General features: G+C 32.1%; 33 protein-coding genes, 1 non-coding gene and 1 pseudogene across 60 annotated transcripts; 21 read left to right on the top strand and 14 right to left on the bottom strand.

The window, feature by feature from the left end:
• Positions 1-14738: 14738 nt before the first annotated feature.
• On the bottom strand, positions 14739-18037 carry LOC8270993 (amino acid permease 3). The gene is made up of 6 exons (NM_001323728.1): positions 18015-18037; positions 16483-16609; positions 16145-16378; positions 15941-16034; positions 15482-15839; positions 14739-15402 (listed from the first exon to the last, which is right to left on the bottom strand). Exons 2-6 carry the CDS (start codon positions 16601-16603, stop codon positions 14749-14751), a joined length of 1461 nt encoding a protein of 486 aa, NP_001310657.1. The 5' UTR covers positions 16604-16609; positions 18015-18037; the 3' UTR covers positions 14739-14748.
• Positions 18038-30411: 12374 nt separating this feature from the next.
• LOC8270995 (chloroplast processing peptidase) lies at positions 30412-33861 on the bottom strand. The gene is made up of 6 exons (XM_002520279.4): positions 33346-33861; positions 32178-32240; positions 32020-32085; positions 31572-31658; positions 31214-31281; positions 30412-30813 (listed from the first exon to the last, which is right to left on the bottom strand). The coding sequence occupies exons 1-6, from the start codon at positions 33586-33588 to the stop codon at positions 30744-30746; spliced, it is 597 nt and encodes a 198-aa protein (XP_002520325.2). The 5' UTR covers positions 33589-33861; the 3' UTR covers positions 30412-30743.
• Positions 33862-35713: 1852 nt separating this feature from the next.
• On the top strand, positions 35714-38077 carry LOC8270996. The gene has a single exon (XM_002520280.4). It carries the CDS (start codon positions 35821-35823, stop codon positions 37945-37947), a length of 2127 nt encoding a protein of 708 aa, XP_002520326.2. The 5' UTR covers positions 35714-35820; the 3' UTR covers positions 37948-38077.
• Positions 38078-43914: 5837 nt separating this feature from the next.
• Positions 43915-46408, top strand: LOC8270997 (annotated as a pseudogene).
• A 288-nt stretch (positions 46409-46696) lies between these two features.
• On the bottom strand, positions 46697-47800 carry LOC112535028 (probable E3 ubiquitin-protein ligase RHC2A). Its single transcript, XM_025157543.2, has one exon. It carries the CDS (start codon positions 47452-47454, stop codon positions 46747-46749), a length of 708 nt encoding a protein of 235 aa, XP_025013311.2. The 5' UTR covers positions 47455-47800; the 3' UTR covers positions 46697-46746.
• A 336-nt stretch (positions 47801-48136) lies between these two features.
• LOC8270999 (cyclin-A1-1) lies at positions 48137-52065 on the bottom strand. Of its 2 annotated transcripts, XM_048371446.1 has the most exons (12): positions 51795-52065; positions 51645-51728; positions 50535-50916; positions 50254-50390; positions 49849-49941; positions 49584-49717; positions 49405-49480; positions 49229-49305; positions 49112-49145; positions 48852-49001; positions 48622-48756; positions 48137-48482 (listed from the first exon to the last, which is right to left on the bottom strand). In XM_048371446.1, the coding sequence occupies exons 1-12, from the start codon at positions 51849-51851 to the stop codon at positions 48411-48413; spliced, it is 1431 nt and encodes a 476-aa protein (XP_048227403.1). In that variant the 5' UTR covers positions 51852-52065; the 3' UTR covers positions 48137-48410. The 2 variants fall into 2 exon arrangements, with proteins under 2 accessions (XP_048227403.1, XP_048227402.1); XM_048371445.1 differs by having other exon boundaries at positions 51645-52065.
• Positions 52066-54618: 2553 nt separating this feature from the next.
• On the top strand, positions 54619-58604 carry LOC8271000 (replication factor C subunit 2). Of its 2 annotated transcripts, none has more exons than XM_015719877.2 (11): positions 54619-54943; positions 55045-55123; positions 55279-55358; positions 55579-55701; positions 55802-55945; positions 56701-56821; positions 56922-56984; positions 57136-57195; positions 57579-57704; positions 57777-57893; positions 58323-58604. In XM_015719877.2, the coding sequence occupies exons 1-11, from the start codon at positions 54900-54902 to the stop codon at positions 58425-58427; spliced, it is 1062 nt and encodes a 353-aa protein (XP_015575363.1). In that variant the 5' UTR covers positions 54619-54899; the 3' UTR covers positions 58428-58604. The 2 variants fall into 2 exon arrangements, with proteins under 2 accessions (XP_015575363.1, XP_002520330.1); XM_002520284.3 differs by having other exon boundaries at positions 54634-54943; positions 57810-57893.
• A 909-nt stretch (positions 58605-59513) lies between these two features.
• Positions 59514-60791, top strand: LOC8271001 (probable ion channel CASTOR). Its single transcript, XM_015719880.3, has one exon. It carries the CDS (start codon positions 59818-59820, stop codon positions 60406-60408), a length of 591 nt encoding a protein of 196 aa, XP_015575366.1. The 5' UTR covers positions 59514-59817; the 3' UTR covers positions 60409-60791.
• Positions 60792-61392: 601 nt separating this feature from the next.
• Positions 61393-63901, top strand: LOC8271002 (pentatricopeptide repeat-containing protein At1g77405). The gene is made up of 2 exons (XM_002520286.4): positions 61393-63334; positions 63430-63901. The coding sequence occupies exon 1, from the start codon at positions 61724-61726 to the stop codon at positions 63050-63052; it is 1329 nt and encodes a 442-aa protein (XP_002520332.2). The 5' UTR covers positions 61393-61723; the 3' UTR covers positions 63053-63334; positions 63430-63901.
• Positions 63902-70968: 7067 nt separating this feature from the next.
• On the top strand, positions 70969-71076 carry LOC112535033. Its single transcript, XR_003079238.1, has one exon. It is a non-coding gene; the product is annotated as a small nucleolar RNA R71 (small nucleolar RNA).
• A 4473-nt stretch (positions 71077-75549) lies between these two features.
• Positions 75550-79765, top strand: LOC8271003 (metal transporter Nramp5). Of its 2 annotated transcripts, XM_025157548.2 has the most exons (13): positions 75550-75799; positions 75939-76017; positions 76114-76154; positions 76315-76393; positions 76634-76738; positions 76958-77067; positions 77451-77632; positions 77783-77852; positions 78047-78220; positions 78473-78577; positions 78741-78872; positions 79023-79118; positions 79224-79765. In XM_025157548.2, exons 1-13 carry the CDS (start codon positions 75659-75661, stop codon positions 79563-79565), a joined length of 1656 nt encoding a protein of 551 aa, XP_025013316.2. In that variant the 5' UTR covers positions 75550-75658; the 3' UTR covers positions 79566-79765. The 2 variants fall into 2 exon arrangements, with proteins under 2 accessions (XP_025013316.2, XP_048227051.1); XM_048371094.1 differs by lacking the exon at positions 76634-76738 and having other exon boundaries at positions 75557-75799.
• Positions 79766-81404: 1639 nt separating this feature from the next.
• LOC8271004 (metal transporter Nramp5) lies at positions 81405-86449 on the top strand. Its single transcript, XM_002520288.4, has 13 exons — positions 81405-81726; positions 81877-81955; positions 82038-82078; positions 82160-82238; positions 83108-83212; positions 83411-83520; positions 84480-84661; positions 84799-84868; positions 85004-85177; positions 85270-85374; positions 85482-85613; positions 85703-85798; positions 85913-86449. Exons 1-13 carry the CDS (start codon positions 81625-81627, stop codon positions 86222-86224), a joined length of 1587 nt encoding a protein of 528 aa, XP_002520334.1. The 5' UTR covers positions 81405-81624; the 3' UTR covers positions 86225-86449.
• A 2342-nt stretch (positions 86450-88791) lies between these two features.
• Positions 88792-95776, bottom strand: LOC8279389 (SWI/SNF complex subunit SWI3C). Its single transcript, XM_048370875.1, has 9 exons — positions 95518-95776; positions 94791-95354; positions 93340-93872; positions 91555-91906; positions 91378-91451; positions 90526-90611; positions 90116-90189; positions 89831-90009; positions 88792-89526 (listed from the first exon to the last, which is right to left on the bottom strand). Exons 1-9 carry the CDS (start codon positions 95546-95548, stop codon positions 89053-89055), a joined length of 2367 nt encoding a protein of 788 aa, XP_048226832.1. The 5' UTR covers positions 95549-95776; the 3' UTR covers positions 88792-89052.
• Positions 95777-98856: 3080 nt separating this feature from the next.
• Positions 98857-101329, top strand: LOC8279390 (N-glycosylase/DNA lyase OGG1). 3 transcript variants are annotated; one of them, XM_015719855.3, is made up of 4 exons: positions 98859-99640; positions 99733-99943; positions 100716-100944; positions 101060-101329. In XM_015719855.3, the coding sequence occupies exons 1-4, from the start codon at positions 98970-98972 to the stop codon at positions 101065-101067; spliced, it is 1119 nt and encodes a 372-aa protein (XP_015575341.1). In that variant the 5' UTR covers positions 98859-98969; the 3' UTR covers positions 101068-101329. The 3 variants fall into 3 exon arrangements, with proteins under 3 accessions (XP_015575342.1, XP_015575340.1, XP_015575341.1); XM_015719856.3 differs by lacking the exons at positions 100716-100944; positions 101060-101329 and adding an exon at positions 100298-100708 and having other exon boundaries at positions 98857-99640; XM_015719854.3 differs by having other exon boundaries at positions 98858-99640; positions 100716-101329.
• Positions 101330-101964: 635 nt separating this feature from the next.
• On the bottom strand, positions 101965-109715 carry LOC8279391 (beta-galactosidase 16-like). 2 transcript variants are annotated; one of them, XM_048371029.1, is made up of 20 exons: positions 109413-109715; positions 108779-109120; positions 108047-108142; positions 107847-107959; positions 107603-107669; positions 107344-107436; positions 107124-107267; positions 106756-106850; positions 106547-106652; positions 106249-106333; positions 106049-106167; positions 105763-105927; positions 105317-105498; positions 105120-105211; positions 104519-104628; positions 104310-104402; positions 104025-104129; positions 103628-103773; positions 102996-103278; positions 101965-102305 (listed from the first exon to the last, which is right to left on the bottom strand). In XM_048371029.1, the coding sequence occupies exons 2-20, from the start codon at positions 108983-108985 to the stop codon at positions 102195-102197; spliced, it is 2412 nt and encodes an 803-aa protein (XP_048226986.1). In that variant the 5' UTR covers positions 108986-109120; positions 109413-109715; the 3' UTR covers positions 101965-102194. The 2 variants fall into 2 exon arrangements, with proteins under 2 accessions (XP_048226986.1, XP_048226987.1); XM_048371030.1 differs by lacking the exon at positions 109413-109715 and having other exon boundaries at positions 108779-109121.
• Positions 109716-110988: 1273 nt separating this feature from the next.
• LOC8279392 (proteasome subunit beta type-3-A) lies at positions 110989-114930 on the top strand. Its single transcript, XM_002520292.4, has 7 exons — positions 110989-111148; positions 111229-111410; positions 111501-111608; positions 112069-112158; positions 112747-112831; positions 113550-113644; positions 114596-114930. The coding sequence occupies exons 1-7, from the start codon at positions 111143-111145 to the stop codon at positions 114642-114644; spliced, it is 615 nt and encodes a 204-aa protein (XP_002520338.1). The 5' UTR covers positions 110989-111142; the 3' UTR covers positions 114645-114930.
• A 133-nt stretch (positions 114931-115063) lies between these two features.
• LOC8277762 lies at positions 115064-117210 on the top strand. 3 transcript variants are annotated; one of them, XM_015719926.3, is made up of 4 exons: positions 115064-115273; positions 115757-115854; positions 115941-116041; positions 116426-117210. In XM_015719926.3, exons 2-4 carry the CDS (start codon positions 115757-115759, stop codon positions 116917-116919), a joined length of 693 nt encoding a protein of 230 aa, XP_015575412.1. In that variant the 5' UTR covers positions 115064-115273; the 3' UTR covers positions 116920-117210. The 3 variants fall into 3 exon arrangements, with proteins under 3 accessions (XP_015575412.1, XP_002520339.2, XP_048227459.1); XM_002520293.4 differs by having other exon boundaries at positions 115064-115277; XM_048371502.1 differs by having other exon boundaries at positions 115064-115515.
• A 513-nt stretch (positions 117211-117723) lies between these two features.
• LOC8277763 (E3 ubiquitin ligase BIG BROTHER-related) lies at positions 117724-119386 on the top strand. The gene has a single exon (XM_002520294.3). The coding sequence runs from the start codon at positions 118648-118650 to the stop codon at positions 119287-119289; it is 642 nt and encodes a 213-aa protein (XP_002520340.1). The 5' UTR covers positions 117724-118647; the 3' UTR covers positions 119290-119386.
• Positions 119387-128021: 8635 nt separating this feature from the next.
• LOC8277764 (NAC domain-containing protein 2) lies at positions 128022-129841 on the top strand. The gene is made up of 3 exons (XM_015719887.2): positions 128022-128329; positions 128415-128689; positions 129089-129841. Exons 1-3 carry the CDS (start codon positions 128170-128172, stop codon positions 129527-129529), a joined length of 876 nt encoding a protein of 291 aa, XP_015575373.1. The 5' UTR covers positions 128022-128169; the 3' UTR covers positions 129530-129841.
• A 5232-nt stretch (positions 129842-135073) lies between these two features.
• On the top strand, positions 135074-145462 carry LOC8277765 (protein CELLULOSE SYNTHASE INTERACTIVE 3-like). The gene is given in 9 exon segments (XM_048371501.1): positions 135074-135212; positions 135468-135659; positions 136253-136311; positions 136590-139662; positions 140072-142619; positions 143684-144138; positions 144521-144637; positions 144942-145081; positions 145083-145462. Coding segments are annotated over 7 exon segments (6576 nt in total). The 5' UTR covers positions 135074-135212; positions 135468-135659; the 3' UTR covers positions 145267-145462.
• Positions 145463-146294: 832 nt separating this feature from the next.
• LOC8277766 (replication factor C subunit 3) lies at positions 146295-150026 on the bottom strand. Its single transcript, XM_002520297.4, has 9 exons — positions 149642-150026; positions 149104-149320; positions 148849-148928; positions 148596-148755; positions 148089-148170; positions 147369-147498; positions 147212-147275; positions 147061-147129; positions 146295-146640 (listed from the first exon to the last, which is right to left on the bottom strand). The coding sequence occupies exons 1-9, from the start codon at positions 149820-149822 to the stop codon at positions 146541-146543; spliced, it is 1083 nt and encodes a 360-aa protein (XP_002520343.1). The 5' UTR covers positions 149823-150026; the 3' UTR covers positions 146295-146540.
• A 6040-nt stretch (positions 150027-156066) lies between these two features.
• LOC8277767 (kinesin-like protein KIN-7C, mitochondrial) lies at positions 156067-169899 on the top strand. Of its 5 annotated transcripts, none has more exons than XM_048371404.1 (26): positions 156067-156669; positions 156766-156863; positions 157613-157702; positions 158768-158820; positions 159280-159345; positions 159431-159484; positions 159892-159951; positions 160517-160595; positions 160912-160979; positions 161212-161274; positions 161382-161486; positions 161908-162012; positions 162248-162355; positions 162451-162597; positions 163398-163580; positions 163686-163856; positions 164304-164543; positions 165013-165153; positions 165305-165430; positions 166455-166505; positions 166611-166658; positions 166745-167035; positions 167204-167944; positions 168315-168397; positions 168697-168771; positions 168898-169106. In XM_048371404.1, the coding sequence occupies exons 1-24, from the start codon at positions 156404-156406 to the stop codon at positions 168372-168374; spliced, it is 3414 nt and encodes a 1137-aa protein (XP_048227361.1). In that variant the 5' UTR covers positions 156067-156403; the 3' UTR covers positions 168375-168397; positions 168697-168771; positions 168898-169106. The 5 variants fall into 5 exon arrangements, with proteins under 5 accessions (XP_048227361.1, XP_048227360.1, XP_048227359.1 ...); XM_048371403.1 differs by lacking the exon at positions 168898-169106 and adding an exon at positions 169632-169899 and having other exon boundaries at positions 156068-156669; XM_048371402.1 differs by having other exon boundaries at positions 156075-156669; positions 168308-168397.
• LOC8277768 (aspartic proteinase Asp1) lies at positions 169766-173500 on the bottom strand. Of its 3 annotated transcripts, XM_048371407.1 has the most exons (11): positions 173377-173500; positions 172831-173050; positions 171965-172082; positions 171655-171881; positions 171540-171566; positions 171183-171416; positions 170734-170872; positions 170450-170644; positions 170294-170366; positions 170109-170196; positions 169766-170017 (listed from the first exon to the last, which is right to left on the bottom strand). In XM_048371407.1, the coding sequence occupies exons 2-11, from the start codon at positions 173043-173045 to the stop codon at positions 169897-169899; spliced, it is 1437 nt and encodes a 478-aa protein (XP_048227364.1). In that variant the 5' UTR covers positions 173046-173050; positions 173377-173500; the 3' UTR covers positions 169766-169896. The 3 variants fall into 3 exon arrangements, with proteins under 3 accessions (XP_048227364.1, XP_048227363.1, XP_015575383.1); XM_048371406.1 differs by lacking the exon at positions 173377-173500 and having other exon boundaries at positions 172831-173314; XM_015719897.3 differs by lacking the exons at positions 171540-171566; positions 173377-173500 and having other exon boundaries at positions 172831-173311.
• Positions 173501-175077: 1577 nt separating this feature from the next.
• On the bottom strand, positions 175078-178577 carry LOC8277769. Of its 3 annotated transcripts, none has more exons than XM_002520300.4 (7): positions 178144-178573; positions 177725-178058; positions 177288-177333; positions 176739-176824; positions 176187-176245; positions 175457-175543; positions 175078-175359 (listed from the first exon to the last, which is right to left on the bottom strand). In XM_002520300.4, exons 1-7 carry the CDS (start codon positions 178209-178211, stop codon positions 175233-175235), a joined length of 807 nt encoding a protein of 268 aa, XP_002520346.2. In that variant the 5' UTR covers positions 178212-178573; the 3' UTR covers positions 175078-175232. The 3 variants fall into 3 exon arrangements, with proteins under 3 accessions (XP_002520346.2, XP_015575396.1, XP_048227365.1); XM_015719910.3 differs by having other exon boundaries at positions 175078-175327; positions 175412-175543; positions 178144-178568; XM_048371408.1 differs by lacking the exon at positions 175457-175543 and having other exon boundaries at positions 178144-178577.
• An 818-nt stretch (positions 178578-179395) lies between these two features.
• LOC8277770 (ribosomal RNA small subunit methyltransferase H) lies at positions 179396-182305 on the bottom strand. Its single transcript, XM_002520301.3, has 5 exons — positions 181851-182305; positions 181494-181733; positions 181339-181407; positions 180234-180426; positions 179396-180011 (listed from the first exon to the last, which is right to left on the bottom strand). The coding sequence occupies exons 1-5, from the start codon at positions 182172-182174 to the stop codon at positions 179608-179610; spliced, it is 1230 nt and encodes a 409-aa protein (XP_002520347.2). The 5' UTR covers positions 182175-182305; the 3' UTR covers positions 179396-179607.
• Positions 182306-183356: 1051 nt separating this feature from the next.
• On the top strand, positions 183357-184598 carry LOC8277771 (guanine nucleotide-binding protein subunit gamma 2). Of its 2 annotated transcripts, XM_002520302.4 has the most exons (5): positions 183357-183482; positions 183789-183986; positions 184091-184143; positions 184229-184273; positions 184350-184598. In XM_002520302.4, exons 2-5 carry the CDS (start codon positions 183819-183821, stop codon positions 184423-184425), a joined length of 342 nt encoding a protein of 113 aa, XP_002520348.1. In that variant the 5' UTR covers positions 183357-183482; positions 183789-183818; the 3' UTR covers positions 184426-184598. The 2 variants fall into 2 exon arrangements, with proteins under 2 accessions (XP_002520348.1, XP_015575392.1); XM_015719906.3 differs by lacking the exon at positions 183357-183482 and having other exon boundaries at positions 183549-183986; positions 184358-184598.
• Positions 184599-185046: 448 nt separating this feature from the next.
• Positions 185047-195735, bottom strand: LOC8277772 (ubiquitin carboxyl-terminal hydrolase 26). 5 transcript variants are annotated; one of them, XM_015719902.3, is made up of 15 exons: positions 195353-195735; positions 194762-194858; positions 194075-194671; positions 193343-193598; positions 192462-193207; positions 192058-192169; positions 190556-190734; positions 189999-190283; positions 189695-189902; positions 189073-189144; positions 188544-188774; positions 188170-188433; positions 187105-187246; positions 186113-186306; positions 185047-185286 (listed from the first exon to the last, which is right to left on the bottom strand). In XM_015719902.3, exons 2-14 carry the CDS (start codon positions 194839-194841, stop codon positions 186194-186196), a joined length of 3285 nt encoding a protein of 1094 aa, XP_015575388.2. In that variant the 5' UTR covers positions 194842-194858; positions 195353-195735; the 3' UTR covers positions 185047-185286; positions 186113-186193. The 5 variants fall into 5 exon arrangements, with proteins under 5 accessions (XP_015575388.2, XP_015575389.2, XP_002520349.3 ...); XM_015719903.3 differs by having other exon boundaries at positions 194762-194853; XM_002520303.4 differs by lacking the exon at positions 195353-195735 and having other exon boundaries at positions 192058-192166; positions 194762-194853.
• Positions 195736-200309: 4574 nt separating this feature from the next.
• LOC8277774 (dnaJ homolog subfamily B member 4) lies at positions 200310-203131 on the top strand. Its single transcript, XM_048371044.1, has 3 exons — positions 200310-201535; positions 201872-202287; positions 202443-203131. The coding sequence occupies exons 1-3, from the start codon at positions 201296-201298 to the stop codon at positions 202885-202887; spliced, it is 1101 nt and encodes a 366-aa protein (XP_048227001.1). The 5' UTR covers positions 200310-201295; the 3' UTR covers positions 202888-203131.
• A 515-nt stretch (positions 203132-203646) lies between these two features.
• On the bottom strand, positions 203647-209863 carry LOC8277775 (aldehyde dehydrogenase family 3 member H1). The gene is made up of 10 exons (XM_015719927.3): positions 209311-209863; positions 207555-207623; positions 207111-207207; positions 206816-207022; positions 206160-206275; positions 205915-206019; positions 205663-205835; positions 205463-205553; positions 204895-205044; positions 203647-204090 (listed from the first exon to the last, which is right to left on the bottom strand). The coding sequence occupies exons 1-10, from the start codon at positions 209545-209547 to the stop codon at positions 203851-203853; spliced, it is 1485 nt and encodes a 494-aa protein (XP_015575413.1). The 5' UTR covers positions 209548-209863; the 3' UTR covers positions 203647-203850.
• Positions 209864-217749: 7886 nt separating this feature from the next.
• LOC8277776 (L-ascorbate peroxidase T, chloroplastic) lies at positions 217750-223729 on the top strand. Of its 3 annotated transcripts, none has more exons than XM_048371040.1 (12): positions 217750-217860; positions 218618-218728; positions 219341-219461; positions 219538-219638; positions 219733-219820; positions 220628-220695; positions 220782-220868; positions 221801-221875; positions 221971-222048; positions 222579-222683; positions 223084-223146; positions 223444-223729. In XM_048371040.1, exons 1-12 carry the CDS (start codon positions 217849-217851, stop codon positions 223594-223596), a joined length of 1062 nt encoding a protein of 353 aa, XP_048226997.1. In that variant the 5' UTR covers positions 217750-217848; the 3' UTR covers positions 223597-223729. The 3 variants fall into 3 exon arrangements, with proteins under 3 accessions (XP_048226997.1, XP_015575410.1, XP_002520353.1); XM_015719924.3 differs by lacking the exon at positions 217750-217860 and adding an exon at positions 218156-218523; XM_002520307.4 differs by lacking the exon at positions 217750-217860 and adding an exon at positions 218157-218523 and having other exon boundaries at positions 223288-223729.
• Positions 223730-234231: 10502 nt separating this feature from the next.
• On the top strand, positions 234232-239935 carry LOC8268446 (protein ALTERED PHOSPHATE STARVATION RESPONSE 1). Of its 3 annotated transcripts, XM_048370527.1 has the most exons (6): positions 234232-234570; positions 234860-234959; positions 235100-236415; positions 236894-237093; positions 237521-237744; positions 238639-239935. In XM_048370527.1, exons 2-6 carry the CDS (start codon positions 234886-234888, stop codon positions 239429-239431), a joined length of 2607 nt encoding a protein of 868 aa, XP_048226484.1. In that variant the 5' UTR covers positions 234232-234570; positions 234860-234885; the 3' UTR covers positions 239432-239935. The 3 variants fall into 3 exon arrangements, with proteins under 3 accessions (XP_048226484.1, XP_048226483.1, XP_048226485.1); XM_048370526.1 differs by having other exon boundaries at positions 234860-236415; XM_048370528.1 differs by lacking the exon at positions 234232-234570 and having other exon boundaries at positions 234594-234959.
• A 1274-nt stretch (positions 239936-241209) lies between these two features.
• Positions 241210-245177, top strand: LOC8281065 (protein disulfide-isomerase). The gene is given in 10 exon segments (NM_001323757.1): positions 241210-241439; positions 242310-242340; positions 242435-242722; positions 242812-243000; positions 243107-243232; positions 243463-243600; positions 243693-243812; positions 243954-244071; positions 244374-244486; positions 244782-245177. Coding segments are annotated over 10 exon segments (1497 nt in total). The 5' UTR covers positions 241210-241260; the 3' UTR covers positions 244977-245177.
• A 2676-nt stretch (positions 245178-247853) lies between these two features.
• Positions 247854-251850, bottom strand: LOC8281066 (two-component response regulator ORR9-like). Its single transcript, XM_048371490.1, has 5 exons — positions 251316-251850; positions 251089-251234; positions 249020-249097; positions 248344-248411; positions 247854-248173 (listed from the first exon to the last, which is right to left on the bottom strand). Exons 1-5 carry the CDS (start codon positions 251584-251586, stop codon positions 247942-247944), a joined length of 795 nt encoding a protein of 264 aa, XP_048227447.1. The 5' UTR covers positions 251587-251850; the 3' UTR covers positions 247854-247941.
• A 13359-nt stretch (positions 251851-265209) lies between these two features.
• LOC8281067 (delta-aminolevulinic acid dehydratase 1, chloroplastic) lies at positions 265210-270004 on the top strand. 2 transcript variants are annotated; one of them, XM_048370724.1, is made up of 13 exons: positions 265210-265384; positions 265546-265885; positions 266193-266304; positions 266412-266485; positions 267269-267337; positions 267439-267522; positions 267636-267705; positions 267870-267925; positions 268320-268441; positions 268733-268804; positions 268901-268982; positions 269081-269231; positions 269489-269505. In XM_048370724.1, coding segments are annotated over exons 2-13 (1206 nt in total). In that variant the 5' UTR covers positions 265210-265384; positions 265546-265573; the 3' UTR covers positions 269491-269505. The 2 variants fall into 2 exon arrangements, with proteins under 2 accessions (XP_048226681.1, XP_002513746.1); XM_002513700.4 differs by lacking the exon at positions 269489-269505 and adding an exon at positions 269702-270004 and having other exon boundaries at positions 265214-265384; positions 269081-269158.
• Positions 270005-270395: 391 nt separating this feature from the next.
• On the bottom strand, positions 270396-274529 carry LOC8281068 (IAA-amino acid hydrolase ILR1-like 6). Its single transcript, XM_002513701.4, has 5 exons — positions 273945-274529; positions 273133-273258; positions 271367-271681; positions 271123-271251; positions 270396-271014 (listed from the first exon to the last, which is right to left on the bottom strand). Exons 1-5 carry the CDS (start codon positions 274431-274433, stop codon positions 270649-270651), a joined length of 1425 nt encoding a protein of 474 aa, XP_002513747.1. The 5' UTR covers positions 274434-274529; the 3' UTR covers positions 270396-270648.
• Between the last annotated feature and the right edge of the window lie 9120 nt (positions 274530-283649).

Raw genomic sequence — 283649 nt, 5'->3', positions numbered from 1 at the left:
AGTCCAATCCGGTTTAATTATTCATATTCTTTTAATAAAAATCAATATACAACAAGAAGTCATATATATATATATATATATATATATATATATATATATATATATATATATATATAGAGTAACTTTTAGATAAGAATTTAAATTTATTCTTGACATTCATGGAATAGTTTGATGAATAATTTTATTCGTAAAAAATTGAAAAAACCTTGAGTTGGAATCCATCCTTAATTAATATAATAGAGCTAGTTAGAAACAATTCAACTATGGCACTAACTTTCCTAATTGTTTTAACCTAATCCTAGATCTTAGTATTTTTGCTTCTAACAATTAGTGAGTTATTAGTATATTATATTATTGACTAAATAATGTGTGAGCCAAGCTTTGTTCTTCATCGAAAGAACTCTGCCTGTTATGGTGCTCAATCTTTGAAAATAAAATTAACATGAAAATATGTGCCAGCACTATTCGTGGGTGCGTTGACACATATATAAAACAAAACCCATGAATATTAAAATAAGCTAAGCAAACCTAATTATTACTGAACAACAAGATGCAAATAATACACTAGTTCAAGTAGGGTAGGGATAGATTTATTTTGGTCCCTACACGTGGCAAGTGAACTAACACACACGTTGGGCCATTTCCTATTACCTCCATGCTTCGAGGATCTCATTATTGGTCTAATATAAGTCGAACTTTATAAAGAAATTAAATGAACAATTGTTTTTATTTAAAAAGAAAAAAAGGGTTTGAACCCATTAAGCCATTTTAGCATTCGGTAGGTCACTTTCTTCTTCCTCTTCTTCTTCTAATCCAATTTCAAATGCATATTCTTCTTTTTATCTTGACTTGTTAATTTATAGTTTCAAAAAGCTTTGATGTGTTATGTTTCAAGTATTCGATTTTTATGTAGCATTAGGCTATTAATCTGTGGCAATCAGAAGATGCAAGACATACAGTAAGTAATCAAGTAGCTACCTGTCCTAATTTGTAGCAATCAGAAGATGCAAAGCTTCCATAACTCAAGTGAACTTGATGCTTTTATTTTTATCTTTTTTTCAATTTTTGACCACCTCAGTAGCTTAAGTGATAATAATTGGAAAGATGAAGATGACAGAATTCCATGCCAATCTAGATAATGGAGTTGGCTTGCTGGGTTCATCGACAAATATGGTATCATCTTGTAGTTTTGGCATTACGAATCTTTTTCTTTATGATAAGCTTGCATTACTTTTAGATAGATGTGCCATTATAGACCATTACGAATCTTTATACCATAGTTATACATTTTCATGAAGACAACGTAACTTTTGCTTAAGCTCCAAGCTTGTAATTTACATGTATCGTTTTAGTTTTTATTTTATTTTATTTTATTATTAAATAAAGCATTAAATGCTTAAAGTAATGAGTTTTTTTCCATCACATGATGTCATTTTGTTACGTAATGTAACTCTTGAATTATAGACCGGAATCTACAGTGTTAAAAAATGTATAAAATAAGACAACACATTTAAAATATGCATTGTAAAAATATAATAGTTATTCAAAAATATATAAATAATATAATAAGAGTCTTTTCTAATTTAATTAAAATCTCGTATAAGAATTTTACACTGTATATCAATTAAACCAACTCTGAATATATATATACTGAAAAAATAGGATAGTTGGAAAAAAAAATACTACTTTAAATAAATAAAAAATTATCATTTATACTAATTATCATACAGCATAATATTAGATTATGCCTGCAGAAAAGGAATGATGTTATAGAATTTTGTTAAATATTAAGAGTTATTAATTACTAAGATTATTAATTTAGGGAGGTCGTATTATATCTATGCAAGCTTTGAAGGTATAATTATCAAATTAATCATATATACATAAATAGTATTTGACGTCAACAGATAAAAAGTTTCTTCTCATTTCCTTCTTCTAAATCTTCGTCAGGAAAAATAACAGAAAAATCAAATACATTTTATACATAAATATGTGGTTTCTTTGTAATTGATTTTTAGTGTGTTGCATAAACTTATAATGTTTTTTGGGACAAATTCGTGATTGAGGCAGATTCTTTGCAGCTGATTTAATGTTTTCAGTAATTCTTGCTGATAGTTTAATCTAATGAAGATGCTTTGGTTTTAAAATAAAAATAAAAATTATGAAAGCTTTCTTGCTTGTTTCCCTTGCAGCCATTACCAAAAAAATTGAAAAAAGAATATCTAGACAAAAATTTAACAAGGATTTTTAAAATTGCTACTAGAATTAAAAGTGAACACAAAAATACCCAAAAAGAAAAAAAGAAAATGTCTTTATGTTTACTCTCGATGGAATCAAGTAAATTCTAGAGTGCCGTTACAACAGTGACTTTAAATACATTTATATGTTTAGTTAAAAAAAATTATAAAATCTTTGATCAAATTTACATAAAATATTTTAATATGTAAATTTTATATAAAATTAGATGCTAAAACGCTATTATAACTATGATACTCTATAATTTATTTCAAACCACTCGATACACAATAATGGTTTTTTTTTCTAATCCTCTGTATTACATTAAATAACATTTGTTCAGTCTCTCTCATTTTCTTATTTTTCTTAAAATCTTATATTCGACTTATCGCTGATAATTTTTAAGTTTTTATATTATATTAATTGGTTATAATAAATAAATATCAATATATTTTTTAAAATTGTATGATTATCACCGATGGTTTTTTAAATTTTCTTCTTAATTTATATCAACTAGTTATAATAAATAAATATTTAATCTTTCTTAAGAGTTCTATGATCATCGTTTATAGAGATAATTAGTTTTTTTTATATAGAAGGAGTGATGTGCGTGTTTAGATCTCTCCCCGTACAAAGAATAAAGAGAATGAAGAGATTAAATTTGAGATTTAAAATGATTAGATTAGTACAAAATATCTATAATCTTGATATTTGATTTAATGCCTTTAAATATAGTTTATTTTCATAAAATCACAATTTATTACTTTATCAACAAGATTAATATTAATTAAAATTAAATTTTTTGTATTTATTTCTTAATACGTACATAATATATTTTTATTTTTTATATTAAAATATATTCAGGAATCTTCATTTATAGAATTTTTATATAAATCTTAAATTGTGAAGAAGAGAGATTTAATCTTCTTAATTTATAAATAAAGACATAGAGATTTTTTATATATCTATCCTCATATAGATAGATAATTTGCTCATTAATGAAGTTATTATGGTTGATATTTGAGATAATATAAGTACATATGCCAAGCAATTAATAATATATAGTATGCATCTCATCATTAAAGGCCATAAAAATAAATGAAATGATATAATATCTTGACAACAAAAGAAGTTAGATAAGGACACAAGTCGCATAATTAAAATTAGGAGCTAAATAAATAGTATTAAGTAACTGAAAAAGAAGAATTTTGACGTTCTTGATAAAGTTTTTTCTGGTTTTCTTATTACCTTAATGAAAAGTGGTCATTTAATTTAATTAATTAATTAATTTAAAGTCATAGTTTTATGCCATGGCTATCTTTTAGGTGTTCACCACATAAATTGAACATTGGATGAATAATTGCACAACCACCCTTATTGTATTTATGTAGTTTTCAGTTTGCCCTACTTTTGCCTTTTATATTTTAACTATTTCAAAAACTTTCCTTGTAATTACCGGTTTATATTTTTAAACAAGTCCTTACATTTTTTTAGCATTTGGCTTTTTAGCAATTAAATTTTTTTAATTTTCTATACGAATCCATTATTTATATCGTGTTTAGTTGAAATCCACAAGCTCTATAACATCTATTTACAAATCTAAAATTTATATATTTTAATTGAAATGAAAGTTAATTAGAATTCTATATAATTAAATTTATAGAATTGATTATAACTAAATTAATTGCTAAGGTAAAATTTTTAAATAAATTTCACGTTTCATTAAAATATATCTTTCAATTTTACTATTTGTATTTTACTTTTTTTTCATATATTCTCTTTAAAATAAAATGAATTTTTTAACAGAGTTTTACGAAATGCAGAGTATTGCGATTTAATATATATATATATATATAACTCTAGCCCCCTCGGAAGAATGTATAATTCTAGCATTCAGTAAATGTACCTACCCAGACCAACCTTGGTGATATTTTAGTATCTTGAATTAGCTTCATTATTAACTAGTTTATATTATTGCTCATTGTTTTCCACTTAATTAGTCGCAATAAATAGAAATAATATTTGTTTCCTGTCTGAAGACTGAAGTACAGAAAGGTCAAGATTTGGCTATAGCAAATAAATCAGTACGAATTTTCAAACACCGAAATTCCTCCATTGCTGCCATATTGTATAATTTAATTAATTAAATCCAACAAAACTGTAGTTGTTTATTCGAGATTATTAGTCATCTCCATGTCTACCTAATTCTTTATTTTCATATTGTTAATCCAATATTCAGTAATTAATTAAATAATATCATAGTTTTTTTAAATAAAGTAAAATAAAAATTTAATTATCCATAATCTAATAAAGATATATAGAAAGTATTGTCAGATATATTACTTTAACACTATGGATGGCAACGAAGAGGAAAGAGGAGGAGAAGGTAATTTAAAGAGAAGGAAAGAGAGTTTGGTTACATACAAATAATCATTAAAGAAAAGAGAGGAAAAATATATAAAATTTATTTAGATGAGTGAAAAAGAAAGAAAATAATAATTATTAAAAGACACAAAAATCCTTAAGTTGATATATAAATCTCAAAAAAAATATGTTATTATATAATAAAATACATACAAATTTTACTAATTTTAATTTTTCTTAAATAATTTTATATTAAAATGCATATAATTTTTTTTATCTTAATAAGATTATGAGATAATTAACTATGAAATATGAAAAGTGATTACATTATGCAAATAATAACTATGAAATATAAAAATTTGCATATAAAAAAAAAAGAGATGCTTACCGTGGTAAAATAAAAAGAATGAATAAATATGAAAATCTAACGAAAGACAACCTAAAATATATATAAAAAGATTATTTTTAGATTGTTATTTAAAATAAAAGGATAACAAAGACTTTATGCATATGTTTTAATTCTTTTATGAGTTGAATTTTTTTACATCCCAAATTGGAGTGTTAATCAATTTCATTTTTTTCAAGGGAAACGAAGAAAGATTATTCCCCTCTTATTTTTCTCTTTATTGTAAAAAAAAAACTAAATAATCAAATATAATAATAACTCATTTTTTATTTTATTTTTTTTTTAAATTACGTTCCATCCATGCGTAGTTGATAGCATAGGAGGACAAGCTCAGAAAAAAAAAAAAAAAAGGAGCGACCGAGACGAGCCGGGGGGGTTAAAATATAAAAGGGAAAGAGAGAAAAATCAAAAGTAGCAAAGCAAAAATGACATAATTTTGAGAATGGTGCGTGGGCATATAATATGTAGCCGAATTTTGTTGACCCAGCCCACCTCGCTATCTCCAGAAAGCACTTTTTAGAATAATTAAGACCTGCCTGTTTGTTTATATTGTTCTTTAGTGGAGCATGGAATACTCATATTTCACTGTCTTTGCCCTAACCCAAATCGAACCAATCCTTATCAATGGGAAAAGTTTTATGGAATTTCTGTAAAGCCATTTTCTCCAAATATATAATAGATGGCCCCTTCTCTTCTTCCTGTAAAACAACTCTTTTCTAAACTTAATTTACTTTTTCTGGAAAAAGCAAACCAAAAATTAATGTTGATCTTTGTGGGTTTAACACTTCTTGCCACCATAAATTAGTTTCGCAAACTTAAATTATTGCTCACAATAATATTTAGAACTGCTTATTTGAGTTTTTATTTTTCTATAAAATAGTCACTTATACGTCGATTAATGACTTAATGAAATATGAAATATATCAAAAAGGACGTTACAGTTTGATAAATTGGTCTCTTATATTTAAAAGAAGTTTAGTTTTCGACATAAATAAAATGTGGGCTCTTTGAATTCTACACAATTAAATTTATGTAAAATTGGTTATAGCTAAATTAAATTTTAATAAAATAAATAGAATTTCTAAATAAATTTTATATTAGTAAATCAATATATTTCATAATACCAAAATATATCTCTTTCAATTTTATCATTTTCTATATTACTTTTTTTCTAATATCTTCTTCTCAAATAAAAATAAATTTTTTCAGTCAAATATAGCATTACTAAATAATATTATATGTCAATATAGTCTGATAGAAATATCTAAAAAGTTGCGGTTGGCCCTAAATACCATAAAGGATACGTGTGTATGAAGACTTTTTAAGACAGCAACTGCCACTAACCTAATGTAGCCACAGCTCCTTCCTCACGTACGTATAAATTAAACATTCTGGATTGCAAATATTAGCTCCAAGTTGCATCAATGGAGAATTTTTCTGTTTGGATGGATAACAATAAGCCTACAATTGCTTACCAAGATCTATTGGAATTAGGACTAAGAAGAAGAAGAAAGAAGATCTTAAGTTTGATAATCAACATTTTGAGGACCCTTTATTCGTATTTTGGACCAAAATTTGCTTTAAGAAATACCAAGTAATTAAAGAAGCACTTTCCAACCCAACATGCATGTACTATGAACATAAACAATTAGGTGAAGATGTCTTTACAAGACAAAGATTGATCATGCAAATCTTGTCTTTTAGATTAGGTAAATGAAAATCAATGAGCCCCCATGCACTATCAAGTGTCTTTATTGGATTTGTACCAATCAAAAAACACAATTGATAATGATAAATTATAAGAAAAATGAAAAATTCTTGCATTGGATAACTCCAGAACCCAATACCAAAATATTCTTCCCTATCTCAACATACATATGAAATGATAATGCATTCGTATACATATATTTATCCACTTGCTGTCCTTCCTTCTATTTCCAGAATATATATATATATAATAGCTAAAGCAATATATACATGTACAAAGCACATGCTGTGTTATGCTACGCAATGCAGTGCTAGCAATCCCCAAATATATCGATCCAAGAATCAGACAAGCTACAAACATCAAACATGGTTTAGACAAATCATAGTGCTAGCCTCTTCGATTGTCATTGGAATACTAATTACTAAGTTTACCACACTTCGACTCAACTGTTTATTGCATATGATAACTGATTGATATTATTATTAGTTGTTTTTTTTATTACATGAACATCAATTATATGTTTATTATTATTATTATTATTATTATAATTGATGTTAAAAGTACATATAATATATACTAACATTAGAAAGAAGAAAAAAAAAGATAACAAAAACAATCACCACAGCAGCAATTAATAACAATAATAATAATAATATTTATTTATATATTTGAATAGTTTAGTTATAATATATGAAAACAAAATGTCTTTTGTCATAATGGTGCGTCAAAGTGGTAAGCAACTCAAATTAGAATTGATAAAATAAAACACTTTATATTTTAATACACTTAGCATCTAATTCAAATGGAAAGAACGTTTATTTTTTAGAGTAAGAGATTTCGTGTTCGAATCATTTCCTCTACATTAAATGAAGAACATAAAAAAATGACTATCTCATATTGTGTAGTCCATAGCCATTTAGCCCTCTCATCAATCATCAATCAAAAGGATATGAACGATTAAAAAATTAACAACCCTTCTCTAAAAAGCTATTCCAAGAAAACCCATGTGATCTAAAAGATCAGAGACTCAACATATCTTGTTGAACATAACTTTATTTTGTACCTTTGTATTTCAAAAACTTGGAAAATTCCAACTCGTGGTGTTGAAAAGTAAGGTGTGAAAGGAACAAGCTAGAAGATATCTTTCAACTACAAAAGCTTTCATTTATTAGCAAATAAATAAAAAAAATAGAAAAAGGAAACAATTATTTGAGCTGTGAGAGGATTGATTCTTAGATGATTAGTCGATGAGGGGCAAGTAATTGATTAAAGTTTCAAAATATGCAAAAATCGACACCGCATACTATCATATCCAAGTTTCATGATAATGATATTTATGTATTCACATATTATTAAATAAGAGAAAAATAAATGGACGCCATTGTTTGCCATTTGGAACAGTTGCTTTAATATTAAAAATTAAAAATATTGTTTTAAATTATAAAAACTACCTTTTAAAAATAAGTAAATAAATCTATAACTTCTTAGAAATAACTTTGACAAATCAATTCTAGAAGATAAAATTTAGTATTAATTTATGAGATCAAAAAAATTGAAATCATTCTATTAAATCAAATTAATTCTAAACTTACTTACTCCTTTTAACATCCACAATAAATTATTTAATTATTATGTTTATTTACTATACTTAAAGTCTCATGACCACTCAATTTATCTATAGAATGGTAACAATCTGAAATTTCCATTAAAGGGTCGAGTTTTTCTGGATGAAAGAGATGGAGTTTATGAAAATTAGGAAAATAAATTTACTATTATTATTGTGTAGTTTATTAATATTTTGATGTTTAAAATAAATAAATAAAAATGAAAACAAAAGTATAATTGAACGGATTTGCTGAATTTTGAATATGACTGAAATGTCAAATAATTAAGGGCCCATTGGACTCTATTATTCATTATGGAGAAAAGTCGACCCGACCTTTAATTAATTAAGAACTCCTGTCCGTTGACCAAGCCGAAAAGTGCCATTGCTGATTGCATCAAGTTGACATTCTTACACTGTAACAGAAAATTTGCAATTACATTTAAAATTCGTGCTTACTTGCTAGGGCACAGGTCATCATTTTAAATAATCATAAAGTTTTGAAAATCAAATTCTAAGTTTGTTGTATACGGAAACTTAATTTCTAGTACTATAGATTTAAGAAAAAAAAAAATAGATGTCATGATTTTAAATTCAATTTTTTTTCTTTTTTATTATCAGGATCTCAATTTCTTTTATTACAAGCAAATATCAATTAGTAGCTATATGGACAGCTGATGGCATAGTGTATTTGTCACTATGCATGCATAATCCAGTGTAATTTAAATTTAAAATTAATGTAGAGTATATTGAATAAGATTTTTACGGATAGCAAAATACTAACTCAAGAAAATTTAAGATTTTAATTAAGTTACAGGAAATTTTTATCTTTTCATGTAAACTATTAATTACTTCAAAGGGTTAGTGCAATGAGGAAAGAAGATGATTTCTTTTCATATCAACCGGGTTTTGATGTGAAAAAATAATTCTTAAAATTAATCAGAAAATAAATTAAATTATGATATTCTCACCATACAATTGAAAATAGGAGAGATAAACTATAATTTGGATGTTTCTATATATTGCGCAGAGAAGGAGAAGGTTTAGCCATCGTGAGTTTGTCAAGTTATCAGCAAATTGTCTTCTATTTGGATTACGATACATAATATTATTATTTTTTTCTAGTTTTGGTTCATTGAAGAAGACAAAACAATAATGAATTATTGAATGATAACACGTTGTCCCTAATAATGCGATACCCCGTATTAAATATTAACCCTAAGATGATTAAGTATAAACCTAAACAAATGTGGTGCATATAAAACACCTTATAGTCAGCTGAATCTCATCTTTGAAATACTAAACAAGTGTCCTGTAGTCATCCAAATTGAAATTTGGGGCTCTTAGCTAGAGAAGCTAACTAATTGGGAACATATCTGCTGAATCCAAAGTATAATATTAATACATATACACACAGCATATGCATATTTTATACACATTTGGTGGGAATTAACTAATTCAAGCATGGAAGAAGAAGAACAAAAAAAAAAAAGAAAAAAGAAAAAGAAATTCCCTTATGCTGACGAGAAATTGTTATGGAGTACCCTTTGATGGCCCTAAATGGTCGGGAGGAGAGATATTTGATGTGGAAATTGCAACCTATCTATTATGTATTATTACGATTGATTTTCCACAAGAGAAGATTTTGAACTATCCCAAATACCCACCAAAACATTTCATCATACGCAAGTCATTGAATTATTAGAAGCTAAAGGATATTCTGTTTCACACTATATAATGTCATAAGCTTATGCTTTGATAATCTCTTTTTTGTCAAGAAGTTTTTAATATTGTTAACGTAAGAGCAATAAAAAGATGCCGTAAAAGAAAAAATTCTATGCGAGTATATGTTGTTATTACATATGACTAGTGATAATTTTAATGCAAGTTATATTCCGTGATGCTAATCCATCACGTCATTAAAATATCAATTTAATAAAATAATAATATTTAATTCTATTTTTATATGTTAATTTTATTTCAAAAACACATTATCAGATATAATTAATGATAATTTCGGTAAAAATCGAATCATTTTAGAAGACATATTTTAACTAAAACCTGTTTAATAATTTAAATAATAGTATGACATAGATTCGATAGGGTGATGATATGAGAAAAATAACTTTATTATGTATTTAAAACGATAAAAGGATTAAATATTTTTTGAAACTCATTCCAATTATAAACGTAAATCTCTTATGGAAGTAATTAAACATGAATATTTCTTTTTTGGGTTTTATCATATATTCCATTCCATATAAATCAATATTTACTAAGTGAGAAATATAGGATAGGAGAATGTGAACCGCCCAAAGTAATGGAACCTCATTGAACGGTAAAGAGATGAGTCAACCAAAGAGTAGTAGCTATAGGGTTGGCTAAAGCTTCGTGGGTCCTAAAAGACAGGACTAAGCTTAATGATTTTGTGCACCACCGGTCAACCAGAGGCGTCTGTAAGTGTGTGTGTAGAATCATTACTTCTTTCTTTCTTTGTCTTACTTTCCTCTTGATGGATTTGACATTGCAACTTGTTTTTCTTTTCTTCAGTCCTTTTCATTTTTATACACTACCCACTTCATTTGAATTTGGAAATGCAACAATTTCAATGTCAAGATTCAAGAATTTTTTTTATTCTATGTCGTTGAATATCTTAAGTTTATTATTGAAGGAATATTTTTGTGGAGGTGGTGACTCAGGGTTTGACTCGCGGCGAATCGGCCCAGGTTTTGGAGGCTGGTAATAGAGGTACGTAGGAGGAGAAGGAGGTGAAAATGGAAGTACGAGTGGAAGTTAGAGAAGACCCATGACTTGTGTCTAATTCTGTCATAAAGACTCGTGAATAATAGAGTATCATAAAATGGTGTCTCGTGTTATTTTCCATATTTGGTCAGCAATGGCTAGCTACCTGAAGTACGTATGATATGAGCTGTGCAAGTGAATAGCAGCAACTGTAGGCTTTCGCCGGCCCACGTTTGTGCCAAAATGGGGCACCCATTCTCTTATTTATTGGTTTTGTTGGCTGCAATAACATTGAAGAAAAATGGACCTATCATCAATCTTGGCTAGTTTTATTAGGTCAACATATGTTGCAATATGATTGTTGCTACAACATTGACTGTTTTGGCTACTGCCTTTTGATGATTTTGAAAGGGCTTTTTTTTTTTTTTCATTTATGAGAGATATATAAACCCTAAACTACTCAACAAAGATTAACTTTTTTGTATTAGTTTCAGTTTCATAATCTATTTTTGATAAGTGAACCTAATATCATCTGCAACACCTAGTATTTAGTATCATTATATTGCAAAAAAAAGAACCAAAACAAGTATAAATTTTTTGACCGAGTTATTTTTTCCGTTTAACATTGTAAAACAATCTAAATAGTTCGAGCTTAACTCGGATTAGTCTTATTGTTTAACTCGTTCAAGCTCGTTCAAAAAGTATAACGATCTTAACTTAATCTTATTTTAAGCTCGTTAAGAATTTGAGCTGAACTTGAAAAGCTAAAAGCTCGGTTCAGTATGTTCATGAGCTTTTAAGCTCATCATAGATAATATAAATTATCTGTAATGATAAGATAAGATATACATATATTTTAAAATCAATTTTATTTAGATGAAGGATATAGTTAAACATTCACATATAAAATTGTAATTTTTTTTATGAGTTAAAATTTAAAAAGAATAGATAATATGCAATAATTATTTTACGAGCTATTTTTTTTTTCAGTAAAGTAAAATAATTTTATTTAGTTTTTAAATGGGGTTCTTTTTATTATTTGAAACTTATTTTTTTTGTAGTTTTTTTTTTTTAGTTTTATTATTAACAAATATTTATTTTATTTTTATTATTCTTATTTATATAATCAAAACAAGTACAATGTTAAAAATATTAATATTTTAAACGACTCAAGCTTGATTTAGGTTTGGCTTATTATTTAAATTTTTCAAACTGATTCAAAATATCTAAAACTCGAACCGATCTTAATCATTAGTATAATTTCATCGAGCCGAGCTTAAATAATGACGTGTTCAACTCAGTTTGGCTCGTTTTCACTCCTATAAGGAGCTTAGATTCCAATATTTTTTATTTTGTCTGACTCCACTTTTTTAGATTATTGTGAAAATATGTTTTAACGTTTAATGTATAAATTAACTTAATTTAAAATATGGAATTGTATGTCTGGATGAAATCATGGTTTTCTGCTATTTAAATCTGTCATGGGCTTCATTTTTATTTTTTCTTATTTTCTATGGTTTTGTCATGGGCTATGCCAACCCAACTTGTTAAACACATCTTGTTGAAAGGCATATCAAAAGAATATTGAAAAAGTTAAAAAAGAAAAATGCTATTTAGCCAACAATTTCATGCTACTAAATTCATTCATATTTAATGTGATTGTTTTGGAAAACATTATCAATTAGTAATATGGCATTATATTCTTCAAATAAAAATAATTAACTAGTCATTAAATTCGAGATATTACAGAATTAGAGATTCTCTCTCAATTAATGATTTAGATTTATTTATATTGTCCGAAAAATGTAAAACAAAATGGGCAAAAAAAATAGAGAAACTTCAAAATACCCTTTGCTAATTTTCTCATCTAGAAACAAATGAGAGATTATCTAAATCTTAGCCATAGGTATTGATGTGGTGATTAGTGGGTCAATAAAAATCATAATGGGAGCACTCCACCACCTTAGGTATGCCAACTTTTGGGCTAAGAGGGTAAGGATTTGTAAATTGGAAGATGTATATATATATATATATATCATTGACTTGCTTCCAAGTCGTTATTTCTTTCAAAATCTGTATCCATAAACAAGTTGCACCATAAAGAAGCTTTTAATTTGGACCTAATTAATTGATAGGAAGATGACACCACTCCTAAAGATCTATGGCGTTAGAACATTTTAGAACCGTCTGGATTGGTATGCCATTCAAGTTTGGCCATGGCTCTTTACCAATCACACCCTGCCAAACCAGTTCCTTTTATAACTTGCCATCGGATGAAATGATGCACAATTTCGAAAACGTTATCTGATACTTTTTCTTTTTTTAAAGAAACTTTTATAAACCACATATATTATAAGTGTTTAGTGATAAGAGGAGACATGATTCATAATGTTTGAAGTTGAACTTCATTTCCAATTACAATAGGAACTATTTAATCCAATTTTAAATAATAATTTTTTTATTTACAATTATTAAGTTCACAGCAGACCACTCCATCTGATGAAAATTTAAAATTAAATTAAATTAAATTAACGTGTATTTTACTAAATTAGAATTTGGCACAAATCAGCCAATAAATATAGACTATTTTTAGTTAATATCATTAATTTTTAGCAGTTTTCAATTAAAGATTTATAGAAATTACAATTTTAAAATAAAAATAGAAATATTAATTAAACGTAATAATACTTATATTAATTAATGAAGGATATTTTTAAATAATTATGATTTAAACAAAGAAAAGACAATCTTTTTAAGACCACCGAGAGAGTATAAGACAATGATAGAAACTGGACTGCTAGTCGCTGTGACGGAGATAACTGTCTGAACTCGGCTTCATAGAGAACTAACTGTTACTTACTCGCCGACGATGCATGACTCTTACAGATACAAAACCCACGACTCTCCTTCACTTTAGCATCACTCTGTTTGAGGCCAAACTCTCACCTATAAATATTATATCATTTCAATGAGAAATTAATGCAATTACAGCCCTGGAAGCACCTTAACCTAACCTGACAAATCAATAGCATGCCTTATATTACCTTTGCTGTTACAGGAGCTGCTCATTGGTTAATTGTTAATATATGTATAATATCTCTTAAAAAATCAATGCTCAAACACTTAGTTCAAATGGCAAAGTATTTACCCTTAAATTCAAATTCTTATTTTGCCCAGAATCCATTGGGTTGGCCCCGTAAAGGAACTAATAGCTGTATTTTTTTCTACATATAAATACAAATATCATAAAAGCCACGGTGATCCCTGGAATCTAAACAAGACCAGTAGAATTCCTTGGATATTTTTTTCTTCTCTTTTTATGTTCTAGAAACTTCTACTGTCGAAGATATTGTCAAGGTGGACGCAACGCAAGGTATTAATTTTAAAGACCATAGATGGAAGGATTGTTATGTCAACAGCTGATAATTGAGGTGAGGGTTCTTCATATTAAAATAAACTCAGTTCATACTGAAAGTTAAACTAGGAATCTGAAACGTTCAACATTTGCATGTGAATATACACATGTCTAACACTTGCAACTTTAAATAATTAAATTTTCCTAAGCCGAAGTTAACTTCAACTTGAGGTTTTCTTTTCCTCCTTAATTTGGTTACATCACGATTTCTATCCTTAGCTTTTGTTTTCTCTTTTTTTTCCCCTTTTTTTTTTAAATTTTATTTCTGGGGTTCATCAGTAAGAGGTCTGGAATGGCTTGACAGACTTGAGATCACCAACAACCCCAGCAATGGATCCAGCAGCAGCAGCTATTGTAATAACAAGGCAAGCAGCGCTTAGTATTTGCAGGCAGAGCCATCTTGTGCTCCATTTTGGGATCTTCTTTTGTGCTATATACATTTCTACTGGGAAGTAAACCGTGAGTGGCCAAAATCCCAAAGCTCCAAGCAAACCAACTATGTCGTTAAAGAACGGAAGGAGCATGGAAATCACAGTTGTGAAGACCACAAAAAGTGTCCTCCATACCGATCTAAAGAGGTTAAGATTAAAGGGGCGGAAACCAGGAACTGGGATTTTGATATCTTTAGTAATGAATCCACTGTCTGGATATCTTTGTGCAGCTGCTTTTTCAACGAAGGCAAACAAGGGTTGGCAATAGACTTGGTACGCGCCAACAAGATGGACTACGATTGCAACATTAGCAATGTCAAGTAGCCAATATGGGTTGTAGAAGCCAAACCCTGTTAGTAGATTTCCAGGAGACATGTCTCCAAAAGCAGCATAGCCAAAGCAACCACATAGCATGTAGAAAAGGGTTGTTACTGCCACACTTATCAGAGTTGCTTTCTTCATTGTCTTGGACTCTGAAGGTGGGGATCTGACTGTGTCCTGTCATAAAACATTCAAGTCAGTTTAGTTTGCAAATCATCAATTAATGTGACATAGAAAATGTATAAACTATTTATACCTGAATTTCAATAAGGATTATGGAATAAGAATAGGCGAAAGCAATGTCACCAAGAGCTTGGAAGCTCCTCCATATCTTCTGGGTTGGAGTCACATTCGCTCCAATGCTAATTCCGGTCACACTTCCCATGGCTTTTCCATTTTCTACAACTTGAGCAATTCCAAGTCCAAGACCAATGGTTGAGTAAGTAAAGGACATGACTGCAGCAAGAATGGAGAGCCACCATAGCTGATCAAAATCAGGAATTTGAGAGAAAATGATTTCAGCAATTCCGAATGCAATCATGTAAGGATTGGCATTTATATGGCATGGGTTTTTGCCTCCGCTCTTGTGAAAACAATTAGACCTCTTTATAGCCCTGTTTGGTCACAACCCAAGAAAACTTATCATCAGGCCCGCAACACTAGATATAAGAACTAAAAAGAAAAAATAAACAAAGAATTGTGAATCAGAACTCACATCATACTAATAGACGACGCGATAGTGTATCCAATGGCAACTCCGAAAAGATTCAGATACTGAACAAATCCACATAACTTGACCTTAGCTCCACCTGAAAAGATTAAAAAATAAAATTTCAAGACCAAGACATTTCTGATATAATTCATACTAATGTGAATTGGGGACGGTGAAAAACATATGTATCAGGCTAGCAGAAAATACCAAGATTGGTGCGAACAGCGTCCATATAAGTATAGTTCCTCTTGCCATTGACAGGATCACCAGAACGGTAGCAGGCAGATAGAAGAGTAGAAGTATAGTAAGTGACTAAAGAGAACAAGAACATAACAGCAGGGCCAGCAATCCACCCAAGCTGAGCGATTGCCCAAGCTAAAGACAGAACTCCAGACCCTATCACTGCTGTTATGATGTGGGCACTTGCAGTCCACACGGTCCCTGTAAATGCAAACACCAGATATAAACAAGTATCAGGATATATATCCAACACCTTATTTGAAGTTCTTGTTTGAAAGGATTAAAAAAGTTTTAATGTTAATTACCAGTTCTCTTGGTACGGCCATCATCATCAAGCCATTTAGAGCCAACAACTTGAGTTTGCATGTTAATGGATACATCAAAAACCTGGTGCGGATGGTTCTTGGCTGCTGTGTTCTCAACCATCTTTTTCTTCAAGTAGCAAAAGAAGAAATACAGAAGAAGTGAGCTCTTTGTAAAAGCAAATAATCTTAAGAGGATTTGATGTTTTACAAAGGAAATGTGAGTGTGCTGTATTAGAGATTGTGAATTGAATTGAAAAAAAAAAAAAGATGCATACAATCAGAGGGAAGAAGAGTGGGTATATATAGAGGTTTAATTGCTACAAAGAAGCCAAAAACAGTAGTGAAGCAGGTGTTGCCAAGACCAAAATGACTCTACGCGGACTATCCCTTTCTGTATTTTGTTTTTTTTAGTGACCCCGTCCTAGCAGCACAGCACCTTAAATTATTTATTAATCAGACGCGGAACGGAATTTGCTTTTATTGTTATCTGTACGCTGCTAAAATATTATTTTAAAAATTTTAATATAATTAAAATTAAAATTTTTATTTTATGTAAAATTTATATATATATATATAAAAGGATGATTTTTTTGTATATATGTTTCTTTGCAAATTTTTGTATGCATGAGATTTTAGTTTTTGACGTGGCTAATAAAAAAGAAAATCAACCAAAGCTATTACTTTATAGATTCTTTTTGGGTCTTTAAAGTTATGGAGAGATCTCAGAGATCACTCCCAACCATTAGCTAACAAACAATACCCCGCTTGGGCACAGAGCAATGCACTTTCTCACTTACTGCTGCTTTGCGTTTTCAGAGGTCAGCAGCAGTGCGTCATTCAGTTGTTTGAAGAAATAAGAAGGTAACAGGAAATTCGTAAATAACTTAACCAATTCTTTGGCAGTGCAAAGATGGCTACATGTTTTCAAAACTAGAAGTAATACAAATTACCCTTTAATATTTTGTTACTAATATGTGCTATTTTAAGTACAGTATCGAAGAGACCTTATTTAGCATGTAATAAATTCAGAATCCAAAAGAATCCTGTTAATTTGTATGGATACTCGAAAAGTATGCTAATACTTAAATCAACGGCCCACCCCACAACGTTATTTTGCAGTACATGACACAACCCTTTTTCGTCCAATAACTGCTTTATCAAGTTTTCACTTTAAAAAGGAAATTTATTGAGTTTTGAAATCAGAATTTGGACAGTCTAATTATTCCTTTCCAAAAATGAAAAGTATGAGAATATGTTTCTATTTATATACTGCAATAATAAATAAATAAAACATATTTATTAGTATTGAATAATTAGAGACGGATTGATTATTCAATGTTCAAATTATAAAATACTTAGACTAATAAAATAAGTAAATCTTATCTTTTAAAATGTGATAATAAAAACCTTTTTTTTTCATGCAAAAAGAAAACATTTGGAAGTGATACCCTCATTTCTCTTAAATTAAGACAAGTTATTGAAACATGGTTAAGATGTGAATTATATTTATGCAAATAAGGTAAATCTCTTACCTTAACTTCACACACCCTTTGTTAACTGTCCTAAGCTTCTCTTGAAGATAAATGGAAAGGAAGGAAGGAAGATGGGAATGAGCAGTTAAGTGTTTGTGATATGGCTCACTTGGGCTAATAACTAATATATATATATACATAGATAGATGCATAGCAAAATGCTAACCTAAAAAAAGCATTATTCTAATCAATCTCTTTAAAGGACCACCCATGAATCAAAATTCCAATTGCTAATGCTTCTCTCAATTCTCATCCATCCTTATTGTTAGGGAATATGGTTCCCTTTCATAATTCATTCCATTAAGTGATAAAAAAGGCTACCATAGTTGTATAAGCAAAGCGAGAGAGAGAGAGAGAAAGAAGGATATACTCAGTCAAATTTCTCCTTTTAGCTAGGTATGGACTTAAAATAATCAAGGTATTTGTATGACCAACTTGGCCTTTTTCTTCCATGATTATTGTATACAAGTGAAAATCATGAGCATCTATTCTCTTTGCTTTTAGCCCCCAATGACTAAGGAATTAATGGAAGGTTATAATTTAATCCAACCAGAAACTTAGATTCAAAAACTTCCTACTGCCAGTTCAATTTTTCTTTTTTCTTCTTTTTTACAGTCCATTCAATTATTTTTGGGGGATGGTACCTGTGAAGTTCGATTTTGATTAGTTCTGTTTCTCCATAGAATTGTGTTCTTGTCCCCTGGTTTCTTCCCTTTGAGGGATGGGATGTTTAGTAGGCTTCTCCCATTGAGGTAAAGACAGTATAATTCCTATATACTTCTAAAAGTGAAGGCCACACTGCTTTCAGGTTTTGATGGTCCTAATTTATTTAGAGTACCTGTTTGTTGCTACCTAAAATGCCTTTGCACACAACGAAACAACTTGTTATCCTGCAATATACCACATTCGAATTTGTTTCCATGAGCCACTGCCCTACCAAAATATGGCACTCTAGGCATGTAGTATTATTGATCTGTTTTAACTTTTCTCTGAAAAGTTTCTTCCTTTTTATTTATCTAAAATTCATATAAATTTATGTTCGTAATTAAAATATCAAAGTACACATCTTATTGTATAAGTTTTTATTCTTCAATCAATAACAAAAAGAATTTAATAGAGTTAATTATCAATCTGAGTATGACATATAGTTAAATTGAGACGCAATTCTAGTTTCTTTTATTATTATGTTTTAATTAAGGTTCAATAACTTAAGAAACTGAGTATTATTATATATAGTGTATATATGCATAATAGATATTATTTAAAATGTGGCCCTGAGGCCATCCACAGATTATTTTCTCACACCACCATTCATCACCATTAACAAAGCAAAGCCAATCTCAGCCACGAATCATCCCTCAGGAGTTAAGCCTGTATGCCTATAAATTGAAATAACATTTTTTTTTATAGGACCCATAGTGAAATAATTAAGAAATTAGTAAATCACATAAACCTTGTTGATTATTCCTCCCACTTGGGCATAAACTTAATTAATTAATCAACTAATAATGAGAACTTATATAAATGATGGGTGGGTTTTGTTTTCTATTTTATCAAACTCGTTAGAAGAAATTAATTAATTAATATAAAGTCTGCGAAAAATTGAGTTAGAGATCACTAACTTTTAGACCCCATCAAAACCTTTTGATTTTCTTTTTGTTAAGAAAAAGAAAAATATAATTAAGCAATATATAGTGGGATTTAATTGATACACATGGCAAAACGAGCGATGGACTCAGAAGTGGAGGTTTCTTATTATTAACTATTCCATGCTTTAGGGAGAACCAGTTGTCCAAAAAATAAAATCTAAAACCTTTTCTTAAAGTGAGAAGAGTATTAATAACAAAATTAGTAGTCAAGTTAAGTGGCTTTTTGTTAATTTCATATACTACCAAAATAGTAGTTTTCATAGGTATAGCAACTTTGATTTTGATTTAAGAATATGGCACTCATATATGCTTTTCCTTTCCATAATGATCAATAGAAGAGACTGCATATATGCTATAACAGAAATAAGCTTTTTGACCACCTCACTAATTAAATTATTAAGAAATGGGAATCCTTAGAATGAGCTTCTTATTAGGGTCCTGAACAAATCAAGATTACAAAATTTGAAGTCTGAAAGTATATATGGGGTTCTTGGAAATGGCATCATCATGGTTATGTCATTTGGAATCTTCATTTGATGATTATAAATGGCAATACTAATATAAAGAAAAATGGAAAATAGGAATCAGCTGAGATATGCTAATTTATCAGTAATTTGAGAGTGACTTAATTAGTATTTTCATTTATAAAAACTGAAAAGAAAAAAATTCATATTCAAGTCTCTTTATTACTATCCATCAGAATTGGTGGAAGACATGAAAACACTTTATTATATTTATAATGAATACGAGAAGATCTTAATGAATTAAAAACAAAAGTAATAATTCATGACTATCACTATAATAGTATCTCAAGGCAATTTACGAGGCAAGTGATTGGCCTGTCGATTTGGTTTACAATAGATTAGTGTAGATCAATTAAAAGAAAGCTTATGTGGTTAGGGTGGCTTGGCCTCAACTAATGCATCTGCAATTCTTTTTGCTGTCTTCTTTTTTAGTTCCTCCACCCCAAAAAATGCTTCATAAACAGAAAGTGTACACACATATTGGCAAAAACCACCAGAGGACGCTACAAATCTATAACTTCCCAACATGTACAGAAAATATCAGAAACTACCAACATGAACAACCTGGCAAGAGTCAAAATAGTGTTCAAGTTTGCCAAGGTAGCAATAGGTTACAGCTGAAATATTTGACCGAATTGATCATTCTTACTTAGAGGGTAGAAAAGCGACCGCCAAAAAAGAAAGAAGCAAGCATAAATTTGAGCTAATCTCATATGTCCCGTTCTTCTTTATAAAGCAAATTACAGATGGAGTGATTTGATGATGTGAATAATTGCGAGGCCACCACGTATCAAACAACTGATAGGGTTTGATATCCGAGTTTTCGCCTTGTTCGGGTCCATTGACATAAAAAAGAAGGAATCATCTCCAGTGGGATTTTTAGGTCTGTAACTGCCATATACATATGCATCCGTAGCAACCCTTTTCCTACCTGACAAATTGTTGTGCTACTTGGGCTTGCAACTTGTGCTGCCTCATTAATTGCATCACTACAAAGTTAGGTATTATTGGGTCATCCAAGGAAGTCTTTAAGTTTTTTACCAGACAATATTACCTACTATCAGTATAAATCTCTGCAAATGTATATAAACTTAGCAATAGCCCTTTCCTCGTTTATAACTGTAAGAAGCAAAATCTAAGTATTATTTCGAATGATGTTTGGTGATGCATTTACATGTAAACATTTGGCCTTTCGTTAACAAAAAGGCAAATCACATTTCTTATCAACTTGAAAGGCCAATTCTGTAGCAATACCGAAGGCACGATAATGTATCGTAGGGTCGATGAGTGCGAAATCTTCTTCCTTTTAAGGGCCCATTGTCACGTAATTGTCGACTCTGAAGCACAAAACGTGCATGCAGTATTGCTTCCATTATGCTGACCCTCACTAATATACACATTTTTCTGGCGAAATGTTATTAGTGTGACCCTTTGCATGTTGAATTTTAAGACTGATGATGAGCCTACTTATCTCATCTCCAATCAAATATATGCCATTAAAATCTCTCCAATAATAATAATTTATGGATAGAAAACTTTGCAAGTAACATGTGACACAATTATAAACCTAAATACATATTTGATTTTGTGCAGTGTATATCAATTCAAATTTATAACAGAAAAAAGCTCTTATCAAGACTTTGAATTAGATCTAGTTATCCTCGTAAAGCTCTTATCTCTTGTTAAAGAATGGGCTGAGTTTTCCGGTTGTGACTAGGTTCTCTTTATTTATAAATGCCACAACACTTGCAAAAATTGCTAACAACAAAAATATTGAAAAATAAAATTTTATTTACAAAAATATTTGATTTAGTTTCTTTCAGATGAAAAAATATGTTGGATATATTTTGAAAAGAAGTGTATATATTTAGTATATTTTTTACAGACAATGAATTTAAAACACATTAATTTTGTGATATATTATTGTATTTTGTTTGATTTTGTGATGTTAATGATGAATAAATAAATTTAAAAGATATTTTTATAATTTAAAGATTTGGAAACATGTTGAGAATATCATATTTAAAAAATTAGATAAATTACTATAGGGTAAAAAAGTTATATGTTCAGTATATATTGAAGAAAAATATATACATGTCTAGTATACTTTTAACATAAATAACAGCAATATATATATATTTAACTAAAAATAATATATACTATATATTATGTATCTCAATGTTTTTCAACTGAAATAAAATACAAATTGTAAAAAAATTGAAAGGCAAAAGATATATGTTTGGCAAATAATAATATATATTAGGTATTTGAAACTTTTTAAAATAAAACAAAATTCAACTCAAATGCTCAATATCAAATAATATATGTTTACTAAAATATGGCGTATATTAGATATTTGTAAAGTATCTGAAATTAATTTTAAAAAAATGAAAAAAATAAAAAGGTGAAAAAGATATTTTTAAGAAAAATTAATAAAATAGAAGTATTTTTATAATTATTTTAAAAAAATAGATAAATGATGAAAGTTACCTTTTGACTGGCAGTAACATACCCTGTCTCTCCTTTTTAATGCTGTTTTGTTGTATACAATGGTTCTACATGGACCTTGACATTTTATTAATAAAAATTCAAATAAAATAATATATTATTTAAAGTGAAGGATACAAAAAAAGGAAAAAGATTATATATCGGAATCAGGAGAGATATGAACCGCATGCAGAATCTGATTGGTACACATTGGATGGTCAAGAGGAAGTCAACCTTGGGTGAGGAGGGTCCACGGTAGGACGACGGGAAGTGATGTAATACGGCAGTCAGGCATGCTTTGTCTCCGTTTGCGGCGTCCCTTCTGAACCGATTGATTGATAGACGCAAGGCACCACTTGATGCCACTTGCTCAATTATTGCAAGAGTTAGGTACTGATGCAACCGTGTGTCCGCCACACGATTGCCAAATCCCTCTCTTCCTTTTTCTTTTTTTGTTGGGAGATTTAGGGAAAAATAGAAAACGCAAATTGTGAAATTCTCGTCTCATTCTCGTTAAGAATTTAAGATGGCCCTGATCATGGGCCTGGAAAATTGTCAGTTCGGTCCAAACATTTATTCTCTTTTTGCCCCATTTGAATATGATAAAGTGGAGTTAATATTCAGGAAAATTAAAATTCATCCAATTATTTTGTTTTATTTTATTTTATTATATATTGGGTTTTATATATTTATTTTAAGTTTTATCAAAAAAATTGATACATATTTTATGAATAGAGAGTGATTTGTTTGTCTTTTTTTACTGAATAGACTGTTATAATTATATACACTCGAAATATAGCTCAAATGATAAAAGTGTTTAATTTTAAAAGTGAGAAGTGTTTTTATCTCCTATGAACAATATAAATGTAAGGTTACCTCCAATTGGACGGTAGTTGGGGCTTCCATTGTTATATGGTAGGAGGGAGACCCATTAGTTATGCAAAGGAGGGTAGAGCAACAGTTTACATAAACCAGCTTCCTATGCTAAACTCGGGTTAGGTGAGTGATTTTGGGCCAGAAGTTTGAACAGGTTAAGGCTAAAATAAGACTGTAGTTGAGTTCGAAGTAATGTTAATAGTTTGGTAATATGATGATAAAATAGTTCTGTTAATCAAGTGGCACCAAATTAATATGCATCACAAATGCTCCATCGTTGCCTCCTATTTACTTTTTTGTCAAAAAGATAGTGCTTTTTCTTTTGGTTTATCTTAAAATTATAATTTATTTTCTTAATTATTAATTTAATAAAAATATATTAAGAATATTCTTTGTCAACTAACACAAATATTATTACATGAAAATAGTTTTATTTATGTTTTATATTTAAAATAATAGTTTTTATAGAAAAATTAATAAAATATTTTTAAGAAAATAATAATATTATTATTATTAACTAAAAATATAAAAATTATATTTTTAAGCTTCATATAAATAAAAATAATATTATTTTCTTAGAACAGAAAAAATAGTATTTAATAATTAATGAGCACAAAATAACCGAATGTTTGACTTGTTTCTGATGATGGTCCTGCAATATCTACCAGTGGAACGTGAGCGAAAGCAAAAAAAAAAAAAAAAGAAGCACATCTTGAAGCCTCTGTAATTAATGTAACTGAAACTCACTATTGATTTTTGAGAATAATATCACGTTTCTTTTTGAAGATATTACGGATGAAAAATCAACACCGCAATAATTATAAGAGCTAATAAGATCAAAAAATATTTAAATCTTTACGTTTTATTTTTTTTATTTTTATTTAAATGATCCGATTTGGCTAATTGAATACAATTATAGCTAAATTAAAATTTCGGTCAAAATAGGATGACGTGTCATTATTAATAATTTATACATCAGACACAAGTTATCAAGGTCATGTTATAGATGAACAAAAAAGTAAATGATAAGTGAAAATCACGAATCAAGAAAAAGAATGAAGGGTGAAGTCAGTTCTTTCCTCACTTTCATCGTGAGTTTATCAAAATTATTTAAAAAACAAATGATATTAGTAGAGTAAAAAGATATTAGTATCTAGAGTTAAGATGATAGTATTCAATTTTAACTATAATTATAATCAATTAACTAAATCGGGTTATTTAAATAAAAATTTAAAAAATAAGTCAAATTTAAAAATAAAGATAAATTTTAAATCTTTAATGTCATTAGGCCTATATATATATATATATATATATATATATATATATATATATATATATATATATATATATATCATCACTTTTAGCATATTTTAAAACGTTTCACGATTAATTATCAGTTAATTATTATATTTTTAAGAGAATTTCATAATTGAGTTTGTCAATTTATCTTTTAAACATTTGCAATACAATAATCTTTAAAACCCTAACGGGCCATTTTTTTAGACTAGGCATTTACTCAGCTGCAGATCATTATGGTTGGAGTGATCTCTCATCTCAGGTGGAAATGGAAGTGAATTTTCTTGTCAATTGGCTCATGAGTAGAAGACGGCCACCGTGTTTCTCATGTTCTTCCCCTAATCATGGAAACTCTATTATTGTTTTACCACGTACCACTCATTGATACCTTATCTACTAAAATGGCTTTTATACTTGTTCCTACCTCTCTTGTTTCTCTTCTTTTCTTTCTTTCTTTCTTTCGAGTAATATAAACTTTGTGCCTTCACTTTTTTCATCTTCTTCCTCATAATAATTTCATCAGTTTTTTAATATATAGTTTTCAATACATTAATTTATTGCCCTATGACATTAGAAGTTCAAAAGTTTATAAGTTAGTGTCAATTTAGCCTATTCTTTTTCTTGATAAAATTGGCGACCCTTTATTAATTGAGTACAATTTTTTTAGTTAATTTATTAATTTAGTTAAAATGAATTTGATACAGCAGATGTTATTTAATCAATTTATCAATTTAAAATTTATATAATAAATAAAATAATAATAATAATAATAATAAATGCCATATCTATTTAAATAGTTACTTTTAAAGTTATTATATATCTTACATCACCAAATTTTGATTAAGAATACAGATTAATTGCCCAAATTAGGCTACTTTTGTAAAGACAAAAAGATGGAAAGGAAATTGCAAAAACTCAAAGAAGAAGTGTCTAGATTTTTTGCCTAAATCAACTTTTAAATTATTTTGTAAATTTGTACTTGAAATAGTTTAGATTCATAAATGATAGTTCTAATGCAATTCGAGTAATTCAAGAGGTGATTTAAAATCTTTAATATAAAAATCCAAGTCAGAAGGTCAAATTCACTTTTTATCTAAAGCTTTTCTAACAATCAAATTAATGGTTTAGAATAATAATAATAGAAATAACAATTTTTACAATAGATTGCGTTAAAGAGCTATTTATACATAATTTAGGAGAGATAAAAGGGGATGCAAGAAAATGAATTAAAAATTTTAAAAAGTTTATAGATTAAGATTTAAAATATTAAAATATTTATAAATATTTTGTTAGTCTCATGATTTTACTCCAAAGTCTCCTTTTAAGATTTTTTTTTGTGATTTACTTTTATTTCTTTTTATATTTCTAACTTATCAATAATTTTCTATTTGTATTTTGAAAATTTAAGGTTTTCTTATATTTTTAAAATTATTTTGTCTAAACTTTTCTTGTGTTGGGTATGGCATATACAAAAAAGAATTCATAAAGTATCGGATGCGATTGATTTTGCAGATATATATGAAGATACGATGATGATGAACAATTTGAGATTTGAATGGGTGGTACCTTTGAGCACCAAGCATGCCGTCCTTTGGACAAGGAAGGTAAGTTGTTGATTATTTCTTCACATTTGGATAACTATCGCTCCCACTTTTTTGACAATTGCAACCTTATCTCTCAAAATGCTTTTCAACACTCTTGTTTCTAGGGGAAAAAAAGAAAAATCAGTCTCGTGTATATATATATAATTATTAATTAAATACTGAATTTTACAGTTTTAAATAATTTTATTTAATTATTTTAAAATTTTAAACACAATCGACTTTCTACATAATTTCTTTCACTATAAAAATTCAAAAATTATCATCAGAAAGTATTTTTAAGAATAAATAAAAAATAGATATTTATTTAAAATTTTAAAATAATTAAATAAAATTATTAAAAAATATAAAATTTGAGATTTAATTATATATAAAAGAACACAGTTTCAATACTTTTTAATTTAATGTCATTATTAGTTTTAGCAATATTATACATTATATTATATAAATTTATATTTTGAAAATATCAAAATAAAATTTAAATACACATTGAATTACGTCTTAACATGCTATTTGAAGTAAAAGTCTAAACACATTATTTTTCTATGACTGCCACTCTTTCTCTTTTAGTATTGCCGGCTGCCCCCTTTTTTTTTTCTTTTTTTAATTTTTTCTTTGAGTAATAGTTTAGTTTTTTTGGTTCTCCCTTTTCTTTGACTAGATTTGAAGTTTTGAGTGTTTTTTTATTGGTTTAAAAATATCTCAGTCTTCCCTGAATGGCATGAAGTTGTTAATGCAAAGGAGAAAGATTTGTACAACATACAATAATGTTATATTTTTAAAATTTATGGTTAACTCTGAACCGCCAAGAGTTTAAATCTTTTAATATATATATTTAATTTTTTTATATATAAATTTTTAATTTTAATTACTTTGATACATATAATTCAAGTTTATATGTTATTTTATGATTTTTATTAATTTATTGATTTATAAATTATATTTTTAATTAAATCTGACTCTAATTCTAAGAAATAATATATTTAATTATATTTTAATATTATATTAACTGATAAATAGTTCTTTAATCAGATAATGATACTAATTATATTCTAACAAATAATTTACTAAATATATTTTAATATTATATTAACTAATAAAGTTATAATTAGATAATAATTCTAATTCTGAAAAATAAAATTTTAAATAATATTTTTAATAATAGATTAATTTTTAATTTTAAAAATAATAATTTTAATTATATTGATATATTAATTTATATAATATTAAAATTAATTAATAAATAATTTTTATATTATTACATTAATAAAATTTTAAAAATTAAAAATAATTAATTTATTATTATTTTTAAAATTTTATAAATTAATATTAAATACTAAAAATTTATTAAATTATATTATATCTAACAATTTGTATTTATTTTACTAAAATATTAATAACGAATACAATTTCTGCTATATACTGTGAAATTTAAAGCTTTTTGCAATTCCTGCTATATATTGTGCGATTTGCACTTCACCTCCACTAAGCTTTTGACACGTGAACATGGACAAGTTTACGATGAAACTCTTGATAACTGTAGTGATAAATTTTCTTCTTCTTGCCTTCCTAATTACATATTCTACTCATCCGAAAAGCTCACATGGAAACTTTTTAGATCCGTCTCTGGACATGAACACCTTTTATATACGGAATTCTGCAGCATAAGCTATTTTACACTTTGAAGTCAAAAAGAATTCTCAATGAACTCAACTATAAATTTTTAAAACCCGATCCCTTTGTTGTTCCTTTTTGCCTTATGAAAACAATTGATTAAAAACAATTATATAAAAGTCAATAGAATTTGAGTTTTATAAAATTCAATACTCTTTCTTTTCTTTCTGGAGATGAAGAGATGTCAAAGGGGTTTCTTATTTTCCAAACGAATCCTCCTACATCTATATATAAACGATGGTTTCTTTCGTGGGCATCATTTGAAAAAGATATGGCTACAAAGGGATCAATCAAATAAATATTGAATTTTTTATATGGTGATATAATTTTTTTTTTAATATAAAGAGAAATCACAATAACATTAATTGAATAGACAGATAATTTTTCAAAAGTGAATCATGATATAATTTATGTGCTGATCCATTATTATTGGCACCATTTGTGGAAAACTTAATTCAAACTTAAATACTCTTGACCCATCCGACATATAGTGATACTATATCTCATATTAATTAAGAGTTAAAAAGATTTGAGTCTTACAAGATTTCGACCTTTTCTTCTTGAGAATACTATTCTTATAAAGGAAATAACTGTAAGATTATGAATTGAAAAAATACACAGTATTTCAAAAGTCAGTCAAGATCTAGAATATGAGTTAGTCCATCATCCAAAATATAAGAGTACTTTATTAGTTATTCTTATGTCTATAGTGTTATATTACATATTATGTTAAGAGTCAGGAGAACACGAGTCTTATAAGATTTAATTTAACTTTTTCTTTTAAAAATCTATTTTTTTTATAAATAACTAAATCATACAATAAAAAATCATAACAATGCCTCAGAAACGAATCACGGAATAATTTATGGATTAATCTTTCATTAGAAATATTAGAGTTTCTAATTGAATTAATTTTTGAATGTATATGTATTAGAATGAAGACAATTAAGTTGCAAACTTACCTTCCAAAGAGATGCAGAGAAAGAAATAGCTTTTGCACCTAATTGATTGAGAATTCTGAAATGACACCACTTGAAAATGGCACATATATATGTATGTATATATATATATATATATATATATATATATATATAGAAAGGAATTTAAAATAAGATATAGTTGGTAAATGTAGGCTGTTTGTCATTTGCTGGACCTTCTCAACCCACTACTTCTGATTGTCAGTCCACTCCATCATTTTTCTTGTATAATGAATATGCAATTCAAAACACATGTTAAACGTGTCTAATTTTGAAGTTGGTTTTCTTTATTTTATAATATTAAGCAATTTAAAAAATCTGCCCTTTTCTTCTTTTCTTTTTTTTTTTTTCTTTTCTTCTGGAACATAATTAAGATGTGATTCGAATCTCAATGTGTTGATTTGGTACCCAGTACTTTTAAGGACTAACCTGCTATCTCTCATTCTGAATTAGAACATTTGCTTTTTATTATAAAATAAATTATTAATTATTTAAAAATAATTTTACAATAAAATAAAATTAAATCTATTTAAAATTATTATTTTTCTTAATAAAATTTATAGTCTAATTAAAAATTAATTATAAATTATAATAGGTTAATAATTAAAAAATATCATAATTTAGGATAATTTTTAAAAATTGATTAAAAATATGTACAAAATTGAGTTAAAAATATTTATAATATAATGTAAATAAATAATAATATTATTTTATGTGTCCTAAATTTCGGAATGATGCAGTAACTCTTATACACTATGTATGGGCCGCAGCCACGGGGAAGGTTCACTTTCTATCGAGCTGAGTTTAAACCCTTATTGGGCTTGATATTAACTTTTTCATACTAACTGTTTTATCAATGACTATTCCTGATAACAGATTTGGGTGCTCAAGACTTATATCTCTTGGCGTCGGACTTGGTTAATTTGTGTTGGGCTCTTCCAATTCTCTGACACATGGGTATTAGACGTTTAGACTACCATATAAAAGTTAGGCAGGCAAAATCTCACATCTTAGGCTCCAAATTAGCAGAGAGTCTCACACCCATTAAGCTATCTAATAGTAATTTGCTAGCAGCTTCCGTCAGGAATGGCCACCCGGCGGTGGTAGGTAGACACATCTTTTCTGCTGTTCTCTCTGCCTGTCCGAGATGAATAGAAGTCCCATTTTTAAATTAATTTATTCCGCAGAAGCAGCAGCAAATGCTTGCCGCAATATCATTAGTAAAGCCGAATCCAATGAAGGTGCTTCAATATTTAAGTTAACTTTACCAACTATACTAACTAGCACCAAATATTTGCTTGATAAGGAAAAACTGTTGCTAACTTCGGTTGCAATATATTCATATTTGGAACTAGATTCATGTCTTGTCCAAAATAATATCTATCAATATGTTAGCACTAACAACAACGTGCAATCTGCAAAGTTCATTGACAGGTAAGGTGACAACCATCCCCAAGAATCCTAATCATTTCTGTTACTAGCGCTAGTAACAACAATGATGAATGAGGCAAGAAAAAAAAAAATCAACCAATGAAGTAATGAACAGGAAGTTAGCAGCAAGATCCATGAATTTGAAGCTGCTAGCAAGAAATATGCTAAGGTGTCTCCTGCAGTTCTGGCGTCTATAGCATGTGTGATCATGGGCTCATCTGTCCGAAGGCCTGTGGCAGCACATGATAAATTTTCCGATGATATTCTTTGTAGGAACAGGGCCCCTGGTCAATAAACACCAAAAGAACATTTAAGAAAGTGAAAGGATAAAAGTTAAGTGCAAAATATGCATCTCAACTGGTTAACAGGACCTGTACATTATCATATTATTGGATGGCATCTTTCACTTGGAAGATGCTCATCCAAACATTGTAAGAATTTACGAGCAAAAACATGCAGAATCTTTATTAGAATAATTTTCAAACAGAAAGTGGAGAGAGACAAGGCATTATTGATCAGTAGTGGACAAGAAACTCCTAGTAGAGACACTGCACTGTAAATTTGAGCATCATAGAGATTTTAGTTTACCCCATAAACGGAATCTTAAGAAAATAGAAGGCTAAAGAAATAATTTTAAGGAAAATGGTAAATCTACAGAAAGCAAGTAGAAGTTGAGAATCCTACCAAACATGGGAATCATAGCTGTTATTGCGGTTGTCACCCAACACATAAACATGACCCTTAGGCACATACTGCAAAAGATTAAGGTAATATTAATATGAGGAAATGATCAAATATAATTCCAAGACAAGCTAACTCATATAATTAACAGGACAACCAAGTTTATGGTTTTGACATCCATGGATTATGATTAATCCAATCCAAATGGTAAGGAATCATGGAGCTTTCAAAGGTCAACAGCATATTCTTTGCCAAGTTCTAAGCTCACAATCACAGTGTTGTTTGAGAACATCTTTTGGCCGTATGCGTAAATACTAAAAAGGAATGCAGCAATATTGAAATATAAAGAGGGAGCACGCACAGTTATTTCTGATGTGTATGTTGGCCGCTGTGCAATGAAGTCTTCATTCTGAGCTTTTCCATTTACGTACAAAGATCCATGCTGAACCTGCAGATTGTTGAAAGAGAACATCAAAAGACCTGACATTGATACAGTTCTTTGTTCTTGGTCTTAAAAGGTTAACTAATATGCACAAGATCTTCTTCACCTTTTCAAACTGAGTCTGCAACGAAGTGATCATAAACAAGGCAGCTATGGAGCTAACTGAAGAATGTAATAGCCCTTTAAATAAGGCATTACTTATAGAAGAGATTGGAGAGCAACCAAAAAAAGTCTAAATGGCAATAATTACGAGAGTTCAATGTAACCAAATTAAAATTAGTGGCTCAGATCGCATTCTCGAGAAGATATTTATTATATAATGGGACATATTTATTTTGGGGGAGTAAATTAAAGAAATAGTTTCTACCTGGACCAAATCTCCAGCTTTTGCTACAATTCTCTTAATGAAAACATCTTCCTCTTTGATTCCAGGCTGCCACAGATAGAAGGAGTTAGAATACATATTGGTGGAAAGAAAAGCCTTAGATGCTCAAATTAGGCCGATTCTACACTAAATAAACAGACCTGTTTTGGAGCTCGGAATATGACAATATCATTTGTTGCAGGAGCTCTAAAATAGTATGAAGCCTAAGAAATTAAGAAATAATCTTCAGTTAGTTAAATCAAAGTTAAGGGCAGTTGGAAACAGTGAATATGAAATGTTTTTCACTATGTAAGTGCAGATAAGATTTAACAGTCAGAATAATCAGAAGAAATACTCTGAGAATACTAGATTGACAGGATCTAGTCATTAACAAATACCTCAAACTATCACCAGGAAATTTAACAGAGATTAATCATAAATAGGGATCTCAAAATAAGTCACTGCTCACCATTAAATAAAATGATCTTAACCAAAAGAAACATTTGTAAACAAGGTAAGGGATAACAAGAATGAAACCAAATGGTAGCCGTAGCTTTAAACAGCGGCGCACAGGGAAAAACCACCACACTGGGCCTGTTGACACAAGAGAATCCCTACTAAAACTTGTGCATATTTGAAGAAGACTTCTCTGGCTCATAATTTTGCTAATATTTCACACAAGAACTCAATATATCCAAGCACATATCCAAATTTCCAGCAAGTAAATGGACATATGCTCATTTAATTTTAATGTATCACGCACAAATTCAAAACTGCAAGATTGTATCTATTCTTGTCACTCGCTTTCAAATCTCCAGATATTAAGAAAACTTGATTCTTATCAATCGAAATTAACAAATGATCAGAATCTGGAAAAATCATGAGATATAAATGACAAAATAAGGGAGCAAACACAAACATACACAAAAAAAAACAGAAAAATTGTTTCAGTACATCTTCAATCCACTGGATCCTATTTCCAAATTCCCAACACCAGAAAACAATCAAAGATTAACAAGAAATAAACGAAGAATTTACAAGCGTTTTTTTCTTCAATATCTTTATTCTGATAGGCAATAGGGTGATAGACCAACTGACCCAATTAATTTTCTGGGTTTAATCGTTCAAGTAAATAAACTGCAGAAACTGAAAGCACCAACACTAAAACATATTCACGACGATTCTAATTTTTGAAGCTATAATCTCAATAACCATCAGAACCCACGAAAAGAATTGCAAATCAAAGCAACCATAAAACAAACAAAAAAAATACATATGCAAACCGCATCAAAGCAGGCTAAAATGTGCAATGAAATAACTAATTTTTACCTTTTCAACAATAACTCGGTCACCAATGCGCAGAGTTGGGTACATAGAAGCAGAAGGAATGAAACGAATCTCTAAACACATAGACCACAAAAGAAACATAACAAAAAGCCTCAAGAACCCATCAAGACCAGGCCATTTAAGAAACCCTAAGCTTTGGCATGGCATCCATCTTAAAGAAATGAATGTTAAAAGGAACTGATACAATGCTGATGGTTTCAAGAAACTCATTTCAATTGCGTCCATCCAAGTCCAACAACTGAAACATAAACTACAAGGCAATAAGGTTCAAGTTCTGATTTAGAAAGAGAGAGAGGATTAGAGAAGTAAATGATAACGTTGACTTGGTCACGTTCTTACTGAATAAGTTTCCACAGAGAGAGAAAGATAAAGAGAGAAGGAGAAAGTATATTTGGGTTTCAGTTTAAGGAAGCCGCCACGGTGTTTTTAACAACCACTGCTCCCTCACCTGACACTGACAGTTAAAAAGAGTATTTGTGGAATTGTGCTAGCAAACCTATACAGCTCTTTCTTTCTTTCTTTCTTTCTTTTTTTAATTTTGAAACAGAGAAATGTTGGAATTTAAAGAAATGTCTGATTTTCGTTACTGATATTAATGAAAATTAAATGTTTTTGAAGCCTTTAATTCTAGACTTTTTAAAGCAAATGCCAAGAGTATTCCTCTTGGGAAAGAGAGCTTTCAAGACCTCTTGTATGCAAGAGTATTCCTCTTGGGAAAGAGAGCTTTCAAGACCTCTTGTATGCATGAAATAATTTTCGATCTTACGAGGAGCGTAAGAGTGATGACTTTTCCTATCATATAATTTATAATCGGTTATCCCTCTTTACTTAGTGTATTATCTTTCTTGATATAAGAAAAAATATATTTTCTTTGTATCGAGAGGGAGAGATTTGAATTTGAAACCTAAATAACTTCCCATACTTGCGAAATGACCAAGCCTGAAGCCTTTGAAAACCCTAAAATATACAGGATTCTTGGTTTTATGAAACACCGATATTCAAATAAAATGAAAATATTTTAATCCAAGTCAATTTATTAAACAATTTAGCTAAAGAAATGCATGCATTTGTTTTATATTTGATGTCTAATAGTCTTTGAATAAATAGTTTAGCTGTAAATGATTGAATTCGAAATGTTTTCCAATCCGAATTTTCATTGAAATTCAAAACTATTCCCCAAAACTCACTCTTAAAAAAGTCTTATTTTTCTATCATGCCATGAAGCTTCATAGTTCACACTATGTATGTATACTCAATTTCCTTTTATCTACCTTGGCTTATTTTTTAAAAGAAAACAATAAATTATAGTAGTCTATTATTCTTTTAATTTTCTTTTATCAATTTGTCTTAGCAACAACTACAAATTTATTAATCACTATTGCTAAAGCACGATATAATATGTTGAATTTGCTTATTAGGGTATCATCGAGTCAAATTGACATACAAGCTACTCTCAAAATCAATCCAAAAAAGAATACTTTAAATAGATTTTATATTAATTGAGTTGAATTATTAAATTTTTAATAATTAAATCGAGAATGATTAAACTTTTAAAAAATTTAAAGTTGAGATTCGATTAAATTTTTAAATTAAAATTTTTAAATTAAAATTTTAAACTTTAAATTTTCATATTAAATTAAGCTCGATCTCCACTAGACTTAATTAGCTGAATTACACTTGTTGCTAGTGTAATTAATTAGCCACTCCTTTAACAATTGGGAAAGAGAGATAACTTTCCTCCACATTTGAAGTCATTCCACATGATCAAAACACAATGTCCTCTGTCCCCGCATCTAATGAAATTAATATATGCGGTTCTTACCTGAAACTCATGCTAATCTATGGGATAAACAAATGGAACTCCCTTTCTCATAGTCGGCCATGGCCATGCTCATTTGGGGACTATTGATGTCCGAGAACCGCATATCAATATTTAGATTATTCAATTTCCCTTTTCAAAATTAGTTCTGACAAACATAAAAAGAAAAACAAGAAATTCTTCAATTTAGTGAAATTATATCCTCAGTTTTTGGAGCAACTTGGAGACCCAAAAAAACAGCTCTCACTCACTCTGCAGGAATCAAAGCCCAAGTCCCAGACTATTTATTAGTAACAAACAAAGCCACAAAGCATAGACTGATCATTAAGGAAAAATATCAGACCCCCAATAATAATATTAATATATGTCAAAACGCATTCATCACTCTCTATTGAAGGCCCCATTCCATGAAAAAGGCCTTGTTACAAGTCCTGTGGCGATGACACGTCTGCATCATATCCATATCATGGGACCCACCTAATCTTCACACCACGTCATCTCTTACAACACCCAACCCCACCTTTCCTTTTGTTTTGTTTTCTTTTCCTCCACTGAAAAAGACCCCACCTTCCTCGCCGTTTAAAATTTGCCCCTAAACACTTGCTCGCTGCTCACTTAACAGGGCAGACAGAGCAGCCATGGAACCTATAATTACTTTCTTTTTTCTTTTCTTACTGGTAGATATATCGAGTGCATCGGCAGACCATGGCTCATCATCATCAGGTCGCACCAGCATCATCTTCGCTACACTGGGAAGCAGATCGAGTAACGCTTTTGATATCTTCGCTCTCCCTACTACTACCCCACCTGACTCATCAAACGAAATCCAAATAACCGACGGTAAATCCTTAAATTTCAATGGTCACTTTCCTTCACCCACCTCTCTCGTCTCTCTTTTTCCCAACCAAACTCTAATTCATTCCTCTGCCCACCAAAACTCCGCCTCTATCACCGTCATCTACGTCACTGAACGGGGCGGATCATCAACTATCTACCTGGACGTACTTTCCTATGATACTGCGCGTAGCGCCAGATCAAGGTCAGCTCTTGAAACTCCTCCCCGCGTTCAAATCCCATTGCTGAAGGGCAATAATGTTGGAGTTTCGTTTAAGGATAAGCCAACTATTAATGGAAATTATTTAGTTTATCTGTCAACTCATGAAGACGCAGGTAAGCCACGAGCCAGTTGGGCTGCTGTGTACTCAACCGAGTTGAACACCGGGTTGACTCGTCGTCTCACTCCGTATGGAGTCGCCGATTTTAGTCCTGCGGTGTCTCCTTCAGGGGTTTATACTGCTGTGGCATCTTATGGAGAAGCGGGATGGAAAGGTGAAGTTGAATTATTGAGTACTGATATCTATATCTTCTTGACCCGTAACGGAACTCGCCGAGTTAAAATTATTGAAAACGGAGGTTGGCCGAGTTGGGTTGACGATTCAACACTCTATTTTCACAGAAGTAGCGAAAAAGACGGTTGGATAAGTGTTTACAGAGCGACGCTACCGAGTCATACTTCCCTATCAACTGACTCAGTGATTATTGAACGAGTCACACCGCCCGGTGTCCACGCATTCACTCCAGCTACTTCTCCAGGTAATAAAAAATTCATAGCAGTAGCTACAAGAAGACCCAATTCAGATTATAGGCATATAGAGCTATTTGACCTTGCTAAGAACGAGTTTGTTGAGTTAACTCGTTTGGTATCGCCCCAAACTCATCATTATAACCCGTTTATCTCACCTGACGCTGCCCGAGTTGGCTACCATAGATGTAGAGGTGCTTCCAATGATAAAAAGAGCAGTACCCAATTCATGTTAGAGAATATAAAGAGTCCAGTAGCTGAGATTTCGCTATTTAGAATTGATGGGTCGTTTCCTTCTTGGTCACCTGGTGGTGATCGTATTGCTTTCGTTGAATTTCCGGGTGTTTATGTTGTAAACCGGGACGGTACGGACCGGCGCCAGGTTTATCCCGGGAATGCATTTGGGACAACTTGGGACCCGGTTCGTCCTGGGGTTGTGTACTCCAGTGCTGGTCCTGAATTTGCTAGTGAGAGTACTGAGGTTGATATAATCTCAATTAATGTTGATCAAGTGGGCAGCTTTAAAAAGTTGACTACTAATGGTAAAAATAATGCATTTCCTGCTGTTTCACCCGATGGGAAATGGATTGTTTTCCGATCGGGTCGCTCCGGTTATAAGAACTTGTATATAATGGATGCGGTTGAAGGGGAGAAAGGCGGACTCTATAGGTTGACGGAGGGTCCATGGGGCGATACAATGTGCAGTTGGTCAATAGATGGTGAATGGATAGCGTTTGCTTCAGATCGGGAGAATCCGGGTTCTGCCAGCTTTGAATTGTTTCTGATCCACCCGAATGGAACAGGGCTGAAAAGATTGGTTAAAAGCGGGTTGGGTGGAAGAACAAACCACCCGTATTTTAGCCCTGATGGGAAGAGTATAGTATTTACTACAGATTATGGTGGAATATCAGCAGAGCCAATCTCAAACCCACATCACTTTCAACCTTATGGAGAGATCTACACTGTTAAATTGGACGGTTCTGATTTAAAAAGGTTGACACACAATTCATTTGAGGATGGGACCCCTGCATGGGGTCCTGCATATATTGAGCCAGTAGATTTGGAGTGGCCAAAATATGGACCGCAGTGTTCATTTGATGACTGCCATTGGCTCAGTGAAATACCTAAGCATAGTGTTGGGTTTAAACTGTTGGAGTCGAGAAATCCTCAATGTCGTGCATAAGTTAGTTTTATTTTGTGTGGCGTAACACCTGTTGTAATTATATGCTCTCTCTCTCTCTCTCTCTTTATGTAAAGATTAATAAACTGAAAAGTAATATGATCAATGAAATGTTAATTCTGAGATTGTGTTCGATGCTTTTGTTACAAGTATTGGTTGATTTAATTTTGCAGCCATGATATTCATCTTGAATATCTACTCAATGATTTTGGAAATATTTGCACCAATTTCTTGATGGACAGAGTCAATATATATTATGAATTGAATGTAGCAAAATAAGTAAATTGTATTTACTGAGGCACCTTGTTTGATTGATGGGTTTTTCTTAAAGTACTTGAAATATTTGTCACTAGTAGATATATACATCTGGGGTAATTGCAGGTAAAGAAGTTTAACAATTTCGAATTATATATTTATCTTTTTAAGGATTCTACTACTCTTCACATCACCTTTATAAAATAAAATGAAATACTGTTTTATGAAATTAACCTTCACATTTTAACAACTCATAGTAAGTGAAAAAGTATGAAATTAAATTTTTTATATTTAATTTCAAGATTGATATTGTAAGATAATGGGCTTGATTCCACCTCCAGTTATAATTCTATAAATATTACGTACCATGAAAAAGTATGTATAGTCACGAGCAGCAGAGATTGCTGGTGCCTCTCTCCCCATAGGATACTTGGAATGTAAACTTTTACCTTCGGTAATGGTGCTTGCGGTGTGAAAAGGATCAAAGCTTTGTTTATTCTTTTCACATTAGTGCACATCAGACGGAAGGTAGTTACTATATGATCAATCAATCCCCTTACTCTATGTTTGCACAAATAAATAATAAGGACCAAAAACCATCAGAGTTTTTTTTTATTAAAAAAAAAGTTAAGAAAATGGTGGAAAAATAAATAAGAAAATATTAATTAATATTATTTTCTATATCTTTTTAAATGAGGAAAAATATAAAATTAGAGCTGAAATTTAACTCGGTTTCAAAGTAAATATATAAGATTATAAAATTATTTTTCCTTTCATCCTTTTCAAATAAAAAAAATATTTTTAATTTTTATTTTATATAAATATGACGGAGGACAAATAAAAAAATGCATATTTATTTTCTTTTCTACTTTGGAAGTTTTTCAAACTAATACCGGAAGAAACATGTTGTTTTTTGCATTAGGACTTCAACGAAAGCAACGAATCACTTCAGCAACTCTTTTTTCTTTCTTTTATTTCCTTTGGGACTCTTAATAATTTGTCGAAGGCTGTCTTTCTAATGGCAATCAGTCTTCTTGTAAAGGATATGAATAAGAACTGTGAATTATGTACGAGTTATATTTATATTATTTGAATTAGTTTAGTCTAGCCATTAAAAAAAAAAGGTAAAATATTGATCCTCGTTAATTTTTTTTCTTTTCCATTTTAACTAATATGAAGCATGTTAAGTTGTAATTTCTATATAATGGAGTAAAATCTAATTGAAGTGTTAAAACTGGGATTAAGAAAATGATAATATATGTATAATCGTTGAATGCGAACATAGTTCTCTGCTGCAATCAAATCAAATCAATGGCAACCAGCTTGAATCATAAAAGAAACTCAAGTCAAAACTACCTAAAAGAATGTTGATCGTTAATGATATCCATCCATCTATACACTGAAACACGATAAAGCATGAAAAACCATATGAAACTTTGAAAAAAGAAATGGTTCTCGTTGGTTTTAGTTTTTACCATTAGATATTGTATCTCATAGTTTTTCTGATAGTTTTCTACTTAGGAAGAAAATCATATTTGGATATGTATTGGTGCTACTAAGATGGATCATCATAATATCATATCCAATATTTTCGAAAGAAACCTCTTTGATTCTTATGGAGAAAAATTGACACCAATGTGTACTACTGATTCACCAGCCAATCACGAAGGGACCAAGACAAGTAGAAGAAGAAGAAGAAGGAGGAGAAGAAGAAGAGTTTGGCCCGTCATCTCTTACCGAAAATGCACCATCTCTGGCCCGACCTTTTCTCTCTTATAAATACTCGATTTATTATCCCAGCCACTAACACTCATTGCAACAGTACAAGCCATGATGAGACCTGTGGTCACTTTTCTTTTCTTTTTTTATCTTAATAGCTAGTATATCCGCTGCTTCGGCAGACCTTGAATTGACACCAGGGAGCAACAACATCATCTTTGGTGCACTTGGCAGCATAAATATCTACGCTTTTGATATCTATAATCTCCCTGCTACTAGTGCTCGCCCATTCACCTCGTCAGACGAGCTCCAAATCACTGATGGTAAATCATTCAATTTCAATGGTCACTTTATTATGGAAATCGGGTTAGTTTCCACCGACAAATAAGCTATTAAATAAACAATAAGAAAAGAAACACCAGAACTTTAACGAGGTTCAGTAAAAATTTTGCTTATTTCCTCGGGCACTACCAAAATAATATTTCTTAATTCAATAGAATTACAAAGAAATATTAATAAGAAGATAAATAAAAGAAATACAATTTAGCCCACAGAAATATAAGGCGCATTATTTTTCCTTGACACTTAGAAAAGGAGAGAAGGCCCACTAATTATAGCCTTGGGACTACTTCTTCCTTTTCTTAGCTTTTCAATATGGGATAAAGGAGCAAAAAATAACACCTTGACGACTTCCTAAGCCCAATCAAACATTCTCTGTTTTCTCTCATCACAAATTTAGCAATGCCTCCAAATGCGCTTGAAGCGTCCATCTTCAAATTTTTAAAACATTTATCAAGTTCAAACAATGTTGGAACTTGACACCAGTTACTACTTTCGTAGTCATATCTGCATGATTTTCAGCAGTTGGGATCTTCTGAAAAAGTATCTCACCTTCTTCAAGAATTTCTCTCACGTAATGATAACGAACATCGATATGCTTTGTCCTTGAATGATAGACTTGGTTTTAGCTAAACAGATAGCACCCTGACTATCACAATGCACTTTGACATGCTTCTGATTAATTTCCAAGTCTTTCACCAACCCTGAAGCCAAATTGCCTCCTTTACAGCTTCTGTAACTGCCACATACTCTGCCTCTGTTGTAGACAAAGCAACCGTTGACTGCAAAGTAGACTTCCAATTAACTGGTGCTTTTGCAAGTGTAAACACATAACCAGTAGTTGACCGACGTTTATCCAAATCACCTTCGTAGTCAGAATCACAATATCCAACCATACTCAGATCAAACTTCTCATCATACTCAAACATTAATCCAACATCCACAGCTTGCCAATGTCCTTTTCCAGGATCATGCATATATCTACTCACAACTCCGACTACTTGTGAAATGTTAAGCCTTGTGCACACCATAACATACATCAAGCTACCAATTGCATTTGCAGCGAACATCATTCTTGTTAGAAAATCCATCCTTATTTGTAAATACCCATTTGCAACCAATTGCCTTTTTTTCTTAGACAGACTAGCTAGCTTCCAAGTCTATTTTTTCTCAAGGGATTGAATTTCTTTCTTCATAGCCATTTGCCACTTATATGCCTCAAAGCTCTGTACAGCTTCAATATAAGTGGCTGGAACATTAACATTTGAAGATACAAAGGTTACAAAATCTTCAAAATGAGCAAGTTTTCTAGTGTTTCTCTTTGGCTTACTCAATGCAATTAACTCATGTTGCCGTGGAGGTTCTTATGTTGGAACCTTTACTTCATCACATGATTCATCTTCTAACTCCCCTTCTTCCATAGGAGTAGATTTATCAGACTGATCTACTGTTGGTTCAATACATCTACTACCATCAAACTGCACCTGTTTGGGAGAATGCTCCACCTGCTGTGAAGCTCCATTTGTCTCCTGCTCTTCTACCTTTTTCACCATAGTAGATTCTTCAAAGGTAAAATCTCTGCTGAAGATTATCTTTTTTGAATCTGGACACCATAGGTGATATCTTTTTACACTTGATGATATCCCCATGAAAATTGCTTTTCTTGCTCTCGCATCTAACTTTGATTCTTTAACATCATAATATGCAGTGGAACCAAAAACATGTAAGGAATTATAATATGTAGCAGGTTTTTCATATCATACCTCTAAAAGTGTTTTATCGTTGATAGCAGTTGATGGCAAATGATTAATGAGATGACACACGTATGTTACACCCTCAGCCCAGAACTGTCTGCCCAACCCAGCATTGGACAACATACACCGAACTTTCTATAGTAGAGTCTGATTCATCCTTTCTGCCACTCCATTCTGTTGTGATGTATTTCTGATAGTGAAGTGTCTCACAATACCTTCATCTTGATAGACTTTCATAAAAGGATCACTTGTATACTCTCCTCCATTATCTGTTCAGAGACGTTTGATCTTTCTGCCCGTCTGAGTTTCTACCATCTTTTTCCAAACTCCTAACACTTCATCCTTTGTCTTCATAGTGTACACCCACACTCTCCGGGAAAAATCATCAACAAAGAAAACATAATAATGTTTGCCTCCCATTAAAGCTGTCTTGGAGGGTCCCCATACATATGAGTGAACATAATCCAGAATATCCTTAGTATCATGGATTGCAGTACCAAACTTCACTCTTGTTTGTTTCCCCTTGACACAATGTTCACAAAAATTCAATTTGTAAACTTTCACTCCCTGCAATAATCCTTAAATTGCCAGAAGTTTCAAGGATTTTTTGCCTGCATGTCCCAAGCACATATGCCACAAACTGGTTGCTTCTAGTTCCTGATTATAAATAGAAACTGCTGCTGCTGTACCAATAATTGGATTACCAAGATAGTAATACAAGTTATTGCTTTGCTGAATACCTTTCATCACAACAAGTGCCCCAGAAATAACCTTCAAAGTTTCATTTTTAATGACAATAGTGAAGCCCTTTCTTGCCAGAACTCTCAAGAAATAAGGTTTCTTGTCAAACTCGGCACATATCTGACATCAGTCAGAATTCTAATTGATCCATCATGATTCTTCAACCGAACTAATCAAATTCCAGCAGTTTTGCAAGTGTTGTCATTTGCTGTGTAGACAACTCCACCCTCTATTTCTTTGAAATCAGAAAACCACTCTCGATTGGAACACATATGGTGGCTACAGCCTGAATCAAGAATCCAAGCTCCTAAATTGCTAGTTGATGGCATCATTACTAATGAAAGATCAGAATCATATTCAGCTACATTTGTATCTGCAACAGCTTTCCCTTTGGCTTTTTCTTTCAGCTTCGGACAGTCTTTCTTCCAATGTCCCTTTTCTCGGCAAAAGGCACATTGGTCTTTGCCAACTCTGGACTTTGATATTCCCTTCTTCCCTTTACTTCTTTTATCCGAATGGCCTCTCACTACCAAAGCTTTCGCTGCACCACTAGAGCTACCCTTTTTATCTTTTCTTCGTAATTCATAACTGTATAAAATAGCACAAACCTCACTGAGAGACATCTCAGCCTTCCCATGGAGTAAAGTAGTCTCAAGGAATTCAAATTTTTCTGGAAGAGATCCCAACAACATCAAGGCCAAATCTTCATCTTCAAATATCACATCTAAATTCATCAAGTCAGCAACAAGCTGATTGAAGTTTGCTATGTGATCATTCATTGTGGTACCCGGAACATATGCGAATCTAAATAATCTTTTCTTTATATGAAGTTTATTTTGACTGCTCTTTTTCAGAAAATTTTCCTCTAGTGCTTTCCATAATTTACTAGCAGAAGTTTCTTTACAGAATGCATATTTCTGCTCTCTGGACAAGCACGATCGAATTGTACCACATGTCAATTGATTAATTATTTCCAATCCTTCTCCTCCACACAGTCTGGTTTCTCATCTTCAATGGCAACATCTAGACCTTATTAGAATAAGGCATCTAGAACTTCATCTTGCCACATACCGAAATGACTGGTACCATCAAATATCTCCACCACAATTCTGGAATTCGCCACTGCATTTCTCACTGAAATTGACAAATTGGTGCTACTATTATGATTGTTGTAGAGGTACTTTCCCCGTCAGCCATTTCTGCTTCGATCTATATTTAATAGCTTTCAAATACAATGCAAAATGACCCAGATTCTTTTCCGATATAGAAGAATAATTTAAACTGTAATCACTCAGCAATCTGGCTCTGATACTAATTGTTGTGAAAATCGGGTTAGTTTCTACCAATAAATAAACTATTAAATAAACAATAAGAAAAGAAACACCAAAACTTTAATAAAGTTCGGCAAAAATTATACTTACTTCCTCGAGCATTACCAAAATAATATTTATTAATTCAATAGAATTACAAAAAGATACTAATGAGAACAATTTAATCCATAGAAATATAAAGTTGATTATTTTTGTTTGACACTTGAAAAATGAGAGAATGTACAATATTTATAGTGTGAGACTACTTTCTTTTTTGAGTTTTTTAATAGGGGATAAAGTAGCAAAAAATATCACACTTTCCTTCTCTATCATCATCCCCTTCTCCTCTCTCTTTTACAAAGTCAAACTCTAATTCGCTCCTTCTCCCGCCAAAATTCCTCCTCTATCACCGTCGTCTACGCCACCGAACGCGATGGATCACCCAATATTTACTTCGACCAACTTAATTATGATGCCCCGCGAAGCACCAGATCGAGGTATGCCCTTCAAACCCCTCCACGTGTTCAATTCCCATTGTTGAGGGGCGACATTGTTGGAGCTTCTTTTAAGGATAAGCCGAGTGTAGTTGGAGATTATTTAATTTATGTTTCAACTCACGAAGACCCACAGAAGCCAAGAGCCAGTTGGGCTGCTGTGTACTCAACCGGGTTGAAGTCTGGGTTTACTCGTCGTCTCACTCCGTATGGAGTCGCCGATTTTAGCCCTGCGGTTTCTCCGTCAGGGGTTTATACAGCTGTTGCATCTTATGGAGCAAGAGGATGGAATGGCGAAGTTGAAGTATTGAGTACCGATATTTATGCGTTCTTAACTCTCGATGGGACTCAACGAGTTAAAGTGGTTGAAAACGGAGGTTGGCCGACTTGGGTGAACGATTCCACACTCTACTTCCATAGAAGAAGCGAAGAAGACGGTTGGATAAGTGTCTATAGAGCGATTTTACCGAGTCGTGGTCCTACTTCAATTGACTCAGTAATTGTTGATCGAGTCACACCGCCGGGTATTCACGCGTTCACTCCAGCAAGTTCTCCAGGTAATAACAAATTCATAGCAGTGGCTACGAGAAGACCCTATTCAGATTATAGACATGTAGAGCTATTTGACCTTGTCAAGAACGGGTTTACCGAATTTACTCGGTTGATAGCTCCAAATACCAATCATTTTAACCCGTTTATATCACCTGACTCAGCCCGTGTTGGGTATCATAGATGCAGTGGGTCTTCCAATGGTAAAAGGAGCAGTTCCCGGTTCATGTTAGAAAACTTAAAGAGCCCAGTACCTGGAATCTCGCTCTTTAGAATCGATGGGCGGTTTCCTTCTTGGTCACGTGGTGGTGATAGTATAGCTTTAACTAAATTTTCGGGTATTTATGTTGTGAACCCGGACGGTTTGCACCGGCGTATGGTTTATCCCGGTTTGGCATTTCCAACAATTTGGGATCCGGATCGACCTGGTGTGGTATATTCTAGCACTGGTCCTGCTTTTGCTAGTGCGACGACCCAGGTTGACATAATCTGAATTGATGTCGATCAAGGTAGTTTCAAAAAGTTGACTACTAATGGTGATAATAATGCATTTCCTGACCGGATGGGAGATGGACTGTGTTTAGGTCGGGTATTTCGGGTTGTAAGAACTTTGTATATAATGGATGCGGTTGAAGGGGAGAAAGGCGGACTCTACAGGGTAATAGAAGGTCTATGGGACGATACCATGTGTGATTGGTCACCGGACGGCGAATGGATTGTATTTTGTTCGGACCGAGAAGAGCCGGGGACGGGGAGCTTTGACTTGTATTTTATCCACCCGAATGGGACTGGGTTGAGAAAGTTGCTTCAAAGTGGATCGGGTGGAAGAGTAAACCACCTGTATATTAGTCCGAATGGGAAGAGTATAGTGTTTACTACAGATTATACTGCAATATCAGCGGAACCAATCTCAAACCAACAAATGTTTCAACCTTATGGAGAGATCTACATTATTAACTTGGATGGGTCTGGTTTGAAAAGGTTGACACATAACTCATTTGAAGATGGGACTCCTGCATGGGGTCCTAGGTATATGAAACCTGCAGATTTACTGTGGCCAAATTATGGACTCGGATCACAGTGTTCGTTCAGGGACCGGGGCTGGACCTGGCTTAATATGACTTCGAACCTTGGTGCTGGGGTTGAACCATTGGTGTCAAGCAAGCCTCAGTGCGGTGCGTAAGTTAGGTTCATTATGTGTAATATGAATATACGGTGCGTATTGTAATTATTTGCTTTCTCCAGAGATTATGAGAAATAACGTTACTATTGAAATGTTTAGTCTATAAATAAGTATTCTGTACTTCTGTCTGTCTAATTACTGGAGGTGATGATAAGCTATGGAATTGGTCCTTAAACTCATAGTTCTCTGTCAAAATAACAGTTTAATTCTAAATGGTACTTAATTATATTATCATTAATATTTTTATGGAATGTGGGTGCCCACATGCACACTCCTATATTTTCATACTCTAAATGAAACTAGCAAGTCAGAGGTAATGCAAATATATACATCAACAATTAAATAATGCAATTTCAGATCAAAGATATCTACAATTTATCAGTTGATAATTATGACAGATTAGCTGAATAATGCAAGAAATAGAAACCCATTAACCATATTTCACCTACCTCTCAAACTTAAAAACAAGAAAATGCCAAGTAAAAGAACATTAAACACAAATCTATTACTATTGATCTTGAGCTCTCCAACCGAGTAGGATGCCCATCAACTGGCATGGGAAATCTGCAGAGAGGACACGAGTGACTCTTCTCTAGCCATTGAGCAATACAATCTCCATGAAAGACATGCTTATAGGGCATGCAATTAACCTCCTTTCCACCCATTTCAAGCTCTTCAAGACATATAGCACAGCGTAACTGATCAACAGAATCCCCGTTATCTTCAACCTTCACCCTCTCTAATGCATCAACCGAAGCTTTACTTGCTGGCACAATGTAATTACAAGTATACTCATCATCGCTCATTACCCCAAATCCAGCCCCAATCATAAGCAAATTCTGGTTACTATTACTCGAGATATTAGAGCCCTCCTGACTGAGAAAGGGTTTCACAAAACGCACAATTCGGCGGATGGTTTTGCGCTGGCAGCTTTCAGAGACTCGGTCACCTGAGGGAAGATAAGAGGAGTTGTGAAACAGTTTTTGGTGGAAAGTTTTGACAAGAAAGGTTAAGGGTTTAGGTTGGTTAAGGTCAAGAAGAACAAAACAGATTCTCATGTTGATATAAAGGTTTTGGTCGTTTTGGATCATACCATGGTCTTCTGGTAATGAATCACCTGCGTCCTCCTGCCATATATGGAGTTTGTACTTGCAACGAGATTCCATTGTATGTAAGTAATAGCTTATTTATGCAGAATGCAAGAGCTTTATTCATCGGAAATCTATGTGTTCGTATATGTATATATAGAGGGAGAAGAGACAGAGTCGTATACATTTTTTTTTCCTATTCCAATACGATTTTCCTATTTCAATTTGGATATTTTGTTTTATTTTAATTTTTCACATTTGACGTTGGAATTTTTGAAAGAGATTCTAACCATTAGATTTTGATTTCGACTTCTTGCTCTAAAAGGCATATGTGCATGGTCCATTTATTTCAACTATGTTCTATCTATATCTAATTGAAATATATATATATAGACAAACACGGTTATTTTCAGCCTTAAAAGATTCAGACAAGTTGCGAACTAATCACTCAGCTTACCTCCTCTTGGGCCTCATAGTGAGGTTAAGATTAAAATAGCATCTCCTCAAACTTTGAAGGGCCTATATTGAAGCCGAACATTTATTTTCACAAAAGAAATCACATAATGAAAAGACAAATGTTCTTTTTCTTTTCTTTTCTTTTCTTGTTTTTCTGCAATTATCACCCAACCATGTCCAAAACTTAACAGGACTACACTTTATGTTGCTCAATGCAATCTGTCCGTTGATATTTGGTCTGAGATGGCGAGGGAGAAGGAAGGCAAAAAAAAAAAAAAAAGAAAGGTACTGCAAAGGAAGAAAGTTCAGAAACTAGAAAAGAATGCACTAAACAAGAAAGAAGAAAATATCATACAAGCCTATCAAGCATTATCATCTTTGCTGAAAGACTACACCCAGCATATATCCTAAAACCTTCTGCATAAAAACTACTGGCATTCTACCCCCAACATTTTCAGGGCCCAAGATTTGATACAGTGATTTGAATTCCATTTCTTGGAACCAGAGAAGGCCATTAAAAATGAGGTGGTTCAGTTCAAGTTTATCCAACAGAGCATTGGAAGAGTCATTGAACTGTCTCAGTAGCCTTGGTCGTGGAAAAATTCTTGAGGTATTGAAGGAGGGCAGTATTTCTTTGCTACAAATTTGTACTGAGAAGAAAAATTATAAAAAAGAATCTAGTTAGAATAGGAAACTTGCATATTATCACTGCTCACCAGTGTTTACACTGCTTTGCATGAAAAGAGAAAAAGATAAAGGAAGCAGGAGCATCATGAAAGTTTTCTTTACCTTGTGCTGACTGTATTTCTCTCTAATTGCAGGTAACGTAGAATTATGACCATTACAGCACAAGCGGTGAAGATCCTTAACACAATCGCTCAAGTCAGAAGGCTGGTACAGTGTGTAATGCTTCAAGGTAGAATTCTGTTCCAAAACAAAAGGATGAATGAGGCATTAGGGTTTAGATTAAACAACAGAAGAAATCACGGAGACAAATTTAGTCTTTTAGTGACACATACCCATGGTCTTCTAGAAGGAAGAAGTATGTATTTAGCCAAGAAAATTGCAGAAGCAGCAATGAGCGATGGAACATAGCCAAGCATGGTGTACTCTAGGAGAGATAATTCTGTGATGTAATTGGCCAAGCACTCCAACTGCATTGATGGAACCTAGAAAATCAAACACAAAATTCCATGATTTAGGGACACTAATTAATAGAAATAAACAACCAGCTTACTGTATGCACAGACAACACTTTTAAGAACTCAAAGATAGATACCTCATTGACTCCTTGAGCAGCACGAACAAATCGCCTACATGTCATGGGAATGGTCATAAGTCGACACAAGCGAGAAAGAAGAAAACAAAAGATGGACAACCATAAATTAGCCATTACCTGAGAAAACATTTTGCTGTAGGAGCTGTCATTTCAAACTTCAAGTAATTCAGAACAGCAGATTCCATTTCCAGAACCTGCATAAGTAAAATGCTCAGTGTTTATGCAATTAGAGAATAAAGAAAAAGAATGGCATCTAATACTGTAAGTCAGCAAATGAGTGGCAAGAATGATACCTCGTCCTTAAAATAGGTGTTGTCTGTGATATAGCAAAACTCTTCCACCTGGGGTGCACAAATTTCCTCGTATTTTCTGCCAAAACCATCATAGTCCTTGTTAAAGAGAGAACTTTAAAGTAAAAAATGTACTGCATATAAACATAAAAAAAGATATAACACAGATTTTTTTTCCGTACGAAGCAATCATCATGCAGGCAACGCCAAGCAACTGGAGTTTTTGCCTGTTCATCACATTCCCTGAAAGATACCGATCTATGTAGTTCACAGTCAAATATAATGTATCAGGTACCAGCCTGTATTCTTCAGCCACCTGCAGTTTGAAGTAGCATTTCAACTGAAGTTAGTAAACATGGTAACTTTATAAATCTAAGATTCTTCAAATGATGTATAGAAAATTCAGAAAAAAAAAAAAAAGCAATACAGCAAACAGAAACAATATACCTCCACAAGCCAATCAATGAGTATTGCACGCATGCTGGAATTTATGTCTTTCTGAATTCTTTCCATGAAGTCCGTGGAAGGCCTTTTCTTTGTCTAAAATTCCCAGAAATTGAAGAGTTAGAGCAAAGAAATTAAAAATAAAGTACCAAGGAACTGCATTTTGTACATCAGAATCATGCAAGAAAAACATGAGATGACTAATTATGTATGGAAGAAACGATTCAAACTAGCCTCTCTAAAAGAATATAGAAAGACCATGTCTACTACTAGAGCCTCATTAAAACATATACAACACCATGGTCCTCTAAATTTTGATGACAGTAAATAATTGACGGAACACCTGCTACCCTTATTAATTAAAAAAATTTACAACATTGTAGAAGTTGGCAGAGAAGAATGGCAAACCTCTGATGCACGCAAGTGTTTGTAGATATCACAAGCCATTGTGGCACAAAGCTGTGGGTCCTCATAATTGTCATCTAGATTAACAATTTTATCATCTGTATCCATATCGGTAAGTATATCTCTGCAGCACAAATTTTCTGTAACCAAATATTTAAACTAAGTTAGGAAGCTAGGGAGTGCAACTATATATTTTATAGCTAATACCAATACTGAATTAATTGACTGAGACAGCGAAAGATGCAAGAACAAGGGGGGAAAATGCTTTCACAAGGCAACTAAACCTGCTGTTTGCACATGGTCTGAGATGTAGAGATTGCTGAGTGTCTTCTTATTGATGGAATCGATTGCTGGAATATCATTGTTATCCATGTACTCAACTTCAGGGCTCTTGAAAGAATCACAAGACATTGTTTCATCCAAGGAAACTGAAATTGCATCTGATTTACTTGGAGAGACATCCATGCTACATGGAACAGGATCCACACTAATACTACGTACTGCCTCATCATTTCTTGGCACAGATGGAACCTTGCATGTAGAAATTGCACTTGATTTCACATTTAAAGATGCAGGTAAATTGCTCCCAGAGAAGGCTGTGGCTGTGTTGCTGGTGCAAGCAGGAGTGCCCTTTTTCACCTTAGCAATTTTATTGGAACATGGTGCCTTTTCACAAATAAAAAATTTAATTAGAAAACACTATTTTCTCAGAAAACGAAAAGTAACAACCCAGTTTCAAATTTAAACACAGCACCACAGTAAATTGAAATATTAAGATGGTCATTAAAATTACTGACATACGAGGCATTTCATAGCACATATTCGTGAACTATAAATAACGCGAGTTACTTATTTTAATAATAATGATTCAAGTAGATTCATGTAACATGTTGGAATGCTTCCTCAATTACAGAAACCTCACTGTGAAATTCAGTTAATAACACATTCTTGGTACCTGACAACTTTCCACATAAATACAACTAACTAATACCATATCAGGCACCAATATATGCTCGATGTTATAACAGTAAAACAGACAAGCCTGCAAGTAAGCATACGATGAACATTCAAGAAACATTTTAAGATTAACTAAATTTAGGATTTTCTTTATGCATTTTATAGTATTATAGTTCTGTCGAATATCATTTTTCAAATTCTTGGTTTATCATACCCAAGAATCAGACAACTTTTCTCTACTTCTCCGAAGGATTATCAATTTATCAAAAACCTAAAGACATGCATTACAATCCCTATGTAACAAAACGACGTGCATTGCAAAAATTTGATCAAAAACAAAAATTCTGTGTCGGACCCACTAAATTACTTTAAGTTTCCTTAATTACCCAGAAACCAAAGGAAGAAAAATTTTAGAAGAAAATGAGTTAAAAACCCACCAAGGTAGAAGATGGAATCGAAGTTCTTGACCCTTTCTGAGTCACATTTTTATGATTGGTGATATCACCAAGAGGCGCACGCTTCCTCGCCGTCAAGGCCGTAGACTTCCCCACAGCATTCTCCGAGGACGACGAAGAAGCGTTACGCTTTGCCAAAGACGACGTCGTCGAAGACGAAAACGACGGGCGGCGTGTCTGTGTCGACATTTCTTAAAACAGACAAAACCTCTCTCTCTCTCACAGAACAGTCAACACTATTCACTTACAAAAGAGAAAGAAAGAAAGGTTTTGTTTTTGAAAAAAGCCAAGAATTTGGATTTTGAACAAAACTGCAAAAACTAAAGATAGGGTTTTCTTTTATGATTTTATTGTGCAGAGATAAAGCACAGAGAGGTTGGTTTTTCACTTGAAAGAGAGGGGGACGTGATCGTGTGTTTTGCTATTTAATATCTGTTTAATCCATTTGAGGCGGGGGATGTGGTTGATTTGAATTCAAGATTGATCCCCACCGTTGATTCTGGCTCGGTATTCGTTAGGAGCGTCTCGGAGTGGGGACCACTGTTTATACATCCCCGCTTTTGCGTTTGGATTTTTGTATATGAACGACGAATCAAGTGGCGCCACCTGGGATAGGACGCTTCTGATTTTGTGTTTTGAAGGGAGTTGAGTTGAGTGGGCTGTTCATTTGGTTTTGAGAGTCACAGAGCTGTCAGGTTAGATATCAGTTTTTTGAATTCAAAAATTTAAACGGTCACTGAAACTTGTCCTTTTCTTTAAGCAATTGTAACTCAGCAACAGAGGCATGTTTCTGAATAATTGAGCTGGGTCAGTCGCGCAAAGTAGAAATTGGACTTTTTGTACCCTATAAATTAGTAATATAGTATATAGATTAATTATTAATTAGTGCCTTAATTAATACTATTGAGTATGGGATTGACAATTGATGTAATTCCTCTGTTTACTAAAATAATGAACTTCAAAAGTATATTATTATTTATTTCTTAATATGTCATATTCCAATATCAATTCAGAAATTTGAATTTTAAGTTGAAGATCTTACTTAGCATGACCATATACATATTTTATTCAACTTGGATAATTCTAGTGGAAGGTTTCACCTTTGCCTTTGTCTTTGTCTTTGTCTTTGTTTTTTTTTTTTTTTTTCATGTCATAAAATTCCAATTGTACATTTACAAATTATGGAAGTATCTTAATGTGATTAGCGGGAAGAGTGCATTAAGCAATTCTTTAGTTATATTAAATTCCTTTTAGGAACGCACCTTAAGGGTGGATGTATTAGAAATGAATCAGTTTTTAACTTTTAGATTTGAATTTGAAAGACTTATAAAGAGGTTTATTCATTAAATAAAAACTAAATTATATATTAATTTGTTGAATTATATTGCATTATACTATTACTAATTTGTGGAGACTATATAATGTGAGAGAAAATTTTAAAACTATTTATTTTCATAAATTGAATATATTAATAAGGTTAATTTCTAATTGGTGCCTCCTAATTGAGCAATTATATGTAATTGCAGTTCGTAGACGAGTTTTGAATGGAAAAAATCAAACGTTGCTCAATTTTATTTTACTATTAAAGGATTCAAGATTTCATTTCCCAATCTACCTTTGAAGTCTCAATTTTTTAAAATTAAATATTCAAAGATGTCTAGTCCTATTTATTGCAGGTTTTTTTTTTCTTTGTATTTAAATTTGTTATCATTTTCATAAATAGATTTGTATCTGAAAAGAGATTAAATATATTTACTATGATAAACTATTGTAGAATTATCTTTTATCATACGACAATTGATAAGTGAAAAAATATAGAATCAGATCAAACATTAGATTGTTAGATTAATTTGTTCAACAGCTTAAGTATCTTTGCGCAAGGGAATCTTCATGGGAAGCAAGCTTATAGCTAACATGGTGTGGGAGTACTCAAATGTGCTTGGTGTTATATGATTTTCTACTCTTTCCAATGATAAACCATTTACTTTATGAAAGTCTTGCTAGCATGCAGTCAAGCAACAGAAATGCCCTTTATGGACTTGAAAAAGAAGAAGAAAGAAAAGAAGAGCTTTGTAGCTTTTTGAAATTTGAATTATTGAAAGAATGGAAGGAAAGTGCTTGACACATCCAATTCGCCTTCTCTGCTAATAACAGATTGGATATGGATGCTACTAAAACAAAGTCATGTGGAAGAGGCTTCTTTATGAGAACATATTCAGGCTAGAGACTGTCACGGGAGAGGTTGTTTTATCAGGTATTTCTCTGTGAAAAGTCCTACAGTACAACCAACTCACATTTTGTACAGCTACTGAAGGCGTCATGAATATATTGTGTAAGATTTGCTATTTGAGCCTGAAAACAGCAGTTTTGTTATTGTCGGATTTCACTCATTCACAAAAGTAGTACAGTTTCTATTGTTATTGTTAGCTCACAAACAGAGACGACATACACATTTTAGTTCAAAAATGATTGATGGGAGGGAGGAGCCATATAATAGGCCCAACGAGTCCCAGTTTTATCATGGGTAGGCCTAGAAAGCCCTCCTTGATTAGCCTTTTTCCTAAAAATGTTTGAAGTTTAAGTGAGGTGGCTTAGTGACGTAATTGATGTGTAATTGGCTTCTCACTTCAATTCACATTTTTTTATCTTTTGCGAAAAAAGAAAATTGGAATGTCAATGGGACTACCTCATAAGACCCTATTACATTTAATTATTAGATAAATAATTAATCATACAATTTAACGAATATTATTAACATTTCAACCGTAGAATAATTAAATATTTATCACTTAATCTAATGGTGGAAACTGGAGCAGTATTAAGCTCCTTTTAAAAGTGTAGTTGGTAAAGATATTTTGAGTCTTTTTTAATTTTGAAAAGTGATTTTCAAGAAAAGAAAATAAATTGATTTATTTTTGTTTAAAAGTACATTTAACAAAAATAATTTATAAGAATTTTAAAAACTGACCAATTAAATCATAAAATCATAAATTTATTTTCTACAATACTAATAACAATCTCAAATAGAAATCAAAAGTGATTTTTATTTTCTTGTAAAAAAAACAAAAAAAAAAAAAGAAAAAGAAAAAAGAAGAAAGGGAGATTGGGCCAGCAAAACATGCACAGGCCACAGGCCCAATCATCGTCGAAAGCGGGAAAAAGAAAATTGCACTTCGTTACGTCAAAGAGAAATAAAATAGACGACGAGAGTTTCTACTTGCAGAAAAGAGAAGAGAAATGGCGCCAATATTGCAGAGCTCACAACCATGGGTTGAGAAATAGTAATACTGGGCTACTTATTTTACACAGTTTAAATTATTTATTTAATCGTCTCTGTTACATCATCAAAACGCTGCTAATTTTTGCGTTTTCTATGTATTAGTCGACCAAAGCAAGTGAAAGATGTAGCTCACCAGGAAGAAGTGGTTCGTGTTCTTACCAACACTCTCGAAACCAGTAATGTGAGTGATATTCAACTCTTGATTCTTTTTACACACTATTGATTTATTTTAATTATTATGTTTTTGCTGTTTGCTATTAACCTCTTATGTTTTAGTTTTTAATTGTATCATTTCCCAAACCCTAATTTAATTCTGTGGTTTATGGTGCTATGTAGTGCCCGCATATGCTCTTTTATGGCCCACCTGGGACCGGAAAAACGACGACAGCACTGGCTATCGCTCACCAGCTTTTTGGGTACTTGTTATCAACCTTATATCAGTTCAGTTTTCTATATGCTTTAAACAATTAAAAAGGGTTTGATACTCTTTTTTTCCAGGTTTTTTGTGGTTTCAATTTATTTTATCGCTGTATAATGAAATTGTTTGAAAATGAAATGTCAAATTGAAGCCATTATGTAACATGCTTATAATGTTTGCTTTTCTAGGGTCTAAACTGACAGCAATCTTTTTTACAGACCTGAACTTTACAAGTCGAGGGTTTTAGAGCTAAATGCAAGCGATGACCGTGGTATTAATGTTGTTCGGACTAAGATTAAGAATTTTGCTGCTGTGGCTGTAGGTTCTGGTCAGCGTGCAGGGTATTTCTGCTTCTAACTTGCAATTAGTTTTTGTGTCTCTAGTTTAGATTTTATGCTCTTTGAATCTTATTGTTGTGTATTCTGTTACGTGGTCTTTCAGGGGCTACCCTTGTCCACCATATAAAATAATTATCTTAGATGAGGCTGATTCAATGACTGAAGATGCGCAGAATGCCCTTAGGCGTACAATGGAAACTTACTCCAAAGTTACACGATTCTTTTTTCTTTGCAATTATATCAGCAGGTGCTCCTTCCTGCTAATCCTACTTGTCTTGAAACTAACTTGTAAACTATATGATGTTACATGTGCTTGAAAGAATGGAAGATTTTGCGTAGTCAGTTTTTTTCCTTTCTGTTTTTATGGATGTTACTTTTGGTGCTGCTTTGCCTATTTGATTCATTATTTAAAACTTATTTGCTGATGTGGTTCTATTAATGTGCCATGACACAATCATTGATGGTTTGACACTCTCCTATGACTATGATTAAAACTTCAGGTCTTGGAAATGAGGGATATTTAGCATCACAGATAATTTCTTTTATTCCATTATTCAATTATTATTACTCCTGGATGCGATGTGATCCTCTTTTGCTGCACATTTAACAGTTTGAAATATTTGAAAAAATAAATTGGTGGAATAAGATGCTGTCTAATATTCCTAATGTATTTGATATATATCCCTCCTGTAATCAAGTTTGTCTACTTGCTATCTAGCAGTGTGTAGCATATTTGGAGTTTAGACAGTGGTATACAGACTTTATTGTTAGCTTCTTTCATTTGACTGCTTTATTGTTACTCTCTTTATTTGATTTAAGTCAGGAACAAAAAGGAACCTTGATCATCTCTTTATTAAGAAACCAATGTGGGAATTACTTGTGATTTTTACAAGTTAGGGAACCACTACGTGGAAAACAGGCTTAAATTTCGTTCTCGTGTAGAACTTTTATAGGATTGAGAAGATTCTTGAAACTCCATAATCTGAATGTCATTTTCTATAGGATCATAGAGCCACTTGCTTCAAGATGTGCCAAATTTAGGTTCAAGCCACTTTCAGAAGAAATAATGAGCAGCCGTGTATTGCATATATGCAGAGAGGAAGGCCTAAACCTGGACGCAGAGGTATACACATCTAGTGGTTTAAGGCTTGTCTTTTTCCCCAGAATTAAGTTTTAACGGTGGCTTGATTTTATTGTGCAAAACATGTGATTTTCCACTGTAGGCTCTTTCAACACTAAGCTATGTATCACAAGGTGATCTTCGTCGGGCTATCACATACTTGCAAGTAAGATATGATTTGATCTTGCTTCAGAATGGTACTTTTAATTATTTCATTTAATTTGCAGCCACTGGTTTCATTATATGTTCAATACTTCCTAGGCATTTTTTCTTGTTCCTGTCTTGAAGTTAAACTCCTGTGTTATTAAATATTGTAGGGAGCTGCTCGCTTATATGGATCAACAATTTCATCTAAGGACCTAATAAGTGTATCTGGGGTAATATTATGAAGTCCTCTTTTTGGGCTATATTTGTCTTGGCATATCTTTCCTGCAAATTTAATCTTGGTATCTCAATGTTGTTGTATGTTGTGCTTGCATGTATATATCTATACGCTTGTACATAAAGAATTCAGCAATTTTAAAATATTAATATATTCCTGACTGAAAATATTTTGCTTAAATTTTATCGACGGTTGAATTTCTCTATACTCTGAACTTCACAGTAAAGCATGTGATAATTAATTATACAAAAAATATTTCTAATGTTATATTAGATCTATAAACTATTTAAATTGCTAGAACAAACAATGATAAATTGGTAGACTATAGGATGTCTAAGAATTCAAAATCGTTTCCTATTTTTGCTTTTCGTTAATCAGGTCATTCCACAAGAGGCTGTAGGGGCACTTTATGCTGCATGCAGAAGTGGTGACTTTGATATGGCAAACAAGGAGGTCAACAACATTATTGCAGAAGGATATCCAGTTTCTCAAATGCTTGTTCAGGTACCTTTTGCTTGATCTTGAACCTTTACCTTGCTTGATCTTGAAACTTTGCCTTACATCGCTGGTTGCTAGATAGAAGTGCAACTGATCAGATACTTTGTCCAGCTACTGGAGGTGGTGGTTGAAGCAGATGATATATCAGATGAACAGAAAGCTCAAATATGCAAGAGTTTGGGTGCAGCTGATAAGGTCGCTTTCCCTAGCTTATTCCTGTTACATAGTATCTTTTCCAAGTTATCAAGTATCTAACAGTAAAAGTTGAATTGGCATAATATATATGGCTTTCCAGTTAAGAAAACATACAATCCTTAGGGCTTAAGCCAGTTATTATTGTTTCTCATAGACTTAGTTATTGATAAAAAGATAATGGTTGATTAAATAATTTGTTTGACTGTTTGACCTGGCTGTTCTGATATGGCATGTTAGCTTAGTGGATGTCACAAATTTAACTGTCCCTGAAAGAAACTTTTTAGTTCCTATAGGGATCAGCCTATTGAATAACAGCCAATCATTGTTGCTTCTGCTTTTTTTAAACCCTTGGCATTAAAATATTTTTAAGGCAAAAGTAAGGCATGTAGAGGACAAAATTCTTACAGTCTTACGCTTGTGAATGTGCAGTGTCTTGTTGATGGTGCTGATGAATACTTGCAGCTGCTGGATGTGGCCAGCAACACAATGCGAGCTCTTTGTAATATGCCACAAGAATTTCCTTATGAGAGTTAGAGAGCTCGGATTGAGATGCAGCACAGAGTCAGATCTTGTATAATAATTTTGATTTGCTTTTGAAGAAGGTTAATATTTCTTGCAAGCATAAAAAATTGGAACAGACATTTGCATGTGCGCCAAGCCTTTTTTGCTTTCAATTCTTGCTTAATGTGATTGGTGTGCTTGAATTAGCAATCCTCGCGTCTTATTGATCCATGCTTGAATCTACAAAACTTATGCAACTTTGAATGTTAATTGTACTTGCACCTATTTTAGATCCGAGTGCTGCAGATTTGTGAGTATAAGAAAAAAGAAAAAAGGGGCATGGTAACAATATCCTGCCATTGGTGCCCGGGTGCTTAGTAGAGATAAAAACTAATGATAGTGAGAATATTGATAAAAGCTTCAGGCAAAATTCAAATGTCTGTCCTTCTCTCTGCTGCTTCAGTTTTGATTACAGTTGTCCAAATATTTAAATTTACTGTAACGTTCAAATTATGTCGTAGAACTACATAAGTGGCCATTTTACCGTTTGCAATGGGTTGTCAAGCGTAGCAAACATCAAATGATAGATGATCAATCATGTTTATATATCTGATAGTCTGAGTGGAGCGCAACATCATTTCTGCTACTGATGGAGCCCAATTTGCGTATTCTGCCATGGTAAAGACCACCACCATCCTGTCTTGTATAAGATTACTTGATGCGGGCTTAGCTTGGCTTGGCTTGGCTGGCTACTTACTTACTTTCAAATTTAGATTTTTTTTTAAAATTGAGTTATGATCCCACTGTTCTTACGATTCTGTCACTGAATTGTGATGTCCTGTATGAATGATTTTTGAATGGATATTTTCCTTTTCTTTTGGGTTTTAACAAGAAATTCTACAAGTATAATAAAAAAATAAGTCATTTAAATGAGCTGAAATGCCTACGGGTGCCACAATTATGCTTAAAAGAAAGTTGATGATCTGCCAAAAAGCCGAAGGTATTAGAAATTTTCATGTTGAAAAACTGGTCTAGACGCCATTATGCCGGCAGATACATATATCCTAATGTCATGTGCTTCTTTTTCTAGTTTCAAAATTGTTTCCATCACTTCATTAACTCCATAAGAAAGTTTGAATTTTCTACATTATAGTATTTAAGTGTTCTTAGCCTTTGTTTTTTGCATGCTTATTCAATTTCATAGATTGACTCATGCTCGTAAATTGGCCCACCAGCCCCCACTCCATGCCTTTAATCTCGCCCAGACCAAACCATGTTCTCTTCGCCTCACACCGCACCTATATATTCAATGCATACAATCATAAACAAACAGATGTATGCATACTTGCTTACTTCCTTTCTTTTCCATTCTCTGTTTGCTCCAAGTCAATAATATAGTGTTGTTAGTTACTTTCAGTTAAACATGACCATAGATGATTCTTTCAAGAAACCTGGAGCTGTTCCTTTTAAGTGGGAGATTCGGCCCGGCGTACCCAAGATCCAGCACCACCAACAGCCTAAGCAACTATCCCCACCCAAACTTCCATCACCATCGCCTCCTTTCAATCTCCGCCGTCCATCAGTATCACCACTGCCTACTCCACAACCCCAACTGAAGCTTAAACCTCCACCAGCTGGATTCATTTTTCTCCCTCCACCGGAGCCCCGTACCCATTCGTTTCGATCCGCCCCACGCACCCGATCCGAACGCTGGCGGTTCGATCAACCTACCCGTGTTGGCCCCGAATGTGTATCGCCCGGGTGTTTCCCGTCATCACCTCTATTAAAGAGGAAAGGCAGCAAGAGAAGGACCAGCCATGTCCATATTGATATACCCGGATCCGAATCTGAAGGTGATTATGTATCTGATCTCGAGACACTTGCCAGGTGGTCCTTGTCAAGCCGGAAGTCGTTTTCTCCTTTCAATGATTCATCAGTGTCGTCTTATTCATCGTCCCAGTCATCTCCCCGACCCGTGAGCGATGCTGAATGGGCAGGCTTTGGTCTTTTCTGAACGACAACTCTGTATAGATATATAACGCGAGTGTTGCAATATATAATTGCTTTTGAGTATTGTAGACAAGTCTATGCCACAAGTGTTGTCACCATTTCTATTTGAAAGAAGAAGAAAAAGACCAGGATGACCCGTGGATAGTTGTTGTCGCTGTAGAACAGTTACTACTGTATTACGAGATGTTGTTCTTGTTCTTGTTTTCAGTATTGTGTTTTCCAGAGGAGGCGGAGGAAATATACAAATACAAGCGGTTCTTAGGTTGAAAAGTACGGTTAGGCGTAAATTAAGAGATATAACGTGATATGCTTAATGTGGCTATGCGAATAACATTGTATATTATTTCCAAGAAATGGCGAACGAACGAACAAATAGGTTAGTTTCGATTTTTGCTACTTATAGTTATTACCGTAATTAGCGCCTGATAATTCGGAATCACTAAACATCGACAGAATTGCTCCTACATAACTGTGTCAACTTCAGATTGAGACCTACTGTGTCCATCAAACGAGGCGACTTAGAAAAATAAAAAAAAATTATAAAATATGTTTTTATTTAAAATATTATTTAAATAAATAAAGTGACTTTTTGTATAAAAAAATATAAAACAAATGTTAAACCTGTTTTTAAATTTTTTTAAAATTTAGTTATAATTTTTAGAAAAATAAAATTAAACATAAAATCTTATTTTTTATTTTCATTTAAAAATTTCTACAAAACTGAAATAGTTGCCAATGTTTACCTATCCTTGTTTTGAAAATCCCCACATAATCACAAGTGTATCAATATTAATGTTATTTATAATTACTTTTCCCGTTAACATCTTGAGCAATATTTTTCTTAAAAGATTTACTCAAGTCCAGCCATAAATAGCTTTAACATGTTTTGCAATACTGGAAACGACAGTAAATCATGATCATGTATACAATACAAGGAACATAATTTTCTCTTTTCTTTTTTCTTTTTTGTTCTTTATTTCCTTTCCTATATATGAGTAAGGAACAAAGTTCAGAATTTCAAATAACACTAGTAAAGTAATTCTAAATTAATTCATCCATGGTCGAAAACTGGTTGGGGCACCAATAGAACCCCCCACATGAGGAGCCCATTACGCCATGGTCTTCTCATTTGTGCACTTAACTTGAGCTTCACATTAGCACAGTAGCATTCTAATTCTGATTGCTGAGCGCCAATAACATTTCATTTTATATCTGATTCTGAGCTTTAATCTTTACCTCAGAAGCAACTATTCTTTTTGATTCATACACATTCTTTTAATCCTGTCAAATTAAAATCACCAGAAACACAAAATAGAACGATGATGCCATTAAAACCCATAAACACCAATCTGATAAACCAAGTAATATCACTTATGATCCAGCACCGCCCGTTTGATATCCAACTCGCATCTTCAACAACTACCTCTTTGTTATCATCCAATTTAATCTCCGACGTCCTCAGATCCATCCCAAGATTCTTTTTCCAATCAACACGCTCAGTCGGCCGCCAAAGCACAACCCGTCACCGCTCTCCTTTGAAACAACGCAGCCTAAAACAAGAGACCCACAAACATAATAACAAACTTCTCATTCTTGGTCCAGCTGCTTATAAGGACCCAAAAAGAGTTAAATTAGGAGTGTTCAAAGCAATGGAGTTCTTTTATTGGGTAGAGACTAATTGTGACTTTATACACACCGAAAGCACTTGTAGAGAAATGGGTTTTGTTTTGGCTAGAGCGAATAGACTAGATAAGCTCTGGAATTTTCTTCAAGAAATGGCAAAAAGAGAGGTTTTTGATGGTAGAAAACTTGTTACTACTAATGCTGTTACCTGTTTGATAAAAGTCCTAGGAGAAGAAGGATTGGTCAAAGAAGCTTTATCTTTGTTTTATAGAATGAAGAAGTATCATTGTAAACCTGATGTGTATGCTTATAATACTATTATTTATGCTCTTTGTAGAATTGGGAATTTTAAAAAAGCTAGATACTTGTTAGAACAAATGGAGTTACCTGGCTTTTATTGCCCGCCGGATACTTTCACTTATACTATAATGATTAGTTCTTATTGTAAGTATAGTCTGCAAACTGGGTGTAGGAAGGCTATAAGGAGGAGGTTATGGGAGGCTAATCATTTGTTTAGGATTATGTTATTTAAAGGTTTTGCTCCTGATGTTGTTACATATAATTGTTTGATTGATGGATGTTGCAAGACTTACAGAATTGAGAGGGCTTTGGAGCTCTTTGAGGATATGAATAGAAGGGGGTGTGTTCCTAATCGGGTTACTTATAATTCTTTTATAAGGTATTATAGTGCAGTTAATGAGATTGATAAGGCTGTTGAGATGTTAAGGAGAATGCAGAATATGAATCATGGATTGGCAACATCAAGTTCTTATACTCCAATTATACATGCCTTGTGTGAAGCAGACAGGGTGCTGGAGGCTCGGGATTTTCTACTTGAGTTGGTTGATGGGGGCTCCATACCTAGAGAGTATACATATAAGTTGGTTTGTGAAACAATGAAGTCAGCAAGAGAGGTCAATTTGATAGATGATGAATTCCATAATAGAATTAAAGATGGAATAGATGAGAGATTTAGGCAAGTGAAGAAGGTAAAACCAATCATGGTTCGTAAGATGTTACAGTAGCATATATGAAGTGTTACATTTTGGATACTCTGGTTTTTGTTACATGGAGTCATTTCCTAGTTTCTGGAGCAAGTAAAAGTTCAAATACCGGGCCTGTATTATGTTGAGGCGGGGGATTGCTTCTGGAGTATCTATTTTCCATTCGATATTTTACACATAAAAGTGTATAGAGGGCACTTCAAGATATAGGTAAAGGGGTCCATGTAACATAGGTTACACTCAACAGTGTAAAGAACTTCAAGGATCATGAAGAAATAGAATGGATGCTGCATTGATATGATGGTAACAGTCAAATACTGCTTCTAACTTCAGTTCCTTTAGGTGCAAATAAATGCCTTGTTATTGAAAGTAAACATAATTTTACTGTATTCCTGCAGGTTTCCCCTCATCACAAAATGTGAGCTCTCACAACTGATCGGAACAAAAAGCTCCTTTACTAGACTAAAAGAGCAATTATTTTTATAGGATAGGAGTTGACTGGGAGTTGTAATGGAGAGAAGGAAATTGCTACCTGATACTGCCAGATGAATATGCGATTATGAAATGTGGCACATGAAAAGGAAGAGAATGCAGCAATCAGCGATGTGAATAAAGTTGAAAACTCCTTGTCAATGGCACTTCACTAGGGGAGGTTCAATCTGTTACTTTTTTTGATAACATATCTGCTTCCTGCATATTGATGTCAACTACTTTGAGTTGCTGTTTAATTCAAACCCAAATAGGCTTGAAGACCCATTGGTATAACTTGTGGCATGGAGCTTATTGAATTATGTCATTAATCCCCTTTTGGCTGATTTTGGGGTGTGTGGAAAAGTTTATCTGGAATTTGGCATGTTCTTTGCTGTTTCAGTTGGACGTTGTGGACATCAGTAATATTGACAGGCAGCAGTCCTCTTCTGCAAATAAAATTCACTTCTGCAAAACAAACTTTAAACTGGGTGATTCTTTGGTATTTATATAGTAGTCTCTCTTAAAGTTCAAGATCAGGAATTCAAAATCATACTCGAGCTTCAGTCGAAGCTCAAGCATTCATGATTATCACAACTTGCCTTCCAATGAGAGCTAGTTTAGGATTGGAATAGCTTTTTACTGTTAATGTGCTCTTCGGCTAGGCTGACCCAAAATATCATTTGCATTGTGTGAATGCTCGTCGTTGAAACTATCCATCCTATAACTAAGTACCTCACAAGAAATATGCAAATATAGTTTATATGATAAAAATATTGAAGAATAATTTTGAATATAACTTAAAATCAATCATGTAAATGAAAAAACTCGAACTTAAAATAGTAAACAAAAAACCTCCAACTTAAAATCAATAGACCTGCTTACTACCATTACATTATTTTTTCGGTTTTTGTCTGATTAAGTTATTTGATAGAACATAAGGTATCAAAATAATAATAATTATTATTACTATTATAATAAATGTGAGTGTAAACAGAATAAAAAAACTAGAACATCTTCAAGGCGTGACAGTGACTTAATTTGGGATAGTGCCAAGTGTTATCCTCTTGTAATATTTCTCTTTTTTTTTTTTTTTTTTTTTATTTAAGAAAAATGGTGAGATGAAGTAGTTAAGACAGAGCATTCTTTTTAAGGTTGTATATTTACATTAATATACAGAAATGTAAACAATCAAAACGTCACCTGTGGATTCTAAAACTCCATTACCCAACAAAAGAGGAGTCCAAATGTGTGCAAATGTGAGATTTTTCTTTCATTTTTATCTGTTGATCAGATAAAGGAGTGCTCAACTGTGACTAGACTCGAACTATTTTCTATATTTCCTCATCATCTTTTTGTAAATTCTGATGTCAACCATTCATTAAATCATGTGATAATATTATGAATCTCTTAACATAAAGTTCCCTTATCAAATAGGGAAAGAAATTCTCAAAAATATACTAAAATTAATAAAAAATATTATTTTTACTTTATAATCTTTTTCTTTCAGAAATATTTTTTTAAACTTTTTAAAAAAAAAAATTTATAGTCAGTTGTTTTTTGGTTATTTTTTTAAATACTTTTAGTTATTTTTAAATTTTGTTTGGTTAATTTTTGATTGTTTTAATCGAAACAACTGAAAAAAGAAATTAAAAATCAATCAAAACCATAAAATTAACTATGATATTCTGATAATTCATAAAAAAGAAGTAGGACGATAGAGGCTCATTCACGAGTGCACGAGCAAGTGACATTTGGAAGCCACCCCCGACTCCTCAAAATCTATTTATATTATGTTGGTAACATGGTTCACACTGGTTCATGACATGAGAGCTTGGGTCACTAATATAAATATATAGTTTTATTATTCTGTATATATTTTATTATGAATGAATGACTAAATATCTTCTTCATCCCTTAACTTGAAAATTGTGTTAACATATGTGTTAAGGATCCGGTTCTGCAGATACTATATAGAGTTCTAGTTATTTTGATAAGCATATTGTGCTAAATTATGCACAGTTATTCAATTACCATCTAGCAAAACCATAACAGGAGGATAATTATTTGTCCAATCGGTTTATTGTATGATTAAATTATTTATTTATATACTAACCATATGGTTATCTTTATTACCAAAACTATATTTCAATAATGGAACGTTCATATATTAATGTTTCTCTCATTTCTTAAATTAAATTGTGAACATGGGTTTTGTCTAATTAGCTTGTAATTTTTTGGGGTTTTGTTTTGAGAATTTTTTAAATGTTTGGTTAAGTTTTTTCTTTTGCTTTAGGTAGAGATTAGTTTCTAGCTAATAAGTGGTTAAGTTATTGAATAAAAGAACTCACTTATTAGCTTTATTAATCTTTAGATTATTGATTATAAGGGAAAAAGGACTTTGGAATTGATATGTTTTTTTTAGTACTCGCAAGTGCACGAACCATTCCTATAGTAAGAGTAAGTTCACCACGAGGTCGATCTCTCAAGGAACTATGAGGCCACTTATTATAAAGACTACTTATCAACACAAAACATAAAAGTAAATTTAAACACTCTAAATCGTATATTTGAGATGATAATGGTCATAAAGTAAAGTAACTAAATAATAAATAAATATGCAATGCAAATGCAAATGCAAATGCTTATGATATAAAACTATATGCTAAAAATAGTATTTAATCTAGCCATTTACTTAGTAATCTCCTTATTTTACTTTAAGCCTGATCTAATGAATAAGATGGTGACGTGCCTTTTCCCTAAATCACTCAAGCTAATGATGCAATTTAGGTTTCTTATACCAATATAGATTAAAGTAAAGATGATGTTTCTAATACTTTTAAACCTAAAGATTTTCATAACAATTATTATTGCTAAATTAATATGATGGTTAACTAACAATAATAACTGAAATTAATAAAGATATGAAGGTAAATAAATCATTCATTAAATAAATAAATAACAAGGTTCATACAAAGTAAAAAAACTAAACTAAATACTTATGAAAACTAGCCTAACATATTTAACCCAATGATCATGGTATTAAATAGAAAGACATAAAATAATAAAATAAAAAGCTCCCTCAAGATCCAGAATTTCTTCAAGTAGGAAGAAGATTGGTCCCCAGTCTCCACTTTTTGAAAAGCTCCTTAGATCCTCAAAGAACAATGAAAGTTAAAACTAAAATGTTTATGAAAAATTGTAGAAAATTATGGAGAGAATAATGGTTGCAGGTGTAGAGAGAAGGTAGGAGAAAACTCCCCTCCTTCTTCTTTCTTCCTTGTTCCTTGCAGAGATTTATATTGAGGAGAGTCCTCCTCTAAATAAATTTCTATAGAGATGAGTATACTAATATAAGTCTATCTAAGAGATAAGACTTAAAGTATTTTAATCTCCACCAAATACTATTCTATAAATAACTCTTAATATAAATCCTAATAATTACACAAAATGACTAAAATATCCCTTGGGCCTCATAATTAGCAGTCCATGCGTCTTAATCTTGGGCCTTGACACAAATATGTCCTATTAAGCTTCTTTTAGCTCCATATTTTCCTTTTTTTGCTAATATTCTTGAAAATAGACAATTAAGCTTAAGTGAGGCAAAATCACATATTTTCACAATTTTATATATAGAAATATATCATTAAAGCTTTAAAATACCCTTAAATATCTATACATAATTTGGACCGATCAAATACCCCCATACTTAAACTTTTTTAAATAGCAACTGAGAATTAACTTTTGTAAAAATCATGAAAAACATCCCTACTCAGCTTAAAGATATTATTCAAAAGAATCTCACTAATGCAAAGATCATGTCAACCCAAGAACATTTGAGTCATAATAATTTTCTTTAAAAATATAAACTCAATCATTGTTAATCAAAAGATTCAAGCATCCAATTCTTCACACCTGTTTCACAACAAATAGTCTAACTCATCTTCAAAGGATACAACTATGATGCATAGTCCAAATTATCATAACCCTATTCAAAAAGAAAAAAAACCTTCATTCAAAAACAAGAGATCAATAGGCATTTATTACTTACTTTTGAAGCTCTTATACTTTTTCTTTTCTTTTCTTTATACCCCTTAGATTTTAATTTTTGATACTTGGGGTACTTCTTTCTTTCTTGAGATGTTATGCCTTTTTACGCAAATACAAACATGGGTAATGAATGCACATGGTTACTCAACAAAACATACAACAAGATGCTTTGTATATTCATAATCTTAATTGTTTTTTTACGCGAAAATCGACATTGGTCATGAAGATCCCCGGTTACTAAGCAACTAAAATTAGCAGAGTAGAGTTATTAAACTTAGAGCTTTAAACTTGCCCATATCATATCTTACAAACTTAGGCAAGCCAATTTAATAACAAGAAAATCATAATCTAAATCATACACTTCTAATCATACCCATGTCAAATGTTGCTAAATTATTCATCATATCCATATACAAAAGATGAATACTTGATCATTTAAGTGCAAATAACTCATGAGTTCATATTTATACATGTTAAAACTAACTCAAGAGTTCAAGAATCTTAACATAATACCATTCTTTCATCGACTCTCATATAGAACAATAAGAAAAAGCTGAGTGGAAAAATTTAAAATTTTGCAAAGATTAACCAAAGTTGCTAATTCTCATGGCATATGACGTATAAAGTTTAATCGAAGAAATATTCTATTCCCTCCCCCACACTTAAATTTGACATTACCCTCAATGTCATTGCATATAGAAAAATAAAGAACAAAAAGAGAGGAAAAAGATAGAATACTCCCCTCGAATTTTGCAATGCATAGTAAACCATGAACTTGAATTCCAATCTCCATCATCCAAACCTCTACACTTGAACACACATCATTGATAATTATAAAAGAAATAAAGAAATAAAAATTTAAAAATAATGAAGAATTAAAAATAATAAACTATACTAGAAAGATTAAATCCTAAGATAATTAAAAGTTAGATCCTAATAAATAAATATAAATTCTAGAATAAAATTTAAAATAAAGTCCTAGATCAATGATATGACTATTTATATGGAGGATATAGATATATATTTAATTTTAAAAGAGAGTATTTTAACTAAAAATAATTCATAACTAATCTCAATTTCTTGGATTTAATTATTTTAATTTTTGCTCAATTTTTTTTACGGCCGCTGGCTGGCCGCGCCCGCTCGCTGTGCTACTGCCGATGCTGCGGGCCTGCATGCGCCGCTCACTGCCGGGCATGTGGCCCGCGGCTACCCCGCGAGGTTGCGACTTGCTGCCGCTCTCAGCGACGCGCTGGCTTTCTCGTGGGCGCCGCGACCGAGGCCCGTGTTGTCTCTGCCGGGCCGCTACGGGCCCGTGTGAAAATTCGTTGCATGACATGGCTCGCTCAATTTTTTTTTTTTGGGTTGGAGCTTTAATTGCTTCTCATGGAGACGTATTGCCTTTTTGGTAATTTTCACAAGCCTACAAGATAAACATAAAATAAATAAAAAATAAAAAATAAAAAATAAAAATAAATTAAAATAATAATAATAATAATAACTTAAATGCATAAAAATAAAAATACAATTACTAAGTTTATTGTCTATAGCTAGACATTCCTGATTATGCTCATGGTGGGCGTTCATCCGCGCACTCCACCTCTTCGTCATAAGCCATAACTTTTAAGTATGGCTTTATACTTTTAATGCGAACATTCAAAGTGTCACGAAAACTCTTGTCAATTAAGAATGGAATATCATTATAGTATTGTTCATAAACAAGAGAATCTAAATAATTATATGAACATTTATCAATAGTAGATTTAGGAGATAAAGTTAGAAAATCAAATACTTTAAATTCCACAGTTTCTCCTAAAACTGTCATGGTAAGTTTTTCATCATGCATATCAATCACAGTTCTAGTAGTTGCCATGAAAGGTCTACCAAGGAGTATGGTTTGCTCTTTATCCCTTGTTGGTGTATTTTTCATGTCAAGTACTACAAAATCAACTGGAATTATTAACTTACCTACTTGCACTAGCAAGTCTTCCACTATACCTCTAGGGTATTTTATCGATTTGTCTGCAAATTGTAGAGACATAGTGGTAGGCTTCAACTCTCTCAAGCCAAGTCGTTCATACATCGAATAAGGCATCAAGTTGATGCTTGCTCCCAAATCTAACATGGCTTTTGTATGTTTTTTATCACCTATTGTAATATCAATGGTGAAGCTACCAGGATCCTTCATCTTAAGGGGCAATTGATGTTGAAGCATTACACTTGCTACTTGTACTTTTTTGTTGTTCGCATATCGCCTTTTGTTGGTGTTCAACTCTTCAAAGAATTTTGCATAAGCTGGTTTATTCCTGATAACATCCAACAAAGGTAAGTTAGTATTAACTTTAGAGAGCATCTCAATACTTTCAAAAAAAAATTCATCATTTTTGCTCTCTTTGGATTGGTGTAGAAAAGGAATAGGGGGTCTATAAGGCTGAGCTGCCTTATGAAATTCAGGTCCAGAAAATGCTTCCTTTTCTTTCTTCTCCAGCCTAAGATTAGGCTCTACTCTTTCTTCCTTTTGTATGCTTTCCTCATTGCTTTGCAATAATCCATCATTTTTAGGTGTACTTGTATAAGAAGAAAAATTCCTTTCAGTTTCCATAGTAATATTATCGACAACCTCACCTCTTCTAATAGTAGTAATGGAATTGGCTTGTTCAGGTTGATTTGATAATTCCTCTTTATTGAGCTCTTTAACAATTTGTTCCATTTGAGCTTCTAAATATTTTAATGAAGCCTCAATGGAATCTGTCTTTTTCTCATTCCTCTCCATCCTATCATGAGAAGCCATCATAAATGATTGAAGTGTTTCTTCCAAACTTGGCTTTCTTTGTTCATTAGATCGAAGAGTTTGTTCTTGATCTTGAAAGAAAGGATTGGAGTCCCTTTGGAATTGAGAATATTGGTCTTGGTAATGAGGTTGATTTTGATTTCTCAATAATTGTGGTGGGTTTTGGTCATTGTATTTCCAAGAAAAATTTGGATGATTTCTCCAACTTGTATTATATGTGTTGGAATAAGGGTCATTCATAGGATGCATAGGTTGGTAAGAATCCATGTCATACATATTTTCTCTGTAATTATCAAAAGATGAATAAACATTAGCACTATGGCCATAAATACCACAAATACCACATACTTCATTATTTGGTGAGTTTTTTGTTGAAGTAAGTATATTAATTTGCTTAGTCAATTCAGCCAATTGCATGACCATCTCACTATTAGCTACCACTTCATTTACTTCTATTCTCTTTATCCTTACACTCTTTTGTTGAGAATTGGCTCCTAACATCTCAAAGATATTATAAACCTCATCAGGTGTCCTTTCTAATATAGCACCCCCAGCTGCATTATCAACCATACATTGATATTGGTGTGTCAATCTATCATAAAATGATTGGTTAGTTATTGGGAGTGGGAATCCATGGTGTGGGCATTGCAATAAAAGTGATTTGAAGCGATCCCATGCTTCATGAAAAGATTCAGCATTCTCTTGATAAAAATTAGAAATTTCACCTCTTAATTCTTTTATCTTTTGTTGTGAGTAAAATCTACTCATAAACTTTTGATAAATTTCATTCCAATTTCTCAAAGAATTAGGAGGCAAGGTCATTAACCAAGCCTTTGCTCTTTCTTTCAATGAATAAGGGAAACACCTCATTCTTAGTTGATCCTCATTAAGTTCAGATAATGGAAAAGTATGAACTATGGCATAAAATTCTCTAATGAATGTTAATGCATCCTTACTAGGCATACCATAAAATGAAGGAAGCATATTAAAATGAATGCTCTTAAGTTCATAATTCCTAGATGTATCACTTAGAACTATGCATGAAGTAGTGTTACCAATTGTAGGCATTGCATAATCTTTCATAGCCATTCGCCTTTCAGCTTCTACTTCTCTTGGTGGGTTTGCCATGATATCAACTTCTTCTGTTGATTCTTCTTCTAGTTGTTTCCTGCTAAGCATACAAAATAAAAGAAAAATTTCAGATTAAAATTGAAATTTTAAAAATAAAATTTACAAACAAAATAAAAACACATAAACAAAATAAATCACAAAACACAAAAACACAAAACAAACAAATAAAACAAAAACACATAAACAAAATAAATCATAAAACACAAAACAAACTAACAAAAACAAGATACTTTTGATAATCAATCAATATAATAAATTTGGACACAGTTCCCCGGCAACGGCGCCAAAACTTGATATGTCTTTTTTAGTACTCGCAAGTGCACGAACCATTCCTATAGTAAGGGTAAGTTCACCACGAGGTCGATCTCTCAAGGAACCATGAGGCCACTTATTATAAAGACTACTTATCAACACAAAACAATAAAAGTAAATCTAAACACTCTAAATCGTATATTTGAGATGATAATGGCCATAGAGTAAAATAACTAAATAATAAATAAATATGCAATGCAAATGCAAATGCTTATGATCTAAAACTATATGCTAAAAATAGTATTTAATCTAGCCATTACTTAGTAATCTCCTTATTTTACTTTAAGCCTGATCTAATGAATGAGATGGTGATGTGCATTTTCCCTAAATCACTCAAGCTAATGATGCAATTTAGGTTTCTTATACCAACATAGATTAAAGTAAAGATGATGTTTCTAATACTTTTAAACCTAAAGATTTTCATAACAATTATTATTGCTAAATTAATATGATGGTTAACTAACAATAATAACTGAAATTAATAAAGATATGAAGGTAAATAAATCATTCATTAAATAAATAAATAACAAGGTTCATACAAAGTAAAAAGACTAATTAATATATTTAACCCAATGATCATGGTATTAAATAGAAAGACATAAAATAATAAAATAAAAAGCTCCCTCAAGATCCAAAATTTCTTCAAGTAGGAAGAAGATTGGTCATCAGTCTCCACTTCTTGAAAAGCTCCTTAGATCCTCAAAGAACAATGAAAACTAAAACTAAAGTGTTTATGAAAAACTGTAGAGAATTATGGAGAGAATAATGGTTGCAGGTGTAGAAAGCAGGTAGGAGAAAACTCCCATCCTTCTTCTTTCTTCTTTGTTCCTTGCAGATATTTATATAGAGGAGAGTTATCCTCTAAATAAATCTCTCTAGAGATAAGTATACTAATATAAGTCTATCTGAGAGATAAGACTTAAAGTATCTTAATCTCCACCAAATACTATTCTATAAATAACTCTTAATATAAATCCTAATAATTACACAAAATGACTAAAATATCCCTTGGGCCTCATAATTAGCAGTCCATGCATCTTAATCTTGGACCTTGACACGAATATGTCCTATTAAGCTTCTTTTAGCTCCATATTTTCCTCTTTTTGCTAATATTCTTGAAAATAAACAATTAAGTTTAAATGAGGCAAAATCACATATTTTCCCCATTTTATGTATAAAAATATATCATTAAAGCTTTAAAATACCCTTAAATATCTATACATAATTTGGACCGATCAGAAATAAAAGGAGCAGAAGAAAGATAATAATTATGCTTTCCTTAACTTCTAAATTTTTGGTTTCCTCAGAAAAAACTTTTAATTTATTTGTCAGTTAGCTTGTTTATGAAAAGGGTTAGGAGATCAATTCAGTTTAATTTAAGTTTCAAAATCAGGTCACAAACAACTAAAGAGTTTAATTAAGGAAACTTTGTCTGAGTAGTTAGTTTCTCTAAGTTTATTTCTTTTATCATTATCAAGAAATTAAGAAACAAAAAGACAAAAATATATAATCTCCTTATTTTTTTTTGACAAAATTTAAGTTTGTTGTATTCAGTTTAAATAATAATTTATTTAGAATGCTACTTTCTAATTATAACTAAACAAATTGTATTAGATTGAATAGAATTTTGTACAAAAGAATTCTAAACTTGTCGCAATTGAATTTTAATAAAAATTTATGTAAGGTTAAATGAGTTTTATTGATGTTAACCATTAAATAATTTAAATGAACACTAAACTAGTCGCAATTGAGTTAAGAATGATAAGTTGCATGGATAATGCAATGTAAAAATGTAGGCAGCCGGCTCACACTATTAGTCTACTGTCCAAATCTTTTTCTTTCTTTGCTTAAGACTCACTAATGTAATTAATCCCCTGAATTCTTGGAAATGATTTTTTTTTTAATGCTAAATTGACAATTTTAGGGGTGAATTTGTTTATAAAGAGATGTGAAAGGCCATTTTGAGAGAAATATTATCATAAAATAGAAATATAAATGTCTAGAGACATAAAAAGTTGAATTACATAACATTGTCCCTCCAAGAAATTTTAATTTTCCTTAATCTGGATATCATATTAAAAAGTTACAGTATAATAGATTATTTTTATTATTACTCAAACGTCTCCATAAAATTAATAGTCTCTAATTCCAAATCATTTATTAAGAGAAATTTGTTTCATGATAATTGCATTCTAAAACTTTACTTTTTAATGCATATTTATGATAATTGTTACTTATTTATCATCACAATTGTATAATTAACTGTTCTTGGAATTCTTAAATTCTCATAAAATTTAATATAATATTCTATTATGTATGAAGTTCTATAACAAAATCTTATTTAGCATTTTAAAACTTTTAATACCAAAAATAAGAAATGTTATAATGTTAAGTTATTTTTAAAAAAATAACTGGACTTGATTTATACCTAGGTAGACAATTTTCAAAACATTTTATTAAAGTAATAAAGCTAACATTACAAGTTAGGTCAATTGATAGTTGGCTTTGTAATAAATCTTAAATGATATATTTTAATTTTAATTTTAATTGGATTAAAGATAAATTTACTATAATAATCTAAATGCTTAATCATATATATATATATAGAGAAAGAGAGAGGAAGAGAGAAAATTCTCTTACATCATAGGAAGGAATGAGATAATAATACAAATAATTGTATTTAATTTTATTTTGATTATAAAAAATTAATTTTTTTATTTCAGTCATTTAGTTTTAATTTTATTTATTAATATATTGCATTTTTTTAATTATTTTTTCGTCAGCTATTTTTATTACGTGTTAATTTTTTATTTATAAAGCAACTAAATTAAAATATAAATAAATATAAATAATTAAAATAAAATAGATTATAATTTTATAATCAAAATAAAATTAAATACAAGATTCAATGATAATTTGTATCATTACCCAAACTTATACCAATTGACAATTATCTATATATAAAACTATGATACCAATTGACAAGGTGCTAACTGCTACATTAAAAGGATCATGCAAATAATATATATAAAATCCCATGTGTCTCCATTTATGATAGAATTAAATCCAATCATCCATCTATATGAGGCATGAACCATTTCATGCTTAGGGCAGGCATGGACCTTGTTGCCACCATTTGTATTCATTAAGTAGTAATGTTAATTAAATTCTAGCAAGTAATAACACTTTTAGCTAGCAAACAAGACCTGCCCCATAATGCATTAATAATTAAAATACTAGTTGTTATAGCTAGCAGAAGATGATGAATTAATCCTTTTAATATATATATAATTTAATTAAACTAATAGTTATTTTTTCAAATTGTGATATACTTTAGATACTGCATCTTAATCTTTGTTTTGTTTATTACAATTTTATTTCAATGGTCAGTTAAATGGAATTACATATAAAGATTAAAAATTTCGAAAAAAGATGATTTTATTTCATGAAATCAACAAGAAGAGGCAATCAAGATTCACTTCTCAATCGGATTAACTTTAAATTGTGCAATTTAATCAATAACTAATTTTTGAATACACATGCGTACATGGGTATTTAATCTTCCTATACATCACTGGAGCAAATGTGTCAAGAATATGAATCTGAATCATGTACAAATGAAATAGAAATCAACAAGAATTACTTTTATAGGAAAATGATCAAATCATACTTACATATTATAGACTATTACATTATATTTATTGGAATGTCAAAAGAGAAGACAGTGACATGTCTTCTCAGCAGCGGAGTAAAAGGCCAAATATTGGAATGCTAAGGCTGTCTGAACCAAGCCAGTGCTATAAATATACACATGTCAATGCTTCAATACAAGTGCATGTGAAGCTCAAAGAATTAAGAGAGAAAGAGAAAGAGAAATGGAGAGGGTAGAGCAGCAACAGCAATTGAATGATAAACTGCCAACTAATTCATGGGGAGGATCCAGCAACCGTATAGCTGCTCTCAGTTTAGATGAAAAGCCACAGTCTTGCATTGATCAAGGCAACACTTCTCCCGAGGTACATATGTGTTTTCACTTGTACATACACACAGCAGACATCCTCGTTTCGAGTTTAATTTTCGATTTTCTTTGTTTCTAATGAATGTTTTTTGAGAACCCAGAACTTAGAATTAATTAGTACTTTTTCTGATGATCAGAAACCTGGGTGGAGGAAGTTCTTATCATATGTAGGACCTGGTTTCTTGGTTTCCTTGGCTTATCTTGATCCTGGCAACTGTAAGTTTTCTTCTCATGATGTTATCTGCATATGCATGTTTATCCTTGTGGCTATATCTTACAAGTAATTAATTCTTATGATTTGATTTACAACAGTGGAAACCGATCTCCAAGCAGGAGCTAACCATGGATATGAGGTAAAGAGAAAGAGAAGAGGAATTCTAGAATCCAGAAGAAAAGGACAAAATATAAAAGCAGGAGAAAAAAATAAACTTATCGATTTATAATTTTATCAATGACATAATTATTTACATGCATCACTAAATTAATGCATTGCTCATTGTTTTCTATTTCCAGCTGCTGTGGGTTATACTCATTGGACTTATTTTTGCTCTCATAATCCAATCACTCGCAGCAAATCTTGGTGTCAGCACTGGTAATTAATACATCTGCCTCATATTAATTTTGATCTTTTATAAGTTTCTCTTTTTGATCATTTTATAGAGTTTACTCTTAAATGAATAACACTTAATTTATTTATATGAATTTAAATATTTAAAATTAATAAATACGTATAAATTCTTTTTTAATTATTTTATAATGACGCAATTCACGGTTCTTTATTATCGGTATCCAAATTAATATTTCAAAGTTTGGTAACGCGTGGAATTTTCAGGAAAGCATCTGTCAGAATTATGCAAAGCTGAGTATCCAAAATACGTTAAATATTGCCTGTGGTTGCTGGCTGAGATAGCAGTCATAGCTGCCGATATACCCGAAGGCACAAACTCTTATCCCTTAGCTAGTTTTCTGTTTCTGAACTTTTGTTCTTACTCATGACCTTACTTCCAAATGTAATAAAGAGTCTGACAAATTAGCTGCATAGGTTAAAAATTTATCATATTTATATTTACATATATATTATGAGAGTATCAATTACTTTTCTGATTGGCAAAAAAGAAAAGTTACTTTTCTGAAACTCTTATGTTAATTTTGGCAGTGATCGGGACAGCTTTTGCACTGAACATATTATTCGACATCCCAGTGTGGGTTGGAGTTCTCTGTACTGGTGTTAGTACTCTCCTCTTCCTTGGCCTGCAGAGATATGGGGTAATTTCCATAATTCATGACCTTTTTTTTATATATGCATGTCTGTGTAAGGTTGCGCTTTTCTTTTTCTTTCTTGTCACTTGTGCTTCTGAATGCTAATCTTTATTTGCCCCATTTCTTTTCTCCTTGGGGAAATCACTTGCCCCATATTTGTAGTAATTTAATTTTCTGTCGCTCAGCCATTCAAGCTAATACAGTAATAACATTGCAAATGCGAAATGTTTTCACTTGCATTACATGATTGAAACTACACCATCGGATTAATTATATATATGTCCAATGTAGCTGTAAAAGAGAAGCTTAAATACACTATTCGTTTATAACGAAAGATTCGCCTATAAACAGTGAATTGAACTACTGAAAAATATTGTTTATGTGGGCAGGTAAGGAAGCTTGAAATGTTGATAGCAACGCTAGTGTTTGTGATGGCCGCTTGCTTCTTTGGTGAAATGAGCCACGTAAAACCTCCTGCATCTGGTGTCATCAAAGGCATGTTTGTCCCCAAGCTCTCTGGCCAGGGGGCCACCGGTGACGCCATTGCCCTACTCGGTGCCCTTGTCATGCCGTAAGCTCTCTCTCTCTCTCTCTCTCTCTCTATATATATATATATATATATATATATATATTAGCCCTTGTTGGTCTTTTCCACTTTTTTAGTTAACAAAGAATATATATTTTAATTATTGTAATGTGAATTATTGTTGTTCTTGGACAGACACAACCTATTTCTTCACTCAGCTCTCGTGCTTTCTAGAAAAGTCCCCAACTCTGTCCGGGGCATCAACGTAAGAAGAACACCAAATCTTTATACGAATTATAAACTTTATCGATCAGGGTTCAAACTTCTAACCTGGCTGCTAAACGCAGCATTACGAATTTCTTTTTTCTTTCTATTACAGAAACGTGTCAATTTCGATTGCTGTGTGTGTGTGCCCACTCGGTGTTTTTTCTGCTTACTTTTTCGTAAATTTCGTTGCAGGATGCCTGTCGTTATTTCCTGATAGAGAGTGGATTTGCATTGTTTATAGCATTTTTAATAAACGTTGCGGTTGTATCTGTCTCTGGAACGGTTTGCACAGTCCAAAACCTGACACAAAAGGATGCAGATCGGTGTAGCGATCTCACCCTCAATTCTGCTTCTTTCCTTCTTCAGGTGGAAATCTTACGAATTTTTTTTTTAAAAAAAATCTTATTGTAAGCTGCGTTTGAATGCTATTGTATTAGATCTTAATACTCAACTAATCTGCCTGAAATACGATGATTAAATGATTTATGCCTGAAATTTTTACGTTACCAAACAACAAATGAAAATTGAAGAATCATATGAAATTTGTGAAATGAATAAAGTAAATACATTTTTACAATGCATATCAAGAAACGTAATCTTTTCTACTTTTTCGGACAGAATGTATTGGGAAAATCAAGCTCCACACTCTATGCTATTGCCTTATTAGCCTCAGGGCAAAGCTCTACTATAACAGGCACATATGCAGGACAATATATCATGCAGGTCTGTAAAACCAATTAGAAGTGTGTTTTCCTTTTCTTTTTTTAATATTTATACTTAATTTTAATCATTGAGAACATGGTATTAATTATTCAAAGAAAACATAGTATGAATGAGAAATTAATTAGGTGTCTTAATTTTGCTGTTATTCAAATTAATTTTTCAGGGTTTCTTGGATCTCAAGATGAGAAAATGGATTAGAAACCTAATGACTAGATGTGTTGCCATTGCACCTAGTCTTATTGTCTCAATTATTGGTGGATCACAAGGAGCAGGTCGATTAATCATCATTGCATCGGTGAGAACAAAATTATTTTTATATTATTACCAGATTTATTTTTATTTTAAATTTAAATTCGAGATCTCCCGGCTGCTCTAGAAATAGCTCCATATTAACCGAATAAACCAATTGTTTTATTTCTTTTTGTTTAATGGATTTTAATTGCAGATGATACTCTCATTTGAACTTCCATTTGCTCTTATCCCCCTTCTCAAATTCAGCAGCAGCTCTACCAAGATGGGACCGCACAAGAACTCAATTATTGTAAGCTAACGAACTACATTTAATTATTTAGTTTGGAGATTAAAGAATTTCTTGGGACAGAAAAAGTAAGATTATTATTTGATGTTTTCTTTTTGGCTCTTGCAGATTATTGTGATTTCATGGATTTTGGGTCTAGGAATCATTGGCATAAACATATATTACCTAAGCACAGGCTTTGTGGGTTGGCTGATTGACAACAATTTACCAAAAGTTGGGAATGTGTTCATTGGGATCATAGTGTTCCCTCTAATGGCAATCTATGTTCTTGCAGTCGTCTATCTAACCTTTAGAAAGGACACTGTAGTTACATTCATTGAGCCAATGAAGGATGACCCAACAGCAGTCCAAGCTAACATGGAACAAGGGCTACCCAAATCTAACGAGCCATCAGTGATGGACCGCTTGCCTTACAGAGAGGATTTAGCTGATATCCCTCTGCCACCGTAGAGTTAAAAAAAGATTAAATTATTAGATAAGGCCGTTCCATAGTTCCCATTTCTCACAATGATATTAGAATCTCTATATAATGAGACGTTTATTTGGTAGAGAAAAGAGTCCACCTTTGGTCTTATCCGATAATTTTCTTCAAGTTAAGATGACATCAAACCTTTTAGTTTTAATTTGACAAAATTAAACCCTTTTGAGCATATGCTTGTTTTATTGTTTTTTCTTTCATTTTTTTCGAGTTATTTATTTTAACCATCAAACTTTACTCTGGTAGCCAAATATTTAATACCAGAAATTAAGGTCTCGATCAGATACCATTTTTTTTCAGATGTGGTGGTGATATATTCTCTGCAAGTTCCACTCAATATAAAATTAGTATAGCCCCAGAAGAAAGTAAGCGATCATTTTAAGATTTATTATACTTAAATTTTGCATATGTAGTCAGTTCAAATTCAATTTTGATGTGGAAGTGACTTGGAAACTTCTCTTTCTTATCCAACGAAATGTTGGTCCATATATATATATGAGATGGACTTCAATCGAATCATCGACCTATCACCATTTATTTGGTTGGCATTTAAGACATTATTAATTGACACGCCTCTATATATATATATATATATATATACCCTGTACATAGCAAGAATTTGAAAAATTACCAATAAAATAATCAAGATGTGACAAAAATATTCAAATTCAACTTTTAAAAATGAAAAAAAAAATTATAATTATAAAAATAAAATAGTCGATCAATACCGTTAGTTCAACGACTCAGGATTTGCATGCTAGCCAAACATGAATGATCTGAAGCTTATGTAAGTAGAAAATGAAGAGGATAAACGCATCAAATTTCTTGGTAAATTTTAAAATATTGTAATTATTGTAATTTTTTAATATATTTATATGTTTATTTAAAAATTTACAAAATGTAAGTCAAATTTATATAAAATATTTTAATATATAACTTTAATATAAAATTATATACTAAAATATTTTTACATAAACTTTTTAGAAAAATATTTTATATATAAATTAATTTAAAATTTTATAATTTTTATTTGATATAAATATAAAAATATTAAAAAGTTAATATAATTAAGGCAACATAGTATTTACCCAAATTTTTGTATCTTTTTGAAGTAAGGAATAAATGGTCCAAAAAGAGACATCAAACAAGATTATAGCCCGAAGCTAGAAAGGATAAAGTCCCAACTGCTCGTAGTACAAAAGGAAACTCTAGCAGTAACTTTAGGTTTTTAATAGCATTGCCAAAACATACATTATCAAAGGACAGGCCTCATTTATTCTGCTACTTTATGCTTCCGCGGACACCTATTATAATTATTATTCTTTTAATATGATTAATTTTTTATAGTAAAAATTTTAAAATTATTATCAGATAATATTTTTCCAGCAAATAGCTCCTTAAACTTAAGTCTAAGAGTTAAATATATTCAATTTGAGTTTTTTTCGATAATTAGCCACATGTGTCCAAGAGTCAAATACATCTAATTTTAATTTCTTTTTAAGTATTTTAATTAAATTATAAAAATTAAAAATAATATTTATTTCATTAGTATACTGATACAACTTCAGAGAGTTATTTGATGAAAAAGTTTGAATTAAATGTATTTAACCTTTAGATATAAATTCAAGGAGTTATTTGTTAAAAAAATTTACATTGAATCTATTTAACCCTTGGACATAAGTTCAGGGGTAAATTGACTCTTTGTCCATTTGAGGTAGGAGGACTAAAGTGTAAATTCCTATCCTATTCTGAACATGTTGGGATTAATGAGCGGGTATAAACCATTGTCATCGTGTAATTGCATTGGTACAAATTGAAGAACAAAAGTACAGTGTGACCCTTGTCTCACTCGCGCCCCATCAAGTAGCTACAAGCCAAATGGTTTAAGAAACAGATACACTGGAGAGGGTTAGCTACTTGATAGTCCACCACTGCCCTATAAATTAATGTACAGAGGATTTGCAAGCACTTCCATAACTAGAGCTATTGACACAGGGAGACGGAGTGTCTTGAGCAGCAACAAACAGCAAAATGATGATCAATGATACAGTGCCAACATCAGGGGAAGGCCCCAGCAACCGCATACCCTCTGTTGGCAAACCACAGCCATGCAATGAGCAACCAACTCACCAGGTCCGCACATATATATATATAGTGTTCATGCAGGAAGGCATCCTATATAAATATTAAATTTTACTAAATTTGTTTGCTTTTATTTGTGCGCAATTCATTTTACTGAATCCGGAACTGATCTCTGTCCACTTAACTTTGATCGATGATTAGAAATCTGGATGGAGAAAATTTATATCTTATGTAGGACCTGGTTTCCTTGTTTCTCTGGCTTATCTTGACCCTGGCAACTGTAAGTCTTTCTGTCTCTCCCTATATCTCAGGCATGTCTGTGACTTGTAATATTTTTATCATGTGTACTTGAAATTACACAGTGGAAACTGATCTACAAGCAGGAGCGAACCATAAATATGAGGTAAATATTTCATATGGTTCTTCCAATTATGTATATTATGCATGGCCAATTTGTCATTTCATTTTTGTTTTTGTTTCCCAGCTTCTGTGGGTCATACTTATTGCACTCATTTTTGCTCTCATTATCCAGTCGCTCGCTGCAAATCTTGGTGTAAGCACCGGTAAGATGCACGCATATATATATATATATATATATACACGTTAAAAGAAATATATTTTTCTACTACGAAACACAGACATGTAATACGACTACAATATGATAAAAGTATATATTCTTTATATATTTTAAAATATAAAAAAAATTCTCACATTTTAAAAAATATATAATAATGAAAGATTAATATCTTTCATATAAAGAGAAATTAATGTTTTTTAATAATACTTTTAGCATTATATTTGAAATAGTATCTTTATATGTATGCATCTTTTTTTTCTTATAATAATTTCATCAAAAATTAATTTATATAAGAAAATCAGCTTTAAGGCTAATTAAGTAATTGTCAAAATGTCCAAATTTAAAGAGTTAAACTGCTTTAGGTCTGATTTATGAGATTTAAATAAAATTTGCCTATAGAGTACCATATACTAAAAGTGTTAAATTGTATTGTAACTGAGTACTAATCATATTTATTATGTTTTTTATAAATTAATCTTTAGCTTTTTTTTTTTTTTTAATTTCTTAAAAGTATAAATAACACCTTAATGTATTTTACTTGTTGTGACCTAATTATCTTTCATAATCGATTTCGGAAACAATGATTCGTTAGAACCCTCGTATGATTTGTTCAGTGTTACAATAATATATCTGGACCACTTCTGAAGCTGATTTATCAAGAAAAATGTGGTTCTATATTAACAACTCACATGCTATATATTAATTTCCATAAACTTTTTAAGGCCTGAAATCTGACATTTCATGTCACCAAGAATTCAAGTATTTATCTTTAATAAGTTATGTTTAATTATCCCAGAACTAATTTCGGCCGATTAAATTGATTTCTTGCTTCTGGTAAATGAATCGGATTGTCAGGAAAGCATCTTTCAGAGCTATGCAAGGCTGAATACCCAAAACATGTCAAGTATTGCCTGTGGTTGCTGGCTGAGATAGCAGTCATTGCTGCTGATATACCAGAAGGCAAAGCTTCTTATGTACCCACTGCCTTTAATTTGACTGTTAGTCTGATACTATATATATTTACATATATTTGTTCTTATCCAGGGCCTGAAAAACCAGTGAAGTGTTAAGAACTTTTGTACACTAATGGTGGAAATAATACAGCAATTAACTTGACAATCTGTTCTTTTTATTCTTATGTTTTTTTATTTTGGCCAGTGATTGGGACAGCTTTTGCACTAAATATATTGTTCCACATCCCACTGTGGGTTGGAGTTCTCTGCACTGGTCTTAGCACTCTCATCCTTCTTGGCCTACAGAAATATGGGGTAAATTCTTAGTTTTTTTGTTTTAATTCTATTTGTTACAAGAAAAATGAGGTTTCACCATTTTTATTTATGTATATATTTCTTTTTTTGAGTATTTATACCAAATTTTATTTATGTATATAATTCTTAAAGGGCATAATTTATCTTTAAAATAAAATTTGAGACTCATCTAATAATGATAGTCTCACCTGCATTAGATGTTCTTAATGGTAGCGCATATATATATATATATATATATATATATATATATATATATATATATATATATTATCAATGCTATGCTTTTAATTAAATAATTATTGTTTTTATGGCTAATATCATTATTTAATTATTTCTATTTTTGCTTTATGAATATTTAATTAATTTTTATGACATTATTTATATAACAATTTATAACATTAATCATTTTTCAACAGTACAGGTCAACAAGCACTATATATCTGTCAGTCAACGAAACAGATATATTGTTCTCCTTTTCTCCCCCAACTATATTAAGAAAGATAATTAATAAGCCTGAGTTATACTTTTCAAATTAATTATTATAAAAAGAATATTCGGATTCAGTCTAAATTTGGATGTATACACTACAATCACAATATTTAGGATTCTTCATATTATATACAAAAAATTACAATAAATATCTGAGTAACACATATTATAAATATATTTCTCAATCTTAAAATATTAAAAACTCCTAGGAATCTTTTATTAATAACATATTTCAAATTGTTATTATTTTATATGTAGATCTTAATAAAAAATTTATAAATACAAAAAAAAAATGGAAAAGTGTAATTCCAATTTTTTACATTGAGAAAAATATTTATAACTAAATAATAACTAACAACAGTCAAAGCAATGTCCGGATAGAAGATCAGTAGAAATTAGCTCTGATAATCTTATTAAAAAATGCATGCCAAACACTCTCTTGGTTCTCACACATGATTATTTTGGCGCAGGTAAGGAAACTTGAAATGTTAATAGCAGTGTTGGTCTTTGTGATGGCCGCATGTTTCTTTGCTGAAATGAGTCACGTACAGCCTCCTGCATCGGGTGTCATCAAGGGCATGTTCGTCCCCAAGCTGTCTGGCCAGGGAGCCACCGGTGATGCCATTGCCCTACTTGGCGCCCTTGTCATGCCGTAACATGTCCCTTCATTATTATCATTCTATGACCTTTTTTCTTTATGACTTTATAGTTTTAAAGACGACCCTTCTCTTGTATAATATATACAACCCTGTTCCCTTGCTGCTTATCGAGTAAACTTTGTTTCAACAGGCACAACCTCTTTCTCCACTCTGCCCTTGTGCTGTCTAGAAAAGTACCCAATTCTATCCATGGAGCTAATGTAAGTGTATACCACTAATTGATCTTTGCCCTTTTCAGAATCTTGAAAATTAATTGATGCCGTCAAAAAATCTTAATTTCGTGCGTGCACGCAGCTTGATTAATGATATCTACAATCTGTTGATCTTATTAACAGGATGCCTGTCGCTATTTCCTTGTAGAAAGTGGATTTGCATTGTTCATAGCATTTTTAATCAATGTTGCTGTTGTTTCTGTATCGGGGACGGTTTGCTCAGCTCATACGCTATCCCACAAGAATGAAGATCAATGCCGTGATCTAACCCTTAACTCTGCCTCTTTCCTTCTCCAGGTCCAAATAATTCTGCAAGTAAATAATATTGGAAACAACATGATGCAAAACTGATGGTCTAATTAGTTTATAACTTACTTGGCTTTTGACAGAATGTGCTGGGAAAATCAAGCTCTATCTTATATGCTATTGCCCTATTAGCTTCAGGGCAAAGCTCCACTATATCAGGAACTTATGCTGGACAATATATCATGCAGGTTCAATCCGGCCATTAAGAAACTCTTTTCTATATCTTGATCATTCGAACCCTACTTTCAATTACTAATCATGTTTATCTTCTGGGACGTTGTAAACAATCTTACAGGGTTTCTTAGATATTAAGATGAGAAAATGGATAAGAAACTTAATGACTAGGTGCATTGCCATTACACCTAGTCTTATTGCCTCAATTATTGGTGGATCACAGGGAGCAGGTCATCTAATCATCATTGCATCGGTGAGAACAAAATTACTGATTATATTCTAAAACCAATATTATATTATCAGATAATTTTCGTGTTAATTTCTATGTGCCTTTTTAATCAGATGATACTCTCATTTGAACTTCCATTTGCTCTTATCCCACTTCTCAAATTTAGTAGCAGCTCCATAAAGATGGGTCCACACAAGAACTCAATTTTTGTAAGTTTATATACTTCTTTCAATTAAAAGTTGAGAATTAAAGAAATTTCTAATAAAACAAATTAAGATTGTTAATCATTTTATATATGTATATATGGTTAATTTTGGCTGTAGGTGATTGTATTCTCGTGGATTTTGGGTCTGGGAATCATTGGCATAAACATTTATTACCTAAGCACAGGCTTTGTGGGTTGGCTAATTGACAATGATCTACCAAAAGTTGGGAAGCTGTTGATTGGGATCGCAGTTTTTCCTCTAATGATAATATATCTCCTTGCAGTCATCTTTCTAGCTATTAGAAAAGACACTGTTGTGACATTTATCGAGCCAGTGAAGGATGACCCGACAACAGTCCAACCTAACATGGAACAAGGGGTACGCAAATCTAATGAGGCATCAGAGATGGACCGTTTTGCCTTATTATAGAGTCTGATATCCCACTGCCAGAATAAGTGGCCTTAGAACCATAACTAGCCATGGTTCAAAGTACGAAGAAGGAAAAAAAATAATACTAATATAGTAGATAAGATTGTCCTACTATTGCCCCTTCTCACAAGAATTTCCTTCTATATATATATATATATATATTGTATGAATGATAAGCTAACAAGTTAATATAAGTGGCCAAATCATACTACATGTCTTATTCAACTTGTTCAATTAAAAAATTTTAGAATATAGATAGAGTTTTATTCTGTTTTCACTGTTCATATGAGAAAATTTTCTAGATAGGATATATAATTTAATTTACTGTGACAAGTTGAGCATGAATTGAAAAAGAACACAAAAGGAAAGGAAAAATTAATAAAAATCAATCCTAAAGATAGCTTTGATATACTGTATCTATAACCACCAATTCTTACACTGCTGCTTTACAAGAGAAGTGACTATCCCTTTTGTACGAATAAAGAACTGTATTAACCCATGGAGATTTTCTGATTTGCCCAATCAGTCTCATAAAGTATCAACTTATAGAGATCACACCCAGATTGGAGTTCTCAGAATGACCGACTAGAATTGGCCTAGTTACAGAAAGTTGGAAATTCCCCTGCTATGACTTCTGTACTGTTAGAGAAACAACCAAAAAGAAAATTAGATTTATTTCTCTATGAAACATAAATAGTCTCACCCATTCATTACGCCTGAATTTCCATTCACTCTAGGGCTAGGCCCGAAGATCAATGGAAAATGCGCTGCAGGTAGATATTATATATTCGTTTCAGAATCTATTCTATTTCCTTCCTAGGTGACCAACCACTCCTGCGCTTGTTGCTTCTTCTCTTCTCTGGCGCATCTACGTGGATAATATCCTGCCAAAAGTTGGGAATGCGCTTATAGGAATCATAGTACGTGCCTTAATGGAAATCTGCGCAGTAATCTAACTGACCTTGACAAAAGACACAGTTAGGCCATATACTGAACCAATTGAAAATGACCCAATTGTCCAGCTAATGTGGGGGATGGATCAGGTTCCTTACTCAGAGGATTTTGAGCTGATGTCCTATTTTGATGTAAACCTTCTTTGGAAGAAAAAAATTACTCGCCAAGATCGATACTTATAAGGTTTGCCAAAAGATATTTGTGGAACTATCACCGTTATTTATAAAAAAATAAGATCAATAGCTATAATGGGATGAACTTAATTAATTCTAGAAATTAACAAGTTAATAGAATTAAATTAAGGTAGAAGTGAAATTAAAACCTAAACAATAAGCTTTAATCTCAAGAACACTTAAAGAAACTCTTTAAGCAAAAATAAGATTTTCTATTCAATCAAAGATATGTATATATTTCGAATTACATAGCTCTATTTATAGAGTTTAAAACATAATAATCCTAATCCTAGAATGACTAGGATATGTGTCCAAGATTCCTAAATAAATAAAACTTTGAATTAAAATAAAAGAAAACTCATATTTTAACTTGGACTTATTAAAAGAAGACTCCTAGTTTAACTTGAATTTTGGTTTTGAATATTCAACCTTGGACTTGGACTTTACGTTTGGGCTTGAAATTCAACATAAATCAGAGCTAATTTTCATGTTTTCACGTTGGGCTTTAATCCATGAATGAAATACAATTAATCAAAATTGAATCTTGATCTTCTAAGTCCAACTCGCTATCCTTACTTTTTGAATGCATCTTATTTATCACGTGAACCATGAAAGAACACAAGGTAGCCTTGAATCTCTTGCTTCTAGCTCGTGTGATTGGACCATCATACTTCAATGGATCCGTTCGTGGCTTGCTTGGTGGTAAAGGATCAGTCTTGAATTCATCATCTATCTTCTCTTCCAAAGAAGGTTTACATCACATTCCTAGAATAAGTGGCATCTTCCACTTTTATTTGGACAAGCTATAATTTGCTAGTATCATTTCCTTTTATATACGTGTTCTGTTAAATAGAGACAGCAGCTTTTTTTCCTTCTCTTTTGCGGATTACCAAACATGTATACTCCAAGCTTAGTTGCAAGCTCCTAAGCAGGAGAAATCCTGGCACTTGGCACGCAGAAACAATGACTGTTTCAACCTTAATCAAGAAAATAGGGCAATCTCAAATGACCTTCCAAATGGAATGAATGAATAGAGATAGCAATTTTCTCCACACTAGGAATTGGCGGATTTTTTCAACATTGATCAAGGAGCCGGATGAATCCACCTAATTATTATAGATTTTAAATGTATTTTAGAATATTATTTTCTTCTAATCAATATATCACACTTTATCAAATCATTACAATATTTAGTTTAAACATGCACATATTTGCATTATTATAATAAAATGTGGTTTTGTATTACAAGTTAGTAAGTATGGGAAATGAGCTTTTACCCGTGAAGAAACAGAGCGGTCGGGCGGGGCAGGCATGGGGATGGCAAAACCCGTCCTGCTGCCGTTCCCACTAACGAGGCCAATAACATGGTAGCTGCATTCCGATTACATAATACTAGAAACATACCGTAATCATCAGATGCCTTTTAACTTGACAGACATATTGTATAAATGAGATTATTCATTCATAAAATAAATTTTCCTCATTCATTGCACCTGTTCACAATTTAATCCAAACTCTATGACGTACTCCGTTACACACCCTACTCACCGTGCCAAGGAATTTAAAACCCCCAAAGCCAGGTCAGATGAAACTTTCTTGGCCTCACCTTCATCATCCTCAACCCCAGTTGCAGCACAGGAAGAGAGCACGTTGCCAACAGAATTAATCATAAAATTACCAATTTACATTTGTTTTCCAGTCTCAACCCAAACCAGAGCTAGGCCCTGATACAGATCTCAGCATTTGATTGAGACTGGGCTGTGAATTTCCAGAGGCGTTGTACATGATATTTGATGGAGCAGATGATGATGGTTGTATAGCTGCTAGGGGCAGTCTCGGGCCCACCGGAAACATTGGTTGCGGTTGTCCCCGTTGCATAAATGACATGTGGGGATGGACTTGTTGATTGTTGCCATATCCTGAAATGCTTGGTTGTGAAGATGAGGTAGGCATGACTTGTTGCCTACTGCTGCCAATGTTATTATTACCCATGGAAGGAGTAACACCTGCCAAACTCATTTGTGAAGTAGCCCCAGCAGGTCCAATCCGGGTAGACAGAATGCGGGCACGCTCAGCAGCAAACCTCTGCCTCGTCTTCTCCACTTGTTCACACTCTCTCATTAGAAAGGTCTCCACCTCTGCAAACTGCTTCAGCTTCAACTCCAATCTCTTCAACTGATTCAATATCAACAATTTTTATTGATGGGATTTCATAATAAATAGCAAAACCTGACCATCTAGACTAAATTGCTTAAAAAGAATACTTAAAAAAAACCACACATGCAGTAAAAAATACATCAAACTTCAGGAAGATACGATTCTTTCCTCAAAGTCTATGGACAGGGTGTACTTTTCAGTTAGGGCAAAATCTCAAAAGCCTAATGGTCCAAACTCGCACACATTAATAGGAAGGTATAGAGAGAAAAAAACGATAGAAATATGAGTATTTGAAATGAAAACAAACTTAACAATATTATACCTGGTGATTAATGATATTAGCAGATAGTCTTTGAATTTCTCTCTCTTCATGATCTGCAAACAGTTTAGCCTTAGTTGCTGCTGCAGAAAGACCAGCTTTCGCAGCAGCTTTGACTTTCTCTGTAGATAAAGGGGCACCCTCTGCCTCGTTCTGAGCCCAGGAACTATTGGGTTTGTCTTCTGAAGTATAATCCATAGAAATCGATTAAGAATAATGTAGGAGATTTGGAAAAACAAAAGAATTACAACACAATTTGAACAGGAAAAAGTAACAACCATGGCCTACCTTTTTGTTGAACTGAATTTGCAACTTCTCCCTGAAAACTTCCTTCTCTACCATGTAGTCTTTCTGAATTCATCCTTCATAAGGAAAAGGAAATAAGCTGAATTCATATAGGAAGGATAAATACATGCACGCACTAAATAAACAAAGTTTTCATCACATTCAGCATGTATTTGCTTGTATCATAGATTAAGTGTTCATGAAATACCAAAGAACTGTGCAAAGATAAATAGTGATTCAGCAAAGAGACTACTTACCCTCTACTAAAATACTGGGAGAAAAAAAAAAAAAAAAAAATATATATATATATATAGAGATGTGTGTGCAAATCAACATCATAAATTCCTCAAGAAATCATTGACTGAACCAAACAGGCAGCAAGTGTAACAAGCTGCATGAAGAAATACACTCACCTATGATCCTCTGACAATGCTGCCAAGGATGCATGGGCACAAGCTGCAGCAACTCTTGGCCCAACAGCAGAGGCCAGAAAGGCAACCTAGAATTTTTTTCCACTAGTTAGACTGATAAAAAGCAAAGCAAGCAAAACTAAGAATAAAAACTCATTCTGTTGTAGGTTCTGTCATTATCATTACCGTGACAAACTCTGTCTGTAAACAATGGAAGAAAAAAAAAAGATCTTTACACATTGAGAAACATAGGTTTACCACTGTGTTTCTATCTAATGTTGCATCATATGCTTAACCTTATTAGTTGAGGGGGAATGAGCACATGAATCTTCCAGAAGACCCAAGATAGAGAAGAATAAAACAGAAGTTGTTGACAGCTCCAAAATAATGTCTTTACAAGGTTTGCTTGTATGTTTCTGGAAGCATTGATGACTCAGTTTTATGTCTATTTCTATGATGGATCTAAGAATAAAATACTCCACATAGTGGCCTCACAATATTCTATTACTTCAAGAGCATGTCTATGAGCTGACAAGAGGTTGTGCAGGGGAGGGGGGAGTATGGAATTGGAAGAAGGAAAAAAATAAAAGGTCTACAATGATGCAGAATACTGGAACCTTACATAAGATGTTAGGATGGTAAAAGTGCAATATACAACACTCCACGACACAAGAACATTCAATTATCTAATGCATCCAAATGTTATGGGCTACTAAAGATCTTAGAAGTAAGAAATATAACTCTTCTCTCTGCTTTTCATGTACGACCCATTACTCCCCAAATCAAAAATGTTCATATGTTTTCAGGTGTATATTTGTGAAGCATAAAATAATTAAATAAAAAAAATTGACCTACCAATGCCATCACTGGATTCCCTGAATTCGCAAAAGGGATCCGGCTTTCAGAATCAGCATCTTGGACGCAGGATCCTGCAGAAAGCACAGAGATGCAGACAATATCACAATCACATTATCATCATTTTTTTATTGGCTAAAACACAATTTAAGTGTATAAGCACAATTGGTACAACACCATTTGAACGTGAATGTAGTCTTCCATTATCATCTCTGCTTGATGGATTAGGTGACTTGGAAATGCTTGGAACTTCAATATTTTCCAAGAGGCCATCTTCCATGGGTAGACGAAGAAAATGAAGGATGCATTGTGATTTTGACTTTGATCCAACATGTTCTGCAATTTCATTCCAATTATCATTGTAAATTTCCATTGCCTCAAGCAGCAGTAGTGTTTCCTGATCACTCCAACTTTCTCCGTCTAAATCACCGTAATCCTTGGTGGGATCCATCTTTATAAAATCTAAGCTTGAATGACTGGTCACAAACCTCCCCTCGTGAAAGCAGTCAGAGCATAGTAGTATATCAATCTGTTAAATGAGATGCAAATCAGTCAAAATAATAACACCAGAAAGAGTAAGCATCATCAAGGTTCAGGTCATCCAAAGATTTTCTGAGGCATTTCTACAGTCTGTGTATCCCACATGGTTATTGGCATCTCAAAATTAATTCTTCTTACACAAAATCTAACACTGAATCCAGGGAAGATAACTAGAAGAAAGTTTCTTGGTAGTTTTTTTAGGAGATAATGGTAATTAACTCTCAGCCTTACGTTAACTCCACTGTTCTTTCTTCTTTTAGACTCTTAATTAATATCCAACCCCTTAAATTATTGGTTAACATTCATCCATATATCACATAAAGACTAAAGACCATATAGAGAGTTATTTACATTTTCTCACTCCAAAATCAAAAAGGAATCTATATTTTAGTGACAGCACCCTAGTACTAAGCCCTCTTACTCTGTCTACATCAAGGATATGCATTTTTATTTATTTTAATTTTGATTTGGATTTTCTTTATTTTTGTTTATGGAATTGTAGCCTAGACCTTCTCAGTAAAATAAATCAAATTGATTATTATCAAAATGATTCAAACTTTTTCAAAGACCCAAAATGCATTTTTTTGCATTAGGCTCATATATTAATTGTTATAATTACCAAGTTCATCTACCATAATTCTCTTGGCAAAAAGATAAGAGGATGGCTCCATGTGCTCTGATTTTATGGATTCTGATGCGAGAGCACTGCCAAAGTGTTTGAAATAAGGGTTATCCTGACATAAGTCTGCTTTTGGCTTTCCAAGTTATTTTATCCACCCCATCTCTAAACTCTTGCACTCTTTACTAATGTAACCAGTAAAAGCCTGCATATTTTTGTAACTTTTGTTGCCTTAACTCGGCTTCTAATTGGCGTGCACTTTAGCAACTAAGATACCTAGTAATCCTTTTCATTCATCTTCAAGGCCCATGTTTAATGCTTTTCAGTTCCTATTCCCATCAAGCCCATTAAGAAGCTAGAATGTGCAGTGAGGAAGCTATGCTACTCTCACCATGGCTACTACCCCTCTCACTTCTTCTTTCATGTCTTCAACGAAGATCAACAAAGATATCACATTGATGTGGATGGGATCATGTAATAAATAATACTAATATGTTTAGCAATCAATAATACACCATTTATTAATCATGGAATTGCTAAAATACAAAAACATATTTATAGATTCCACAATCACCGAACAACCCTCTTGTAGTACATTCTTTATTCAATTCACTTAAAAGAGGGTTGTCTGCAGAACAGAAAATTTCATTTTGTAAATTTCATTTTGATGTGTAAATAAAAAAAATTGGGCCTTACAGTTGTTCAATCACATTGTCTTCAGCAGCCCTAATGATTTCCATAAAGAAAAAAACATAAATGAAGTATGGATAATTTAAAAAAGTATGGGAAAGGACATGATTTACCTCCTTTTGTGACTGATAATATACACTGGGAAGAGACTGAGAACAGTAAGTGCAATGATTTTCAGATAAACGCTCTCGGATTCTGCTGTCCAAGTCAGAGAAATCATCATGATATGACAATGATGAATAAATTTCAGCTGCCTTGAGGCTACATCTGGGCTTGTCAAATTTGATCAAACTGTCAATTGACTTTAAAGCAGCTGATGGAACATGAACCTCACCATTTGGGTCCTCCCTTAAGTACGACCCACCACTCCAAGATTCACGACTTGATGGGGCTGCACAGTAGTTGATGATTCCCCATTGATCAAGAAACCTAACAATTCGAGTTAAATCTTCATTTTCAATACCAACTACAAATCCCTGACAATCAGAAACTGCGATCCTCCTCTCTGGATTCCCCATGTATTTAGCAACAATATAGTTTCTACATTCCATGTATTTCTCAGGCGTATGATCAGGTGATTTTCCAGAGAAAAAATGCGGCACCACTTGTCTCTCCAATCTATTTACAGTGGCTGGTGAAAACCAATCTGAACAAAAAGAATCCCAACAATAACACACCAAAATAAATATGAAATAAATATGCAAACCTAACAAGGGCCAAGCAAGCCCACATGAATCTGCCCAGGAGGGCACACATGATCAATACAAAAGCACATATCTTAATAAAAGAAATATCACAAGAGCCCATGTGCATATGTATGCCTATGAATATCTGAGTGCAATGTGGTGTTTGTGCATATGCGCATCAACACATACAAAAACTACACTGAGTTTGAGGTCCTTTGACTGGGATTACGGCATGTTTACTGACCTTAATCAAGTAATATAGAACCCATCCATTGTGTAAAATTTCATTACTCTAAAGATCAGAATATTAATCTACAAAAGTTGTAAGCCTTTACAGGCATTTGGATCAGATAATGGCTTCTAGATATGCTCCCACTACTTAATAAAATAGATGTAGGTCATATAAGACTTGCAGCAGGGTCACCTAATGCCTAAACGCAGAGTCAAGGAAGAAAACGTCATGATTCATGTAATGACTGTTTTCAGGCCTTGAAATTGATATTAAAGTTAACCTCTAAAGGCTTTTTAAGCAAGTTTTAGTAAGTGACCTCCACAAAGCTCATCATATGACAGAGCTGCAATTAGTTCAAAATATAACTTTTCGAGCATTATAAACATGTTCAACTGACATCCTTTGCTTTGCCACTGAGATATTAAACAGGACATCTAATAAATTTCAAAAAGATTAATATACCAAACTTAATTTTCTGTAATTTAAAACAATAAAACCACATTCCATAGCAAAGCAAAAATAAATTCTTCTTTCACATAATAAATAATTACATAAAACCTTACCATATCCATCATTCACAAAAGGCCACACTTTTTAGCTGACTTGCACATTAAAAGAGAGATAGCATTAATAAATAAGTAGTTACCTGAATGCATAGGAACAACGTGAATTCTACTGCCAAAGCGTTTAACAACACCTTTTCCCTCCAAAATCACTGGAGGTGTAACCACGTAGCCAGCAGAATTCCCATCATCTTGATCGCAGCCAAAAGCCTCAGGTGGAACAGCAGAAACCGCCTGTAGCTGTCCATAAGACATATTCTCCAAATGAGGCACCACCTGCCCTTTACTGCTGCTGCTCTCTCCACCTGAATTCGCTCTTTCTAAAGCCACAATTGCTGAAACAGAAGCATGGGGCCGATTCACAAGAAGCTTTGTTACACAAGGGAAATCGCATATGCGGACCCCACCATCTATAACAACCTCAGTCTCGTGATCGGGTTGAGTGGGATTATGGTTAGAATTAGGGTTAGGGTTAGGGTTAGGATCTTCAGAATCATCTTCATTGTTGTTGTTATTGTGATTATTGTCGTCCTCGACGGCGGCGTCTTCGTCTTCGTCGTCGGGTTCTTCGCGTTTAGCTGGTTGTTGTTGGTGTTTGCGAGTATTTTGAGGTTCCCGTTTTCGCCTTTTCCATTTGCCCCTGCCATCTGAGAAAACCCAAAAAAAAAAAAAAAAGAATTGAATTGAATTAGAAACGTCAAAACAAGAATTAAAATAGAATATCAATTGAGGAAGAGAAAGATGGGGTTTTGGGTAGTGGGGTTTATTGTTGATATTGAAAAGAGAGGATTAGGGGAGTGAGTGAGTGACCTGAAGAAGGGAAAGAAGGGGAAGCTGGCATTGCTGTTGTTGCTGTTGAGGGAAATGTGGAGATTTGTGTGTTTGTGGGGTCTGTTGATTGGTTCAATTGGAATCAAAGGGAGAGAGAGAGAGAGGGAATGGATGGATGGATGGATGTGGGTGTGCCAGAGAGCTTCGAAAGAAAGCAAATCCCTCCTTCCCTTTGTGCTAATTGTTGCTTTTGTTCCGTTGGTGTCTTGATGAGCCAACAAAATATTTTAATTTCTGCTTTTATTTTCCCTTAAATAATTTTATCTTTAAAAGGAAAAAAGAAAAATTCTTACACAGGGTGCAGATGTGGGTCCAAGGAAACTGCGATGTAATAGCAGATGCAATTACTCGCGCGTCCATGAAAAAAATCGCATTTGTTTTCTCAACTTTCAAATTAATTTAAGAGTCTGATAAAAAAATAATGATATATTAATTCAAGATCAAATGACAAGCTTGCCCCTAATTACTTCTTAAAAATCCAACTAAATAGTCTTCCATTTACCCTTCCATTTTTAATCCAATAGAGGAGTTATTTCCTATATCTAATTTCCTACATTAAAACTCCTTGGCATTCTAATCAAACAAAAAAAGAAAAAACTCCTTTATACACAATTAATTACTATTTTATTAAATGTTAATGAATTCGTTCAAAGCTTGAAATAATAAGCATTATGTTTTAATTGGATTTCGAACTATTAAATTAGTGATCTAAAATAAATAAATAAAATAACACCAATATAAATAGATGTCTATATATGACAATTAGAAAGTAATAACCAACAAATAATAAAATATCGTAAAATTTTATAAAGATGGGTGACTACTCTCACTTAAAGAATTTTATAATATTTTTAATTTATTATAAATTTAAATAATCTAAAAAAAAAAATTTAGGCGGTATCGAATTTAAATCTTGATGTTAAATAAAATGAGTTATTATAGTTCATCGTTTATCCTTCAAGACAGATGTCTCTTTCATAATTTTGACATTTTATTTTGATTAAAGATCAGCAGTTTAATCATTTTTATCATAAAAAAGTAATTTCAAATTATAACAAAATTATATAATTATTTGATAATTTTTATATTTCGTCCCTTCAACACTCCTATCCTGACAGTGAAATACTTTTCCATCTAAGTCAAACTCAGAAACTAAATCTTTACACAAAAGTTCCGTTGTTCTTAAAAGACTGTAGAAAACGCATGACCAAAAGAAAATCTCACAACAGAGATCTTTTGTCTTTCTTCCCTTTTCACGGTACCGCAACTCTTTCTTCTTTTCTTTCTTTCTCACCCTTTTCATCAACTGCAACATTATTACAATATTTACAAATTATTTTTTATATAATATAAACTCTTTATTATGCTGAACTATTTAGTAAAATAAAAATAATTATGCTTTTTATTTTACAGAATATAATTTTTATTATAAAAATATTTATATATAAAAATAAATTATTTTATTTAAGTCTAGTACTCTTTATATTTTATTATGTATCTTACTTATTTTCATAAATATTGATAATTTTAATTTCTTTTTCATTTCTCTTTTAATTTTTACTAATAGTAAAATAAAAATTACAAATATCAATTAAGTCAAATATATAAAAATCTGTAATGCATTTATTAAATATATAATAGAAAGTAAAGTTTGACTCACGATATATAGAAAGTTAAATTAACTCTCTATTTTATATTTAAATAATAAAAAATACTTTAGAATACTATTTTATAATATAACTCTTTAAAATAAAATTTTTAACATATATAAAGAGTGCATTAGAAATACTCTAAGACTCCGGCATACTCTATTTTTAAAATAATATTTAGTGTATTTAACTCTCTATATTTGAAGAGTCAATTTCACTATTTATCTTTATTGAAATAATACATTATAAGTATTTATATATTTTATTAATTGATATATATATATATATATATATATATATATATATATATTATTTTTAATTTTTTTTAAAATAATTTAAAATATTAATACTGGTTGAATAAAGTAAAATAAAAATAAAAATAAAAGGTTTATTTGTATTTAATTTTTTTACCTTAATTGAAATAGAAAATTATGCATTTTTTACATAAATATTTTTAGTCTCATTACAAATACGGAATGTGTTTAATGAGTTATAAAATTCGACATATAATAAATATATTTTGATTTACCTATTAATTTCTTACATATTAATACTATATTAATATATAATTATATTTCCCTACTTGAATTAGTATATTAAGATATTAGATAATATATTACTTTTTCTTAATTAAATAGTAATTATAATTTTTAAAAATAGCACATTAATTAATAAGTTAAATAATAATCCTAATCTTATAAATTATCTTATTATATTTTTAATATCAATTTATACAAAAATAATTAATATATTAATTAAAAATTAGTAATTTTTTATACTGTATAACATATATCAATAATTATATCTTTCAATTGTTATTATATTATATATATTTAATTTAGTATTAAGTAATGATATATAGTTAATATCTTATTAATATAAGTTTTATTTAAAAATATTTTATTAGATGAAAGAATATTTATATATTATTGATTATTATTAATATTACTATCTTTATTGTTATTATAAGTTGTGTTAAAATTAAGTGAAATCAAAAAATAATACGAGAAAAATATAAATTAATATAGATTTTATTAGTAAGAAAAGATAATTTAATTTTTAAAATTTAAATATAAATTTTAATAATATGATATTATTATCCTTATTGTTATTATAAGTTGTGTTAAAATTAAATAAAATTAAAAAATAATACGAGAAAAATATAAATTAATATAGATTTTATTAGTAAGAAAAAATAATTTAATTTTTAAATTTGAATATAAATTTTAATAATATGACTAAATAAAGAAAAAAATTTGAATCAGTTTTTGAGATTTTTAATAAAATATGATCAAATTAAATTTTAAAATAGTTCAATTATAATTTAAAGATTTTAAAAATAAAATAATTATATTATAATTATAGCTAATTTTATATTTTTTTAATTTTTTGATTAATAATAATAATGTGAATTTTTTTTTATTAAAGTACAGAGTTACTATTTTAAAAAATTTATTTATTAAAAACAGATTTAATATTTATTTACGTGCAAAAATTTAAATCTTTTAATTTAAAATAGTGTCTTTTAGTATTTAAAATTAATTAAATTTTATGCTATTATAAAAATTAGACCTAGAAGTATGATTATTCTATTTTTTAAAATTTAAGAGTGAAATTTGGCTTAAAAAAGAAAAGTGAAGTTGAGCTGTTTTAAAATTTTAAAAGCTTAATTGGATTTTTGTTAAAAGTTTAGCAGATTATCAGTAACTTTTTCCTTAAGTAAACGGAAAGAGCGCCACTCGCAACGATCAATTCCTGTACCAACTGAAACCATCACCGGAAATGAGACGACCAATACCTCAAATCCCACACTCCACCGCCGCCGCTAAATCACCAACGCCATCACCTACCACCCCGCCACAAACCATCAAAATCACCTCAAGAAAACACAAAAAATCCCTCATCAAACCAATTACCACAACAAACTGGAACGCACTTAACCTAACCCAATCAGAACTCTCGCTCCCTCTCACATTCCCAACAGGCCAAACCTTCCGCTGGAAACAAACAGGTCATCACCAATACACCGGAACTCTGGGCCCACATTTAATCTCACTCAAACACCATCACCAAAACGGCAACGTTTACTATCACATTCACACAACCCCCTCGGAAACCGCTGCTAAATCGGCTCTCCTCGACTTCCTCAACATCAACGTTTCCCTAGCCAATATATGGGCCGATTTCTCGGCCTCCGATTCGCGTTTTGCTGAGCTGGCCATGCATTTAAAAGGAGCTAGGGTTTTGAGGCAGGATCCATTAGAGTGTTTGATTCAATTTCTTTGCTCTTCGAATAATAACATTGCGAGAATTACTAAAATGGTGGATTATGTATCTTCTTTAGGTCAATATTTAGGGAATGTTGAAGGTTTTGAGTTTTATGAGTTTCCAGATTTGGAAAGATTAGGTTTGGTCACTGAGGAACAGCTTAGAGCAGCTGGTTTTGGTTATAGGTATGTATTATTTGTGATATTACTTTATTTATTGACAGATGAAACTGCCAATTCTAATTTGACTGAGTTTTTCTTATGTGAAATTATGTTAGAGCAAAATATATAACTGGAACCATAGATGCTTTGCAATTAAAACCTGGTGGTGGTGTTGAGTGGCTTACGGCTCTTCGGAAATTGGATCTTCAAGTGGTGATTGATGCTCTTTGTACATTACCTGGAGTTGGTCCAAAAGTGGCAGCTTGCATTGCTCTATTTTCACTGGATCAACACCATGCTATTCCTGTTGATACGCATGTGTGGCAGGTAAAAGTTTGAATTTCTTTTTCATTCTTATAATGTAAATTCATCCAAATGAAAACTTGTTCAACTAAAAGTTTTGAGCTTTAATTGAGCAAAATTAGGTGTGTGCTAAAGGTGAAAACAATGTAGCAAAATTATGTATTAACTTCTCTGGTCTTTGTTTTTCTCCATTTCCACATTTGAATAAGCAATGATGGCCTAAAGAATGTGATATTTGTTCTGGTTAATAATGGCAAGCTCGTTTTTATAGATTGATTATGATTCATTATTATGTTTTCTGGGCTAAATTCCAACCTGAGGTGAATAATGGTTTAATTTTGTACTGACTTTGGAATTTGTAAAACATAATACATACAGAAGTTAGGAAGAAGATGGGAGTAGATGGAACACATCAAGAGTCCTTGCAAAAGAGCTACATTCTGATGTTATTATCATGATGATGCTTAGCAGAGCTGCACTATTTGCTTGTTGGAAGTGACCTTCCTTGATATGTTACTGCTTGACATAACTGCAGTGAATATTTGCTGATAAGATGGCATAAAAAGAATTGCATTTAATACCTTAGTGCCCAAATGATATCATTTTATAGTCATCAGATAGTCCTGTGTGTATTAAATACAACTTGGGGTTATTTGATATAATATTCTAATATTGGAACTTGGAATGGTAATTGGTAGAAACAAACAAGGAATTGTCTACACTATTTCAATTAACTTTAATACCATTGCATTATAATTTCTTATAAAAAGAGGTTGTTTTTTTGGGATTTGCTTAGATTGCTACAAGACACCTCCTACCTGAGCTTGCAGGTGCCCGCTTGACGCCTAAGCTATGCAGCCGAGTGGCAGATGCATTTGTAAGCAAATATGGGAAATATGCTGGCTGGGCACAAACTTTACTTTTCATTGCTGAGTTGCCCCCACAAAAATCTCTTTTACCATCAAGTTTTTGGACTGTCAAAGAGATTAAATCTGCTAACAAGAAAGACAGTGAAGCAGACAGTGGTAATTTATGCTGTAATTAGAGGCACTACATGATTAAGTTTTAGAAAAAGTAAGTCTGAGGTTTAGGCTTCAGTTCCCATTCGTACTAAGCAGTCTGCCTCTTTTTGTTGAGCAGAACCATAGACGGTACAGCTTCCAAGATTTCCTGGCAAGCAGACAGTCTGGGGAATAATCTACTATGCTATTTGCACTATTTCTGGAGGGTGATGCCTTAACTATGTGCAATCACAGCTTTGTTCTATAAAACATGATATATGTAAATTTTGATTTCTTTTGTAGTATGCATGCGTGCACACATGCAGACCATTCTTAAATAGAGATTTTGTATTCATTTGATTTATTATATGAGGTAAGCAATGTGTGAGTAGCTCTCCCCCTTCCCGTATGTGTGGCTTTATATCTTTCTTCATAACACTAATTTGAAATTCTACTTCTATGAGAGTATATTGATATGCTTGTAGCTTGAGCACTTCATGCTTTTCATGTTTTTCCTTGCTCCTCTAGTTCACATGCAAATATACTTGCTTACTAGAGAGGAGTACTAATACCATAACCAAAGAAAACTAACTGCCTAGAGAGAAGTACATTACAAATGCATTAAGAGGTAGGTTTTGTTGGTCCACACTCCAAAATGCCATTTATATGTCAGAGTCAATTTCAATGGTGATAAGGGAAGCAAAAACTTTGCATGGAGCATTGTATAAAGTACTTTCGTGCTGTTATTTTCTTCACATTTTGGCACTGAATACTTTATATACTGCGTGTTAGAATATTAGCGGTTGATGGCAGTCTGTTTGTTAATGATAGCTCTGTATCCCATCATCTAAATTATTAACTGGCCTTGGACTTTTAGGCCTTGTCAATGTAGAGAGTTTGCCAGCACCTGTTTTATGTTTATCTATTTTTTAAAGCCTATTCATGTAATTATCCTGCTGGTCCAGAACCATTAGTGCATGCTATCAACCAAGAAAGTTTGCTAATCTCTATACTTGAGTGATTATAGAGTTTTATAGAATCAAGTTAACACTCTGAAATTTTTTTTCTTTTTCTCTTCCTTTCCTGTAGGTAAAAATTCATAAGCAGTGAAAAAAGATGTATACAAGAAATAGATGAAGAGTCTGATATCAGGACTAAAGCTATCTAGACTAATGATGACACCTACATAAATGAATCATTGTCCGTCCACATCTAACATTAAAAAATTGAATTCAAATACTTGTTGAATGACTTAATCAGGAGCTCCTTGTCTGTCACGTGCATTTGGCATCAACTAGCAGACCTTTACGGATGCCTGGACATGGGTCACCACCAAAAAATCTATTGGATCGCAGGATTATACACTTTGTCTTCCCTATACAGGCCTGAGAAATCATATTTCCAATTAGCACTACATAAATTTATAACACGGAAAGATGCATGATAGACTTATTTACGACAACATTAAATGAATGGAGGATTGATATGTATTCTGATTTGGGGGAAGAAATCAGACATTTGAATCTTTTAGGTTGTGTTTACTAGTGGATTCTTTTCCCAGTTTTTGTTAATATTTTCCAAGAAGACAGGAAACTTCTATAATCTCTGTACCTGTTATGAATTTTCTGAATAATTTTTAAATAGGCTTTCATTTTTTTCCAATTAGGTAGACTTTAGAAGCTGTTATAGTTGTCCTAGTTCCTTTTTTTCAACTCTAGGAAAATCTTCTCGGTTTTGATTGAATAAACACATTTTTTAAATTCAGCGTTGGAACTAAAGGTGATCTGGTAGGATAAGATTTCCTATACTTTGGGCTATGAAGAGGGTTGGATGAATGCTACCTTGCCATTGCAAGAGGCTGTTTTCGTGGTTTGAACTTTGGCCTCAAATTTACAATGACAAATGCTAACATGGAATAGGAAATATTATCCATTGTTTCTCGAATCCTCTACTGGTCAGTTAGAATTCCATTTTTCTTTTTCCTGGTCTTGTGACAAGAATCTTGTCTAATTCCCTTGTCAAAAGATCGAAGCAATAAGTATTAATCTGAAAACTTGAATTTGAAAGAAGCTTACTTTTTCCACAATGGCTCTGGAATTGGATGAATGGCACTTTCCAATGGCATACTGATTACAGTTACCCTCGGGAGTTCCAAAGCTTGAAAACAGGATCCTGGAAATGTTCCTGTTTGGAGGGCAACTAAGTTGAACTACAGACTTGTGTGATTCAGACACATGCCCACATACTTTTGAGATTGAAATAGAGTCTACAGTTATTCCAGGGGGGTATCCTTTCTCTTCTTCTAGTAGAACCAATAGGTTGCCAGTTGGTTTGACGAAAGATTGAGGTATATGATACCTATAACAATAGTTCAGTCATTAGTAAAAGATGAAATGAAGTCGAAGAATTATCTTTTGGGGAATATTATTGGAACAAACAGTCTTGGGATATTTAATTAAAAATGTGCAATTTTGGGAAAAATTAAAGTTGAAACAAAATGCTTGCTATTATTTTCTTTTAAAGAAAATGAATTTTTCTATGTAATTTATGTTTTTAAACACATGCCATGAAGTGATGGTTTTAAATTTATTGGAAAATATTAGCACCAGTTAAAATTTTGCCTGAGGATTTTAATATGTTTTAACATATGTGAGACATTATTAAATATTTGCAAGATAACGCCCAAATAGGAGTTCGAGTTAAATACCTTGTTTGGGAAGGATTTCCTTTGGAAGTACTAAAAGAAACCCAATACCGGCCTATGCTTTGTCCGTTTACCCAAGCTTCCCCCTTTCCCATGGAGTGAAGATTCAGTGCAATTGGGTCACTCCCTGCTGGTGCATCAAATTGAGTCTGCCAATTACAAATAAGAGAAAAGTAAGGTTGATATTTTTGGTGACAGTATATATATATATATATACATATTGTCTTTGTGGGTTACAGAACGTTAATATGTGATAAAACAAGATATTTATTTGTTTATAGCTCATTGTGGGCTCTTTTTATGTTCAAAGTGAAGGTCTGATCTTTCTATATCATTAAGAATTTCCCCTAACTTAGACACAGAGAAATTGAAGGAAGAATTCAAAGATGAATTTTCATACCTTATACCATGTGAGAGGTTGAGTAGTGCCTCTAAACTCATTCCAACTTACTTTGTTCAATCCATTATCTGTGTAAATCTGTAACTTCTCTCCTAACAACCCAACCTTCATCAAATATTTTTACAAATAAAGGTAAATGACAGCTTTACTTCAGTCGTAGATGTCAAAGAATAAACTAAAACCATAGCATGTCAGTATAAAGAAGGTATGCACATCAAAATTTATGATAGGACATATCATACTGTAGGGCATGGATTTAACATTTCATAGGTAGAGGGAAAGTACCTGATATCCCCATGAGTAAGTAGTGAAATCCTTGTTCTGAATTCTTACCCTATGTAATCCAGCAACCCTACGTTCAAGATATGCTCCTGAATCCTATGGAACAAATAAGTGACCTGTTAGAGTTTAATGAAAATCAAGTGCCCATCAGAATATTTTCAAGTCCTTCCCCAGAATCTGGAGAGAAAGGAAAGAACAGAGATTGCAAGTACCGGTAATCCGACTGTTACACTTAGTAAGGCAACATTGTTTGTCCCATTTTTAAGACGAACCGAATTCTCTAGGGTGAAGCTTGTACTTTCGTGACTTCCATGAGCAGATCCTAAATAACACAATCATTTAATTATTTCATATTTGATCAAGTATATTAAAAAAAATTAAGAGAAAAGGTAATGGGAAAATTTGAATATTCTTAGATATATAGCTCTCAAACTTTAAAAAGACATTTTAGTTTTCATCAATTATTGAGCAAATAGCAGAATGGACCATTCTCTTGGTGTAGTTAGTGATTACTATCATCCATTCAAGTCCAGCACCCAATGGTTAATACCCTGGCCTATGTTGCAGGGGAAGCATGCTAACTGAGCCATAAATTCATCTTGTAAATTTGTAAACCACATTAGAAAATTTAGTCCAACACAGGCTTGAATGTTAATTTATAATCATGTGCTTCCTTGGATGAAAACATTCTTGTCTGCAACAATTGTGAACATTGGGTAGCATCCTCAATGAGAATATGCCTGTGCCTCAAATTTTAAAAATCATTGTTTTGTTTTACCATCCTAAAACAGAACAGGAGATGCAGAAGTTTACCAGCATATACTCCATTAACATATGCATGCAAAACGTGTCCACGTGAGTACGCTCGTAATGTAGACTGAGGACGAGAGAAATGATTTTGAAATCTGCATTTTCATGGTAGACGACATTTTAGTAGGTGGTGTTGTGCAGGCGATCTCAATCAACTTTTATGCACTATAACATCTTAAGTTCATAACCCAACAGTTCACCTGAAAGTGTACCAAAGGTAGTCAGATGTATCTTTGGTTGTGCTCAGGTGATCTAACAAGGTTTTTGCTCTTAAAGAAGTACTGTCAAATGTAGCAACAGTTTCTTTGTATTCTTCCCATTTTCCTACTGAGCTGAACTCCTGGCTCAATGTAGCTGACCTTGTAGCATATTGTGTGTTTACCTGTCCAGGAGCAGTTCAAAAAAGAAATAAAAATCACAGGAGTTCAATTACTTGAACCTTTAGTTATTGCATGCGCAATGCTTAAATGTTGGAGAGAATCTATGATATAGAATTTATGATATGCACTTCCTGATGTAATCTGATACAGTTGAATCAACCAAATAAAAGTGCTATGATGTGGAAAGCCTTATAGATGTGAGAATATGTTGTAAAATAAATTCACTCAATCTGATGAGAAATCAAATATTGGCATCTAGACCTTACCTTTGCTGTATTGAAAGTTATGGACTTGCAGTCTGGTAGAATGCTGATCGACTTATGAGGCAACTCATATGACCTATTCTGGAAGCGGACTGTGACATCTCGTCTCCCATCATTGTTTACCAGAAAGGCCACACAGTCCCCTGACTTCTCTCTAAAAACATAAGCCTGAATGGAGAAGAAGTTCAACCAAGGCATAATTCTTACTTGTATGTTGCTTAAAAGAAGTTAAGTTGTCATTTAGTAATCTTTGAGACAGAAATAGTCAAAAGTTCTTTAATTTTCTTACTTCTTGTAGTCGACCCAAAGGAAAAGTTTGATGTGTTCCTCTAATTAAAGTCTTTGAGCATGACTTTATTTTGGCATGGAGATCCTTAAGATGGCCCCATTTAGGTTGCCTAATCAAACCTGAGCTCATCAACTGAACAGTCTTATATTGTATTCGATAAAGTAATGTGATAGTGCAGAATTTTCAGATCAACTACATACCGTACTCATCAAGCGGGGCTTGATCATAGTAACTTGTTGTTACAAATGCAGAGCCCGTTCTTCCAAAATTGGTTCCTCCATGGTACTGCAGGAGGTCATTTTGTGAGGGAAATTTGTTGTTAGAGTTGAACCACATGTGCAGTTATGAATACATCAACAGACCATAAAATTAGAAGTTCTTAAATAAAATAGTGTCTTAATATTGGCAAATATAGATTAATGAGCATCAAGTTGTGAGCAAAAGGGATGAAATACAGTAATTGAGGCTAATAAACACAGTTGCAGATGTTTATCATACCATGTAATAGTTCACGTAGCTTCCATTTCTGGCAATGAATAAAGCAACATGAAATGCTATGTCTTCAGCTGTTCTGATGTAGGGCTCTCCACCAAAAACTTGATAGCTTAATAGAACATGAACGCATTAGTTGGTTTCATGCTATGATATGTTGGCTTGACATTAAAATCTTGATGTCAGAAAAGTTACGAGGCATATTTGAGACATACAAACTTGTCCAGTTTTCTGTCCACATTGATGGTTTATTTGGCGAGTTGGGTCCTGCAAATGTTTCTCCACATCGCATTCCATTGCATGTGTTAATCTACAGATTAAAATACCTAAAATTTGTTAATATAATTAAGAGCAAATGATATGAAAATTTTAATACAAAGAAATGAAAGGGGAAGATGGAAGTAAGGCCTCTATTTTCACTAGGAAATTATTCAGATATTACATTCACACATGCATAATTATATTTCAGCTTCTCCCATATGTATATAAACATAATGAAGAATCTCTTGTATTTGTTCTCGTAGGAGACTGATGACGGCCATCTGCAAGTGTGTGGAATTTATTTAAAGACAAGGGAACTAACCACTGGATCAGGAGCATCAGTTTGCTTACACATCACCCAAGGAACGCCAGTATTCAGCCTCACAGCCATGTTTGCCGCCCAATGAACATACCTTGATCCTTTTTCATGAAATGCTGTTTCAACGTTCTGGTACTCATTCTCAATCTGTATGCGTACGTATCTTTTAGATAATTGTTTTTTGCAGGGAAAAATACAAAGTAATGTCTGCCATGATCTGAACCTGTGATATTATGATTGGCCCTCCCTGTGAGGCGTAAAGTTGGTTGTACTTCATCATGTTTACTATTTTGGTTACAAATCTTTGCATGTGTTTCTGCCATCACCGAAGTTAAAACAGGGTCAGGAATATCAGAGTGCCATTCACTATTTATTCAGCATTATGACCTTGAAATATAAGTTACTTGTGTTACATTGCCATGATGAACCATATGCATACTCTCAGAAAGAGAGAGCTGCAATCTTGAGCAAACATTGCTTACCTTGAAAGGTTCATTATCAGATCGGAAGACGATGCCTGAGACGTCATGCAACCAAAATGGTAGTCCCCTGCACCATCAAGTGATTTCATTATGCTCCTACATCAGTTCTTATTCAAGAACTTGGCAGCGTGAGCTTCTAAAAATGGTTTCGGAGTTCAAACTCCTGCTCGTTTTGCATTTGTATGTTTACATCATTGTTATGCATGCACACACTCGGAAAGTAATGATATAAGAATGGAGTTACCCGTATGTCCATTCACCCTCAATGAAGGGACCAATTCTTAGGGCAGCATATAGACCTTGTGCCTGGACTTCCAGTAAAAACTTCACTAGATCCTTTCTTCCATCAAAATCATACTGCAACAAGAAATATGAGAGAAAGTTACCAGAAGAACAGAGCCAAATAAAAAAGAAGAAGAGAAATTTAGAGAAGAAAAGACGCACCTGCCCTTGTGTGGGTTCGTGCATGTTCCAAAATACATAAGTCTGTATAACGTCCACACCTCCTTCCTTGGCTTTGGATATTAAAGATGGCCACATCTGTAAAAAAAAAAAAAAAGAAGGGTTCTTGACCAAATCATTACTTTCACTACTTAGGAGCTTGAAAGTTTAAAAGTGCACCCGCCATTGCCGGGTGGGTATCAGCTAACAGTTGAGGATTTATTTTGATGCAATGTGCAATGTCCAGTTGATGAACTGTCAAAAAGACCATTAGAGCAAGCATCTTTGGTACTAGTGTCCGAGTTTGTTAAGCTGTTTTGTTTTTATATGCATACGAGATTAAAAATAAAATAAAAGAAAAGAAAAGAAAAAAGAGAAACGGGCATTATGTTGTATCTGTTGAATGAACAAACTAAGTAAAAAAGAATGGTTAGAGACAGCTGTGACTTGCAGTACTATATGATCTTCTTTCCTTTTCTAGCCAGGAAGAAAGCAATAATTCTATCAACTCAAAACAAACATGCAAGGAAAATGCCTCTATTTCTTCTTTCTTTATATCATCTTTTAACAAAAAAGAAAAGCTTTATTCAAGAATCAAATGAGCAGATTTATATGCAAGCACCAAAAGGACCGTGCGTTACCTACCCAAGAGAATTGCCATTTTGCATGACTTTGTCTATATCCTTTTACGAATTAAACTAAGAGATACAGAGAAAAAGAACAGCAGCAGTGTACCTCAGGAGTGCTACGGGGATAATGAATGGAACCAGAGAAGAGAATTCGATGTTCACCATTGATGATTAAAGACCTCCCATCGTATGTTACATTGCCTGCTTTTCCTTGGACAGTGATGATTGCCATCGACAGAAAAGCAAACCCAAGCCAAAAGAGCATGCAAACCATCTTGGAGTAATAATAATAATGCACTTGCAACTGCTCCATTAGCTAATTAAATCTCTGCTACTTCTTGAATCTTGACTAACTAATCTAAGCTTTAATAATAATATCCCTCCTTTCTCTCGAGATGATGAAAGGGTCCAACTGTTTTTTCGTTTATATGTAAATATGACTAGGGTACTAAGAAAAAATAAATATTCTGTTAGTATACTGTGGAACAGTTTTTACAGGTCAAAATCAAAGCTGTGAATATGTCAAAACCACGTTTAAAATGGTAAAACAAAACTTAATAACATGTAGACCAGAAAATTCAGAACTCATACTATCTAGCAAGCAAATCCATAAATCAGAACTATTTCTAAAGAAGAGTAGCCATCTACTACTATTAGAAAAACTAGTAACAATTATAAATAAATAAAATGGAGAGAACAACCAAATCAAAGAAAAAAGATAAATAAATATAGTTTGATACCTTAAACAAGGAGAACATGATCAATCACCAAGAAAGGGAAGAAAGATTTTTGAAAAGAAGAGAGCAACATTATATATATTTTTATAGTAAATTTGCTGAGTTTAGTTTTCTTTTAACATTAAAACTCTTATTGGAGAAAGGGTATCTTTTGCTATAAATGTTCTTTTATTTGGGAATTACTCATTTAGTCCTTTTTTATCACTTGTTTCCTATTTTATAATGACTAAATCTGAGTTGTTCTTTTTTTTTTTTTTCTTTTTTTTGATAAGCACTGACTGAGTTGTGCTTTCGTTCTTTCTTTTTCTCTTATTCATTTTCCTTTAGATAAATAAAATAAGATAAAAGATTTATGGTTTACGATAAGTAGAATTAAGTATACTTATATTCACAATATTGCTAATATTCAGAAAATTAATTGGGATGCTAACAAACACTAAGCATGGTTTTTGTATTATGAAGGGTTTATGAAAAAAGGAAACTCTTTAATTATATAATTCATCATAACATTATATTTTTACGTGCCAAAAAAGAACTAATTACTACCCATATAGCCTCTAGGCCATATGTTTACAAAAGATAAAAGAGGATATAGATTGACAAAAATAAAAATAAAAAATAATTAGCTAAACGTGAAGTAAACTGTAAATTAGGCTCACAAGCAACGTCGTTTCATTTGAATTCCAAGTTAAGTATATCGCCAACCTAATAAAAGCATAGCAGCCATTCAAGAAAAAACATTTTTAAATTTATGGAATTGAGATCCTGAATGTATTATCATGTTTGTGATACTTATCTTTTATTTTGAATTCAATGAATTAAAAATTTGAATTTAAATATTTTTTAACAATGAGCAGTCAACAGTTAGAATCATATAAAAATCTATCCTGTTAACACTTGAGATATATCTAATTAGTCAACCAACTTAAATAAATTAGTAACCCTAATTGAAAAATCAGTTGACGAACTATGAAATCCAGCAAATTGAATTTGTTTTATCTCTTAAATTAAACATTTAAGTCTGTTGATAACTATCTGACAAGATCTTATAACACGGCACCTAAACTTGCATGTTTTGAGACGCAGAATGTGCAAACCATTTGCATCCAAACACATTTCCTATTTTATGTTAATTTTAACGTGTTATTTTATCACAGGAATGGAAACCCTATTCGATTTTCTTAACTAAATAGAATTCATGGTATTTAAATTAATTGTGTTCTCAACCATTTTAAATATAATAATATTATAAGAAGAATATGAATTTGCAGAAGAACAGTAATGTGCCCTACAAAAGAAATAACCATTAATTAAACATTACATTATAAATCATTATATTTTATCATTCTAAGTGGGCTAACCTCCGAAATCCCTTATAATGTAAGCAAAACATACATCCCTTCTTTCATTTATATATTTATTTTTAAAACTTGCATTTTACGTCAACAGACAAAAGATTTTGGACGCCTGGAAATGGGCCACTTGGCCCAACCCGTATAACCAAATTTATCACTTTAGGACTTTATTTAATGGCCCACAGAATATATCGTTTTAGCCTGTGAACGACAGCCCAGCCCAGACCAACAAGTAACTTGCTGGAGGACTTCTGTAAAGAAAAGAAAAGCTTGAACTGGAGTAGCAGACAAGCCAAACCCAGCATTGCACATATTTTACACTTTTATATCTGTTCTTCCACATCCAAAAATCTCCAACTCCATTTAATCTCTATAACGATGTCGGTAAGTTTTTCGCTTTTGCTTCCTCGAAACCCTAGTTTTATAGAGTAATAAACCGAATTATATGTATGTGACAATGACAGATCTTCGAGTACAATGGAAGTGCCCTAATAGCAATGGTTGGGAAGAACTGCTTTGCAATAGCTAGCGATCGGAGACTCGGTGTTCAGCTCCAAACAATCGCCACTGATTTCCAGAGAATCTACAAAATTCATGATCGTCTCTTTTTAGGTCTTTCTGGCCTTGCCACCGATGCTCAAACTCTGTATGTTATTTTAATCATTGATTCTAGACTTTCTTTAAAAAAATATTATTTATGTATAATTTGATGGTGATTTTGATAAAATGTGTGTAGCTACCAGAGGTTAGTTTTCCGTCACAAATTGTACCAGTTGCGAGAAGAGAGAGATATGAATCCTGAGACTTTTGCTAGCCTTGTCTCCGCTCTTCTTTATGAGAAAAGGTTTTTTTCTATTTAATTAATTTTGGTTTTAATTAGGGTTTTGCCAATATGTTCCATGTTAAGCTATGTTAATTTAGTTTTCATTGGTAAATTAAAGTTAGTCCATGTTGCAATGTTGAATTTGTCTATCAATAAATTTTATTGATAAATTTAAAGTGTTTCTGAAACTGGTACTAGTGGTATATTACCATGAAAACAGTAAATTAAAACATGTTGCTGCTCAATTTATGTTGCACAGATAAACAACTAGTTCAATTATGTGGTAATGCAACACTCTAGTAATCTTTCCAACTTTTGTTTATTTGTTCTTTTAATCTCTTTAACTCTATGGTTGCTACTCTGTTAGTCTCTTTTTTTGTTAATTAGATACATGTTGAATTTTCCATATGGCACAATTTGTTAGATCAATTGTGATTGCTACATGCATGAAAACTACAATGCATCTTTTTCGCCTTCTCAGGTTCGGTCCATACTTCTGTCAGCCTGTAATTGCTGGATTGAGTGATGAAAACAAGCCTTTTATCTGCACTATGGATTCAATTGGTGCCAAGTATGTTAAATTTCTTGTCCCTACAACTATGTAAACTCAAATCTAAGTGCGATAGTTCATTTAGCAACTGATAGTGTCCACGTTGAGAATGCCTCATTGTTTTTCTATCAACAGACTGGTAAAAGGAATTAAAATCCATTTGTTACTGTCTACATGCGCCCCTCTAGCATATTACAAGACAATTTCATGATCTATCTACTGGACATGTTTTAGGTTTAATTAGAACTACTTTTTTCTGAGATTGTCACTTATATCCGCAGCTTATTTATGAACCTTGTAATTTGATCATGAGAAGTAAAATTTATGGGAATGTTCATTTACTTTGACTTTTTGTTGATTAGTTTATTCTGTTGGTATAATTGATTTCCAAATATCATGAGGTTCACTTATTGCCTTATTAGTAGATCAAGCTATTCCTTTGGAATTGTTGGTTGTGTTGTTTCCGCATATGAGTAGCATGTTGAGCCTTACTATACAATTCAAACTCCAGGGATCCTAATATCTTAATAAAATATCGATATGGTTGTTTGCATACTTGTGATACTGAAATAAGTTTGCTTCTTGTGGTTTCTTCTATGTCAAATGCAGGGAACTCGCCAGAGATTTTGTTGTTGCTGGCACAGCCTCAGAGTCACTTTATGGTGCTTGTGAATCAATGTTCAAGCCTGATTTGGTTAGTTGATTGAACTTCGACTGCAAACTGTTCTAACGGTTGTCATGTTGGAAAATAAGGCAAAGTCGCAATAATCTGGTAAAAGAGCCAGTTATGATATAATTCCTAGGTTCACCAAAAGCCAGTTACATATACAAGAGCAGTGATGCTGCAGAAATCTGTACATGTGGAAATAAGTTAGCATATAAAAGTTGATACGCATTACAATTCTCTCCTCTGCCGTTCTCTTGCATATAGGGTGGCATCAGTAACTCAATTTTAGAATGCTGAGATGAAGCTTAACCTTCAAGTTTGATTTCTTTAGTACTCAGGTCTAAGTAATAATACTATAAAAGAAAACTTGGCAACTAATATAAATTGAGCATCCATGAGAATTTACAAGCGGATGAAAATTGAATGGTCATAACTTGCATTGATAGAAGTGACAGGTAATTTATCAGGCTTTGATGCTTATATTCCTCAGATTGCTCGAGGTTTCATAAAAGAAGCTTATGATACTTTATTTTACTTCATGGCTGCAATGGAGTTTTTCCCTCTCATTTTGTTTCTGAACAAGTTATAGTGGGTAGGAAATGTGCTGATCTACTGACAGATGATAAATGCCTAGTGGCTAGCATCTGAAACATTTAGTAGCAGATCATTTGTACTGCTGAAGTAGATACTAAACTGTATGTCATGTAATGAAAGATTAGTTAACTCTGTTTCAAATTGTATTCAGGAAGCTGAAGAATTGACAGAAATAATATCTCAAGCACTGCTTTCATCAGTAGATCGGGACTGTTTGAGTGGTTGGGGTGGACATGTCTATGTTGTGTAAGCCTTCATATCCATCTTCGATTTTTCTGTCACTGTGTTGAATTTTGGTTTACAGAAATATTATTTTCCCCCCCCTTAAAGCATGGAGTAGTGTTGGAGAAGTCTTGGTTCATTCTTAAGAGTGCCTTCTATAATTTCTCATACTCATTGGTTGACCAAATAAATTTTCCTATTTTGTTCTGAATCCGAAAAGAATCTAGAAAGAGAAGAATTAACAATGATCTCAGTATGTTGTTTTGTGATTGTAATTTCTACAATCTATTGGAAATTTACCAGCATGATATTCTGGGACATTGTTTGAAGAAGCCTTTAGTCATTAGTTTTAAGATACTTAGGATGTCTCTGTTCTGTGCATGCAAAAATGAAATATGGAATAAGTCTACTGACTTTCATGATGCCAATTGTGCCTTCTTTTGTTCTGCATCAAAGTCAAGTTTTCAACTCATTCATGTGCCATATTCAACCATTAAATAGTTTATTTTATCAAAAAAGAAAAAAAGACTTGATTTTTAATTGGAACTCCCTCCATATCTTTAGAGTGAATTTGACATTTTGCTGTTATTAGGACTTATTGTAGTATGATTTTCACCATGATCCCAAGGATGTAGAAGTGGTTATAGGCTTGTATAACTATTCTGTGCTACCAATTTTGGTCACTGATCTCCTATACTTGAATATCTATTGGTGTTGGATTGACTTTTTGAAACAAATATGCTTTAAATTCCATGCAACTCCCATTGGATGACCAAATACATGCTAGAGTTTCATTGTGGGAAATTCTTTTTAAAGTCTTGAGTTTCTTATCTTCTGCCATGGTTTCCACAAGTTCCTGCACCATTTGATCATTTGTATCTTTTGGATGCTCTTATTTTGCCTTTCTGGAATTGAGCTGTTGGTAATTTTGGTAGTGACAGCATAACATTTTCTTTTTAATATTTATGCTGGCAGTACTCCCACAGAAGTTACAGAAAGAATCTTGAAAGGAAGGATGGATTGATCTTTTATTTACGAAGCTGAAGGCCGAAGCCCTTCTACACTCAAGATTAGATCACCAGTTTGTCAGTGTATTCAGCCTTAGACTCAAATTTGAATGCGAACCGTCTGGTTTCTTTAATGAAGGCTGTTGTTCTGTAACTTAAAAATCAAAGCACACACTTGATAAGATTTTCAACTTCAAGCTTGAGTTCTGGTGTATTGAATGCAGCTTCTAGTGCTAAGTTTGACTTTTCTTTTTTCTTCAAATTGATATGCACGTATTTCATGAATTAGTCCTTTTCATCAGAGATCTTAATTTTGCAAGAGTTTTTCATGTGGATAACTTGCTGCTACACGTGTCTAGTAACATTCTGGCTTGAAAATTATTTGGGTGCTTAAAGGATTAAAAGGGCTTTGTTTTTGTTTGTTGTCATCTCTTTTGGCATCTTAATGTAAAGGAGATACGCCAGTCTCTGCTTTGTGGTGTGGTGTCTTCGTGTAAGGAGAAACACCATGGCTAGTTTATGCTACTTTGGTACTCTGTTATGAACGGTGCAGAACTAAGGCAAGGCAGTGGCAGTCTTAACAAGATATATATATGCATGGAGACAAATTGGATGATGCTGTTGGAGTTGCATTCCCCGATACTCTGTGGGTAATGGCGGTCCTATCAGTTGTTTCATATGCTTTCACTTTTCATTTTGATTACCTGGATCTGTCATTTCAGCTTCGTGAAAAGAAGACGTTTAAGTGACTGCGGCTGTCGTTTGTGAAATGACAGGAAATTTTGTAAATATTAAAAGTTACAAATTGGACTAACAACTCACATTTTTCTTCTCCCTTTTTTTCAAAAAAGAAAAGAAAAAGAAGAAGAAAGAAACCACCTTTTTATGGTCTCTCTCTCTCTCTCTCTCTCTCTCTCACACACACACACACACACCACTCGCATTCCATTTTCACAGCACTACATTGTTTTTCTCTCAACAGAAACTTCATGAATGAAGTTAAAAGAGAGAAGTTACCTTTATGAGAGGAGATTGGAAACAAGAAAATAAATGGTTAACGAAAATCTCACACTATTAGTGAATTCGTTGGTTTTCTTGCATACTTGACTGGTTAACTGTTACTACGCAGATGGGCAACATAATTAAATCCTTCACTTCTGGTTTCACTAATACCATAAGCGATCTTTTTACTTCTCCACTTGATTTTCTTTCAGGGAAATCTTGCAGGTGTGAAAAATTACATTTCGACATTTCCATTGTTATGGATTACCATTTCATTGTTTGATTGCTTTTTATTTATGCATGTGTTGCAGTTCAGTTTGTGGATCAACATGGGATTTTGTTTGTTACATCGAAAATTTCTGCGTTGCCAATCTATTGAAGTTGGCCATGGTGCTGGCTCTACTCTACATCGGTGAGTTTGTATGTCTATAATCTACGATTATCTGTCAGAGGAATCATCTCTATATCCATTCTTGAAATATTCTTCTGAGCCCACTCTTGTACATATGCACTTGAAGTACCAACAAATTGATAAGAGTGAAGGGTTAATTTCACTAATTAATTTTATTATGATCACAAAGTTTCAGTTTATCGCGATTTAGCCTTTCAACTTCAATTTTGTTGCACATTCTATATTTTCATCAAAATATGATGAATTGGCTTTCCTAGTGTGCATATGAGCCTACAAGCTTGCTGGAAAATACCCTTTTGGAAAGCACCATGTCTACTGGATTATTATTATTATGTAGCATTATTCTCATCTAGATTTGTCTATTTCTGTTTTGATGACCTGCAGTTCTCCTACTCATCTATCTTTTGTATAAACTGAGAATCTTCGAATGCGTTGGCCATAGCCTGTGCAAACTGGCATGGGCATGCATGGTCTGTTGGATCTCTTTGTGGAAAAACTGCTGCTTCTTCTTGCGTGATAGTCTTATAATGCTCAAAAGGGTAAGCCATCATCACAGAAGGGACTCAAGTGAGTTTGACACAAGTGAAGACGACTGCTATGACTATGAACATAGAACAATGGATGTGAGCAGTAGGCCACTATCTCGTCAGATGATGGATTACCGGACAGCTCATTTGAGGAGATCTTTAAGGCCAAAAAGTCATCGGATTCGAGTCGGGTTAAGTACAGGATCAGAGCATGGTTATGGAAGATATCATCATATTAAACATGCAAATCATGGTAGCACAGTGAACAATATTAGGGTGATTCAATCATCAAAGTTCGTACGGAAAGGCATAAATCATAGGCGAAAGGGTCATTCAAGAGAAAGGTGGTGAACATTTAGTGAATGACTTAGTAAGGAAATAAACTTTACATTCTTCTTCCATATTTGAATTATCTGCTGCACTAGTTTTCTTATTCTATATCACAAAAAGAAACAAAAGAAGTATAAATCTCTTTTTGTCTTCATCAATTTGTATAGTAGCCATCAAGAACTCAAGTAAGCATAGCCACGGAAACTTCAAATTCCTCTCCTTTCTCTATCCTGTAAGAAAAACAGTTTCTGTACGTTATATAAGGACTGATGTCTAGTTTCAATGTATCCAAAAAAGAATGTTGTTTTTAAACGTGTAAGCTTTTTTTTGTTTTTTTTTTAAAATACTATTTTTCTAATTTTTTTAAATTTACTAGGCAGTTGTTTTTTCAGTTAATTTTCTGTTGTTCCCTAAATTTTTTTTCAGTTTTTTATCTAACAATAAAAAAACCATAATTTTAAAAAAATATTAAAAAAATAATATTTTTAATATTTTAATCGAATAAAATGAAAAAATAAAAAACATATAAATATTTCTTTTTAATATTGGATCTATATCATTGCTGACGAATATATATATATGATTATTTTTTTTGACCAATTGTACTTATTAATTTCATGAAAAATGATAATAGAGATATTCTCATTAAAATCATATGCATCTCTTTTCCGTTCCTAAATTTTATAAATGACTACAAAAATTTTAAACCCTATTAAAGTTATATTTCTTATGTCCTCCATGATTATATATCGGTCAGATTGACTTCGGTTATATAGTAATTTTATATTATTTATAATAATTCTTTTTAGTTGTTTTTAACAAGTTATTGTAATTTTGTATTATTTATTAGAACTCATATACAATCCACATTTAGTATTTACAATAAATGCCTTATGGTTTTAGAATAGTGAAATCAAAATTAATTTGGTGTTGGCGATTTATAATTGCGCCATTTCCTTGCCATTTGACCAGCTTTCGAAAAGGACGCCATTTGGAATGGGGCTGTTTTTGTCTTTTCCGAACAATGAGACGCACTGAATTGAATTTGTCGCCCTCAGCCTGGCCTCTCGTTGCTCTTCCAAAGCGACGTCTTGATGCTTCTAATTGTTTTATAGAAAAACAAAAGACCAATGTTGGTCCGACTAACACCAAATTTATTTACTTTCTCTCTCCTAAATTTCTCCTCTCCTATCGATCCAACTACAAGAAAGTTGGAAGATTGCACTAATTAACTCCAAAAAGCTCAACTTCTTAAAATATAATTTAACATAATCATGTCAAATTGATTCGTTTGTATGAAAAACTTTTTCAAATTTTAAACACTAAATCGATGGAGCGGCGTGTGGATTTTGGAGGTTGCCTTACGACAAGGACTTTACAAAAGACTAACTCATACAAACTTCGGAATAAGAAAAATCAATGTAATAACTTGGTACAACTGATTTTCAATTGCTTCAAACCAAAATTAAGGCTCCTTGTTCCTCAAGGAAGACCAAGAACGCCGTGTCTATCTAGTCAAGAAGAAAGGCAAGAATAATGGCATAACCCTAGACCTTGAACTTTGAACATCTTGGAATCTGGAGTGCAAAAACATAGCTAGAGAGATTGTCTTTTTCCAGTCGCTTGGCATGAAAGTTAGCCTTCTGTCCAAAGAAACCTCTAATATACATATAATTTTTATGCCTTATAATACCCTAACCAAGATTCTACTCTCTGCTGCACTAGTTTTCAAGATCTCAATTCCCTTCAATGGAGAACAACCAAGAAAGGAAGCGATCAACTGATGAAGATGAAGAAAGAAAGCAAGCTGCGAGAAGGGTTCCACTCGCAGAACTTAATCAAGTTCGTTCTGATTTTGCTATAGCAATGGCTTTGCAAAATCAAGAAAGCGCATTCAATGTCCTAACAAGCATCGAAAGCGAAAGCGAAGAAGATAACGAAGAAAGTGAAGATTTTTCGAGCGAAGAAAATAATGGAATCAATGATTATGAATTCTTCGAGAGCCAGGATTTAGAGTTTCTTGAAGGACAAGATAGTAACAGTGATGAAGACATGGAAGAAGAAGAAGATGATATCGATCCGGACGAACTTTCATATGAAGAATTGCTTGCATTAGGGGAATTTATAGGAGAAGAGAAAAGAGGATTATCGATAGAGGAAATATCAAAGTGCTTGAATCCATCAAAGTATAAATCTGTAGAGAACAAAAGTGAGATTGATAGATGTGTGATATGTCAAGTAGAGTATCAAGGAGGTGAGCCCTTAGTATCTCTTCTTCCATGTCAACATCCCTACCATTCTGAATGTATCATCAACTGGCTACAAGTCAAGAAGATTTGCCCTATCTGTACCACTGAGGTTTCATCATCTCCCAAGCTTGTTAGAAAATAATGTTTCATCACTAGTTTTCATCTTATTTTCATTGTCAAATATTGTGAATATTTAAATTAATTGTAAATTATTATTATTATTATTATTTGATGGAAAAGATCATCATCATTATTGAACGACAAAACACAATTACTCTTAAGCCATGTTATTATTATCTTCTCTTTTTAATTTTTGAAGCGTTTGTACTATTTAATTCAATCTCTATATGCAAATTTCAATATTATATACTACACCTATACTTTTAATATATGAAGAACAATTATATATTTTAATTTTGTACTTTTTTCTATTAATTTATTGACTAATAAATTATGTTTCTAATTAAACACTCACTCTAATTCTAAGAAATAGCATATTAATAATAATTAGTTTTTAATTAAATAATAATTATCTTAAAAATAAAATATGAATTATATTTTAACTAATAAAATTAGTTTCCTAATTAAATAATGGTTTTAATAATACAAAAATTTTAAATATTATATCTATTAATAAATTAATTTTTTAATTATATAAAAATTTCTAATTCTAGTAAATAGTAATATCAATTATATTAATAGTATTAATTGATATAATATTAGAATTAATTAATAAATTTTTAGTATATTTTTATATTTATACACTAATAAATTCTTAAAATATTAAATGATTAAGAAGAAAATTAAATATATCTAATATACTATTATTTTAAAAATATAATGGATAAACATTATAAAATTTATTAAATTTTATTTATAAATTTAATTTTATACTCATATAATAAAAAAATTAAAAATATCTAATTTATTATTATTTTTAAAATATAATAAAAAAATTAAATTTTATTTATAAATTTAATTTTATAATCATATAGTAATAGCATTCTTCAATGCAGATTTAAACAACTAGTTTATAAATGAATGCTAGGGCATATAGACGTCATAGAAGAACACAAATACTTTAGTTAGATTCTGAATACGTCTCAATTGTATGTTCGTTCCATAGGAGATTAAATTCTTCTATCCTTTCTTGAGAGGCTATTACTACATATGACTATTATTTTAGAGGAGTCCGACCCAATTAGTAATTTACGTATATTATAGTTTATCTGATTTTATATCAAAAGCAGATAGAATTGCTTTTGTGCCAATTTACATGCATATAAGAGTATATACATTATTATAAATTGATGTCCAATGCAATAAGATGGTGAGCATACATGTGCAAGAAAAAAATAGACAATAATAATAAAGTGGCTATTAAGATCATATAATATTTACCCATAATTATTTAAGTTAGCAAAATATATACATTCAGTCATTTTCTAACCATTGCTATCTAGTTCGCTAAAACAATTTGTACACATACATGTATATAGATAAAGTTGAGCTAATTAATAATTCTCATCTACCACATATAGGTCAACTACAATTGGTACCATTAATATAACTTTTAATGGTGGTCTCTAATATATGACTATTTTAAGTTAAAATAAAATAATTAATTATAATATTAATATAAAATCACCGGCTCACTTACTATTTTGAGACCAATACAAATAAAAGATACAATATAGTCAAAGCCGGCTCATTATTAAAATTATATTAATGTAATATTAAAATAGATAAATTGAATATTTATCTTTCAGGAGATTAAAGAATAAAACTATTGCAACATGCTATGCAAATTGCAGACCCACTTGAAAAGCACGAGAGCCGCCATTGGAATACAGCTACCCCAGTTCCTTTCTACATTAGGTCCCACCCAGCTAATTGTCATTCACTTATATTAATAAATATAATTTTTTTATAATATATCTTTCATTTTGGACCGTATAAGCTAAAATTGAAAATATATATATATATAATAATTGTACAACTGGAGCATGCGAGCAGCTATATATGTGTGCTTCAAAACTTCTGTCTCCTTGTGAAAAATGCGGCACAAAGAAACTTTATACTTATATATATATATATGTATTCATTTTCTTACTGAATTGAAGGAAAAACGTTTTTAAGGTTTTCCTGTGTGTGTGTTTGAAGGGACACATTAGACTTAGAATTTTGTTATTCGGACAGGTTATATTAGGGCATGATTCTATCTGGACAACCTATATTATTATAATAAGGTTTTATTATTATAAATAAATGTAACACTGAAGTAAAGCTTATTGACATAACAAAAAAACTCAGAATATTCATAAACTCGGACTATATTTATTTTAATCATATAATATCTAACTTTGATTAATAATATTGCTCATGTAAATATCAAAAAAGAAAACCTAAGTGTACATTAAATATCGTAAGAAATGGGAAAGTAGAAAAAGGCCAAATTTATTGATAATGACGCTGAGAATGGGCGCACACAATTGGCCAAAAAGAAGATTGGTTTGGACCGTAGACATCATTTCAAAGTATATATTAAAAATATGCAAAATCAATCCCATCAACCAAAGGCCAAGGGAAAAATGTTACTATAAAGTAATCGCCATCAGAAGTCATGCAGCTTGTCGTATAACACGACAAAACTATCTACTTATCTTTCTTTTTCTTTTCTTTTTTTCCTTTTTACAAAATATTATTTATTATAAAGCCACGAACATTCTAGGAAACATCCTGGATTCAGTTCGAGGTGGGGTGGCCATACACCATCCATTAAACTTTAATCTCTTATTGTTTTAGTGGGATAAGCTTCAATTATGTCCTAATTAGCATGCTTAGGTTACTTCATTAAAATAATACTGACGGTCCACTCAAATAATAGTAATACTCAGTAGGGGACATTTTTCAAGTGGTATTTTTCTGCTGATTAATGTTTATAATACTAAGTTTTCGTAGAATATTTATTGACTTCTCGGTCGTTAATTTTTTATTTTATTTTATTTTTAGTTCTCTTTAATGGTAATCTTCTCCCTGTTGATAATGAGGACTTTGTTATCACTTAAAAATAAATCTTAAATTATCTAAAAGTAGTCTATCAACTTTGAATTCCTCTTGATAGTAACTGTTTACTTTAAGAAATTCTTCACGCGTATAGTAAATAAATTAGCAGTAATTAATTTTGTAAAGAAAAATCCAAAATTCATCAAGTTGGGACCAGTAGTAATGGAGATTATAAATTAATTATAATATATAAATTAAGATAGGACAAATTGGCGGCCAAGTAAAACCAACAAAAATGTGGTCTCTCTTTTTCTGTTTTTTTTTTCCAATGAACCAACATAAAGTAGTGCAATTCCTATATTTTCCTATTCTTCTTTGGTGACGGGCAAAAGTCAAAATAAACAAATATATGGCAATTCATTTAACTTGGACATAAAAACAAATTGCACCAGACAAAATTAAAATAACACATACAACAAATGGTCACACAATATTACCCACTAGTACTAGTAATTATCCTGTTTCTGTGCAAGTTTAGTGTGTCATGATTCGATTGAAATCCACATTATTCTTATGGTTTCACACCCAATTATATCATAGTCTCTTTTGCCCATAAGAGAAAACTTTTTTAAAAGAAATTTTCACAATTAACCCATTACAGAAATTCATTTACCTTTTCTTGTTTCCCAAGTTAGCATGATGTTCTTCACAACACGATGCAGTCAGCCTGAAAAATTAATTACCAGTCATCGTTTAGTCATGTATTGCACAAATTTTTTTATTATTTTGATCATAATATTAATTTTACAAATAAAATATAATATCATCTTTAATATTTAGTTATAATATTTCAAAAAAAAGTAAATATATATATTAAAAAAGTTTAGTATTATCCATATTAAATGTTATGTCTCAAAAATAGATATATATCAAAAAAATTTAAATATATATATATATATAAGACTTCTTTATTTTTGACAGGATCAATTAGTATTAGATTATTTTTGAAAAAAGAATGCTACACAATCCATTTTTATTTGTATCGTCTATTATTTATTTGATGTAATATATAAAAATATTATATACCACGTGAAATGGATAAGAAGTAAAGTATAAAAGGTTTGAATGTTTAGCATTACTTTTCTTTGGTAAAGAAAGATTAAAAAAAAAAAAAAAACATGTTTTTGTGTAAATGGGAAGAAAATATGTGTTACGGTTGAAAGTCATTTTCATAAATGTGAATCTTGATCTAATTTATTGACTTCATACTATAAAGTTTGCCTACGTTCAATGGATTTGGGCAGGCAGACCTACCAGTGAAAAGTGTGTTTGATTTGGACCTACGACTCATCTGGGTTTACATGTTTGGTCTTTCATTTCCTTGTTGTGGAAATTAATTGACGTGGGAATTGAATCCAGCCATTTAGATTAGGAACCTTTTGTATTTTATGCACATGCACAAACCATATGAATAAGGAGGGATTAGTATTTCTACTAAATTATGTTTACCTATCAGTTTGAAAATAAATAAATAGAAAAGTTAAAATTCTTTTTATATAGAAAAAGAAAATAGATTGAAGTTCATGAATTCTTACAATATATGATATTTCTTAAAAATCATTCATCCTGAATGTGAGAGATTTTATTAAATTTTTTAAATAAAGACGTTCATATACAAATGATACAAGATGTCAAAATATTTACAGAATTCTTGAGGGGTAACAATTATTAAATTTATAGTTTAATAATAATAAAGTATTTTATTTTTCGTAAAAATATAATTGAATATTTTCCAAAGTTGAAATCAACAACTTTCTTTAATTTTTTGGGAAATTCTTTTTTAGAGGAAAGAAAATAAAGAAGAAAGATAAAGTTTTATTTTTTAATTATATATTATTTTCCTTTTTCATGTTTGGATAAAGATAAGAAAGAAAATAAATGTTTTGTTTGGAAAGTAAAATATACAAGGAAAGAAAATAATTATCTTCTATACTCATTGTATAATAAAATTGGAAGTAAAAAAAGAAATATATTATAAATATCAAAATACTCGGCTTTTTTATTTTTTTCTCCATTTTGGAGATAAAAGAAAATATACTATATTTTTATTTTCTTCCAAAAAATATAAATTTTAACTTCATTCTTCTTTTTCATTTTTATTTTTCCTCTTTCCTTATTTCACTTCGTTTCAAAGGGTAAAGAAAAAAAAGAATGGAAGCTCGAAATTCACTGCTAGTCATCTTACTGATCCTTGGTTGGATCCTATTTCTTAACCGTCCAAATGTTGACTTTAACCCTTGTGATTTCTGTCCATTCCAAAAATTGTGCCGTTTGATTGACACAAATTAGGGTCCACAAACATGGGGTTGGATCGAATTCCTGTCATTGAATTGACCAAGACTAGTCATAATTCCCATCTATTCAGCATTGCCGCCTTCCGACCAATAACACACCTCCACGTCATAGGATCTATAGGGCAGTTCTGTACAGACAAAAGCCTTGATTAGGTCACTCATTGCGACCAGGATAGGTCACTAAACCCAGTCCATCTCGTATTCCACGTGTCGACCAACAAGCTTAAGCGCCACATGTGTCTGGATGACGTGGGGATAATCTGCATCATGAAAATTATTTAACTGGGTCCCTATGTCGTTTAACCATAACGTGTCTATTTATCATTGGTTATAATCTTTCAGTTAAAAGCACGACAGGACCGAAAGTAGATTGGGTAAAATTTCACCCTTTTTTAAGTAAATAAAAAGAAAACGAGGCCGCACTTTTTATAATAGTTAGGTTAGTTAGTGTAATACGCACCGTTGGATAAAAAATATATTATATTTTGATTATAAAAGAAAAAATTCATATTTGTATATTCTAATATATTCTGGATTGCAATATCAGATGAATTATATTTTATAAAATCGATGATTTTTCATGATTATATCAGTAACTATATAATATAAAATTAACTGTAATATTTGATTTGATTATGATGCGATGGACCACACAGTATGCGAAGGTAAAAAAAAACTATATTCTGTATAAATTATATGAAAATGATGGATAAATCCTAAAATTAATTTAGAATTAATGATGTTTATTATTAATTAATTATAAAAATCTGAGAATTTATATTAATCACAAGTTGATATTTAATGTGACCCTATATATTATACAAAGCTAAAAGATTTCAATAAAATAATAGCAAGATTTCATAGATAAATATAGAATGAGCCAACATTTTATCACCCCTTTCATCTGTTAGATGGAACTTTTGAACTGGTAAATCATATTTTATTTATAAGATTAGGGTGATGTTCATGAAGAATATTTATAATTCTAATTGGTATTTTTCTTTTCCTTTGAAGGAGTTGCTAAAAGGAATAAAAATACAGTATTTAGTTAGAATATTATTTATTTTTAGAATCAATACAGTATTTTATTGATGTATACTTGAGATAAAAGATTTTATTTATAAAAAGTAATGTATATAACAGTCTGAGCTGCAGTTACTGACCTACCAAAAATGTTGGTACTTTATTCTTTTTAAATGTTATAAAGAGAATGCATAAAGTTGGTTCATGTAGTTTTTTTAATTTTATTTCTTAATTTTTAACTGCTGGGTCGTATAGTTATTTTCTTGCTTTATTGCAATTGCCTAACAATATTAGTCATTTTGACCTCCAGGCTCTAACATTTTATAGTATATGGGTAATGAAATATATTTATTTATAAAATATTAATTAACCGGTGTATTTATAAAATCGTAGCAAGCGATGTACTTATAGAAGAAAATAATAAATTAACGAGTTTGATTAGTCAAGTTAATTTCTTTTCAATTTTCGTAATTTTATTTATTATTAATTAATAAATATAAATATAAAATTTTATTTAAATTAAACTATATATTCACCATCACACTAAATATATTTATATATTAAAAAGAAGTTGATATGTATAACTAAGAGAAGAGGAAAGGTGATATTATATAATGTGCTGGATCGTTAATTAGCTAAATGAAGTATGTAAATAACATTAATCTTTCATTAAAGATTGTTATCTTATTTTGCCATAATGGTATAAAGTCACCATAATGATTCTACCCGACCTTTTTCTAGACCTGGATAAGGACTAATGGACTATCTTCTAGTCGATATTTTTTCCCCTTTTTCTTTTTCTTTTTTATTTCCAATTTTCGGGGTATCCAAACATGCCGCATCATCTCCGCAAAACCTTGCCTTTCCCTCCTCTTGCCAAATCGCACAATTGGACAACCTCCACCACCGCACGTGGCTCTTCTCTGCTTTCTCTCTCTGGCGTGGACACCTCATCCACCGTTTAACTGTCGGCTCATTCCCCAAGACAAACCAAACCAAAAAAACGCGAACAACAAACATCACCGACCCCACACGGTCTGGTCTTCCTTTTTTTTTTTTTTTTTTTTTTTCTCTCTCTCTCTTATAATAACATTATACGGGTAGTATGATTTTTATTACTTTCTCTAGTTTTGATCTAACATTTTTTTTCATTTTTATTTACCTAATAATGTAATATTTTATTTTTTTAATAGTTGATTTAATAATTGAATGTTTAATCAAATTAATATCAGTATTCATAAGAATTTTCATTTGTTTAATTTTTAAAAGTACAGATTTTATATAAAATTTTAGCATTTAAGAGTAAATTATTATTTACATCAAAAATTATAAATAAATTAATAAGTATATGATATTATCATAATTTTAAATATATAAATAAAATAACAGTTGAAGATAATAGCACTAATTAAAAATTAATTTTTTTTGACTTATATAAAAATAATATATTAAAATTAGACTAATATATATATATATATATATATATATATATATATATATATATTATATCTTATGTAAATAATATTTCTCACCCTTTGCAACTAATACATTAAAAAAACAATACAATTAGAGATTTAATTTATTTAATAGCTTTTTATTTATAAAAATTTTAATTTACTAAGATTACATAATAAAAAATTTACTTGTACATATTATAAATAACAATTTATCCCGTGTAAAGAATATAATTTAATTTTAAAACTTTCATCTTCAAAAATAAATATATTTATTATGTTAATTTTTGAATATTTTATCAAATTACTTCAACACATCACTTTGGTTGATGTTGATATTAAAATTTAAAATTTTTTATAAATTATTTAATTGATATTTATATTTTACTTTTGTTAATATTTAAATTTTAATTTAATCTGATTATTATTATATTTAAAATTATTTTAAATAATTTAAATAACTTAAATTGGAATTCGATTTAATTAGAACTAGAAAGTATTATATTTACTAGAATTTACTTAAGTTTTAGAAATACTATTTAATACAGACAATCTCATTTCTTAATATAATTGTATCAAATTCAGAAGTATTTATATTTGAGTTAAATTTAACAGATTCATATCTTTAGATGTTTTATATGCGGGGTTTAAATAGCATGTCAACCAATTATAATTGGTGAAAAGATATAAAGTAAAAGAAATAAAATCGTTTGGAAATTATTTATAAAAAAGAATGAATTAGATATTAGTTTTTCAAAATTTTCTGCTGTAGACCGACTGGTGGTAACAGTGATATAATGCTTCTACCGCGCCACAGTCCAAAATAAAAGTCGTAAGCAATGACAAAATCACCTCCCCATGTGGGCTATCGACACGCACGCACCCCCACTTGAGAGAAGGACACGTGTCCCGGCTGCTGTCATAGAAGAAAAAACCAGGAAAAAGGGCAAAAAACGTTATCGCCCACGTGTATTCTAGAAATCACGCCTACTTTGTATGATGTGTCCTCTCTCTCTCCTCTTTTTTTCTCTATAAATTCATGACTTTCCCTTGCGTTCTAAGTTTCAAGCGCCGTCACCACAAAGAGAAAGAAAGCAAGAGTCGGAGAGTATTTACAGTTGCAGCAGAAGTAGAATAAGTAGAGTAGAAGAGAAGGGTAAACAGGTCAAAGGAAAAAAAAACGATATGGCTGCGGTGTTAGAGTTACCACCGGGATTCAGGTTCCATCCAACGGATGAGGAGCTTGTGATGCACTACCTTTGCCGTAAATGCGCGTCGCAGCAGATTGCTGTTCCTATTATTGCTGAAATCGATCTGTACAAGTACGACCCATGGGATTTACCTGGTAATTATTATTATTAATTTTTTCTCGTAAACTGTAAATTTTTGTTGTCTTCATATCAATTTTAATTACTGCGTTATAATTACAGGTATGGCCTTGTACGGAGAAAAAGAGTGGTATTTCTTTTCACCTAGAGATAGGAAATATCCAAACGGATCGCGGCCGAATCGGGCTGCGGGAAGCGGCTACTGGAAGGCAACCGGTGCAGATAAGCCAATTGGACAGCCAAAACCCGTTGGAATCAAGAAAGCGTTGGTTTTTTACGCAGGGAAAGCTCCTAAAGGAGAGAAAACTAACTGGATTATGCACGAATATCGATTAGCTGACGTGGATCGTTCTGCTCGCAAGAAAAACAGCTTAAGGGTATATTCGCCATTTCAACACAACTTCTTTTACTAGAAAAAAGAAACACAAGGATAGATTCGGCATTCTATAGATGTCAATTACCTTTCTCTCCTTTGTCATCGGAAGGGGGCAAAATAGGAATGATATGTTTTAAAATCGAGAATGAAATGATGAGCGGTCCTGAAAAAGTAAGGGCCCAGTCAAACTCCACAAATTGGCCGAACGAAATTTGGGAAACTTTAATTAATGAATGTGACTGATGTGCTTATCCCCTTCATTAATCATTACTTGTTAATTTAGGAAAATAAAATGTTAATCTTATCCCTTTCATCTAAACTTCACATTAGATAAGGTTTGTCAACTTATGGCTCTGATTAAGAGTGATTGACTAATTCAACGGTTCTGATTTAATTGCAGCTTGATGATTGGGTGTTATGCCGCATATACAACAAGAAAGGCACAATTGAGAAGCAAGGGCAATTGAGTAATAAGAAAATAATTAACTACTCGCCATCGAATATAATCGAAGACAAAAAGCCGGAAATAATGGCGCCGCCCCCTGCGCCGTCGTCCGGGACTGGAACGGCGAATGATTTCGTTTATTTTGAGTCCTCCGATTCGGTACCGAAATTGCACACGGACTCGAGCTGCTCGGAGCACGTGGTGTCTCCGGAATTCACGTGCGAGGTGCAAAGTGAGCCAAAATGGAAAGACTGGGGCAGTAATGTAAATGCTCTCGATTTTCCTTTTAATTACATGGATGGCAGTATGGACAGCGCTTTCGCGTCGCAGTTTCAGAATAATAATCAGATGTCTCCGCTTCAGGATATGTTCATGTACCTGCAGAAGCCGTTTTGAGGAGGGAAAAGAAAAGTCAATTTTTTTGACCTGATGTGGTGCCTAATCGCACGGTAGCACGAGACTGAAAGTCTATGAGTGTGCCTGTGTGAGAGGGTAATACATACTCATTTTTATTTTGGGAGTACCGATCCTGCTGGTGGACTATGGATTTGGGTACAGCAGAAAATAGTGAAAATTATATGTATGTGTATAAAGGGTAGGGGTAGGAAGGTCATTGTTGGGATTTATATTCATATGTTATTGTACTTCTGTGTTTTCTTCTTCTCTTTGCCAAAACCAGTTCTTATTAGAAAAAACCATTCATCTAAATTTTTCCTTTCCTATAATTTAATACTGGCTGTTCTATTATAATTGTGTATTATTTGCATTTTCTTTTAAGTTAGGAGAGGTTGTAGCTCAAACTGGAGTTGATGGTAGAAGAATTAAAGAAGGTAGCGAAGAGTTGGTATGAAAAAAAGGAAAAGGCATCATTATTGGCAAATGGCATTTTATATTAAGAGGAGGCTGTTATGAAGTATGGTTTCTTAGACCAACAATGTGATTGAACTTGTCATCGGCCCAGCCTTTTTTGCTATGTGCACGGATATGATGAGGCCCAAACGTTTAGGCTTTAAAGTTTGTGCCTGATGGAATGGGCTCGGCAAAAGCTGAGAACCCATTTGGAAGATGTTACAGAATCTCTTGAAAAAAAAGACGCATATTATTGATTAATAGGGAATTAAATAAAAGGCAAAGAGTAAAAGAAGAAACGAGAGACAAACCACATGATTAAAGACAAGAAGATTTAATTGTCTTGTGGGTTCGAGACCAAGGCGGTGAAGTAGGCCCAAGACCACGATTGTCGTATCAATATTCCAATAATCCCTTTTTGTCTATATATTTAAAGAAGAAAAAAAAAAACTATGGATTCATCGATCTGAGTCTTGATTTTAGAACCAATGGCAGCAAGGATTGCGTGAATTCTTCTTCTTGTAAAATCATTTCAGTCTGATACCAAATCTTTGTGAATTGGTACCTACCATATATACATGTCCTTCATCAGAATCCTATGTTTCTCCATTGTAAATTATGAGCTTTGGAAACCCAATAAATAATGGAAGTGGAAGTGTATATATATAAATTAATGATTATGTGGTTCAAGGGTTGGTGTAATTACGAGAGCAGGTAAGTGGTAGCTCAACTGATTATAACGACAGTTCTAATTAGGAAAAAAAATGATAACACCTATAAGAGTTAATTACTATTATCTCCTTAAGGTTTGATGAATTTAGAAATCCAATCCTATTTACTAATATTGAGAGTTAGTTTCCTTTAACTATTACTTTCTTTTTAATCAATCTAGCTTCATTCTAAATCTTTTGGTTTAAAATTATGAGAAATTCTTAAATAGACTCGGTCTACCGCATCATTCTATTAGTCTAAATCAATTACACGGCGATATGTGATTTTATTTATTAATTGTTGCATTTTCATTGGTTTATTTATTTATTATTAGTAACACTCCATGACTAAAATCACTCCAGTGAAAACATAACAATTAATAAATGAAGTCGCATGTCACAATACATTTTGATTTAATTTGTGAATAATACAACAGACTAAATATGCCTAATAGTTTCTCTAAATTTAGTCAGTTTCTTTCTCTTAATAGATAAATATGAGAAATATAATTAAATGATGATGTGTCATTTTGACATGAGGCAAGTCATAAGTTGGAGTTTAATAACTCTAAAGCTCATGCGAGTTGAGAAAAAGATTTCTATATAATTCTTAAATTGATTACTGAGTATCAAATATCAAATTAATGTATAATTAACTTTATTTTAGCACTCACAAAAATTATAGATAGCTCTCCTTTTATAATATATAAAAGATGTACAAGAACAAGCATTATATATAAATATTTATATTTTTGAAATAAAATTTAATTAAGAACAAGGCTGATTATATAATTAGGGTCAATATAACCCTGATTAAATAATAAATAATACAAATAATCTGTGCAACTTGATTCAACAATTATGCCGACAACACTGAATACATACATATCAACCACAGTGGTAAAACTACAGGGCAGGTAAGAGGTTGAGCTCAGGTACAAAGTTGACGACACAAGCAGATTATTATTATTATTATTATTATTATTATTATTATTATTATTATTATTGGTGAGATTAAATCTATATAATATATTGATATTTTTATCTAATTGGTATATGTCTCTATCTATATACCAAACTGATAGATAATTGATACATATTTATTGATTTTAAAAAATATAATATATGTTAATTATTTAATATTAAAATATAAAATATTCGTTCATCCGCACTAAAGATGTCAAGGGTCTGATTCTGCAGTTTAGACATATGCAGCACAGCCTTACCTTGATTGCCTGTAAACATTTGACTTATAATTAAGATGCTGAAACAGTGACAGTTATATCTTGTTTGTCTTTTTCTTTTCTTTCCTTTTCTTCCAGAATTGATATTTCAAAATAATGTTTAGTTTTAAATTCATTTTTATGTCCTATTATCTCCAAGGTTCCACGTCTTTTTCTTCTGGTTTTTCTCTCCAGCCGACACTAATGGCAATTTACCCTTCGTAAACCTCGATATCTTAGCTTCGCTATTAATGCGACAGAAAGTAACGACATGTTCATATTCCACAGATCCAAGGACCATTGTTTCTTCTGTGCTTCATGCATGGGTCATCATCGATCGATCGTCAGAATAGGGTTTACAAAAGAATAGATATATAGCTTGTCAGGGTCAGATCATTTTTTTTCTGGCTTATTATCAGATCATTTTCTCATGCCAATTTATGCCATGAACATGAACGTGAAGCATCTCTCCTTCACATCTCCATGTGCTTCCCCAGTCACACTGGCCATACCTAATTAATTATATATATTATATATATATATATATTTCTTTTCTGTAATCCCATCAGGTTATTATCATATATATGACACTATTTACATTTGTCCTTCCTGAAAGCAACTTGAATCTCTTTAAGAGGTTGCTCTCTCTCTCTCTCTCTCTCTCTCTCTCTCTCTCTCTCTCTCTCTCTCTCTAGTCTCTTCTGTCCTTAATTTTGATAAAAACATATGTAATTCAAACAAACGAAGGCGTATAATTCAAACAAACATATGTAAAAGCAACTTGAATCTCTTTAAGGGGTTACACCATAAATTATACGCTTATTGTATTATCTTAATTAATTTGAAAAACTATACTTAGAAAGGCTAATAATTCTGATTTATACCCAAATAAAAAAATCTGTGATAGTTTTAATATTTTTAACAGTATAAATCTTGATGTTCACATAAAAACAGTTTTCACTTTTCAATTAAAATTAAAACACCCATTATATATATATATATACACAAAACACCACCAACCATATAATTATTGTCTTATAGACTTTGATTTGATTTTTATATAATATCCACTCATATATGTTTGACTGCCTGCAGGTGCTGGATCCACATAAATACATGTTTTATAATCAGGAAAATTAAATTATCATGCAGGTTGATGAGATCTGGGAAAAATATACTATAATCACCAAACATCTCCCAGGCATAAAATCACAAAATCAATATTTTTGGATGGACCATACAGTTTTTATATATATTATTAAGATTATCACTAGAAGTAGCAGACATGCTAAGTACCTATCACTTAGTTTATTTATTTTGATTCACACTGATCTCAAGAACAATAAACCAAATTAATACTGCATATTTATCAAGTGTGCTTGCTTGATATGTACGTAGGGGCATGTGTTTGTGCTCTTCTATTATAAATTTAGACACTGTGGACCGTACAATTTAATTGATTTTTATAAAATATCCCTCTGAAGTGGAACCCACCTCTGTGATTGAGCTTCGTCAATTTTCATTTCATTAATTTATACAGTAATGGGATCAGAGTTGAGACAAGTGAAAGTCTTAACCATGTTTTAGTCTTTAATCTGAACTAGAATTACATGTTTATATATGAAAACTACTGTAAGATCCTGTTTCTGATAAAATAATTAACTCCTTTTTCTGGTTTCTTTATTGATTGATCTGTTACTAGAAAAGGAAAAAGCTCTGCTATATTTTTACTACAGTGCTATGCATGGATGAGTGGCCTACTAACATGTCCTCATGAAAGATCTATTTTCATTTTCTTTTCTTATTAAAAAAAGCGAAGAAGAAAAGGTAAGACAAAACTGAAGAACAGTCTAAAACACAGCCCAATAGATGAACTCGACCACACTAGCAAAATTTAATAACTACTATACACTCACTACCAACTACTAAACTCTTTTAATTTTTATTTTATTTTTTTTAAATATAATTGACATTAGCCTATATCATCAAACGGAGTCACGAGACCGTACATCCAAATAAAAAATTAAAAAATTAAAAAAATATATATATATCAAACATATTATGATACCATATTAGAATCCAATTAATCGAATTTGATTTAGATCTAATATCAAAAAGACTATTATTAGTTAATCAATTTTAAATCATTATAAACTCTTTTTAATTCTTAATTTTTAGTTACGTGAGATGTTTAATATATTTTACAAGATTTTTATTTTTTTCATATTGAATCTTTGTTATATTTTTATTTTAAATAAAATAAAAAGCTATAAGAACTCATCCAAATATTCAAATAAAAAAATTTAAAAAATTTAAATAATTCAAAAATATATTTTGCCATTTATATATATATAACAAGTTTGATTCTTTTAATATTGTTATATTAAAAAAACCTGTTCGGTATATATCAAAGTTAAAGCGTTAAAAACAACTTTGTTTCGAAGGCAATGGCAGGTGAAATCAGGCAAATAATTACAGATTTGACAGTTGGTTTACCCTCCAAAATTTAGTTACTCTGCTGCATGCACATGACAGTTGCTGCTAAAGACAATGGGAATTGATTATTTATGTCCATATCCAACAAACTATTTATTGTTTATAACAAAAACAAACCATTTAAATAACCGTACCATTCTAAATAATTATACAGTTCTCTTTTTTTTTACAGCAGAAAAAAGGGTCGCACCAGTGAAAAGAAAAACGAATTATTGTTATCAGTTATTTATCCAGAGTCACATTATAGCATTTTACAAAGAAAAACAGATTCCTGAGTTATAACTGAAATATTTTCTTACATCAAAATTTAAAAAATGAAATTGATTAAGTATTTTACAGAATTACTGAGTAATTTTACCAGAGTCCAATCAAGTAGTTAAAAATAAAAAATAAAAAGATTATATTAATCTTAAAATTCTAGTCAGCCTGATATGTATTTATCGTATTGAAAATTATATATTTACGTGTTAATTAATGTTAAAAATTTTCATGATAGAGGAGGGAAAAGTTACTATTCACTGTTTACTGCAAGTTTTTATTTTATATTAAAAATAATAAAACAAAATCAACCAAAATAGAAAAGACAGATTAACAAAGAATATAAGAAAAGGTAATAAACAAATTTACAAAAGAATTTTAAAAAAATAAAATAAAAACAGAAACACGCAGAGAAAGAAAGAAAGAGAAACGAAAAAGATTCAGAAAGACACTCACTCTTTCTCTCTCTACTTTCTCTCTCATCTCTACGTTTCTCTGCGTCTCTTCCCTCTACTAACGCCTTTACAGCTTTTACGTTTTGAGGTATCTTTTTTTTTTTCTCTTTTAATTTGTTGATTTTTTTTTTAACAGTGATTGCAATGGTCTGATTATTTGTTTACTATACGTAATTAATCAAATTTTGGTGATTATTATTATGTTTGTAATTGAAACGTAGAAATGAGGTTTGTATTTGCCCTAAGGCTTTGAAAATGCACTTAGCATTTGTTGTGATCTGATCTCTTGTAATTCACAATTATTTAATTACTTTAATCAGTAATTCTGTTTGTGCTTGTACAGCTTTTGCTAAGAGGAGAAAGCTTCAAGTCTTGCATTGCTCTCTGTGATTATTTAATTAGTGGAGCAAAGTTTGAATTTTTGTGATGGAAATATAATCTTTTGTTTCTTAATTGGGTTATGAGTTGGTGTAGAAGACAGGATTTTGCCTAAGTAGAAGGAGGGAGCTCTCTGGCACTTGCATTGTTTGGCTAGGTAATGTAAATTTCTTATGTTTTCTTTTGGCTATGTTTCTGTAGAAAAAGAAGAATCATTATGAATTGTCTTGATGACAAAATGTACTGTTTCTTGTATCAGTTTTCTTTTGCAAATGCCTTGTGGGGATTGTTTAAGATTTCAGGTCAATACTGTTGCAGTAGGGTGGCGATGGGTAGAGATAATGAATTTGGAGAATAGCATGGTTGCTTAATTTTAGGTTTTGGTTTTGCATAGAATTAGTTGTTAAGCAAATATGGATCACTTTTATATTTAATTATGATTTTGATTGTTAAGAAAAGCATGGATCAGTGGTAACTTTTAGAAATTAAGATCTATGGCATTTTTCTTTTTGGTGGGGTTTTTATTATCATAGTATGGACTTCGAGTGACATTTACATAGGTCTTTTCTGGTTGTGTTATTATGGTACTGGAAAGTAGTTCTAAGGATTTGGTGGTTCATGTGCTTATTGATTTTGAAACTGAAAACTCTTGTTAGCTGAGTTCTCACCGATTAATTGAAAATGAAGTGGATTGGTTTCTTTTGAGTACCAAGTATCTTAGCATAAAGATAAATATGTGCTTTGGTGCAGATGTCAAAGTCTCCCTCCTTTCATGCGCGAGAGAAATCCTCATCTACTTCTCCATCCAGGTTATTGAGATAATCTGCATATTTCCTTATTCTGATGGACATTTTATGCATTAATACTTATGTTCTGATAAATTGCCACTTTGTACGAAACTTAAAATTAACTACAAACAGAGGCATGTAAAACCCACTAAAAGTAGAAGTACAAGGCAAGAATTCGCAGAAATATTAGCATACATTTAAACTTTTGCTGGGAACTAAATTGACGTTGGAAATTCTATGGCATTTTATCAAGCATTATATGCTAATTGTGCATAAGTGGATTCACCGATTGCATGCAGGGGATCAAATGGGACGCCAGAAAAGGATGATCCAGAGAATACAGTGGCTACGGTTGCTCGCTTTGTTGAGAAGCTACATGCCAAAATCTCTTCACCGCATGAGAAAGAACTTATTACGGCACGTCTACAGAGTCTGGCTAAAGCAAACAAAGAGGCAAGGACAGTCATTGGTTCTCATGTACAGGCAATGCCATTGTTCATATCCATTCTCAGGAGTGGCACTCCTGGGGCAAAAGTTTATGTTGCTGGAATTCTAAGTGTTCTATGCAAAGAAGATGACCTACGACTGAAGGTACTTCTTGGTGGTTGCATCCCGCCTCTACTCTCACTTTTGAAGTCTGAAGCAATTGATGCAAGGAAGGCAGCAGCTGAAGCAATATATGAAGTTTCTTCTGGGGGCCTTTCAGATGACCATGTTGGTATAAAAATATTTGTTACAGAAGGTGTAGTACCAACCTTATGGGATCAACTCAATCCACAGAATAATCAGGACAAAGTGGTAGAGGGATTCGTTACTGGGGCATTGAGAAACCTTTGTGGTGACAAAGATGATTATTGGAGAGCAACACTTGAGGCTGGCGGAGTAGATATCATTGTGGGACTTCTGTCATCTGATAATGCAGCTGCGCAGTCCAATGCAGCTTCTCTCTTGGCCCGACTAATGCTGGCTTTCAGTGATAGTATTCCCAAAGTGATTGATTCTGGAGCCATTAAAGCTTTGCTTCAGCTTGTGGGTCAGAACAATGATATTTCAGTCCGTGCTAGTGCCGCTGATGCTTTGGAGATCCTTTCTTCGAGGTCAATAAAGGCTAAGAAAGCAGTTGTAGATGCTAATGGTGTTCATGTGCTCATTGGGGCTGTAGTGTCTCCTTCTAAAGAGTGCATGCAAGGGGAATCTGCCCAGGCTCTGCAGGGCCATTCAACACGAGCTTTAGCAAATATCTGCGGTGGGATGTCTGCTTTGATACTGTATCTTGGAGAACTATCGCACTCCCCTCGCCTGGCTGAACCAATTGCTGATATAATTGGAGCACTTGCCTATGCTTTGATGGTCTTTGAACAAGATCGTGGCATTGACGAGGAAAACTTTGATGCAACAAATATTGAAAACATATTGGTAAAGCTTTTGAAACCTCGTGATACTAAGCTGATCCAGGAGCGCATCCTTGAGGCTATGGCAAGTCTGTATGGCAATGTCCACCTCTCAAGATCCCTTAATCATGCAGAAGCAAAGAAGGTTCTCATCGGACTTATAACTATGGCTGTTGCGGATGCAAAAGAGTCTCTGATAATTTATTTAACCAACTTATGCCGTGATGGGGTAGGCATCTGGGAAGCCATTGGCAAGAGAGAAGGAATTCAGTTGCTCATATCATTATTGGGTTTGTCCAGCGAGCAGCATCAAGAGTATGCTGTTCAGTTGCTAGCTATTTTGACTGACCAAGTTGACGACAGCAAGTGGGCTATCACTGCTGCTGGTGGGATTCCTCCGTTGGTACAATTATTAGAGACAGGATCTCAGAGGGCAAGGGAGGATGCAGCACATGTTCTTTGGAACTTGTGTTGTCACAGTGAAGATATCCGGGCCTGTGTTGAGAGTGCAGGAGCTGTGCCAGCACTTTTATGGCTTCTAAGAAGTGGTGAACTGAAAGGTCAAGAGGCCTCGGTCAAGGCACTTAAAACGCTTGTCCGAACAGCTGATTCTGCCACCATCAATCAGCTGTTAGCTCTGCTCCTTGGGGACTCTTCTGGCTCAAAGGCCTACATAATAAGAGTTCTAGGCCATGTACTTACAATGACACCACTCAAGGATCTTGTGCACAGGGGATCTGCTGCAAATAAAGCATTGAAATCTCTTATCCAGGTTCTCAACTCCTCAAATGAGGAAACTCAAGAGTATGCAGCTTCTATTCTTGCTGATCTATTCAGCACAAGACAGGATATTTGTGATAGTCTTGCAACTGATGAAATTCTTCATCCTTGCATGAAGCTTTTGACAGGTAATAATACTCAAGTTGTCGCGACGCAGTTGGCTCGAGCATTGAGTGCTTTGTCTCGCTCAACCAAGACAAAAACTACCAACAAGATGCCCTATATTGCAGAAGGGGATGTCAAACCTTTAATTAAGTTAGCTAAGACTTCTTCCATCGATGCTGCTGAAACTGCAGTTGCCGCACTGGCTAATATTCTCTCTGATCCCCAGATTGCTGCTGAAGCTCTGGCTGAAGATGTTGTTACAGCATTGACAAGAGTCCTTGGGGAAGGAACTTCAGAAGGTAAGAAGAACGCCTCACGTGCCCTTCATCAATTATTGAAGCATTTCCCAGTGGGTGATGTACTTAAGGGAAATGCTCAGTGTCGTTTTACTGTTCTTGCAATTCTTGATTCCTTGAATGCCATGGACATGCATGGCATTGATACTGTTGATGCTTTAGAAGTAGTTGCACTCTTGGCCAGGACAAAACAGGGTGCTAGTGTCGCTTACCCCCCATGGGCTGCCCTTGCTGAAGTACCCTCTAGCTTAGAGTCTTTAGTATACTGCCTGGCTGAGGGGGCCCCTCTGCTGCAAGATAAGGCAATAGAGATCCTATCTCGGCTTTGCGGGGAACAACCGGCTGTCTTAGGTGATCTGTTAATTGCAAGAGCAAGATCTATTGGTTCTCTTGCTAATAGAATTATGAACTCATCCACTTTAGAAGTGAGGATTGGAGGGACTGCATTGTTGATATGTGCTGCAAAAGAACACAAACAGCAGTCTATGGAAGCACTTGATTTATCAGGATATTTGAAGCCTCTCATATATGCGTTAGTTGATATGATAAAGCAGAATTCTGGCTCTTTGTCTTTAGAAATCGAAGTCAGAGCTCCAAGAGGGTTTTTGAAAAGACCATCTTTCGAGGAAGGCGATGAGTTTGATGTTCTTGATCCAGCCACCCTTTTAGGAGGTACTATTGCCCTATGGTTGCTATCAATAATTTCTTCTTTTCATGCTAAGCACAAGCTCATCGTAATGGAAGCGGGTGGACTTGAGGCTTTCTCGAGCAAGCTTTCAAGTTATACATCTAATACACAGGTATGGCCTTATTAGCTTGCAGAGTTTTTGTTCCTCTCAACTTTCCTTCTGGCTACGCCCTGATCCTTTTGGATATGTTTTGTGGTAAATTGTTACATTACTAGATGAGCACTAGTATTGATGAGGGATTGACTAGTTTATGTTGTCACAGGTATTTATAGTTAAACAAATATTTTGTATAACTCAGAAGAAAAAGTATTATAAATGAAGTGGGTGCTGTCAATGTTGTGGAATTCATGGGGTTGATTGCTAGTATGGTTTCCTAATAGACGAGATCCTTGGCTGCTTGTTTATTGCAGTTGTCTGATTTTACTTCCAATCCATAATTATGTCTTTTCAAATGCTTGACCGGATTACAACATTTTTTATTAACATTTGGTGGCTGAAATGAAAACTTTATTTCATTCAGGCAGACTACGAGGATACAGAAGGTATATGGATCAGTGCCTTGTTCCTGGCTATCTTATTCCAAGATGCAACTATTGTTCTGTCTCCTACAACAATGAGGATTATACCATCACTTGCTCATTTGCTAAGATCTGATGAAATGATTGACAGATTTTTTGCTGCCCAAGCAATGGCCAGCCTTGTTTGTAATGGAAGCAAGGGAATAATTCTCACAATCGCAAATTCAGGTGCTGTTGCTGGGTTGATAACACTAATTGGTTACATGGAATCAGATATTCCAAATCTTGTTGCATTATCAGAAGAGTTTTGTCTCCCAAGAAATCCTGGTCAAATTATTCTAGAGCACCTTTTTGAAATTGAAGATGTAAGGGCTGGCTCCACTGCACGCAAATCTATTCCTTTGCTGGTGGATCTCTTGAGACCTATCCCAGATAGGCCAGATGCCCCTCCAATTGCTGTTCAACTCTTAACTCGTATTGCAAACGGTAGCGACACAAATAAGCTAATCATGGCTGAAGCTGGAGCTCTGGATGCTTTAACGAAATATTTGTCCTTGAGTCCTAAAGACTCCACAGAGGCATCTATTTCTGAGCTATTTAGAATCCTGTTCAGTAATTCTGAAATCATTAGATATGATGCGTGCCTTAGTTCCTTGAATCAACTCATAGCGGTTCTTCATCTGGGGTCAAGAGATGCTAGATTAAGTGCTGCAAGGGCTCTTCGTGAGCTTTTTAAGGCCGACCACATCAGAGACTCTGAATTAGCCTGGCAGGCTTTTCCGCCATTAATTGACATGCTTAATGCTATATCAGAGAGTGAGCAAGAGGCTGCTCTTGTTGCCTTGATCAAACTGACTTCAGAAAATGCTTTAAAGGCAGCCTTATTCACTGAATTGGAAGGTGATCCACTTGAAACATTATACAAAATATTATCTTCTGCATCTTCGTTGGATTTGAAGAGAGATGCTGCACAGCTTTGCTTTATTTTGTTTACTAATGCTAAATTCAGAGCAAATCCAATTGCCTTGGGGTGCATGCAGCCTCTCATATCTCTTATGCAGTCTAATACAAGTTCAGTTGTGGAGGCTGGTGTTTGTGCTTTTGAGAGATTGTTAGATGATGAACAGCTGGCAGAGCATGCAGCAGGTTATGATATTCTTGTGGATCTTCTCGTTGGATTGGTTTGTGGGACAAATTATCGACTTATTGAAGGTAGCATCAGTGCTCTAATAAAGTTGGGGAAAGACCGGGCCCAGCGGAAATTGGAAATGGTCAAAGCCGGTGTTATAGATAGATGTCTTCTACTACTCCCTGTTGCCCCCAGTTCATTATGCTCTGCAATTGCAGAATTGTTCCGCATTTTGACAAATAGTGGCGCAATTGCTAGAAGTTCAGATGCTGCGAACATAGTAGAACCACTTTTTATGGTTTTGCTACGTCCAGATTTTGGTTTGTGGGGACAGCATAGTGCACTACAAGCACTTGTGAATATTCTGGAGAAGCCACAGAGCCTTCTAACATTGAAACTTACTCCCAGCCAGGTGATCGAGCCATTAATTACTTTTCTGGAATCTCCATCTCAAGCTATTCAGCAGCTTGGCACAGAGTTACTATCTCATCTTCTTGCTCAGGAACATTTTCAACAAGATATTACTACAAAAAATGCAGTCATGCCTCTTGTGCGGCTTGCAGGAATCGGTATATTGAACCTTCAGCAAACAGCAATAAAGGCACTGGAAAAGATTTCTACAAGCTGGCCAAAGGTGGTTGCTGATGCTGGAGGTATTTTTGAGCTTGCGAAAGTTATTATTCAAGATGATCCTCAGCCACCTCTTGAGCTATGGGAGACTGCTGCTTTGGTTTTATCAAATGTCCTGCGCTTCAACACAGAGTACTATTTTAAGGTTCCTCTGGTGGTCCTTGTGAAAATGTTGCACTCTGCACTTGATAGCACTACTAGATTGGCTCTTAAAGCTTTAATTGTTCATGAAGCGACTGACGCTTCAAGTGCAGAGCAAATGGCTGAAGCTGGTGCTGTGGATGCTTTATTGGACCTGCTAAGATCTCATCAATGTGAAGAGCTATCGGGAAGATTACTTGAAGCTTTGTTTAATCATGTTAGAGTGCGAGAGATGAAGGTTTCGAAATATGCTATTGCGCCTTTATCACAGTATTTGTTAGACCCACAAACTGGATCAGAAACCTGCAGACTACTTGCTGCGCTAGCAATTGGAGATCTCTCTCAGCAGGAAGGGCTTGCTAGGGCCAGTGATTCTGTTTCTGCATGTCGGGCCCTGGTAAGCTTGCTTGAAGATCAGCCATCTGAAGAAATGACAATGGTGGCAGTTTGTGCATTGCAGAATTTTGTCATGCACAGTCGGACTAACAGGAGAGCTGTTGCGGAAGCTGGTGGCATTTTAATTGTTCAGGAACTTCTACTGTCTCCTAGTGCTGATGTTGCTGGGCAAGCAGCCATGCTGATCAGATTCCTATTTTCTAACCACACACTCCAAGAATACGTGTCAAATGAGCTCATCAGATCTTTGACAGGTGAGTTCAATAACAGGTTTAAAATATTTAAATAATAAGTTCATAGCCGATTAAGCAAAACATGTTGGTATTTTAAATATCGTATTATTTAAATAATTATTTAAGTGAAAAGTTAAAATAATTATTGTAAAGAAATTCTCTCCCTTCTAGTTCTTTTCCAAATTCTCGCTGACCTAACCGCACAAAATAAAAATTCGAACTACCTAGTCCTACTTACCACATCACTTCCACTACACCATCACCACCACCTAGTCTGCATCAATTTGCAACTCAAGTAATAGAATGAAATTTTTGATTAATTGCTGTCCTCTGTGGTACTCCTTCCTCTCCAGCCCAGTTACTGGGGTCAGTGTGGCGATTAAGCCATTGGTGATGCAAGTTCAGATGGTGGCGGTGGTGGTGCTACTGGAGTGATTGAAAGAGTTTGAGAATAAGCATTATTCCGCCCTTTATCTGTCCTCATTTTACTCTCTTGATTTTTCACTTCTTGGCAATTTTGCAAAGAAGATGGAATTTTATGCTAGAAGTTGAATCTGCCATGCCCTAGGCTCTACTGCTTTCCTTTTGTGCCAATGTAATGGTCAAACAAGTTTTCATCTAGATACAAGAATCTGCCAAATCAAACAATAAAATAGATAGAATGAATCTTACACCATATAAAGCTCATTTTGGGCCAAGTCCCTTTCAGCTCTTATATTTATCTAGTGATTACTAATATAGTTATTCCATGCTAATACATTCAACATTTTTTGCTTGTTTAGATACAATTTTTTGTCATATTTCTGGTATTTCTCTGCTTTCATGTCATTTGGTGTCAGTTATATTAAACCAGTTAGTTCTGTGGAGGTCAAGCTGTCATTGTTTACTCATATAGATAATCCCTGTTTTGGTTGTGGGTGTGGGAAAAGCCATGTATTCATGAAGTTGTTTTATTACATTTTGGCACTAGAAATCCATCTGGTTTTGTTATACTCTTAGTATCAGTTTTTGGTTATATTTATGATATTTCTTTTTCCTCCTTCATTCATCTAAATAAGGAGACATGTTACATCTATTTTTTGCAGCTGCGCTCGAGAGAGAATTATGGTCCACAGCAACCATCAATATACAGGTTTTGAGAACCTTGAATGTCATATTTACCAACTTTCCAAAGCTCCATGTTTCTGAAGCAGCTACCCTGTGTATTCCCTGCTTAATAAATGCACTCAAGTCAGGTAGTGAGGCTGCTCAGGAGTCTGTATTGGACACGCTATGCTTGTTAAAACAATCATGGTCTGCCATGTCAATAGAGATTGCAAAATCTCAAGCAATGGTTGCAGCTGAAGCCATTCCTATCCTACAAACGCTCATGAAAACTTGCCCACCAAGTTTCCATGAGAGAGCAGACCTTTTGTTGCACTGCTTACCAGGGTGCTTAACTGTTACCATTAAGCGTGGGAACAACCTTAAACAAACAATGGGAAACACAAATGCCTTCTGTAGATTGACCATAGGCAATGGTCCTCCTCGGCAAACCAAGGTAAGAACTTCAGTTTTATGTACAAAACAAGGCTTTTCTTTTTGCAACTAGCATAGTGCGATCTACTTATCTTTAGTAGGATCCATGTTTTCTAATTCTTTGGGTACAATTAATTGCCTGTTGGGCTATATTATGCCGGAGGTTTAAAACGACGCTCTTCTTTAATAAGTCAGTTGCAGTTGATCTGCCATATGGTATATCTGGTACCATGCGAACAATTCTATAGTTCACTGAAAACACAAGATTCCCTTAGTAGTCTCTAGTTTTTCTATTCTCAAAGCAAATGAAGTTGATAATGTGCAAAACATTATCATTAACTTAATGGCACCTGAGCCCAGCTGCAGGCTGTACCTCATATTACAATGATCTGCATTTTTGTCAGGTTGTGAGCCACAGTATCTCTCCAGAATGGAAAGAAGGATTCACATGGGCATTCGATGTGCCACCTAAGGGACAGAAGCTCCACATAATATGCAAAAGTAAAAATACTTTTGGCAAGGTAACTAGCATTCCAACTAATATGTTCTTAATAATGTTCACTAGGAGACTGATATGCTCATTCAACTATCTTGACGTAAATACATTGCTCATCATAGCATCTTTCTTCATTGCCCTTGTTTTGCACAAAAGAAAAAAAAAAAAAAATAGGACATTTCACCATAGGAAAACCCAATGCTCATTTAGTACGTGATGATTCTCTTTTTCTTGATGTAGCTCGGTATAATGAGCAATTGCTTCAGTCATATTGTTTGGCCTTGTTGCCTTTTGCATTTCTTATCAAGATATAATGGTATTTTTTTCAGTCAACTTTGGGTAGAGTGACCATCCAAATTGATAAGGTCGTGACGGAAGGAGTATACAGTGGACTATTCAGCCTCAATCATGATAATAACAAAGATGGCTCCTCCAGAACCCTTGAAATTGAGATTATATGGACTAACAGGACAGCCGAATGATAGCCTGCAAAGTGGTAATAGGGTATTTGCACATGAAACTGTAGGGAAATCAGGTAAAGCAGCCAACTCAAATGAAGGAGTGTCATTTCATATTCATCCCATTCAATGCGATGAGATGCATGAAGCTGTCTTGCTTTATGAATTTACATGTTTAGAAGATCCAGTTTTGTAGAAACAAAACTCTTGCTCCCTGACATGTAAAGTTTGGAACGTTCATTAATTTACAGAGGCAAAATAGTCGAGGGTCATTCCTACGGCATAGGAAAAAGTGAAAATTGTTTAGCAGATCGTTGTACAGGTCAGTTTGTAGAAATTTGCAATTTAAAGAATATTATAGAGAAATAACGTTGAGAAAAGTATTAAATCAAGCTCTCACTGCTGTTAATAAGTTATTCTGACAGTTTATTGGAATTGGTAGTTGAATAATCTCAGGAAATGTGGCCCCGCTTTGCAATGAGACGTTCTTAACTTTGTGAAAACCGATGGAGAATATATTAAAACAAGTTCCACCTCTCTTTTATAACAAATCGTTCGGGAATAGTTTCATTTTCTGACAACTTTTCTGCATCAGTTTTGCAAGTATTGGTACTGCCATTCTATGTGCCAGTCAGGGCTCTTTGCATCTCGATGGGTCTGAAGAAATCATGTCAGCTGAAAAGCTTTCAATGGGAAGAATGAAATGGTAATATTTTATAACGCCAGAACACAAGTTCAAACGGAAGCCCTTGTATGCAAGACAATTAAGTAATTGGGAGCAAATACTGCCGTAATACATCAAATTCCTACGTCATTTATAGCAAATACCTGCTGGCACCATGCCATTTCAGGAAAATTGAAGAGTAACTGACAAAAATTTCAAAAAATGGAAATAAGCATCCACATGCAGCCATGCTCCTTTTCACAATAGACTCGGACCATAAAAATTTTAAGCTGTATTAGTGGAGGTGCATACCAGGGCTTCCAGCATGTTAAGAGTTTGACAAGCTGATCAAGGAGCCTACCAGGAAACTAAGGGATCGCGCGAGAGGACTCTTTGAACTGGTTCACCCTCACCCCACCTTCCTGTCAGTATCTTCTAAGGATTTCCTCACAAATGAATGTCCATAGCATTCTTTTCTGGTTCAATTGCCTGATACTTGGCGTAATCAATTTTGCTCTCCAGTTTGCATGTGGCGTGTTGAGTTAAAAATGAACATAAGCTAGAGCATAGAATTTGAAAACTACACATTAACGCAAAGGAACAAAATAACCATAACCTACAAGCTCACCAAAAAAACACCTAGAAAATATGGGGCAAGTCAAAAAGATATATCAGCCAAGCTTCTAACTTGAAAACTTTACATTCTTAAACATGTATAAATTTCATGATTGCACAAGTAGTCATTCGATCATCTCATGCTGGAATAATCAGGAAGTGATACAGCAAGCAAAAGCAGCATATAAAAACTACTTTGCTGCAGCAACCAATGCAGACCGAGCCCATGTAAAAGAAGCAACAAGTGATCCGAGTTGCAACTTGTCACTGCAACCAAAACTCAACCTGTACCTGCAGAAAGCCACAGATTAATGTCAACCAAGACCTCGATGGTCAACTCCCAAAGTCACTATTTTTTCTTTTTCTTGGGAAGGATTACAACATGAGAATGAGCATCCCCGCATCAGAGAAATTAGAAACGAAAGGAAAGAAGTAATGGAGTCTCTTCCAATCATGTTCAAACAATTGCTAACAAGTAGTTCATTGTATAACACAAGCAATCCCTAGAAAAAGCCTTATATTCATTTCTAATTCTACCTTGCCTCACTGATAATAGCAACATATTTGTATGCACATTAGTGTTGGTTTATTGTACCACCAAACACTCACCCATTATGACAAAGGCCAACAGCTTAGTTATACATCTATCTGTAGGATCACAATCACAATCAACTCATGCAACTAAAACAAGAGCAAGACATGGATACATACTCTATGTCAGCCATGTCATTAATCAACTGAACTCTGACATCAGATGGCATCTTGATCTTGAAGACAAACCTATCAGAACAATTCAGTTAGTATATATCATCTAATAAAAATTCCTAGAAACTGACACCCAAAGATAGTTTATGGTACTTACATAGTCACTTCCCTTACAATATCGACCAATGCCAATCCTTTCTTTGTCTTGATTTCAGAAATTCCTACAGAGCATTAAAAATAGAAAAATAAATAATAGAACATCCAAGTCTAATATGTATCCTCTGGCTATATATGCAGAACAGATTGTTGAATACTTTTGAAACTTTCAGCAAATGATTCATTCAAAAGCCAGTAAGATATTTGCTGAATGTCTTTGGGCAATGGATTTCCAGTGCACAGGTGTACAGCTTCTTCTGTAATTTGCTGAGAAGCCATGTGTGTTGACTGCATATACCAGGAAAAGGGATTAAGGACCTCATTTAAATTCATTAGAACAAAAGAGACAACAGAATGTAACTGGGACCAAAAATTTCTCTTTTCCATTCTTTGGAGAAGTAAAAATCCCATCTTCAAGCATAAGTCCTACATTAGTTAACTTGTAACAGAAAGAAGATAAAAATATATATACTTAGAATCACTAGCATCACCCTCTTATTAGAAAAATATGAATGTTAAAGCAAGATATAAGTTCAATTTGGTGGCCCGGACATGGACTAGATATTTCCACCGTCAGCCATCTGTATTAGAAAAAGGGCAGGCTGGAGGAACCAGTTAGGCATGATTATAGAAGGGTTTCAAGTAATTGAATATCATGAATGTGCACATGGACACAGAGAGATATAGATAGAGAGAAAGAGAAGAACCTAGAGGTCTTCTACAAGCTTACTAATTCCTCTGAAACAGAAATATAGACTAATCACATTACAGCATAAAGGTAAAATGATAGCAGCCACTTATTCTTTTTATGTAGCACCACCCAATCATGTGTGCACATATATATACAAAGAAATACAAAAGGCAAATAATCCTAGAACCTGTAATATGTTCAGAGCCTTCCTCATATCACCATTGCTTAATCGTACAACTGCTGCTAAGCCAGGCTCAGGTACATCAAGCCTAATTCAGAGAAAACAAAGTTTAAAGGCATTATTGCATAATTCCTTGAAAGAGAAAGGGCAATTAACAAAATGATTAATATATCCCCAATTGCTTTGCATTCTTTCATAGAAAAGTCATTACTCCTTTAAGGCTTCTTTTCCCTGCATAAACTGAAAACAATTTTTTCATCATTCACATTAACTATTCTAACTGATGTATGTAAGTGGCCATAGATGGCAAACTCAGTTTGACTCGACAAAAGTAAGCTCTCCATCTCTAGACAAATAAGAGGTATTTAAGGATGTACTAGAGACTGTTATAGAATTTGGGAATGCTATAGATGCTGAAGACTACCCACAAGTCAAAATCCAACATAAACAAAGGCATTACCCAGTTGACAAGGTAAGAATCTGTAAAGAACAGAAGAGTAAACAGAAAATTACCCTTCAGCCTCTATAACATGTTTGAGTCGGTCAGTGACATGTATAGGATCAAGAGGAGCAAAACGAAATCGAGTACATCTAGACTGTAGTGCTGGAATAATCTTGTTCACATGATTACATATGAGTGCAAATCGTGTGTTCTTGGTATATTTCTCAATGACTACACCACAAAGAAGAAAAATAAATAAATAAATCTTTTGCGAATAACTAGAACCTAGGAGAATAATAAATAATAACCAAAAACAATCAGAACCTCTACGCAAGGCAAATTGTGCGTCCTTTGTCATTGCGTCTGCCTCGTCCAGCAAGACCAACTTTACAGCTGACTTTGCACTGTAAATGTTAAACCCCATAGATATCAGCTATAAAAACGAAGAACTGAACAAATGGCAACTTCAGCCAAAACCCACCATTCATCATGGTCACTGAGCCCAATATTAAGCTAAACCCACCAGCAAAGAAAGAAATAATGCAAATTGGCATGCATAAATAAAATAAAAGAAATTACTCAAAAGAGAAGCTTTGAGTGCTAGCAAAATCTTGAATCTGCTGTCTGACAACATCAATGCCTCTATCATCTGATGCATTAAGCTCCAAAATCATATTATGGTATTGTACTCCATATAGTTTTCGCGCCACGGCAAGAATAGTAGAAGTTTTCCCAGTGCCAGGAGGACCATAAAGTAACAAATGTGGCAATCTATTTTCATTGGTCAGCCTATCAACTATTCAATCCAAGAGAGAGAGAGAGAGAGAGAGAAACGTTAATAAAGATACAGAAAGAAAAGAACTCCATTTAGCTTAACTTGCAGCTTTGAATTGGAACTGCTACATTATAATAACATCAAATTCACACACTCTAAATCACAAATTATTATTCTCATATGGTATCTCAAGAGACAAAGAATACACATCATCAATTCCTATTTCTTTTTTTCTTTTTTGAATTCTTCTAATTCCTCCTTTCATGAAACTGAACTAAGTAGATAATTTAAATAACATTATAAGCGTAAACCCTAAGAGAGAGGGAGAGAGAAGATGATTACTGGTATCAACAATATCGCGATGAGCAGCCACGTCAGCGAGTGACTGAGGACGATACTTTTCCACCCAAGGAGTGGCTTTAGTGTCCACGAAGACGTTTTTGCCCTTGTTTGGTTTGGACAATTGATTCTGCTTCTCCTTCACGTCTTCGTCGATATCCATAATCGTTACCACATCTGCCATCTTTTAAACAATTTTATTGACTCTCTAAACTAACTGTCTCTACACTAAGCTCAGCTCAGCTATCGTGCTCTCTGCTCTGTCGTTTTGAAACCGGTGAAGCTATATTAGTAGAGCAGACAGCAGAAGCTTCTCTGTAAACGTGGGTGCTGATGGCGCCAATCCAATTTTGAGGCGGGTTGCGGTTCGGGTTTGTCTGCTGGACTCGAGCTATTTGAGTTTTACTAGGCCAGCCTATTCACGTATTGGGCCATATGCCTGCGGTGTAGTACGACGTACATTGTTGCCCGAGTTCGAAATTAGGAAATTTAAAATTAGTTTTCTTTTTCTTTTGGGTCGAACAAAACTAGTTAAAATTAGAAGAAACATTTACTTTTACACGTGAACTTTTGAAAGTTTATATTTTTACTAAATATATTTTTATTTTTATGCTTTTTGATTATATTTATGTATTATCGGTAGTCTTGGTCATCAAATTAGAATTAGCAAATTGTATGCTTTTTCATTTATTTATTTTAGGAGTTTCACAATTTTTTTTAATCAAGAGGTTTTATAAATTTTTTTATAGAGATATATGTTTGTCTTTTTCGTACTGTTTAATATAATAATAATAATAATTTCTTCAAAGAAATAAATATAATAATAATATTATTAAAATAAAATAATATTTTTCTAATTAAATATCTCTTTAAGAAAAATATTTTATGTACAATATCACCATATTCTTATTCATTATTGCTAATTTAGTTTAATATATCTATTGCTTGTATTTTACTATACATTTGATATATATTTTTAATAAAATGACGATAGTACGAACTAAAAATTAAATGAGAGAAATATAAAAAACTATTAATTATTAGATATATGTCTCCAATAAAAATATATATTTTTATATTAATAATATGTTAAATATTAAGATATATTTATAATATGCAATCAGTTTTAAGAATGTTTAATTATATATTATAAATTATTAATTTTAAGACATCAATTTGGACAGATATTACTATAGAATATGAATATTGGAATTTAAAACTTAAATCTACAAAAAAACTAGATATTTAGATATATTTTATAGAAAATTTAGCAAATAGTATATATTGAATATATATATATAGGTATATCGTAAGTATGTATTCTTAAAATTTAGTAAATTTTGTGTTTATATCGAATATATATAGTTTTATTTTGTTGTATATAAATAGACTCTAGATAATAAAAATATATACGAAATAGAATATAAATTAATAAAAAACTAGAACAATGTTAAGAAAAGTAATTGTAATAAGAAATATTGAAATTTTGATAATTTAATAATAAATTTTAAAATTTAGAATATTTAGTTTTAAATATTTATTGATGATATTACGATTAAATTTGTTGTGTATTTATATAAGGTTGATGTGTATCAAATTGTTGTGTATGTTATGATTTTTGAGTGAATTTGAATTGGTCATCTTGAAGGAAGAGGAGGCTCGTTTAACTTATAAGCCCTCAAAATTATGAAATTTTACAATTTTTTCTTTTTAAAAGAAATTAACGGAATCATTTGATGACCTAAACTACTATAATATTAAAGTGATGAGTTTTCATTTTATATGAATAGATGACGGCGAGAATACTCAATAAGAAACCCATGAATTTTTGCAAATAAACATATCAATTAGTCTGTTTGTTAATTGATGTTTAAATTAGCAGCTAAAATTCAATTGTTATATATATAATATTTCAAAAGTGTAGTAGCTCAATTTTCATGTCATAACAATGTTAAAAGGACAAGCTTGTAGTTTCTCAGCAACATAATAAACACCCAAAATCAGGAAATTCATGTGCAAAGAGTTCCTTGGCAACCAGAAACAACTTGGTTAAAAAGAGGATGCGCGTTTGATACATGTCAAGTATGTTAGAAAGAGCATGAATCTTTAGAACAGTGCCTCTTCTTTTGTCCTTTTTGATTATAAGCCTAGTGAAGAAGGCTTTGTTTGCTTCGATCACTGGTGGAATTCTTTGAGAGGGATGTTTCAAGCAAAGCTGATTCTTAAGCCGTGTTTATCAAACTATACAGAAGATTGTGAATCTACGGAAAGAATATTCTGACGTGCTATCTTAGAACAGGATCACTGAAAACACGAGACCAACTCCAGATTGAGATTTGGAGCCATTGTCTAAAAGAAAATTAATTCATTTTTTGAAAGACAAGAAAAGGTCCCAAGTGATACTTATTTGACAGAACCGTAATGATAAAGAGTATTTTGCAGCTCAGCTTAGAAATTGTTGGCTCAATGTATCGCAAATCCATGAAAAAGAAAACTCTTTACAAGATATTTCTTTAATTATAGGAAGGATACAAGTCCTCTGCGAAAGACGATCTGATTTTTCTTCTGTTCGTGTTAATAGGGATGCCAATAAAGCAAATGATTGCTTGGCAAAAATTGTCAGCTGTGGTCCAAATTCTAGAAGTAATTAGATGGTTTGCCTCTTACTTTTGAATGAATAAACACAAATATTAAAATAAATGGACATAGATCCAATTATCCATAAGGTGGATATAGTTTGTATCAGAACTACCCTACAGTACTTTCTCAATTCTTCACCGCTGCCACTGCTATGGGTAGCCAGAACCATAAAACAGCTCCATAAGCAAGACGAAGTGCCTTTGTGTTCTTAAAACATTGCAAGAAAAATGGTGTCTGGTTCAGTTGGCGTCCACTAAAACTATATTCGATTATCTTTTATTGAATTACCAATCGAGTCGCGAAGCAACTCTGTTCACCCGATTCAATATCTAATAGCAGACCCGTTATCCACATGTCCCCTCTTTTTTTCTTGATGCTAGTCTATCATTTTCGACTAGGATCAGTTTAACTAATTCTCATTATGAGATTTAACGAGAAAGTAACATCACCAACCAGAAAAGTAACAATGTGAGAAAGAATTAATGATGGATACCTGAGAGAGAAAGTAATTATTGGGAATTATCTCTTTTAGTAACTACGACAACAATCTAAAATAAATAGAATATATGAATTAATTTTACAAAAATATGAAAATTTGAAATAAATATTATTTTCTCTAACTAAAATGAGAATTTTGAAAAAAATTCAAAATTAGATAGTTAACGAAGCCTTTTAATTAATATAAAAAAATTTAAATAGAGATTAACTATGTATAGTTTACATCCATATATATATAAATTTATGAGACCTATATTTTTTGATTTGTGTACTTAATTTTTTATATATAAAATTTTTATTTTGACATATACATTTATTTTTAATAAATAGAATTAAGTTTACATGTAATTTTATTTATTGATTAATATGTTAAATTTTTAGATAAACATTGACTCTAAATCTAAAAGATAATATATTAAAATAAATAATTTTCTAATTAAATAATGATATTAATTCTATTATAAATAATATTATATTCAATTATATTTTAATATTATATAAACTAATAAATTAATTTCTCAAATATAATAATTATAATTCTTAAAAGATAACATCTTACATTATATTTTTAATATTATATTCAATAATAAAATAATATTTTAATTATAAAATAAAAAATTATTTTAAAAAATAGTGATATTAATTATATTGATAGTATTAATTTAAATAATATTAAAACCAATTATAAATATCTTTATAATAATTTTTATATTATTTTACTAATAAAATTTTAGAAAATAAAAATATATTTAAAAATAGTTAATTTCTATTATTATTCGAAATATTATAAATTAATATTAAAAATTAAAAATTTAATAAATTATATCTATAAACTTGATTTTATCATTAAAATAATTACAATAGTCATACAATGCGAGTAAACAATTAGTATTTTTATATATTTATTAAATAAAAATTATAAAATTTAAATTAATTTACATAAAGACATTTTAATATGTAATTTTATATGAAAATGACATATTAAAATATTTTATATAAATTTTATAAATAAATATATAAAAATATTAAAAAAGATTTACGTCTCAATAAATGACTATATATCTTACAAGAAAAAGGATTGAGTGCAAAAATAACTACTCAGATTGCAAAATTACCTAGGATAATTATAAACAGAAAATTAGAATCATAACAAAGCAACTTCAAATTTGAACATAATTTCCATTTCAAAACTTTTATTCACTAAAATAGACCAGCCAATGATGGGCCTACAAAAGAATTAATATGCAAATACCATTGCTAATTTGAACCCCAAAAATCTCTGTTTGTATTTCACGACAAAAACATTAGCATCAATTGTTTTCATACTCAAGGTTCATTTATTTATTTATTTAGGAAACAACTGAAGATGCAGTCAAACAAAATCATTGAGAATTTGTTTTTATACCAAATATTCTTCTTCAAAGGATTCTTGTATAAAATATTAGTACATAAAAACAAACAATTGAACATTATATAACTTCCCAAATGCAGTTGAAGTAGTCAATTCAGCTAAAAATCAAAATGTTTTAATATTTTATAAAACTAAAATATTTATTTTGATTTTAATTTTATCTTAATATTTTTTTAAATAAGATACTTATTTCATTAAAAATGAATTTATAATTATATATTTACCATATTAAACATAAAAAAATTATTTATAAATAAATTTAATTTTAAAATGATTTATAAATAAAATCAACTTTTATTAAATTTGAACTAAATTTAGCGCAATCAGATTCGTCCAAAAATAAAATTATGCGAATCAATTGCTTTAGCGACATTTATCCAATAAGATCCGGCCATAATCTTCAAAGAAACGACCCTTCACCATATTCACCCTTTTGTCTCAGAGTCCAATGTTTTTGTCCGAACTATTGCAGCACCATCCAATTTGAGGCTCGTTTCTTTCTAAGAAGGATTTATTGTTTTGGAAAAATATTTAATATTTTTATTATATCTATATTAATTTTTAAAATTTAAAATTCTTTTTATCATGTGTAAGACCCATAAAATTTTTAGTTTAATATATATATAAATTTTGATATATATATTTATTTTAACACATAATATTTAGATTCATATATAATTTATAATTTTTTCTATTAATTTATTAATTAATAAATTACATTTTTAATTAAATACTAAATATGATCCTAAAAATAATATATTAATTATATTTTGATATTATATTAATCAATAAATAATTTTCTAATTAAATAATAATACTATATTAATTATATTTTAATATTATATTAACTAATAGATTAATTTTAGATAACAATTCTAATTTCAAAAATAACATCTTAACTTATATTTTTAATATTATATTTAATTATATAATAATTTTTAATTATACAATAAATTTTTACTTTTAAAAAATAATTAAATAATTTTTATATTATAATACTAATAATATTTTATTTTTTAAGAAAATATTTAAAAATTATTAGTTTAATATTACTTTTAAAAATATTATAAGCTAATATTTAATAAAAATATTTATTAAATTATATCTATTAATTTAATTTAATTATATCTATAATCGAAATAATAATAACAACCGCACAACACACGAATAAACCATTAGTAATATTTTTCTATAGTAATTAATCATTTAATGCTGCAACCGACAAAAATTATTGATAGATAAACCTACATAAAAAATTATTGGAGATATTTATTAGTAATTAATATTGATACTATTTTATTTATATTATTTTCAGATGTCATTTTTATATTATAAATTTATAATTATTTGGAAAATAATTTTTTTTGTCTATAAAGTAAATAAATTATTTTTATTAAATTAATTAATTAATCTAAATATACAAAAACTAAAAATATAATTTAATAATATTTTTCACAAATAAAGTCTACAAATATAAAAACATATTTAATTATAAATCCATTGATATTTAGCTTTACAAATATTTTTAGCTTATTAGATTCATGATTATATCTTAATCCTCATACTATTAATAAAAGATATGTTTAGTTTTCAAAACTGGACAAGGTTTTGTAAATCTAATTGTATTTAAAACATTGATTGTTATTTTTATATTATAAAATATTAAAATATTATTTTTTATAAATTATAACCGTTAAAACTGCTAAATTTAATTTTTTTTTAGTTTTAATATAGCAACAATAGAACGAGAGCCATAGAAAATTTAAATTCGACACATTCAAATCTTAATTTGTAAAAAATTAATAAAAATTTCCACTAGAGAAATCTCAATTGTATTTATGGCAAATTTGATAGATATTTTCTTAGTTAAATCTAGAAAATAAATGAATATATGGTCTTTTAAAGGCCAAACTTATGATTTTGTTTTTTTTTTTTAAGTAATCATAGAATATAAATTAAAAAAATAAATGGGGATTGTTTGTTGTTTTCTTTTTCAAAAAAGTGGAAAATAACAGGCAGCCTCGTTTTGAGATGAGGGCGCCAAAAAAAGTCCAAAAGGCGGCACATACGAAAAAAAAAAAAAGAAACACCCACACGCACAAAACACCTCTGGCCGGCCATGTGACCTCCACCTGACCTTACGACGCCCTTTCTCTCTCTAAAACGCTAACCCAACCCCCCCCCCCCCCCCCCCCCCTCTCTCTCTCTCTCTCTCAATGTCTTCTTCAAGTAGGTCCCACAGAACCTCGACCATCTCGCCGTTCCGTTCTCGCAAGTCACCAGCTCAGCCTCCTCCTCCTCCAAAATCCACAGGAAGACCGTTAACTCCTTCTTCAACGACGACGACGACGTCCTCTAGGCCTCCATCGAGACTCTCCAGCTCTCCCGTTAATACTCCGTCCGTACAGGCAGCTCTTGACCGGCCTGAAATCAACAAAGCTAAAGAAAATGTAACGGTCACTGTTAGGTTCCGTCCTCTAAGGTTAGTTAGGATAATGTGTAAATCTTTTTTGAACTATTAGCAGTATTTTTATTATTTCTTAATTCGCTGCTAGTGTAATTTTTTTTTTTTGGACAGTGCAAGAGAGATTAATAAAGGAGACGAGATAGCGTGGTATGCAGATGGTGATTTTACTGTGCGGAACGAGTACAATCCTTCTATTGCTTACGGTTTTGGTTAGCGCTTTTCTTTTTTCCTTTTCTTTTGAATTTTTTTTGACTAAGTTGTTATTTAATAAGTTTTAAGTGTATGATACATAATTTAATTTATGTTCCAGAATTGCTAGGCTAGTAGTTTTGATTGCCTTGAAATATGGTGATTTATTTAGTTTGTTTACCTTTCTGCTTGGTAATTAACACGTGCTTACCTTGCAATTTTATTTCTTGGAGTCACCTATGTGGATTCTATGTTTGTTGCTTGCTTCTTAACTGTCTTGTTTAATGCATCATAATCGAAAAAAGGAAGAAAAATATTATAATAATAAAAATAAAGCATAGAGCGCCTTGTAAATGATTTTAAGAAGATTAGGAGAGAAGCTGTTTAAAAGGGGATTTATGTTTTTGATTTTAATCATTGTTGCAAAGAATAATGGTGATATATGTGTACGCCTTGAAGCAAATAATTCCTATTTATCAGATGAAAAATAAAGTCAATGCTTATCTTATTTGATGTTAAATCTTTTTCAAAAATCTTCATCTGATGGTAAAATTTCTAGCTGTTTGAAATTAGATAATATATACTAGTCAATATAGAACATGTAAAAGTATGAGTTTAATTTGCCCTTAAAACTTTTACACCCATGAATATGATTGAAGTTCATATGTTATGGTTGAAAGCAACTTTTGTTATTTTGGTGAAGTTTGGTATATCATGTGCATTTGTCTATTGGATGATTATAGGAAAGTGTACTTTTTTTCCCTGGCAGATAGAGTGTTTGGACCTGCAACAACAACTCGCCATGTTTATGATGTTGCTGCACAGCATGTTGTTAGCGGTGCAATGCAAGGGATTAATGGTGATTGCTATTATTTCCAAAGTTTAAATGTTACATACAGTGTGAAGTAAACCTTGCTCTCCAGCTGTGAATTCTTCAAATGGATTTTTGTATTTAAGCAGTTGGAAGGAGATTCCTAAAATGCCCTATTATCTCTTCATTGACTCATATATTCCTATTACACTTACATTATTGCTGTTTTGTACTTTTACCTTATTACCAGACTGGAAAGATGGAAATGGTACTGGTTACATGATGAAATAGTGTGACTATTTGGTCAATTGGTTTTAGTTGACTTAATATGGTTCTGTCTGTGGTACAGATAATCATGGATGAAGATATCTGCATCTAATATTTAAATATTGATGTTCTCTTCTCAATTTCAGACAGCCTAGCTGTTTTGTATATTACTCTTTCCCCAATTGGGTGATACACTTCTCCCGAAATTTAATCCTGTCTTGTTGATGTACTTGTTTTTCTTTATTGTCTATAATGAATGATGGCGATTTAGGGTGGAAATGAGATTATTTTTGTATTACTAATTGCCATGTGACAGAATCATCTTATTTGATATTCAAGTTTCAAGTGTCTTCATGTATATATGCTTACTCCTTTCTCTTTTTGAGCTTGGGGGGTGTTAGAAGTTGTATATATTTCACATCACTTGGTTGCTGGGCTGTTATAGTGTATATAAGTGGTTTGGGCACCCTCTTCCTCTGAGCTAGCTTTTGGAAATGAGTTCTATTCAAGTCCATATATCATGGTATCAGAGCTGGTGTTTTGTATGCGATGGTGGGCTTGGACTCGGCCCGTTTGCATGACACGCTGGGTGAGAGGGAGGGTGTTGGAAGTTGTATTTATCCCATATTGCTTGGTTACTAGGCTGTTATAGTGTATTATAGATGGTATTTTTTTTTTTTTCATTTTTCTTGCTTGTATATTGCTGCCTGATAGTACAAAAATATACGAAGAGCAGTAAATTATATAATTGAAATTCACAATGCTCATTGATAATTTAAATGCAATTATTGCTCTCTTCACCTCTGTTTATCTCTCTTTCTCCTCATTTTTATTTTTGTACTGCAGGTACTGTGTTTGCATATGGTGTTACCAGTAGTGGAAAGACTCACACAATGCATGTAAGTTGTTACATAGAGATCTCTGTGTAAAATTAGAAAACTGCCTTGTTTGCCCAGGCACTATGGGAGTGGATCTACAACAATATTGTAGTGCTTGTGATCTTGCTGATGTTGCTCAGAAGCTATCTGAGGTTGATACTGATACTCCCGTGACAATGAAGTCATGCTTTGCATAATTTTTGTGTCAATATCTTATGCATTTGTAACAAGACCTAATGAAAGTTTCGGATTTTATAGAAATGAAATGCATAACCTTGTTTATTCCATTCATATGCGTGCGCGTGTGGTTGATTTACTGATGTGGCATTTAGGAGCAGCCACCTAATAAGGTTAAGGGCCACATAGTTGGTTAATCTATAGTTTTTTCTGTGTAGGTTTTGGTCAACTATTTGCCTTATTCTCAATGCTTAAAAATTATGAGGATGCAAACTTGAACATTTTCTTCTTATCTCTTTTCAGGGAGAGCAAAAGTCACCTGGAATTATTCCACTGGCAGTAAAAGATGTGTTTGGAATTATACAAGAGGTAGTGGATTATTACATGTTAGTGGTTGTGAGTTTACAAAAGTCAAATTATTTTATTTTTATTAACTGTGCAAGCAAAATTTCAGACTCCTGGACGGGAATTTCTTCTTCGTGTTTCGTACTTAGAAATCTACAATGAGGTTAGGAAATTTTCTTTGAATTTTCTGGATTTGTTATGCTTGTTCTGACTCCTATTAATTATAAATAAAATAAATATGAAAATGGCCTTTGCAAAAATGATGGACCATTGTTATTGAATGTCCTTGATGCATTCAATAGAGGATGTAATCATGCCATTTTTCCTGCTTGAAGTGGAGAAATAAGTCATAGTTTCCTGCGAATTATTTTTATCGCTTTAATGTAGTTATATTTTATGGATTTCGCCTATGCAAATGGTGAGAATAGTTTTAACTTGGTCCAATAATTTTTTTCTTTCAACTAGTTCATTGGAATGTACATATAAAGGCTCGAGATAAATTACCTTTTTTGTGTCTTTCTGACTGGTAGCCTTCTGTTAATCACTTTCTTTTTTCCTTTCACCTCACAGGTCATCAATGATTTGCTTGATCCAACGGGGCAAAACCTAAGAATACGAGAGGATGCACAGGTATCTATCTTTATGATATAGGATATTTATTCTTTGATTATTATTTCTATGTCCCCATATTCTTTCATTCACAGTTTGTTTTCCTTGAGAACCCACTTATCAGGTTCTTGAATTTTTTTTGAAAACCTCTAAAATTTAATTTGTTAAGACTTTCTTAGAGCATTTGGTTGCTTTTGTTTGGATATTAAAGTCTTAAGTTTGTACCAGCCTAAATAGCTGGTTGCATATGGAAGGCTGGAGAACGGCCACGTATCCTTCTCATACTCGGAGAAGCAAAACAAGATAGTAAAAAGGCTTGTATGTAGTTAAGATCTATTTTTCAAACAGGCTTAACCTGCTGTATTCTTCCATCATTCAAAACATTCTCTTTGTCACCCAGCTGACACTATGCTTTGTACCATTGTTTTGCTATATACAACATTCAGCTTCGTGCTTTCAACCCACTCCTGGAGTAGGATACTACAACATTCAGTCCTACTATTCATATTTTGCTGGACAAAGTGAGTTTAAGTTTGCACGTGTTTGGAATCTTGTTATTTGAATGTGCTCATTATTGTTTTGGCAGGGAACCTATGTTGAGGGAATCAAAGAGGAAGTGGTTTTATCACCTGCTCATGCTCTTTCTCTGATAGCAACTGGAGAAGGTATATATTCCCTCTATGGTTCTGTGCCTCTATATAGATAATTGGATGTGCTACTTTCACATTATTCTGTTTCATTTAACACACTCAACTTTGCTATCTTTCTAGATGTGCGTTTTTGTTCATTTGTTACACATGCTTGTGTGCAGTTGTTTCTATGTAAAGGTTTATGTTTTACAGCTAAAGCTTGCTATGTCTGAAATTGTTAGTTTAGGCAATGAAGCCTTTTTTATATTTTCTTCTAGACCCGATAAATTTTTCTTGATGTTTCTTGTTTGTGCAATTTTGCACCTTGTAACAAGTTTTGGTATTGTTGCAGAGCATAGGCACGTCGGTTCTAATAACTTCAATCTTTTAAGCAGTCGGAGCCACACTATATTCACCTTGGTATATGTTTTTGATATTTGTCTTATTGAAGGTCGGATTATTCATAATTTTTTTTCTTCATAATAACACCTTTAGAAACTTGAGCTAAATGCCTAATCCTCACAAGGCTAGCAATGTAGAAATCATTTACTATGAACGAGAGGTTTGATTAACCAATTTGGCCTTCTTGTGTTGGCTTTTTATTTTTCCTTAGCTTTTCTTTTGGCTCACTGAATGTAGTATTTTATATCAGACTATTGAAAGCAGTCCACGTGGAGAAAGTGAAGGAGAAGAAGATGTGACTTTGTCTCAATTGGTAATTCATGCTATCTGGCTAGTGATCTGATTGTTTATTCAAATACAAATTTAATGTTTGTTACAATATAGTGCTGAGCGCTCTCTATGACTCAAATTGCTTTGCAGAATTTAATTGATCTTGCAGGATCTGAAAGCTCTAAAACTGAAACAACTGGATTGCGGAGAAAAGAGGGTTCGTACATCAATAAAAGCTTACTGACTCTTGGCACAGTAAGATGTTTCTCTACTAATCTGTCTTCTTTTTCATTTCGTCTATAGCATGTAGATTGACCAATTTTAAGCTTTTAATAGGATTATGAATTTATGCTTTGTGAGGTCTTATTTGCACGGACTGCTTATGCCTAGTCTATGTTCCTAAAATATATAGTTTGGTACTGCTAGAAAGTTGCAGGCATGACTGTCTTGATGTTGTTAACCATTTACTATTGAATAATGTATGCACTCTAGAATGGAAATACTTTGACCTTGCCAGACTTATAAAACTTGTCAGGTCATGCAATTGAGTATTTCTTGACTATGCGCATAAACTGACTTTTGATAGAGCTGGGTATCTCTTAAACTCCAGTTCCCTACGGTTTCCAAGTCTGATTGTGGAATTTTGGATCTTTTGTACTGCTGCTTCTCTTTGCAGGTGATCTCTAAACTAACAGATGGAAAATCAACTCATATTCCATATCGGGATTCAAAACTCACACGTTTGTTGCAATCTTCCCTCAGTGGCCATGGGCGGATCTCTGTAAGTGAAATCGACAATTGATATTTCTAGGTGTTTGTATAACTGTGATTTTATGGTACTTATTTTACTTGTTTCTGTATAATGGCTCTTATTATATTTCTGATAGGTTCTTTCGCTCTTTCTTGAGGGTCAGAGATAATCTTGTTAAAGTTTCTGTATTGTTATTATCCTGATTTTTACTGAGGTTGCATGCTGTTACATCTTTATCGGGTTTCGTTCTCAAAATCTCGTGTAGCTTATTTGCACCGTGACACCTGCCTCAAGCAATAGTGAAGAGACACACAACACACTGAAGTTTGCACATAGAAGCAAGCATGTGGAAATTAAGGCTTCACAGAATAAGGTGATTTTGAGGTCACTGTTTATGTAAATCTTCATTAATTTCAGAGTCTGCCTTTCATAATTGTTTGCCCTTTTTCAAAATGTTCTAATGTGTAGATTATGGATGAGAAGTCTCTCATAAAAAAGTATCAGAAGGAAATTTCCTGCTTAAAGCAAGAGCTTCAGCAATTAAAGCGGGGAATAATGGCAAATCCTCATATGGCTGCATCTGCCCAAGAAGATCTGGTTAATTTGAAGCTTCAGGTTTGTGCATATAATAATCTTTACTGGAATGGTTCAATATTCATTTCCTACTAACTTTAGTTAGTTAATTGTAATCAGAAGTACATATGAATAATGCATTTATTTTCTATTTCCCCCCTCTTTAAGCCTTTTCGGTTTCAATTGGAACCACCTGCCAAGTTCAGGATTATATATACTTTAGAGTCAATATGAAGCTGCCATTGCTATTCAGGGTGTTTTATATAGTTAGGCCATTTCATGCACACACAAAAGGCAGAGACAAATGTGCATATGTATGCATTAATGGAGGTTTCTAGAATTTATAGATTTGAGAGTGGATTTCTATTTCATTGTTTTTGAGGTCTCAGACAAGATTTTTTTTTGCATTAGTCTGGAAGATAGATTTGGCCATTTGCTGCTATTTGTGCACCAATCTACGCAGCTAAACGCTTGTAAACTAACAAAAATATTTTTGCATAGACTAGTTGGAACGTTTATTTACTACATAAATTTGATTTTATTTAATACATTGTGATGGTGATGTTTGCTCACTATTATGTGAGAGTGAAACATGTTAAATAATGACCTCTTAAAAGAATAGGTTCCGTAAGATGGATGCTAAGTATTGAACATAGTCTTTGATATATCTATCAATCAGTGCAAGGACGAAATGAAAATTCTGTAGTATAGTATGGTGTAAGACACTGCACCATGTGTTTCCTATTCTTTAAGTTCTAAATTTTGCTTAACATAGTGGTAATTGTCACATGCTGTTTGTTATATTTCTCTTTTGTAATATCTAATTCCCTTTGGTGTAAAAGCTGGAAGCTGGTCAGGTCAAATTACAGTCAAGATTGGAAGAAGAGGAACAAGCCAAGGCAGCATTAATGGGAAGAATCCAGCGGTTGACTAAACTTATCTTGGTTTCCACCAAGAATTCCTTGCAACCAAGCCTTCCAGAAAGGCCTGGTCATAGGCGAAGACATTCCTTTGGTGAAGATGAGGTTAGTAATAGATTTTAATAATCTTAGTTTGTGTGAAAAGCAATATTCTGCACCAATTCATATGACATTCTTTAAGGATTCATGCTTGAATCTGTTGTGGTGCAGCTAGCATATTTACCAGATAGGAAACGAGAATACGTGGCTGAAGAAGATGCTGGAAGCTATGCTTCTGAGCTTTCAGCTGACCTAGGAGATGATATCAATAATCTCGATGAGTTGGTGAAGGATTATAAAAGAAACAGGAGGCGAGGGATGCTTGGCTGGTTTAAACTTAGGGTAAGTCGGATACTTACTAGGTGCCTTTTTGCAGTGCAAGCAAGTATTATTCCATAATTGATATGTTAGCATATATGATGTATTTGTATATGTCTATATGGCTGGTTATCTTTTCAAGTTTCCTCAAGCTGCATATTCTTCCTTCAGTTTTTTCTTCTATGTAACATTTGAGAGCATCTATACCCCTTCAATCTCTTGGTAAGTTAGTCACCATTCATCATATGTTTCTTTTGTCCACTGTTTGAGAATATTAGATTGGTGCTTAACTAAAACTATAGCATGATAGAATCATTACAGAGGTTGTTATAGTTAATGACTTACTGTAGTTGTTACTCTCTTATGTAATTAGCAATGTTCATTTTTAAACCGAATCTCTTCTTCTACAAATCCTTTAACAACATTTTAACTCATGAAGCTGTAAGTGTTCATTTTAACTCTGTTATACAGAAGCCTGAGAATCTGGCTAGGTCATCACCAAGTGTTGATAGTGAGAGCTCTGCAAGTGGTTCACCCGCATCTTGTTCTAAGTCATCACAAAACAGAGTCATGTTTACCGATATGAAGGATGGACAGAGAAAATCAGTCAGTAGAAAGGGAGATGATCCTGTGCTCACTAACTCATTTCCAGAACGTACCCAAGCTGGTGACTTGTTTAGTGCTGCTGTCAGAGATCGCCGATTGCCTCCGGTGAGAGGATCTCCTAACATTATGATATTTGAATTTACAAGCTGATGTTTTGGTTGCATGCTACACTGGGAAGTAAATGCAGCCTAGAAATCCAAACTTCTGCATGTGCTTGCAATTCAGTAACTCTGAAGAGCATTATCACAGTTTACATCAGTCTTGACTTGATTTTGGTTATTACTTTTTTCCCGGAAATATTTGTTTGAATATCATTCAGCTTTTCTAGCTGGGGATGTTACAATCTTGGTTTGGTCTTAGTCTTTGCAGTTATTATGGCTTTTATGCTTCCAGGCCTATGGTTCTTGATCAGATCATTAATTTTTGCAATCCTCCTGCAAACAGGCAAAACTTATATGTTTTATGAACATTTTCTTTATTGCTAGTTACTAACTGCAATCATTTAAGACATGTATATGATACTTCTTGACATGGTTCTTTAAATGCTAACTAGGACTGACTGGCTTTTGTACAGAGCGAGACCACAATCACAGATCAAATGGATCTACTCCGCGAGCAGGTGAAAATGTTAGCTGGGGAGGTGGCATTATGTACCAGTTCTTTGAAGAGGCTGTCAGAGCAAGCTGCTACCAACCCTGAAGATTCACAACTGAAGGTGATACACCTCATGGTCATCTTGACTTCAGTTAGATGTCAAAGATGTGATGAATGTTTCTTGATAGATATATTCATTACTGTAATAAAACATTCATAATTTCTTTTTTGTTTTAACGGGAAACATCTTTTTGTCACATTGATTGGAATAGGAGCAAATGCGGAAATTAAAAGATGAAATTAGTGAAAAGAAGTTTCAGATGCTTGTTTTAGAGAAACGCATGATTGGTTCAATTGAGAGGACACCACATACATCAAGCAGTACTGAAGTCTCGCAGGTAATTCTGTGAAGTGATAGGCTTCTCTAGAAATTCGAGAAACTATAATGACTATATGAAAGATCTTGAAGGGAAACAGCAATGTCAAGGGAGAAAACAAGAGAAAAAGAAAAAGAAAACATAGTTTTAACCGAAGACAGAATTTTATTACAACTATGAATACTGAGAAATTAAAGGTTACCTTTCAGCCTTGATTTTGATCTTAAACTGTTGAGTTCTATGTATCATTTTGGTTCATTGGAGGCCTAGTTGGTCGTGGGCTACACAAAAGGTGATAGCTATTCCCCCACTCACTATAAAAGTGATAAATTCCCACCGATGGTGGATGATGGACAGAGAGACTCAAATTGGAGATCTCCTCCATTCTGACAAGTGACAATACCAATCATGCCACTCCTTGATTGCCTCTAAGTTCTACATACTTTGATTGAAGTGATTGTTGATTTTCCATCCATGCGTTTGATGCTGATGAAAATTAATGCAGCCTATAGTTTTCTCTCTAGAAAAAAGTGAAGTTCTTAAGGTTATTCTGTGAAGGAACTTAATCATACCAAATATTTTCCCATTTAAAATTTTTCTTATATTGTTTGTTGATAATTCTTCTAAGTTGCATGTAGCTTCGCGGATTTGAAAGGAACCTTTTGGATTTTAAAGCTAAAATTCAGTAATTTGATTAAATAAATGGATGGAATAATTTGAATAAGACTCGAGCATGTAAATAAAATTTTTTAAGGTTGAAATACAATCTTCAAAAAGATCATTCATAATGAACTAGAAAGTAATTCAGTCAGATTTGAATTTTCTGTTCAGCTGCTATCCAATTGGATATCACATTAGTTTGAGGAGGTTATTTTATGATATTAGTACTTCTATTTATGAATGCTTCAAAAAAATAGATCCAATCCTTAGACCTGTGTTGATGGATGGAAGTATGTCAGAGACTAAATTAAGCCATGTAATAGATGAATTATCCTTGATTGCCAACTCTTTTACATTCTAATCTAACTGTTACCCTCTCATGTAGGCTCTATCCAAGCTCACTACCCTGCTAAATGAAAAAACTTTTGAACTTGAGGTTTGTTCTCTTATTTACTTGCTATCATACAAGGATGATTTCTCAATATGGAAATGCCACAATATTTTTCTAAGTTGTCTCTTTGTTTTGGGATGGGTATTTAAGATTAAGTCAGCAGATAACAGGATACTTCAGGAGCAACTACAAATGAAGGTAGAATCTCAGAAATGCATGGTTTCTTCTTCCTGGAAAACTTTATTCTCCTCATTGTTTATAATGATATGCGGTTGCTGTATCAGCTGTCAGAAAACACTGAGATGCAAGAGACAATTCTTCTTCTGAGGCAGCAGCTGAATTCATTATTGGGTAACCGTCAACAAGAAATTGTTGAATCTAATTGTAAAGCAATGTATTCAGAAGAGTTAGCAAGAAAGAACAAAGAAGGGAGGAAAGAGACTTGGCCATGTGAAGAAACTTCTATTGATGAGAATACACCCAAAAGTGTCATGAGCTTGACTCGAATATTTTCCCAAGAGGACTCCAAAGAATATAATGGAATTGCTTACCCAAGTTCTCAAGCTCTTATACAGGTTGATCTTTTTCTTTATCTCCTGGAATTTCCTACCATGGATGCTCAGCATGCTATTGATGTGTGTGCGCGTTCTAAAGTTTTTGTATGCTATCTTTGTGAATCTTTGATCGGTCATGGTATATTTAACTGGTCTGGTTTGGTTGATGTTCCATTAATATTTTCTTAGGCTGCTGAGATAGAGAATCTGAAGCAAGAGAAAGGGAAGTTAATTGAAGAAAAGAATGGGCTCGAAATTCAATGTCAAAAACTGGCTGAGGAAGCTACATATGCAAAAGAACTAGCTGCAGCTGCAGCAGTCGAGCTCCGAAACTTAGCTGAAGAAGTTACCAAGCTCTCTTATGAAAATGCGAAGCTGACTGATGATCTGGATGCTGTGAACGAAGTGCATTGCAGGTCTAATTGTTGTCAGGGTTCTGGTTCATATGGCTCTAAACAGAGTAACTTAGCTCAATGTGATGGTCTTGCTAGAAGACAAGAGGAAAGTCTCTTGGTTGAGGAGTTACAGAAAGAGCTAAATGCAAAATACGAAAAAGAAGCTGCAATGGAGGCTGCACTATCTGAGAGAGATAGAACAGCAAATGAACTACAAGGAAGACTTGATGAAACAAAGCGGTGTCAAGAAGAATTGGAAAATGAACTTGCCAATATGTGGGTGCTAGTTGCGAAGACGAGAAAGTCAGGTGTCAGTGCTGAGGACATACCATCTGAAGGGGTACATGCATCTCATACTTCTCGGACTGGACTTAAAAATGGACTTCTACCATCTAATGGTCATTCTCTTAGAATATCCAAAGATGAAACTCGTGAAAATATGGACGGAATAAGTACACTAGAAAAACTAAAAATGCTCTATCAAAAAGAAAAAAGAAGATGCAGAGAGTTAGAAAGCCTAATTTCAAGACTGAAGGTATGCACTTTTTAACAAAATATAATTGAAATCATATTCCACTTTAGACCTTAACCTAATTTTGGATCTATAGATTTCAAATTTATGCCATCTTTCATTCAACTGATTGACTTATGTAATTGCACTCTTTGGTTAATGCAAGAATATTGATAATGTATGTTATGTTAAAGTTATTCGTTTTTGGACAATTGCCACTAATATTCTCATTCACTATATTTTTAATTTGCTCAGTCTGCTAAGATTTTGCTCTGGGTTTTGTTTGTTAATGGATTTTATATTTGTTTGAGCTGTGTTCTGTATCTTATAATGAAAAATAGAATAAAAAGGAAAGTATAAAACAAAATAATATCGAAATTTTGTCAGGGTGAAGATATCGGTGGTTTGGATGTCACAGCTCTTGAGGAACTACAGAATTTTCACATTGAAGTGATAACAAAAATTTCTCATGCAAAGGTATCTTTTCTATTTTCTTTTTTCTTTTTTGTTTAAAGGATATGATTTCTTCTATTGGCAACACTTTGATTAAGAGGCTTCATAAAGCATCACTGACGTACACCTGTCTTACTTGTAATTTTTTGTCCCATGACTGCGAACTATTTGTGTTGGAAATAAAAGAAAATTGTTCTTATTTATTTCAATTTCAAAATATAGGACAATTTTACTTGGCACCATATCTGAGCATCACCGGTCACCACCAGCATATTTTTGGGATTTCTTTTAGTGCCTTATTATTATTATTTTTTTTGGTGCAGTGTGTTAATCAGGCCTTATAGCATCTCCAACACCTATTATGGAATTCTACCATGTTGGAGTTTCTGACTTTTGAGGTTAGTCTTGATCCATGGTTTTATTGCCCTCTTCCCTACTTTAGCATTAAAGATGATGATACTCCTGTAGCCTATTTTTCCTCGTGAACACTAACATATAACCAGAATTTGTTTTTCAATTGGAAGCTTCTTCAATCCCCAGCCACATGCCGCCTTCAAGCTTTAAAACTTAAAACATTTTCAGCATCACTGTTTCTGAGCTTTATGCATCAGATGTAGTGGACATTTTCTGCTCTTTTCTATCTATTCCTAATTAAATCAAATGGTGGCATAAACACTAGCAGAAGCAGAGAATGACTAATGGCCAGTTGGCTGTTGTGGGGGAATACAGCGTTATAATCACAAAGTCATCAACATATTCGTCGATATGAGTTATCAAATAGTATTGACCGAGTTATCTTGTTGTTTGGAAACTGAAAGAATGATGGAATATGTTTTTTCAAAAACACTACTGGTTTGTGCAGTACGGACATGCTAGAGATGTTAGGAAATAAATCTTAACAGGGGCACATGATTTTTTCTCTCTAAGAAAATTTTCATGAATGTGTCATAAGCATTTTGCTTTAAATCTAGGAGGAAAAAACCCTTCCATGTGAAGGGTACATCTTTTATCTTGGATCTGAACAGACACTGCAAAAAGTAATTACTGTTCTTGCACATTCTTAATTTTATGCATTGTTGATCTTAAAATAAGTTTAATGGGCCTTGTTACTGTTTACACATATCAACATATGAGCTTGTAATTTCTTTTATCATCTGGGATCATCTAAAGTTTTGATATTTATAATCCTCGATAGACAATTTCTTTTTATTTCAATGCAATGAATTTTACCATATGATATCTTGTCAATGTTATGCAGGTATATTCAAATTGTACAGTAACAGAAGTAACCGAATCAATTTATGCCAATTGCTCAGTCTACCATTTTGGTAGAAGCATCTGTGGAGTAGCAATTTATCTCGGATTCAGATTTGGTAGCTAACTTGCAGGAAGTGAACCAAGGACATTATCCTATTTTATAAAAAATGTTAGTACTTTGTATGGGTCAACCCATTCACGTCTATTCCGATCTGTATGTTACAAAACACGTACTATGTATAGTGCTATGAAGCTATTTTTGCCTTTTATTCTTTGCTGCAACGTTCCCTGTGTTTATCACCTTGTTGGACTTGACATTGCTTTTCTGTGAAGCCGTAGCCGGGTTCATAAGGCTGACAATAACCTTCATTATAGTATCGGTCCAAACTGTCAATAAACGTAAGCAAAAAATCCTAGTAAGGAAAGTCCTTCAGCATAATGGCATTAGGAAGAACATAATTAAAGAATGGTTCACGACTTGGGAAGTCTGTCACAGTTTGCAGGAATCCAGCCGATCTGATGCTTATCGCTGTCATAAATCACCAATTTATCTTGGAAAAGGTTGTCTGAACAAGCAAGAATGCAAAGGGGTGGATTTTAGATCATAAATAATAGATTCAAGCCATTCAATTTTGAGTAAATTCTAGAGTCAGGATTGCTTACCTCCAATTACATTGAAGTTCCCGAGTCCTACTTCGCTGCCATTTAGAATCCCCAAGCACACATTTCCATCATTCTGAGAGAGAGGTGGTTAGATATTCGTATAAATTGCAGGGAACAAGTAATGGTTAGGGAGGCATGATTTCTGTGAGTTCTCACCGTAACAATAAGATAATCTTCTGGTGGTATCTGCAGCTGAACGCTCTTTGCTTTTGTAAAGCTTAGTGCAAAGGGCTTAAAGTAGCTCTTTACCTCATTAACAGATTTGAATCGTTTTGTACCTTTCCAGCAGATAGCGAGGGCCTTCTCCTCTGGTGCATCTCTCAACGGTTTTCCAGATAGCTCCTTCCTAATCTGAGACAAACAGGTTATTGGTTCCAGCAACAACATTTCTAGCCAAATATTTCTTTACCTAAGTGGACGACTACTTATTTTTGTCTCACCAGATTCAGTGTACTTTGATAAACTTGGGCATTGAAGTAAGTGTAGGAGCTACCACTGTCAAAAATGAATTCTTCTGCCTTTGTTCCAGTAGGCTTTCCACCATAAAGAAGTTCTGCCGGTCCGGAAGCATAATATTTGCTGAAATAAGAACATCAAGAAAGGAAAAAAAAAATACATTACATGTTGAATCTAAATCTATAAAATTTGTTATTTAAAGTTGACGTACTTTTGAATAACGTAAAAATTAATTTAAAATTTTATAAAATTAAATTTATATAGAATTAATTAGCTAAACTCAATTCTATTGAAATCAATAAAATTTCTCGTTAGATTTTATTATTTATATATATTTTTTAAATGAAATAAATTCTTTAACGTGTTTTAACCAATCACAGTGTAATAAAGTTTCTATGGCCTAATAAGAAAGAATAGAGCACAAATCGCTTACTCCAGGGACTTTTGCGACATTGGTGCCCAACTGATACCGAAAGAAGGCACGGGATCTTGTCCAAAGAATAAAAATCCTCCACCCTTCCTGCTCAAACAGTGGCCAATTACATTTCCCATTACACCTAGAGCTTGTAATTGTGAGATGATGCTTGTTTTGCCATTGCCAAGGCCAAGGACTCCTGTTGTTGGAGGAGGAGCTACTGGACCAGGACTCTTTTGATCATATCCACAGCTATAGGCAAGATGATTACCATTTAGTAGGCATACAAACATTATACATTTCAAGCTCACACTCTACTCTGAATTTAGCAAACCTTCTGCTGAACAATCTAATATTACTAGATCATTTGCGAACCTTTGATGAAGGTCTGATTCTTTTAAGCTGAGTGATGATATCACCAAAAGCATATCAAAATAAAAAAAACCAATACTAAACAGTTACAAATTCAAATGGCAAGGAAAATACCTACCCAAAGGTCATTTTAGGTCTGAGGAACGAGCCATTCATTAATCTTAGGGGAAAGTAGTCTGTGACCAGCACACCAAGAGATGAACCTTCATCAGCATATTGGATCTCATAGTCACATTGATCAGTAGCAGACTGACACTGGTAGGTTCCTGAGTTTTGGACGGCGCTGCACAGGGGGTCTATACAAGATAGTAAATTGTTTCTTGGCTTGTAAAGGTGATGAAGAGGCTGTAATCATGAGCATACACATGCTAGGTGAGGCCATGTAAAACCCGTGAATAGTATTCAAGATTCTTATCTAACACATTTACCTTTGTGCAGCCAGTACAAGGTGCATCGCATTGGACCCAAGTTAGATCACTGCCAGTGTCAATATCTAACTCAAAAAGCTTGGGGGGATTGCCTATATAAAGGGACACAGAATAGTACCTGCAAATTTGAAAAGAGATATCCCATTGTTTAGTTAAAATTCATAAAATTTATAGAATTCATTTGTATAACTACACTTAAAAAAATAATCTAGAATTTTATATAATCAAAATTATATAAAATTAGTTAAAAATTAATTTAAAATTTTATATAATTAAAATTATATAAAATTAGTTATAATTAAACTAAATTTTAACAAAATAGATAGAATCTCTAAGTAAATTTCATATTAATTTGTCAATATATACTATAATATCATAATATTTTTTTTCAATTTTATCATATTTTTATTTTATTTTCTATTGCTCGTGTCTTTTTTATAAATAAAATAAATTTTTCAGTGGGTTTCAACCAAATAGTAAATCAGTAAATTCCTTCCACTCACTTCACTTCAGTATATTCCTGAAAAAAGTAAAAGGAATCACAAATTTGATCCAAATATGGGAAAAACAGAAAGAGTTTAAATAGATAATATATGAAATATCAATTCATAGATCTTGAAATATCAAGAATTCATGACATCAATTCACAATTCTTGAAAAATCAAAAACTTAATACGGGAATTCATCTAGAGGCTACAATAAGTAGAATTACAGACCTAATCAAACAAACAATTGGAGACAACAGGACAAATACTCAAAATCCAAAAAGATTCAAGAATAAAAAGAAAGAAACAAACTAAAACTACATTACCAGTAATGAAAGAAAACAAATTCTCAATTGGATAAACCAGTAAGAAAAAGAATACCCAAGTGGATAAACATTGCCAAAAACTGGAAGCACAAGAGAAGAACCAAAACAGCTATGCTGGGTTGACTTTTTTAGGGTGCATCGTTGACTAGCCGCTGAAAAAGAGCCCTCAAAAGTTGCAGCCAATACTATAAAGAAAGTTGATTGCATAAGCAATGATGAGAATCTTCTCCTTTTTCTTTTCTTTTCCATTTTCCTGAATCTATCTGTCATTCTATCTGAAAAGGTTTTCAAGATTTTCAGGCTCAAGAAAAAAAATTAAAAAAACTAGAAAAAAATTAATGAGAGTGAGGAGACAGATAGCAGAGTTTAAAGAAAGTGAAGGGCCAAGTCTATCTCTTTGCTCTAAATTTGACGGAGAATTATAAACTTTCAAGGCTTTGGATTTTAGTTGATCTGCTTTGATAGGGAAAAAAACAGAGAAAAAAAATATAGCATTCAACACTTGGCTTGATAAAGAGGTTCTTGAAAAATAAGACGACGTCAATCTCTCATTATTTATAACGCCAGTTTTATAGAGAGAGAAACAAAGAAGGAGACGTACAGTTGGAAGGGTCCTACCAAGCTTCCATTTCAGAGAGCGAAGGGCCGCCTCTAGAACAAAGGGTGTTTTTGTGTATGAAAGGTCTAATTTCAGTCCAACGATTTCATTAATATTCTGGTCATCTAAGGGTATATTTGTCTTATTATTTCATATTTAATGTGTAGGCGGGAGTTTAACAGGCAAGGATGTTAATACATGAGGACCCATTGAGAACCAAAAATATGAGTGTTCGTTAGAGGTTGCTCCTATTAATTTATTATTATACTTAGTAATAAGTGAACTTGCATGAATTTCATAAACCGGTATATTCCATTACTTTAGGCAAATATTTGATTATTATATATGAACAATTTTCAATGAAAGAACAGTTTGGTGAGGACCGGTACCTTGAAGGCAGAGGTGTCAGGTTTGGGATTTCCTCCACCTCCCTGTACAGTTATTTTCTTCTGAAGTAAGAATTGGGAAAGAAATGTAGACTCGAGTGTCTTATTTTTCTAATATACTAACAATTACTCTATGCTACACATATTTCTGATTAAAAATAAAAATTATTCAATTGTAAATTGATTGCCAAAAGTTATTTTTTATTTGGTTTTAAGTTTTATTTTTTAAATACACACAATAAAAGATAATTCAAATTTAAGATTTTGTTCAAATTGAACTAAACACTTATTACTGGATTAAGTTTATAAATATCAAAAATATTTAAATTTGTTCTTTATCAGAAAATAGAAAAAAGAATTAATAAACTTGATCAAGACTTTATATATAGACATTGCATATGCTTTAAAAATTCCATCATTTTTGCTTATATTAATAATATATTATCCCACTCACAAACTTAGTTTTACAATAGATGTATATCTCAATTTGAATAGATCATAAATTCGAATATCTTTTCATTCATTTCTAATTAAAAAAGAAAAATAAAAATTATATTGTTGTCTTCAATGTAAATGTTCAATGCTTGCTAATTAGTAGCATTGCTTATCAAATATGTTCACCATCTTATTTTGCATAAACATCATCAAGAAAGTAAAAAAGTGAATGTTAGATTTATTTTCTTTTGGGGGTCAACTTTTCTTAGGAAAAATAAAGTGAACAAGGTATTCCAAGTTCGAATTGTTAAATTTTCACATAAAGAGGTGACATGGAGCTACTACTCTTAACGTTCATATTGATTTGATTGGTGTAGTGGAATTGATGACATGCCCCCAGTCATATGTTCATTTTCCTACCTCTTCTTCATGACTGTCCATAGTCGGAAAGCACAGATTTCCAGGTTTCTGAAAAGTAAGATACCCTTGTTGGCTCTGCTTAATTACTTAATAATGCTCAGAAGAAGAAGCAAATTACTAGCTAGCTCACCCTCGCAACAATATAATCTGTACGTTGCAACTGAAGCTGGGGATTTCTTGCAGTTCTGATGATTATCATAAGGGATTTCAGATTTTGTAGGTTGTAGCTTTCCAATATACTGAGAAGTTCTCCTTTTGGTTTATCAATTAAAGGCGACTTCTTTAGATTGTTCTTCATCTGAGACAGAAAGTCCTACCAAGATCTCGGATTTTCTTACAATTAATTAATGAAAGTTCCTCTCTGTTCCCATCTAGCATGCTGACAATGCTCTTAAAATTATTGGAGAAGAAATTACTGTCCCTTGGTAGTAGAAAAGCTATCAAGAAACTTGAGCTCATCGCGGAAGCATCAATCACACTGTTGCTGATTTTAGTTTCAGCTGTAGGTTTCATTAAGATACATAATAAGGGGATTACAGCAATGTCTCTACATGTAAAAACAAGACCCACAAGTAGGGCATTGCTGAGGCTACTGATAAATAATCATGAACTGAGGCCTTAGGTTAATTTTCTATAGTAGCTATATAAAAAGCCGTTAAAGAGTTTGGGAGGAAGATTTTCCCTTTCAACCAGAAAAACTGAAGGCTTCAATCCTAACAGAGAATCGAGAAATTCATCATCTACACTGGAGAGAAAAGGATAAAAATGAGAAACAGTGATGAGTTCAAACCAGTTACCTCAATATGCAACCATCATGAAGAAAATTCACAGAACATTTTTACATTTGCTGATTTTCCCATTCGTAGTAGTCTTGCATTAGTTGCTTCAGAAGCAATTTTATCAGCCTATCCACTAGAGCTTGCATCATTCTGTGTTTTATAAGACTTCCCTAGTTAGAACTTAGAATGGCAATCAACATAATGCTTTAGCCTAAAAATAACAGAAGTTCCAAGAATCCACAATGTGATTCGCACATAGATTAAATGGAACAAGGATTTATTGAACAATTAATACTGTTAAATATCAGCAAATGATATACCAAACTGAGGGCATTTGAAGATAATCGGTAGAAGCCCCGGATGACATTCAGAATAAACCACATGAACTAGTGCTTGTACATTACAAGTTCAATTTTTAAGGAAAATCCAGATGAAATGAATATCAAAACTTCCAAACTAGGAAGAAGAAGAGCAGTGACCTCTCCTATGGAGAAGAATTGCTACCATCTATTTTGGTGTCTGTTCTACTTAATTTTAGGGGCAGTGAGCAAATAATGGTCAAATCAACTTATTAATATGATACTATAAAGCTTGACACACTTAGAACGGGTAAAATGGAGGTATTACATCAACATCCTGATTCCCTTTGGTTGCAGGAGATTTATTTTTACTCTAAAATTTGAGGATTTAATTAAAGGTCTGAATTGGAGCATGATAAATGCAGATCAACATATAAAATATATTTCAACAAATACTAGCTAAGACAACTGTAAATAGCAATTAGATAACTCACAAATTTCCAGGACCCTCTACAGCAGACGCTGGCAGCAAAGTAAAGGGTGCTGTGTAAATCTGCATATAATTAACAAGAGATGTTCCATAAATATGATATTTTGCTCAATAACCAGGTCAAGCAAAGACACGACAGTTGAAAGAAAATGCAATTTACAACAAAATTAATATTGCTGAAGCATAAAAGGAAAATGCCATGAACAAACTGATATAATTATTAGGTTAGCACTGATGAGAAAGATATAAGCTCAAAAAACTTGGACAAGCTAGTTCTATTTGCAAGTCCAATAGACTTAACTACAATAAACAGACATTTAAGAGGACTGGCATTGTCATTAACGCTGGAACAAAAAGGAAAATATAGGAATTAGTGAGTCTTTAATAGTATTCATCTTTCATGACAGAATGGACGACAGCCAGTGGTCTGATATTAACAGTTAGGAGCCAAGTTGAGAAGCATGCAACTCACAACAAAGAGCATCCCCGTAATATTAAAAACAAACCATAAAGCTTCTTAGCAACTATCACGATCTTTAAGTAGAACAGTAACAACCTCAAGTGTGACATTCAACTTCATATCAGCCTCCAAAAATGGTTTAGATTCATTTGTGCTCCACGTCAAGCGATTCATCATGAAAGCTGCAAGTTAAAAACAAAATCTTAAAAAAATTCAGTGCATCAATATGACATTTTGATGCATAACTTTAAGGACATTCTGGGATCTTAATGAACTCTTGTTGAATCTGCAATTTAATCTGAGAAAAGGAAAGTCTCTTGATTTGGACCTAATACTTTCAGTGAAATGCTAGTTGCAATTTTCATTTTTATTTTTTTTAATATTTAAATAGATCCTTTAAGATATCATCAAATGGATTTTATGGTAAAGAATTTTTAGTCATGTAATATTTTTGGTCTCTATGACGCAACATTGCATGATAAATCTACAGGGGTCTAATTCCTAAAGCTCAATGTCACCAGAATAGCTACCTACTGCACGAAGTAAAATAAAAAAATATATATATATATATATATATTATATTCAGCACGCTATTCTAACAGCTATCCATATCGTGTAGAAGTTGCAAAAATTCATCTTAAGTACCTGAAAAATACTCATTTTGGCGTTCCATGATCTCTGAACCTTGAAACTGCATATGTAACCGACATTGTAGGAAATTAAACATGTTTAAGATGATTAACTTGAGGCAATATAAGATATGCACAAACAACTATATTCATGCTTTTTCATCCATTGAGAAAGACATTAGAACAACTGCTATTAAACGAAACTTGAGTTTAGCATATTCACAGGGAAAAAGAAATAGGACAACAGATTCTCCTTCATAAACAAAGAAGGCTTCTAACATCTTAAACTGTGAAACTCCTACCTTTTCCCTTAATTAAGTTTACTTTCAAGATCATTCTACAAGCTGCATAAATCTTGTATATAATTTAACCAAAGAATTAAGAGTAACAATTCGAATCCCCAATTTTATACCTTTAAGTTACACAGACTCAAGAAGAATGGGATAAGCTCACCTTGCAAGAAAGCATCTCAACAGTACAATCTTCTTCTGTAGGGGTGACTCTTAAGTCCAGAACAGGAGCTGCTTCAAAATTTAGCAGTTGAACCTTTGGAAGAAAGCACCTATATGTGTTGGCATCAATGGGTTCAAAATTTTCCAGTGTCTTTGTGTTTAACATAGCTTGAATTCCAAAAGGATGACTTAGAAATTCACTTATACGATATCCATCATCACTTATTGGCAGTTGAATTCTTTCCTTTTTCGCAGCACATAAATTTGCTTTCTTTGAGTTAAGCATTAACATGTTGGCTTTGCAATTGCATAGCATTACAGTTTCGACTCTCTTCCTATGGAAAATTCAAGTTATAAAACAAAGAATCTGAAACAAAACTAAACATTCAATATCAGTAGAGAGAGAGAGAGAGAACAAACCTGGTAGTGGTGAGGAATGGGAATTTTGTTAATCTCCATTTGTTGTTACTTGTTGCCATTATCTTCATCTCACTTCACTTATCTTCTCTACCGGTTTAAAACTATCATGGGTATATACCAACCAAACCGAAAAAAGGGTTGTTGATAGGTGTGCAAATCAAATTCCATCACACATGTGGATAACGTAGCAGGCAAAGGAAATTCTCAAGCTTTGCTTGGAATAAGGAAAAAAAATTTAAAGCTGTTAGTTTTAGTTGGTTTTCAGGTAGGTTCAGTTTTGATTGGATATCGAAACAGATAGAGGGAGATAGCAATCATGGAGCTCAAAAAATTCTTCCTTAAGAAAATTATTTAAAAGAAAAAAAGGGTTTTTTTTATAACCAAAACTCAGGAATATTATTAATCATCAGCAAACAGCATAGGCCCAATGAAAGGAGGAGAAAAGTCTTAAATAGCATAAATTATGTCAAATAAATTCTACAGTACAACTATAGGAACCCTTTTGTCAAAAAGAATTTAAAAAAAAATGCTAATTTAACAGCAAAACTGGCAATAAATTATTATTTTTAAAAAGGCATAGTTGTGTATTGAGTAGTTCTATCAACTATCAACTAAGAACTTAAAAATGTGTATTTAGTAATACTTAGTGTATCTAAAGTGTACGAAAGCCAAAGACTGGAGACAATTAACGTTGTTTAATTTAACTATTCAAGTCTTTTGGCTTAAGACGCCACTCCCATTCCTACAGATTTTGATCAGACTCTTGCTGTTTTAAAATACTGGATAGGTGCTACTGCTACCTACTATACTCATAAAAACACTGGATAGGTATTTGTTAGACGTGTTACCCATTAAATCAATTTGAGTATATTATCCTTTCACAATGAAAAATTGATAAATGTTTTTATTTAATATTATTAACCATCTACATATGCTACATGCCATAACGAGAGTAGCCACAGATTTTCAGGCAAAATCATCACTTCATGTCAATTCCAATGCAATAGCAATTAACTAAACTTTCATCTGCCCTGTTTCTTTCTTTCATTCCATTATAACTATCACTTTTAATAATTCACTCCGATTAAAAATACATTTAATTAATTTAACTAAACCAGACTAATTGAATTTTCTATAGATATTCTAAAATTTATAACACATATTTCAATATAATATATATATATATATATATATATATATATATATATATATATATATATATATATATATATATATAAATGACATGCTCGCGTGCTCACGACATGGGACTGATGCCTTGTTTCTTTTCCAGGGGCAGAAAAACCCGACTCGTTTTGTTACATCGTGCTTTCACTAATGGACTACTATAGCTGAAATGCAAAACAAGGCGTCCCTGTGGGCATCATCCTCCTGTTAAGAATAAATGTAGAGGCACAGATAATGCATAATGCCATTGCTTTTTCCATGCTATAATTCCATCTGTTGCTAAACTTTCTCCACAACCCGGAGTTTGGCACTCCTACTCCGGCGATTCAGTCTTTCTTCCTCTTCTGATGGTGTTACGGGTCTCTTGGTAAGGATTCTTCCATTTCGACCCTGTACAACTGATTTAATCCACATTTCTTCTGAATTTCTTGAATCTCTTCCAAATCTCTCTTCTTCATCCGCATCACCATCTCCTCTACCAGTTTCAATAACTTTTAGAAATGTTTGTTTGACAATTCTATCTTCCAAACTGTGAAATGAGATGACAGCAAGCCTTCCCCCTGGTGCAAGGCACTCAAAACAAGCATTAAGGGTCTTCTCCAGTGTGCCGAGTTCATCGTTAACAGCTATCCTCAAAGCTTGAAACACCCGGGTTGCTGTCTTTATCCAACCTTGCCTCCCTCCTGTAGCAGTTTAATAAATGCAATGCATCAATCAATATTTCACAACCCTGCAATCCAATTTCCATAATTAAAAGATTCTATTCAATTATTTCATACAGGAATATTTCAGATTGGGGCGGCTGAAAACTTCTTGTTTAGCTATGCTGGCACAAAAGGTTGCTTAGTTTGAAAAGATACAAGAAAAAAAAAAAATCATAACCACAAAATTGTCTTAGGATGTACCTCTTGTTCCATGAGTCATATTGCGAATAAGATCTACCAGATCACCAGTAGTATGCAAACCACCACGCAGACGAGCCTGAACAATCTTATTCTGAAGCAAATGCCAGTTGCTTTCTTCCCCATACTCCCGTAGAACTCTGCCCACTTCAGTATCAGGCCAGGAATTTAATATGTCTTCTGCTTTCAAACTTGCCTGTCATATGCCTGTTCAAGTCAGTTAAATTAATAGAAATTATTAATTGAAACAAAAAAAAAAATCAGAATCAGCCAAAATTATAGGTAGATGAGCAAGTGTATAGGAGCTTGAAAATTAGTAGGTCACAGAAGTTCCAGCAGATTAATAACTAATTTGACATCTTTATTTATTTCCCAATCAAATGGAGGAAAGACAAACACAAGGCTAAAATGACAATGGGGTTTATGCAATGAGATCTTATCACTAGTTGAATTTAGGAATACATCGTATAAAGATTGCCAGTTAAGGAGGTCAACGAAACCTAATTCAGATTAATCCACATATTTAGGAATACATTGTACAAGATTGCCCATCAGTTAAGGAGGCCTATGAGACCTAATTCAGATTATCTACATATTAGGGCACCCTCTCTTGCAATTTCCGTTTTTGTTTTCTTTTTTTCGCTGTTTTCCCATTGCTGCTGTTTGTAAATTCATCTCGTGTTAGACTTGCCCCCATTTATTAGGAGACAATGATAGATGAATTTTATACTTGCTCTGAACTTTAGGAAAAAATGATGCACATTACCAATCATTCAAACAGAGTCCATGAACAAGGAGACATCGTCAGAAAGAAGCGCCACTCTTATCCCCAAAAAAGCTGAAAAATCTTTACAAGTCTCATATGAGTAAAGTCCACGGACAACGGGACATTATGACCAGCCAGCACCCTTCTATGTCCCCCCAAAAAAATGAAATCTTTACACCCCAGAAAAAGTCGTTACAAATGATACCAGCAACAAGAACCATTGCACACCAGAACGATGAAATCTTCATTCTAGAGTAGTTTGGGCATAAAGAAAACAACTAACATAGATTACGTTAGACACACACCTCTTAAAAATCAAATGAGTTTAAAGAAAGCTAAAACCTGAGGATCCATCCGCATGTCAAGAGGTCCGTTAGCAAGAACACTAAACCCTCTTTCAGGATTATTCACCTACACAACAGAAACAGTAAGGAGTTAAAAATAAAGAGCAAAACATTATTATTGCGTATGAGTATCTGGAAAAAAAGAAAAAGAACCTGCATAGATGACATGCCAAGGTCCATCAAAATAGCATCCACTCCAGAATTAAAAAAATTTGGATCAACCTCAGCAAGAAGAGGTTTCACATGCTTAAAATTGCTGAGGAAGGTGTGTACTTTCAGGTGACAAGAATGAGAATGCATTAGATCATCAATACAAGCTCGAGCCTTTGCATGTGCAACTGGGTCAACATCCATTCCAACATAGTTTTCCAATTCAGGGTGACCCTTTATTATCTGTTATTAGAGACTTCCAAAATTATTAATAGCACTAAATAATTAAAATAGAGAATAATAATAATAATAACTTAAAGAAAAAAGAAAAAAAAAAAAAAGCAAAGCAAAAGAACAAACGGCAGAGGAATGGCCGGCGGCGCCAAGAGTACAATCGACGAAAGAACGGAGATGAAGAGAAGAGAAAACATCAATAACTTCACCGAGCAGAACAGGGACATGATTATCATTTTCCTTATACTCAAATTCTTTATCAGAACGTGTTCTCCGCTTCTCTTTCTCTCTCTTAACTGCTAAAAATTGTGCTCTCTTTTTCTCTTCACTCTTCTTTATCTTCTTTTTAGTAGCAGCAGCAGTGGCTATGCTTCTTTGAGCTGTGATAGTAAGGGAAGCTCTAGATAATGGAGGTAGAGACATCAAACACCGCATCATTTGCTTCGCCATGCGGCCCGTTGTCGTTTTCCGGTTGAGCTAGCCAGCTGCTTGCTATCTTGTTACTTCATCCATTCAATCTTCTTCTTGTTCCCAGAAGCACCAAATTAAATTTTAAACAGAACTTTAACAACCCTAAACTTGTGGGCTTCATTGTTGTTATGTGAAGCCCAACTCATTCTGTCCAAATCAAAGCCCATAAATAACGGAGCCACTCCTGGCTCGATGCGCTTAACGAAAAGAGACCTTCAAAATATATTTTTGAGTTTATTGCTAAGTGTTAGAAGAAATAGATTTAGAATTTATTTAAATAAATAAATTAAAGTTTTAAAGGTTTTACAGTTTATTCAAAATATGTTTTGAGAAAAATATTTTTTCTTAAAAAAAGTTTTAACACAAGAAAATAATTCAATTATTTTTTAAAAATATTTTTATCAACCACAATCCTAAACAATATTTAAAGCCATTATTTTAATACAATTAGAAGATTCTTCAAAAAAACAAAACTTATGAATTAAAATAAATTAATTTGTGTTGAAGACTAAAGATTCATTATTGTGAAAAAAGAATATATTTCAACAAAAGATTGTGAAATTTCTAGAAGCAAGTCTGAAATGGTATTCATGTTGATTTGACTTCCAACTAAAAGAAATAAAATCATTTGACTTCGTGTAACAAATATCACAATCCAATTAATTCCACTTTTGAAAAATCCAAATGCAATTCGACATGCTGCAGTTGAAAGTTTAGAGAAAAAAAGAAAAAGAAAACATGGCCTACTTTGCCCTTCTCCTTCTAGATAACAACTTTAATTGCATTGCAATTGTGTTTTCTTCTTCCTCTTTTGTATCTTGGAAAAAGAATTTACACTAAGAGCTCTTTATCATTAAATCGCTAATTGTTTCTTTAAGATTTTGTATTTTATTTAAATATTGTTATAAGCATAGCTTATATTTTCTTTTAAATTTCTATGTTTAGAAAAGAAATGTTAAATTTCAGAACAATGAATCTAGTTTTAATAAGAAACAAATTCTGGTGGAGTTTGAAGATAAAGAGGCAGATATGGAGAAAGAAGTATGGGCGGAGACGGCCTAATCAACCAGGCACAGTGTCAATGGGTCCCAATTAATCCCAAATCTCACAGCCACGCATCATCTAATTTGGAATTAAATAGGATAAGCCTGTATTTAAGTCCCTCAAACTTTATCATTTTCTCCCTACATTTGGTTGTGTTAGATTGAGCTCTAAATTTTTACCGAATTTTTGCTTATTTGGATTTGCCATAAATACTAAATAGTTGTATCATATATGAAATAGATGGTAAGTTGGGTTCACTAGATTACAACCTTTTTCAGTATATGCAGTTAATTGTGAAAGGAAATATGGGTTTCTTTTTGAATTGAAAATATGATGCTTTTGTGGCATTTGTCGCTGTCTGCGTCGTCACGCAGTTGCCTTTTCATTTCTTTTGACTGTCTCATCTTTTTATCAATTGTTTATACACTAATCTATGTCTACAGTTGGTCTTGGTCCACTCTCTTTAATCATTCATTCATTCTCGTCTTCCTCTTTTCTCTGTCTCTTTTCTTCTCTTCCTCTTCACATCCTTCTTTTTTTTTTTTAAAGAATTTATGCGTTGGTTGAATAATTATTAATATGGAATCGGACTCAAGCTCAGCAACAGCAATGGTTGATCATCAGCAGCACTCATCATCGCCGGCAGCATCAAGTCTCGTTCCTAAAACAGAGCCTGGCGGTTTCATTGGAAAACATCGGATGGCAGCTGCAGTTTCTCATCTCCAAAATCAAATCAGTCTCCTCCAGGTTTAATCATGATTCATGGCGTTATTATTCCTCATTTTTCTTTCTTTATTATTACTTTTTCAAAAAATTTCCAGCCATTGAATTCGAATGGTTTTGTTATATAGGAGGAGCTGGACCAACTTGAGACGTTAGGGGAATCCTCCATTGTATGCAAAGAGTAAGTAGCTCAATTTTCATCCATTATTATTCATGTTTACTTAATTTAACAAAACGGATTCTGATTTCTGTGCCTGGGCTGGCAGACTGATTTCAAGTGTCGAATCCATTCCGGATCCCCTGCTTCCACTGTAAGCATAATTCTTTGTTCACTAATTAATTAGGATCTTACAGTTACAAGTAATGGTAATGGTGATAAATTTGTAGGAGTAAAGGACCCACAGACGTAAGCTGGGAGAGGTGGTTCCGAGGAGCACACAACTCTCGTAAACGCTGGATTTAGCAACCTCCAAATGCAACAACCATCTTTCCTGTTTTCATATGGAACTACGGTTCGTGAATGGATATATCAACTACAGCCACTTCTTTTATCATTCTGTCATGTAGTGGTTTTTTTTTTTTTTTTCTTTAAGTCCCATTTTTCAATGAATAACAATAAAGATCCAATTCAAGGTATCTAGCCTCTCTTTTTCCAGGTCTTCTTTTCTTTTCAATCTCCAATTTTCTGCTAATTGACAACAGGAAAATCTCTAGTCAAACCTTTCTGCAAGATAATGATGTATGAGTTATGACAAGGACCTGGAATGTTAGGACTTATGACTCCTGCCAAATTTCTTAGTTCTCGATGTCACTTCATCGGTTAAACCAGTATTCAAAACACTCGATTGCTTGCTAAAGATTATAATTATATTGAGAACAAGACAGGCACATGTGTAATTTAGTACACCAAGAATCAGGAGAGGCTACGAGCAGCAGTCCTCAATACTACCAATCAAAAAGGCATCATGTAGTTTTCTGATATCATGGGCTTTTGCCCACCCACGGATCGTCTTTCTGAGACCCTACATGATGACGGCGTTTTTTTAACATGGTTGTTGCTAAGGCCAACAGCATGGAAACAGTATATCGTCAATATTGTAACGGATAGCATTATTCAGAGCCCCATTCAAACCTGTGGCACTGCAGGAGACTTGCTGCAACACATATTTTCATTTCCTACCACAAGTGTTGACCAAAAATACAAGATGAGGCACTATATCTTCTACATACAAAAATTACAGAATACTTTAGGAGCTCTACATTTAGTAATCGACCGGCCTTTCGAAATGCAGAAGCCAAAACCACCAACCCACAACTGCTGGTTCTGCACAAGGAAATAATAAAATGGCCAATCAATCAAATGTCAACATGAGGCTAGAGAGAAGAATATCATGAGAGGGACTATAAATAGCATATACAATTAAGAATTATGGGGATACAATCAATAGTCTACCGTCATGACCATAAGCAATCGGAATGGCTGATAGCTTCCAGAGAAGTGCATCCATTTTATAATCTTAATAAAATAAAAATTAAAACAAAATAAGAGTGTTTCAAACCTTAAGCTCCATTAACACAATGAAAGAGCAAACCCTTCGATTAACCTAACAGAATGGATGTTCAAGGTACTTGCAATTCCTTACTCTTATTACAGTGCCACTACAATATAAAAAAGAATAGAAACAAGAAACACCAAGGAACCAACAGAGACTTCAGGGGAACTATCCTCTTCCTGTGTAACAAAATAACTGTGCTCTCCTGGATCACAGCCGAACCAAATACACGGCTATGAGGCCCTATGGAAGGCTAAGCAACAGTATAATGCATGCATGATCTACCATTTTAGTGTCAAACTATTTAGTTGAATTTAAAATCTTCGGTGCATTAAAGAAAAAAAAAAAAAAAGACCAAAAGAAAAGAAGGCAGTGATAAATTTCTATTAGCATCAATTTTATAATTCTTGACACAAGAAAATGCCAACCGACATTCAGTATTGCAATTGGCCCACTACTGGACATTGTCCAAAACAATATGAATATAGCAAAAAGACGATGCAAACTGGCAAATAAATAAAATTAGGCAGCCAAACCACTATCAACCCATTCCTTAAAATTACAAAACAAATGTTCAAATATGAAACAAGTTCTTACCATTGATAGGCAGGTCTATTGTTCAGGCTGTTTTACTCTCCCAAAATCAGCATATACAAAACTGTGGATACATGAGGATCACTATTTCGAGCATACATCTTGAAGAGGTTGGGATGAAATATTTGCAGTTAAAAGTGTTCCCCGAAATCCTTCTTCAGCATGTTGTGTATTCATATTTTCGTCAGCAAGTTCATCTGTTGTACATTAATACGGGAATATCAGTGCATAGAACCTCTCAAGTATACTATATTTTTCATTTCTGGATGAGGAAAAAAAAATCTCAGTATGCAGATGCAACCCATATAAAAGGAAAAGAAACCACAGAATCATTTACAATATAAGGAATCAGTGTGACCATCAACACTCATGCTCAATACCATAACTGGAACTCTAAATCAATCTTACTGCGAGAAAACTCTCAATTCCTAAGAAATGCTCCTGCTAGGTTCCCTTCATTTAGGACTAAGAGAAATTAAGGAATGCCATGATCTGTATCAGATAATATACCCATCCAGCCCAACTCCTCTACTCTAACTGAACCAGCTAGCAACTACACAACCAATTCCCACCATTGAGCACACAACAGCAACACTGATATATAATAAAGGATGTGGAAGTGAAGCAGCAGCAACATTCTAGAAATTTTCCATTTGATCTTGATGAATGCTTTAAATGCAGGTCTCATTCAAACTCATGCATACGCCTGCAGAGAGAGAGAGAGAGAGAGAGAGAGAGCAAACATAACAAGCTATGTTATGGCACTCAGTTATGGCACTCAGGTATGTATCCAGAGTCATGGTCTACCATTTTCCAAAATATTGTAACCATTCCCACTTAGTGTCGAAGTATAATAGATTTGGATGACACTAAAAGTGCAGCCATTGGCCATTCTGAAGATCTACTTCTAATAGCTTGCATATAGAAGAATGATGTGAACTGCATCAGAAAATAAGCCTTTTCTAAGTACTAACAGCAATGTAATGACTATTTACCGGCAATATCTCTATGTTCATGGATTTCAGAATCTTGCACCCAAAGTTTGTCACCAGGGAATATATTCAAGTCTGCAAGAGTAGCATCATCCTTGTCAAGTACCATTTCTCCTTTGTGAAGTACCTGGTTCTCCTTAACTACCTGCGCGAACACACTTAAGGTTACAGGATTTCTGTGATGCCTATGCTACATGTGATAATATGAACAAACAGTAGCTCCAAGGTTAGCTGGACATGCAACAAATAATCAAGCATAATTTGGAAAGGCAGACATGAAAACCAATTACAATTACAGATCATCAAGGAGAATCTCAAACATTATATATATTTGATTTTGGCATGCATATCATATAAAATGACCTTATAACAGTGAGATGAAAGGGTGTAGCCATTTGTGCATGAAGGCCAGACACATAAATGCATAAAATGCACAAAAGGGAAGACCTGAAGGCTACAGTCATATTGTTAACCTAGAATAGTAGATTCAAATTTCAAAATCTTTCCTTGCAGATACAAGGGAAGGTCCATAAGGCTGCCTACCTGCAATGCACAACGCCTCATCTTGTGCACCAGGACTTCATTCATATGTACAAATTTGAGAGAACCACATTGAGGTCTTGTAGATAAAACATGCCCATTAAAATTGATTACTGATCAATCTCAAACTACTAGAATTGTTACAAATTTACTTGAGGTATATCTCAGCAGCACAAAGATTGAAGTCGAACTATTGGAAAGTTGTTTCTTCAACATTGAACATAACATGTATAAAACTACAGCAATATTGCTATTGTTCATTTATATTTGGCTGCATCCTGCCACAGTATGTAGAACTAAATAAAATCTTTATCAGCCAAACAACACATTATTTTTTGGAGGCCACCCTCCTGAACCCCCAGCTTAATTCTAAGCTTCACCTCCTCAGTCAGCCAGGGAGTGACTTTAATTTGTCTCATGAGTCATATTAAAATCCCATTCACAATGATGCATGTAACATCCACACGATTAATTACCAACTGATCATAAAATGAATATCAAAATTATATGTTTGATCAATTTACTTACCCCAAGTGATTCCCATATCATCATCTTTAATTGGTATATAGAGGTACAGCCAGAAACTTTTAAGTGTACTGAATTCCCATAGCTGGTCCTTCGAGACCGCTTTGAGGCGCGTCGTTCAGGTTCCGAAGTAGCCTTAGAAGCTTCTAGAATTGATCTTGGAGCTTCCTTACCACGTACAAGAGTAACATGTATGTCCTCATTAGAGTAGTTAAGTTTCTGCATCAACTTACAACTTTCTTTTTCACCTATGCAGTCCTCACAGATCTAACAGAATTTAAAAATACCATAATCAGAAAACTAAATAAAATAGTCACTTCAAGGTGCAGAGATAGAGCTGATAAAGCTTAACATAAACTAGGTTAAGTTTCAATTACCTCGGGGCAAGTCCTAATAATAGGCTGTCTGCCCTCAGTCTCATCATTTACTTCATCTTGACGATTCAGCTGTTCCTCACTTGCTGCTGTCACTTCAGAGAAGCCAGACAAAGTATTTTCCACAACGTTAATAGGCTCAATTACTGCAGATATTCCTTTCTCCTTGTTACCACCCCACTCTTCGCAAAAGTTGTTCCAGTCTTCATCCGTAATGATTGTCAACCCATCTGTCTAGAATCCAAAGGGGGGGGACAGACACACAAAGAATCAAGAATCATAAAGACATTGACTAGGTCACTTACAGTATTATTGTCTTGAAGAAGAAAAGAACTAAGGACATTGGTAAATTCTCTTGATGAATTAAATCAATTTGCTAAAGGGCACCACAAATTGTACCCTTTGAAATGAGAACTTGAGAGAGGGAAAAGAAAAAGAAAGTTCTAGATTACAATCAAAACTCACCATTTCAAATCATTACCATAGGGTACTCATATTAAATATTGATTTATTATTTATAAGTTGTACTTACCGCTGAACCTTTCTGGAAAAGTATGCCACGTTTAGTAACCAGATCAGGAGGCCTTTCAAGGAGTCGAAAATGCTGAAAAAGAAGGAGAGAGTGAGGAAGGGAGAACAACCAAGAAGAACATTATATCACATACCTTTATGATTAAAATATGGGCTAAATAAGAAAAAAGGAGTCAGTATACTTCCACATCAACTAAAGAATAACTTTGCAACCACGATGCCTTGTCCAAGTTGACCGAGAGCCAATTTCCATATTAAGAGTTCATTTTTGCTAAAGGTTTCATTACCTCATATTTCTGTCAAACCTCGTATGAAACAAAAAGAATGACTACAGCAGTCAAAAAGGCAAAGCAAAATATCCAACTCAGGAGAGGAGTCTTTATGTGTTGGTGGGAAAGAAGAGAAGAGGGAAGAGAAAGAGATAGAGAGACAGAGAGAGATCAAACAGACGTCTCTTCAAATCAAAGGAGCCAGGGAGGCCACCACAAACTGGGAAAGAAAAGACAGACACAAAAAGAAAGAAACTCCATTTACACCCAACTTAGATTTCATAAGTTACTGTCTATACAATCAAAAAGATTTGGAAACACAGGTACAACAAGGAGACAAAGTTGCAAGTTTACCTTTTCACATTTCAGTGAATCAATGACAATATCCAGAGCTTCAGGTTCCACAGATGAAGAAATATTCTTGCCACTTGCAGTTACATAGTTTCTCCATTTTGTCAGCCATGACGAGGGCACCAAGTAATACTTGCAATGCAAAGAAAGGGGAATACTTTTTCCCATAGACAATTTCTCATGATTTTGGCGCTGTTTTAGCTTCACGGCTCTGTAGCATGGACGCAAAATATCAGATACAGGCACACAAAGATACATATACAAAGAGGTTAACTCGCGTTGTGCTATTAGTAAAAATGCAAATCACCTAAGGGAATCCTCCAAGCATGCAACTTCAGAAAGTTCTGCACAGCATTGGGAGCACTGCTCAGAATCTGAAGAAAAAGTTGTGCAACCTGAGGAATCATCAGGTTTCACTGTAATGGCATCCTCATAAAAGAAGAGCCAAAGATTCTCAGGAACCGGCAGCCGCTTGGCACCAGGTGCTTGATCAGGCATCAGTTTCCCATGAGGACATCGGATTGAAGCTGTTGGCCCTGCATCAGCTTCACTTGGAGCATCAACATTTTTTCTTCTCACCCACTGCTGCAACCTACAAACATACAAGAAACATATTTACTAGATAATGCTGCCAGAACCAAACCAAGCAAAATTTACTTAGGTTCACAAATCAGGATATGCTTTCATTCTTTTTCATGGTGCATGAAAGAAAAAATGGATCATCAAAGGCAATATAATGTTTCCACAATCAGTACATTCCTGAAACAGAAAATGCCCTCTGGTAAGCCACAACTAGTCACTGATATAAGCAGCAACATATCAATTGGAAAAGAAAGGAAAGAAGGATAAGGTTAGGAATAATACCATGTCTTGGACACATAGTATGTCCCTTCTAGACACTTCCCTGCAAGTACATCATTTGCAAGATCTCTCATTGATGTCCTTCGATCCCTGTAGCTATCAGCGCAGACCACAGATCGTGCACCATCCATTAGGCAAGCCATGCAGTAGTCATCATTAGTCAGGGTTGGCCCTCCACCATACTGAGTTTTAGAACCATTTAACAGAAAAATCAGCAATGGTTGCACAGGCCAACTATTTGGAGAGAAAAATAGAAACAGAAACATATCTCTTAATAAAAAATGTTTCTTTATTAAAAAAATAAAAATAACATAAAACAAAAGAAATAATACTTTTGAAGTGTTATATGGTGAAAGAAAAAGCCACTAATGTGTTTTCAAAATAAAGAAAAGGAAACAAAATAAAATATGACTCTTCTCAAAGACAAGGCACAAGATTAGGTGCTCAGGAAGTGAGGAGAGACAACTTAAAGCTGACTTGAGACCCTCAATATGAAGCAACTTAATTGAGGCATGCCTTGCCTAAAGAACAAGGCACCTGAGGTCGCCCAAGGAATCTAACTGTGCCTGCCCATTGACTACTAAAGCGGTCCTGAATTTGAGAACAGTAATTATAGGTGTGCTCTAATCCTGATATAAGGGGTTTGGAGATTCCTTTTGTCCCTCTCAGTTCCTTGCTACGAAAATGATTAAAATGGCTCCTGTCTAATAAGCACAAATATTGTTTACTATTTTCATCACAATCAATTGGTCCTTTTCTTTACAGTTAAGAGTTTTTCTCCCCTCTATCTTCCGTCTACTATTTTTCTCCTTGGTTTTTATTTATCTATTTTGTTATTGCCAATTTCTATTATGCCTAGTAGATGACAAAATGCTGTGATTTTATAGTGTAGCTGCCATTATCCCGTGTTCCATTTTCACCCTTCTAAGAACTTGTAAGATGTGAAGCTTCTCCTCGTTCCCTAAATATGTTTGTTCTCTCTTCCTACATAGCTCTTGTGCAGAAGCCAAAGTCAAGAAACACATTACAGCAACAAATAGTTAAAAAGCTTTTAACTAGATGTACGTATTATCATATAAGACTTATAGAGTATGTTCAATAAACTAGAGTATAAAATAGATTTGAATGAAATTTTAGCTAATTGTCTTAATGAAATTTTGTTGCATTATACTGTACTAACATAAAGCCATGCACTTAGCATTGACATTACTCAAAAAGAATCAAAAAAGAGGAATCAATAAGAAACAATCATATTTATCAATATACTCGTACAAATGCCTAAATTTTGTGATTTTTACACTCTAAATAAATTATAAAAGAGCACCTAGCTTTACTCAGGCGAGAGCCTTTTTGGTGCCTAGTACAGTTGTTTATAAAGAGACCTAGCATATTGAAGGCATCTTCTCCCTTTCAAGTGTACAGGAGCACAATAAGGTACATAAAGTGTGCATAAATAAAAAACCGTTCTCTGAGTATAAGCGAGACAAAGAAAGATATGCAGATACCTTAGAAAACAATTTGGCCCAAGATTCAGTAGACAATCGCTTCATGGTTCCCACTTTTGACACTGGGACTTTTTCATGTGAGCATTGGATAGGGGTGTTATCTAATGCACTGCTAAACATTATAGACAACCAAAAAAATCATGGATTAGTTTCCACAAAGCAACATCAGAATCAGCCAGTCAAAAGAAAGATGTATGTGTATAAACTAAAAAAAAAAATTCATAATTACTATAGCTATTTAAGGCCAAGGCTCCCATGAGAAAAGTGGCAAATGTGAGTAATAAGGAGCCTAGTTGGTTCCTAATACCTATTTTATCCTAGAAATATACGTACATGGACAAAAAAAAAAAAAAAGCAGCTTCACGAGGACACATATCAGATACATCCTAGACACTTGAACTTACAGTGGTGTAATGCTGTCAGCCCACTGGCGAAGCCAGTCAGTGGATACCCAATAAGATGGTTTTTCAAGTGACTGGACAGGAGCTTCAGAAAGAACTGTTCGCACCTCTTGTCTCCTTTCTGTGATATGATTCACCTCCTTATCCTTCTTCAGTTTATACTTTTGGCAAGCTTCCAGATATGACTCATTGAAAACCTTTACATCTTCAAAGAGGTGGGATGGAAGAGAGCCGTCATGTAAAGAGCTCTCACAACCTTCTAATACAATGTCGTTGGCACCACAAACCATGGGTCTATTATCATCTACCTTCTTGGTACGCCTAAGATTATACATCAGCATGTATGCATCATTTGATGAAAATGTCTCCGCAGTGCTGCCAATACTGGGTTTCAAAGAATCAGGCTGAACAGCATCCACATGATTTCCATTAGAAACAGTATCCACTTCCGGGCAAGCCGGTGGCTCACTGTGAACAACTTTAGATGTTGAACTTGAAGAGCCTTCTCCAAAAGGATGAAGACCCAAGTTTGAGACATGCTCATCATCAAACTCCCACCATTGCCCAGTGTGCTCATCCTTAATATGAGCAGTGTAATGACCACTGTTTACAGCAGTTCCCTTGTGAATCAAAACAGCTGACAAGTCATATATCCATTCCATCTCAGAGGGTTCGGACAGTCTCTTCTGCATATCCAATACTCCAGGGAAAGCAAATGCAGATGTGATTTTCTTCCTTGTTGTGGTCTTCTGACAGAAATCAATATACAAAGGAAACGCTTATAGTTGGTGGCGAAGTCCTCATATTACAAAAGAAGCATGAAAAGCATCTGATGAGCATCTTGAATAGCAAGAACTGAAATCTTAAAGCACATTATGACATACCTTTGGAAGGAAAACACAACGTTTAAGCTGAAAATTAAGGACATCAGGCAGAGTTCGTAGTTTAATACTGCGATTGGCATCAACTCTCATTTTACAAAGCTCACAGAAATATTGATTCTCGCCGTGCAGCTCTTCCACACTAAGGTAATCATCCAAACTCTCATCTAAGCTTTTCAGCCCTTTCACATTCAACTCCAGCTCATAAAAGTCTTCCATCTTTGAAGATGCTTCAGAATCTCTTCCACATTTCGAGCACCTGCATGTAGAACCAACAGAAAAAGGTCAACATATGCGATCTTTAATTTTTCTTGTTTTTCACATTCTAAAGTTAGCTCTGTGATAAAAGATTTCTTATTCTTTTGGCTATTCTAATACAATAAGGGCCTTTCAAGCTCAATAAGAAGTTATTGTGCCTCTTTTTCTTTAGTTGAAATGTTGCCATCATATACGATCTTTAATTTTTCTTTTTTTTAGCATTTTCAGTTCCATTGTAAGGAATGGTCAGTCTTACAATGATTATCTAGTTCATACTCTAGTACGTTACCGTTTACCCAACACTAAGAGAGAGAGAGCTAACACCATTTTTAGACATTAACAAAGGCATGCAGAGAACATGCTTGGTTTTTATTTACACAAGAAATTCGTTAAAAAAGGATGATTATCACAATGCTTAAGGACAAGAACTGAATGCAAAGACAAATAAAAAATAAAAAAACCAGCAATTTGTCTTACGTTGTTACATGTGACACACTTCCGCGGAAGAGATCTTGAACAATTGTTCTGACCTTGGAAACTTCTGAATGGCTTAGACAACGCTCAAGCAAGGAAAGAAGTAGGGTCAAGAACTCATGGCTATCCTGCTGAACTCCATTGTCTAACTCCAGTGTCTTTATAAATGGAGCAGAATCAATAAAAGCCATTTTACCAGCATGGAGCTTCGCAAAAAGCCTGGCAAGCTCATCCAAAACAGGTTGTCGTTTCAGTAATTCTGGTTCAACACCAAAAAGGCCTTCTCTGAAAGAAGTATTCATATACAGATACTGGAGTATGCTGTTGGCATAGCATGTTGCTCCTAGGTTTGTGAGACCAGCAGGTGAATCAGCAGATGCACGAAGATTTTTGCATGGGTCTTCACCCATGGCTTGAACTATTTCTGACAATTTCTGCCATAAGCCAGATTTTCGACTCCCATTGGGTGGTGGAATCAGCCCACAAAAGCAGTTGGGATTATCTTTAGTATTCACACGGCAGCCTTGACAAACTGGCTTCGAGATCATGTATAGTTGATTTACATCTTCATTGGTTACTTCACCTGTTGCATGAATTTTTCTACAGAAACAAAGAAACAAAATTGAAAACAATACATAACAGAGCATAAAAATGAACCAGAAAAGAAAATACTTTAAATCTAAAATATACCTCAGTATCTCAGAAGTTATATTAACATCATCCCCTTGTCTATTTCTTTTATTTTTACTGCGAGTGGTTGGTCGGCTCATTGTATTACCAACCTATACTGCAAAAAAAAAAAATTAATAAGAACAACATCGTTCTTACAATAGCCACAAAAAAGAATTCAATTAAAATATTTGAATTGAATTGAATTCCTGCATTCTAGACTTTCCAAACAAGAAAGTTGTGAATGAATTTCACGAAGTTGCAAGAGACAACACGGAACAAAGCGATGCACCATGAAGGATACTAGAATCTCTACTGGGAAGTAAACATGCACATTTAGGTCACTCCCAAATTCTCTACAAGAAGAAAAATCTTCTTGAAGCTTCAGTTCGTCGAAACCTAGCTCAACCTCAGGAAATGAAATCAAGCAAGCAATTACGAATTAAAGAAAACGAAGAGTTTTCTCCTAGACAATAAAATGAAAAAGAAGAAGTGATACGGACATTTAGCAGCAATAAGAACAACAAAAATTCAAGAAACGAAGGCAAAAAAAATTACACTGGGGTAATTTCGATAAAATCGAATGATGATGATAAAGTCATAAGAGTCTACCTGAACCTGAGATGGAAAGCGAACGGAGATTATGACAGAAACACACACCGACCTTATATATATAAATAAATATTTTTTTAATTTATTTTATTCTTGAGATACACGATAGCACTGTTAATCTGCGGAGAGAGAGTGTCTGTGAGTGTATTTGATTTTAATTTATAGAAAAAGGTGGAAGGAGGATCGCTTAGATTTGATAGTTAGGGTATTTAGGAGCCATTGATTTGATAATCGGAACAAGAGGAAATAATCGCGCGAAGGGAAATGGCGAGTGAGAGTGAGAAAGAGAGGGAAAAAAAGACCGCAAGGAGGGAAAGGAGAGAGAGAGAGAGAGAGAGAGAGAAAAGGGAACAAAGAGACTTTCCGTGTGTTGCGCTGTGTTGTTGTACTTGGTTTCTTTTATTTATTTTTTTTTATTTTTTCTTAAGACAGTGATAAATAGAAAGAGTTAAAAATTGGTCCAGGTGTAGTCAGCTCGAGTCAGGAGTCTCCTCGCCTTTGGCTTTGCTTTTCTTTTCGGTAATTCTATTTACCCATCACTTTTTTGGTAATGCATAAAAGATTATATTAATTATTTAAAATTGTAATTTAATTGTTAAGTTTATTATTAAATATTAATTTTATAAAATTAATATTTTTATTAGATTATAATAATATTTTTATCTAACACAAATTAATTTTAATACTGATAAAAATTTATTAATTAATGGTTTTTATTTTATTATAAATTTAATCTGAAAATATTTTCAACATGCTAAAGGTACTTATCTCTTAAAATAATATTATTAAATAAAACATAGTTTAAAATATTTTTTATATTGCAAATAAAATTAAACTATATTAACAATAAAAAATTTATACATATTAATCTCAATAAATTTATTATAAATATCATTTTTAAGTTACAACATTGTCGTGAATATTTTTATTAATAGTAAATTGTTAATTTTTATATTTTTTTTGTAAAATTAATTAGTATTGAAGTTATTTGGCTGAATTAAAAGATAATTATTTAATTTCTTTAACTAAAGCAAGCCATATGGTTTTTTTTATTGAAGTACAAATCCTTTGAGACTTTCGAACCTAATCGAAGAAATAATGTTGTTTTTGTTAATTTTATTTTTTATTTTTTATAAATTTTATTCTATACCAAATCGATTATTATTATTTTATTAAATAATTTAATTAAAATTATAAGAATATATTATTTTTTCTTTTATATTATCAGTACGTGGTACATCATCAATCTAAACACTCAATTGTATTACTAAAATAGGAAGATTATGATTAGATTTTTTTTCTTTTGATTTGTCATTTGCATAACAGTTTTGCCAATTGAAAAAATAAGTCCAAGATTCCCTAGTTGTTGTGGAGTTGTTCATTCCTTAATGGCATTGAAAGATTAAGAAAGAAAAGGATGATAAGCAAAATGTTTGTAATTTGTTTTGTTGAATAAAATAACTACTAAAACTATGGTAAAATAATTTTACAAAATTGCCAAAAAAGACTCAAATACTAAGATTTGTTTATTACTATTAGGATTTTTATCTATTTCCGGTACAATATTGCCTTTTCCGCATTCTTCTCGAACCATAATTTAAAAGATATTTTAATATTTCTAATTATTATATATTTAAAAATTCTAAATGAAATAATAAAATTAAATACATATAATGTATACATAGTTTTTAGTTTTGTGTGGCATAATTAAGTCAATTTTTCTCGCAAACTATAATAATATTCTAAATCGGACTTTTCTATCTTTATTTAGAACTTTTACATTATAACCAATCCTTGCAAGGAAAAATAATTTTAAAAGCAATAAAAATGGAGAAAATATCAATTAATTGTTTGACTAAATAAAGATTAAATTTAAAGTATTTTTTCCCATAAATATACATTATTGATGCCATATATATAGTGATATTTTGACCAAATTCATTATTAAGGTCTTAAATTTTTTAATTTTATTCTAATGAGTCATTGAGTTTTATTCAGCTTTTAAATTTATATTTTTTTGTTTTATTAAGGATATTTTTATAAATATTTTATGAGATTTCTATTTATTTTTATTTATTTTTTATTTTTTATTTTTATTTAATTAAGGAATACTAAATCTCCAATAAAAGTAAAAATATAAATACAAAAGCAGTGAAAATAATAAAATTAAATTAAATAAATTACGAAGGTGCATGTTAATTATTTTTGGTTCATTGACTTTGGGGTTGAAGATGGACCCAAGTTATCATCGGTAAGCGAAGGATCCATTCGTCCGGCAAAGAAAAGGCTGCACCAAAAATAAGAAAACAAAACTCTGACCCCTTTTTTTCTTTTAAATGCTCAGTCTAGCCCAAATTTCAATCTCGTTATCTATTTTAGCCAATCTTTTTCTTTTCTTTTAGTATTTGATTTTGGGAATTCTATGGTAATTTTAATTTTTTAAAGCAAATTCTATTTATCAATAAAGTAGATATAATTGTCAATAATTTTTTAGTGTAGTATTTAGTGATTTTTAAATACGAACATGCTAGATATTAGAGATGCTTCAATTATTTGCTTCTATTATATTTATTTAATCAAATAAAAATAAATTCTAAAACTCTTTTTTACATTTTACTTGAATTTTATAAGTTGTATTATGGAATTGATTGTAGCGGAAACTAAAATTAATTAAAAGAACTAATACCAGTAAAATATTAATTCAATAAAAAGTACATATAGAATATATAATTTAAATTATATATTTCACTTAAATATAATTTTGAAATTCAAGTTAGGATTTTCTTAAAAGTTTAAGTGGTCAATCCAGCCAACATGCAATTTAACCCAAGTTTCAATCAATTCAGCCATAATCTACTCAGTTCTTTCCCAATATTTGACAGAATGTTTAAAAAAAAATTAAATCTAAACTTGATGTATATATCATTACTAAATAAAAAATAATAATATGTATATAAAATGTATTTTATACTTTGATATTTGATAATTATCATATATGCTATTATCTAAAACTGATAAATATATGTTAATCATTTATTAATTCTGTATATAAATGAAAGCATATACCAAGTTTTTCCAAAAGTAAATTATCCACAAATTCTAGACCCGGTAATCTTAAAAATGGCAATACTTGAAAAATCTGATTTTAAATCTTATCCTTCGCTCAAATTAATAAGAGCTAACCATATTTTTGCAATCACAAGTTTATAAAAGAAAATTAAAATTATAGATAATAAAAAGTTGAGTCAAATGAAAACATCACTAAAACAATTGATGTAATTATAATAAATAATTATTCCAATTCAAATAAATAATTATCCCAATTCAAACTGAGTATAAATTATAAATTTATATATATGAAAGTAATATTTTAAACATATTTTCTTTTTTTAATTAGTTATCTGTATAAATTTAAATATCATTTATCTAAATCGTGAGAAATTTCAATTATGAAACATGAAAGAGCATCACATACACAATAATAAATTTATTAAAGTGCTAAAATATATTTAAATTATAACCTCTCATCTACTATGATATTTTAAGCTATTAAAACTAAGTTAATGCTACCATTGATACTCATAATTTTTATTTTAAAATAATTAGTGCTCACAATCTCAAAATAAACTTGTCTATTTCTACACTTATTTTTTTCTTTTTTTCTTGATTTTTAATTTTTTTAAATATTAAAAATAACATTAATAGTCTATTTTAAATATAAACTATAAATTCTTAATTGATATTTCTCTACTGTGAAAATTGAAGGTAGGCTCTAACATTATAGTCTATTTGCTATGTTTTATGTAATTATTATTATCATATGTTCTTGGTTTAATTCGTATCAATATTATGGTGTAATAAAATTTAAAAAAGTAACTTTGAAGCTTAAATCTCAATATTTGTCTTCTCTATTTAAGTGTCAATATATATTTCTACATGAGATTACTTGGAATGTGCTTGATAATTTAAAAATTAAGCACCATTAATTTATACTGGAATGTTATTATTTTTTATAATGCAATTTAGTTTTGATTTTTTAATTTATATTTATCTAATTTTTGAAATTCATTTTATAAAATTTATTGTGATAATTTAATATTTTATACTTTTTAATATACAAAATGTTATTTTAAATAGACATGAACTGCATGAATATTAAAAAAATGGAATAATTATAAAAAAATGTCTTATGATTTGGCGTTTTGTGCTTAAAGAATCATGTTTTTTTCAATAAATAAGTACCTGTGATTTTATTTTTTACATTTTATCATCCTAAAAATTAATGTCTTTAAAATTTTTTATTTATTATTAGTATAAATACTTTTTTAATATCAAAATCACTTATATAAATGATTTAGTATATAACCAACTGTATTAAACTCATAAAAAATAAAATTAATATATATTGTTAATTTCATTAAGAATAAAATGAAGTAATCTTTAAAATAAATTATAATATTTTTAGAAATATAGTGATAGTTAATTTGATTATAAGTCACCTACAAAAAATTTGATCATTGAAAATTAATATTTTATCATAAAGTAATAATGATGTTAGATAATAAAGTAATAAAGTGCAAGAAAAGTAAAATATATATGGTACCTTTTTGTGAAAAGAATAGTTTTTTAAGTGATCTAACCACAAAGTATATTTTTATACTTATTTCAAAAAATTATAATATAAAATAAACAATAACTTTTATGAAATATACTTGTCAATATGTTTCTTTTAAAAGATAATTTGCCTAAAAAAAAGTCAATTCTATTGTTAAAAAATAATTTGAAAAAGAATGTATATATGGCAATTAATAAGTTTTTAAAAACTTTATTAAGTATTAATATAAAATATAAAACAATGAAATTTTATTCTAAAAATAAAAATAATAAAAGCAAAATATCATAATTTCAAAATAATTTATTTAAAATTACTTTCATTGTAAATTTTTCTGAAAATTAAATATTTTAAAATTACTTTAATTATAAAATAAAATTTGCATAAATTATTTACTAAATATTTATTAAATTGATATTATTTTATTATTCCGCACATCCTGCAGGCCGTAGTCTAGTTAACATCGGTAATATACGGACTATTTATCACCTGAATCAATATTATAAAAAAATCTTTATTACTAAAGTTTTTCATGTTTCAGACATGACCAAGCAAAGAAAGAAAATAATAATAATAATAATAATAATAATAACCTGCCTGGTCAAAGATATAGGATCTGTCTATTTTTGTATGAAAAAAACAAAAAAAAAAGAGAGAGAAAGAAAGTTATATTAAACAACCCAAAGGGCAAAGCCTCAGAAACAGAAATATAGTTCAGGTATGGGATCTGTCTTGGAATCCAAAGAAACATCTAAAACTGAATTGTTTCAGAATTGGCAAAACAGTTTGGAAGTTTCTGTAACAAATCATAGTTTGAAAGGGTCAAGTATAAAGAACAAACATTATATCCTCAACATCCCTGTCTGAAGTAAAAGAACAGCTATGAAAAACCATATTCAAATGCCTGAAAAAAAGAAAAAAGAAAAAAGAAAAACCATAACTTGTTACTCAGAAACATTAATGGGTTATTAAGGAAAAATTAGGTACTAAAAATATGGGAAAAAGATTTTTTAGAAGGTTCTTTAACTAATAACTTACCGATAACCCTATTTTTTGAAAGAAAGAAATGATGTGACGAGGGTCTATGTCCTTGCCTTTGAAAAGGGTCAAGAATTTTCTCAAGAAAAAGGGTCAAGAATTAAAAACAGAAGATTAATTAAACGTTTTAATATAATAATAATTATAACGGATTTAAGCTAATCAAAGAGCCAAAACAAATTTAACGCTCCATGTTTGGCTAACCATGCATTATTCTTGTGGTTATAGAAGTAGTAGTCTCGTAAATCTATTCCTTCCTTTCTCTCTCTCTCTCTCTCTCTCTCTCTTTTCTCATGGTACACCATCCTCAGATTGTTGGCCTTCCAACAGGTGCCTCCTCCATTTCTGAGCAGAGGAAGAAGAATTTCAACTTCAAACATTTTTGTAAAGTTTACTTACCAGCAATCGTAAGATGGTCTCGCATTAAGAAAACATTATCTTCATCACCATCATCTCCACCTTCAAATTCACATTCTTCGGGCGTAGCTGAACCACCGGAAGCAAAACCAAAAGCCACCCACGAATCTGTTGAGGTACATTTCCTCTCTCATATATATTGATTTGGAGAAAACGCCCTAATCAAATATTCCATATATATTGAGCTTTTCAGCGGTACATTTTCTTCTTCTTCTTCTTCTTCTCTTTCTTTCTTAATTAGTTTTCTGCCAACTTTTAGATAATTGATCATTTTTATCACTAGGCCAAAATACCTGTTAGATTGAGATAATTAAGAAGTCTTTTCAGGATTTTAAAAGAATATGCTGAAGCATATATAATTTAATTAAACAAAAATTTACCCAGAATTAATTTATCTTGCATGCAATGCAGTAGTTTTGATATGTATATGTATATAATATGCATACGTTCAGGAGCTTGGTGAAGAAATAGAAGAGGAAACAATGAAAAGTGTTCACAGCTATAGTATGCGAGGAGATAATCCTGCAAGCTCTAATAGATATTACAAGCATAAAAGCTTGGAAAATTGTTTTCCACACTTATCTTCTCCTTTATCGAGAAATGGGAGTAGAAGGAGTCCATCCCCATCACCATCCTTTCTATATAGAAGCGTGAGCAGGGGAAGCACAGAGTCGAATCATGGCTTCTCTTCTTCATCTCTTTCAAGAAATGCAAGCAGGAGAAGCACCACACCTATCATGTTTTCAAATTCAACGGGGATGTTGAAACCTCCAGCTGTTCAAAAGTATCTTGAGTGCACTCTTGAGGACTTGTGCCATGGATGCACGAAGAAGATTAAGGTTACAAGAGATGTCCTTACGAACACAGGGTTCGTTTTTCTTTGTCCCCGATATATGTTTTTCTTGATATATAGTCATAATAGATTAAGGGTTTATGTGACACCTCACCTTCTGCATTAGTAGCCTGAAATGAGGTAGGTTCTGTTTATGTAAGAATCTGATATTATTTTGGGTTTCTTGGCAGTCAAATAGTTCAAGAAGAGGAACTACTGACGATAGACATAAAGCCAGGATGGAAAAAAGGAACGAAGATAACATTCGAAGGAATGGGAAATGAGAGACCTGGAACTTGTCCAGCAGACATAACTTTTGTGATTGCTGAGAAAAGACATCCTCTGTTCCGGAGAGAAGGAGATGATTTGGAAATAGCCGTAGAAATCCCCTTAGTAAAGGCACTTACTGGGTGTGACATTTCAATCCCTTTGCTAGGCGGTGAAAGAACTACGCTGATGATTGACGATATCATCTACCCTGGCTTCCAGAAGATCGTAAAAGGACAAGGTATGCCCAACACAAAGGAGCATGGAAAGAAAGGAAATTTGAAGGTTATCTTCCTAGTTGAGTTCCCAACGGAACTGACAAACGAACAACGATCTGATGTTCTTAGTATCTTAGAAGATTCTTGTTGAAATTTGTTCAGGTTTCTCTAGGTGCAAAGATTTCCCTCTGTTTGGTTTTAAGAGTTCAACTTTTTTCTTTCTTTTCATGGCGTTTAGATATTCAAAATCCAGTACTTCATTGTAAATTATGGTTAGTCTCCTTACAACTTAGTCATCAAACAGCTATACATCTCTGACGTTTGATCTCGCACCCAAGGCTTGGTCGAAAAATGGTGTCAAATTATTAGCATATAATAGCATTTCACTGGCAGAATCAGAATTGTTATGGCAGAAGATTCATGCATGCATTCCTCTATAGGTTTCTGTTATCCCGTATAAGATGGGTAGTAAATATTTTAATGGCTATTTGCATTTCATGGTCGGACTGGAATTCACCCATCCTGCATTTCAGCCATCTGAATGAATAAGGTCACTAAGGCATGATCCTTGTACCTCAAAAATGCCTCAAGTCATGCCTGATTGCAGTCTCATTTGCTAAATAATGAAATTAGTTTGAGACCATGTCCTATGCCTCCCAACTCACCAGATTCCTATCATACTTTACTTGAAAAATTGATATTCAAAGAACAATGAAGCTTTCTAATGTAATCTCAGTTCTTGGTCCAAAGTTGATATCTTGGGTGCAGACAGACCAAATACATAGATGAAAGAGACTCAAAGCACAATTGTGAGTGAAATTTCAGGTAAAACCATAATCATTTTGTATTGAAATCAGTAACTAACCAGAGAGCATACACTAAAGTTGACGGATAGATAGTGGAAACTGAATACACACCCACAACGGGTCTAAATGATCTCACATTTCTGAGCAAAAATGTCACTCAGCAAAAGGTAAAATATAAGTTGAATTATTTATGCTTTTATGATTGCGACCAGTAAATCTGGTTCCGATTTAAAATATACAAGAACAATCAATAATTTACATACATTGAGTGCCTTGAAACTTACATCACAAACTCCCAGATTCTCTGTTCAAACCTTACCCCAACCAAAAAGAGCACTAATTATGCTCCAAATGCCACCGCCAATCAGAGCTTTCATCAAGCGCAGCTTCCCCTTAGTATATGGTGGATACCTGATAGCTGCATCACCAGTAAAGCTTCGATATAAAACGGCCTTCTTATGGCTAAAAGCATCGAATGAGAATTTGCCATGGTATGCACCCGTTCCACTCTCCCCAACACCTCCAAATGGTAAAGTATGTACTGCGAGCTGCATCATCAAATACAAAATTATGTTCGGATGTCAAATAATATCCAGTTCTGTGATATTAACTCTACAAATTTAAAATTATCAGGCTACATGCAGGTAACGGATGAGAGTTTTTTATTGATTCTCAAGAAGTACATACTCATATTAGATTACAGATGCATGTTAGATGGAATTTGGAAAGACAACTACAAGCAGTTTTGACTATATTCATATCAGCCAACATGAAGGAGTACCTGAATCTGCAATAGTATTTTCAACCACAATGTGATGCAACACTGACTCAGATTATTAAGCAACAACATGAATATAAGGAAACCAATTGTTTCATGTGAAAATGTTTGGCAACATTTTTGGATCATGCCTTTCTTTTTCAGGAACAACAAGACGAGCAAGCATTTCTAACGTTAATACAGTAATACTATAGCAGATAACATATCCTTTCTTTTAGCAAAGGCGCCTCCTTGAACCCGCTTGCTGCCCTTGAATTCTTTTGACTAAAATATTTCAAGAGTCTAGTCAAAGTTAGATTAGGTTGATATACTCTCACAGGAAGTAAGATGCAATGGAATCTTCCTGACATCATAGTTATATTCATAGAGAATGCCAAACTAAAAAGGGCGAATTTATGCACAAGTTATTTTCTTATTCCCAAATCAAACATATGGTTGATGCTCTTGATGTGACCATGAAATGCAATGAAGTATTAACTAATCAGCATCTAATGGTATTAAACTTATATATTCATGTAATAATAAATGCATGTGTATGTAACTAGCTTATATAAGTTAGAGAAAGAATAATCACATGCACAGTAGTGTCATTGACGACCAAGCCCCCGGCAGAGACGCAAGTCACAAACTGCTGCTTGAGTTTCTTCTTATTTGTGAATAAATAAGCTGCAAGTGGTTTCGTTCTTGAGTTTATCAAATCAAAACTCTCTTCAATTTTGTTGACCTGTTACCAACCAAAACGGGAAAAAAATTCATAAATCATATCTCATATTTTATACATATAAAATCAGTAATATACTATTGAACTAAAACTTTTACCACTCAAACAATCTTTTTCCAGAAAAGTGTAATGATCAATCTACGTTTTCATTAACAAGGGCCTTATTGCAGCAGAAATTTACTGACACAAAAAGCTATTCTCCATTGCAGCTGATATTCAAGAAAGTATCTTGTTTATACTATGTTGTGTGATCTATTATTGTGCATATGCAGGTGATGGTGCTATCAATTTTGCCCTAAGAGAATAGAACCTACTGCACCAACATCCGGAGAAACGTTTAAGTTTTCTCTATGCTTCTGAAGGACTACAAACTAAAGAAACCACGAAGAAAATCAAATGAGTATATATGTATAGGTTTTACCATGACAATGGGAAGCAAGGGACCAAATATCTCTTCATTCATTATCAGAGAGTCCTGAGGAACATCCATCAAGATAGTGGGAGCAATTTTCCTGCCAGTGAGAGAAAACAAGATAAAGAAGCAGTTATAGTTAGGAAGCCCGTGATCCCAGCTAAATTATGGACCAAATAAACTCCAAGTAGTTGCTCCGTAGAACTCACAGGTTTGCTTCATCTCTTTCACCTCCGTGGACAATCTTACCAGAAACCTTATCCTCATCAAGTAGTTTAATCAAACGAGAAAAATGGTTGGAATTCACAATTCGGGACAAGTCTTTTGATACCAATGGATTCTCTCCATAAAATCTCTCCAGTTCTTGTTTTAAGGCGTCCACCTGAATCAGAATAGGAATTAAAGAAAAAAACAAATATACAAATATTTGGGAACAGAGGTCTAATGCCACCAAACTTTACCAGCTTTGGAGCATAATCTTTCGTTGTTATGATGTAATCAGGAGAAATGCATGCTTGCCCGTTGTTACAACCCCACTTGCCTGCAATTATTCGCCTAGTTGCCACCTTGGAGATAAAGAACGAAGTTATGTCATCTAATGGGACAGACATGATTCTCTTCTCATGATGTCATAAGTAACAGAGCATAATATGTGATGCTTAGAAGTACATAGAGAGCGGGAGGAGGGATACAAGAGAGCACTTACCAGTAAATTGATTCCTGAATCAATTACAACAGGAGATTTCCCTCCAAGCTCTAAAACCACTGGTGTCAGGTGTTTTGCAGCAGCTGCCATCACAATACGGCCCACTCTTCCATTGCCTGCAAATTCAAGGATGATTTTTTAATGATTCATTAAATCTACAAATAAAGCAAGCAAAATGTCAATTCAAGGCCAATACTCGAAGCATCAATAGCTTCCGCACTCAAATTATTCCATCTTTATCAAAGATAATCGGCTAAACTATCATTTGCATATGATTGTTCTTGAGATCTCTAAACAGTCAAGCGGGTCAAAGAGGATATAAGTCTTCTGCACTCTGTTCTTTTAATTTATTGTACTCGTGTCAAATACCATTATTGCAAAAGTAGACCACAGATGTTCTGTGATACTTCAAACTCAAATAATGACTATGATTTTTAAAAATTTCTACCTTGTTCAATCCTGAATCAATTCTATGTCTTGCTTGAAATCTAAAAAACTGTTCCCTCCAATTTTCTAAAAGAGCAGTATAATTTCTACAATAGCAATCTACTAGTGGAATCATTTCCTATAAGTTAACACATACTAAACAATGCAAATTCTTGATATCACAGTAATCACAGTAAAGGAACACATATAAGTAAGGAATGAGTAAGAACCTGTGTAAAATATCTTGTCCCACTTCTGCTCCAGCAGAGCAGATGTTTCAGCAACAGCTCCCTCAATAACCCTTATGCAAGAGCTATCCAAATATGCTGTAACTAGTTTTGCAAGTAATGAGGATGTAGCTGGAGCAATTTCTGATGGTTTTAAGACCACAGCATTACCAGCTGCAATAGCTCCAATAAGTGGATCCAGCGACAGCACTAGACAAGAGTAAGAAAACGAGATTTCAATATCCTGAATTTTTAATATATATATATGTATATATTGCTACAAAGGATATGAACATACAAAAAGGATAGTTCCACGCGGAAATTATCAATACAACGCCAAATGGTTCTGGCACTATTTCAGCTGCTGAAGGAAAAGTGGCTATTGAGGTCTTTGCCTGCAAGAAAACAAGATATTCAATTGAGTTCGACCAAATGACCATGAAGACATAAAAGGCCTTGTTTTGGAACAAATAATTATGCAAGAATTCATTGCAATTGAATTCCTGTGAAATCATGTCACTCGTGGCATGATTTTATTTCTTCCAGAATTCTTTTAAAATGCCTTAATTTTTTTAGGTAACTATTACGACATTTCCTAAAATGAGAAGTAACCAATTAGAATTCAACTGAATTCAGTTTCTTAAATTTGTTCTCTTCCCAAACATTATGTAAAGGAAGAACATAAAATCGGGGTAATCCTTCAAACGGGGTTGGGGCGAGGGAGATTGAAGACAGGCCCTACCTTTTCTGGTCTCATCCAATGTTTCAGTTCCTTAAGTGCCACTCTGCATGAGTTTTTAAGCATCCCTATCTGCAGAAAAAAGCATTTGACTGTTAAAGTAAATCGTTCTGTACTTCACATCATGACTGCATGGAATAGACATTATTTTGCAGGAGGCTTCAGGAAGCTGGATAAATGTAAGTTACAAAGGACAATACAAATAAGTGTAGAAAGTATAATTCCATGGGTCCCAATGAATATATGCCCATTTTTATAATGGCCTGCTACTTCACTGTTCATGCAGCGGGCTGTGGAAAGAGGCTATACTAGCAATACCTACAACTAATACTGCAGTGTCATGTTAACATATTATTCAGTTATCCAGTTGAGAGTGTTCTGCAACTTTTGTCTTCCCAGTTGGTAACAATGGAACGTAGAACCAAGCTCAATACTTGATTCCATTGCAACTGTATCAAGTCATGGAAACAAAGTTAAAATGCACAAGGTATCTATCCTAAAGGACCTAAAATTAAGCTCGTTTACAGCAACACCAGCCTCCATAATTAAGAACCTCAAACAACAAACATCAAGCTAAAAATTCAATCAAGTTTCAAATGTGCAACGAGTGATTTTATTTCATATTGACCATGATCAATGCTAAAAGAAAATCTCCAGAGAAATCAACAATTTCGACAATATTTTTTGTCCCATGTCCTCTGGTTTCCAAATAAATATCAGGATTAATAGATTTTGTTCAATAGGTACCTTCAAGTCATTTTTATGTCTGGCTAAGAGACATTCTTTTAATTATTCTAATCTTTTCTTTCTAGTCCAAAAATTAATTATCCAGAAATCAGTCTCAATAACTTCGAATGTAGTAGGGAAATGGTCCATTACATATTCTTGATAATTTCAAATTAACTCCTAAACCATGTACCACTGCTTGCATGATTAATTATATTCCTACAGTTTGACGAATTATCAGTGAGTGCTGAATAATATGACAACTAACATAGGAGCCAAAGAAGAGGCCATTCATTTGTGAGAATTTATCTCAAATTAAACCCTAAATAGATTTCAAAAAGGAATGGATAAATAAATAAATTTTATGCTCTTCCAACAGGAGATTAATCTACTAGCAATGTGCACATATATCACGCATTGGACAAAGGCAATAGACTTAAAATGCATGATAAATGCACGTGTTCTTTCAAGTATATAAAAAGAAGAGCATGACTACTTGACTAGAATCTCCAAGACCAATAAATGGAAATTAATGCTTTTTCTCCCTCCCCAACTGTCTTAACTACAAGTGAAAAAACTAGACATGACCCAAAATGAAGAAAAAAATTATTTTACGAACAGGGCCTGTTGTAATGTAACATAAGTGAGACACAGAGATCAGAGAGCATTAATATCGGCATGAAAGTGAGACAAACTGGGGACCAAATCAGAAATAAAAAAATCCAATCGATAAGTCAAAGGCATTAAATTAAATCATCAAAACCAATAGAATGTTAAAAAGGCAAAAGCGATCAATCAGTCATAAACAGAGGAGGCGGCGGCGACCAGATTGGGAAATACCGACACGATTAGCTGGTTATCATTAGCAAATTCATCAAAAACTTGCCAGGTTTTAATTCAAGTTAACCAATCATATATCAGCTAAAACCTAAATTAACAGGCATATATAACAGAAACAAATTCATATACATACAAATATTATATATATATATATATATATATATGTGAGAGAGGGAGAGGGAGAGCAGTGGACCTCATAGACAGTAGATTCAAGTTCAGGTTTAGAAAGATCGAGACGAAGAGCATCAACGATTTCTTTCTCGTGAAAATCGCATAACTTAACAAGACTTTTTATCTGAGTAACTCTCCATTCATAACTTCTAGTTTTACCAGAACCAAAGCTTCCTCTAAGTTCCTTCATCATTGAACTCCCTTCTTCTACATCAAACAGCATCACCGCCTTCTCTTCCTCGTTGTTACCACCAGCCATTCTGAAACAATTCCAAGAGAGAGAGACAGAGAGTGTGTGTGTGTGTGTGTGTGTGTGTGTGTGTGTGTGTGTTTTCTTATCTTGTTCTATTTCCTTCAGTGTTATGAATCAGCGAAACGGATGGATAGAGGTGATGAGGCGCGTTGGGATTATTATATAAAAGACAGGAGGGATGGGAGCATGGGGAACATTATTATAAAAAAAAAAAAAAAAAAGCACATGAGGATTATGGTAAGCAAAGAGGGAAGGCAGAGGGTGGTTGTCTTTACTTGCGGCGCATCCGTGCGACTATCATCCACGACGTATTGTGTGACCTGTTTCTTTGAACTATTTTGAGTTGCTGATTGCTTATGCTACGTTGCGTTTTGTGCTCTTTTGTTAAGTTCTATGGCTACCTTTCACGCGATTGCACAAGCGCGTGTTTCTATTTTGGGTTTTTTCTGGGTTGGGTTAGATTGGGTGGTTAGAGTAGCCGTAGCTACTGCTGCTATTCTAGTGCTCACTCGCAGTAGCACACGTCAGTATTTGGCGCAAGCCGATTAGGCAATTACTGCAGTCAAATTGCAAAATGACCCGATATGAAATGATTCGATAATTTATCAAAGATTTTATTGGGTTGGGTAACAACTATCCAGTGACCCAATTAATCAAATGATTCTCCCATATCTTTTATGGGTCAATCTGTGACTCGACTAGAATGTTTTGAAATCTTAATCACATTATAAAAATTAACTTATCTTTATATATATATATATATAACAAATGAAATATCCCAACCAATTTGAAATTCAAAGATGAACCGAGTTTTTTATTTTTCTCTTAAATTTTATAAGAGGACGAAAGAAATCAGATTTTTAAAGAGTCAACATTAAATTTTAAAAGAAAAGCGGATAAAAAAGATTTTGAAAAATAAATGGTTATTTCCATTTTAAGATGAATTTTTATTAGACTCTCACTATAGGGCAACTTTAGAATAAACTCCTAATTTATAGTGATTTTGCGGAGGAGAGGTCCATAGTTGTCTATTATCCATTAGCAACATCCACCACCACCACCGTGATACTATACATGTTATTACATATAATTTTTAAATATAATATCTTTTTAACAATAATCAGTCAAAGCTTACATTATTCCAATTTATTTTACTCTCAAAAGAATTACTATTTTATTTCATATCTATTTCATTTTTATAAATCAAACATGACCTTAAAGGTATGCTAATAGATTCAGTTATTTTAAGAAAGCTTCTGTCTTTATTTCTAAAGCAATCATTTATTTTAGTCCAAAAGAAAAATTTAAGGTAAACTATATCTAAAATAACTTAACTAAATTATTGATAAAATCAATAGTCATATGATTGTAAAAATTAAATATATGAATAAGAAGCAATTAAAACTATATAATTTCAATGAAAGTCATTCTCAATGGAAAACGATTGATAATATGGTCCAAATCAATAGATTAAAGATATTATATAGTATAATCTTCTACCACTTTAAGAATTAAATACATGTCTTGTTCACTATTTATTTTGAAAGGTGCTAATTTTAATTTTTGTAGCATGTATTTTTACATATGAAATTCCTTTTGACTCTAGAAACTCTCTCTCTCTCTCTATATATATATATATATATATTTGAAGAATTGTCCTATCTAACATTGATTTATTATTAGTAGTTGTTTTGTAATTTTCAAAATTAATACGAAAAAGGTGAACAATCAAAGGATTCTATTCTCAAGGTGTATATACTCCACAAAATAATACTAATGTTGTGCTCATAGAGGAAAAAAGGCAAAAACTTTGTACAATAATTTGATTTGATATTAATATTTTTTTTTATCATATGGTATGTGGTTCCCTACAACTTCATTCTCTTCATAGACATGTTATAATAAAGCAAATTCATTATTTGCATAGTACAAGCAAATAGCGACATATGATTAAAGATAAATTGCTTTAGTTATTATATACTATCTTATGAGTTATAATCCTACCAAACCGCGAGAGGAGAATGTGGTTTTCACTTGCTCACTACCGTTAGTAATAGTATCTTTTACTAAGGTGAGAAAAGACTGAGCAAACAAAACCGACTAAAAATTAAATTAAAAAATATATTAATTGAATTGATTGCTCTAATTTTTATTTTTATTTTTTAAAAATATTTTTATTTTTAATTTGAACGACTCATAGTTAATCGAACTGACCGGTTATATATTTGTTCAATAATTTTATTAAATAATACGAAATTTTTATATTATTTTTGTAATATATTGCAAAAACATATTTTTAAGTATTTACATTCGATAATATCTGAGAACCAAATCTGTTTTTTTCTTCTCTTTTTATTTCTTATGTTTTCTTTAAATTCCAGTTAACTGAAGAAAAATGATAACAGAATCATTCTTTTAAGTTAACCAAACTAACTTTTAATGGGATATTTAGTTTTTAGTTTAAAAAATAAAAAATTAAAATTAAACAGTGAATTCTTTTAGCAGGACCAGTCCTATTAATCGAACGGTGCTCCCTTGCCTTTTACGCATAAACAGAGTAAAAAATAGTTGTTTTCCTGCATTGAAGAATCTGAATAGTCCAAACTAATACTTACATATTAATCAAAATCGTCGACTAATCCCAGAATCTCTTTGTCTCTTTGTATTAAGTTATTTAATTCCATACAGAAAAATTATAAAGTTAACATCATCTCTATCTTCACAATTATATAACATTGAACAAAACAGTTAACTGGTTGTTCAACAAATACAAAACTGGTCAATGAGATGAAATGATATTTTTATTACAAACCAAAGCGTTATACAATATAAAAGATTAGATTAATTTTTATTATATAAAAATATTATTCTTGGAACAGCAGAATATAAATGTTAAAATAAGACAAAATTGATTTAATTAGCAGTTTATATTTATGTATACTACAATAAATAAGTCATTACATATATTATATTTTGATATGTTTAAGAATAAAAAATTAGTAAATATTATTTAATATACAAATAAAGACATACGTTCAAAGGAAATAAAGAATTTCCTCATTTTCTCAATTTACCAGAAAAATAGTTAGAGCGTTGAGTTTGGACAAAAGGAAAATGCGGATTGTCCTTTTTTGCTTCTCGTTTCCTCCTTCCCTCTCTCTAGTGATAGGTTAGGTAATTCCGTTGAGAAAGCCGGCAAGCCGGTACAACTACAATAAGGACATTGTTGCCCACTCTAGCGTGCAATACGTCGAGTAAACGACCCATGAAAAGATGACTTTTGTACGCCAATATTTTAAAATTTTATATTACATATAATAAATATCTTATTATTAACTCAAGAATCCCTTTTAATACATATGATACCTTAATCTAGTATAAGATGAAGGCTACTTAAAGATTAATTATATTTTATTAGCATTTAAATATTAATGTAAAATAAGCTTGTAAAAGAATTTAGCAGAATTCGCATTATTTTATAATCATATATCACATTTTAAAAATAATAATAATTTAAAATATTTCAATTACCATTACTAATAAAAAGATTTAGATTTTAAAATACAGTAAATATAAAATGTATTTAAGATATTTATTAATTATATATTATTGATCACTACAAATATTATTAATAGGGTAAACTAGAAAAGAACGTACTAAATAATATAATATTAAAAGCATAGTTAAAATGCCATATGTATTATTGGAATTTTCTTTAATTACGAGCTATTAATTATATTAACGATAAATATAATAATATTTACATGTCAAAATGTTCAAAAGAATTTATATGTCGCGTTAAAAAATTTATGTCTTGATTTATTAATTATACATATAGTTAATATACTAATTCTTAATATTTAAAATATAATTAAATTATTATTATATAGATTTGTAACTATTTTTAATTAGTAGAATAGATCACTAATTAAAAGATTATTATGAAAATTATAGCATTATTCATAAGCTAATGCTATTTCACATGTTTAATCATGATAAGGAGGGATGGTGGTAAACTAATAGCATTGACATGATTTGTTTAATTTTATTCAAATTTATGTATAATTTTATAGTTATTCTATTAATTTATTGATTAATAAATTACATTCATAATTCAACACTCATTCTAATCCTAAGAAATAATATATTTTAATAATGTGATAATAGAAATAAAATTATAAAAAGAATTAAGGACATTTAAAAATAGTTAGTTTGCTATTATTTTATTAAAATTGTTATAAATTAATATTAAATATTAAACAATTAATTAAATTATATTTAAAATTTTAATTTTATAGTCGAATAATATATAGTTAAGAATAAAGTGGAACACTGGCAATCTCTCTAATTATAAATTATATGGACATATTAGTCAATAAGATAGAAGCCTCGGGCTTATTTATTGAAAGGTTGATATCTGATGTAATTGACCTATTAATACAAGCTCAGGGACTAAATTGATCCTTAAAGCAGGCCTCATTTAAATCATTTTACTACAAATTGTTTAGTGCTTTTTAAACTTTTTACAGGAATAGAATCCATCGTCAACATGAGTTCCAGCCCAAAAACTACTTTATGAAATGGGCCTCCAATCAGTTTAGCGTCCTTTTCTTTTAAGGAAAAACAACATTTAGTTCTCTTTTGTATCTTTATTTTATTGGAGATTTTTAAAAATATTCTAAAATTAATAAAAATTATAATTTTTATTGTATATTTTTAAACAAACATTATTTACTAATTTTTTAAAATATGGTTTCATTATTTTCAGATTATTTTACCAAAAATTTTATACTGTATTTTTAATAAAAATAAAAATAAATTATTTATTTATATTAAAATATGGATTTATAATATTACTCTTTTCTTTTTGAGGTCAGTTTTTTTTAGGTAAGTTAAAAGGAGCTTTTAGACAGATTTTCATACTTGGTATCATGGATCTCATCAATTGTAAAAGAGTTGGATATATATTTGTCATCTTATGATAGCGAGAGATGCTTCCACACTCAGCAGGCATCCTTAAATGATGATAACTCCAGTGTCAAAATACTTTTGCATACTTTTTCATTCAACACATTCAAATATATTATTGTGAAATAAAATTTAAGTATTTATTAAATTAGATTAAAAATAAAAAATATCTAATGAATTAGAAAAATACTATTTAAATATTTAATAAATTAAATTAAAATAATTAAATGATAAAATTTTAAATATCTAAATATATATTTTACCTTAAATCATTGTTTAGTCAATTTTGAACTGCAGCTACCAAACCTTTGAACATTTTTTAAGCTGCCACTAGAAAGCTCTTTTACTTATCTCATTCTGTAACCAAATTTCTTTAAGCTTGACTTGACGGGAATGCACAATTTTCCAAGTTGCCCAGCTTGTCTAGAGAATTTTGGAAATTAAAACTCGAGATTTGGTAGTATTAGAAGATGATCTTAACATTAATTGATAAATCTAAACATTTTGGAATTAACAAAGCCACCAGGATTGTGCATTGGTCTTATTTTCCTATTTGAAGAAAACCACCGAAAGGGAAAAAAGCTAATGGTCAAATGGAATCTGTAATTATATAAAAAAGAAAAAAAGGCTATTGATAAAGGTGATATCACGTAATTACTGACAAATCTGAAAAACACAACCTTTTTATAAGGATGTATGTTTCTTTAAGCTTACATCTGTTTCCTAGTTTATTAAATAAATCAAATTGTTCAACATTGGAGGGCACACTTCAAACTAGATAGAAAAAGAAATATGAGAAGCAATTTTGAATTATTTTTTATTTTATACTTGGCAGCTGCTTATCCATGAGAATATGAAAATATATTAGGAGTTTTAAGGCAGCAATATAGTTTTTAAAGTCCAAAGAAGTTCTCTACTTATGCAAATAGCTCTTGAAGAGCTGTGAACAAAAGAGCATAGTAAATTGCATTCTGTTGGATTTCCAATTGGCTGTAAATCACATTTAGTTAAACAGAGATAACCTTTGTGGAAAATCTGAGTTATAGCCATTTTGGTGGCAGGCAAAATCATGTGCAAATGACCATTCCATGATGGAGGGATTAATTATATATTTGAAGAAAAGGCACTATTGAGAAAAAAGACACCCAAATAACAAATGTGATCTAAAAGATGTGCATAATGCACATAAGAACCAAATCTATTATTGATATGCATAGTTACAACAATTATTGACTGATCCTTTGATGTTTTGTTTTTTAAAAGCAAGAATGATATGGATTTTGTCTGCGACTGCGAATGACAGCATCATTGGTTATCATGGGGCAACCACTTCAAACGATTAAAAAGGTATAGAGGAATTAGTACACAGTAATGTTGCACCATATACCAGATGAGTAGATGAAAATAGTTCGTGGTTCCATTATTTATCAATTTTAGTACGTGAATATAAAATAATATATGGTTATAAATCATAATAAATAAAATATTTTACTCTTAACAAATTTTAATTTATAATAATCAAATCATTTTTACGCTGATCAACCACTAAAATCATATTGTCTATATTTGATAATGACTTTTGAATTATTAAACTCTAAATACATATTATCAAACACAAAAAATATGATAATAATAACTAATTAGAGTGAAAAATTAAAACTTTTTAACAATGAATTTTTTTTTTCTGTTACGATTTGTAGCTATATATCTCTTTTTATCTGAAAAAATACATACTAAAAATTATCAAATGATAAATCCACATGGTACTTTTATAGAGTTATCCATATATAATATAATATTAATATAAATATGTTTTATTTAGAAATAACAGAAAGAATGTGTCACTGTGTATTATTATTTAATCGGGAGTTTTTTATTATTTATGGAAGTGACTTGTCTTTTATCAAATGGTAAAGCTGGAAACTCAATATAGCACAAGAAAATTGAATCGCGACACTGTTTGACCACAAAAGAAAAGAAAAAAAAGAAAAAAAGAGAATATTAAACAGACATTATAAAATAAAATGAAATGCCTATGGCGGTGAATTATATGTTTATGTGTATGAATAAGTGGGCCCACAAAATGAACGTCCACCAACCCAAGGGTACCATAAAACGACACTGAAAAAAATAATACTGTAATAAATCAATAAATAAATCTTCCGGTATCCCTTTTATTTTCTTATATTCGCTTATTTTTAAGAAAGAAAAAAGTAAAATGGGTTTTTCAAAACTGTTTCTATTTTTCCTTTTATAAATTTTTCACAAAATGTATACAAAATAAAAAAATATATAAAAAAACCAAATTCAAATTACTAATTTATAATAGGATTTTTCTTTATATTTCTAGTATATGATATATATATTAATTTCTGAAACCTAAATTTTTTTTAATATGTATATTTAATTTTTGACATATAAAATTTTTGTTTTGATATATGTACTTATTTAAATATAAATTTTAAAATTATGTGTAATTTTATAATTTTTATATTAATTTATTAATTTATAAGTTATATTTTAATTAAACACTGACTATAATCCTAAAAAATAGTATATTAATTATATTAAAATATTATACTAACTAATAAATAGTTTTCTAATCAAATAATAATATTAATTTTATCCTAAGAAATAGTATATTAATTATATTTTTAATATTATATATTAATTTATAAATTAATTTTATAATTAAATAATAATTCTAATATATAAAATAAACGTCACATTGTCCATATTTGCAAATCCTCCTAACATTAATTGAATAAGAACTGATTGAGTTGTATATCAATTTATATTTGTAGAGTGTCGGACCATTAATTTTTTACTGAATATTAAATGGATTAATTTTTTTATTGAATTACAATTTTAATATGCATTAGTAATTAATTTTAAGTTGAAAAACTAAAAATATACCGGACATAAATTAATTAGAGTTGTTGTATCAACGTGTCATTTCTATTAATTTTGTTCCCTCCAAATCTAATAGATTAATCAATAATATAATTTTTAGTAAAATACTGATGAAATTAATCATTTATTTTGAAATAAAGTGCAAAAATCAAGTTTATTTAACGGGAATGAAATAATTGAAAAATAATAGGAATGGATTATAAAATAAATTGAAAAAATCAAAGATGTAACAGATGGTAGACTCGGCAAGTGATCACAGAAGAGTGATCTATTCCCATGCTAATCTCTTGGGAAATTCACTACAAATATCATGAAGAATATCCATTTCCAATTGGCCTATAAATTCCAGAGCACTTCACTATCTTAAAACCTCTAGCATTCCACAAAAGTTTTTGCAATCTCGGACGTGCAGTTTCATCTCCAATCATGTCTTCTCAGGTACAGTCTCATTCTCCCATTCCTCATTATTCAATCTACTTTACCATCTCCATTGGAATTTAAATCGTTAAATATAATATGAACAATCAATTGTGTGTAATTGATATTTATACATGCGAGAATGAATCACTTAATAATAATAGTAATAAAAAGAAGAAATGTTACGTGTGTGAAAGGAATCATTTGCTAGCCCCAATTCAAATTATTTGAGACAGACAGTCAAACCCGTAATCGAAAAGATAAATCCGACCTTTTAAAAATGGAATAGACACAAAACAGAGAAGTATATAATAAAACCCAACTCAACCCAACCCAAGGCACAGCATAGAATAAGCGTGTGCGTGCCATAGGCCAGGGCCACACTAATCCAAAACAAGAGAAGGGAAAGCAACCAATAAAAAACACCAACGACACACAAATCACCAAATGGCAGATTGTTTATCGCACCTCACGCTCTCATCATCACCACCATCACTACCAATGGCAGCTTCACTCGCAGGCGCCGCCTCTTCTCGTCTCCTCCCCTCCGCTTCTCGCTCTCGTCTGTCTCTATCCTCCTCCTCATTTTCCTCTCTCTCTCTCTCTGCGTCTTCTTCTTACTCAGTTTCTCCTCTGATATCTCTCCGATCTTCTCCTATCGTACCTCGCATCTTTCTAAATAAGGTTTGCGATCTATTTTACACTATGCATTAAAGCATTTTCAGTTTTTGGAGAATATTTAGCTGTTTATAGCTGATCATCTTCAATGGAGTCGCAGAAAGGATCGTTGATGAGTACGGTTGCTGCGGCGTCGGATCCTGCTCAGTTGAAGAGTGCCAGAGAAGATATTAAAGAGCTTCTCAAGTCTAAGTTCTGCCATCCTATTTTGGTAAATAAAAATTGCTACTACTATGTAAATGTTGTGTTTATATTTATATATACATTTTGCAGGTAAGCTTATTTAGTGATTTGATCTAGCTGTATACTTAGCTCTTAATTTCGATTTTAATGCTTGAAATTTATAAAATGTGGTGTCTCAGTGGTAGTTATCCTTCAATTTTTGCTGCTTTAATTTTTTTTTTTAAATCTCGAAAAGCTAATATTATGTGGAGCATATGATATTTCTATGTGCTCTGTTGTGAACTTGTTAAGAATGATTTGATCTGGCTGCTGTATTTAGCTCTTTCTTGGTTTGCATCTTGATTATCTTGCTTAAAAGGTATTCTGTAATGGTAGTTATGTTCATTTGAGCTGATTTTAATTTTGTTGCTTTATTTTCCACGACGGAGATGGTTATTTTTTTTTTAAAATATTGAAAATGTAAATAAAGGTGATTTTCTATTTATTTTTTTTAAATGTCGAGAACCTAATATTTATAATACATATTAATACCTCATAATGCATATCAAATTTGAAGATTAAGATACTTATTATTTCAAGATTTTCAGATGCTAATCGTGCAATTTGTTTTAAGATTTTAATTTTTCTTAATGAATTACAGGTTCGATTGGGATGGCATGATGCTGGAACATACAACAAGAACATAGAGGAGTGGCCACAAAGAGGTGGAGCCAATGGAAGTCTCAGGTTTGAAGTTGAGCTGAAACATGGAGCCAATGCAGGTATTATATCTTTTCTCATCTATAAATTAGCTCTTTTCTTTAAATCACATTTATTCCTTATGAGCTGTTACTTTAGGACTCGTGAATGCGTTGAACCTTCTAAAGCCTATCAAGGACAAGCATTCTGGTGTAACATATGCGGATTTGTTTCAATTGGCTAGTGCTACTGCTATTGAGGTAGAGGGTCTTGATTTCTTTTAAAATGAATTTAGTATGATGTTTCAGTTGATTGTTAAAATTGGATATTGATAAATTTAACTTACAATTTCAGGAAGCTGGAGGTCCCAAAATCCCCATGAAGTATGGAAGGGTGGACGTTTCAGCACCTAATGAGTGCCCTGAAGAGGGCCGTCTTCCTAGTGAGTGCATTTGAGTTGTATACTCTTCTTTTTTTTTTAAAAAAAAGTGCCTATTCCTGTGTGGGTTCCTTTATAAAATGTGGACTGGAATTCTTATGAAATCACTGCTGCTGCTGCTTGATGACTTAAATCAAGAAATAATAGTAGAAACATGTTTCTTTTCTCCTTTTCACTTTTCTTCTTTTTAAAAGGAAGAACCAAGGTTGCATTCTGCGAATGATATGCTCGTGCTTGTGGAAAGCCAACAAAAATTGATGAACCATGTTAATATGCCTTGTTTGCCTATCTGACTTTTAGAGTTCTGGCTGGTTTCTAATATTGTTAAGCAGGATTTTTTACTATTATAGTATGCTAATTTATCTGTCTAAATTCTTGGTACAAATAGGTCACTGTAATCTGGTCTCCATACTTCTTGATAATATTAAACCATTTTAATTATCGGATAATTAAATCTGAGTCACCTTATCAGTAAGCAGCCACTGTGTTTTAGTTATCCATGTCCAGGTGAGAGAGTTAGGATTGTTTTTGTTTTATGCAGCATCCATGACAGCAGTTGCCTAGTAGAGTAGGCTTTTCCATGTCATTTTTGAATTTCATACTGGGGTTTTCAGTATTTAATATATATTGGTGAATTGGACCTATAGATGTCTTCTGTTGATGAAATATTCTATTTTAGGCAGTTGAATCCTTCAGACCTTTTTCCAGAATAGTTTAATATAGTTCTATTTTTGTTCCTCTTAACTATCTGAGGCTGCCTGTGGACAACTTCTGCATAACTGATTGTTAAAATATTTGCATGACGCTTAGATGCTGGTCCTCCTAGCCCTGCTGATCATTTGAGAGAAGTTTTCTATAGAATGGGATTAAATGACAAGGTAACCTTAACTCTATAAATATTTTAGTGTTTATTTTATCTTTATATGCATCCGGTGTTCATTGTTGAATTTTTTTTTCTCTACAGGAAATAGTAGCATTATCTGGTGCACATACTTTGGGAAGGTCCAGACCAGAACGTAGTGGTTGGGGCAAACAAGAGACAAAGTATACGGTATTAAGCGCAATCTTTTGACCAGTTAGATATAGTATAGTTTATTTGTCTGAGTAGGTTAGAATTGGACATTTGTCGTTCACTTGTTTCCAATCTTCAACTGAGGATTCGAGACTTAGAAATCAAATGGTTATGCAATGAATTGTACTTTATTGTAGAAGAAGCTAAAGGTTCTTTTAGAGCCTGCCCTGCGAACTCATTTTGAATCTCTACAACTCTTAGATCCACTTCCATTTCCTGTTTTTTGACGGGTGTTACTAACATTCTTTTTTTTCTTTCTATATGTTACTGCCTTGGTGGCAGCAAGAATATGAATATGACCAGAAAATTGAAAAGTGCAACTTTATATTTATTGCAGTGGTCAAAGCTTAGTAATGCGGTTAACTTTTCTTACCTTGAAATGTTCAAGAAGTGAAATCGTGTTTGTTAAACAACCTGGCCTGATACTTTAATGATGGATTTGACAATGTCTTTTTTGATGCGCTAGTTGTTCACTTGGTCATGTATTTATTGATGAAGTTTTCAAGTCTTCATAATCTCAGTGAAACTTCTTAAAATGTCTAATTGCTAGCATATGGTTTCAGACGAAAGGTCAGAATTTATTTTTCACATGCTAAATCTCTATGGCCCGTTCACTTAACTGTTACATGTATTCTTATTGTCCTTAATATAATATACTTTTGAGCATTTTGACGTATGATCTATAGCATCTATATTAGTTTAACATTCATTTGTGTGAGTGGGTTTGACTGTATGATTGTACATGTGTGCATCTTGATTTGTCGTCAAATTCCTATCAAGGCCTTTTTACTTCCTCCTGTGGAATATATTCATTATATCCTGGCAAACGATTGCAATTATAGTAGCAATAACAGCTTTAACAACAGCAATAATAAGAGTTATCTTTTCATATTGGATCTGCTGCATGACAGAAAAATGGGCCTGGAGCTCCAGGAGGACAATCCTGGACAGCAGAGTGGCTGAAATTTGATAATTCCTATTTCAAGGTTTGAAGGGAAAACTTGCTATTTAGATCACGTGAAAAGAATTAGGTGGCAAGAGGTGGTAATTCTTGATTGTTGAATGTGACTTATCCATACAGGATATTAAAGAAAAAAGGGATGAAGACCTGCTTGTATTGCCAACTGATGCTGTTCTTTTCGAAGATCCTGCATTCAAGGTAAATTAATTATGTTTGAGCAAGATGGGTTAAGAGACGTACAATATGCTGAATCAATTATCTTGAAAATAATTAGGGAAAGTACAAAAGTGTATCCTTTGGTTGCACCTTTTTTCCATTTAGGACTGACTTTTTTCTTGTCATTTTCGGGTTTGTAGTTTTTTTTCCCTTTCATTCTTTACCCTCCCAACTAATGTTGATATATATTTTTTAATGTCAAAACATTAATAAACATTGATTTTCAATAAAAAAAGTCATTTTTCTAAGTTATTTACTGTCAAACTGACTAATAGGATAGTCCTAAAAATATATAAACTTATTTTAAAAATTATTTCATCTTATTTCTCATAAAATTAAAAAATACGTATTAATTTATTAATCTTGCGTTCATTATAATTAGTTGTATATTGAAAAGAAAATAAAGCTAAAGACTTTAAAATAATAAGATTAAAATAAGGGACGTAATTTTTTATACTTTTTTCCAAATATTATATCTTGTTAAAGGTAGCTAAGCAATATAAAATTTGCAGGTATATGCTGAAAAGTATGCTGAAGATAAGGAGGCATTCTTCAAGGATTATGCTGAAGCCCATGCTAAGCTGAGCAATGCAGGGGCCAAATTTGATCCTCCTGAGGTTTGTTATCACGAGTGTTATGAGTGCTTGTCTTTTGGTGCTACATTTATTCTTTTTCTTCTTTTACATGTCATTACCCTGACTCAATTCCTTTGCATAAACGAATGCGATATCGTTTTGGCTGTTGTAAAAACTTCTGTCTTAAAATAGGCGTCGAATTGATGAAATGTAACAGGTACCTGAACATGTGTATCTAGTGATTCTTCATGGGTTCAGCCTAACTAATCCTTACTAATTGGTTACATTAGGCACACCCGACAATGCACGGAAACCTGTACACAAGCGCACCTACTATTTCTCTGTTTCCTTTGATTTGGCTTGGAAATCCGATCAATTAATTTTACTAGAATAGTAGAAAGTCGGTGACTTTGAGAAACTGATTGATGAATTTGATGATCAGGGTATTGTGTTAGATGGCGCTGTGGGAGAGCAGTTTGTGGCAGCCAAGTACTCATCTGGGAAGGTTGGAACTAGAAAGTGTTTCATTTATTTTTTGTATAGGGGTTATCAATTCCTTGCTTATTGGTCACGTGAAAGATTTTTACGTAGGAAATTAAATTTTTGCAAAATTGTTCATTTTTTTTACTTTTCATGATTGCTGCAGGATTAAGAAACAAGTATCTTGTTTTCTAGTGCCGTATCTTTTAATAATACAGGATGAAGCTATTTGCAATCCTAGGAACTCACATCTAAAACTTTCCAGTCTAACTGAAGGAGAAAGGAATAAAATTCAATAAAGTATTACCTATTTGAAATGCAGAAAGAACTATCAGAGACTATGAAGCAGAAAATACGAGCAGAGTATGAAGCAATTGGTGGAAGCCCAGATAAGCCTCTACAGTCTAATTACTTTCTAAATATCATGATTGTGATTGCTGTTCTGGCATTGTTGACATCTCTTATCGGAAATTGAGGTTTTGTTTTGACGATTATTAAGAAGAGTGTTTTTTTTTTTTAACAACAAAGAAGAGTATTGTTTTTGAATGTGTACAGTAACATTGTGAATGAGTGAAATCTTGTCACCCACAGGAACTGCTTTGTTTCCAGTTAAGTCTGTTGATATTGGGTTTGGGCTCATATAGCAATTAGAAACTGTTGCACAGTATGTTCATGATCTAAAACTAAACTAAACTTGAATGCTGTTGATCTATGTGAAATTACATTAACTTCACTAGCCGTATTTCAGAATGGGTTTCGTGGGCTGCCTAAAGCTTTTGATAATTCAAATATTTTGTTACGAGGAACTCTCCATATAGTTTGGAAAGTTGAAACAGCTGAAGATCTTTTGATCATTTACATCTCGAATGCTCATTTTGTGTTCACGAAGTTTGGTTGCATCTTTCAGGCTTTTCTTTTTATATTATTATTTATTATATTTATCCCCCTAGAATTCGAATTTGCTCTGGTATAGCCAGTGGAGGATTAGACTGCCACTAAACCTTGGAGATATTACATAGGTGTCGGTGGATCTGGCAAAAAGATGGTGTTTTATTATTTACTTTTTAGTTTTTATATTGTATTTTCAAAGTTATTAAATCGTGGATGACTGTATATTCTTTCAATATGATCAAGCTGTGTTGTAAGCAAAGATATAACTTTCCTGGTGCTTATCTCAGTTGTGTAAAGTTGATCTTTATTTCGTTTCAGTGATGCCTCAATATCTGTCTTGGGTTTCCCATACTCTACTCGTGGGTCTGTTATACTTTGAATGTCGGATTTTGATATATTTTCTGGGTTTTTTATTTATCTAAGGGGATGTGTGTTTTAGGGCTGTTTGTGTTTGCACTTTCTGTCGTTTGAATCAATTATTGCTTTAGGCTGTTGGGTTAGTGTAGTATACCAGTAACGATGGTGGTGATTCTACCGACTGGAGGAAGGACAGTGACTGTGATGGTGTTTTAAGGTGATATTGCGGATATAGAAAATTCGTTAAGTTTATTTGTGATTATTAATAGATTTAAATCTATTTAAAATTTTATTTTATTTATAAATGAGATTTTTATGTTTAATTTTTGTTCAATTATAAATTATAAAACTTAATTTAGATTTCGGAATGAATTATAAAGATAAATTATAGAGAAAAAATATATAAAAGTGAAAATAAAGTCAATGAGAAGTTGAAATGGGAGTTTTGGTTTTATGAAACCTAGTCTGTCCACGCGTTCTAGCTGAAATTGGGTATTTGGCTGGGTGAACAATTCATCATTTAATAGAGCCGTGATTCTCTACTTTTACGCTAATAAGAAGAAAACACAGAAAAGGTGCGCGTAAGTTTGAACTATCTTTATTTATAGATGGAACTAAGCATTTGAAAGGCAAGTGATGGAAATATGCTGGAATATGTGTGCTTCCTAAGTAGGTTGTGTTAATTTTTAAGCTAGTATGAAAAGGGACAAATGAAATGGTTTTGGATATCAGGTCTCAGCAACTGCTATTGCAACAATCACTCTAAATTTGTGGAGATCTAGCTTACACAGAACCCTCTTCTTTGAGACTTATTGAATCTTCTCTTAGCGCATAGTTTCTGTACTGCCCCAAGCAAAGAAGATTAAGAAAGAGAGAGAGAGAGAGAAAAACAAGTAACATTTTGCAATTTGTGTGCTTCATCAATTAGATTCCATAAAATATCCACCATTTCTCTCCTTTCCTGAATGAACTTCTCTTTAATGTGGAGAAAGGCAGTAATTTTTCGTCTGCTCCCGACTCCGTTATATTATTCGTACAATTAAAAAAGTCGACAAAACATTTCTTCCTGTTCTTCTGAATGGCAAACTGTGTTTGGACATTCTGGAGTTGAACCCGACCCATTTTAATTGTACGAATAATATAACGGAGTCGGGTTCAACTCCAGAATGTCCAAACACAGTTTGCCATTGAGAAGAACAGGAAGAAATGTTTGGTCGACTTTTTTATGCCTTAAAACTGAAAAGAAATAAAGAAGGCAATCATAGCTTATGCTGCCATTTCCTGAAGCACATGAGTCATGGTGGGGTTCTCTGTAATCATAGCTCTTGTGGATGCATCATTGTTTTGGAAGCCTTTTCTTCATATATATTATATATAAGGATCGAAATTTTATATGTTAATGCTTATTTCTCTGTTCTTTATCAGCCCTTTTCTGATAAAGCTATTTGAGATTGAAACTTTTATGTAGGATTCATCCTCTTCATGGCTTCATGCGCCATTCTTTCATCATTAGGAGCTAGGAAGAATATATAGTATTTATCTCCATATATTAGCCTATGTTTGTATGTTTTTCAATTTCACTGAAATGTATATATGATTATTTAGCACTGTTCTTCTTGTTAATATTCAATCTATATATACCCTATACACCATGCAAGCTGTATACGTTTTTTAATAGCTAGAAATAGACTCTGCATTCATTCATAAAATTAGAAGTCTTCATAGTCCACAATTTCTTTGGTATTAAAAGCATCTCAACATATTATATGATTTTCTAAAATGTACTAAGTTTTCACATTATGTTATGTCAGGCAATTTAAGAAGGTTACGAAAAAATAATTAAGCAAAAGAGGAAAATATTTTTTTTAAAAAAAGCTCTATTTATTTACCATTATTCTTCATGTGTTTTTTTTTTTTAAATAAAAAAGCACGTGGTCATCAGTCAGCTATTCTTATTATATTATTAGTGTATGATAATATGAATTTAGTGCTAAATAATTCTCAACATTATTATTTGATTATCAGTTTATAATAAAGTTGTTTCGATTTGACAATCAAATAACAATACTAAAAATTATTCACCTTCATACTTGCATTTTCGAATACAAGTAAGACAATAATGAATGAGTGAGTAAAGATGACCGGATCATTTATACTTTTTTCAAAAAAAAATTACTCATTTGATAAAATAATGAAAAGTACTCATATTAATATAATTTTCCAAGAATATGATGATATTGGCAAAAATTAAGAAGGATGGGTGGTGGGGGTAGGATTACATAAAGAGGAAGAAGAATAACCCGATGCTTTTATCAAATGAGGAAGGTGAAAAATGATGCTTTAATTATGACATTGTGGGAGCAAGTTCTTTAGTAAAGGAATTGCCATGACAAAACCCAAGCATAATGGGCTAAGAGATCAAACAATTCACCTTCGGAGAAAGTGAAGGTGTCTTGTTAACCGAAAGGACCTCTAATTTTTATAACCTTTTCTGAAGGCACTTAGAGAAAGGAAAAACACAATCTTTTTAGAATGGCACTAATGAGAAGAAACAATGACAGTAATTTTCACGAGAGCATTTAAGTAAAATTCTGAATAAATTAGACTCATCAAGTTGTATTTTCCTTTTCCTTTTCTTTTTTTGACTTTTTAATTATCGGCTCAAATGTGTTGTTGTTCTAGTTTTTCTTAGAAGCAAATACAATTTCCCTAGAAAAATTAACGGCTTTATATTTGAATTGAACTTTTGGGCCAATACTTGTTGGAAATTTGGTTAATAACACAAAACACACTAAATATTTTTATAAAAATAACAAATACTGCATCAGGTAAACAAAAAGTAAGAAAAAAGAAAAAAAAAAAAGACATATAATTAAGTTCCCCAGAAGCATTGTCTATGTATCATTGTACTTATACCAGAGAATTAAATATGTGCAAGAAAATGGAACCCACAGAAACCGAATACTTTTTGCATCCTCAAATAGGAACACATGTTTTACGGTTTGTTGACAGAAACAAAGAGCGAGAGGCAATTACCTTTGGGAACACTTTTTGACTCTTCCAACCCTAAATGAAACGCGTTTTCTGATGGCGACCTTCAAATTTTCAAATATCAACCAAAAATCCATAATTCATGCAAAAAGCTCAATTTTGTTATTTAAGACTTAAGACTTTGATATTAAGAATCCATTTTTATTTTGTTTTGAACTAAGAATTTTATTTGTCTAGGGTCCTACCCACTCCCCTTTTTGTTACATCTTAATTAGGTTTAATTTTTTTAGCCTTAACCCTCTCCAACTTTTCTCATTGGTTACCCTAGCAAATTCCAACTCTATTTTAATATTTTCAAGAATATACCTCTTTTACCAACAACCCACACATGATTCTACATATTTAAATATTAAATTTTATTAATTTGACCGAAATAATATTAAATTCAAACATTTTATTATACTTAAGGTTTAAACTGAATCTTTTATTTATATTTATAAAATTTAATTAGTAATAAACTGAACATATATAATAATAATAATAATTGAGTAAAATGTATTATACAATAAATGTTACTAATTTATTAATAAATTATTTTCAACTGCCATGTGTATATATATATAATGCTTTAATTTTCTTAAAATAATGTCAGCCGTGGTCCTTTTGTCAATAGAAGAGAAAGCTATGCCATTATGATGATCCAATTTCCAAGTGGCGAATACATTTTTCCAATAATATTCCTTTTTAAAACCTACATTTCTTAAATACAAAGTTATCTAAAACCTCCCCTGGAATTCATTTTTTTATTTATTTTATTAAATTTTTGTACTTTTATTTTTAAATTTTAATTAAAAAAATATTAAGATTTAATAAAATAAATTCAAAAAATTGAAAGCTTAATAATGATTTACCTAATCTAATATTGATAATAATAAAACTATACAGTTAAAACATAATTAAAAAGAAAAATAACATAGGAGCTAGGGCTTGCATGTGAACATGAGAGACACACGTGGGATCAGAATCAAAGTGGGGTCCATGTAATTTAATGGTATTAATTTCGTGCAGGCAGTGCAGATAAGTCCAAAAGGATAACGAAACAAAAACAAGCAAGAAGGAGATGATCACGAATCATGAACCGAATCAGAAATCATAAATGATAGAATAAGATGTCGACCGTCTACCATACCATACCATAACATAATCCAATGCCTTCCCTCCCAGAGACGGCCATCCAATCTAACAAGTCAAACTTAAAGATCAGAATCAGACTTATCAGAAGGAAAAAAAGGTGTCCTTATCTGATGCTTTTACAGTGTACTGAACAACACATGCTCCTGCCTCCCCCAATTCCTTTCCCCACGTTGCCCTTCAAATATTAGTTTCAAAATAAAAATAAAAAAACTAAATAATAATTTTTTCAATGATAAATAATTATCATTAGATAAGTTATCAAAATACTTTAAAAGATATTTTGATGTTATTCTATAAATTATTTAATTTTATTTCTGATAGAATTGAAATATATATATATTCGTTCTATTTAATATGAATTTAATATTTAATTATTTAATAAGTAATTTTATTATTGAAAATAAAGGTTGTATTATAAAAAAGTTATTGATAAAATAAAAAAATTAAATTTTAAAATATTTTTTCATAAAAAATAAATTATTTTAAATGTAAAAACATCAAAATTTAAAAAAAGTACTTACAAATTTTAGAAAAGAAAAGAAATCTCTACTTAATATTTATTATTTTTCACCGTTCTTAATCTATGACTATATATTATCGGTAAATTTCTGTTTTTAAATAAATTATTATTTTTACAGTAAGAAAATAATTGCTTTGAGTATTGATAAATAATAGTAAAAAGGATTTATAATTCTTATTTTTAGATTATTATAAATAAGTTTTTAATGATACTGTTTTTTGATTTACAAAATTATTATTATTCTACTCTATTTACTCTTCTTTTTTTTTTCTTCTGTTACAGCTACTCATGATTTTTATATTTGAAGAAGGGTCAAATGTAACTCACCCGTTTGAAGGGTTCCAAAGTTGCAGGAAATTGTCCAATATTTTACTTTTTAATTATTTTTATAATACTAACGAGAATCATGGCTCAAAAAGAAAAGAAAATTGGACGTCAGGCTCAATACACTTTTTTTTTGTCAGTTAAGAATGCCATTTATTTCATTTCGATCTGTTTACAATTACTCAAACCTGTAGTAAATCGGAATAAATAAACAGCAGTGGTATAAAAATACAGAATATTATTAATACTCTTATAATTATAATATTAAAAAATATTACTCTTTTATCATAAACAATTTTATAATATAAATTAAAATCACAACCAAAATTTAATAATTCATTAAATATATCTCCCACTAGAAATGTAGTTAATATAATATCTTTTGGCAGTCCTCGTCTCTTGTGCCAAAGTTGTTGGTCAAATTCAACCCAATTAATTAGCATTAATTAAAATTTACTAATGAGTTTATATAAAAGAAAAATAAAATTAAAATAATAATATTAGAAAATATATTTTAATATTATTAATATTATTAAAAATTAATTACAAATATTATATATTTTTAAAATTTAATTAAGTCACAATATTTTAATTATATAAATTTTAAATAAATTTTTATTTTATTTAATTTACATTAATAAATACAATATAAAATAAAAAATATAGTGATTGATTTAGCACGACATAAATAGAGGAAGGAAATAGCAAGTTTTGGAAAGTAGATATTTTAACTTTAGTTGGAGTGCATGATAAAAACAAGTTTGGGAAAATAGATAATCTAACTCCCTTTCTTGAGTTCTTTTAAAGTAAATGTTGATAAGAGAGTAGATAAATATAATTCAGATTCACTAATATATTCTCATTTAAATGTCTAAAAGTATTAAATTAGTTTAAATATTTATAAAAATTAAACTAATTCTTTTTATCAGTTAATATCAAAAAATAAATATTAATTATTAAATATTTTTATCTTAATAATTTATTAGATAACTAAATTTTGAATATATTTACTAAAAATAAAACACATAAAAAGATAATTAATTATAATTTTTAGGAAAATAAAAAATCATTGCTATATTTAAAATGTAATTTTTAATAAAAAATGATTCATTCAATTTGGTTTAGTAACTAGTATATATAATTTTATTTATATACTAATTGACCGCAATATACAAATCATATTATCATATTATAATTTTTTCAGATAATATAAATAATTTATATTTTATGAAAATTTAAAATTATATATCAAATATGTTTAATATCTAACTTAAAGAAAAAAAAACTAAATTCTTTATAATTTAATATTTCAAAAAATATACTGTCTGAAAAATAGAATATCGTACACTAAAAATATATAATAAGCTTGAAACGAAAAATACTTCAATAAATATGGACAAATGCATAAAGAAATAGTAAAAAAGATTAATATAATGAATAAGTTAATATGATGGAGGAAACCGCAACCACAAATGATGTAAAATCAAACTTCTACTTAACAACTCCTTTGTTTTTTTTATTTTTCTAATAAAGTCCTTTTCAAAAACTTTCTACTCAACAACTCCTTTGTTTTATTTACATTTTGCAATGTAAATACATAAATTGAATGTGTATTTTATACTGAAATTAGAGAATTTATTCAGGTTTGTTTAATTTCCTTAAAGAATTTTGAAACATTAAGAGATTATCATAAATATATTTATTTAATATTTAAAATAGGGTATAAAAGTGATTTAAATGTGGAAATTACTATAATGGGTAGATAGAGGTTTTAATAATGGAAAATAGGGTTTGGTGGGGATGGTGGGAGCCATCATAACTGCATCCTGCCTACCAAATAACTGAAATTATTCACACTTAATGCACCATTTTTGCCACCACATTATCTCTTTTAGTTTTTTTTTTAATTCTTTATTTATATTTCTTGAAATTATTCTATAATATTTAATTTGTTGAGACAAAGCATGATTTAGGGTTTCTTCACTGTTCCCGAAATCATTTTGCGAAAAGAACACATGGGTCCCTGTTATTATGTTTTCGACTAATCCCAAACAAACTGAATAAATTGAAAAATAGAGTTCGAATTTAATTTATATTAAAAAGAACTTCATTCTTTCTCTTAAATTCATTATCTTTATTTTTCCATAGAATTTATATTTTTCAGCTTAATTATTAATTCTATTATTTAGTTTTTCAATTCAAAATATTAATTTTTTTCTTCATTTTTCTTGTATTATCTTGGCGACTGGTATTTTATCATTTTATATCTTCAATAAATAAATAAGGATTTTACGATAAATTTATTAAAATTTATTTTTTAAAAATTTTACTAATATTTTATATAATAAATGACTGGTAAAAATTTATTAATTTCAATTAGGTTGGGTTGTTTTATTAGTAAAACTTAACATATGGTGTAAAAATACGTCCAAAACAACCCTTACTTAGGATGCTACTTTGGTGCATTTGGTTAAGATGCTTCTAAATGTAATAAACAACCCTTTTCTAATTAACAATTTGAAATTCTTTTCTAAAGTATAATAAAATAAGGTATTTATTTCTACATAATTTTATTTTCTTCTTTTTTCTTTCTAGATGAATAGAAGGAATAATTAGGTAAATTATTATTTTCTTTTTCGTTTCAACAACTTTGTGCTTGAAAAGGAATGGGTATTTGGTAACCCATCATGAGAAAGGAAAGGAAAAAACAAAGGTGGAAGATTTGGAATGGAATAAAGAGGTAGAAAATACTACAAATATTAAGGTACGCAAATAATCAATTATTTATCATTTGAGGACGTCCAATCAAATTGCATTAAATGGGTTGGCATAAATAAACACAACGAGCAATAGATAGATGCCATTATTGTTGTCATGAAATTAGCATTACTCATATAAATGTGGAACCTCAATGATATTTTGCACAACAATCTGCTTCTTGCTTCATCTTTTGGGACACAACAAAGAATCCAAAGTCCCTCTACTCATTTTTTTATATTATGCTGTCATTTTCTTTTATGATGATATATATATGATATACAATCAATTTTTTTATAATTAATATATTTAATAAATTAAAAAATATTAAATATTGAAACTAATTTATTAAATTTAATTATCTAAACAATAGAATTAATTATTTGTAAATTTATTTAATTAATAAAGATTTAATTTACTAAATATTAAATATAAAAGAATCGACTATATATATTAGAAATTTACTCATGCTATTTCATGATTATTTTATTTAATTTATATTAAAGATTTTATTTTATGTATTATATATAATTTAATATATATAATAGTATTAGTATAAAATATATATTTTACTTTTATTTTTATGATATTTCTTTTACATCTATATTAGTTGTTTATAAAAATCATATATTATAAAACTTTTATATTTATTATATGTTAAAGACAAATAAATATGAGAAGTGCATATATTTTATAAATTTTAATTTTATATCCATTTATTGTATTAATAAGTTCTCATACATTCATATAATAATTAATTTTAAGAAATCATATTGCTAAAATTTTTGCTATTTATATTTATATTATTATTTTTAGTATCACGTACATAAAAATTATTTTTTAATAATTTATTATATTAAATCAATAAATTCTCATACCTGTTACAAATACTTTTAAACTTTTTTATGATTTAAATTTAAAAATTTTATTATTATTATTATTATTATTATTATTTATATATATTATTAGAAAGATATTAAGATTTTGTATTAATATATAGTAAACTATTCTAATTATTATACTTATTATAATTATTTTTTAAAAATATTATAATTTATATTCAGATAAATTATAAATTATATTATATTTATTATTAGCATTTAAGATCACACCTAATTTGTTTATAAATATTATAATTAACAATTTATAAATATCATATTTATTTTATTATTAAAAAATAACATGATATCACTCCATAAAATAGTACCATTTGAAATTTCATGGCAAAACTTGATTTCTTTCTTATATATATATATATATATATATGTATATATTTTTTTTTCTCACATACCACCTTTTTTGAGAGAAATTTTACATATAACTTGATTGTTTGAAAAATTAGTTTTTAAATATTAAATACTGAACGTAAAACTTACAAACATTATGATATATGGATTCAAACATCCCAACTACGTGAAAATGGGAAGATGCCTAACTTCTATGAACATTTTGCCCCCTTTTCCTTTTTGGCTCAATCATTTTTTCCCCTTTTAAGAAGATATGTTTTGAATTGGCCCAAATTTTCCTAAATTAAACACAAAAAAGAAAAAGAAGTAAAAAAAAATACTCTCTTATTACAAGTCAAATTTTTAAATTAAATTTATTATTTTTTTGGAGAATTTTGAATTTGATATTTATAAATTAATAAGTGTAGAACTTGATATTAAAATTATTATTATTGATAAAACTCATTTGGTATTGTTTTATATTTCAAATATAAAAAATATTTTTTACAATAAGAATTCACAATTTTACACACAAAGAGACTAGAAGAGTGATACATTCAGTAAATAAAAATAATATATTTTATAATTATTTTAAAAAGAGCTTAAAATAAATGAAAAAGAAGAAAAATAAAATATTTTCTGTAAAAAGATAAGTTAATAATTAAAATTTAAAGCATGCTTCTAAAAATATATTTTTATCATTAATCCTCTAAAAAAGAGAACATAACACTTTTTCCATTTTTATATTTTTTTCAATTCAAATAAAAATGTAACTCAAAATAGAGAGGAACGAGGAAAGAAACAATTGATTAAAAAGAAAAGAAAAATAAAAGCGCTAAACAAAACACCAAAACGGAAGCGGTAATAATAAAATTCGGGTCCGTCACCAATGGCGGGTTCCACGAGCCTTCTTCTTCTTTCTCTCTCTCTCTCCCCCCAAACTCTAAAATTTTTATTTCTCTTTCTTGCAAAGAAGAAGAGACATTAAACCCTAATCTGTCTGTCTAATTAACTGACAGATCCTTAATACCTTATCACGCATCTCTATGCATCTTTCACTGTTATTATTATTATTATTATACTTATAGAAAACAGCATACACACAAACTCATATCTCAGTTTCATCAATTCTCCCTCTCTCTCTCTCCTTTGCATGGACAGCCCTCTCTCAATTTCACCAATATCAACGGTCAGATTTCTTTCTCTTTCTCTCACTACTGTTCTATTACTATATTTTGTTTTACCTGTCTATATCTGTTCTGTGTTCATACATACATGCATCATGATAGCTCTGTTCTGTTTGTCATGGTTTCTTCCATTTAACTGAGATTTCTCTCTTTCTTTTCTTACCCAATTGGCATCACGTTGTTTTTGTCTCCCCCCTCCCAAAAAAATCATAGCTTTTGGATCTAATCTCGTAGGTATTCGTTACTCACAATGCTTCTTCTTCATCTTCTTCTTCTTTCTCTTACGATCAGGGATTTACAGCAACAACTTCATCACCATGAGACCTGAACCTCTTTTGTCTCAATCAACTACTGAATTGGGTACTCTGATATGGGCTGTGGAGGATCAAAGGTAGATGATTTGCCTTTGGTAACGCGTTGCAGAGAACGTAAAGAACTTATTAAGGCAGCATCTGATCGTCGTTACGCTCTTGCTGCTGCTCATGTATTGTATTTCCATTCTTTAAAAGATGTTGGTGATGCAATTCGCAGATTTGTTGATGAAGAGCTTGTGATCGCTTCAACTCCTGCTTCCCCTGTTCTTACTCTGCCTTCAAGAGAAGGTAAATCTAAGCATAATTCATCCTCTTCTACCTCACTTTCTCATTCTGTCGATAGCAGTGGTCATAGTCATAATCATCATCAGCATAATAGCAAAAGTAAACATAAAGAGGAACTTGAAGATTCGCATTTGCATTTGTCGTCCGGGTCATCTGACTTGGACTCTGATTCGGGTCATATCCACATTCATGATTCCCCTGAAAAAGAAGATCAGCATGAAGGAGCTTCAACTTCTTATAATAATAATAATAATAATAATAATAATAATTACAATGAATATCCTCCTCGAGGGAATTGGGGGTATAATTATGATTTTAATTATCCGGGAGATAATAACCCATATCCATCATATTCTTATCCATACCCAAGTCCGTTCCCCAGTAATCCTAATCCCAACATGTATTACATGAAGAAGTCAGCTACTCCGGCCAAAACAGTTGTTTATGAGGATCCAACTGTAAATGGGTATTCAAGTTATTATGGGAATGCCGGGTATTTTGGGTATCCAATGATGGCTTCCCCGCCAAGAGAACCCAGTCCACAGAGGCCTCCACCTGTGCCTCCATCGCCACCTAGAGTGTCAACATGGGACTTCTTGAATGTGTTTGAGACACTTGATAATGATGCTGTTGGTGGGTACCAATCAGCTTATTACTCAGCAGGAAGATACGGTTACGGGTCGACTACCAGCAGTCCGGATTCGAAAGAGGTGAGAGAAAGGGAAGGGATTCCTGATCTGGAAGATGAAACAGAAGAACAAGTTATTAAACAAGTTGATAAAGAAAAGAAGCGAGTGAAGGAGGAAATGAATGCAAATAGAGGCAGCAAATTCCATGAAGAAGAAGTGAGTGAGAATTATGGCGAAGGAACATCAAAATCAAAATCAGTGCCGGTCCAAATCAGCAGTGAGAGCATAATTAAGGGTAAAGAAATCAAGACTAGTACTAGTCCTGATACATTTCGTAGTCCTGATAGCATTCTTTCTACTAAAAGTCCTGATGAGGATTCCGTGAGGAAAAGAGTGAGCTTTGAAGTTGAGGAGACTTCTACTACAATGGAGGATGTTGAGTCTTCTTCAAAGCCTAGTAGTTTAACTACATTATCAGCTCATGGTACTAGAGATCTCCAAGAAGTTGTCATGGAAATAAGGGATGAGTTTGAAACCGCCTCTAGTTATGGGAAGGAGGTGGCATCACTGCTCGAGGTGGGAAAATTGCCTTACCAGCGAAGAACCACATTGCTCAGAGGTAGCATTTCAATTTATTATCAAGCTTTTTCTTTACTTGTTTTCATGACTTCTCTTTTAGTCGTGTCTCAAAAATGATATTTTTCCGATTTTCTGTTTAAGCTGGCATTAATGATTCAGCTACTGAATCTGAATGCAGTTGATGTACTAGAGTCCATATGAAGCTTTGCAATGAAAAGTAAAATGTTTTAATTGTTCCCAGTACATTTATTTCATCAAAGATCATTAATCTGTACTCATTGTTGGAAAATGGAGCTATATGTATGATAAATCACATGCATGCGATTAAACTATTGCGCTTGATATTGACTTGAAAGTTAATTTGTTCAAGAACTAATGCATCTCCCCTTGACTGTCTCTCTCTCTTTCTCATCAGATGGTCTTTTACTAGAGCTTGTGTTAGAATAAGTGGATTTTTGTTTCTGTTTTAAATGTGTATTTGTCTTGCCATATTAAGAAAATTTTATGTCTTTGTGTAGTGATTCTTTCCCGGATCCTTTATCTGGTGTCATCACACCCTCCTACTAGGCCATCAGTTCAAATCTCTTCTAAGACGATGAAAATAGCAAAAGCATACTCTGGGGAACCTGGAAATCATTTCGACATGAGATCTAAAAACCTATCTGCTACCTTAGAGAAACTTTATGCTTGGGAGAAGAAACTATACAAGGAAGTTAAGGTATGAGACAATTACAAGCAATTATTTTGTAGTTTTCAGGTTTCATCTTTTGTTGTACACAGGTATTCATGGAATTTTTATATTTGAAGTAGATGCCTGAAAAAGAGCTCCCTAAAGTATAAATATGCACGAATTTTATATATCAAACTTACTCATTTGATGTGGGAATACTATAACTTATTTCTTTTTCTTTTTTAACATTGAATTTTATCAAACATAGGCTCATTTAGAAATTTTCTCTTCTGTATGGCCACTAGTAATATCTGAGGAAGGAAAATCAAATTTATGTACAAGGAAAAAACAAAGGAAATCTTTTTCATGCTTCTTTCTATGTGGTTAAATATTGTTTGATATTTCATTGCTTTTATATGTCTTTAATTGCTGTACAATCTTTCTTACTATGTCTAGGTGTTTCTGCTGATTTTAGGATGAAGAAAGGCTACGCATTACCTATGAAAAACAGTGCAAGAGATTAAAAACTTTAGATGAACATGGAGCGGAATCTAGTAAAATTGATGCTACCCAGGCATCAATAAGGAAGTTGCTGACAAAAATCAATGTCACTATCAGAGCTGTAGATGCTATATCAAGCAAGATACACAGGTTAAGGGATGAAGAGTTGCAGCCTCAAATCACAGAATTGATTCATGGGTATTTAACTGCTTTCTTCCTTGGTCTAATAAATGTTTAGCAATCTGGTGTTAACAGCTTGCTTAGCTTCACAATAGGCTCTTGGTCCTTGCAGGGAAGTGAGACCTGCAAGGTTACTTTACAAGGGCTAGCAGTATCGCAGTATATTGATAAATAGTGTGAACCCCACACCACAAACACATTTTGTTGTGCACTGGCATGCAATATGGGCTTTTCTTGGGGCTGCTGGAGGTTTTGTCCTCCCTGTCCCATTCTACCTCGTTCTCACTGGATTTGATATTACTACTTTATATTATTGATGCATTGTAAATTCAAGTTTAGGGACTGCATATACAGACGCCTATACCAAGTCTCGTTTGGCGTTATAAATTGGTCCAACATTACTTCCCTCATATTATTTTGTTATTGACATTCATTCTCCACCTTAAAAAAAGATGGGCACCAAATTGAACAATTTATTGGCTGGATCAAATAGGTAAACATGCTCAGGTTTCCATATCTTTGTGCTATGACCAGATCTACAATGTCACCACCATTACTTGTTAATTCTATATTTTATTTTTCCTAATATTAATAGTGATTCACCAATTATCTAATACCTTAAAAGGGAATTTTTGAAGCATATTTGTCTTTTTCATTGTTTCTAATTTAATTAGAACTTATACTTCCCTTGGCGTCTAAGTGGAAATTGTTACAGTTAAAAGACTTGATGGGCTTGATATTTCTGGGTCCTGCTAGTAAGATAAAATTTTCCCTGTTTAGTTTGACTTGTGGTAGAATCATATAGGAAGATGGCAGGAGAAGTCAGTGTACTGAGCACGCCTTCATTTTTCTGTCAATCAACTATTGATTTTCAAGCAAATTGGAATAATAAATCCCATTTTGCATTTGCAGATTGATAAGAATGTGGAAGTCTATGCTTAGATGCCATCAGAAACAGTTCCAAGCACTCATGGAGAGCAAAGTTCGGTCTCTCAGGGCAAACACTGGTTTGCGTAGAGATTCTAGTTTGAGAGCTACTCTTGTACTTGAAACAGAGCTAATCAATTGGTGCAACTGCTTTAATAAATGGGTTAATACCCAAAAATCTTATGTTGAGTCACTGAATGAGTGGCTTTTGAGGTGTCTTCTCATTGAGCCAGAAGAAACAGCTGATGGAATTGCACCCTTCTCTCCAAGTAGAATGGGCGCACCACCTATATTTGTACTCTGCAATGATTGGTATCAAGCTATGGTTACAATATCAGAGAAGGGGGTGGAAAATGCCATGCTTGAATTTGCTTCAAGCTTACATAAATTGTGGGAACGGCAGGATGAGGAGCAGCGTCAGAGGACCAAAGCAGAATACTTAACAAAGGATTTTGAGAAACGTTTAAGGACCTTAAGAATGGAGAGAGGAAGAATTGAGCATGAACAGAATGCATTGTCTGATAAATCCATGTCAAAGGCTCCTTCAGGAAATGGAGTTTCACCACTAGATGATCTGCAGGTGGATTTGGATTCAATGAGGAAGAAATTAGAAGAAGAAAGAGGCAGGCATAAGGAAGCTGCTAAACTAGTTCATGATGCAGCTTCAGGCAGTTTACAAGCAGGCTTGGTCCCAATATTTGAAGCTCTGGGCAACTTCACTTCAGAGGTTTTGAAAGCTCACGAGGAAGTTAGGCTCGAAACTGCTAGAGGTTCTTAGTAAACTGAATACATCTATATTTCTGCTTCAGCAGGTGGAGCCTGCCTTGCCATGCACAGTTGCCATCAAATGACATACATATACAACTGTTAGATTGTAGAGGGAGAGGAAGAAGAGAGAAAAAATGAAAAAAAGACTATACGATTCGAAGAGCAGCTTTAGGAAAAGATTGAGAAAAGATGGGGTTGGTGTAGAATTGCTTAGAGAAGTTGAAGGTTCATTGGAAGAAAACTGTGGTGGGTAAGTTACAATGGTTTTTCTATTTTTCCTTTTAATTTATATGGTTTTGCTATGACCCCTTTGGTAGATATATAGAAACTTTGTACATAAATATTCATTTATTGGTTGATTGATTGGTGGGTGGCTGTATTTGTTGTAACTGGACTGAGGAGGAGGAGGAGGAGGTGGAGGCGGAGGAGGAGGATTTCAGTTAGAATAATGTACACCTGTTAGTGTAGAAGATTAGAAGTAAACATGTTTTGAATGAAGCACTTGGTCATGATACATAGAAGGCTCCTTTTTATGAAAACACCACACCAGTGCATCTTTTGTTTTGAACAAATATTCGCATGCATATAACCTGATGCTGTGTTTGTTTGAAAGGGAATGGCGGGTGGATGGACGGAAATGTATCTTGACAAAGATTCATTTTTTCGCCTTACTTTTACTTTTCCTTCCATTCTATTAAAACATAGCCTGAATGTTAGGTTTTACTATATATCAAATGTTGAATTAATCAGCAAAACTCACCATAGCTTAAAAATTTGGAATAATTTACTAAATGCAAGGGGAACTACGCTTTACAGTCTCCATTGTTCAATGAATAAAAAAAAAAAAAAAACTTGGGCCGGGTTGAATTGGGCCCGTGGAAAAGAATACATTAATTGAAGTTTCAGAAAACATCGGGGTTTGGGATCCGATTGGTTTTTGCAACCCCGATAAGTGATTTTGTAGAAGCATTGGCGCAGGCCTTTTAACATAACGCTCCACTTATTGTATTATTTTAGGAAACTGTCCAAAATTGGAGACTTTAAATATCAGTATCGGACTGGATCATATGGATTCAACTTTAAGAATATGGTAATAAACTCAATAAGGAATTTAAGTAATAATCATATCTATTTCCCATTCATTAAATTAAAAAAAATAAAATAAAGCATAGGCAATCTCAATATTCCAATTCCTGTCCTTATTACCCTAAACCCTATCTATCCGATTCACATTTGGGTTGCCATTAAATTTCTATATTTCTTATAGGATATTCCCCACTCAGATTCCCAATTCAACTAAATTCCTACATCGTCAATCACATCCGTTTGATCTCGCTTACTCTTACAATTAAGTACCAATAATAACCGCCAAATCATAAACATGATAACAGCAGATCCAATGCACTTTAAAACTGCTCAACAATCACACTAATATGCGAACGATTACACCCCCACAAAACTTAAGAAGATAGACAGATACGGTTTCCATACAAGACTATCGATTTCCAAAATAGCATGCGTATGACGAGCTTACCCCAATCAGTATCGTCCACGTGGATTTACAACCACATGCACCGCGAGTAGATTTCGAAATGACAAACGCGAGAGAATTAAAAGTTAAAAATTAAAACATTAAAAAAATATCTCCACCATCAAGTCACGTGCGAGAACCATGTTTGTCTCGTTCTCTCTCTACTACTGCTATCCTCACTCACATATCTCCATAAAAACGCCTCTGCTCTCTTTGTTTTGAAAAGGCTCGCAAATCCCCCAAAACTAGAACAGAGAGTTTTATAAAAAAAAATAAAAAAAAAATACCATAGACTTTGTTTTGCAAAAATGGCGTCGTTTAGGGGTTCAATTTGGTATTGTATCTTTGTTTTGTCGCTAATAGCTGTAGCGATCTCAGCTGCTGAGAGTGAAGAGGAACAGTCTTCCGTGTTGACGTTGGATTCTACTAATTTTACTGATACCATTAGCAAGCACGACTTCATCGTCGTCGAATTCTATGCTCCATGGTATCTAAATTCCATCTTTTTTTATATTATTTCTTTCTCTCGATTGCTGTTATTGAAATCTGTTGAGATCTCTATTTTTGTTGTGTTAAACTTGATCTGGTTTTTAAGATTTTGATTCAACCTTGTTAGAGGTTAATCTTAGTTTTTAGGGTTTTATGTTTGAAATTAAATTTGGAGTGTGAATTATAACTGCATGAACTGATTGAGGTGGTGTCTGTATTACTACGATGATTACTTTACAAGTCAATTGAATTTTTGAACTTTGATCCGGATTTGATCTGTGTTATCAATCGGATTAAGTGAATCGATTGAGATTAAACGTCTGAAATAAATGATGTTAATATTCTCTTATTTTGAGCATTGTATGGCTCATGAAAACAGCATCAGATGTAGGGTTAATTTCTTATTTTTGTAAAAAAAGTTTTTACCTTGATGACATAGCCCCCACCTTTACAACTATTTGTTATAGCAAGAACGTGGTTGAATCATCTATTGACACATAATAGTTATTAGTATACCCATCATAAATGCGACAATTAGCCTTCTCTTTATAATGCGAATTTAGTTTGTTGTGTAATGGCTATATGAACTTTTTTTGGGCCTAATTTTGGTATTTTAGAATGGAACTTTGTCTAATGATAATTATATAATTTCTCTAGCAAATTCTAATAGATGAATTATGAGAGCTTCAAGAATCATATGAGACATTTGGTTTAGAGCTTTTCTCATCATCTCTTCCTAATGCTACAGCCTTTTGCTAAAAAATTTATTCGTCTATTCTGCCATTGCTTGACATCTTACCACTATATTAAGTTCCAGTAGCTGAAGTGTTCTGAAGATGTAATTCTGATCTTGTCTCTTTTCATGCAGGTGTGGGCACTGTAAGAAGCTTGCTCCTGAGGTGATTATAGCATCTGATCATAATTAAATCTCAGGATAATTTCTTCGTATGATTACACTTTGTTTGCTGATAATAGCAATTATTATATTTGTAGTATGAGAAAGCTGCGTCCATATTGAAAAGTCATGACATTCCAGTTGTTTTGGCCAAAGTTGATGCTAATGAGGAGGCTAACAAAGAGCTTGCAACCCAGTATGATATTAAGGGATTCCCTACTCTTAAAATTTTGAGAAATGGAGGGAAGTCAATTCAAGAGTATAAAGGTCCTCGAGAAGCTGATGGAATTGCTGAGTATTTGAAGAAACAAAGTGGTCCTGCTTCTGTTGAAATAAAATCAACAGAAGCTGCTAATACTTTCATTGGTGACAAGAAGATATTTATTGTAAGAATAGCTTTGCTAGCTTAAGTTCTTTTATTGGTAATTTTTTTTTTTCTGATTCGTCAAATGTGAATATTTTTGCATGGTTGCAGGTTGGGGTATTCCCTAAATTTTCTGGGGAGGAGTATGAGAACTATATGTCTGTAGCTGATAAATTGCGTTCTGACTATGAATTTGGTCATACTTTGGATGCTAAGCACCTTCCACAAGGGGAATCATCTGTCACTGGTCCTGTTGTTAGGTTGTTTAAGCCATTTGATGAACTCTTTGTTGATTTCAAGGTAATCCCAATTCTTAACATGAACAAGTTTCATGTATGGCAGTTTTAGTATTTTTGTTCAGACACAATGTTGAATTGCTTATTCTAACAGTGGGATATACTTGCAGGATTTTAATGTGGATGCCCTAGAGAAGTTTGTTGAAGAATCTAGTATGCCTGTTGTGACTGTCTTTAACAGTGACCCCAGCAATCACCCTTTTGTTATCAAATTTTTCAATAGTCCTGATGCTAAGGTATAAATGCATGTAATGTTATGCACAAGCTTTGGTTGCCTAAACTCATGTCAGTATGTTGATTGTGCGTTTCTTTTCTCTCTCTAATGAGCAATCCAACGGCAAAACTGATACTTTCTGTTGCTACTTCGTTTTGTGTGTAATTAGAAGTTCCTTGCTCAGATTATGTAGTACCAAACTTCTGCTTAGTGATGCTGTGATCATCTAAAAAATTACTTTGAATTTGGTAGGCCATGTTGTTTATGAATTTCAATGGTGAAGCTGCCGATTCTATCAAATCTAAATATCAAGAAGTCGCCCACCAATTCAAAGGAGAAGGCATAATCTTTTTGTTGGGAGATGTAGAGGCTAGTCAAGGTGCCTTCCAGGTTAGTTGGTTTTCATTTGCTTGCCCATTTTGGTGTGTATTTCTTGGTATATCTTTTAATGGCACAGATACTGTATTGGGTTTGGTGAGCAGTATTTTGGACTCAAAGAGGACCAAGTGCCTCTCATTATCATTCAAACTAATGACGGACAGAAGTACTTGAAGGCAAACTTAGAGCCTGATCACATTGCTCCTTGGGTGAAGGCTTACAAGGTAAAGTTTTTTTTTTTTTTTTTTGGGGTTTTCTTTTCTGTCGTAAGTACGATAGTTTATCTTTAAAGCGATAGGGTTGGAAGATAGATTCTTTTTTCCCTGTTTCTGTGATTAACTAATACCTCACTGAAACCTATGTAGGAAGGAAAAGTGCAAGCATATAGGAAATCTGAACCTATTCCAGAAGTTAACAATGAGCCAGTGAAAGTTGTGGTTGCTGATACTCTCCAGGACATTGTTTTCAACTCTGGCAAAAATGGTTTGTATAATCAGTTGTACAATACGTTTTGTTCATTTTATTTCCTAAAAGAGGACTTTATGTTTCTGAATTGTCCCAATGTTCTTAATCTTTAACTACTCATTCACATGCTTTCTTCTGCATCAACCCCTATTCCTTCTCTTCATGTTGAGAGCAATCATTACTTCTTTTTAAATCAATTTGAAGGAAACTTCCTTCTAATGTCTCATTTGGATACTCTCATCTTCTACTGTCTCAATATACTTACATTTATTTTATCTCTTACAGCTGTGCATCTAATATATTGACGTCTTGTTCTGCAGTTCTTCTAGAGTTTTATGCTCCTTGGTGTGGGCATTGCAAACAATTGGCTCCAATCTTGGACGAAGTTGCAGTCTCGTATAAAAGCGATGCTGATATTGTCATTGCTAAGCTTGTAAGTGCTATTCTTTTATTATTTTACTGAATTGATTTTATTTGACTAAGCAATAATTAATGTATGAAGGTAGAGGGCATGATTTTATGGGGTTGGGTTAAAAATTGGCTGGAGTTAGATGTGTTTTGACCATACTAGAATCGGTTACTTCAAAAAATGAAAGGAAAGGGTTGTGTCTCGGGTCTTTCATTACTTTTAGCTCAAGTTTGAGGATTGCAATCGACCAAATTTATTTGTCTGCATATTGTGTTGTTTGGTGAAGATCCATTTGTTGATGGTGTATTAACACTTTTAGGATGCTACTGCAAACGATATCCCAAGTGATACCTTCGATGTCAGGGGATACCCCACTGTGTACTTCAGATCAGCAAGTGGAAAGGTGGAGCAGTATGATGGGGATAGGACGAAAGACGATATCATTTCTTTCATTGAAAAGAACCGAGATAAAGCTGCCCAGCAAGAATCAGCTAATGGAAAGGATGAGCTCTGATAATCTTCTTGAATCAATTTTGGGATACTGTACTAAACCAAGTCGTGTCAGAATAACAATCAGGTCTTTTAGTTTACTTGGAGCCTTTGTTATCGTTTTTAGGGAAAAAAGAAAAGAAAAAAGAATAACTGTAGTCATGTAAGTTAAATGAGGGTTTTTTTCTCAGTTAATTAATGTCTTCTACATTATTCTTCTTCTTTATTTGGTCTTGAGGCTATACAGTTTAAAACAACATTAATTGTCCTTCCACACTTTGAGATCTCTGCTTGATAAGGTTTTTTTTATGCAAGGGCAGAACCAGGAATTTACTTTCGGGAATTAATTTTCTTAAATATATATATTGAATTTATAGGGTTAGAAAGAAACATATAGTATTATTTAATAAGATGACAGATTTAATCAAATGTAGTGTATTTTTATTTAATCATAGGCTTCCAAATTTTGTGGCTGTTTTCTCCCAAGTTATAACTGTCTCTCAGAGTTGGTCGCTAGGTTTTTCTCTAGTTAAGGGATTTTAAAAAAGAAAATTATTGTAAAATTATACTAAAACAACTAGTTTTATGGGGGTTTTAAAATCAATTTTCATTTTAAGGTAGTTTTTCTAACTACGTGGACACAGAAGTAGTCTACATAAAAAAGAATAAGAATAATTCATATATATATTTTTTTGCTATTTTAAATTTTGATTAATTAATATAAATTTACTTATAAAATAATTTTAAAATGTATGATTAAATTAAAATGGTATTATAATTAAAATAAAAAATAATTTATATAAAATCTTTTACTCCATCTGCTAGTAAAACTTTTCTTTAAAAATTTTTATTTCTGATAGTATGTGTGCAGCTAGTGTATGCTCAGATAGCTATATAACTAAAATTAAATGTCTGTGAGACACAATAATTTTATTATAAATATATTTAATTATATATGGTGTAATAATTTATTTTTAGTTTAAAGTATTATTTTGTTTTATATTTATATCTTAATACTATTTAATTTAATTATATATATAAGAAAAGTATAAAATAAATGGTGCTAAGTAATTAAAAATAATTTAAATTAAACAAATATTAAAATATTGAAAAAGCTTTTTCTTTTTATTCATCACTTCAATTTATAGATAATTTCTTCTTTTTTTTGTTCTTTATATCGGTTATTTTAAATATTGGACAGTTCTTAATTTTTTTTACTATTTATATTGGCTAATTGGGTTAGTGGACAATTCCATCCCACAGTGTCCACATAAACGTAAAATTATTCTAAAACAAGAATTAGTTTCAAAACTACCACTAAATTGGATTTTTGTCAATTTTACTTTAAAATGATAATTTTTTAAAATAAGAAAAATCCCTTGGTCTCATTTATATAATGAAGCACCAAATAAATGTGTGAAAGTGTTAAGTAATAACTGAAACAGAAAAGCAATTGCTTAATTACTATTTTATCCGTGGATTTTTCACGTTGGGAAAGAGAAGAAAGCGCGAGATGCGTTTGTTTTGAAATTTATTATTAAAAAATTGGACAATTACAAACTTAATATCTTTAATTTTTTTATTTTTTTTTGTTTTAGTATTTAAATTATTTTTTTATTCAATTAAGTATAATAAATCTAATAATTTATATGTCTTTACAACTTAACTTTTACAGGGTAAAAGTTAATAATTTAATTTATTTTATATTTAAAATGATCTAAAATATCATTTCATCATTATAATTTTTTATTTTTATTCTAGTTTTTGTTAAATCTCTTTTTAGCTTTTTAAATATGTTGCATTAAATTATTTTAATTTTTATTTATTTTTTAAAAAATTTACTCGTTATTTTTTTAATTAAAAATATTATTAATATATATTAGTTGTTAGTATTAGAAGGAATGAGAAATTTTTAGGCGGCCACTATAAATCCTATACCTTTTTCTTGTTTTTCACTCTACGGAGAGAGGTGGAGGCTCGAGACCTCTGCCTCAAAAGGCAGGAGTCCGTCTCTTCCCAGCTAGGCCTGGATCGTATCATCTTTTTATTTCTAGAAATTATACCTTTTAAAACACTTATTATGCCTCAGAAACAGACATTTAAAATTTAGTGAATTAAAAGATATTTGATATATCAACCATCATTACTCCTCGTGGGATTCAAGATTAATAGAAAAGCAAAGGGATGCAGAAGATCAAGTGAGCTAATTTGTAAATAAAAAATTTAATTCATTATATATATATCTTAGTATCCTCTCTCTAAATATATTTTTATATTATTATGTTAATAGGATAATTCTTCTAGATATATAGCTCAGTCATCAATGACAAAGCCCGTAGAATGAATGTGATATGAAAATAAGGTTAAGACCGGAAGACTTCACACTCCCGTCATGAATACGTTGTAGTAGCGTACATGGACATTCCAACAACAATCACATGCCCGTCTACTGTTGAATTAGCCCTCCAAATAAATTTTTTAAAAAAAAAATGACTAAAATTAGCTATTTAGTTTATTGTTTTTATTTTTATAAATTATTTATAATTTTATTATCTACTAATATGAAATCTCTAACAGTTAAATTCCCTTTCAGATAGCCCTCTACATACCTAGCTTAGCTATTCACTCACGTGTTTTATTGATTATTTTTTTTCAATAAAGTAATATTCTTAATTTTTTTAATTAATTATATTTTTACTTTTGTTTTTAATTAAAGAAGTAAAAGGTCTATAATTCAAATAAAAATAAAAATATAAAAACTGTATAAAATAAAATAAAGATTTAAAAGCTTAATAAAATAAAACTAAAAAATTAATTGGAGTGATTTAAGATTGGGTAATAGCTTGATTTGGTCCCATAATTGGTTCATCAATCGTATATCCTATGAAATGGACTCTCAGCAAAAGGTAACACTCAGATGATATATATGCCTTGTATTAATAATTAGAAAAATATCCCTCCAATACATCTTAGCTTAATTAATTAGAAAACTATACAACAGCCAGCCCTTTCATTTTAGGTCTTCGCTCAGGAGGCTCTGGAGACATTGCCTTTCTCTTGCTAATACTGTTGCTGCTGTTCTTGTTGCTGTTGCTGCTTCCATTGTTATCAACTTCTTTACAAGAATGGTCGAGAGATTTTAGAAGGTGTGTCTGAAGCTTCTCCACATCTGATAACTGAACAAGCTTCAACAGGAATTCCTCAGCTCCTCCTTCCAAGCACCTATACATATACAAAGAAATATATATATACATATATGTATTAGTTTTTAAAGGTCAAAAGTATACAGGAATTAAGATGATACAACTTCTACTGCAATAAATTGCCAAACTTTTCAAGCTGCTTGAGAGAGGCAAAAACAGAAGAAGAATAGGAAGGACTAAGAGACTTACATGCTAATTCTTGAAGGTATATTTTCTGATGACATAACCACGACTGGAACATCTTTCCAAGGAGAACCCTGAGGCCAAGACGAAATCACGAAGAACAGTTCAATACTGAAATGCAGGTACCTAATTACTTATCCTTTTAATTAGTTTTCTTTACACATAAATCCATGCATGCATGCAAATTAATTCTTCTATCAATGCTTAAGCTCCCAGAGAATAAAAACTCCTCTCATTAGTGGAAAAGCTTTAATATGGTCTCAATATATTGAGATTAAATAAAATTATCATTCCACAAAAAGAAGAGGGCAAAAGAAAATGATTTCTTTTTACTTTTCTTATGTTAGGTTGCATCACATTTCTTTCATTGTTCTTCTGACAAAATTGTCCAATGGTCCCCTCAAACATTTTTTCTGTTATAAATATATAATGTACAGTTATTGTCAGTTCTATTTTTCTTCCTTTTTGATATCAGAATCACCCTCCAACTGTGCAACCTTCAATTAAATATTCCCTCTTTGTAAAATAGACTATCATAAAAAATTAGTATTTTACAGTAAAGTTAATTCGTCTGGGATCGACACCATGAAATTATTGTGCTGTGCGTATGCAAAAATAAATAATAATCTGGCAATTAAAAGGCGAAAGAAAAAGAAGGGAAGTTGGTGATTATGATTTTTACCTTGACTCTTTTGAGTAAGTCATAACCGCTCATTCCAGGCATGCAATAGTCTGTCATGATCAAATTGACTTTCATTCCCTGAGTATCCATGAAACACACAAATTAATTAACTTGTCATTAAGTAACCATTAATTACATGGCCTAATAGTAGATTAGGAGAGTGAGTGGTTATGTTTTGGCAATTTATTATCCTGTCAAAGTGCGTGTTGGGTAGGGCAAAATAATGCATCACAAACAAGCAACGTTTAGGAAAGGCACATGATTAGGGGGTGGGGGGCCAAATGAGAAAACAAGAAGAAGAAAATAAAACCAAACAAAAGTAATTACACGTTAGAGAACAAGAATAAGTGAAATCCAAAGATTTCTTCGGCTTCTACATCAAGATTACTAAAGATGGCTTTAAAAAAGACAATAAAGTATAAAGAAAAGATGAGGCAAGAGGAAGCAAGAAACTTTGGAACTTATCTAATTTCACCCAAAAAGTTTAGTGCATTTTGGTATCAAAAGAAACCAAGATTTTGAGAAAAATCTTGTTGAAGAGTTGAAGAGCAATGTGTTGGAGCCCTTCATCATATGCTTAACATATATGCATATCTACACTATGGTGTATATATATATACAAGACATTATGGTCCACATAAATATTATGTACCAGTTGGTAATTAATTGAGCTTCTCCTCTTTGGATTTGGGCCAATTTTGTATCATCATCATCATCAACAAAAGCAGTAACAACTTTGAGCTGAATGTACTCTTGGATATGCATGTGTGTGGTCCATGGAGAATCTTGAATTCAGATTGTGTTGTTATTTTGCTAGACAAATAAAATGTGCAGGACTAAAGGGTAGCATCATGATTAACATATTATATATATATATATATATATATATATATATATATATATATATATATATATATATATGTATGTATTAATATATATGTTTATATGTAGCATCTGCTGCTTGATCTCCATACTATAGACTCTTTTTAATATCTTAGATCATTATAAATCATGTTAACATATGTCAAAACCATATTTTTAACGTGGGAATTATAGTACAAAGCTCTTTCATTTCACTCACGGATTAATAATAGAAATAGTGGTGCTTAGTCTCAACAAACTCATGACCAGGGACCTTTTTATTTCACAATTTTTACTTGCAATACATCGTGATTTATATTCCTCGATGGTTCTTTAACATAGTATAACTAACTAGGTGAAGATTAAAATAAAAAGAAAAAGGCTAAAAGAATTTGACATAAAAATAAAAAAATAAAAACATTTGCTTATATAAATATGTATGTGTGTGTGTGTGTGTGTGTGTATGATCTTAATTCCAAGGCAGAAGCAGAAGAAGAAGAAGCAGGAAAAGAACACTGAAAAGCACATGCACACATGAATACAAAATATACGAATGGCTTGCAGTTAGACAAATTTGGATTTTTATTTTCATCAAAGCTGTCTATTTAGTGTCAAAATGAAAGGAAATCCAGAAAGCTATATCTTTTTGTGAATGAAGAGATTGTTCAAGATAATTTTCTATTAACCCAATAAGCTAGTACAGTTTGGTGTGAGTCACTAATTTCTGGATCAAGTGGAAAATGGGTCATAGATGATCTCAAAATTATAACGGGAAATGGTTTCTGTGTGTACCTATAACTAACTAGAAGAGGTTTGAATTGTCTCTCAGGTTGAAGTATAATTTTCTATACCTATCTTAATCCTTCATCTATACATATATCATGTCGAGTTCATGCTTTGTATGACATTGACCCTGTGTTTGGAACGAGAGAAAATAAGGGAGAAAGGAAAATAAAGTAGGAAAAGAAGAGAGGAAAGTCTACAGTTAAAAAATTCAAATGATAAAAGCAACACCAGTTTAAAATTTAGTCAAGAATGGAAAGATTACGAAATGAGAAGGAAGGTAGGAAACGAGGGGGAAAAAAAGAAGAAGAAGTTACCAGTCAAGAATTCCTCTGACATATTCTGCCCTAAAATTAATTTTTTTCGAAGAAAAGGTGCTGTTAGAGGGGGGAGTATAAATATTTTTCAAAACACAGCAACTATACCTCTTGTTGTTGTTGTTGTGGTGGTGGTGGTGGTGGTGCTGATTGAGAGAATGAAGAAGAAGAAGAAGAAGCTGTAGTTGCATTTTCTAGGTTATTAAGCAATCCCAGATATTCTAAAGCTTTATCTCCAGAGTCCACACAAGTCACTGCAATAGTATAAAAAGCAACAGATTTATACATTTCCCATGACAAGGAATCGAAAACTATATTTATGCAGTCGACAATACCTTGGTAAGAAGAAACTCTAAGCAGCCTCTCTAATAACTTTCTGTCAAGAAGACTATCATCCACTGCCAATACATGAAAGTGCTGCTGCTCCTGCTTCTGCTTCTGCTGTTGTTCTTGTTCTTGGGTAGATTCATCAGCCGATTTCACCTCCATTCTTTGGTCAAAACGAGTATCTGAGCCAATCTTGGTATTCATTTCTTGATTTCTTAAATGTGTGTATATATATGTATAAAGAGAGAGAGAGAGTAGAAGAAGAAAGAGAGTGTGCATAAAGTAGGATGATTCGGTGGGTTTTATTAAGTTGGTAAGGAAGCAACTGTAGATTTCTAAAGAAAGAAAGGAGAGAGATCATGTTATAATTAAGTCTTCTTTTTTCTTTATTTTGTATTTTTCAACAAGAAGAATAGTAGGCAATGTAATTTTCTTGCAGGGAAAAGAAGGAAGAAAGGGAAGGAGAGATTTGTGTGTTTTTTAGCTGATGATATGATCTCTCCCTAGATTCTCTCTTGCCATGTTGGTACAACCACTACTACTCTCTTTTATTTTTATATATATATATATTTTTTTAATTTCCTATTTCCCTCTTTCTCCTCTCTTTGGATTTTGTTTGATTGCTAAGGAAAATCAAAAGAGATCTTTGTTCCCATTTAGTCATAGATTGTGTAAACATGTTGATTTTGGTTGGACACCATTAATTTTTAGGTGCTTAACTAATTAAACTACTATCTTTCTGTTCTTTTGAAAATTGCTCTTGCTTTCCCTTGCAATTTTAACTAATAATCAAGTCGTTGGTTAAATTTAATTCCAACTAACCAACCAACAGTAAGATGTGACTCATTGCACACCCTTTTCCTAATTCTTTTTGGCCATGTCGCCTCACTCTAATTTATCTTATTCATATGTGATAATCTTATTATATATTCAAGATTAATATTATGCTCCCGCACTAAAATAATTTCATATTAATAATTAAAGGTATTATGAATAAAAACTTTATTGAAAATAAATTAAATTGGCTGAATATAATAAAAATTTGTACCATAGTGCTAATTAGATGGGCATCCACATATTAATATATTGCATGTATATTGGCTGATAATACTGTTGTTCATATTTTTTTGTTTAATTATATTAAAGCCTATTATATGTGGTATTTTATTAAGCGTGGTTCTGTTTTTTTTTTTTTTAAAGTTAAAAAAATAAAATCTAATAAAAAATAATAGCAATAGTTCGTACGAAATGTAAATAGACGATTATAAAAGCTATATTTTAAAATATTTATTTAAAATTTTGATATGTCATTGATATGAAATAATTTTACTAATATATCATATAATTAGCTTTGCTGCATATATAAAATAATTTATTTTATCATATTAGTAATTATAGAATATTTGACATTTTATTAGATTAAAACGAATTTCCTGTTAATTTATTTTGAAATATGATTATTTCTTATATAATCTTTATATATAAAATTGAACTTATAGAAAATCCGCATAAATCATGAAGTGAAGAAAACTTAAATTCTAATAAAACTTTAAATATTAGCAGAAAATATTATATTAAAGTAATAGTAATTGTCTATGTAATTCTTAAATAAAGGTAAAAAAAAAAAAGAATAATTTTTAAATATTTTATTAAGTTCATTTAACTTTCGCTTAGATATCAACCAAAGAAATTATGGTCTTACATGAAACTATATATTATATGTAATATAGATTTTAGTTATAAGTGTAATAAAATGACCAATTAAACGGTTTTTATTTTTTTTAATAAAAAAAGAAAGACCATTGCTGAGTGACGGCATGAATATCTAATTATAGAAAGCTCAAAATATTAAAGTAAAGTAATATAGAACTCTAATAAATAAATTATACTTTTCCAAAAAGAGAAATAAAGAAAAGGAAAACACATTGCTCGCATCATTCTTTGAAGTGTCTGAAAAATCCTCAGGCGTCAAATCTAACGACCATTACATGTTTCGTACAGAACCGAAAACCCAATTACAAATTTATCGCCATTAAATATGCAATTGATTCACACTGTCATGACACCACTCTAGATATTTTAAATAATTATATTCATTAATTTTAACCAGTATATATATAAAAATTTATAAATAAAGTAATAGATTACTTATTTACCGATTAAAAAAATAATATAAGTAAAAAATTCAATAATATTTTTATTTTATTATACTCTTTATATAAATTTTAAAAAATTAATTTTATCTTTTGATTAAGTGGTCATTTGAATTGAAGAATTTAAATATAAAATTTATTTAAATTTATTATTTCATAAATAAAAAATAGTCTAAAACTATAGATTTTGATAAATCTCTCGTTTTTCAAAATTTATTATTTTTAAGGGTATTAATTTTTTGCTTAAGGGATGGAAAAGTCCAAAAGTCCACCATTTAAAAAGAAAATTATTATATTACATTTTCATTTCAATATTATCTCTAATAAATTTATTTTATCCCAAAATTATTTTTAAATTTAAATAAAATCTTATTATGTTTATATTTAATCCAAATAATAAGATTTTAAAAATTTAAAAGTTTTTACTAAACTCATAAATTTTAAAAAAAATTAGCCGAAATGATACTTAAAAGTAAATTTTTTTTATAATATTAATATTATATGACACCAAATAATGACCTTATTAAATACTAGTTTTCTCCATAAAAGAAAAAATGAAAAAACTCTTATAAGAGAATAATTGGTTAGAGTCAAAACTTACCATTTCCCCCCTGAATTTATCCATATCAGCATTTTTATGTCCTTTATTTGAAAATCATATTAAGTAGCTCCTGAGTTTTAACTCTATTTACTATCATCCCCTCTATTAGTTTTTGCTATTAAGTCAATTGAGTTAATATGTAATTGATAAAAGCAATTCAATTTCGTTTCTTAACTTAACGCATAACATCAAACTCAATAAAAAATAATTATTTTTAATAAATTAGAATAAATTATTTCAAACTTTCATGTAATTTGATCTAAATTCAACAAAATAATAATTAAATAATAAGTTTTAATAAAAGATATTAGTTTAAACAAAAATATCAAATTTATCCAAGACTTAAGTTTTTATCATATACTTTTTGATTGTGTTCATTTATATTTTAGCATAATTTCATCGTAGTGTGTAAGAATATTATAAATTGATTAATTTGCTCAATATTGTTTCAAAATATCAAGAGTAATATTCTTACAAATAAAATAATTTAAGAATTCGAATTATGTTTCCTTGCTACAAGATTAAATTAGAAAATAAATTAGGCATAATAATTATTATATTTTCATAAATCTATCATTATTAATTAAATTTATCAACATGATAAAAAAAAATCTTAAACTCATAAATATTTCAAAATGAGAAAAGATTAGGATAGAAAATACATGGGTATAAATTCTCTCTAAAATAATTAAATATTTTAAATTATTTAAATGATATAGTTCCTCAAGCCTTTCTTTCACTTGTATATATATGGGACATTTCATTTACTTCACAATTAAAATTAATAATATGCATCGCTAATATCTTTATATAGAATTTGAAAGTAAGAGTCTTAAATTTAAGTCTATTGACTTATTAGTATTGTTGAGGGGTGATACTCTTCAAAAAGAGCCTTGCAAACAAAATAAAAGTTTATGTAATTTAATTGAGTTCAAAATAACAAATAATCTTATTTATCCTAAAAGTAAGTTCTACCTTTATAGTAAATAAATAAATAAACAAAATGTTTGAATTATTAGTAATAAATAATTAAATATATTTGATTATTAAATTTTAAAATAAAAAATACTTATATATTATATTCATTTATTCATTACATTATATATCTAAATAAACAAAAATAACTAGCATCTAATTTTTTGTGGCATAAATTTAAAATAAGATTGTTGAAGCTCTATTTTTGGAGTTAGGATTATAATTATATATATATGTATTATATAATAGAATTTGCCAAAAAAATTGAAAGAGAAGATCCAAGAAAAGAAGACTAATTAATCAGAAAAATGGATTGAGTTTTAGAGGAAATAGAGTAAGAAAGAGGCAACATAATAATGAAGATTTAGAGTAGTGAAAAGGATTAAATAAGGGACCACTAAGAATGTCTATCTAAATTCTAACCCAAGAATCAATCTCTTGTAATAATTTTGAAGGGGACATCAAATAAATTATGGACCCATTTGGAGCGACGGAATTCCTTTTTTTGAATTTTCTTTTATATTTTAGGACAATCTTTAATGTGGGACCCTCCAAAATGCAATCTTTTGTGGGTCCCTTTCCCCTCTGCTCTGATATCTCCATCCATATTTCGAATCTGTCCCTTTCCAGAAAGTTTACTATTTTTATCTTTATTTCTTATTTTCTTTTTCGAAAAATGTTTTTAATTACATGTACTACTTCTATTTTTTCACACTCGACAGTGGGCCCCGTCTCCTTGTCTGCCACGTGTTAGTCAATCCATGTGTTCCTCAGTACAGAGCAGTGCAACTGACGTGGGTTCACATGAACCGTCAGATCACGTCGCTGTCATCTACAATGATGTTCTTCTTCGCTTTTGTTTTATTTATTTATTTTTTTTTTCATTTTGTCAATTGTGATGTAAATTTCAGAACTTAACAGAAACATATCATTAACAACTTACTCTCTCTAACATTTTCTAAAAACAAAATGGACGTGAGAAAATATGAGTAATCTAGCAGATAATTTTTTTTTTTAAATTAAACAATCAATAAACAAGTATGAAATTGTATCTAATTAAAAAATAATATATATTGTTGTCTTTAATTCGCGATAACGAATAATCAAATTTCTTCTATAACTATGGAGTCTTGAATCTTCTTTTTATTTATAATATATATAAAAAATAATTTTTAAAATTAAAAGTAACTCATCAAATTTTATTTATATATATATATATATATATATATATATATAATATTTTTATAATAATATTGACCGGCTATGGACTATGTAAATAGCGGTAATTACCTTCTTACATTCAAAAATTAAACTTAAAAATTTTCAAATAAGTTGTAAAAGAAAAAATTAATAAAAGGTTAACCAAATGAATTAAAAATAAACAAATATTGTTAGTGGGTGTTTATTCAAAAGCTAAAAGTATATAGAAAGGATGGAAATGAAAGAAGGAAGGTGATCTCTGGAGACAAACTTCCATTCTTCTTGCCTGTGAAAGAGCTTCAATTAATCGAAACTTTGAACGACATCAATGATTCTATTTGTCTTGGCCTTTTACAAGAACAGTCAACACCAGTAAAAAGGATTAAAGTAGATTTTAATTTTTAGGCTTTGATAGTAAAGTAGATTTCACATCTTTCACACTGATTCTCTTTAAGTAGAAATTAAGTTATTGTTTACATCTTTTTTTTCTTTTTCTGTCTGTCTGTTTATTTGCAATGGGTAATGGATTACGGGTTCAAGGTTTTGAATTCAGAAAATAACATCAATTGATGAAGATGATATAAAAAATATATCAACATATTACCTTTATAAAAATAATAAAAATTAGCATCACTAGCACATAACACAAAGGCTTGCTTCGGATGTGTATTGGACAAAACAAAATCTTATGAATTTTTGAAAGAGAGCTTGGAGAAAAGGATTATAATTAAAACATTCGTGAAGAAAGAATTAGACTAACAAAGAATATAAAGAAAATTGGACATTTGTATCTATTGAATTGAATTTGAAAAATCACATCAATTTAATGGAGAAAAATAATAAATTTTGATGTTGAGAAAACAGAAAGAGAAAGGGAAAGGAGAGGTTAGTCACATAACTATTTTACCTTTTGAGAGAAAGTGGGGATAATTTATTAAATTTTTACATTTAGTTTTATTTTGGTCATAAAATTTTAATTTATTTCATTTTAATTATTCAACTTTAATTTTGATTATAATTTAGGTACATTGCCAATAAAAAATTAACATGTCACATTTTTTCTTACTTAATTATATTCTTTTTTAAAAAAATTAATTACATTTTTCATATTGATTGTTTTTGCCACGTGTTAATTTTTAATTTATGAAGTGATTAAATTAAAATAAAACTAAAATTAGATGACTTAAATAAAATAAATTAAAATTTTATAACTAAATAAAATTAAATGTAAAGTTGAGTGACTATTTATATCATTATCCAAAAAAAATCACACAACCATCTTAAAAGTTTGTCTAGTTGGCAAACTATTTTTGAGTCATGCACTATCTGATTATTAGCCTAAAAGCAACTATATTTAACGCATAATTAACAACACTATATTTCTTTTTACAATTAAAGCACACAAGTGACTCGCAGTGATAATTAATAATTAATTAGTAGAGTGTTGTATAAAATACATAAGGAACTCATAAATCATAAGATAATAGTAATTTAAACTCACTCATAATAAATATGATCACATATTCACAGTTAAAAAACGCTACATTAGTGGTTTAGCAACGGAATCCAAATTTCGAAAGATAAACCAGTTTCAATTTCTTTCTAATATTATTTTTTTTTATTCATGAGAGGTCTAATAGACCATGAACTGCGCAACAGAAAATAATCATCATTTTATACTCGCCATAAAGACTAGAATTTATCTAGTAAAAAAATAAAAACTTAAACTCAAAACCTTCACCTCTCAAAAGCTCAACTGCTCTTTCTAACATTTTTAAGCATCCAAAAGAAACATATTAAAGCAATTTGAGTTCTTAATTTAGATGAACTCATCTAACAGACTTAAATAATTTCCCAAAGATAAGCAAAACTGCTGGCAGTATCAAAACAAACACTGCTATAAATGAATTCTTGCCCCATAAAGATTGAACAGGAACGTGAAAGAGTAACTGGGCAGTGGCTAAATTAACTTGAGATATCTTATCAAATCTGAACATCTTTTTCTCTTTTCTCTTTCCCTTTTTTTAAGAAAAAGAAGAAATTCAACAATCTTTATATTATCCTTAAGCAAAGTGTGCTTTGGTGGCCCATCTTTGCTATTATTTTACTGTCTTCTTTCTCAAACTGGATTGTTTTGTATTTCGTTACCTTGACTTGGGAAGCAAAGTGGGTACAATTTTATTATAAACTTTTCTTTTCTACTAAAGACTGATATATTTACCTTTAATTTATATGGTCATCCAGAATCAAACGAGATTTTCCGTTGGATCTGTCTTTTGGTCCCACCATAAATTTTCAGTCCTGTTGCCAATGTAAATAGATGTTGCTTTTTCTTTTTTCTTTTTTATATTAGGTTAGATGGAAGAAATTTCCTAAGGAATTGGCCCATGGCATAACCTTTGCTTTCTTTGATCAGTCGAAAGGAAAATGATTGATTTCATTAAAGAAAAGATCTTTCCTACACACTCACTTTCAATCTGTTTTCATAAAATAAACAATAAGAAAAGGTGGGAATTATTGTTTATAATTAACTTGAAAGTGAATGAAAAGAAAGAAAAAAAACCGCAAATAATTAAAAACGTTTGTTGAATATTGACAAATCGCTCAAATCTTAAATAATAATTTTGAAAAGTTAGATAAATTTAGCATGATTATTTCATTTATTAAAAAATACGTCATATAAAAATCTCAAAAGTTAGTCCAAGTAAATTTTATTTTAAAATTTGTCTAATCAAGATTTAAATTAGGAAAGTATGTCATTTGCATATCTTAGTTTCAAATATAAATTAATGATAATAATATAATAAAAATCGATGGAACCTCTCAGGTCATTATCGAATGGCATATTCTTGTCCGTGCTTCTTGTTCTTCAGCACATTGCATTGGGATAATTAAGGACATACTGCCTAGTTAAACTAACTAACTAATATTTGCTAAAGAGCTCTCAAATATTAGCTTACAATATCCTGAACCAAGTCAAATTCATCTTATGTACAAGATTCCTTTTTCTTCTTTCTTCATATAGTTATGCAAGATCAAAGAAGATCTTATGGTTGATAAGCCATTTAAGTATATGGAAAGGACACATGGTCCCTCCGCAATCAAGATTAATGGGTCCTCTTTCATTTTATGTAAGTGTTGCCAAGAATGTTAATTGGACGGTTTTTAGGGCACATTTTTGCACCCGATCATGATCTTGTCTGTGATATAACAGGGGCCACTCATCCCATTTGTTTTTTTTTTTTTTTCCTGGACCACGTTTCCATTTAATATCCAATTTTGAACAGCTTGCATGCATTGAGAATTCATGATCATATATATAGTTGACTCACTTATGATTCATACGACCTTCAACTTCAAGTGATGATCCACGCTTTGATCAGCTTTATTATTAATTTTATTCTGTCTGTATGTGTGAAGTATGAAGCATATGAAACATTTTCTCCATATATAGTTTTCTACATCTCTGCATGATTTGATTAGTTTCTTTATGTTTTAGAACAGTGACAGAGCCAAGTCAAGAGTATATATATACACATACAGAAAAGAAATTTGAAAATTTTGAGAAAGCTGGCTGAAGATCATGAAAATGAAGGCAGCATTTTCAAAAATATAATATATGCAGCTGAAAGGTGGTGTTGGCTGAAGGAAGGGACAATGAAGATGATGAAAATGGTGAAAATTACTAATAATGATAACATGGTCTGTCATCGTCTTTCATCTCTAGTGATGATAGATGAGAAGATACTTTTTTTTTTTTTCTTTGAGATCGTGAGTGTATATTATATATCTATGAAAGTGGGTCAGTCCAAAAATCATTTTACATTTCATGGGTAGGAAAAGACAGTTTGATGGTTTCATACTTATGTAGACCTACCTTCTCCTTCTCTAACCGTTTCTTTTTCATGCTCTTTTCTTTCTTTCTTTCTTTCTTCAAACTGCAAATTATTTGTTTCCCAGCTTTTTCTTTCTTTCTCTTTTCTTGGGGTTTTTGTTTTCAATTTTGCATGACTTGGTCCTGAAAGAGTAGTGAAAGGCATATACTTTTCCTCTTTTTTTTTTTTTTTCTTTTTCCTTTAGCCTTTTCATGGTCGGAGCATGAGAAAAGGTCTTGTGGCAACTAAAAACATTTCAAATTTGAATAAAAAGTTATAACATATTAGATTTTGGAGATTTCGTTCACTTACATTTGCGTTTCAACTAAATTAAGTGTACTGAGAAAAATTATATTTTAAAAAAATATATATAAATTTTTTATTTAATTATTTAAATTTAGCATCATAATTAGTATATATCTCAATTTGAATAAAAATTTTACTCTTACAAGTAATATGTCAAACACCTATTTTCTTATTTAACTAATTGAGATGCCTCGCACTATTATTCATCTAATAGTCTAATAATAATCAAGTGAGTATTAATCATTGAAGTAGGTTATTGGGTATTCGATGATTAATATTTAGATTATATTTTTTATTATATATAGTCACACAAAAATTAAAGTGGGCATAAATTAATGTAGACATGATAATAATTTTTTTTTTAAACCGATCAAAAGCATAGAAAGACGGTAGAAAATTAAAAAAAAAAAAACAAGATTTTCGACCAAGAAAACAAGAACAAAGAAACAAAATTTGGAACATGCATGTTAGCTCATAAATTACTTAGATTTTGTATAAATCCGACATAATTCAGTCATATATGGAAGAGTTGGTGGGTTGATCCCACTAATTATTATGCATGAAGTCATCAAGTTTTCCCAATATTTTCAAAACACGAACCATATTATATAAAGGCTAAAACCAAATCTCTAAGAATCTGAATACAATTAAACTACTAATAATAAGGAAAACAAAAATATTCAACAAGAACAGTTCTATATATAATATTAATTAGTGGGACCAAGCAAAGCAATTTCTGAAGCACAAGGTATGGATTTACGAGAAGACTTTAACATGAAAGGTTCACTCATTGCTAAATGTATTTGTGCATGTTATCGATTAGAGTTGAACTTCAAGAAGATAAATTATAATGCACATTTATTTCTACTCCTGAATTTTTTGGTTTTACTCTTGGATACGTTTCTTAAATAGAAATTATATTTACTTTTACTAAAAAAAGTTATTTTGAAATTTAAATATTTCGAGTGTTATAGTATATTAAATCTGACTCTTTATAAGTTACAAGTATAATTTTTCAAAAAATTATGCTTAAAATTATATTAAAAAATAAAGATATCAAAGTCTCAAAAGAAAAGAGGAAACATAAGGCAAAATAATTGATTGCATTGAATTAGGATCATCTTCGTTGAAGTTTTTATTTGATGTGAGTTAGGTTTCACCTGAGTCCTAACAATTGATTGTCATGATTATAAAGAATTTCATGCGTGGAAACCCACGAGTACTAAAACAAAATCTTGCCTTTAATTTTGGTCCCACAGGAATCAAATCAAGTCTCATGATATATATTTTTCTTTTTCTCTATATTCTGTAATACCAGGAGTAGTATGGTTGTTCACAGAAGCAGGACAGGCCCAGTTTCCACAAATAGCAATTGATATTTGCATATTACTTATTTGGGTTAAACACTGGGTTCGGACCCAAGTGTTTCTTTCGGCCTTGCTTTGATTGCCCAAATCTTTCCCTCCTTTGTCCTTTCATTATCAACTTTGATCTTCAAGATTTGAGAATATTTAATGATATTGAAATGACATATGAGATGAGCTTCATACAATGATGATGATGATGTTTTGCTGTTCTTTTCCCCTGTTTCTTTATTTGTTTGCTTTTATTTATTTTTTTCCCCTTTTACATTAAATTGAGATTTTAAAAAGTTAACCGGTGCTTTACCTAATAGTAAAATTAATTAATGTTTTATTTTTTTTTTCTTAAATGAGAATAAAAATTCGTCATAGATATACTAAAACAAAAACACAGAGAAATTCATAGTGTAAAACGATATTATTGAGAAATTAAAAATAAAAGTTAAAAATAAAAAAGAAATACTGTAGTTTAATGGTTATCTATCCAAACATATGGCTTTCAAATGATAATAATTATACTAATATTTTTTTTCAGAGAATTAGCAAATCAATCATTAGAGATATAAAAATTTACAGAAAGAACACAAAAAAATAAAAATAAAGATGAGAACTGCTAATCTAACTCTTAGAAAAGAAAAATCACAAGACATATTTTAAGAATTTAAAATTAAAATAGTTGACACGTATGCATGGTCAAGAAAGAGTTCAATTTAGTGTCCTAAAAAGAGCATTCAAAGTTCAGGCTTTGCAATCTGATATAAAATTGAAGGTACCATAAAAATGAAGTTCCTTAGCTTTATAGCTATGGGTATAATTGATAATGTAAATATCCCTAGCTTTTTTTTTTTTCTTTTCTTTTTTTAATAATTTCTTCCATGCTTGATCCTGTATATGTAAGACCATTCATGCATATAACATTTTGCAGTTTATTATTTGAAGTTAAAATGAAATTTGTGGATGCAATTGTCACTAACATGTATGCATTTTGTGGTTTATTTATTTCATTTTTCTCATTGGAGATACAATGTGCATGAATTACCAAAAAAAAAAAAGGGATAAATCTTCCATCAGTATTTATTCAAACGCTGAACAGAAAGTTGAAAACTCAAAATTTACTCAATTAAGTAGCATAATATATAATGGTTACAAACAAGTAGCAACATGTATAAACTGGGAAAGGGTGTTGTTAAGAGAAGTATAAGAAACCCAAATTAATATCAATCTTTTACCATATTTTCCAGTTCAATTTCAGTGATTTAATCTGCCCCATACGACACATATATGTGGGTGCCACTAGTTTGCTTATTGTCCTAAGTCAATATGGTAGCCAATAATTTGCTTGTTGTCTTGAATCAATGTGACCTTTTGGTTGCTTACATGTTTTCAAATAAAGTTAATAATGACTTGTATAATTCTCCTTCATTCTCTTTTCTGAAATAGGGTTTACTTTGGCTCTTAAATTTTAATCAATTTAGCCCTTTTTGATATTTTAGATCAACTTAGCTGAATATTTTATTATTTTAACTCGTATTAATTTTTATTATATACAAAGAGTGTTGGCGAATCTTTTTAAGAGAGATAAAATATTTAATTAGTTACTAAATAATAAAGTTCAGTTTTATTCCTAAAAGGAAGTTCAGATTTAAATAATTATTTAAATCAAATAATTTAACTTATTTTTGTTGGGAATATAATGATTATGAGGAATTTTGTGATGGAATTGACAGAATTGTTCTAACATTCACAGTAATAATAGTGTCAAATTTCCATTTATATTAAAATGACATAATCGTTTCCTCTTTATATTGAAATATTAAGATATTATAATTGAGTCTTTTTAAAGATTTATCAACAGCTAAAAAAAAAAAAAAGAGTTCATCAATATATATATATATGGACAACATGAACGGTTCTTTTTTTCTTTTTCTTAGGCCTAAGTGCCAAAGTTTGCATCAAAACAATCGGTTCAGGTAAGAAGAAAGTAATAATTAAGTGTAGAGACAAGTGAATATTGTATTGAGATTTCATGGCAATTTGCGAGTGAAGAGAACCACAATTGTCTCGGCAAATAGTGCTGTGTTTATAAGAAATGTTAATTATGTTCATATCCACTTTGAATATTAATATTAGGAAAAAGGTTTATGATCTTCTACGCAACTATTTACAAGTCATTATTGAGAATAGTTATAACTAATAGATAAAACAATATAACGAGTCATTTCTAATGGTACGATAGTAATCTATAAATATTTATATTATTATAATTTTAATAATTTATTGGATTGGTACGATAGAAATCTATAAATATTTATATTAGTGTAATTTTAATAATTTATTAGATTAGTCAATTATATATAATATTTAATTATTGATCAATTAAATATATATTTTTATTTATCAATTTATTTATTTATTTTTAGAATTTAACCAGTGGTGCTTACTAGTTATATATATAAAAATCTCATCATCAAAAGTTATAAATGCAAAATCCTTCACCCCCGTTTTTGGTATATAAAACAATTGTAATTGTACCAAATATCTTAAAAGAAACTCTTTAAACTCTTCATTCATTATTTTTTTCACTAAACTTCCTAAAAATTTATTATCTATTATTATAAGTTTTATAGTACCGTATATTTATGGTACATTAGAATATGACTCTATTATTGTATATAATAGTTTTTTCCAGTATCTTAACATTGCAATAAAAGACTTAAATTTCAAAGTTTTATATTTATGAATCACATAATTAAATGGTGAAACATTGTGAAACAAAAATCATTTCTTAGAAAATGCATTTGATATCATTGGTGATTGCTATTTAAATATCTCATATAACTTATTTTGATTCAATGAGTTAAAATATTATTTGAAAAGTGAAAGGACATGAATTAAAAATACATGAATATCATATAATCTATTACAAAACTATGCTTAATAAATTATTTCTAATAGATGTAATTCAAAGTTGTAACATTTAGCCTGAAAAAGCCTTAAGATATAGCCATCGTACAACTAAAAAAATGTTTTAAAAACTTTTACAATAGAGAATTCTATTTGCATATTTGATGTGACAATTAAATAGCAAGCTAAAATCATTACAACCTACAAAATAAAGGTTAACAATTTCATTCCGAGCCCGAAATTAGGCCCATCTCGGATTTTGAACAAGTTTTGTTTTCTGCTTGTCTTGTGTTTGTGTGACACAGAAAAAACCAAAAACTAATTTGTTTCTTAAGAAAGAAAAGTATAAGCCACACGCTTATGAAAAAGACAGAATCAGTCCAATTAAGAAGGCCCAAAACTCAGAATCAAAGTAGAGGATAGCAATTTTATTGAATTAAAAAGAGTAATGTTCGATTCAAACTGGACCCGTTTATTTATTATTAAATATTTCTTAAATAATAATAATCTTATTCTTATCTAATGACCCAATGCTGTACTTGTCAAAATTGGGCAGCAACTGATCCTCTGCCAACAACCTCTTCAGCTATCTCTCTTTCTTTCTTCTTATTGGCTTTCCTCTCTATCTATCTCCATCAGATAAGCCTTCTCTTTCTTTTTCTCTCTCGAGAATTTCACGTTTTTCTTTTCTCCCTTCCGAAGGTATGATCTCTCACTGTTTCCATGTTCAATTCTGAATTAAAGGTTTAATCTTTTCTTCGTTTGATTGATAAAAATGTTTGCTGAAATCTGCCCACAAGGCTGCATTATCAGTAATGAACTGGGTTTAACTTAAAAATCCAATTTTTTTCCTTTTCACACAGTTAACTTTCGTGGGTACTGACTGTTATTATGGCATCCACAATCTTCAATAATGCTGCTTGTACTGTCCCCGCAAGGAAGGGCTTAGATTGTAAGAATTATGTTGCTTTAAAACCAACTGTTCATAGTTTGAGGTTCAATTGTGGTACGAATTCGGTTAAGGTGTGTCCCAAGCGTGTTCTGATGGTAAGAGCAAGTGAAAGGCACGATGGGCCAATTAAGAAGTTGGGACTTACTGATGCAGAATGTGAAGCTGCTGTTGTGTCTGGAAATGTGCCTGAGGCACCTCCTGTGCCTCCTAAGCCTGCTGCACCAGCTGGAACCCCTGTTGTTCCTTCACTTGTGAGTGTGATTTAGTTGAATTATTTGTTTGTTGCTAAGTTGAGTCATCATGTAATTGTCATTGCCAAGTTTTGATTGCTTATTGACCATTAGAAGTTCTGCCTTGTTATCTATGTGCTAAGTTGCCTCTCAAAAGCTATCTAATATCTTTGAAGTAATCTGATACAGTGAATTACATTTCCCTTAATGATCGAGTTTCAATTTAGTAATGCCTAATGCTTGGGATGTTATAAGGTTTTAATGAAAATTACTTTTGCTTAAACTGTACGAATTATGTGCTACTGTTTGTTAATTTGGTATGTATCAGCCACTCAGTAGGCGCCCTCGTCGTAATCGCAAGTCACCTGCTATGAGAGCATCATTCCAAGAAACTAATATATCACCTTCTAATTTTGTCTATCCACTTTTTATTCATGAAGGTTGGTGCTGATTTGGATACTTGTTTGTACTTTTGTATCTTGCTTCATTCTTAATCATCCCACCCACTCCATAGATGTTCCCTTGATATATGTTTTGAAATTTTCAGGCGAGGAGGACACACCGATTGGAGCAATGCCTGGATGTTACAGGCTCGGATGGAGACATGGACTTGTGGAAGAGGTGATTCGGTCCTGCCTAATTTTCTATATCATTCTTTCAAAAAGAAAAAAAGACACTTGTCAGATGAAACATGTTTTTCGACTCACTAGATTATGTACATGGGAATAACCTAAGCTTCTTTTTACTGCTGTAACGTCTAACAAGAAAAGGGCTTTATGCAAGAATTGACAATGCTAATTGAAATTCTCCACCAGAAAGAAGAAATAAGTAAAAGATATCCATCTTCATTAAAGGGTATGATTAACTTGCTTGAAGTTTTAGCTTTCGTCCTAGTTATCATGAAATTGGGGCATTCCATTTGCTTACTTAAAAAAATTCCAAAACCCAAAACTGCTTTGAGCAAATATATCCAGAGTTTTCTTTTATTTGCATTTCTTAGCAGGCACTTAGGACTCGCTAATATCTAATGGTCCCATAATTTGCTATGCTGCATTGCATCTTGTCCACATAAAAGATTTGGATTGTCTGTCATAAACAAAATAATGAATTTCTTTTGAAATGTTCACCTCTACTAAATCTTTGTGTCATGTATAGTAGGAAATCCATGCCATCTTGTAGGTTCTATTGCACGGTCCTATTGCTTGTACAACTTTTTGAACTTAAATGAAGTAAGACATTCAAAAATTGGTATGAAAAAGTGCAAATGCCTAACAAATGTAGTACTATTCTCCTATAACTGAAAAATCAAATCCAAAGTAATTTTCGGTATTTTTTGATGCATCAGAAGTTTAAGTTATTTACTGAATTGCAGTGCAGTTTTAACATAAGCACTATCTGATACAGGTAGCAAAAGCTCGGGATGTTGGTGTCAATAGTGTTGTTCTCTTTCCCAAAGTTCCAGATGCTTTGAAGGTATTCATTCTTCTTATGGTTTTCTCTTCTGTTTGGTAGAACTTATGGTTTGCTCCTTTGTTTCGTAGAATGATGTAATATGATTGGTTCTTCCATTGTAGTCTCCTACAGGAGATGAAGCATATAATGATAACGGTCTGGTACCTCGGACAATTCGGCTTCTGAAGGACAAATACCCTGATCTTGTAAGTATTTAATCTTTCAATTTTATCTCTTTGAAAGAAATTGAAATTTGAGGTTACTGTAAGTGCAAGCAAATACAATAAGGTATCTGAATGTTTATTTTGCTTTTCTGTAGGTTATTTATACTGATGTTGCCCTTGATCCATATTCCTCTGATGGGCATGATGGTATTGTCAGAGAAGATGGTAAGAGAGATATAATTGATATTTCAGTTGTTGATATTCTGTTGTAAGGAAAAGTATGATAGAATCTTTTGGACAAGCGTCTAAGCTGTGTTGATGGCATACTCTTCTTAAAAGGAACAGCATAACATGGATGTATACTGATTAATGTCCATTATACCTGGCAGGAGTCATAATGAATGATGAGACGGTGCATCAATTATGCAAACAAGCTGTTTCTCAGGTAATTATAGTGGGATTTATGCTATGGAATATGAAATGTCAATTAGTAGCAACTATGTCATTTATACTTCTAAAGATATCAGTGTCTGCTCGGGATGTTATCTGATACATCATAGTTTACTAGATGCTGGTTATTAAGTGCTCAATAACTACTTTATCTCTGATTTCAAAATTTATTATAAGTTGGACTAAAATTTGTAGTTTGAGCGCATAAATTGCCTAGAGCTGGTTAATTTTAGCTCCTTAAAGCTGGTAGGTGGCTGATATTATGGACTCTCTATTAGAGGTTTCTAACATTCATTGTTGCATGTTAGTATCTTGGACATGCTACGAGTCTGTTCCTACTATGACCTGAGCTTTCTTTGCACTGTCTGTACTGTTACTCCCATGAACAGGCCCGAGCTGGGGCAGATGTTGTTAGTCCCAGTGACATGATGGATGGCCGCGTTGGAGCAATTCGGGCAGCTCTTGATGCTGAAGGCTTTCAGCATGTTTCAATCATGTCCTATACAGCCAAGTAATTTCAGGATAAGCTTTCCCTTCATACATATCCGTATAATGTAATTAAGCTAAACTCACTCACTGCCAAACGCACTGAATTACTGGTGCCATGTCCTGTCACTGAAGTATTCATGGTTGTCATTGTTGAGATTATACTTGCCACAAACTGTGATGCTGCATTTGTGTGCAGAAATATAGAAGATGTATTCAGAAAAAAATAAAATTAAAGAAAGAATTTTTCATGACAATATTTTTCAACATCAGTGCAATCTAATGTTAATTATTGTTTCTGATATGTCAATGCCAGGTATGCTAGTTCATTTTACGGTCCATTCCGAGAAGCATTGGACTCAAATCCACGCTTTGGAGACAAAAAGACGTGTGTAGTTTATCTTACATAAAATGTATGGCAAATTTTGTTAAACAAGTGTTTTTGCTGCTCACTTTCCTATATTTTTTTGGCTTGTATCAAAAGCTATCAGATGAACCCGGCTAATTACAGAGAGGCTCTAATTGAGGCTCATGAAGATGAATCTGAAGGAGCTGATATACTTCTGGTTGGTGTTTCTTTCTTTGGAGCTTATTATCTTTCTTTGAACCTTATTAATTAATGGCGGATCATCCTACGTCAAACTTACATTGATCTGCATGACAGGTCAAACCAGGTCTTCCATATTTGGATATCATAAGGCTTCTCAGAGATAAATCTCCTTTGCCAATTGCTGCATATCAGGTATTCTCTGTAACCTTGTCACTTAACAGCCTACCTACAGAACCTGCTGTTATGTCCTTATCATTAACTCTCTGCCTCCAGAAATGATTATAAGGAATCATACTGCAGCAATAGGTCATAATATGCACTGAACTGTGATGTTCATGCCACTGTTTACCCTGCCTGTAAGATTTAGAATTTGAGTAGTGATTGATTTGGTGTGCCAAAGCCATATCATAAAATTTCTATGTTCTAGTCAGAAATCATTACTGGTTGCTGGGAGGTTAAGAGGGATGCTTTTGTACCTTTTGCACACTACATGTGCACTTTGTCCCAAAACAAAACTAAATGGAGGAAAACAAGACTTAGGTTTAGTTGAGTGTTACACACAAATTGTTAGTAGAATTCTTAATTTGGCCATATTGCCAGATTTCTTGTTATTCCCCAACTACAAGGTTTTCTCCTCACATGTAATGTCTGGTCCCTGGAATTCTATTCCATAGGAAGAATCTGCTATGATATGATCCTTTGTTGAGGCTTATCCTTCCGATTTTATGAATCCAGGTGTCAGGTGAATACTCCATGATTAAGGCTGGTGGGGTTCTCAAAATGATTGATGAAGAACGGGTTATGATGGAGTCCCTAATGTGTCTTCGACGGGCTGGTGCTGACATCATCCTAACATATTTTGCTCTACAAGCTGCTAGATGTTTATGTGGTGAGAAGAGGTGAGTCTTGTTTATAAAATTAGGGCATCATTAGTGTGGAAAATGCAGAATTTTTTTTGGGAACTATGTAATAGTAGTGACTTGACATCATAATGTTGGAATCTGAATTGTTGTACGTAATAAAAAAGTTTCCAGTTCATCTTCTTGTCATAAAACGCGTGCGGCCTTAAAATAAAACATGTATTTTTCTACATAAATATATCCAGAGCAGAACAAGAAAGAACAACTAAGAGGCTGTCTAGTGCAATCATTGCTATGGGGTTTGGTTTAAAGGAAGCAGGTATTGCGGCAGGATTAAGCCAATGCAGCAGAGCAAGAATCATATGGGGTTTTATTCATTTTTTGAACAAAAGAAAAGAAAGAAAAACAGAGGAAAAGTTTTCTCTGATTCTTGAGAAACTACTATTAAAGAAATGCAGTAAACATAAGGAGTTTTCTTTGTGCAGTTTGGTTTTCTGTAACCTCAAGAACCTAGTGAAAATGCTTTGAATTGAATTTGAGCCAATAAATAAAAGCTAACTACCACATACTGCTGATAAATAATAGCTAATTACTATTACTTGAAGAACATTAAATACGGTTGCAACTTGCAACTGCAATTAGGAACCAACAGATGCCCCTCTCCCTCCTTCCCTCTATCCTTTACATTGGCAAGAGAAAACTTTTCCCTCTACCGGATCCCTCTCCCAAACACTAAATACAATAAGAGAGAGCAGGAACGAAGAGGCAAATTCTTTTGCTTTCGGACATGCTCAATCTTTTAGCAGTCAATTAGTTTTAACATTAGCTGTGCTCGATAAGGTATCTTTCTGCAATGGTAGCATGAGCAGCAGCACCAATAGGTAGAACATCCTCGTCTATCATGAAATAGGGTGAGTGGCCTGTGTGTGTTGACCCTAATGTCTCGTTCCTTATGCCGATGTAGTAGAACGCTGCAGGGACCACTTGTGAGTAGAATGAGAAGTCCTCAGCACCCATCATCGGTGGTACCACTTTGAAGTTAGCTGGACCTAGTAAATCAATGGCTACTTTCCGAACATGTTCATACATTTTATCATTATTCACTGTTGGTGGATAGATTGTGTACTCCTGCTCGAAGAAGTCTACTGTCGCCGAGCATCTGAAAACCCTTGCTTGTTCTACAATCACCTGTTTTTAAGATTAGTTGAAATTTTAATGTTATTCAAATGAAATCAAGGAAAGCAGCCTCCAATTAAGTTATGGTGTGTGCGAATTTGAAGGAAGCCTGTAAGGTACCTCGTTTATTCTGCGAAGGAGTTGATAGAAACTAGTATTGGAGAAGGCCCTGAATGTACCACCAAGTACGACAGTGTCTGGTATCATGTCAACATTATTGCCTCCATCCATGGTTGTAACAGATACTACCTATGGAGTGAAGTGAGAACATCAGAGTTAGCAAATTATTCGAACACCCAAAAAAGGAGTGAAAGGGAGGATGTGAAAAATGCAGACCTGCAAAGATAATCTAGCAAAGACAAACCTGGGAGTCAAGTGGGTTCGATTCACGGGATACAATGCCCTGTAAGCTGATAACAGCAGCGGAGGCAGCCAAAATAGTGTCAACAGAATGGTGTGGGCTCCCAGCACCGCCCTTTTTGCCGCTAATTACTGCTCTGAAGAAGCCACATCCAGCTAGCAAAGGACCAGGCCTCGAACCGATCATTGCAGTACGATGCTCGTGGGATACGTGAACTGCAAATATAGCCTCCACATCTTCCAGAGCACCATCTCCTATCATCCGTTTCGCCCCATTCCCAGCTTCCTCTGCTGGCTGGAACAGCAAGACTACAGTACCCTGTAATAGCAAAATGATCAGCTAGAAAAGTATTAACCCCATTGTGAAGCATAAATTTGAGCAGAACTAAAAAATCTTCAGCTACCAAAATGGAATCATGAATGCCCTGAATGGAAGATAAGATTTTACTTATTTTCTGCTGAATTTTCCTTATTAAATTCAAGGATGGTAGGTTGAATTAGCTTGCATGTCTATATCAATACCCTTTTCGTTAAAACTCAACAACTGCAACCCTCGGAAATTTAAAGCTTGTACTAAAATATTGTCTAGAAAGCAGCACAATTCGTCACAGCTGCATAAATATAACAGAAAGCTACACATCCATATGTACAGTGCGTAACAGAGAGGTTAGCATACAAGACAAAATCCTGTCTTGTCCATATTTATTTAATACCTTAAGCTCAGTCACATGCTCTATTCTATGTAAGACAAATCCTTTTTAACCTTTTATTTATTTATTTGATCGAATCAGTAAAGGACCTTTACAAATGTCAAAAGAATTTTTTGTTTAAAGGGTGTATGAATCCAATGAGTTCACAAGCATTTAAAAAGAAATGATTTCTTTACAGGAATTCTATCATTCAATATTTAAATACATGTGTGTGTACTGCTAGACATGCATAGAGTCGCTTTCATCTACCCACGACAGGTTTATTATTTTTAATTGATTTTTGTCATTTAGCAATGCCATTATAGGGTAGCTTAAAGTGAACAAGATTCTTGGCCGACCCATTTTCTTGAAGTAATGAAAGATTTAAATTACTTTTGGATATGATCAATGATAAATGCTTCCACAAGAAAGCAGAAAACAAAAATTTAAAATTTAGATCAAATCTGCTATAAAAGGTCATGATTTTTGTTTTTTTTTGTTTTTTTATAATTCTTGCCTTATTAAGTTTGTCCTCTACAAGGACGTGTGTGGTTATTATTGTGTATGAGAGAAACTTTCCAAGTTGACTAGATTACAAAAATAATTCGGAACCGGTAAACATGCAAAACCTTTGTCACAAGCAAAAGGAAGCAACCGTTTGATGATGTTGTTAGGTTCAAGAGCCCACAAATTCTTGGGAAACTCTTGACCTTGTTTCGTGTAAATAAAGGTCGAATAAAAGAAGAGAAATCCCACAGACAAAAAGGAAATTAAAGTAACATAGTGAGAAAAAAAGACCCTGGGGACTGAGGTTATTTATATCTGAACATGATGTCCCATGGTCTTATCGTCACCCACATGCTTAATGGATGAATGTTATCAACCAAAATCACCTTCTTTTTTTGAGAAATTGTGAACCGACACAGAAGATATATAATTATTACTATTTTTAAAGCTACTTGTTCTTTTTATAGTACTGTTGCTAATTAAACTATAAAGCTTAATGTTATAATTATAAAGGGTGATTAGAACTAGAAGTGGTTCAACCTTTTATATCAGAATGCAAGATTAGAGAATAGACCTTCAAGAGATGCTCACGGCTCTTCAAGATCTTGGCAGCACCAATCAGCATTGCGACATGTGCATCATGCCCACAAGCATGCATTTTGCCAGCAACTTTGCTTTTGTACTCCCACTCTACAGCTTCCTGAAAGAAAAGAAATAAAGAACACCACAGCATTTGCTTAATTAACTTTCTCACATGCTTAATCAATTTCTCAACAACGTGACCTAAAAAGCCAAGAAAATTTCCAATTTTAGTAAACAACTTTAAAAAATGGGCCTATAGTAATGTTCGATGATTGGAAACTTCTTCTCGAAATTTGTTCTGACACAATCTTTTTATCATATAACAACATTCTTATAATTTTTAACACGTGATGTCAGATCTAAGAAATATAAGACGACAAAATTAGATATTTCTGAGTCAGCATTAAAATAAACTATCTTATTATATAAATAAAAAATTCTTTTAATATAATGCTTAATTTTTAAGTATATATATATATTGCTATTTTTGCACTTCCTAAATTAGCGTGGATTTTGAATTGGTGAATAACAAGAAGAAATAAGTTGTCTAAAGCCAAAAAATCATAATACTTAAATAGAAAAGAAAATCCCTGAAAAATAAAGAACTCCTTTTTTTCATTTTTCAATTTTCTTTCAAACAAAGAAAATTGAACCCCAAAAAAACTAAATCTGCCTATGTTAAGCATTCAAAACCCCATGTCAGCCTTATCACCATCTATATGTAAAAACATGCATGCTTCTTCCACACATAACATATATATATATATACACACACACACACCATACATACATAACAACACACACCTGAATAGGGAGAGCATCCATGTCAGCTCTGATAGCCACGAACGGAGGCCCACCAGTACCGATCCAAGCCCGAATACCCGTTTTAGCCAAGGGATGCTTATAACTAATATCCATTTTATCCAACTCATTTCTAACCAACTCACTAGTCTTGAACTCTTCAAAAGCAAGCTCGGGATTCTCATGAATCTTTCTTCTAACACTCTTCAACCAACTAACAGTCTCCGGTCGCCAAGCCAGACTTAACACCGCCTCTGAGCAAGACTTGGTCCAGACATCGCAGGCGGCGGTTGAAGGTTTTGGTGGCCTGGAGGATGAAGTTTGGTTTTTTTGTGAATTTAACGACTTGGGACTGAAAGAAGTTACCTTTTCAAAAAACGAAGAAGAAGGAGGATCAGCATCACTACTTTCTGAAGAGGAAGAAGTTAATGAAAAGGTATGACTAAAAAAGATAAGTAAGATTAAGAGTAATAGATTTGTATGATAATTCATGTTTAGGGGAGGGAGAGGGAGAGAGAGAGGGAGAGATGGGAGGAGCAAATGGAAATGGAGAGAAACCAATGGGAAAATAAAATAATGAGGGAGGGAATAAGAGCACGTGGAGATAAGAAAGAAAGGGAAAATAATAGGGCACGTGGGAGAATATATACTAGTATGAAATAAAAAAGTGAGTGAATATTGGATGAATTATTAATTAACGGATTTAATTAAGCCGTCCAATAAGGGACAAAAGGTCGAATTGGCCCCCGAATTTGTCCTAAATAAAAGATCTAATATGAGGAAGGAAATTACCTTATGGCACAACAAAAGAATAAAAAAAGAAAAATAACAAACATTTTTAGGATCAAATAGTTACTTTTGACAAATTGAGTGCCGTGAGAAAATACTTCTCTCTCTCTCTTAGGACTTTCTTTTCCCCTTAAAACTCTCTCATTTATAACCCTATATTATCACAATCTAGACTTGTCGCTGACCCTTTTTACAGTTAACGCCAGCGTCACTGATCCCTTCTCTCTGTTTTATTTTCAGATAAGCATTTTGTCTTGACGTTTTCTGGTGTCGCAGTGCTGGTTTTACTGTTGTTGTGACTGTCAGTGTGATGGTGTTACTACCGCCGTTGCTGATATTATAAGTATCGCGACTGATGTTGCCGAGACTGCCGGTGTTTCTGTTAAAACTAGCGGTGCTTATGCCGTCGTTTTCTGGCGTTTCTATCGTCAATGTAGATACATCCGTTGGCCGTCGCTGCTATTGCCACTTGCCTCTCACATGGCCGTCACCCTTTATTACTAACTTGTTTGTTGGTGTTGTTTGTTAATATGGGGTCTTCCTTTTGTCTGATTGTGTGTGTGTGTGTTTTAATTCCCTGAAAATCTATAAGGATCGACAGTGTTCCAAGGCAATATTTAGTTCCAGTTATCCGAATTTCAAATAGAAGGTTTCTTTCTCTGTTATTTAAGAGAGCATCTTTGAAGTGGATCTTACGGCAACTACTATTGCGTAATATAGAGGCTTGCTCCTCAGTGAGCAGTTGAATCTTTAAAAAATATTTAATTAAATTCTATCAATTACCTTATCTGAAAATAAAACTAAAAATATTAAATTAAATATAGTAAATATTTTCTCATCATACGAAAAGAAAATTCCATAAACACCATAATTAAAACTTTGTTAGAAAGCAAAAAAGGTGCTTCCTTCGTCTCTAATGCCATGGAGTTTTATCACCGCTGCTACTGACTGCCACTTTCGTACCCATCAAAGGCTTTTCTTCAAAATATTCTGCTATCACTGCATCTAGAGATCTGCTGCTTCTGTTACTACAAGTCTACAACTATTCCTATTGGATCTAGAGATTAGATTGTTCTGCTGCTTCTGTTTTCTTTTTGAACAAAACAGAAATTTCATAATTTATGTCTCTCTAAAAATATAAGATTTTTCATTCATTTTTTCAATACTAAATCAATCTTTTATTAAAAAAGAAAAACAAAATGAAAGGATGCAAAACTACCAGTGACCGGCAGGCCACCCGATTATACCCAATGAAACCTAAACACCCAATTATTATGCGAAAAAACCCTCAACGACAGAGAAGTAAGCCTGCAACACAAGAAGGCTTGAAGCGGAAAAACATAAGAGGAACAAAAACGAAAAACGGAAACAAAAGTGAAACTAATGAAAAAGGAATACTGAACATAGATTACAGCCAGGCAACAAAATCATTAGAACAATCCACAGCCTGTTTTGCTAAGTGATCAGCTACATGGTTGCCTTTTTGACGAGTCTGATGAAATGAGATGAAACTAAGATATTTCAAATACCTCATAATTCTGCAGATGATCCATGGAGCTCCCTTGTTGAGGAACCCGAACAAACCCAAGTTAGCAAGGACCAACAGTCGAGAACTGTTAGTAAGAACCAACAGTCTTTGACTGTTGGTCAAGGCCCAGTTCTGATCATCACAGGCCTAAAATCAGGGAAAATGAGCAACCTTTCTTCCCTATGGAAGAAAGATCACTTCTACCTCTCCCAAAGTTGGAAAGGAACGTTGGAAATAAACAGAGATAGCAATAGGACCGTTATAATCACAAGCTTGTATGTAACAGAATACAAACCTCACATGTAACCTCAGAATACTAATGTACATCATCATAGATCAATAATAACCAACATTTTTACGTTTCTCATATGGTATCAGAGCAGGCTTGATCCTGTCATCCCCTACCAACTCAAACCCATACAAAATCAATTTCTTTCGCCATGTCTCACAGTGATATCACAAAATTAACAAATACTGTGTTAAAAGGTAATCAAAACTATTTTGAATGGTCGAGGTCAGTCTACATCAGCCTAAGTGGCAGGAAGAAATTAGGGTTCATCACAGGGACCCGAAGCAGACCTCAACCAACAAATCCAAGACAACCAACAAAGGAAGAAATGGAGGCAGTTGAGGAGTGGCAGACGACAGACCATTTGGTCATGTCGCTGCTCACTAACACTATGGAGCCTCAGATAGCAAGGTTATGCATGCTATTAGAATCTTCACAGGCAATATGGCATAAAGTAAAAGGCCTCTACGGCCATGAACAAAATTATGCGCACATTTTTCATCTCAAGCAGGAATTAGCCCAGATTAAGCAAGGAAATCAAACAAGCTCAAGCTACGCAACGAAAATCTTGACTAGATGGGAGGAACTGCAAAGTTACCTCCCACCGACCATTGACCCAGAAGAATTAAGGAAAAGAGCACAGCAAGATCTGGTTTATACTTACTTTGGCGGATTGGATGTGAGCTATGAGGCCCTTCGATCCCAGATTCTTTTGTCAAACCACCTTCCCTCAATAGACGTCGTCATAGCTACCATCCAACAGGAGGAGACTAGACGGACGACCATGAGTGTGCCCAGCAGCTTCGACAACACGGAAAACGGGGCCTACATCGCCCATCCTTCACACCTTCGGGAGACGACACGAGCGAAAGGAGCGCCCGCAAGCGCCGCACAGTGCGACCACTGCGGAAGGCAGTGGCACGCGCAGGAACGCTGCTGGCACCTCCATCCAAACTTGCGGCCAAATCTCGGCAGGGGGGAGAGAGGCAGAAATGGGAGAAGAGAGAAAGAAGAGAAAAGGAGGTTTGGCGGCGTGGGGATTATTAACCCTAAGGGCTATGGAGACATAAGAGAAACGGGTTGTGAGAGCAACGGGTTGGTGTCTTTTAACTTACACCGACCCGTTTCAAGCGACCCGACCTGACCCGACGACCCGACCCGACCCGACTACTATACAACCAGACCCGACCCGGCTCACTTTGCCCAACACACTCGACCCGGACCCGAACCCGGCTCCTCCGACTGGCTGAACAATCTCAGCTTAGATACTTGATTTCTCAACTTCAAACAATTGTTCAACTCCAGCAGTCCCATGGGTCAGGTTCGGTTTCTAAAAATTACATAAAATCATTAGGTTCTTCTCGAGATTGGCTCATTGACTCCGGGAAAACGGATCACATGACTTAGGATGCAACAAAATTGCAAAATTTTGTTCCTACCCATTCGCAACATGTGATCGTTGCCAACTGAAATCAAGCTAAAATCTCTGGTTTTGGCTCCTCTCAATTATTGCATACAAATATTCCTGATATTCTTCTCCTACCTGATTTTAAATCTAATTTATTATCTGTCGAAAAAATCACTAGGACTCTTAATTGTAATATTATATTCTCACCATCTGAAGTGTTCTTTCAGGATCGCATTACAGGGAAGATGATTGGTGAGGGTCATTTTAAACATGGCCTGTATTATCTCACAAATTCTCCCAATCAGTGTTTTGCCTCAACCATCCCTGTTAATCAACAAATGTTGCTTCATCGGCGGTTTGGATATCCGTCTGATAGAGTCTTAAATCAGTTATTTTGTTTAAAAATGAACTCTCATTGTTGTGATATTTGTAAATTTGCTAAACACACTAGATTACCTTTTCCTGTATCTTCCACCATATCTCAAAATATGTTTGATTTGATTCACTCTGACGTTTGGGGACCTGCCCCCGTCACTTCATATAATCACTTTCGCTATTTTGTCACATTTATTGATGATCACTCTCGCACTACTTGGGTGTATTTACTCAAAGGAAAAAATGAAGTTTTTACCTGTTTCCAAAACTTTTGTAATTTTATTCAAAATCAGTACAACACCAAAATTAAAATTTTTCATTCCGACAATGGCATTGAGTACGTGAACAAAATTTTTTTAGATTTTTTCTCCACTCATGGAATTTTACACCAAACCACATGTATTTACACTCCTGAACAAAACGGGATTTCTGAATGAAAAAATCGTCACCTTCTTGAAGTCACTAGGTCACTGCTTTTTCAAAATCATGTTCCTCATATTTTTTGGTCTGATGCCCTCCTAACCGCTGCTTATCTCATCAACCGATTACCTAGCCCTAGACTCAAAAATCTCAGTCCACTAGAAGTTCTCAAAGGCCGAAAAATAGAATTAGGACACATTCGTGTTTTTGGTTGTACTGCTTTTGTCCACATTAGGCGTCATCATAAATTTGACAGCATTCTGTCAAAACTGTATTTCTAGGATACTCCTCTGAAAAAAAGGGGTATAAATGTTATGACCCTTCCAGCCTCAAGTCCTATATCTCCCGGGATGTGTCATTTGATGACTGCTCCCCTTACTTCACTCCTCCTCCCAATCATGGTTCCTCTACTTTATTATTTCCTGATAACTCTTATTTTTTTGACAGCACCTCCCAGGACACTGCATCTGACCCAGAGCACATCTCCGATGCTATCACCGAAGCAACTCCTTCAGGGGGAGCAACTATGCCACCAGGCGAGCTCACTACCGAGGCAATTTCTTCAGGGGGAGAGACTGTGCCACAAGGAGAAACAATTGCCCTACGACGGTCATCTCGACTGATCAGACCCCCTACCAGGCTAAGGGACTATGTGTACCATAAGGTGTCGTATCCAATCCAACACTTCATTAGTTATACTTCAGTATCAAAACAGTACAAGGCTTACCTAGAAAAATTCACCACTCACACAGAGCCATCCTCCTTCTATAAAGCTAACACTAATCCTAATTGGTGTAAAGCCATGAAGGAAGAACTTCAAGCTTTAGAAAAAAATGGCACATGGGACATTATCACCTTGCCTCAAAATAAAAAACCCGTGGGGTGTAAATGGGTATATAAGATTAAGTATAAATGTGATGACACCATTGAGCGATACAAGGCTAGGTTAGTTGCAAAAGGGTTCACTCAGACTTATGGGGTAGACTATGAGGAAACATTTGCTCCTGTAGCAAAAATGAGTACTGTTCGCATATTGTTATCTGTTGCTATTAATTCAGATTGGAGTTTGTTCCAAATGGACGTAAAGAATGCCTTTCTCCAAGGATCGCTAGACGAAGAAGTCTATATGACTCTTCCCCCTGGTCTCAAGTCTTCTTCAAATCATTCCTTGGTATGTAAGTTAAAAAAGGCTATCTATGGATTAAAGCAATCCCCAAAAGCATGGTACGCCAAGCTAAGTCATTTCTTATTAAAAATTAATTTTCATAAGTGTGCTTCGGATTCGTCTATGTTTGTAAAACACACCCACACATCCACTATTATTATTCTAGTTTATGTCGATGATATTATCATAACTGGTAACAATAATGAAGAAATTGAAAAGGTAAAGCTAAATCTAAAAGGCGAATTTGATATCAAAGATTTAGGTCAACTATCATACTTTCTGGGGATAGAAATCGCCAAATCACATAAAGGCTTATTTCTGTCTCAAAGAAAATATGTCCTTGATCTATTAAAAGAAACAGAAAAAATAGGAGTAAAACCTACAAATACCCCAATGGAGACTAAAAACAAACTAAATTTAGAAGATGGGGAACCTTTAGACAACATAGGAATTTATCAGCGTCTAGTAGGAAAATTGATATATCTAACTGTCACTAGACCCGATATTGCCTATGCTGTAAGTATGGTAAGCCAGTTTATGCATGCCCCGCGCACCCGTCATCTGGACGCCATCGATAGAATCCTCAGATATCTCAAAGGCACTCCAGGTCAAGGTATATGGATGAAAAATAATAATGATGCTAACACTATAGTTGGTTTCTCTGATGCAGATTGGGCTGGAAGCTGTGACAGAAAATCAACCTCTGGGATTTGCATCTTCGTGGGAGGAAACTTAGTAGCTTGGAAAAGCAAAAAGCAAACTGTAACCGCAAGATCGAGTGCAGAAGCAGAATATAGAGCAATGGCGTCAACAGCTAGCGAACTCATCTGGATCAAACAAGTGCTTACCGACATGAAAGTAGGATGCAAAAACCTAATAAAAATGTATTGTGATAATCAAGCAGCCATACACATTGCATCAAATCCTGTCTTTCTTGAACGAACCAAACATATTGAAGTGGATTGTCACTTCATAAGAGAAAAAGTCCAGTCTGGGGAAATTGAAATGCCATTCATCAGAAGCCATGAGCAACTGGCAGATATCTTTACAAAGGCCCTAGATAAATCAAATCATCAAAACCTCCTTAGCAAGATGGGTTCCATCAACTTATTTGAACCCACCTTGAGGGGGAGTGTTGAGGAACCAGAACAAACCCAAGTTAGCAAGGACCAACAGTCAAGAATTGTTAGTAAGAACCAACAGTCTTTGACTGTTGGTCAAGGCCTCAGTTCTGATCATCACAAGCCTAAAATCAGGGAAAAGGAGCAACCTTTCTTTCCTATGGAAGAAAGGTCACTTATACCTCTCCCAAAGTTGGAAAGGAACGTTGGAAATAAACAGAGATAGCAATAGGACCGTTATAATCACAAGCTTGTATATAACAGAATACAAACCTCATATGTAACCTCAGAATACTAATGTACATCATCATAGATCAATAATAACCAACATTTTCACGTTTCTCACGTCCCTCCAGATTGCCTGGAACCCACTTAACGGTATTTGAAGAATCTGACTCAATTGTTATCCGAGTATTTGACAGTTTTGGCTTTTCGCATATAAAATATATAAGTGGTACCGCCACTATACCTAATGCATTCATTTAGTACTGCAACTGATGAATTAAAATTATCTTCGTTTCAGTTGTTTTGTACACTTTTTGATTGTTTTTTATTGATGCGGCATTTAAATTTTTCACCAAATAACATGTCGCGTCTAACGCATCAATTTAACATGTTAGACTAGGATTAAAGAACGTGACATGTTATTTGATGAGAATTCTAATTATCACAATCGAAAATCATTATCTGATTCATTAATAGAGACAAAAAGTATTATTAATTTTGATTCATAAACTCCAATACTAAATAGATACATGAGGCATAATTGCGATACTATTTGTGCATTGTGCCCGCTTCTCGCAATTAATTTCCAAGGCTCTTGCAACGGCAAAGAGCTTGGCTTTGTTTGAATCCATATGGTTGCAAGGGCAAGATAAAATGCAGATTCATGCAAAATCCTCAAAATGAAAAATTTTAAATATCTATAGAAAGTGAATTTTATGAAATTTTATATTTATTAGAAAAAGAATATTAATTTTTATTTCTTATTCCATTGATTTAATATGCATATTAAAATAAAAGAGGATTAAACGAGATTTATAGAATTAATAAATATAAAATTTAGATTTTATAATCTAGTCATTTTAACAAAATTTATTGATTCTAAAGATCTCAAATCCAATCTAAGGCTTCAAGAAAATATTTAAAATTAATGGTCAGCTGATAAATTTTTATATAAAATTTGAATTGATCTAAAATAAAGTCTGCTTTTCCAAAATGAAGTAACACTTTATCCACGTAAAATAAAATTATTGATGGAAAAAAGAAATATATATAACAGATATGAAAAGAAAGAAAAAGAAAAGTCATTGAGATCATGCGTTAGTTTCACAAAAAAACTCGCTTCGATATTTTATGGAAATACTTTTTGACATGGATATAAATCAAAAGCCAAATTCGGGTCAAAGTCCTATCCGCCTCATCCTACCTCTAACCCGGTTTGAAAATTTGTAATTGTATAGTACGTGTACGTCAAGTTCATTATTCTAAATTAATTGGAATTTTATTTTTTGATTCACATTAATTTAATATATGAGAAATTACCAATAGTTATTAAAATTAAAAATAGAAAACAGGAAATTTTTGTTTTTTGGCATTTGATTTTTGGTACTTGAATATATGGAAAGAAGATATATAGACTTTCGTAGGTAAAAGAAATGAGAAAAAGAATGTAACAAGGGGGAAAGAAAAAGAACATGGAATGAAGTGGTTCATATTTAAATCCCAACGGATAAAATATGTATTTAAATATAATTATATTCAACTATATGCAAATAAAGAAATTTTTTGCTATTTTCTTTGATAAGTTATATTTTTTTCATAAGAAATTAAATATAACATTTAAATAATCGGGCTCGTTAAAAGATGCGTTTAAAGTCGATATGTAGCTTAGTGTATCCGAGCGAAGCGTTTTTCTCATAAAATCTCAATTTACTGCTTTATCAATATGATTGATGATTGTTAGAAGTAAATTTATTTACATATATTTTTTGATGTTTGATATTTATTTTATTTTATATCAAAATGTACTTATTGAATATTTATATTTTTTTCTCAATAAAATATGTATTTTTTTTTTCGGCGCAAGTTTGTTTGAAATAAAAGAATTTTTTCTCAATAATAATTAATACGTATAACTTGTAATAGATAAATAAATTTGACTATATTCAAAAAATATTTATTTATTTTCTCTAAACTCATTAATTATATTATTTTATAAGAAATTAGATTTTATTAATGATAAAATTACTTGGAAAGGACTTATATTTAAGTTATAACTTATCCTTAGCGAGTAGACTATTTCCCTTATATATCCCAATTGATCCTAAAGCAACTCAAATATAGGTCAAAAATTCAAAGACAAAGTAACATTAAAGTCATGATATCAACACGAGTTCTGTAAGATAAACCAATTAATATTTTCAAACGTACTCATTACAAGTCCCATTATTTGGAACATTAAAGATGGTTTAAAAACCATCGGCACAATAGGATAGAAACCTTTATAAGAAGGAAAAATAGCCAACAAAAGATTGTCATAAGAGCAATTATAGCCAAGCAACAAAGTCCATATTTATTGAAAGAGCAATTTTTGCCATGATATCAGCGGTA

This window comes from Ricinus communis, chromosome 2, assembly GCF_019578655.1.
Source record: "Ricinus communis isolate WT05 ecotype wild-type chromosome 2, ASM1957865v1, whole genome shotgun sequence".
Taxonomy (NCBI): domain Eukaryota; kingdom Viridiplantae; phylum Streptophyta; class Magnoliopsida; order Malpighiales; family Euphorbiaceae; genus Ricinus; species Ricinus communis.
Note: the sequence above shows the minus strand (reverse complement) of the source record. Positions and strands in the feature narration are given on the sequence as shown.

Coding starts and splice junctions, on each gene's coding strand:
- LOC8270993 (NM_001323728.1), bottom strand. CDS start 16,603: ATGGTTGAGAACACAGCAGCCAAGAACCATCCGCACCAGGTTTTTGAT. Junction 16,035..16,144: donor CGCTGTTCGCACCAATCTTG/GTATTTTCTGCT, acceptor TAATCTTTTCAG/GTGGAGCTAAGGTCAAGTTA. Junction 15,840..15,940: donor GCGTCGTCTATTAGTATGAT/GTGAGTTCTGAT, acceptor GTGACCAAACAG/GGCTATAAAGAGGTCTAATT.
- LOC8271002 (XM_002520286.4), top strand. CDS start 61,724: ATGATGCCATTAAAACCCATAAACACCAATCTGATAAACCAAGTAATA.
- LOC8268446 (XM_048370526.1), top strand. CDS start 234,939: ATGGGCTGTGGAGGATCAAAGGTAGATGATTTGCCTTTGGTAACGCGT. Junction 236,416..236,893: donor AAGAACCACATTGCTCAGAG/GTAGCATTTCAA, acceptor GTCTTTGTGTAG/TGATTCTTTCCCGGATCCTT. Junction 237,094..237,520: donor AACTATACAAGGAAGTTAAG/GTATGAGACAAT, acceptor TGCTGATTTTAG/GATGAAGAAAGGCTACGCAT.
- LOC8281068 (XM_002513701.4), bottom strand. CDS start 274,433: ATGAATTATCATACAAATCTATTACTCTTAATCTTACTTATCTTTTTT. Junction 273,259..273,944: donor TGGATGCTCTCCCTATTCAG/GTGTGTGTTGTT, acceptor CTTTTCTTTCAG/GAAGCTGTAGAGTGGGAGTA. Junction 271,682..273,132: donor GCCGTGAGCATCTCTTGAAG/GTCTATTCTCTA, acceptor TTGCTATTACAG/GGTACTGTAGTCTTGCTGTT.
- LOC8277764 (XM_015719887.2), top strand. CDS start 128,170: ATGGCTGCGGTGTTAGAGTTACCACCGGGATTCAGGTTCCATCCAACG. Junction 128,330..128,414: donor CGACCCATGGGATTTACCTG/GTAATTATTATT, acceptor TTATAATTACAG/GTATGGCCTTGTACGGAGAA. Junction 128,690..129,088: donor GCAAGAAAAACAGCTTAAGG/GTATATTCGCCA, acceptor ATTTAATTGCAG/CTTGATGATTGGGTGTTATG.
- LOC8279389 (XM_048370875.1), bottom strand. CDS start 95,548: ATGCCAGCTTCCCCTTCTTTCCCTTCTTCAG. Junction 91,907..93,339: donor ATTATCAGTCACAAAAGGAG/GTAAATCATGTC, acceptor CTCATTTAACAG/ATTGATATACTACTATGCTC. Junction 90,010..90,115: donor AAATTCAGTTCAACAAAAAG/GTAGGCCATGGT, acceptor ATTATACTTCAG/AAGACAAACCCAATAGTTCC.
- LOC8277775 (XM_015719927.3), bottom strand. CDS start 209,547: ATGGCTGGTGGTAACAACGAGGAAGAGAAGGCGGTGATGCTGTTTGAT. Junction 207,208..207,554: donor ATTGGATGAGACCAGAAAAG/GTAGGGCCTGTC, acceptor GTTTTCTTGCAG/GCAAAGACCTCAATAGCCAC. Junction 206,020..206,159: donor ATTCAGGAATCAATTTACTG/GTAAGTGCTCTC, acceptor TTTATCTCCAAG/GTGGCAACTAGGCGAATAAT.
- LOC8270995 (XM_002520279.4), bottom strand. CDS start 33,588: ATGGACGCAATTGAAATGAGTTTCTTGAAACCATCAGCATTGTATCAG. Junction 32,241..33,345: donor ACCGAGTTATTGTTGAAAAG/GTAAAAATTAGT, acceptor TTAATTTCTTAG/GCTTCATACTATTTTAGAGC. Junction 30,814..31,213: donor AGCTATGATTCCCATGTTTG/GTAGGATTCTCA, acceptor TTTATTGACCAG/GGGCCCTGTTCCTACAAAGA.
- LOC8270999 (XM_048371445.1), bottom strand. CDS start 51,851: ATGTCGACACAGACACGCCGCCCGTCGTTTTCGTCTTCGACGACGTCG. Junction 48,757..48,851: donor TTCCTTCTAGAAGACCATGG/GTATGTGTCACT, acceptor GTTTTGGAACAG/AATTCTACCTTGAAGCATTA. Junction 48,483..48,621: donor AGAAATACAGTCAGCACAAG/GTAAAGAAAACT, acceptor TTTTCTTCTCAG/TACAAATTTGTAGCAAAGAA.
- LOC8277766 (XM_002520297.4), bottom strand. CDS start 149,822: ATGGCAGATGTGGTAACGATTATGGATATCGACGAAGACGTGAAGGAG. Junction 149,321..149,641: donor TCGCGATATTGTTGATACCA/GTAATCATCTTC, acceptor TGGATTGAATAG/TTGATAGGCTGACCAATGAA. Junction 148,929..149,103: donor ACTCAAAGCTTCTCTTTTGA/GTAATTTCTTTT, acceptor TAACATTTACAG/TGCAAAGTCAGCTGTAAAGT.
- LOC8277772 (XM_015719902.3), bottom strand. CDS start 194,841: ATGAGCCGACCAACCACTCGCAGTAAAAATAAAAGAAATAGACAAGGG. Junction 193,208..193,342: donor GTTGTGTTTTCCTTCCAAAG/GTATGTCATAAT, acceptor GATTTCTGTCAG/AAGACCACAACAAGGAAGAA. Junction 187,247..188,169: donor TGATATGGGAATCACTTGGG/GTAAGTAAATTG, acceptor GTGTTCGCGCAG/GTAGTTAAGGAGAACCAGGT.
- LOC8277769 (XM_002520300.4), bottom strand. CDS start 178,211: ATGAAGATAATGGCAACAAGTAACAACAAATGGAGATTAACAAAATTC. Junction 176,246..176,738: donor AGTTGAATGTCACACTTGAG/GTTGTTACTGTT, acceptor AATTATATGCAG/ATTTACACAGCACCCTTTAC. Junction 175,360..175,456: donor GAATGGGAAAATCAGCAAAT/GTAAAAATGTTC, acceptor TTTTCTCTCCAG/TGTAGATGATGAATTTCTCG.
- LOC8277768 (XM_048371407.1), bottom strand. CDS start 173,045: ATGACAGATAGATTCAGGAAAATGGAAAAGAAAAGAAAAAGGAGAAGA. Junction 171,417..171,539: donor GAATCAGACCTTCATCAAAG/GTTCGCAAATGA, acceptor TCTTGCCTATAG/CTGTGGATATGATCAAAAGA. Junction 170,367..170,449: donor AAGATTATCTTATTGTTACG/GTGAGAACTCAC, acceptor CCTCTCTCTCAG/AATGATGGAAATGTGTGCTT.
- LOC8270996 (XM_002520280.4), top strand. CDS start 35,821: ATGGAACCTATAATTACTTTCTTTTTTCTTTTCTTACTGGTAGATATA.
- LOC8271001 (XM_015719880.3), top strand. CDS start 59,818: ATGACCATAGATGATTCTTTCAAGAAACCTGGAGCTGTTCCTTTTAAG.
- LOC8279392 (XM_002520292.4), top strand. Junction 111,411..111,500: donor GCCACCGATGCTCAAACTCT/GTATGTTATTTT, acceptor AAATGTGTGTAG/CTACCAGAGGTTAGTTTTCC. Junction 112,159..112,746: donor ATGGATTCAATTGGTGCCAA/GTATGTTAAATT, acceptor TGTCAAATGCAG/GGAACTCGCCAGAGATTTTG.
- LOC8277774 (XM_048371044.1), top strand. CDS start 201,296: ATGGTACACCATCCTCAGATTGTTGGCCTTCCAACAGGTGCCTCCTCC. Junction 201,536..201,871: donor CCACCCACGAATCTGTTGAG/GTACATTTCCTC, acceptor GCATACGTTCAG/GAGCTTGGTGAAGAAATAGA. Junction 202,288..202,442: donor GATGTCCTTACGAACACAGG/GTTCGTTTTTCT, acceptor GTTTCTTGGCAG/TCAAATAGTTCAAGAAGAGG.
- LOC8271000 (XM_015719877.2), top strand. CDS start 54,900: ATGGCGCCAATATTGCAGAGCTCACAACCATGGGTTGAGAAATA. Junction 54,944..55,044: donor CAACCATGGGTTGAGAAATA/GTAATACTGGGC, acceptor TCTATGTATTAG/TCGACCAAAGCAAGTGAAAG. Junction 56,822..56,921: donor GCCTAAACCTGGACGCAGAG/GTATACACATCT, acceptor TTTCCACTGTAG/GCTCTTTCAACACTAAGCTA.
- LOC112535028 (XM_025157543.2), bottom strand. CDS start 47,454: ATGGAATCTCGTTGCAAGTACAAACTCCATATATGGCAGGAGGACGCA.
- LOC8277767 (XM_048371401.1), top strand. CDS start 156,404: ATGTCTTCTTCAAGTAGGTCCCACAGAACCTCGACCATCTCGCCGTTC. Junction 160,596..160,911: donor TCTGATAGCAACTGGAGAAG/GTATATATTCCC, acceptor GTATTGTTGCAG/AGCATAGGCACGTCGGTTCT. Junction 162,013..162,247: donor GTGGCCATGGGCGGATCTCT/GTAAGTGAAATC, acceptor AATCTCGTGTAG/CTTATTTGCACCGTGACACC.
- LOC8281066 (XM_048371490.1), bottom strand. CDS start 251,586: ATGCACACTCTCTTTCTTCTTCTACTCTCTCTCTCTCTTTATACATAT. Junction 251,235..251,315: donor TAGAGTTTCTTCTTACCAAG/GTATTGTCGACT, acceptor ATACTATTGCAG/TGACTTGTGTGGACTCTGGA. Junction 249,098..251,088: donor CACAACAACAACAACAAGAG/GTATAGTTGCTG, acceptor ATGGATACTCAG/GGAATGAAAGTCAATTTGAT.
- LOC8277771 (XM_002520302.4), top strand. CDS start 183,819: ATGGAATCGGACTCAAGCTCAGCAACAGCAATGGTTGATCATCAGCAG. Junction 183,987..184,090: donor ATCAAATCAGTCTCCTCCAG/GTTTAATCATGA, acceptor TTTGTTATATAG/GAGGAGCTGGACCAACTTGA. Junction 184,144..184,228: donor TCCTCCATTGTATGCAAAGA/GTAAGTAGCTCA, acceptor CTGGGCTGGCAG/ACTGATTTCAAGTGTCGAAT.
- LOC8279390 (XM_015719854.3), top strand. CDS start 98,970: ATGAGACGACCAATACCTCAAATCCCACACTCCACCGCCGCCGCTAAA. Junction 99,641..99,732: donor GCAGCTGGTTTTGGTTATAG/GTATGTATTATT, acceptor AAATTATGTTAG/AGCAAAATATATAACTGGAA. Junction 99,944..100,715: donor TTGATACGCATGTGTGGCAG/GTAAAAGTTTGA, acceptor GGATTTGCTTAG/ATTGCTACAAGACACCTCCT.
- LOC8277776 (XM_015719924.3), top strand. CDS start 218,287: ATGGCAGATTGTTTATCGCACCTCACGCTCTCATCATCACCACCATCA. Junction 219,639..219,732: donor CTAGTGCTACTGCTATTGAG/GTAGAGGGTCTT, acceptor TTACAATTTCAG/GAAGCTGGAGGTCCCAAAAT. Junction 219,821..220,627: donor TGAAGAGGGCCGTCTTCCTA/GTGAGTGCATTT, acceptor CATGACGCTTAG/ATGCTGGTCCTCCTAGCCCT.
- LOC8277770 (XM_002520301.3), bottom strand. CDS start 182,174: ATGGCGAAGCAAATGATGCGGTGTTTGATGTCTCTACCTCCATTATCT. Junction 181,408..181,493: donor TTGGCATGTCATCTATGCAG/GTTCTTTTTCTT, acceptor TCTGTTGTGTAG/GTGAATAATCCTGAAAGAGG. Junction 180,427..181,338: donor ACATGCGGATGGATCCTCAG/GTTTTAGCTTTC, acceptor GGCATATGACAG/GCAAGTTTGAAAGCAGAAGA.
- LOC8277763 (XM_002520294.3), top strand. CDS start 118,648: ATGGAGAACAACCAAGAAAGGAAGCGATCAACTGATGAAGATGAAGAA.
- LOC8279391 (XM_048371029.1), bottom strand. CDS start 108,985: ATGGAGCAGTTGCAAGTGCATTATTATTATTACTCCAAGATGGTTTGC. Junction 107,437..107,602: donor CTGATAATGAACCTTTCAAG/GTAAGCAATGTT, acceptor CGGTGATGGCAG/AAACACATGCAAAGATTTGT. Junction 105,499..105,762: donor TAACTTTCAATACAGCAAAG/GTAAGGTCTAGA, acceptor GCTCCTGGACAG/GTAAACACACAATATGCTAC.
- LOC8281067 (XM_002513700.4), top strand. CDS start 265,574: ATGGCATCCACAATCTTCAATAATGCTGCTTGTACTGTCCCCGCAAGG. Junction 265,886..266,192: donor CCCCTGTTGTTCCTTCACTT/GTGAGTGTGATT, acceptor GGTATGTATCAG/CCACTCAGTAGGCGCCCTCG. Junction 266,305..266,411: donor TCCACTTTTTATTCATGAAG/GTTGGTGCTGAT, acceptor TGAAATTTTCAG/GCGAGGAGGACACACCGATT.
- LOC8277762 (XM_002520293.4), top strand. CDS start 115,221: ATGCATGGAGACAAATTGGATGATGCTGTTGGAGTTGCATTCCCCGAT. Junction 115,855..115,940: donor CTTTCAGGGAAATCTTGCAG/GTGTGAAAAATT, acceptor CATGTGTTGCAG/TTCAGTTTGTGGATCAACAT. Junction 116,042..116,425: donor GCTGGCTCTACTCTACATCG/GTGAGTTTGTAT, acceptor GATGACCTGCAG/TTCTCCTACTCATCTATCTT.
- LOC8271003 (XM_025157548.2), top strand. CDS start 75,659: ATGGAGAGGGTAGAGCAGCAACAGCAATTGAATGATAAACTGCCAACT. Junction 76,155..76,314: donor GAGCTAACCATGGATATGAG/GTAAAGAGAAAG, acceptor TTCTATTTCCAG/CTGCTGTGGGTTATACTCAT. Junction 76,739..76,957: donor AGCTGCCGATATACCCGAAG/GCACAAACTCTT, acceptor TAATTTTGGCAG/TGATCGGGACAGCTTTTGCA.
- LOC8271004 (XM_002520288.4), top strand. CDS start 81,625: ATGATGATCAATGATACAGTGCCAACATCAGGGGAAGGCCCCAGCAAC. Junction 81,727..81,876: donor ATGAGCAACCAACTCACCAG/GTCCGCACATAT, acceptor ATCGATGATTAG/AAATCTGGATGGAGAAAATT. Junction 85,614..85,702: donor ATCTAATCATCATTGCATCG/GTGAGAACAAAA, acceptor CTTTTTAATCAG/ATGATACTCTCATTTGAACT.